The sequence below is a fragment of the Natrix helvetica genome, assembly GCF_964273705.1.
Source record: "Natrix helvetica genome assembly, chromosome: 3".
Classification (NCBI taxonomy): Eukaryota; Metazoa; Chordata; class Lepidosauria; order Squamata; family Natricidae; genus Natrix; species Natrix helvetica.
In genome coordinates, this window is record NC_138549.1 from 40,707,333 (window position 1) to 40,995,690 (window position 288,358).

Below are 288,358 nucleotides of genomic sequence, written 5' to 3' on the forward strand. Positions count from 1 at the left end.
AATGAGGAACCAGATTGCTGGGGCAATATGCTGACACTGTAAACTGTTTAGAGAGAGCTGTAAAGCACGGTGAAGCTGTATATAAGTCTAAGTGCTATTGCTATTGCTAAGTCATTTGCTTTTCTGACTAACTTTTTGTAGATTTGGGGTATCTCCTAATAGTCTTTCTTAGTTGTGTGCCACTCTTTTATTTTTTGTACTTAGCCTTTTTTTCTTTCAGTTTACCAGATATTGCAACCACGTTGGTTTCTTCTTGGGCTTTTTGTTTTTCTTTTTCAATTGTATTGTGTTGGACTGGGTTTTTATAATCATATTTTTGAGAGTTTCCCATGATTCTTGAGTTGTTTTCCCCTTTAGGATTTTTATCCATAGAGTTTTTCTCGGGCTTTCTCTGAGTTAGTTAAAATCAGCTCTTTTAAAGTTTAAGACACTGGGTGGATTATTTTCTATTGCTTGTATTTGCATTATATTGAATTCCAATATGATGTGGTCACTCTCCCAAAGTTCCAGCAACTTCAACTCCCATTATCAGTTCTTCTCTATTAGTAAGATTTAGGTCCATTATAGCTTTTCCTCTATTTTCCACCTCTAACTTTTCGATGACAAAGTTGTCAACTAGGTTGGTTAAGAATCTATTTGATCTCCCACTTGCTGCAGAATTTGTCTTCCAGTTGATATCAGGGTAGTTAAAGCCTTTTATGTATACTGCAACTCCATCTCCTCTTTTGTTAGGTCTGTTTCTTTTGAATAGTCTGTATCATTCCATCACTACATTCCAATCATGAGTTTCATCCCACTATGTTTCAGTAATGGCAACTATATTATATCTACTTTCATGTACTAGTATTTGAAATTCACTGGTTTTTACCCTAAACTTTTAGCATTCTTGTACAGGGATTTAAGATCTTTGTGCCACTATGTCACAGGCTCTCCTCCTTATCAGTTGAGCCAGGGAAATAGGTATGTATTTGTGTTATGCCTAAATATGGGAGGAAGGTCACTACTCCCTCTTTCTGTCCTTCGGCTCATCACAGAAGACCATGCAGGCAGAAAACCATATTTTTATTTTTAATGTTGCCTTTTTATATTTGTGTTGTATTTGTACTGATAAATAAATAAAGGGAGACTAGTATAGATCTATTTCGAGCTAATTAGCTCTCATCAGCTAGCCATACCCTTACTGGGATTTGAACCTGGGCTGTATTATATCTTAGGCAGGAGTCTTAGCCACTATGTCACAGGCTCTCCTCCTTATCAGTTGAGCCAGGGAAATAGGTATGTATTTGTGTTATGCCTAAATATGGGAGGAAGGTCACTACTCCCTCTTTCTGTCCTTCGGCTCATCACAGAAGACCATGCAGGCAGAAAACCATATTTTTATTTTTAATGTTGCCTTTTTATATTTGTGGTGTATTTGTACTGATAAATAAATAAAGGGAGACTAGTATAGATCTATTTCAAGCTAATTAGCTCTCATCAGCTAACCATACCCTTACTGGGATTTGAACAAAGTATTCATATATATATCCGAAAAGGCATTTATGAATTTGAGCTTTTTTCTTAATAGACTTACATGAACTGAGCATGAATCATATTCTGGCATAGTCTCCATTTATGTAAAAAGTGAATGTTCTGATCATAACAGGGATGTTCTAGTGAGTCATCTTGTAAGTGCCACAAGCAGCTGTGAAGAACACAATTGATTTCCTTCTTAACAAGAATACAAATGTATCAATGTAAAGTTAGTACGTAAACAGATCCACCAACCATGACTTATATTTAATTTTGAAGAAGGATTTCCGTTCCTTTTGGATATCAAGATGCAAGTATTTATAGGAAAGAGCTGTTAAACTGAATGCAACTTAGCTTCCTTGATGGAAATACAAGGAATACATATGTATGAAGTTAAAAATTCATTCAATGAAAAGGATTTAAAAAATACAGTATGTAGGATTAATGCAGTAAAATTGTTTACTATATTTAATGGTTTAATATACACTCATTTATATTTTTTTCTCCATAATAGTATTGGCATAAATTACCCTTATTGAAATGCTACAAGGAAATGAACTAAATGTTTTGTCAAAATATAGTAACAGTCATCTGTTAATAAATGCATCTCCTAAAACTCTACAGCAGGACTGTCAATCTCCTAGCCCAGTGGTGGGCAACCTTTTTTTTCAACTGAGCCAAATCTCGCCAAAACCACGATTGAAATTTATTTTGAGAGCCACATTTTTAAAACCGAAAATACATAGGATGGTACACTGTTTTTAGTTTCAATAAACTCTGGCATTTGAAGCACGCAAGTCTTAAAGCTGTCAAGGTACAAGATCCTTGCATCCCTAACCCTTTAGAAAAAAAAACCCAGGGGTCTTCAAACCTGACAGCTTTAAGACTTGTGGAGTTCAACTCCCAGAATTCCTCCTCCAGTCATGTTGGCTCAGGAACTCTGGCCTTGAAGCATGCAAGTCTTAAAGCTGTCAAGTTGCAAGACCCTTGCACCCCTAACCCTTTAGAAAAAAGAAAAAACCCAGGGTCTTCAAACTTGACAGCTTGAAGACTTGTGGACTTCAACTCCCAGAATTCCTCCTCCAATCATGTTGCGGCGACGTCATCTGCGTGGATCCATCTTCGGCTTTTTTCACAGGGGGCAGGGCTGCTGCTGAAGATGTCGACGAGCCCCTGCTGCCACCAGAACAACAGCTGCCTCCTCCTCCTCCTCCAACAGCACCACTACATTTGGAGTGAAGCCGCCAAAGCTTCCGCTGGCGCCCCCCTCCACTCGGAACACCGCGTTACCCCTGCTGCCTTCTTCGCCGCCGCCATGCTTTTGAGAAGCCATGAGGCTTTTTTCCCCTGCTCCTGCCCCCCCCCGCCGCCTTCCTACTGGCTCCCGCGGCCTCATGGCTCCTCAAAAGCACAGCAGAGGAGGAGGGGGCAGGGTAACGCAGGGCCCAACTCAGGTGCTCCGAACGGAGGGGGAGGCGCTGCTGCCATAGGCGGGGGCGCCGGCGGGAGCTTTGGCGGCTTCACCTCTGCCGCAGCGTCGGGTGCTGTTAGAGGAGGAGGAGGCGGCAGCAGATATTCCGGTAGCGGCAGGGGTTTTACTTTAGCTGCAGCGCCGGGCGCAAGCAGCTAGGATTGGCCACCCACAAAGGACCTCCTCCCCGGGCTTGCTTTCCTGGCGTCAGTCGCCCCGCGCTCACCAAACCAAGTCCGGGGAGGTCCTTTGCGGGCGGCCAGTTCTAGCAGCTGCGCACCTTAGAGGGAACAGTGGGAGGGAGGGGAGCGGGCGCCCGGCACACAGAAGAGCCGCATTAAAATGTGTAAAGAGCCGCATGTGGCTCGCGAGCCGTGGCTTGCCGACCACTGTCCTAGCCCACGGACCAGATGCGTCACATGCTGGCCACACCCATGACTGGTTTAGTGAAGGGGGGGAAGTCCTGATACATTACATGATGCCACCATGATGACATGAGTTTGACATCCCTGCTCTGCAGCCTTAATCTTGGTTAGAAGAGGAGTTGCCTGAAGCTTATAGTGATTGAACAGAGAGTGAGCAAATGTAAGTGCAGGGAATATGATTCCAGATTTTTAAACTGGCTTTTAAAAAGGTTAAGATACACAAGGCACTGTTGCTGATGTACACTGGATAATTGAGAAAGCCCAAAAAAATGCAAACAAATAAATCAATATGTACTTAATTGACTTTCTTTTCTATTGGTCAAGAAGCGCTCTTGGAATATTTTATTGTCCTTGTGCGAAATTGTAAGTTATGTGGGAATGACTTTGGCCGATGGGGCAAGAGATGCTGCCCCAGGAATGACCAGATAAGAACCTCAGGAATCACCAGATAAGAGACAACATAGCCTGCATCTGCAGAGAAAAAAACTCAGAAAGGAACCTCCCTAACTTCTCATTCTGTAAAAGAGACAATGGGAGATTTGTCCTACCACACTTACAAGATTCTGTTTATATATTCCTACAATAAAGTAGAATTAGCTAATTTTCTTGTGTTTCCTGTTTGGTCTATCTGGAAAGGCCGACAGAAACTTTGTACAGGTCAGGAAGTCCCAATTTGGGCAAAATATATTGTATAAAACTAACTGACTCCAAGCTGACAAGGAGTGAGACAGGGCTGTATATTCTTCCCTTATTTATTCAGTCTGTATGCTAACTATATATTGAAGAAAGTGGATTGGAAGAAGACGAATGTCGTTTTATAATTGGAGGAAGAAACATCAATAAACTTTACTGTTCTGATGATACTGCTCTGATAGCTACAAATGCAAATGATGTGGAAGATTTAGTAATGAAAATCAATGAAAAACACTGAAAAAAGGGATTAAGATTAAATTTAAGATGATCAAACAAAGTACAACCAGCCAGAGAACTGTTAATGAGAATATTGAAGTGATAGATAGCCTCTGTTTTTTAGGATAGACTATCAAAGTAGAGAGGTTCTGGTCAAGATATTAATCACATACTAACCTTGTCAGAGCGCTAGTGAAGATCTTGGAAAATGCAGTCACTTGTCATGATCTGTTCATACCTATAAACAATGTTCCCTCTAATTTTTTTTCAGTGTGAGCGGAAAAGTATAGTGTTTGAGCGGAACATTTTCATGCCTGAGCACCTAAGAGAGCAACAGTTTGAACTGTTGTCACGTCTGCTGGATATTTGCGCAACATTCCAAGTGTCAACTGCCAATTGCGAGTGAGGTTTCAGCCCAATGAATGCCAGGCATGAAAATGTGCCGCTCAAATACTATACTTTTCTGGTCACACTGGAAAAAAAAAGCCTCTCTGCTAAACTTTTACATTGTTAGACTGGCTAGAGAGAGACATGGCACCAACAGCCTGGGCCCTGGCATTTTGCAGGCAACCTATCCTCTCACATTCCTTTGGAATGCAATCCATCACATCTGAATTAGATTTTGCCAATTATCCTATCAAAAGATAATCCTATTATTCTAAAATATGACTGTCAATATTAAAAACTGTAAATATTTAATGCTGATGAATAATAGCAGTAATTGTTATTTAGTATGACTAAAATCAGTATTGATATATCAATATAATATCAATCAAAATTGACAATAAACACTAAAATAACAATACAAATATATAATGTGGAGTATAAATGTAATAAATATAATATATAAATGCAATATAAATGTAATAAAATGATTTATCATGAAACTCTCCCCCTTGCCAAAACTATTTTGAATAATGATATAAAATTAATCAAGTATTGCATTTATTTTTCAAAATGAATGTACTAATTTTTTATTATTTCAGTTTTGTACCCCATCTTTTCATCTCCAAGGCATTCAAAGCAGCTAACAGATTTTTTTAAAAATTGAAATCTACTTAAAAACTAGTGCTAACATCACAATAAACCAGTTCAAAAAGCCTGGCTAAAAAGGGAATTATCCTTTTCTAAAACCAAAAAAGAAAGAAGAACTGCTGTAGGATTGTATTCCATAGTATTTAATCAATGCAGAGCTTTCAAATGTAATCCAAATTATATATCTAAACAACATTATAAATCATTTAAATATCAGAAGATTAGAGCATTGTTTTTTCTGATCGCTTGGCAGAAAGGATGTATACTGGCATTTAATGGAATTTAAAATGATTAAGTCCATGACACAAATTGCACAATAGGAAATCCAGGCCAGAATTTAGCAGGCCCAGGGGGAAAAAAGTAGGTAAGGCCACTTTATAGCTAAATTTGATACCATTAAAAATTAAATAGGATTAAAATCTGTGGTTTATAATTTACCCAGTTGTGCCATGCTGTCCGCCCCACTCCTTTGGCCGGAGTTAGCCTGCTGCATCAAGGAGGCACGTAAGAGGAAAAAAACCAGGAGGAGATACGCACGCAGGACATCTGGACAGGGAGAACCGGCTCCACCTCACCCCAAACAAAACGGAAGTCCCCCCCCCCCCGCACCTGGACTGCTGCCCTCTTTTAAATCTCCCCCAAGGCAGAGGAAACTTGGCCTCCTCCGAGAGTTGCTCTCTGTAGTTTGGGGAGCGAAGACGGGCTGAACTTTCTCCATCCTCCCCCTGAAACTTCCCAGCACACAGAAGGTCCAGATATTGGGGAGGGGGGGCCAGGAGTTAAGGGGCTTCAGCGCAGCCGTCGACAAAGGCAGAGGCAGAAAGGGGGCTTTTCGGTCCTGGGGGAGACACAGTGCCCCTCGCCTGCTCCTCCACGGGCTTCTCAGCAAGCAGCTGCCAGGCAGAAGCACGACCTCCATAGGGCTGCTGGGTGGGACAAAGGCCGGGAAAGCGACTAAGGCGGCAGCAGTGGCAGGGGAGCCGGGACGTACTTTAACATTGGGAGATACGCACGCAGCTAAGCACCCAGCAACCTCAGCGTCTAAGCGGGCGTGTCCACAGCATGCGCATGCCCGCCCGCACGTCCGAGACAGGACATAAAAACGGAAGGAAACGGAAGAGACGACCGGAGCCAGCCCCGTTTAGGGCGCCGGCTTGCACGCAAGCAAAAAGCTTTGTTGAATGACAGGTCCAAAGCGCGGAGAATCAGGAGGTGCCACCCACATGCAACCGCATAATAAACCGCACCAATTCCACCCAAACTTTAAAAAAAATGTTGTTAAGACTCCTGTTTAGCTGGAGGGGTTTTCGTTCGTGATTCCGCAGCTGTTCTGCAGAGTGCAGAGACTGCAGTCCGTGTCCGGCAAATGACACTGCGCGGCAGTGAGAAACTGCTGTGCGGTATTTACTAGCCATGTGCGCGGCCGCGCAGCCGCGCACCTTAGAGGGAACATAGCCTATAAAGATCAGAATCAGAATTGTGCAGCAATGGCATTTTGTGTGACAATCTATGGAAAAAATTTGGACTTTTAAGAAGCAAGATAAAATAAGTATTGACTTGGCTTTTGAACTTGCTGATTGACTAGACTCCTGAAAATACCATGGATATCCAAAAAAGCAAGCAAATGGATCTTTCAACACATTAACTTAATTCTTACTTGAAGCACAAATGACCAGGATTATGTTATCACATTTTGGATATATTAATGAAAAGAACTAAGAGATGTCAGCCATTCAAGATAGAAAATCTACAAAACTGAGGTCATGCAGACCAATATTACTTTTATTATAAAGATATAGCAACAGGATCTTGAAAGCGTGAATGCACTTACCGTATTTTTCAGAGTATAAGACGCACTGGAGTATAAGATGCACCAAGGTTATATATATATTATATATATATAATTTTTACATTTAAAACAATGCAGTACCGCGAAGTCGAAGTGACCATACATTCACATTATATACAACTAGTCTCAACCATTAACTATTAGCTTACTTAATACATTGTCTATCCTCCTGTCCAATCACAATATATACAGTTTGTTCCAGTCTTGTCACCTTGTCTTATACCAATCATAAAATCTGTTCCAGCAAACCCCCCCCTCAAACGGCCCATTTTTTGCAAAAACGGGCCTGTTTTTTTTAAAGGACATGGATAGCCTTTAGGAGGCTTGTACAGTATTCCTGTGGGGTGGGGTGGGGGCAAAAACGAGCAAAAATGGCCCATTCTTTGCTCATTTTTGCCCTCCCTAGCTCCCAGGAGCACTCTGAAAGCCTACTAAAAGCTATGCACAACCATTTTGGTGAAGGGGGCAGGGTTTACAGAGGCCAAAAAATGCTGTGTTCAGTGTATAAGTCACACCCATATTTCCAGCCTCTTTTTTGAGGGAAAAATGTGTGTTTTATAATCCAAAAAATACAGTACCCTCTCTCTCCCATTATCTTCTTGAAATCAAAGAAGGGTCTTCTCTGAGACATTTTTTCAGGTTTTTTTCAGGTTACGGTTTTGCCCCAGACTCAGAATTAGTTTCTCTGATTTTGGCTTTGGTAAGGGCTCTTCCTCCTATCTTTCAAGGTCATTTCCTCTGTCAGTCACCTCCCCCATCAGTTTCAGTCACCTCTTCCATGTTCCCAGAGAAATCTGGATCTGGGTCATGGAACAAAGTGCAAATATGCAGCTCCTTTCCTCTGCCTTTGCGGACCTCCCAACTTGCTGTTACTGTCATATTAAATTGATGAAGTATCCTTTACATTTTCACATGAAGTCTTGGTAATTGTACAACACTGGGTCATTACCCCCAATGATAAGTATGGCCCATTTACTGCACAGTCCCTTCCTTTAGTAAGCTTAACACAAACGTCACCTTGTTGCAGTCTGTGTGAAATCTGCTGGTCTGCCTGTCATAAGCAGTTCATATGGAGTTATGAAGGTCAGTAATTGGTCCTGGTCACCTTTAAATTTTTCTGGCAAGTGGGGATGCAAAAACATTGGCTGTGTTGCAGGCTGACCATTAGAGAAGAAGATTCAAATGTTGGGAAAGGTGGAAGGAAAGAGAAAAAGTAGATGGCTAGCAGCCATGTGATGGCTGATTTGATTGAGTACCAAGCTTCTAGAAGCCATCTTGTCAGCAATCAATAGCCAGACAAGCAGGATTAACACCAGGATTAACAGCAGAAAAACAATCAGGCAGCTAACAAACAAACAGTCTAATCAAGAAACTACCAAGGAGAAAACAACATCCCATCTATGGTGACAGGACAAGCCACTGTATATAAATAGAAAGCAAACGCCACTTCTTCTAGCATTGAAGATATCACCTAGTTGGGTAACTAAATATGTGCAAGCAAACATGAAACTCAAAGAGCACGCAAGACTCCATGAACAGATAAATTCTGTATACAAATACTTGTGCTTTTCTAAACATTGAAGAACACTATCTATAGTGAAGTGTTTTTTTTTAAATTCCTGCCAATTTCAACAAGAATTAGATTAAATATATGCTTATATTTCTCCACATAAGAAGCAGAGCCCTTTGAAGAGCTAGGAGTTTGTTGAATTATTCTATGTTTGATTTTTTTCAAAAAAATGAATTGTGATATCCTAACACTTGTTGTGATACAAGTTTAAATAACACCTTAACAAGTGTTTCTTTGTGAAACACATTTGCTGCTGCAAATGGAATTCTCACATTGTCTCTCTGTTTGTTCAGTTGTGCTTAAACAAAATAATAATTACAAAAATGTTTTAAATTGCAATTGCTACATCTTGAGATATTGTTGTAGTGGCAAACAATAAATGATTGCAAACCATTTTGAATGAGGAGGAGAAAATGAAGAAAAATCTAATTGGGTTAAGTCTTTTACCTTTAACTATCTTATGTTGTTGTAAAGAAAAAAAGAAAAAAAATACCTAGAAGAAATTAGAAAAAATGTAAAAAAAAAAAGGGGGGGGGGAGAGAGGTCACTTGTGAACCTTGATATTTGAACCCATTGCCAACTTCATTCTTTCTAGAGATTTCATAATAGAACTTTTCAGAATTTCCAACTAAACGACCATTGATTGAGCATTCTGATGCTCTGGTTCCATCATATGTGGATTTACACTAATTTCTGAAACAATTGGGAGCTACCCCCCAACATTAGAATAATGACCGATCTCCGCTCCTTCCGTAAGAAACTTAAGACCCACCTGTTCAACTTAGCTGGCCTGGCCTAACTGTAGTTTTTGTGTCCCTCTAGCCTGTATTTTAAATTTTTAGGGATAGATTTTTTTAGGTTGTTTTAATTTTTAACTATACTGTATAGCCTATCATTTAATTTGTTTTAATGGGTATTTATAAATATTTAAGTTTTGTATATTGTTTTATTTGTGGTCTGTACACCGCCCCGAGTCCCTTTGGGGAGAGGGGGCGGTCTATAAATTTAATAAAATTAAATTAAATTAAATTACCAGCCATTTATTTCATGGTTTTACTTCTCTTTCTGGGTCCATGATAAATTATTCCCTTCCTTCATTGCATATATCAACCTTGCAATATTCTTGCATTGGAGGTTCAAAGCCCATTTGAAGATCTTGGTTTTTTTCCAGGTGTATCATTCTATGCTACCATGATTATGCTAATTGAAAAAATATTGGTGAATGTTGCACAAGATGTGAAATGCATGTAAATGTCTGTGTTAGCATAGCTTCCGAATCATTTATGTTAGCCATGTATATATTCTGAGAGAGAACAGCAGGAAATAGAGAGCCGAAGGAATATATTAATGCCAGCTTTAACCATTTTTGCTCATCTTTCATTTAGATGTGCAAGTGAAAGTTCTTTTTTCTACATAATTCCCATTAGGCTTTGAGGGCCTCTGCTTTGAAGACATTTGAAATTAAACATAATGTCTTTAGATGGAACACCCCATTCTGTCCTTGCAAAATGCTCATAAGAACAAAACAATTGCCTGCATAAAGCTAAAGATTTAGTATTGCATTTAACACAAACTACAGCAAACATAAACTGAGAGAAACTTTAGTCTTCAGGGATTTTCAGATAGACACCTACTAGCAGAAATAGGGAGTTTTGGGTTGTTTATAAATGAACAACTGAGTCTCCATGATATTTAATTAATTGAAATGTGTAATCACAAAAAAAAATATTTATCTGGTATCATCATAAAAGAATATGTCACTCTTGCTTAGTTCTGCAAAGTTGTATTATGATTTAAACTATCATTGTTCAACTTGTAAAAATATTAATATTTATCATGATCATTTCATATATTCCACATCATCTCAGCTAATTATTTATAATTCAATGTTCTTAACTGTTTTTAGTTAGAGAATATTCTATTTAACTTAATGAAAGTTCAGATTAATATCATTTTGATGCTACCCTTTTGCATTATATTCAATGTTCTTAACTGTTTTTAGTTAGAGAATATTCTATTTAACTTAATGAAAGTTCAGATTAATATCATTTTGATGCTACCCTTTTGCATTATACCTTGAACTACCTTTTGCATGTACCTGATCTTTGAGGCTTAGCTAGCCGGAATATTTTCCCAGATTTGACATGATTGATCTTTTGATGTGAAACCAGTGGGAAATGGCTATGTAGGTCACTTGTAAAAAAATGAAGAGAAAGGTCAGTATATACAAAGTACATACATTTTTTACAACAGAGAATAATCATCTGTTACTGTGCACAAAACATTTCTGTTTTTTTTAGTGAGAGACAGAATACTATGGGCAGCATAACTTCTCTGTGCATTGGGTCATAAATGCTCAGTCTCAAAGAACAGCTAACAGTACAGAAAAGAGGTGTTTTCAAGAGTGCTTCCTCCAAGTTATGGAAAAAGGGTTGTTGCATCACTCAATAATGGCTGAGCTAGACGAAGTATTATGCATTCAATACTATGGAATGGAAGAGAGGAAATACTTGTGGCTCAAATATTTTAATGTTTTGGTGGCAACCTCCTGAAGGTGTGCTTAAAATGAGAAAGGGAGAGAGTTCCGGTTCCGGTGGCCGACGGCGACGGGCAGCTCCTTGCCCGCTCCGGCTCCCCGGTGGGCTTCCCCACTCCTTGGGGGGCACAGGACACCCCGCAGAGGGGTCCTGCCGGAGGGGCGGCATTGCGGAGGACCCCTGCAGCGGCAGCAGCTGGCGGGAGGTCTCTCGCGCGCCCAAGGCAGGTTCTTCTGCTCCCGAAACTCACCTGGCTACCCTTCTTTTCTAATTGTCTATCTTATATATGGACTGAACTTCTAACGTTATAAATGATGCCACCCAAAAGACCACCTCCTGGAAAACCTGGCTTTGCCACTTCTGCTCCAACATCTGCAACATCCAGTCCAGCCACACAGTCAAAGATAACAGAACTGATGCAACCTAAGACTACAGAGATGGACTTTCAACAAATGCTTCAACAAATTTTACAGGGCCAGGAGGAAATCAAGAAACAGCTAAGGGAAATGAAAGATGAAATTAAAGAAAATCAAGCCCAAATATATAAGAACTCACAAAGACTGAATCTTGTGGAAGGGGGGGGGGGTGGAGGAGGTGAGGGGGGGGGTAGAAGCTGTGCAGAAAGGGAACAAAGATCTTGACACCCAACAGATGAAAATAGAATTTGAGAGAATGTCCTATTACCTTAGATTTCAAAATGTTATAGAAGAAGATGGGGAAAACATAAGGGACATCATGACAAACATCCTGGCTGACTACACACACAAAGAAAAACAACAGATGGGGTGGGATATAGACCTGGTTTATAGAGTGAATTCAGCCTATGCTAGAACACACAATGTACCCAGGGAGGTTCACATTAAATTTCTTAGAAAAAGCACAAGAGATGAAATTCTGGGTGTACAAAGGGGGCAAGCATTGACATACCATGATAGGGAGATAACCATTCTGAAGCAGATCCCTAAGAAGATTAGAGAAAAAAGGAAGAATTATTCGCAATTAGCGAATAACTTATACCAGAAAGGGGTGTGGTTCAGATGGTTGATGCCTGAAGGTATGCTGATATTCTGGGAGGAGACAAGAATCAGAATCAATTCATCCATAGAGGCGCAGGCCTTTATGGAAAAAAACAAAACACACCTAGAAAAAACACGAGACACTACAATGGACACACAGGACACGGGAGGGGCCAGAGCTCTGCCAGTGGAGGGAGAAGGGGCAATAGCAAGAAAACTCAGATCACAAAAATAAACAAGAAAATCATATTATTATTATTATAAACTGACCGAAAGTGATAATGGAATTATATCTGGATTTTATACTGTAATGTCTAATCTAATTGAAAATAGTAATAGAACAAACATGCTGATTGTAACCAATTATATACCAATGCATTATATATAAATGTATACTGAGTATGGAGGGAGGGGCGCCTACCACACTTTGCAACTGCCAAAATTTGTATACCTGTCCATTTACCCTTTTCCCTATAAATGTTGAAAAACCAATAAAATTTTTATTTAAAAAAAAATGAGAAAGGGAACTAAATCTCATATTTATGATATTAGAAATTCTGTATATAGCCTTAAGGACAAATAGTGCACAGTCCTCATGTGTGCCTTTCTGCTTAACTGCAACCAGGAAACAGGAAACTTTATACAGAGAAAAAAGACATAGAGAGTATATATCATAGATGCACTAAAATGTATAAACACTGCCATCTACTGGTTGGTGGTAGTTGTACAAAATATATGAACAATGTATTCCAACATACCCACTCAACAACAACTTCTTATATTAGACCCATTTTGGATCTCAGTTCTATCACTCTGTTTCTTTTAAGATGTTCTGATCAACTTGTGTTTCTCATGGGTTGGAAGTCTTTGCATCTCATCCGGGGTGGGTTCCTGCCAGTTCTAACCGGTTTGGTAGAAGAGGTTCCACAAATCTACCATGCCGTTTAGAACCGGTTGGAATGCTTGGCTCGCTCCCCCTGCCCGAAGTGATCTCCTTTCATTCTCCGTCTGCCTCATTCGCTCGTTTGGGCAGGCTCCCAAATTTACTCGTTTGGGCAGAGAACGAAAGGAGATCCCATAGCCGAGGGCAAAGGAGCCTGCAGCCTCCTTCACTCAAATGTTCGGGCGGGGGGGGGGGTTTCTCACACGCCTTCTTTCTTTCTCCAAAGGCATGCGAGAAAGCACCCCCCATTTCCTGAACATGTTCCAGAACTACACTGCGAGGTAAGGGAAGCAGGTCTTGGGAGAGACCTTCCGTCCCCCTCCAGAGAGCCCATGCCGAAAGAGAGGAGGCGGGCTGGTTTGAATGCAGGTGAGCTGGAAGTTTAGTGGCCTGCCTTCTTTGCTAGTTCGGGCGGGTGGAGAAAGGAGGCATGCAATAGTTGAGGGTGAAGGTACTCCCCTTTGCCCTTGGAGGCAGGGGTGCTTTATCACAAAGCATTAGCGAAGGAGGTGCTGGCCCCAAACCGCCCACTCATCTGTATTCAAACCAAACTGCCCCCTTTTGTCTCCCGGCCCATTTCCAAAGACCATCTTCTTTCCGGCGGCGATGGCAAGAAGCGTCTGCCAGCGAAGGCAAGAGTCCTGCCGCCATGCCAGATTTAGCAAACCAGGCGGCTGTCAGAGAGAAGAGGACAGCACGTACTCGTGGAGTTGTGCAACAGCCAAATCCTTGCCTCCTGTTCTTCGGCTGCTGCACAAGCCCATGTGGAGTATGCTGCCCTCTTTCCTCTTGACAACTGCCTGGTTAAAAAGAAGGATAAGACTCCGCTGGTCCAGAGCCCATCTGCGGGGTGTCCCCCATGCATTCCTTGTCTTCCCAGATGGGCTCCGGACCAGCGGAGCCTCATCCTTCTTTTTAACCAGGCGGCTGTCAAGAGAGAAGAAAGAAGCTCATGCCACATGGGCTTGTGCAGCAGCCGAAGAACAGGAGGCGAGGATTTGGCTCTGCACAAGCCCAAGGGTACGCACTGTCCTCTTCTCTCTGACAGCCACCTGGCTAAAAAGAAGGACGAGGCTCCGCTGGTCCAGAGCCATCTGCTGGGGGAGGGGTCCCCCTCGTGTTCCTTGTCTTCCCGGATGAGGAAGGAAAAGCAGTGAGCGGTTGGGCACAGCCTGGCTTCCAAGTAGAAAAATGAGCGCCTAGACCCGGCAACTCTATAGGAGAGAGGCTGCTGAAAGCAACCAAAAAAAATTTGGTCCGTTTTCATGCCTTCAGGTGGAGCAGAGCACAGAGCCAGGATGCTGTGCATGGCCCACTTCCCTCCACCTGAAGGCACAAAAAATGGAATGCAAAAGGGTGGGGTGGAGGCACTATGCGTGACTGCAGGACACAAGCACACACCGCACGTGCAATTCGGTGTCAAGCCCCATACTTGGGAGTGGAGGTGGTGAAGGGAGAGGCATGGAGAGGTCCAGCGGCACAATCTGCCAGACAGCAGCGGCAAGCTCAGGAGTTTTCTCCTGGATTCCTCTCTGTCCTGCCTCCTCCAATCTCCCTAATTTCAGCCCTTAATCCTACAGTTGTCTATTTTTGGGAGTTTTTCTCCTCTCTTCCCCCCCTCCTTCATAGGAGTCCCAAAAATTTTTGACACATGGCTTGGGGGGGTTGTCATGTGACTGAGTGCGCATGAGAGATGCCAAGTTGGCCGTACCCTCCCGTTCACATGACCGCTAAGCCACACCCAGAAAATAGGCCACACCCACAGAATAGGTTGTAAAAAAAATTGAAACCCACCACTGATCTCATCCCCTGAATCTGGCTCTTGTTTTTATGGTACAGGAGCAACATAGAGCAGATGCATGGCTGGGATGGTTTCTTCTTTTACAGTATTTGGATAGTCTGCATTAATGTCTCTTTTCTATGTCTCTTTGTAGCTTAACTTCATGTGACAGTGATATGGAATTTCCATCAGTTTGAAGCATTTGTGTTATATCATAAAATTTTGAACACATTGAAAGATTCATCGACAGTTCCACTTCTATGATGATTACCTTGTTTGTGTCTTGGTGTAGAATTCCATATCCCTTTTGAGATTCACTGTAGCCCATAAGTACACCTTCCTTTCTGCAAGCCTCCCATTTTATAAATTTTTCTTTTGAAATGGCTTTGCTTCCCAAAAATTTTAAACAGCTCAATTTCAGGATCTCTCCATTCCACAGTTCATATGGAGTTTTCTCAGTTGATTTTCCTGATAGTCAATTTTGAAGATAGCATGCAGTCATAATTGCCTTCCCCCAGTATGTGGTTGGCATATCTGCATCAAACAGCATGGTTCTTCCACTCTCAGATAGAGTGTGACTCATTCTTTCTGGAATTCCATTTTGTTCTGGGTTGACTGATGCAGTAGTTTGAAATATTATGCCATGCTTTCTGAGAATCACCTGTGCGTCTCACTGTATATTCAATTCCATTGTTTGGGCACAAGATACTCGGCATTTTGCCAAATTTGTTGCTTACTTGAGCCAAATACTGTTCAAGTTTGTCTGGCACTTCTCTTTTGTTGTGTAACAGATATAATGTAGTATACCTGGAGTAATTATCTATGAAAGTGACAACATACATCTTCTTTCCTGGAGTTAACTTTTCCATTGGACCACAAAGATCTGAATGAATTGAGTCCAGGGTGTTACATACTGACAATCAGTATGGTAATTTCCAACAAGATCCTCTGTTCAGGCGGGAACAGTATTCAAATCTGATTGGTTGAATGGTCTGACAGCTCCCTATAAAAGGGTTGCTGCCAGAAAGAGTCTTTGCTGGATTGTACATAGTTGTCACTTAATAAAGAGCTGTTTGTTGCTGAAGCCTGAGTCTGCCTCATCCATTCATCCTATCTAACACTGGCAACAAAGGTGGGATTGGAAGGCAACTAGGCACCAAAAAGAGCAGAATACAATCCAGCAAGTCAATCGAGCCTGGAGCAAAGTGTGGCATTGAGTAGCCATCTTAAAGCGGCAAATTCAAACCACTTGCCAAGACAAGATGAGTACGCATGCCCCACCAGCTCTGTACCACCCAGCCATTGAGCACTGGACTCGTATATGATGAGGTACGAATGCTTCCTCGAAGCCAGCGACCTCTTAGGCCTGTCCGAAGGCCGTAAGAAAGCAATGTTCCTGAGCTACTGTGGACCAGACGTGTTCGAGACTGCTAAAGACTTGTCCGAACCAACGCCAATCCAGTTGGTGGCTTGGTCGGTCCTACAACAGATGCTGCAGACACACTATGCTCCCAGACCATCTAAATATGTGTGGAGGCACAAATTCAACTTCTGCAACTAGAAGGAGATTGCCGCAATATGTTGCTGCACTTCGAAAGGCTGTGGCCTACTGCAAGTTCAGGGACTTAGATGAACTTTTGCTGGACAGAATCATATGCAGTGTTTGGGACATTAGTTTACAGAGGATGTTGGTCGCCAAGACAAACCTCACTCTTCAAATCACCCTGGACAAAGCCAGGGCTACCGAGTCTTCGACCAAGTCGACGAAAGCAGCCCAAAAAGTGGCAAAGCAGCCCCAAAAGTGCACGCAAAACTGTGGAGGTACATCGCGAGACTATGGAGCCAGAAGCTTCAGACAGTGAGGACGATATGTACCACATACACCCTGACTGCAAAGAATCGGCGTGGAAATTTGAAACGTGTTTCCTGCCTTGTGCCGGCTGTGGAGGCAATGACCAGAGATCAGCTTGCCGCTTCCGGGATGCCATCTGCCAGCGCTGCGAACGAAAGGGGCACATCACCAGGGTTTGCAGGAGTGAATTCCCTGTAGCACCCAAACAACCGAAGGGCCAACCTGCATGCCCGAGACTGCCAAGGCAAGGGGCATGGCAGCCATGAACAAAGCAGCCAGGGGCAGAACCCAGCACAACCTAGCACTCCATGGGCCAAAAGTCAAGCACGCACTCCATTTGCCAAAAAGCTGAAAGTCACCATCCTCCTTGAGAGATCTCCATGCTCCATGGAAATTGATACAGGGTCATCACTGACCATTTTGTCCTGGGCTATGCTTAAGAAGGCTGTCCCCAACTTGAGGAGGCACAAGCTGAGGGTTCCAGACCTATGCCTGAGCAACTACCAGGGGAACCGAATACTGATTCTGGGCCAAGACACTTTCCGAGTGCCATTCAAGTCCTTCAACAGACTTCTTCCTGTGACTGTGGTCGGTAGGCTTGGACTGGTTCGAATCCCTGGGCCTAGGGATGACCGGAATCAATGCCGTTCACAATGAAAGCACTGAGGAGCTCCTTAAGGAGTTCGAGGACATCTTCAGCACTGGTCTAGGTAAGTATGTGGGGACTCCAATCTCTTTCAATTTGGACCCCAACATAGCCTCTGTTAGACTAAAATCCAGAAGAGTCCCTTTCACTCTCTGCCCTAAGATTGATCTTGAATTGGACAAATTAATTGGCCAGGGAATCCTAGAGCCGGTCGATCACGCATGGTGGGAAAACCCCTATAGTGACCCCCTTTCCGCATCTGCGTGGACTACAAGTGCAAAATAAACAAAGCTTTACAACAAAGCACTTATCCTGTGCCCATTGTACAGCACCTACTACATTCCCTTGGCCCGGGAATGGTGTTTGCTAAATTAGATATGGCGCAGGCATACCAGCAGTTTCCTGTAGATGGCACCACAGCGCAGGCCCAAACCATTATAGGGGTGACTTTAAATGCACCTGGCTACAATTCGGTATTAGTATTGCCCCTGGATTGTTCCAAAGCATCATGGAATGGCTTTGTAGGGGATACAGGAGTTGTCCCCTATTTTGATGACATGTTGGTATTGGCTGCAAATAACTTTTCAAAAGACTTAGGACTGTTTTGACCAGAATTAGTGAAAAAGGCCTTCGCCTGAAAAGAGAAAAATGCCAAATTAATGTTCCTAGGGTTGAATTTCTAGGGTACATGATCAACGGCTCTGGAATTCACCCACAAACAAAAAAATTAAGGCAATCCAGGATGCTCCTATATCTCACAATCAGACTGAGTTCCAGGCATTCCTTGGATTCCATAACTTCTACGGTGTCTTTCTCAAACAGAAAGCCATGGTTGCTGAGCCTTTGCATCGGCTCCTCAGCAAAAAGGCAAAATGGACCTGGGGCAGAGTTGAAGCTGCTGCATTTGCTGCGGTGAAAAGACTGCTGTCAGAGGACACATTCCTGGTCCAGTACAACCAGACTCTGCCACTTGTGATGACTTGTGATGCTTCCCCGTTCAGCGTCAGGGCCATCCTCAGCCACCGCATGCCCAATGGAACCAAGGTGCCCATCGCCTACTACTCAAGGACCCTGTGAGCTGCCGAGCAGAACTACAGCCAACTGGACCGGCTATCCCAGCATCGCTGTCACAGCAAATGACTCATTGGACTATTTTCCAGCTACCGGCTCATTCATTGACCAGGCACCACATTAGGGCATGCTGATGCCCTCAGCCGGTGCCCTCTTCCAGAACTGCTTGCCGATCCAATCGCTGAGACACCAGTCCTGCTAATAGACTGCCTTGAGGCTGTCCTGTCTCCTCCAGTGAGGTCGCCCACCACTCAGCTAAAGACCAGACTCTTAAACAGGTTTTGAACTGGGTGTGGAGGGGGTGGCCCAAGGGGCCGGTTGGGCCAAAGTTTAAAATGTTTTTTGCTAAAAGGGATGAACTGTCTGTTGTCAATGGTTGTCTACAGTGGGGGGACCGAATCATTGTTCCAACCAAACTGTAGGTTGCAGTATTAGAGACCTTGCACGTAGGGCATCTGGGAATTGTCCAGATGAAATCTTTGGCCAGGTGTTATATGTGGCGGCCTAACATGGTTAGGGAGATTGAGGAATGGGTGGCTACCTGCACACCATGCCAGGAGTCCAGACCAGCTCCCCAAGAGGCACCCGCTAAGGAATGGGAGCGACCTCAGTCACCCTAGTCTAAGGTGCACATTGACTTTGCTGGCCCGGTTCAGGGCCAAGTATTCATGGTAGTTTTGGATGCCTTCTTGTAATGGTTAGAGATAGTCCTCATGGCCACTTCCACGGCAGAAGAGGTCATCAAGGCACTACGGAGACTTATCTCCACTCATGGCCTACCCGATGTCCTAGTCTCTGACAACAGACCCCAATTTATGGCCATGCAATTCGAGACTTACTTAGCTTCGTAGGGAATCAGGCATACCCTGGTCGCTCCAATCCATCCGGCCAGTAATGGACAGGTGGAGAGAATGGTGCGATCCGCTAAAGAAGCCCTATCTAGGATGGGGCCAGGAGATTGGCAAACACGGGTTGATCAATTCCTTCTCATTCAGCACATCACGGCAAGTGCTACCACCGGGAGAAGCCCGTCCGAGCTTCTGTCGCCGGCTAAGATCCCCCTTAGATTGGCTACACCCAAATTACTCTGCCATGATACCCCCAGATTCGACCAGTAAACTTAGACACTTTAGCATAGGGGATCGAATTTATGCCTACAACTACGCTAGGGGGGGGGCTCTGTATTCCTGCCACAGTTACAGGAATTACTGGACCTCGCTCATATCAATTGGAGCTTGAGGACAGTAGAACATGGAGGCGGCATTTGGACCAACTCCACGGCCGTCTCTCCCAATCCAACCTTAGGCAACCAGAGATAACTCCTGCATGAGTTAGCCAAAGCCCTACCCAAAAGGAGCACAAACTCACTCCTTCCACAGACCTCAAGCCCGAAGGTACGGGGTACTTATCTAGTGAAGTTGCAGGGCCGCAGCGAGTTCCGAGCGAACTGGGTCCAGAAACTCCAGCCACGCCCTGTGGAAAGTTCCAGGAGCTTCCACCAGGTGAAGCCAGAGAGGCAACAAGTCATCCGACCTGACCAAAGATCCAGCACCAGCTGAACTGTGCAGGTCTGGGCGAGCCACCAGAAAACCTGCCTACCTGTGTGAATACATTACAAGCTGGACCAGCCCAACTAAGAAGGGAGGGGTGTTACATACTGACAATCAGTATGTTAATTTCCACCAAGGTCCTCTGTTCTGGCGGGAACAGTATTCAAATCTGATTGGTTGAATGGTCTGACAGCTCCCTATAAAAGGGTTGCTGCCAGAAAGAGTCTTTGCTGGATTGTACATAGTTGTCACTTAATAAAGATCTGTTTGTTGCTGAAGCCTGAGTCTGCCTCATCCATTCACCCTATCTAACACAGAGGTTTTTTAGTCTGCTGTTACTCTGCTTTTCTTGTCATTTTTCCTTTTACACAGTTGGTACATTTCATTGTTTGATCACATAGACTAATTCTTATTCCACTTCATAATCATTCTCAGTTAATTTCTTTATTATGTCAGAACTTTGGTGCCCAAGTCGTATGTGCCATTTGTTTTTTTTTGTTTGTTTTTTTTCAAAAAGTTTTATTGGTTTTTTTTAAAAAACATTTATGTGGAAAAGGGTAAGTGGAATTACAAATTTTGGCAGTTGCAAGTGTGGCAGACGCCCCCTCCCTCCAAACTCCTAGGTTACATCAAAATATCAGATCTTAATACATGATCATAAAAAATCAGCATATTAATTCTAGAAAGAATAATTTTCAATCAATTTATATAGTTATAATATATAGTCTAGTTATAAATTCATTTTTACTTTCGGTCTGTTTATAACATTGTGATTTTCTTATTTATTTTTGTGACCTGAGCTTTCTTGGTGTTGACCCTTCACCCCCCGCTGGCAGAGCTCCGGCCCCTCCCGTGTCCTGTATGACCGTTGTAGTGTCTTCTGTTTTTTCTAGGTTGGCTTTATTTTTTTCCATAAAGGCCTGTGCCTCTATGGGTGTATTAATTCTGATTCTTGTCTCCTCCCAGAATATCAGCATACCTTCAGGCATCAACCATCTAAACCACACCCCCTTCTGGTATAATTTATTCGCCAATTGCGAATAGCTTTTCCTTTTTTCCCTAATTTTTTTGGGAATCTGCTTTAGAATGGTTATCTCCCTGTCACAGTATGTCAATGTTTGCCCCCTTTGTACACCCAGAATTTCATCTCTTGTGGTTTTCCTAAGGAATTTAATGTGAACCTCCCTGGGTACATTATGTGTTCTGGCATATGCTGAATTCACTCTATAAGCTAGGTCTATCTCCCATTCCATCTGCTGTTTATCTTTGTGTATGTATTCAGCTAAAATATTAGTCATAATGTCCCTTATGTTTTCCCCATCTGCTTCTATTACATTTTGAAATCTAAGATAAAAGGACATTCTCTCAAACTCTATTTTCATTTGTTGGATGTCAAGTTCTTTGTTCCCCTTCTGTAAGGCCTCTACCCCCCCCCCCTCGCCTCCGCCACCCCACCCTCCACAAGGTCCAGTCTCTGTGAGTTCTTAAAGATTTGGGCTTGGTTCTGTTTAATTTCATCTTTCATTTCCCTTAACTGTTTCTTAATTTCCTCCTGGCCCTGTAGAATTTGTTGAAGCATTTGTTGAAAGTCTATCTCTGTAGTCTTGGGTTGCATCAGTTCTGTTATCTTTGACTGTGTAGCTGGGCTAGACGTTGCAGACGTTGGGGCAGAAGTAGCAAATCCAGGCTTTCCAGGAGGTGGTCTTTTTGGAGACATGGTTTTTAAAGCAAGGAAATCAATCAAAGTAGAGACTGGGCAGCTGGAGAAGTAGAGCAGGCAGGCGAATCCAGAAGGCAGAGGATCCAAACAGATGGGGATTTCTTTAGTCAGTCTAGCAATAGATGAAAGTTTTTTCCCCAAAGAGTTCAGAAAAGAACAATCCACAAGAGATTCCTCTGGGTGACTCGGAGACAAAGACCGGAAGCCTGAATTTTAAAGGTGGAGTCAGGTTTCACAGTTCATGAAGACAACGGAAGTGTGCCATCTTGCCCTGCCAGCTTTGGGCTCAGAGGCATAATAAAATTTTAAAAGTTCAAAAAGTTCTCAGTTCACCCATAAGTTCTGGAGCTAAGTCCAATGAAAGTCACTTTTATAAGGGTGAGGCATCATTAGTTGGCTCTCCCCCCTCCTCCTTCCCCTGAGGGCGAAAGCAAAATCTTCTCAAGCCGCTTGTCCAAGGGAGGGGGGGAAATCCCCCTCCCTCTAGCCGCACCTCTAGCAGAAATCCGAAAGTTTAACTTTTTTTTTTTAAAAAAATGCTGAAAGGTCCATAAATTCAAGATAGAGGGAATGGAGAAGGGAAGCCTCTCACCACATTGCCGCTGCTTCGTTCAAGAGCGCGTTCTCCGATCGGCATGGGGCGAGGCGCGCGCACACGGGCGCCCTCCGAGACTGCTCCCCGGTGCCTAGAACGAAGTGGAGAAGCCCCCGCCAGCCGCCGCCGACGCCAGGACCCTCCGCGAGCCGTTCCCTCGGCAGGACACCTCTCCGGGGCGTCCTGTGCCCCCCCAGAGACGGGGGAAGCCCACCGGGAGAGCGGGAGCAGGCAAAGGCTTGCCTGTCGCCGTAGCCGCCGGAACCGGAACTTCTCTCGTATGTGCCATTTGTGAATGCAGTTTGAATGTTTTTCCTCCTTGGCAATATGAACCACCTCATTGCAGTTTAGCTGATACAGTTCATCTGTAATTTTAGCCTTTGCACGTGAGATATCCCTTTTTGGAAAGACACAACTGTCCCCTTGGAAGGTCACTATATTGTCTTGTTTTGTGAGCTCTTTCACTGATAAAAGATTAGTTTCCAGAGCAGGGACATACAGGACATTTTTCACAGGTATCTTTCTGGTGACACTCTGGGAAATAGGACAGAAAACCATCTCCTATTCCTTCCCATTCCATTATTTGTCCATTAGCTGTGGTGATTTTTTTCTGTTTTATTCTGGTCAAGGTGAATTATGAAATTTCTGTCATTTGTCATGTGACTCATATTTCTTGAGTCAACACACCATGCCTACAAAGATGAGTTTCAATTTTTGGATAAAAAACTCCATTTCATTATCTGAAGCAAAATCAGTTTCTTCCTTAACACTTTTTCTAGTTTGTTTTGTTTTTGCATTCTAGCCTTCCAGATTCTGCAATATGCTTTTAAATGGCCTTGTTTCTTGCACAGAAAACATTCACATGTTTCTTGCAGCATATTATTGCTTTTTTCTTATCTTTAATCTTTAAAGCAGACTCTGTGACAGAAGAGCCATCACTATCAATGCTTTCTGTTTTACGCTTATATTCATCCACAAGCTTGTCCTTAAGATATTCCAATGTCAGTTGACCATCTGGACGTACAGCAAGTGCTGTGATAAAGCATTTCAAAACCTTCTGGTAAACCATAATTGTGCTGCAATATGAAAATCTTTTATTTCTTCTCCTGTACCTCTCAGGCGTTCAACCATTTCCAAGGAGTGCTTTATGTAATCCTGTATATCTTGGACTTCCATTAGTGTGCTTTGTTATAGCTTTCTAATAAAATACAGTTTATTGCTCAGATTACCTCTTTCATGCACCTTTTGTAGTCCTTCCCACATTTCTTTAGCAATTTCACATTTTCATATATGTATGACTTGATCATCTTCCCTAATTTTCCAGCATGTGCATGCCTCCTACGCAACTCCTCTTCCTGGTTGCGGCCCAGACAAGTGCCAGATTTTGAAAGAATGCAAATGCAAATAGAGAAATAGGTAGCACTTTTGTGGGAAGGTATGTTCTCTGTGATATCATGCTAGCCACATGACGGTGGAAACTTCTTTGGACAGCACCATTAACACTCAACGGCCTCAAAATGGAAATGAGTACTTCCCCCTAGAGTCGGTAATTGCTAGTGGAGTAAAATCTACAAGGATGCCTTTTTGTAAGTCTGTAGAGAAGAACTGGCAGTACAGGTTGTTCCTTCCTGAGAAACAATTCATGCTGACCTGTCAGAATTTTCTCTTGCTCAAAGAACACTAGTAGAGTTTCTGTTACCTACACAATTGGTTGACATGTGGCTTATGGAGAGGATATAACACCTAAAGAAAGAGAAAACAACGATTACCCTATGCCTATTTACTTAAATATTTGAAAAGATTCCTTAACTCTCTGTAAACTGTTTCATTCATTGCACCTACATTAGCAGTTCAAATGGTTTTCTTAAATTCATTGTAGTTCTTATATAGGCATGTGTTTTGATAGGCAGGCTGGGTGCAGATATGATTCTTTCCATCTATTCTTCTTTGCAAGTTTGTGCAACAACAATAACAGAAATTTAGCCTGAAATCTATCCCCAAAGCCTAAATTTCATCTTGGCGTAGCTTATAAATTCTCATTGAATGATTCACAGGATTATAAAGTGCATAAACTGCTTCCAGCAAAAAGCTTATTTTTTACAAAGAGTACATTGATCTTCCTCATCCTGGTGTTTCTAGATATGTTGGAGCTGTATATCTCAGACTGGTCCGCAGTTAAGCTTTGGCAGCTCAGAACACTGAGGTACCAGAACATCTGGAGGATGCCAAGCTAGAAAAGATGATACAGGAAATAATGCAAATCCTCTGTCAAACTTGAGATATACACTGGCTGATTCACCCACTTTGCATTCAGTAATAATGTACATGTATAGCTCAAGTAACTTTCAAGTGCAAGGGAATATTTTTTTCTCTCACATGAAGCATTTCCTGCATGCACCATTTGTGGCCGATTACATCTTAAATGAACTTTCTGTTTGTGTTATTATCTCATCTACACTGACATTTTCCATTAGTTCAGAATCAGATGAAGACCTATTTGCTATGATATTGGTGAGTTTGGGAAGCTGAATTGATTTACTAGTGTATTTGAATTGGAGCAAAAAGGATGTTTGGGAAGGCTTGTATTTATTTCAGTTCTTTAACCTTTGTAAATTAAGTATACTGACTCTTGATGGCATTTCAATGTTTCTTCTTTGCAGGAAACGCTTATTATACTCTTAGTATTTTTTTTTGTATGGTTACATTTGAAATTCATGATGGTTTTATCTTCTATATAACTGGCAAATTTATATTATTTCTTTACATAATAATGATTATTTCCACCATAATTGTAGTAAATGTTGTTCTTATAGATATGCCTGAACACTATTTGCTCTTTAATTTATTTATTATAATTTAATTTACATTACTCATTAATGGAACTGTCCCAAAGGTGCTTTTTCAAGAGGCACCTGGACTTTGTTGTTTTTCTTTGAACACGTTTCGCTTCTTATCCAAGAAGCTTCTTCGGCTCTGACTGGATGGTGGGAAATGGAAGGATTTATACTCCTTGCAGACATCTGAACATCTGCAAGGAGTATAAATCCTTCCATTCCCCACCATCCAGTCAGAGCCGAAAAAGCTTCTTGGATAAGAAGCGAAACGTGTTCAAAGAAAAACAACAAAGTCCAGGTGCCTCTTGAAAAAGCACCTTTGAGGCAACCATAACCTGGATTACTGAGAATCTCCATAGACATTGTTGGAACTGTTACCTTGATATACAACTGAAATCTTCACATTTGCAAAGAAACAAAATGAAGAAATTATCTTTGAAAACAATTCTTCAACTATAGATATTTTCTTTGTAACTATCTTAAACACTATACCCTTTTATCTATATTTAGTATTTGCAGTCCTGTTCTATTCATTAATCCATTGCTTGAATTCCTCTTCCTTAAAAGTACAACATAATTGCATCCTAAGGAACTATTTTATAAGGAAGTATTTATTTTATATTAATACTAGCTGATAACCCAACATTGCCTGGTATTTATAGATGTAGACAGGGAGCCATTGAGAGGGGCCTTTCTTCCCCTTACTCCCATTCACATCATCCCTGCCCTCTCCCTTTCCCCTAACATGTGCTCCTCTTTCCCAGCCTGTCTACAATCCTGGAACTTTTCCCTGAAGTGTTTGTCTGACAGGGAGCCATTGAGAGGGGCGTTTCTTCTCCCTACTCCCATGCCCATCATCCCTGCCCTCTTCCTTCCCCCTCCCATGCATTCCTCTTTCCTGCCCTGTCTGTGATCCTGGCACTTTGCCCCAAATCCATCAGGTGCTTCCCCATTGGTCCACTGGATGGTGAACGTCACAGCTGGCTTTCCAGAGAAAGCTGTGAAGGAACTGACATCACAAACAATTGTCACTCTAGGATACCACATCCCTCTCCTTAACAGCCCACACATTCCAGAGATATGCTGGAACACGCACAGATACACATACAGACACCCACCCACCAGGGGTCTCTCCCCCCCCCCAGTATTTGTTTCCAGAGGGTAAGTCATCTGTATACAAGTTTGGTTGAAATTGCTCAAGACGCTCCAGAGTTATGCTGGAACATACATACATACATCCTTTTATATATAGATAGATAGATAGATAGATAGATAGATAGATAGATAGATAGATAGATAGATAGATGATAGATAGATAGATAGATAGATAGATAGATAGATAGATAGATAGATAGAAGAAAGATAGAAGATAAGAATATAAATAAAAGAAAGAATAGTATTCACTTTAATATCATTAATTTTACCACACAAGCTTAAGGAAATTTTAACCTAATCTCTCTATTTCTAATTAAATATTCTCTAAATGTTTTATCAAATTTATTTCACGTTTTAGATATATTTTAGGGTATATGCATTCCGAAATATTAGAACCCAAAGAAATTTAATCCAAGCTATATTAAACGGTTCTTTTTGTATCTAAAGCTATTAGTATAGCTTGTCCATTATAGTCCATTCTTTCTGGGCTATATCCAATATATCAATAAACATAAGTTGCCTCATGTTTGATGATTTTTGATAAACTCCAACTGGAAGGGGTAAACTATATGTGGTAAGACCTTCTGCAACCATCCAGTCAGTATAAAATTAAGACCTTAGTATTCACACCAATCAATGAAATAGATCTATCACTAGTACAAAGTTTAGGATATTTATCTCTTTTTAAAATCAGTTTTATATACACCTGATAAAACTATGACCATTCGCCATTCTCAAAAGGTTCATTACTTGCAAATGTTTTGTGCCAATCTTTTGAAATGGTAGACCAGAATTTTCAGAATTGATTTCCATTCTGAATGGATTTCCATTCTGAAAAGTCTGGCCTACCATTTCAAAAGATTGGTACAAAGCATTTGCAAGTAATGAATCTTTTGAGAATGGCGAATGGTCATAGTTCTGAAAATTTGGGGGGGGGGGGAATAAAATTCTAACATTCCAGAACAAAAACTTTAGTATCTTGAAACTGCCTTATAGAATCCTGTAGTTCCTGAAAGGTCAGAGGAGCTTTCAGAAAATTTATTCGTTTATTAATCAAATTTATATGACGGCATAAATAACATCCTTCATTAAATGGTTTAATACCCAGCAGCAATGGCATTGTTATTTAAATAATTTAACTGGCTCAAGATGAAATAATAAAAAATCTCTGCAGTATATGCAAAAAATATGTGATCTTATCAATCTGGAAATTCTTTCACATTCTCTTTGACAATGAGAAACAATATGTGTTTTAAAATAATTATATTTGCAACAATATGAGAAATATGTAAACCAGAGATAGTTTGAATGTGCATCAGAGGAGAAAGGATTAAATTTGCACTTTCCTTGCTGAGGCGGCTTTGATCCCTTCACTCTTAACAGTAAGCTGTAGTGGCTCAAATTGAGCTGCATATTTCCCAGTTCTGATAGCCAGAGGGGCAGTGCAAATTAAGCAATGTGTCTGCTTCACTTTTAAGAATGGAGGGGCCATTTTGTTTTATGCAACAGCCTCAAATGGATGATTTGCATAAATTTTCACCAAAAGAAATTATCCCTCGTAAGTCAGATGTAGTTTGTATGCAATTGTCAGATTCAGTGGAAATGTAACAGTAATTTTGAAATATCTATATTTAATCTCCTTTAGAAAAAAATATAAGGTAAACAAAGTGAGTTTTTTGAGAATAACATTATAAACATCACCTTTAGCATTTTTATTAAGGTCAAGTATAAACAGTGACCGGAAAATGTTTGGTCTTTCTACTATCTACTCTGAAAAATGTGTGCGTGCACACACAAACACACACATACAAAAGATACAGATAGAGATAGATAGAGATAAGAAAGATAACTGTATCTTGTATGGTACTTTAAAGCTTAATGAATTGATTGCATAATAAGCTTTTATTCTATTTATCCCAAGTTTGGATACTTTGTTGACAGACCTTCAAAGACAAGAATCTCTTTAGTATTATGGAACCATTTTAGATAGTAAACATTTAGATGACACCATTTTGATGGTAAACCCAAGATCTGTAAGATGTAAGGCATATAATGTATCATTCAATTGCATCTCACTTCATACTTCTAGCATCTCAGAATCAAATAATGTGTTTTAATTCATAAAAGCTTATACTATAATGTCACTGGCTAGACTTTGTAATATAAATAAGGTTGAGGTATAAAAATTTCCCTAAGGCTGACTGGAAAGCAGAGATGCAAATGTAAACCTCTTATATGAGATGCTCCTGATATTTTACAGCTTAGTGAAGCCCCCAACTAGCATGTTAATCAAGCCAAAATATTGTGTAATTGTCATGATGACATGAACAAAATGTCTGCCTTGAAGAAGATGGATTTCTATACTCAGCTCAAGTACAGTAATCAAGCAGTGATGTTCAAGAAACTGACCTAATCTAAAGCTGTCTCCTTTTGGACAGAACATGCCAACTCAAGGCAGTGCATCAGAAGTGGGTTTCGGGGGGTACGGTCCAGTTCGCAAGAACCAGATCCAGAAATCCGGCATGTATTTCTGTACTGGGTCTTCCGGAGGCCGTGTACTGGAACGTTCCCTCCCCTGGCCTGCCCCCCCTCATTCCCCCCGCCTGCCCAGCCACAGCTCTCTCACACTCTCTCTCACCCCGCCTGTCTGCACCATGCATGCCCTGCCCACCAACTTCCTTTGCCTTCCCAGCCGGCGGGGCTGCAGCCAGCCCGGCTGAAGGGGCATCGGTGGCGGGCAGTAAGTGAAGCGAGTGCAGACCAGCATCCCTGCCTGCAAGCAAAAGGTCTTTGGAAGCTGAGCCCTTCCCCCTCCCTTTTGCAGAAACTCCTCTTGCTGCACAATTGGGATCCCTCCGTCTTTCCTGGTTTTCAACTTCTCTTGTCCGATTATCTTCTCTCTTGTCCGATTATCTTCTCCCCCCTGCATGGTCTCAGTTGCTGCTTGATGGGGGGAGATTTCTGGATTTGCAGGGCTGAGAGGAAAAAGGGAAGGAGGAACAGGCCCTCCAAGGCTGCTCCCCCTTGGCATTTTTGCAACCAAATTCTCCTCCCCCCAAACAGAGGACCCCTCCACCCGAATACTGCATGGCAGAGCAGGCTGGCCCCATAACTGGACAATATGTGGAGAGGCTGCAGCAGCTCTGCTCTGAATGGATGGAGAGAAAAAAAACTTGGGATTCTCCCTCCTGCAGCTCTTAAATGGCAAAGAGAAGCCAAACTTTTCCCCTCCATTCACAGAGGAGCTGCTGCTCCCTTTATGTCCCCCCTGGCCCCCTCCCTCCCAGGGGTCGAGGCACCTGAAAGGGACAGACAGGCTGCCACACCTCCACTGAGAAGTCTTTTCTGAGAGGAGAAAGTGCTCTGGTCTGGCTGCACCCGATCTGGTGGAGTGCCCACAACCACCTGCCCGTCACCAGGGAGACAGCCAGTGCAGGTGAGCTACGCAGTTGCTCCGATCGCACAGGCGCTTCATCAGCTCAGGTGTAGCTGGACCGGAGCACTTTCTCTTCTCAGAGAAAAGGTCCAAGAAGCCCAGCACCCGGAAGAGCACAGACGGGGTGATGGGGAAGCGGAGGAGAACTGGAGGGGATTCCCTCAATCGTCTTCCTTTGCTCGCCTCCCTGGAGGGAAGACCAACAGGAGGCTCTTTTTGGGGCAGGGGAGAGGGCTGCTGGTCTCCGGGCTGCACCTTTAAAAAAAAATTGGTTGAAGTTGGGGCCCCATCCCTTTTGGAGCTCTGCTTGTCCATCCACAATAGTTTGCCAAGAAGAAAAAGATAAAGCAGGGAAGGAAGTCTGCAAGACGGTGGCAATGCTCTTAAATTGCTTAAGAAAGGAAGATCCATCTGGAAAGCAATTCCTGGTTCTGTTTTCTTTAAGGCACCCACCAATGGACCTTGAAGATGTGTGTGCATGTTTGTGTGTGTGTGTGTGTGTTCCCCAAAAGGCTGTGGTGGGGTGGGGTACCTATCCCCGGCCGCACATTTTTCCAGATGCTGCAGTGGAACAAAAGAGGGGGGGGGGAAAGGGGAAGGGGCAGTTGTCCTCTATCAGGCTTGTGCAATGAGGAAGGAGAAGCTGTCTCTCTCCCCCAAATCAGCTGGCCTGTTAATTTGAAAATGAGCAAGAAAAGAGAAGCATATTTCTGTACATAACCCTGAGAAGTGTTGAGGAGCTGAGGGGTGTGTGTGTGAGTCAGGGAATTCCAGACCGGAAATATTGTTTTGTATTCCAGTTAAATTAGAACGGGTTCTTTGTGAAGGATCTGTGAGAAATTTGAAATATTGCAATAAGGCCCAAGAAAACAAAATAAAGCAGAAAGATTTAATTAAAGGAGAAGAGAAAGAATGGTAAAACATCCACTAACAGCCTTTCTAATGTGTCTTCAATTGTAGGATTGGAAATATTTGATTTACTGTATGAATTAATGTTGAAAAAGAATAATCTTTATCAGTATAAACAGAGGTGTATTCTTCAACCTTTAATGCAGTTTGCAAAAATCATTGTAGTAAACTGAATACCACTGTAGAACATCATTTCTCACTAAAAATGCAATTTAATGGAGAGTAAGATTTTACACAGGCAAGAAAAAATGTATAGAATAGGTGGTGCCTGGCTCAACTGGAAGTGACTATGAGATGGATCGGTGAGACGGAAATTTATCAAACAGATCCAACCTAGAAATGAGAAATTTCTTGACAGAACAATTAGAGAAATGGGACGCCTTCAGAAGTTGTGGGTATATCATCACTGGAGGTTTTTAAGAAGAAATTTGTCCATAATAGGTTAGAGTCTCATCTCATGCTTCCACAGGGGTTGGATTAGAAAACCTCCAAGGTCCCTTCCAACTCTGTTATTCTTTATAAATCTCTCCACTCAGTCTTACCAAGAGAATGGTGATAAACAATATTTGGAAATGTACAGCAGGCGGTCTTTTGACAGCAAAATCTCATCTTATTGGCTAGTATCAAGGGGAAGATGACTTTGAAAATGCTTCCTCTCCCACCATAACATGCAAGGCGAGGCGAGGACTGGCTGGGAGGGGAGGGGAGGGGCAAGAAGAAGCCAGGCCAGGTGCCCCTCCAGGTAAGTGACATTGGCCATGCCCACCCAATCACATGACCTTACCCACCTAGCCACTCCCACCTGGTCACATGACTGCCAAGCCACTCCCATCCGATCACATGACTGCCAAGCCACTCCTGCCTGGTCACATGACCACCAAGCCACTCCCACAAAACAGGCCACACCTACAGAATAGATTCTAAAAAAATTTGAAACCCACCACTGCAGCCATCTGGATCTATAGGCAATTCCATGGCAACTAGTTTGTTCACATTGGTGCTGCTGGGTTGTTTGCAACCGCTTCTGTGGCCTCCATGGGGTTCCCATAGCCCACAGTTCAAATGGTCTTTTCTCAAGCCTGGTCCATGGGTCAATTGATAGGAACCTTCCTATATGACGAACAGTATGTTGAACATTTTCAGAAATTTTTCAGAGAATGCAAGGATGTGTTAACCGCTTGCTGTTTCCTATAATTTCATGTTAGTGCTAGGTAGAAAACAGACTTTAATTTTTTAATCAACCATATCTATTACATTTCAGGAAAGATTTTTTTTTCAACTGCCTGTCAAAGAATAGTAGAATTTCTTCAGGTATAAGATAGTGTGCTGCAGGGACGTGCGGTCAGGGGAGGCAGGGGAAGCAGAGCCTCACCTCTCATCATGAAATAATAATATATAATAATAATATCCACGAGGGAGTTTCATATATATAAGAGGAAGAGGAGGGAGGAGGAGGAGCGCGCGGGGGGTGGTGCCAGCTGGGCAACCGGCGGAGGCAGGAGGGTTCTCGGAAGTGCCAATAACCTTCCTGCCTCCGCTGTACTTTGTGCACTCCTCGCGACTGCAATAGACGTCCAGAAGTGGCAGGGGCTTGATGATGTCGCCGCAGCTGCCATGCACGGACAGACGGAGGTAGCCAGAGTGGCGCCGAGGCAGTCCGGCGGACGAGCGACTGAGGATCAGGCTGCCTGATCCTCCATCGCTAGCTCGCTTGCTCTTTCGTCTGCCCGGACCCCTCAGCGCCACTCTGGTTAACTCCGTCCAGCCGCGCCTAGTAGCGACGTCGGCGACGTCATCAAACGAAGTGGCTTGGAGGCGAAGTGCTTTTCAGTGCTTTTCTGTGCGTCTGGTGTTTAGGTAGATAGCCGGATGTCCTAAATGCCAGACGCACAGAAAAGCACTGAAAAGCAGCTGCTGTTGGGGATCGCGGAGCGCGAGCCAGCGGAGCGCGCTCAGAAAGGCAGGGAATGGGATCACGTGTGCTGGAGGATGAGGCAGCCTCAGCCTCCAGCACACGTGGTCACATTCCCCGCCTTCCTGATGACGTCACCAGCCTCACCAGCCATAAACCTCACCCACGTCACTGGTGTGCTGGCATTTACAAAGTGGTCTAGAATTACAGTGATTTATTTAAATGTATATGATGTTCCCAACTGTATTCTGATTGATAGAGAGTCAAACTGGTTCTCAACTTCATTCTTCACTTATTGAGTAACCTTGAAACAATCCCTCTGCATGACTACCTCCTATCTTAGTTAAAAGAAAAGAGAAAAACTCCTTGAAGGAAAGATGTTGTTTAAATAGTTTGTATTCATTTATAGAATTATAGCATCAGAGCCTCTAGACCATGTAGATAAGGCCCTCTGCCTCTGGGTCACTCCTCAATAAAAGTAAAGGTTCCCCTTGCACATATGTGATAGTCGTTTCCGACTCTAGGGGGCAGTGCTCATCTCTGTTTCAAAGCTGAAGAGCCAGTGCTGTCTGAAAACATCTCCACGGTCATGTCGTCAGAATGACTAAATGCCGAAGGCGCACAGAACGCTGTTACCTTCCCACCAAAGGTGCTCCCTATTTTTCTACTTGCATTTTTACATGCTTTCGAACTGCTAGGTTGGCAGAAGCTGGGACAAATAACGGGAGCTCACTCCATTATGTGGCACTAAGGATTCAAACCACAGAATTGCCTACCCTTCTGATCGACGAGTTCAGTGTCTTAGCCACTGAGCGACCTCACTCTCACTCCTCAATAGCTGGAAGTAATAAGCACGATTGGTAATATTCTATCTCTTAAGCATTCCTTAGTTCTGGCATTCAAAAATAATTCAGCATGAAAACCTTCTTATTGTATCTCCTATTAAATATGTTGAGCAAATAAATACTCCTTTTATTTTGGCATATTCACCTAAATTAGAACTTCTCCTCATATATTCTTTGAGGTTTCTCTAATTAAGCTCAGGAAGGGCTGATGAAAAGCCAACTTTCCTTGATGAGCGAAGCCCCTCGTTTACAGTCACATTTTGCCAGTTATGTGGAAGTGTTTAATTTCTTCACATGAAAAGGTTAGAATTATGTTAATTTAAAGGAGACAATGACATAATTAATTTACCCAGCAAGAAAGCAAGAGTTTGCAGAAGAAATCTGCCCAAAACTGCTGGTGCCAAAATGTGACCTCTGGCATCTGTTCTTACACTGAATTATCTTAGGGGTTAGCTCATCTCTGCAATTAAAGGCTTTGCTAAAGAAACTCAGAGAGAAAAAGTGTGAGAGAACAGTCTTCACCTGTAATACGATGTTTGGTTCATTTTAGGTTTCAGTTTGATTTCATTTTATTTGCATCACAGAGGAAGCGTTCACATAGCTGCTACTTAATGGTGGAATAACGTCCTGGCAATGGCATGTGAGACAATGAATATATGTAGACAGGGACGTGCGGTCAGGGGAGGCAGGGGAGGCAGAGCCTCACCGCTCTCATCATGAAAATTTAAAAAAAGGGAAAAGGGAAAAGGCGCTGAGGAGCCTTCTGCACACGTGGTCTGGGAATGGGACCACGTGTGCAGGAGGCTCCTCTAGCCTCAGCCTCTCTCCTGCACACATGGTCCCATTCCCCGCCTTCCTGAGTCAACAGGAAGGGGGACTGAGGAGCATGAGCCGCGGTCCTGCGGAGCGCGCTCCATGGTCCCCTTCATGTTGACTCAGGAGTCAGGAAGGAGGGGAATGGGACCAACTGTGCAGGAGGCTGAGGCAGCTTCAGCCTCCTGCACACATGGTCCCATTCCCTGCCTTCCTGAGTCAACATGAAGGGGATCGCGGCTTGCGCTGATGACGTCACCAGCCTCACCAGCCATAAACCTCACCGCACATCACTATATGTAGATGTTTCACATTTAAATTTATTTATTTATTTGAGCAGTTTTTCCCAATATGGCCATCACCACCTTGGAGTTTGAGAATAATGATCCTGACGTATTTGAGACATGAAGTTTGATGCATGAATAGCTTACTTTTCCTCATCTCTGTTCATAATGCATTGTAAGCTAAGAACCATAGAAATGATAGGTACTAGCTCATTACAATATGAGTAACAAAAATATACAGAATGGGGTTTGTTTTTGTTCCATCTTCATTCCGCTTCTTCAATATTTAAATTGGGAACTCCCTGCATTGCAAGCAAGAATGATACCCATAAACTGAGGCCAGTATTTTATTTTTTTCAGCCTGACAATTGAATTTAAGAATGGGCAAAACTGGAATAACAGAGTATCACTGCTGGAAGGGACCTTAGAGATCCTCTAGTCCAATCCCATGCTCAAAAATTGGGCCAACATTTCATAAAGTTCTATTATATCTCTTTGTTTCCCTCTCCCTCATTTATACGGTACCTACTCTATGTATTTTTCTCTCCCTTCCTCTGTCCTCTTTCCCTCTCTCACTTCCTATTCAGAGCAAGATCCAAGCTTATTCTGTTAAGGGCCAGCTAGTGGATAAATTGAATTGAAAAGGTTTCAAAGTGCAAATTACTTACATTGCCCCAAATTTCTAATTAACAAAAAGTTGTGATTGATTTGACATATTGAGAAGTGCTGGAAGACAAATCCCAAGCTAGGATGCAAAAGGATACCATTCTTTATTTTTCTCCCAGTTTTCTTCCAATCCAACTCCCAGAGTTGTGTCTGACTCTCTGATGTTGCCTGGAGAAGTCCTGGCAGCTTTCTTGGCAAGGCTTTTTTCCAGAGATTGCTTGTGATTACTTCTTCCTCTCTAAGGCTGAGACTATAACTCTGCTGGGCAGCTGAGTTTGTGCTTGAGGCAGGACTAGGATTCACAGTCTCTGGTTTCTAGTGCAATGCCTTTACCACTACATTGAACTGGTTCTCCAACAGTTCAAATGCTTGTCTTCAAATAAACAGGTAACCATATTTACTATCACAATAGTCTGGCTGGCACATTTGTTATTCAGAATAACTGAAACAATGAACCTGCTCGGAAGTCCAGAAATGTCACATGCAAGGGGTGTCCTGCAGTTAACATGAATAGTACAATCACAATGGAGTGCTGTTACCATGTTGCTGGACAATGAAGACCTCCATATATCTTGTAGCATCATTTTATATACCAACATTGTTATTCCCCTAGTGCCTGTCATTCTGCAGGTCAAAGTGTCCCATCAAAATGTAGGGCGTCATATAGGCATACAGACCACAGGTGGGTTCAATACAATACAATACAATACAATACAATACAATACAATACAATACAATACAATAGTAGAGTTGGATGGGACCTTGGAGGTCTTCTAGTCCAACCCCCTGCCTAGGCAGGAAACCCTATACCAGTGATGGCGAACCTATGGCACGCGTGCCACAGATGGCACGTGGAGCCATTTGTCAGGGCATGCGAGGCACTGAGTTCACCCTTTTTTAAAGCCATTTTTCATCCTCCCCAGGCTTCAGAGACTTCCGGTTTGCTCGGAGGGTCGTTTTGAGCGCTCTGAAGGCATCAGGGACTGTCTGGAGGCTTCGCTGACACCTCTGGATGGCGTCTGGGGGGCGGGGGAGGCTGTTTTCGCCCTCCCCAGGCTCCTATAAAGCCTCTGTAGTCTGGGGAGGGCAAAAAAAGCATGTAAAAATGGGAGGGGGAGCACCTGTAGTGCGCGCATGCGCACTGGGGGTCGCGTATTGCATTATGGGTGTGGCACGCCCGCACACGACCCCCCTGCGCTCCCCCCACTTATGGCATGCGAACCAAAAAAAGGTTCCTACCGGTTCGGTCTGGTTCGGCCAAATAGGTAGTGGAAATTGGCCGAACCTTTCCAAACTGGTAGCAATGGCGGCCTGGCCATGCCCACTTATCAGTTCCCTGGTCACCGCTCACTTGCCCCACCCCACCCAGTCTCTGCTCTGCAGCTTGCCTGCCTGAAGTGTTGCACCCCTGATCTGGTTGCCAGGTAAGCCTGCGAGTCGCAGCTTAGCTAGCTGCCCCTGTCCCCTTCCCCGCAGCCCTGCCATGCTTCCCTGCCTTCCACATGGCCTTTCCTGTGTCCCCATGGCCAGCTTGCAAAGGCAGGCAAGCAGAAGGCCATGTGGAAGGCAGGAAAGCATGGCAGGGCCGCAGGGAAGGGATCAAGCAGCCTACTGCTTTTCCCATGGCCTTGCCATGCTTCCCTGCCTTCCCTGCTTCCCTTAACCACCTTACCAGCAGTCCCCCATGCCCGCTTACCTTCTGAGTTCAGCATCCAGCCTGACCTGGCCAGTGGGTGGGTGGGCAGCCCTTGGTGTTCAAACCAGTCCACCTCCTCACTTCCCGCATGGGCTCTCTGAAGAGGGAGGAAAGGTCCTTCCCAAGACCGGTTTCTTTCCTTCCCTCCTATGGCGTCAATCTATAGGGGGAGGGCACAGACCTTTTTGGCGGTGGCAGGGAAAGGGAGGCTTCTTTGCCAGCCTCCCAGCTGGCAAAATAAAATTTTCGCCAGTTCGGTGAACGTGGCTAAGTGGGAGGGGGAGGGCATGTGACTGAGTGGGCATGTGCGTGAGTGACATCAAGTTGGCCATGCCCACTCAGTCACATGCCCCCTAGCCACGTCCATTGAAACCCACCCCTGATACAGGGACCCTTAAACCAATGTATCATTTGATGTGTATGTGTGTGAATAAAGAGATTAAGAGATTAATAGTCCATATGAAAAGCCTCTGAATAACGACTCATTGATGAGGGGCCAAATACAGAAAAGGTATAGAATGGCAACTCAACACATTGAACTGCATGAATTACCTGAAGTTTTAAAAAATCATGTTTTAAATTGTCTTCAATCTCTTCTCTCTACTCCCTCTATTTATCATGTGAAGCATGCTGTCACTGGTTCAACAGGAATTCTAAAGATATTTCCTTTTAAATTATTGTTCTGGAAATGCCATAAAGTGCACTGATATCAAATGGTATATTGGAAAATATCTTTCATAAAAGGATGTTTAATGTTTAAAAATGGCTTTCATTTATGTTAGCATAAATGACATCAAATGCAACAACAAGAGTGTCAGGAAAGAATTTTCCCTCTCCCATGGCATTTTTGGAAACCAATTTCTACTGCCAGTGTTTTCCCAGCTTCTAATTCTTTAGTTGCCCATTGTGAATATATTTCAAACTAGTAACAAACATGCCACAAATATTCTCAGATTCTGGAATTTTGTATTTTAGAAACAACTTCTAAAAGCAAATGTTTTATTTAACAACTATATTCCTAAATCAAAAATATGTAATGCATATATTTTACATTAATTTATGCATAAATGTTTATAGTATTATTTATTTCATACTGATTCTTATATTTTTATACTGATTGTTTTACAAATTGTTATTTTATTGGATTGTTCTATGCCACCCAGAGTTCGTTTTTGTGAGGTGTGTGGTCACACAAATTTGATTAATGAATAAATAAAATACCAGTGGTAGACTTTTCCTGAGCTTCAGGTATTCCTGAGCAACATTAAGAATCTTAAAGCAAAATGTATGTTATACTGGGTGGAAAATGACACTCTTGAGACTTTTGCTCCAAATTAATCAAAGCTGGCTCAGATATTATCAGGCTAAAGTGATGTAATATTTCACCAGCAATTTTTACCTGTATTTTGGGGTGTTGCTATTTTTGTTGGTATCACAGTTTAAAATCAAAAATAACACAAACTTATTTCTACAATACAATACAATAGCAGAGTTGGAAGGGCCTTGGGGATCTTCTAGTCCAACCCCCTGCCTAGGCAGGAAACCCTATACCATTTCAGACAAATGACTATCCAACATCTTCTTAAAGCCTTCCAGAATTGGGGCATTCACAACTTCTGGAGGCAAGCTCTTCCACTGATTAATTGTTCTAACTGTCAGGAATTTTCTCCTCAGTTCTAAGTTGCTTCTCTCCTTGATTAGTTTCCATCCATTGCTTCTTGTTCTACACTCAGATGCCTTGGAGAATAGTTTGACTCCCACTTCTTTGTGGCAACCCCTGAGATATTGGAACACTGCTATCATGTCTCCCCTAGTCTTTCTTTTCATTAAACTAGACATACCCAGTTCCTGCAACCGTTCTTCATATGTTTTAGTCTCCAGTCCCCTCATCATCTTTGTTGCTCTTCTCTGCACTCTTTCTAGAGTCTCCACATCTTTCCTACATTGTGGCGACCAAAACTGAATGCAGTATTCCAAGTGTGGCCTTACCAAGGCATTATAAAGTGGTATTAACACTTCACATGATCTTGATTCTATCCCTCTGTTTATGTAGCCTAGAACTGTGTTGGCTTTTTTGGCAGCTGCTGCACACAGTTGCTCATATTTAAATGGTTGTCCACTAGGACTCCAAGATCCCTCTCACAGTTACTACTACTGAGCAAGGTACCAATATACTGTATCTGTGCATTTCATTTTTCTTGCCTAAATATAGAACCTTACTCTTTTCACCATTGAATTTCATTTTATTAGATAGTGCCCAATGTTCAAGTTTGTCAAGATTCTTCTGTATCTTAAGCCTATCTTCTGGAGTGTTGGCTATTCCTGCCAGCTTGGTATCATCTGCAAATTTGAGGAGTTCCCCATTTATTCCCTCATCCAAATCATTGATGAAGATGTTGAAGAGTACTGGGCCTAAAACAGAGCCTTGGGGTACTCCACTGCATACTTCCCTCCATGTAGATGCAGTTCCATTGAGGACTACATGTTGTGTGCATTGAGTTTTAGATTGGTTTTGCTACACAGATGTATCCAGCATCTCCTGTTTTTACACTTGCTTTAATACCGAAGGAAAAAGTAAAAGAATGAAAAAAGAGCAAAACTTCAAAAAAGAGATAAAGGAAATAAATTCGAAATAAAAACAAAGGAATTTACATATAAAAGACATTCAGCCCATTTTTTTAAAAAAAGCATACCTTGGCTACATATAGTAATACCGTTCTTCCAATAGAGCGATGCTATACTAATTCATAAACACTGAAAAAATATTTTTCAAGATTGTCGAACTACATTTACAGTAATAAAAAATACTCTTTTGGGCTATTCTCATCATTTCTGCTTGATAAACTCCCTTGATTATATAAGTGGTCCTCAATTAACTATGGTGTCTGCAACTGGAAGTTCCTCTTGTGGCCCGCCAGCAGCCAGCAGAGCTGGCAGCAGATTCAGACAGTGAGGCAGTTGGGGAGGAACATGGGCCAGTCCTGGAGTCTGGGGAAGGTTCTGATGAAGTCTGTGAGGCAGAGAGAGGGACAGAGCCATATGCCAGTAATCAGCTGACTTCAGAGTCAGACATCAGTGAGGCAGATGAACAGCTGGAGCCTGTTTCTAGTATGCGCATGCAGATGAAGGGAAATGCTAAAGAACAGGAGTCGACCTGGGAGTAAGGACACATGCGAACGATGAATGGCCCCTCCCAGAGGAAATAAAAGAGGAGTCAAAGAGGAGTGGAGTTTGCAGGAGACAATTAGTTCGCTTAATTGGTTCGTGACTCTCTGAGACTCCTTGCCAAGTTTTGCAGATATCTGCCTGTCAGCTCTCCAAGCCAGATAAGGTCTGTGACTGTAAATCCTCCCTTGAAAGACTTTGCTGGCTGTGAATGAACAGAATTCACAGTAAATAAATTAATAAAAGGGGTTTTTGTTGGGACCAGGAGTTTGCTTCATGCTCTTGGGAAGCCTAGATCAGAACAGTTCCAATGCTAAGCAATGAGTTCAAAAAGCACAATGTCACATGACTGCATTATATAGTGATGGCACTCTCAGCAATACTCATTACCATCGTAGAGTGATCATTGAAGTTGTTAAGTTGTTAAGCGGTCTGCCTTGTGATTTCCTGCCAGCTTCCTGCAAACAGCAGCAATGAAGAAGCTATTAGGAAGTCTTGAGTCCAAAGTGGCTTTCAAGTAGGCTGATGAGTGAGTAAATGCCTGCTATAGTACCACGCAAGTGTAGCTGAGTGGGAATGGTAAGACATACAAGTAGATGCTACACCCGCCATGCAAGCACATCTGGGATGGGAGAGGTTGCTGCCAAGGACAAGAGAGTACATAAGTTGTCCTGTTCTTTGCTGTCTCTGCCAGCCCCAGCTGACCTTCGCCGTGTCTCTTTCTCCCACTGCTGATGAGATGTTTCTGGCCTGGCTCTTTGAGAGGCAACTGCTAGCCATGCGAGATCTTCTTCCTGAGACTGCATGTGACCAAAGAAGAAGGAGGCCCCCTGCAACCATCAGCAGCCGTGCAAAGGGCAAGCTTGCCATGCTTCATCAGTAGTATGAAGAACAAGATGTGCACAGGGGCGAAGTGTGACAGAGATGCAAATGTGGGCAGGGTGTTCAGTGCCACTATAACTTCACACAGTTGCTGACAAATGGTTGGGAAGTGAGGACTACCACTGTAGTGACAGTGACGGTTTTAATGGATACTTCAAGAGAAAATTTGTGTCTTCAAATTGTATTCCTCTTTGTAAGACCATATTTGTAGCCAACTTACAAAGATCAAATGAAGAACAGCAAAAATGGGACAAGCCCATATCATAAGTGTAACGGTCTCTGATAACACAGTGAGGATGACAATAAATTCTCTTTAATCATTGTCCGGTAAATGAAAGAAAATTTGCTGTTGAATTTGTCTCAGATCCAGATCATAAGAAATACCCTAAAATATTTAAATCCCTTAAAAATTGTTTTGTTAATATGAAATATTCCAGCTGTTAATTCCAAAGTTCTTGCATTGTCTAATATCCTGTTTATTTATAATCCTTAATTGGTTATAAAAATACAGTAAATCCCAACTATACTTGTTTATATAGTGTAGTGATAATACTTTTCAATGCAGCTAATGCAGCTACATCAATTATGAATGAATAACAGTTTTAACTGAATACTCCACCCTTGTGACATATTAGATAGTCTAAACTCTCCTTGCCATAACTTAAACAGTTTAAATCTAGCATTAGTAATTCTAAAGTATCCATCCTTTACTTATCTACTGCATTTACAATGACTGTTGGTTCAGTGACCTTGAGAAATTACGATGGCACTGAAAAAGTACCTTTACGATTGGTCCTCAAACTTACAACCATTGCAGCATTCCTGTGGTCACATCAGAAGTGGTATTCAGCAGGTTCTGACCAGTTCGGGAGAAGCAGTAGCGGAAATTTTGAGTAGTTTGGAGAACCGGTAAATGCCACCTCTGACTGGCTTTGCCCCCATCTATTCTCTGCCTCTCGAGTCCCAGCTGAACAGGAGGGAATGGAGATTTTACAGTAACTTTCCCCTGTGACGCCTACCAAGCCATGCCTCCCCCCCAGCCATACCACACCCACCAAGCCACGCCCACAGAAATGGTAGTAAAAAAAATGATTACTATCTCTGGGTCACATGATTGCCATTTGGACAGCAACTGGCATGCATTTATAACAGTGACAAGAGTCCCACAGTAACATGATTGTCATCTGTAGCTTCACGGATGGCTTGCAACAAGCAAAGAAAAGGGAAAAGCTTGAAATCACAAATTGTAGTCAAGTAATTCTCACTTAATGACCACATCACTTAGCAACTGAGTTGCCAATCATTGCGAAGACAACCTGTAAAAAGGGCTTTTGTTCATCCAACAAAAGCAGTTTAACAAGAAATATAAATTTCATTTTTCATTCTGAGTAAATCCAGAATTTTAATTGGTAGTATAATTTGATAGGACATTTCATATTTTATTATTTTAATAGCTACAATCCTCACTTAAGGATGGCAATGGAAACTGTTGGGATTGTTATCGTTAAGCAACATGATCACAGACTAATTGGGAGAGATCTTGGAGGTCTTCTAGTCCAATCCCCTACTCAAGCAGGAGACCTATTACATTTCAGACAAATCATTAGCCAATGTCTTCTTAAAAACCTGCAGTATTGAAGCAACCACAACTTCTGGAGGCAAGTTGTTCCACTGATTAATTGTTGTCTCCTTGATCGGTTTTCATCCATTGCTTCTTGTCCTTTGCAGAATAGGTTGACCCTCCTCCTTTTTGTGGCAACCCCTGAGATATTGGAACACTGCTACTATGTCACACCTAGTCCTTCTTTTCATTACCTACCCAATTCCGGCAACTGTTTTCTGTAAGTTTCAGCTTCCAATCTCCTCCTCATCTTTCTTGCTCTTCTCTACACTTTATAACCTCATTACTTTCTGACAAAAATTCCAGTCCCAATTGCCGTAGTTCAGGTAGTACTTACCAGTATTTAAAAATCACCAAAGCCATCATATCCTTGAAAAAAAAAGTCTCTTACTCATTGCCAAAAGTTAGGAAATAAGAAATGCTCCAAAAACAGAAATATTAGTATGGTTTGTATTAGTCACATTTTGTTTGAGAAAATAATAGAAAAAATATAATTCAGACCAATTATTTTCTTGCCTTTTTAATAACTCTTAATAATTGCCAAGATTCAAAAAGACACAGGCAGGATTAAAAATATTAAACCAAATTAATTGCAACTGGTTTAAATTAACCTTTTATAAAATTTAAGTTCCCTGTTTTTTAAAATGAATGAATCTCTATATTTATTATTTAAGTAATTGATATGATTGCTTGCTTCACAGCAGTGATATAGGCAGTGTAAATATTAAAGCAACAATTAAAACAACCCAAATAATAAAAGTCTGAAGTAGCAAAAAGCAGAGTCCAACTACAGTAAAACAAGATCAAGGAGCCAAACCCCCTGGGTTCAACAAAATGACATCATTTAATGTCTTCTTTATATAAACATGATCCTCACATATGGGGGAAAATCTTCCATTTCCAGTCAGGTTCAAAAGATGTGAGAGATAAATGAAAACCTTTTTTTATTTTATTTTTAATTTTTTTATTCTCTTACATACATTTATAGGTATACATTCACATATTTATTCTTCTTCTTTACATTTGTCATTCTTATACATTTGTCATTCCATTTTAAAAGATTGTAATATACAGTTTGAGTTGCTTTGTTTACCATCCCACTGCCTGTTTTAACACCACCTTATTTCTCCCTTTCTTTTCTCCCTCCCTGGTCTAATTTCTTCCTTCCTCCTCTCCTTTCCCTTCCTTCTTCCCTTCTCTCCCCTACTCCTCTCTTCCTCTTCCCCTTCCTACCCCCTCTCCTTCTCTTTCTCTCCCTTCCACCCTCCTCTCCATGCCTCTTTCTTCCTTCCCTCCTCTTCCTTTCCTATCCTCTCCTCTTCTCTTCCTTTCTTTTTCTGTTGTTATGGGTGTCTCTTTCGGGTCTCAGTTTGTGTTTTCTTGGGATGGTATTTCCTCAAACCCAAACATAATTTAATATCATTTCTTATTCCTTTACCTTTGCTAGTCTATCCTAACTATATTTTCCCATTTATATATATATCACTCTTGAATATATACTTGTATATTAGTATTTTCTTTTCTATTTTCCCCCACTTCCCCCCTTTTTCCATTTAATAGTGTATCATCTGGGTTCTGTATTTTCCCCTTATTTTCTTTTCTACATCTCTTTCTCTAGCCAATCATAAAATCTTCCCCAAGACTTGAATTACATCGAGATAAATGAAAATCTTTATGGGGCTTTTGATATTTCTGTTTCTTGAATTCAAATATGCTTATTTGCAGGCTTATGTCAATACAGAAAATCTGCAGAGAGGTGCAAATCTTTGTAGCTACAATAAATGCCAGAAGTCCTGACAAATACAGTGTGTATTTTTAAAAAACAACCTCATTCAACTTTAATGTAAGGATTAAGTTTTCTATTTGTTCTCTACAATATATTATTACTAGCATACCCTTTACCTCTGCTGTCCTCTCTTCTTTCAGGCTACTTTAAATATTGAGAAGGTTGGATAACACGATATGGATTGGCATGCTGGCCATGAATCAGTGGCTGGCCCATGGTTTGACTACAAAAGATCTAAGATTAAAGAGATGATATCTTCAAACAGGATTGGAAATATATCTCTCATATGAAACGTGACCACGAAAGTGTCTTTGGACAATGCTGGCTCCCTCAGCTAAGAAATGGAGATGAGCGCCACCAGCTAGAGTTGGAAATGACTAGACAAGGGAAATCTTTACTTTTACCTTATGAAAAGTTCTGCTACTAGTCTGTGTTAATAGATTAGGTTTGATGGACCAGGTTTCTAATTTAGTTTGAGGCCATTTATTGCATTCCTATGAGTTGAAAGGGCCCTGGAATGTGCACTAGATAGATACAGATTAACAGAGTTGGAAGGGACCTTCTAGGTCATCTAGCAGGAGACCCTACACCATTTCTGACACATTCTCTTCTTGAAAGTCTCAAGTGATGGAGCTTCCACAACTTCCGAAGGCTAAGCTGTTCCATTGGTTGATTGTTCTCACTGTCAGAAAGTTCCTCCTTATTTCTAGGTTGAATCTCTCCTTGGTCAGTTTCCATCCATTATTCCTTGTCTGGTCTTCAGATGCTTTGGAAAATAGCTGTTGGATGTTGGGCCTTGGGCCAAAGATAGTGCTGTGTGAAACAATTCTTCACATTTGGGAGGAACAATGAATGTTCTTCTGATCTCCTTCATACAGTATATAATTCATGAGAGAAGGGGGGGGGGGAAACACCCAACCCAAAACCAGTGAAGCCAAGCAATACAGTGCTAAGTGAAAAAAAATACAGGCACCCCCACCCCTCCCCATCTCAATTGCCTTACACAGATTCTGGGATGCACAATTCAATCCCAATGTTTTAAATTCTTTCAAGATGTTTGCTAATCCATATCTTCTCTTAGCTCTTCTCCGGGTTTTTTAAATACTTGATTGTCCTCTTGCACAGGAAGGAGTTTCTTTATTGGAAATAATCTTATCTTTGAATGGCAATTTTTCCTATCCCTTTGACAGATGAGTTCAGTATTTGCCATCTGTTTCCTTCTGCCTCTTATTTGAGACAGTTGAAAAGAACCGGGAAGATGTTAGTTGGAACAATTTCATCATTACTCTGCTCTTATCATAAACAACTTCCTTTGCTTTGATTTCATTACTTTATTGTATTATTCAAATGGAGCCTATTTGCTTTTAACTACCACCACTCTTACAGAAACAAAGAAATGCTATTTCAGTTAGTTCCTGTTGACACAGCAGCAGGTTATCAAGCAACTGCAGGGCATAATTGCCTGAGGAACATTGGAGTTTTATACTCGTCTATTATGCCCTATTAAATGAATGAATGCCATTTAAAAATTATTCTGTGATTTGGAGCAACAATTAGCAAGGAATAGGCCCAGAGCAACTTACGTCATGGGGCTGTACTTCCAGTTCATACATAATATTGGTTGCCACTGGCACTTTAATGGTAATGATTAACGGCCTGCAGTACTGTTACTGTGCTGTATCTGTGCAGATATCCATTATACAGAAAATCTAAAATTAAGAAATCTTCATTTAAAGGAAGAATTTGAAGTATACAGGTAGCCCTCGACTTACAACAGTTCATTTAGTGACTGTCCTAAGGTACAATGGCATGGGAAAAAGTGACTTATGACCATTGTGCACCCTCGCAGCATCCCCATGGTCATGTGATCAAAATTTGGATGACTGGCAAATGACTTATATTTATGACCATTGCAGTGTTTTGGGGTCATGTGATCTCCTTTTGCAAACCTCTGACAAGCAAAGGCAATGGGGTAGCCAGATTCACTCAACAACTGTGTGACTAACTTAACAACTGCAGCGATTCACTTAACAACAGTGGCAAGAAAGGTTGCAAAATGGGGCAAAGCTCTCTTAACAAATGTTTCACTTCACAAGAGAAATTTTGGGCTCAGTTGTAGTCATATGTTGAGGACTACCTGTAAATCTAATTCAGTAGTTTTCTTCATTTACTGGTTTTCTTTTCTTCCACCATCCATCTGCTATATAGGCGTTTATCTGATGGCCTTTGTATGACTTCATCATTGATGAAAAACCCCTTTGACTTCAGTTGCCAAAATTTCTTTCTAGCATGATCATTATCAAAAGCACACATTTGAAGGGTATGTTTAGTGGGAATAGCTGCTCGAAATTATATGTGGGACTGCAACTCTCACAATGCTGCCCCAATGCAATTAATCACCTGCTGTACTATTTGTACAGGAAGTTGTAGTGCAAGACCTCTAACAGCTGCTAAGTAGGGAAATGAACCATACAAATCCTAAATGTTGTGCGACTCGTGGAAAGACATATCCTCACTTTTTCATTTTATTTCCTGAATTTCTATGAACACCGAAAAGGAAGAAACAAGAATAACTAACTTTACAAATTGAGAATAAACCAAAGTGAGAAAGAATATGGATTTTTCCTTCTAGTATGAAAGTGATCACTAGTTTCCAACAAATTGAATAACATTTTTTTTTCCTTATGTGTATATAAAATTTAAAAATTCTTTTTTCTTGCTAGGCCATGAATATAAACAAAGAATACACCCAAAAATTGAAGAACAAAAATTTCCAAATTGTTACATTACATTGCCCCTTTTTCTTTACTTTTCACATTTTTCTTATTTTGCATTAGTCTTTTATCTTTGTATTTGTAAACCTATGAGAAGAAAGGACTCACTGGAGAAGAGCCTAATGCTTGGAAAGCTTGAGGGCAAAAGAAGAAAGGACTGATAGAGAATGAGGTGGCTGGATGGAGTCACTGAAGCCGTAGGCGTGAGCTTAAATGGACTCCAGAGGATGATAGAGGACAGGAAGACCTGGAGGAATGTTATCCATGGGGTCGTGATGGGTCGGACATGATTTCACAACTAACAACAACAATAACAACATTTGTAAACTTTAATAAAAATTATTATTAAAAAAAGGAAAAGTTGAACTTTAAGGACATAAAAAAAGATTTCAGGCAATCTCAGAACATCTCAACAAGTACAATGGTTTTTTTTTAAAAAAACATAGTATTATGAGATCTGAAAGATCTGAAAAATGTATAATGTGCATCCTGCACATGCATAACCATCCTGTGTTCCCTTTCCTTTCCCTCTGCCCCCCACTTCATTTCAATTTAAATCCTACATCAGCTTAGCTACTTTATGCATCAGGCAAAGTAGCTGCAGCTTATGTAAGTGCAGAATTGTTAATAAAATTTGTTAATTCAAAAAGGTGATTCAAACTCATTACAGCAACAGCATGGACCCAACTGCCTATCAGGTCCCAGACAACCTTCACCAACCAAGCAGGACACAGAACTAATAAATAGGTAGCAGGTTAGCAGACCTGAGAATCCTGTCCATTTCCTTTAGAGCAGGGGTGTCCAAACTTGGCAACTTTAAGACTTGTGGACTTCAACTCCCAGAATTCCACAGCCAGCTCTGGCTGGGGAATTCTGGGAGTTGAAGTCCACAAGTCTTAAAGTTGCCAAGTTTGGACACCCCTGCTTTAGAGCTATAAGTTCAAACCTGTCTCAGTTAAGTACACAAGGCCTTGCTTCTGTCACCTCAACAGAACCTGCCCAGTCTGAGTCCAATTATGAGTAAATCCAAATGACTTTTCCTATTAGACAGGGTAGAGTATTCTTCACATCACATCTGTAGATGATGCTGTGACTTGTCCTTTCTCAGGACAAAATGAGTTACTTTCAACATGGCTGCTGGATGTTTGTCTGCCCTTATGTCTGACTCCAGGGATGCTGCAGCTGCCCCTACCCACCTATCTTCCCTGCATCCTGATGTGTTAGGTCTCTTGGTTTACTTCCCACCTAGTCTGGCCCCCATAGGCCTTGAACCTGCTTGCTCCTGCCCCCTGCTGGGTTTCATATCCCTGAACCTCCTTTTCTCCTTCTTTTCTCAGTCACGTTGCCTTTTCCAAAAATCACCTTCACCAAGGAGAAGCAGCTGATGAAATTGCAGTCACTCCCAAAAATGCTGCCTGCTTCCAGGATGGTACCTCATGGCTTTTATTTAGGATGGCTACATAGCACATCAGCTGCTTCTCCTTTGGAAATGCAATGTTAGGAAAAGAAAAATTGAATGAGGTGTGATTAGGGAAGGAAGCTTGAGGATGTGGGACACCACAAGGTGGGAAGCAGGTTCAAGTCCTATGGCTGTGGGGCCCCTTGGGTGCCTCAGATAGTGGGGGAGGCCTTGAGAGAGCCAGGGCAGGTCATGTGTGAACTGGGAAGGTTCTGCAATGTAAGCTGATTGTTTCAGTATATCCTGTCCTCTCTCTGCCCCCCCCCCCTTTTACATTAAGTATTTGATTAAAAGTGGATATACATTTTTAAAAACAGATTTCTCAATCTTTGCAACATGGTAAATGCTTCTTGTCTGCCAGAAATATAGGGTCAACTTGTGTAATAGAAATGAATACTAAAGTGACTTCCAGGGATTTAGTGTTTAGCATATTCATTTTTCTTCTTTTAAAATTCCTTTTTAAAGACATAATAACCTTTTCTTCTTACAGGCAAAAGAAAAGATTTTTTTTTGGTTGCTCATTTAACCTGAACACCAAAAGAAGGAAGAAAGATAATGTCTTTAGACGGTTTCAAATATTCCCGTTGAAGCTGTCTACTTCTGTTAAAGAACATGGAACATTTGTCATAGATCTTATTGCTTTTGTAATGATTTTTTTTTAACACAAAAAAATCTAACCAAAGTTTTGCACTCATTGAAGGACTGGTTTAGTTCTACTGACTTAAAAACATAGCTTGAGTGTTAGCTTTTCATGTAATGATCAGCATAAAGATCTATGTTGCTTTTGCTTTGCTTCAGAGTGCCTCACTGAAACTTTAATGCAATACATCATTAAAACTAATCAGATACTTATCATTTCTTTGTTTTCTCCAGGCATTTCAGTCCTATAAATGTAGCAGAAATATCACACTGGATCACAAAATAAAAGGCCACCTACTCAAAGATTTTAAGAGTGAAGATGCTATTTCCTTTTTTTTTAGCATAAGGGTTTATAAATAGAAATCTATATTTATGAGACTTTTATTGTAGGCTATGAAAAACTTAATAGACAATTGCAGAACATCTCTTCCATATACCATCTGTTGTATCCAAACAAGCTTCATTTATTTCGAAATCACTGGAGGTGGGTACCTAATAAGAATAACATGAACACCATCAGCATTGACAAAATCATCACAAGACAATTGCAAAAGGCAACTTTACTTAGACAGCTTACATCCTGCAACTACCCTATTTCCCAGAAAATAAGACCTCCCTGGATAATTAGCTCAATCGGGCTTTTGAGCTCATGTGCTAAATTAAGCCCTTCCCTGAAAATAAGCCCTCCCTGAAAATATTGCAACACTGCAGCCGCTGCCTTCTGTACCTTAAAAGTTACGAAGCTTTTGTTAACCTTTGTTCTATTCCATTCTGCCCTTGTTCATTCTGTCTGTCTGTCTCTTTCTGGAAGAGCTAGACAAAGATAAATATTCAGTCACTATTTCACCCTTCATTTGCCCCTTCCCCATTTATCTACAGCTCCAGATCTTTTAACTTGCTAAATATAATAATTATTGAACTGGTAGCTTAATTTTGAAAGCATTTTAATATTTCTTTATTATCTAATGTCAAGAAGGCAGGTAGATGTCTACTTTCATTCTCCTGGGTTTGAGTATCTCAGAGAAGAATTTTTCCTGGAGTAAAGTAATTTGTGGTACAAATAGTTTCCTCTTATGAGGAATGCAAGAGGCCACACAAAGAATTATGAATTTATAGTCTACCACATACACATTACATGTGTGCAAATCCAACACATTATGGAGCTCTTGAGTTAGTGGGCCAGCAGAATCCTGGATTAAAAGTATTTGCGTCTCTGCCCTTGTAAATTAGGCAAAGCTAAAAGGATTTCAGTAACTGCTATGATTATGATTAAGAATTTATTAAAATAGAACTTATTTATAAATAGTACTTCATTTTGCTTGCCATCCTACATAGCAGACTACATTTGCCTGTTTCCATCTGACTTGTTTCTGCAATATTCAGATTGGTTCTTAAACAACCCCCTTCCCATCCTGTAACATGAGAACTAACTGACTGAGTAACTATGTTCATATCTAAATCACCCAGATTGATGTCATGTCAGATGTTTTTGAACTGTTTTCAGAAATGTTGAGGAGGATAGGTCTTATATGTGGATATCGTTGCCCTTAAATTCTTTCAGCATGACAATATCTGCATTTCTTATGCATATAATATTTCCCTTGACTTCTATTTCACACTCTCCTTTTGTTCTCATTAAAATTCCTACTGAGCTACAATCAGAAAGGTTTTTCACATGTTAATATTTTGCATTTGCCATTTTAATACCTTGTTCCTGCCTACTGCATAAAAATCAGCATTCAAGTATTCAACTTCCACCCTGTTTCGGAATCAGACATAATCCTGCATTTACCATCCTTTACATAACTTGGGAAAGTATCAGAGGAATAAAAGTGCAGTTGATACATTCATAGCATAATCAACATTTTTGTGTCCGTACTGGTAGGCCTTCAAGTCATATTGAGCCCATGCTCCTTTTCTTGGCAACATTTTTTGAAAGTGATTTGCCATTGCCTTCTTCCAAGGACTAGCTTAAAATAACCCAACTGGCTCCATGCCTAATGCAGGGCTGGATTTCTCCCAGTCTTCCACTTTCTATCATGGTGCCTTAACATCAACAGCAAGAGTAGAGATCTTGATATTTCTTTAGCCTGGTGTCTTTAACAGCACCATTTCAGCTGGAGTGAGCTTGGAGACTGAAACTCACTGGCTGATTTCCTAGCAAGAAATTATGAGAATCTCAATTGTTATGTAAAGAGCACCTATGATGACTTCTAGATTATGCAGATTGCAGGTATCTCTCTTAGTCTCTGTAGCAGCTGCTATTACAAAGACCATTCCTCTGCCTTTGCCTGCTTGGCCTTATGCCTCCAAGAAAGGAGACAAGCATGAATGGTAACTATCTCATCCATAAAATGAGCAAACCCAGTGCAAGAAATTAGTGGAGTAGTAGCAGTCAAGAGACTGTTGCAGCACTAAGATAGAATTCAGGGAAGGAGAGAGTATGGAAATACATCCTATTTAGTTGTCCTCTGATTTCCCAAGCCCCTTTCCTGTTGCATATCTTGACAATGTCTGCCTCCCCATAAATGTTCTTGCTTGCTGCTCAGAATCAAAATAAACATGTAACTAGCCACTCTACTTCTTTACTTTTAAATTCCATAAAATGGCAAAGCATTGTGCTGGTCTGAATGAGATAATTATTCATGATTTAAGGTTTATTCATAGTGAGATACAAGGCTGTCAAGTTAATAACGTTTATAGTGGATTAATATGGCATTCTTCAAGGCTACCATGACAAAAAGAGATCAGGGATGAAACAAACAGGGGAAGTGAACCTGAGAAATGTAAATGATTTTTGTGTGGGGGTGAGCAGATAGAATTCTCAAGAAAGCTTTTTCCATGTCAAGAAAGGACCAAGAAGTACAAATAAAATCCTTTCCAACCAACAGTGTTCTAAATCAGGGGTTTCCAACCTTGGACACTTTAAGACTTGTGGACTTTGGGGGCAGGGCTTGACATCACAATGACATGACATGCAATCTTGGGTCTCCAGAATTGCTGTCGATATCTCTGTTTCTGGACAGTCCTTTTGGACCTAAACTGTTCTGAAGGAACAGTGATAGAGAAGAGCATGTCCTGCTGATCTCAGGGGAGATCTCAGAAGAGACCTGCAATTGTAGCAAATTACCTAGCACAAATCATGCTTATCAGTTTATGCTCACATTAGCCTTCCAAGTGTTGTTGAATTATTCTTTATTATGGGCCATGCAATCTATATGAGTGGGTTTTAAAATCTAGGAACAGCTGAAGGGAAAATCTTACCCAGTCCTATACTATTAGCATTGCAAAAAAAAATAATAAGTAATTAGTAGTCTGGAATTGCATTTATACATGATTTGGCTTAACCAACATTTCTTCTGCAAGCCACATTTGGCTAGTTTACAGTAAGCTAGGAATTCCATTTTATAAATTACAATGGCTAGTTGACTCAACACATTAGGCCAAAGTGACGTAAGCCATTTAATGAAATACTATAAGTTTATGAGCTTCAGTCCACTGCCCCTTTATACTTTTCTGAATTATTTTGAGGAGATAAAATTTGTATGGAAGAGAAACAAAACTAAACATAATTGCAGCTCACATTACAGTGTTTTAGAAGAAATGTGTTTGGAAATTTCTCAGAAAATATTTATTAATGGAGCTGCCAACTGGATCAGATTTACCAGTTTTTATAAATGTGTGCCTTTTGTTTATTGTTTCATTGGATAAATATAGCAGTGTTCAACCCTAATTCATACAGGATTAAGAAATGTACAGGAAATGCATTCAACCTAGAAAAATGCTGGCATACTAAAGAACCCACTTAAGCCAAGGGTTCAGTCTACGTGGTTTAAAAGGGTTCACTGCTAATTTGCTTTTTAAATTTCATTGTTTTTCAACTTAGTTAGTTTTTCCATGCAAATATTCTCCTGCTTAATGACCTGTCAAGCAAAAGAGTCTAGGACAGCTCACCCCGGCCAACTCACCATGGGACAATTTGCCATGGCCAACTTACTACGGGACAAAAATTGCTGTAGGACAAAAATTACATAATATTTAAAAAATCGGTGGAATAGAATCATTAAAGAAATCATACAAAAGAAGGGACAAAATGAACTGTGAATGACAAAAAATAAAATGTTTTTAAATTATTTTAAAAAATTAAATAAAATTGTTGAATTGTCCTGCGGAGAGTTGTCTGCTGTGAGCTGCCCATTGGTGAGTTGGCAGCGGTGAGTTGGCCACATCAAGTTGGCCGTGGCGAGTTGTCCCATTCCACAAACAGAATGTTGTGCACTGCCGAAGAACAGTTATATTAGGTAACAAGGAATGCTCATTTCAAAGATCAAGGAGAATTTCCCCATCCAATGAAGAACCCTTTGGATAACAGAAATACTGTAACTGATTATCATATAACTGATAACTGAAATTTCTTCCTTTTTCAAATGGCTTGAACTTTATGCTGGTTCTCATACATTTACTGAAGTTCTCCAGATGTTAAAAGAGTCGGGATGTTGCAGTGCAGTATTGCAGGCTAACTCTGCCGACAGCCAGCAGTTTGATCCTGACCAGCTCAAGGTTGACTCAGCTTTCTATCCTTCTATGGTTGGTCAAATGAGGACTCAGATTGTTAGGGGCAATATGCTGACTCTGTAAATCACTTAGAGAGGGCTGTAAAGCACTATGAAGTGATGTATAAGTTTAAGTGTTATTGCTATTGCTATTAAAATACAAGATCTGCTCTCATTGTAGATAAGATATACAAATTATGTCTCAATCTAGCAGTGGTGGTTTCCAGATCCCGTTGCAACCGGTACGGTTGCAACAGGGCCTGGCGTCCTCAACATGAATGTGCGCAGCACTCACACATGCACATGCAGTGCATGCATGTGTCTTACCATCCAGTGATGCCTCCGCAAGCCTCCGTGATGCTCCAGCTGCTTGGCGGAGCATTGCACAGGCGGTGTATGGGCCATGCATTTGCGCAGAAGCACCAAAGGGTTTAAAGACAGGTAAGGAGTGCAGGTGGGTGGGTGGGCCCTCCGGAGCACCATACAGGAATGGTATCCAGTGCTCTGGGCAGCCTCTGGTATGCCCGTACCAGGGCGTTCCACCTACAACCTACCACTGCAATCTAGGCAATAGTCCACAAATATTCTGTACTGTGCCCTCAAATAAAAACATCTCTCAGTTTGCTTTACAGAGAAGCTGATCAATAGCAGGGACGTGCGGTCAGGGGAGGCAGGGGAGGCAGAGCCGCACCGCTCTCATCATGAAAATTAAAAAAAAGGGAAAAGGGAAAAGGCGCTGAGGAGCCTTCTGCACACGTGGTCGGGAATGGGAGCGCTCCGTGGTCCCCTTCATGTTGACTCAGGAGTCAGGAAGGAGGGGAATGGGACCACGTGTGCAGGAGGCTCCTCTAGCCTCAGACACCCTCCTGCGCACGTCCCATTCCCCACCTTCCTAAGTCAACATGAAGGGGACCGCAGAGCGTGAGCCGCTGTCCCGCGGAGCGCGCTCCATGGTCCCCTTCATGTTGACTTAGGAAGGTTGGGAATGGGACGTGCGCAGGAGGGAGGCTGGAGGGATCACGGAGGAGGGATCGCGCAGCGTGAGCCGTGGTCCCATGGAGCGTGCTCCGCGGTCCCCTTCATGTTGACTCAGGAGTCAGGAAGGAGGGGAATTCCCCTCCTTCCTGACTCCTGAGTCAACATGAAGGGGATCGCGGAGCGTGAGCCACTGTCCCGCGGAGCGCGCTACGCAGTCCCCTTCATGTTGATTTAGGAAGGCGGGGAATGGGACGTGCGCAGGAGGGAGGCTGACGTGGTCCCATTCCCCTCCTTCCTGAGTCAACATGAAGAGGACCGCGGCTCACGCTGTTGATGTCACCAGCTTCACCAGCCGTAAAGCTCACCGCACGCCACTGATCAATAGAGAGAGCAAGTCTTTCAAATAGTGAGGCAAAGCTTTTCTCTGGAGAGCAGGGGGAAAGATATTGTACAGAATTTATAACACCTGGTGTACAGCAAAGGAAAATTCAGACAAAAGTTGTTGTTGTTTTTTCATTTTGAGTTTTATAATGTGCATTCAAGTCAGAAAGGATTTTTTCTTGGTGAAAGTTCTGCACATAGCCACTTGTTGAAGGTACCGCTGGTTTCAGGCAATCTGCAGTGTGGAATGGGCAGGAAGGCCTTGAATTCATTTCCAGGAGAACTTCAACATTTGCCAACAAATTATAATTTTTAATGTGATCAAAGGGGAATATTACTATTGCATGGAAATAATCATATTAACTGTACTCAACACTTTGATGAAAAGAAAATTAAGTTAAATCAATACAAATGATTGTGTTAAAGTGTCACCCATATTTGAACCTACAGAAATACATCCCAGCATAAACTGTGCTTCTCCCACTGATATCTGTTACTCTGCAACAGAATAGAACATAGGTAAAGGCCTATATTAAAGGATGCAGTGGCTCAGTGGCTAAAGAAGCTGAGCTTGTCAATCAGAAAGGCCAGCAGCAGTTCGAATCCCTCTGCTGTGTAACGGAATGAGTTCCCATTACTTGCCCCAATTTCTGCCAATACGACTTCAAACGTCGTATTCTTCTTGTCAAGCCGCTCCTGAACAACAAACTATGTCAGAAGCATCTTACCTGGGCTAAAGAAAAACACCTGGTCTGTTGCTCAGTGGTCCAAAGTCCTCTTTTCTGATGAGAGCAACTTTTGCATCTCATTTGGAAACCAAGGAACCAGAGTATGGAAGAAGAATGGAGAGGCACACACTGCAAGATGCTTGAAGTCCAGTGTGAAGTTTCCACAGTCTGTGTTGATTTGGGGAGCCATGTCATCTGCTGGTGTTGGTCCACTGTGCTTCATTAAGTCCAGGCTCTAGCAGTTCAAAAGCATGTAAAAATGCAAGTAGAAAAATAGGGACTACCTTTGGTGGGAAGGCAACAATGTTCTGTGCGCCTTCAGCATTTAGTCATGTTGTCCACATGACCACGGAGACGTCTTTGAACAGTGCTGGTTCTTCAGCTTTGAAATAGAGATGAGCACTGCCCCCTAGAGTCGGGAACAAGTAGCACATATGTGCAAGGGGAACCTTCACCTTTCTCTTTCAAAGCCTATATTAATAGAATAGAATAATGTAATAGAAATACTGAAATATATTTATTTCTCCACTCTTCGTTTATCTTCTGTCAGTCAAAAGTTCTGTTCTGGGCCAGCCAATCCTCCAGGCTCAGGAAGGACAAGGGAAATATATGTAAGGTCACTGTACAAATTATTCATAACAACTGTTATATTAAATCATTTCAATTGGACTCCAGCTGGGCAAAATTCTTTGGACTTGACTGAGGCACAGTTTTGTGATGTAATCTGGGAGAATTTTAATACTGTTACACCAGATATTCAGCTCTGTAGGCTTGGTTATCTGTCCTTTAGATCCATCTACTGTCTGGCTAGTTTAGGCTTCTATGCTTACATACAATCAACAGACTCTTGCCAGACTGAAGCCTGAACAAGATGAGCATCTATTCCTAAATACAGTGATGTTACAATGGTGACTATACATCACAACAATGTAACACAAACTCCATATTAGTGTACTTGCCTTACAATATTGCATGCAGGTACATAAGGGATAGAGTTTGTATCAGTGGTGGGTTCCTACCGGTTTGGACCGGTTCGGCCAAACTGGTAATGGTTTGGCGGTCTGGGTCGCTGGAAACGACAGTGACCCAGGCCTGCCACGCCCCTGAACCGGTTCTCTTATGCGCATGTGCAGAACAATTTTATTGCACTGTGCAAGTGCGTGTAGCACACATCAAGTGCATGCGCGGCACGCCCATCAGCGAACCAGCAGTAGTGATTGCCAGAACCTGCCCCTGGTTTGTATGACAACATAACAACATATATTTTATCCAGTGGTGGGTTCCTGCCAGATCGCACCGGATCGCGTGCTCCCTTTCGGTGCTCAACCCGGAAGTACGGTCCTGCCCCGCCCCTGGCGACGGGACGACACTTGCCTGCGCTCCACCAGCTTGGCTGGGAACGGAGACGTTTCTCTGCTCAGCAATGTCTTCAGTGGAGTGGTGGCAGCCTGGCAGGCTGAGCCTGCGTCCCTTTCAGGCGCTCCGCTCCGCTGAGGAAACGTCTCCGTTCCCAGCCGAGCTGGTGGAGCGCAGGCAAGTGTTGTCCCGTCGCCAGGAGCGGGGCAACACCGTACTTCTGGGTTTAGCGCCGAAAGGGAGCACGCGATCCGGTGCGATCCGGCAAGAACCCACCACTGATTTTATCACTTGTGCATTCCCACCTTCCCATGGCTATCTGTGCTGTTCTATAACATGTTATGTTAGCTTTTTAAAGCAAAATAACATGAGGAAAGTACCTTAGGCAAAATATACGGCCTATGACCCCATTGGCGGTGCAGTGGTTCAGGAAAACTCTGCCCACAGCCTGGAGTTTGATCTTGACAGATTCAAGGTTGATTCAGCCTTCCATCTTTCCAAGGTCGGTTTTATGAGGACCCAGATTATTGGAGGCAATAGGCAAATAATGCTTCTACATTGCAAATTGCCTAGAGAGTGCTGTGAAATGCTATGGGGCGGTATATAAGCCTAAATGCTATTGCTATTCCTCTTGAAGCTATCCTTGGAGATAGTGGCATTGCTTGATACAGCAGCTGAAACTATAGCCATATAAAGCATATGCATTCTCATTTATGCATTCATTACTGTATTTACTGAATTTACGATATACTTCCATAGGACAGAATAGAGAGGAAAAAATGGTAGACATGGGGGGGGGGTGGTAAACCTTTGCAGTGTCCGGTTTTGGTACTTGATGAGCCTAAAATTACCAACTTCAATTTAAATTGTTCCTGATCATTCCTGCCAGCTCCCCATCACTACCAAAAATGACAGAAGAACAATAAATTAAAATTAATTGTGTTTAGTTAAAATAGTCCAATATTGATTTCATCACATAGGTACACATATTTCTTTTCAGCAGAAATATCAGATAAAAAGAAAAAAAATGGGTTGAAAATGAGTCCGGGAGCGGGTGGGGAGAAAACTAAGGAAACCCTGCTTAAATTGGAAAGGCTACATTCAGCCAGCACTGCTACCCAAAGAACTGCTAATTTCAAACTAATTATAAATGCATGCACATTTTGTACCAATAGCACTTAGCAATATCACTTAGACTTATATACCGCTTCATAGTGCTTCACAGCCTTCTCTAAGCGGCTTACAGATTCAGCATATTGCCCCCAACAATTTTGGGTCCTCATTTTACCCACCTTGGAAGAATGGAAAGCTGAGTCAACCTTCGATCTGCCAAACTGCTGGCAGCCGGTGATCAGCAGAAGTAGCCTGCAGTACTGCACTCTAACCACTGCATCACCACGGCTCTTAATCTGAGACTGCAATATTTTGTGCCTGTTGCCCAGTCCTCTATTTTGAAAAGCTGCCTCAAATCTAATAAGAAAATATAGATGGACTTCCAATCCATCCCACAAGTAATTATTTAAGAAAAAATCTCACCTCCCTTTCAAAGTAAATAATGTAAACTCAGGCAATATTTTTCCAATGCACTTTACTTGGAGATTTCCTTGAAAGTAACACTGAAATAAAGGATGCAGTGCACGAAATCTTTGCCAAATGGACAACTGAAATTGCATTTTTTAAAAAGTCTGAAGTTCATGGTTCGCACCTCTGATAATTGAGGTGACCCATCATTAGGGCTTTAAATGGAAAGATGATAAACATAGGATCTTCTCAATGCTGTTCCCTGCCAAAAATTGGAATTCCTTAAGAAATGCCTAGTTTCATTTGTTGCTTTAAAAGTGTTTTAACTGGTTTTTCTTTTCCCTCTTTGATTTTTAACTGAAAAACATTGAATTACTTAAACTTTTCTTGATTAAATTTTTATCTGGCTTTTCTTGCCCACTTTGTCTTAAAGTTCTGCCTTTCTGATCTATATTTCATTATAACCTTCCAAAAAAATCCCTAATTTTGAAAGGCAGCTGAACATTTATTATATAAAATTTTAAATGATAAGTGCCATTGATCTTTAGTACAAAACTGTCCATGTAAAGAAACACTGTATTTTACAAGAATGACTTTACAAGGAAACAAAAAGGAATATTTAAAAAATTTTTGCCATCACCAACCTCTTGTGTAGATCAAGTTGTTGTTGAACCATTATCCTCTCTGATCCCCTCCTGTTCTTGTCTGATTCAGCACTGTGCCATCTAATGGTTTTTGGCTAAATTGTCCTTGGAGATTACAGATCACTGCCATTTGTTATTCAGGATAACAAACCAGAATTATGTCCTACCATCATAATTCCACAGAATAATGTGTGTCATAAATCTATTAAAAAACTACTGTGCTTAATTCTGTTCTTATAATTTAGAATTTAATTTTAATACATGCTGAATACACATCCCTCTGAGTAAGTATATGTTATATGCAAAAGTGGTGTAAAAACAAAACAGATGCAAGGATTCATTCTCTATGTAGATGAGAGATTCATAACAGTTTTTATGCTGATATGAGAGATCCCTGACCTACACAAATGTTTCTTGCTCACACTAATATTATGCTAGCTACTTAATCTAAAGGTCTTTCTAACTATTGTCCTGATCCAAATACCTATCAAACTTAATAAAATAGCTTGGCAAGACTAAATAGTGTTCTTCATACAACATTATTTTTTTATTCAAAGATTAAAAGATAAAGGTTCCCCACGCACATCTGTGTTAGTTGTTCCCGACTCTAGGAGGCAGTGCTCATCTCCGTTTCAAAGCCGAAGAGCCAGCACTGTCTGAAGACGTCTCAGTGGTCATGTGGCCAGCATGACTAAACGCTGGTACCTTCCCACCAAAGGCGGTTCCTATTTTTCTCCTTGCATTTTTAGATGCTTTCGAACTGCTAGATTGGCAGAAGCTGGGACAAGTAACAGGAGCTCACTCTGCTACGTGGCATTAGGGATTCAAACCACCAAACTGCCGACCTTTCTGATCGACAAGCTCAGCTTTCTCTTTTAGAAAAAAGCTTTAAAGGCAGGGATGAGGATGAGTATTGAAAGTTTTGGATCATGTTTTGTAGAACGGGCTTCCCTGTGAGATGAAATTTATAATAATTGTTTTTTTCATGACAGTTCTCCAAAGGACTAGTGAGGAGTCAAAGCACACAGATCAAGGTTATTCTTTTCTGTCCCTCTCTCACATTGATGAATTTTCAATATGATAGAAGCTAGCCAACCCTTGGAGAATTCCAACTAAACAAAAGAAGTGCAGAGGGTAGATTCTATTTGTGGACAACCAAATAAATGGAGCAATTCTTAGCACCAGGCTAAATGTTATGGCTTTATGTAAACTATGATTCACTGTTATTGAGATTGGATCTTCCGCATGGCTGAAGAACAGAACTTCCTTGATGCCCAGTAGGAATAAAGCAACAATATTCTACACTTAAGATAAAATTAAGGAGCTGGTCAAAGGAACATGGGGCAGAAGAGAAAGTAGCATTATATAGCTTAGACAAATCTATTACAAAATACAGAACAAAATTTACTTGATGCCCAATTGACCAAAAGAGATAATTCTTTCTAAATCATTTATATATTTGCATGTGTTCTTTTGGAAACATTCCAAAGATGCAGTTTTGTTAGCTGTTTTCAGCAAAAGCAAAACTAAATCTTACAGTACCTTTAAGAACAGCAAATGTCTTGTTACACAAGATTTCACAGAACATAACCTACTTCAAGGTAGGCATTGGACTGTGAAAAATGCAGGTATACAGAGAAATAAATATATCAGGGTTTGCAGTGCTATAAGACTGCTGTTTTTTTTCTTTTAGAATCAAATATACAAACAACCAATAATTAAGCAAGACTGGATCATAGAATCCAACATAATTTTTAAAAGTATGGGTATAAGCAATGCTTATATTATTTACCAAATTTATATACTGCTCATTCCACTATCTAAATCTAATGAGTATTGTATTTTATATCAGCCACACTCAAACTCATACCTTCAAGATGAGACTACTGTTCCTAGAATTATCTAGCAATATGCTGCTGGAAATTTCAGGAATTATAACTGAAAGGCATGTGCTCAGAAACTTATGCCAGATTTCCCAGATGTGGCAATGTCCCAGAATTCTCCCTAGAGGCCATAATGTTTTAGAATTCTGTTGTTAACATATAACCATATACAGTGTGCCTTGATTGGAGTAGGTTGGGTTTTGCTTTAGGATAGGATAGGATAGGATAGGATAGGATAGGATAGGATAGGATAGGATAGGGGATAGGATAGGGGAGGAGAGGAGAGGAGAGGAGAGGAGAGGAGAGGAAAGAAAAGGAAAGGAAAGGAAAGGAAAGGAAATATATGCTTCCTTTGTAACTTGGCATGTCTGTTTCAGATCATCTGTGATATAAACTGTACTTTGGGCTTGCTTATACTGTGCCCAAGGACAGTATTTTTATGTCAGAAGCAGTAAGTTTCAACCTTCATTTAGTCTAAACATATTTCCTAAAAACAAATCATAAAACCTGATGGTTGGATGCTCTGTCCTTCAAATTCCAGCTGTTTTTAACTGACATAAAACTCTAGCATTTTATAGGTTCTAATTACCAGCTGGGTTCTGCATTATGTGTAAGCTTTAAGATTTTTTTTTTTGTCATTTTGAAAAAATAATTTCTACAGTTCTACCTAGATACCACCTATGTATTTTCTCACCATGTTAACCCAATAAGAGGATATGTTTTCCTAATAATTATCTGAGAGTTACAATGGGACAGTAAAAGAAAAGACAACCTGTTCAAAACAGGTAAAATGGTGAGGTGTAAATGACTTAAAGTCCATCTTTAATATTAATCTCTGCATAAACTTTTCTGTAATATCTAAACAGGACTTCTTTTTCTTCTTCTCTTACTATTCACCTCTTGCCTTACATAATCTCCCTCCATTTATTTATCCTTTCCTTGTGCATTTTCTCCACTCTGTTTCCATCTATACATCTTTTCACTGCTTCTGTTGAAAGGAGAAATGTGTTTTCCCTGACAATATTTAATGATATAAGAAAGAACAGTAATATGGGCTCATCTATCTTGATAAATGATCATAGGTGTATAGATGATTAACTCAATCTAAATTTATTGCTTTGTTCTAAATCTGCTTTGTCTTAGAATGAGGCTTCAAGCATTATTGCCATAGACACATATATGAAGCACATGCACACACATTTCTTTTGCAAGAAATTATCTGAAATTCAGGACTGTCTTTCTTTTGTATTGAATAATATTTTTTATGACACAGGAAAAGAAAATGAAGAATATGCTTGGAAATTTATATTAAAAACTGATAGAATACAGCTTTCTGTGTAAAGGAATGATACAAACAATTTCACATCTGGGTATGATATACAGCAGAGGGAATAGAATTATAGAATTTGGTGACATACTGATCAATATTTAGTAGGAAAATATGCATTATCATTCATCTCCCTTTTGCTCTACAGTCATTGGTAATAGCTTACCAGCTGTTGTATTTGGCACAAGAATCTTGTGCTACAGTGATTGTTTTGTGGTGAGAAGATGAATGTCTTTTTAATTTTCTAGTTGAAGGTCATTAATTTAGTGGGATGACTCTTTGGTTTTTTTTTCCTCCCTTCATTACAGTGACATGAGGAAAAAGAGGCTGATTGGCTTTCTTTTGAATTCCTTGTAATTTGGAACACTTCAATTAAAATGCCTTCAATACTAAATTTAATCAGTGAATTATTGTATGCATGGCACTTAACCAATTTTTCATAGGAGATGTAAGTCACATAAGGAAGAAGGAAAGATTAACAAGAGAACGGAAGCTACTGACATGCAAGACCAATGTGTGTTATTTGGTAAATGAGAGGCTTCATGAAGATATAGTATTTTAATAAGATACTTCAACATAAAAAAGAGAAATGAGTCCTTGGCTTTATTATATTGATCGGGTAATCATTAGGTGATTTCTCCTATTAATGAAAACCTGATCACCAGGATTCTTCTCTATTGTAATTAAACTTCTAGTCATGTTTAAGTAAACACCTGCATTCAGCATAGGGAAATTAAGAAAATTAGAGACAGAATGTAAGGATGCTGAAAATTGAGTTTCATAACACAACTAGGTTCTGGCAGGAAGTAACTAGGTTAGTTTACAATTTAGGCATCTACTTGCAGTTGTATTTGCCGTTTAAAGCATAAACCAGGCATTAATTTTCAAACAGGGTTGCAAGTGATCAAGTGGTAACAGTGTGCAAAAACTGTTTGCAAATCCCACTCTCTTCTGGCACTGAAAATGTTACTTAATTGGATAATGAAACATCTGCAAGAAAAAAAATTCAGAGAGCACCAAGGACCCCACAATTCAGCTTTGAACAAACAATATTCTGTTTTATTAGAATCCTCTAAATCAAGATATTAAGGCCTCTGTTTTCTTTTTCAGTGATTTTTGAGCTTCTGATGACAAGGAAATAATTTTTCTTGTCCTTTGTTCTTTTGAGAAAAATAATATCTTTACCTGGGTATGAGACATGGTGGCACAGTGGTTAGAGCTCAGTACTGCAGACTACTTCTGCTGACTGCTGGCTTCCTGCAATTTGGCAGTTCAAATCTCACCAGGCTCAAGGTTGACTCAGCCTTCCATCCTTCCGAGGTGGGTAAAATGAGGAGCCAATTGTTGGGGGCAATATGCTGACTCTCTGAACCACTTAGAGAGGGCTGTAAAGCGGTTTATAAATCTAAGTGCTATTGCTATGAGATAGAAGAATTTTATTTTGCTGCAGTTCAAGTTTTTTATTTCCAACGTGAAACTACTTTCCAATTGCAAGGAGGAATCCCCACATTTGATTCCATTCAATTTAGCCCACTTGGCTCTGGGCTGTGATGAGAAGCAAAATAACTTCAAATCAGTGCTTAGGTAAAAGCCCACTAGTGTGAAGTTTTATCCAAATCACTAAAGACAAGGCTTCTGGGCCAGTTCAACCTCTGCAGCCCCTTAACATAACTGTGCCAATTTATTTCTAGATCTCTTTAAAATAAAATATTGGTACTTCTTTTTGCAATGGTGAAATTCAGCTGAACTTGAAAGGATTCTATTCTTTCTTCAGTAATCTTTATTAAGCACCTTCTGTTTCTTTTTATCTAGACCACCTTTGTCCTGGAAATTCTAAACTTTCTTTTTAAAGGAGAAGGAGAGTAATGTCAATTGTGTTTGGGGTATTGGGGTTAGTTTTTCTGTGAATTCTGCTTACTGTTAAATTGAGTAGTTTTCAACATATCCCAAAGAAAAAGGGCATAAATGTGTACCAGAATCTGTGTATATGTGACAAAAAATCTCTTCTAAGGACCCGAGCCTGTCCAGCAAGCAAGGATGCTACATTCACAGCAAATGTATAATAGTTCCTTGACCAGATGAATTATATCCGTAAATCCCTTATTGAAACAAATCACAGCCTCCTAATAGTTATAATAATCATTCAAGGTTCACTTAACAAAACGAGTAGTGTGAAATTTAGAAAAGATTTAAATGTATCTCTTCATAGAATAAATAGTTATGGGATTTACAACTGAAAATATATATGCATGGATGAGAGCTTCAATGATTACTCATCAGGATAGTTATTTATAATACCTAGCTATAGCAGCAGTATGAATATATTTTTTTGAGGAAATATGGATGTGTTATTTGCTGGAGGAGCCAAAACCTTATCTAATCAAATATTATGTTTTTAGAATGACTCTCACACAGGATGTAAATATATTTGATTAGATAAGGCTTTGACTCATCCAGCCTAGCTCTTATGTTTTTATGTGTTAAATGTTTATTCGGGATATCGCATAAGATATTATTCTAAGATTAAATTCATATAAACAAATTACATAGCACAATTCTTGTAATTGCAACATAGTTGACACAGAATGCTAGCACTTCAAAAATACTGGTTTGCAGTGTCAACGTCTAAAGCGTTGCCATGACTATTATCAGGTTGGCATTCGAGGGAGGATTCCATGCATACCTGGGGCCAGTGTTGGATCTCATATTTCTACAACCTAGTTCGTGAATATGATCTATGATGCATGACAGAAAGGAGGAGATTGAGGGGTAAAGTTCAAACGCAATTAAGCGAAAGCCAGTTTAGGCTCCACAGAAGTCCGTGCCAAGATGTTAGTCCTAATAAATGAATGGGGTTTTTTTGAACTTTGTCTCGAGGCTCGTAAATTAATTAGGTCAGCTCTTGGGAACTTCACATGCAGTATATAAACTCAAATCATCTGAATTTAATTGAACTAATCCTACATCAAGTTTTTACTACTCTATTAGTGATCCCTTGAGGCTTATGAAGTTTTTCGTTTCTTTTCTCTTGCTCATTGTATTTCTTTATTTCTTCTTTCTGTACCAAGATAAGATCTATGCTGCAATCCATTCACCAGGGTCTAGCAGTCACAAATAATCAGTTCCTTCTATGAATTGTCCAAGGTTAATTTTAGCCTCCTAAACTGTCTACTGTCAAATCTGATAAGATTCCCCCTTCCACTGTCTAGTCCCTGATGGGATTTGGGAACAAGGATGGTATTATCAGTGCATTAACCATCACTAGAAGTGGCACCTGTGAGATTGATTAATATTGATCCCTGGCCCCATTGAGTTATCAGATGATGCTGAATAAAGTCGATGGCTGATTTGTTCCAAAGGAGCTTTTTTTTAAAAAAAAAAAGACTGAAAGCATTTTGCTTATGGAAAGCAAGAAATTACTAGGGAGTTAATATATTTGCTTGGTCAGGAAGAACATATATAAGATTTCAGTATCTCTCAGCCAGAATTCAAAACCTTATTAAATCAGCAAACTTGATGTTCCTCTGGGGCCTTCCTTGACATTAAATATTAGGATACAGAGTATGTGACAGAGGTTAAGGAATTACCTAGGAACACTGACACTTGAATGTGAGGAAAATTTAAAGATGTGTGGATGTTGAAATGGGGTTTAAACATACATGCTTGATGTCCTTGCATGGACATCACTTATACTTGTAATATGTGGAAACATGTTAGGCATGAGTTTACATGACTCAAATGGCCCTTAAATAAATCAAACATGACAATCCTGCAGAATATCAAGTTGATATATCTTTGCCTGAAAATATGAATAATTTTCAGTGATCATTCCTCCCTGTTCAATCTTACTGCTCAGTCAGCAACATCATTCTTAAAGGGTGGGTTTATGTCCTCATATGAGTGCTTACACAGCACTTATGTCCATTTTATTATAGTTTCCTGAAAAAAAACCTTAAAGGATAAAACAGTTTGGAAGAACTTTATTTGCCTCATCAACAACAGACCACCTAGTACTGTAATTAAATTATGTAAAACATCATAATTTTCTGCAATATCAGCATTTTAATTTTGTTTACATTTAATTTAATCCTTTTCACCTAAATCCAGCCACTATAGAACGTACAGTATGCAATACCTTAGAAATGTTAATTATTTCCTTGAAGTGATGTGGTAAAGCTTTGTAGCATCAGTAGATTAGTGATCCACCATTCCAATTTTCCTGACAATTTAAAATTGTATGTCTTAGATGATCAGACAAATATTTGTGAGTTATTCTAGGGCACAGCTATCTTGAAGCATCATTTGTAGATATAATCTGACTTGAAGAACCAGAGTTACTGCAATACATTGCCCTCAAAACCTAATCCCAATGGGCAGTGTAAAAGGACACAATACATAATGGCATCAACAGTCTAATAGAATTGGACCATGTTCCTCTCCCCCATTTCTTCATATAAGTCATGTAATCACTACTACTACAACAACAATAAGAAGAACAACAACAAAATGGATGATCTGAAGCTATATGGAAAACACCATCTGAAGCACTGCTCTACACTGTCCATTTATGTAGCCAAGATATTACAATGGAGTTTGGACTGGACAAATGTGCCATGCTTACCATCAAGTGGGGGAAAACAATGAAAACTGAAGGATCACCATGCCCTATGAAAATAATATCAAGAGACTGGATGAAGATGATAACTACAAATGATCACCTTCAAGCTGGCAACATCAAGTACATTGAAGTCAAGAAAAAAGGTTACAAATGAATACATCAAAAGAGTGAAAATATCTTAAAGGCCAAACTCAGTGGAGGAAATGCTATCAAGGCAATTAATACCTGGGCAGTTCCAGTCATTAGATACTCAGATGGAATAGTGGAGTAGACTCCAGCAGAGGTAAAAGCCCTGGTTAGGAAGACTAGAAAAATCATGGCTAGAAATTATGCCCTTCATCCTCAGAGCAACATTAACACACTCTACTTACCCAGAAAAATGGGTGGAGGTGGAGGTAGTTAAGCAACTACATAAGAAGATTGAAAAATAAAAAAAATACATTGGACAAATATCTAAAGGACAGTGAAGATGATTCATTGAAACTACCGTAGTCTACCAGGAAGGCTTACTGAATCCTAAAGAAACCAAAATAGCCTACAAGAAGAAGAAAAGAACAGAAAAGTAGCATGGGAAGATAAAAGTATTACACGGTCAGTACATTAAAAAAACAGGTAAAGCTAATAACAAGACCTGGCAAAGGCTATGAGCAGGGAATAGCAATAGCACTAGCACTTAGATTTATATACCGTATTTTTTGGACTATAAGAAGCACCTTTTTTCCTCAAAAAAGAGGCTGAAAATCTGGGTGCGTCTTATACATCGAATACAGCATATATATTTTTTGCCTCCCGAAGCCCCGCCCCTTCACAAAAATGGCTGTGCATAACCTTATGGAGGCTTTCAGAGAGCTCCTGGGGGCTGGGGAGGGCAGAAATGAGCAAAAAATGGGCCGTTTGTTGCCCCCCCCCCAGCAACACTCTGTAAGCCTCCATAAGACTATGCATGCAATTTTCTTTTTGCAAAAAACGGCCCCGTTTTCGTGAAAAACTGGCAGTTTTTTGCTTGTTTTTGCCCCCCCGCCAGGAGCACTCTGCAAACCCCCCCAAGGCTATTCATGCTTTTTATTTGAAAAGAAACGGGCCTGTTTTCGCAAAAAATGGGCCGTTTTTGGGAGGTTTGCAGAGTGCAAAAACTTTTTTTTCCTTTCGGAAAGCTCTTTAGTTAGAGTGATTGATGAGAATTACATTGATCATGTGTTGTGCCAGTAGAAACAAGTCTTAGATGCTGCAGGTTGTCAGCGATTTCCTTCTCCAGCACATGGATAAATACACCTGAAAACATCTATCTATCTCCCTACCTACTCTCTCTCTCTCTCTCTCCCTACCTACCTAATGTATTTCTCTCTCTTTCTCTCCCTCTCTCTCCCTTTACCTACCTACCTACCTACTTTTTTTAAATTTGCCTCTTCAAAACCTTGGTGCATCTTATACTCCGGTGCGTCTTATACGCTGAAAAATACGGTACTTCTCCATAGTGCCTTAACAGCACCCTCTAAGTAGTTGACAAAATTAGCATGTTGCTCCCAACAATTTGGGTATTCATTTTACTGAACTTGGAAGGATGGAAGGCTGAATCAACTTGGAGTCCATCAGGATCGAACTCCAGACTGTGAGCAGATTTAGTTTGCAATACTGCATTCTAACCCCCTACACCATCAGGAAAATTGAAGAAAAAGACAGAGGGGCTAATTCTGGCTGCACGAGGTCAAGACTTAAGAACAAATGCATACAAAGTCAGAATTGAGAAGTCAGCAACAGGTAGCAAGTTTCACCTCTGCAAAGAAGCTGAAGAAACAGTAGCCACATGGTTAGCCCTGCAAGAAGATTGCACAGACTGACTACAAACAATGGCATGATAAAATGGCAAGAATGGTGCATTGGAAGATTTGCAAGAATTACCATTTGCCTGAAAGCAAGAACCAGTGGGATCACAAAGTAATAGAAAACAAAGAATATAAAGTGCTCTGGGCCTTTAGAATTTAAACAGATAGGCATTTGCTGCAGAGCCCCTGGATTTAACAATTGCTGATATAAAATACAAAAAAGTATGGATAGTGGACATGGCAATATCTGGAGACAGTAGAATAGAAGAGAAAGAACTGGAGAAGATAACAAAATACAAAGACCTGCAAACAGAAATAGAATGACCATGGCAAAAGAAAGGAAAATCAGTACCAATAGTAGTAGGTGCCTTGGGTGCAAAAACAATTGGAACACCATTTGAACACCATCAGCATTGACAAATTCACCATCAACCAATTGCAAAAAGCAGCTTTACTCAGGATGGCTTACATCCTATGATGATACCTCTGACACCATAAAGCATCAACTTCTGCCTATCTTAGGTCCTTGGGAAGAACTTGATAGGCAGATAAAAATGCCAAATGCAATCTGAACATCTGGCTAACTGTGTGATGAACCATAATAGTAATAACTGGAAAAAATCACAAAATACAAAGACCAGCAAATAGAAGAGACAAAAGAAAGAAATTATAGTATCAACAGTAATAGGTGTCTTGGGTGCCATCCCAAAAACATCTGAAGCACAACATAAGCATCATCAGGATTGGGGGGGGGGGGGGGAATCAATACCAGTCAATTGCAAAAGTCACCTTTATTAGAAAGGTTTATATCCTGTAATGATATTTTTAACAACAACGAAACAATGACATCTGCCTATCCCAAGTCCTTCAGAAGGGCTTGATAGGTGAGCAAAAATGCAAAATTCTATATAAACATCTGGCTAATTGTGCAATTAACAGTAATATTTTAAATGTATATGCCACTTGACTCAGTGAGTGGGTTATCATTTGTCAAGGGGATGCTTTTTAAAAATATTAAGACCTCACAGCTGGCCTCTTGAAATATCTGTAACATGTAACTTGTTGAGTCATATTCCTTAACTAAAGGATAAAGAGCAGTCTGCAGTCTGGTTTTACTTCATATCGTACTACAAAAAATCTTTCTTGGAGCATGACATAGTCTTAACAATTTTCTACAGCAGCCAAGATCAAAGACATTGGTTTTTATTCATTCAGCCTTTCTGATGGTCCAGCTTTCATGCCCTGATGTTACAAATGGGAAGGCCGTGGGTTTTGAAAATATGTACCTTTTATCCATGTGAATCTCTGTACTTTAATATGTTTTTCCCTAAGTTGTTATAGTGTTTTTCCAAAGAATCAGAAATATTTTTATTTGTGGTTATAGTCATCATCCCTGTGGATTTGGGGCCCCATGAAACAGGCCCCATAAAACAATGGTGCACAAATTTTGTTGAACATTCATGTTAACTATTAAACGTTGAGGCTAAAAGATCATATTATATCAGCTCTGGATTACATTCTTTTAACTGAGGCTGGAAATAATTTGCAAGGCGACCATACCAAATGATGAAATGTAACAGAACTAGCACTTCTGCTAGACCTAAAGCTTTTAAGCTTTAAAATTGGGAGAGGTTTTTTTTTTTATGTTTCCACATAAATGTCTTATTTCTTATCCCAAGTAGTACAATTTTGATTCAATTTAAAAGAAAATTCCTTCTGCATTCTATTGGAATTGTTGATAACAGTTGTGACATTTCTGTGAAGTTCTGATTAGGCCAACATTAAATCTGAGCTATTCAAAACACTAGCTGTAGATGTTTCTGAAATCAAATCAGAAAGCCAGATGGAAATGAAAGGAAATTAAATGTCAAGAAGATGGGGATTTTAGATATTTTACATTTTCACCTAAAATGCTAAAAACTATAGTTAACTGAATTGCTTAGTTACAGGTTTTGTTACTTTTCTTGAAGTATAACATGTTTTAATTTTGATTATATAATGTGCAGATTGTAAAATACTTTTGAATATATTTGACTGTATATAATTTAATGAAGGTTATATCTGAAGTCATTGTTGAGCAACAACTATGTGTTTATTGCTGAAAGTTGGAGTAGCTACTTGTAGGAAGCATCATTTTCTTTTGCCGGTCTTATATTTCTATAACAGCAGCTAATTTTTTTTACTTAATTGCCTTTGCTATCCTTATTTAACTCAAACATAGCCATCATTTTCTTGTGTGGGTCCTTCATGATTCTCTGAAACTTCTGGTGGGCTTTGTACACTGAGCATAGACAAACTGGCTACATTTTTCCTGTAATTTCAAGCCAAAGATATTCTCCATTGTCAGGAATTTCTGTCTTGCCCTGCCTCCCAGCTTCCAAGCCTAAATGGATTTGAACCTTCCACTCTTGATCAAAGGAACAGTGAGATAGATAGATAGATGATAGATAGATAGATAGATAGATAGATAGATAGATAGATAGATAAATAGATAGATACAAAATATAGATATACAGAAAATATAGATGATAGATAGATGATAGATGATAGATGATAGATAGATAGATAGATAGATAGATAGATAGATAGATAGATAGATGATAGATAGATAGATAGATAGATAGATAGATGATAGATAGATAGATAGATAGATAGATAGATAGATGATAGATAGATAGATAGATAGATGATAGATAGATAGATAGATAGATAGATAGATAGATAGATAGATAGATAGATAGATAGATAGATGACAGAGAGACATAGCATAATTTTACCTTGGAATGTACTACCATGATATTTGGTTCTAGCTAGCAACTTGGCAACTTCAAGAAAGGATTGGACCAATTCATGGAACACCTAAGGATCAATGGCTATTAGTCTCAATGGCAGTATACTGCTTCTGAAAACCATCGGCTAAAAAATTAGCAGGCTTCCTTATACAGTTGGTTGCCTAATATGAAAACAAGCTGCTGGAGTAGATTAGCCAGAGATCTATCTATCTGTGTACTGTTTATACTTGGATAGCCTGATGTTTTCCTTCTCTTGTCTTGTGGTTCTTTGTGAAATAGCTAAAAGTGGAAAATAGTGGCTAGCTACTCTGTTTAATGCTCCCACATTGGCCAGCTGCATGAAATAGTCATAGAAGAAAAGCTAAAAGAGGAAGTGAACAAAAGCACAGATACACACCTGATGGTGATTGAGGAATTGGCATCCCTGTGGAAGGACCCTCAGTATGCTGCCCCACTCACTCACACGCACATAATAGTGGTTTAGTGGGTTTATTAATATTCCCCAGCAATTCCCTTCACCACAAACCTAGAATTGTCCCAATTATGTCCAGTCAAAAACAGATTGATGCTAGTCCACAGAGAATAGCCAATGAGTCCACAAGGCACTTGAAAGTTTCCCAAATGAGATAACACACACACCCTGGCAAAATTAAATCCATAATACAAGAGGATTCACAAGGCATGATCCAAGTCAAGGCACAGTGTCAATCCAAAGCAACGCAGGATTTACAATGACCAGCAAAAATGCAGCTAGCAAATGAACACATTCCCAGCATCACTTCCATTTGTCTTCTGGGCTAAATAGCCAGCTTCTGGTGTAGTCTATCAAGAGGGACAGGCTGCCTCCTTGAGAGTAATTGGGCTGACTTTCACTGCTCCTGCCTTTTGTCTGCCCTATGTGTTCTTGGATCTGGTGCAGAAGACACTTCCTCTTTCTCATTGCTGACCAGCTGCAGTTGCATGCTTTCCCCCACCTGAAGCTTCAGGGCTGTCTTGCTGCAGCTGTGCTTCAGCCAAATCCCTCTCAAACAGTTGCTTGGAGCCATTGACCAATTCCCCTCCTGATGTGTCTGGGACTAGTACATCCTCCTCTGAGCTGACATCTAGAAAGATATCTGGGGAAGCGCCTGGAGGAGTCATCACAGTTAGAGATCTCTGGCTTGTACAACTATAGTTACTTAAATACCTATGATGTGTAACCACAGGTTTATCCTTGTTTGAATATCACCAGATAATCTTTAAGTTTGAAGATGGCTGAAGTTTAAGGGAAATTCCTACAAATGATATTTTGAAGTCATGAGTTTAAAAAATGAAACAAACCACGTGACAGGTGTCTGCAGTTGCTTGTCAAATTATATTGTCTCCTTCCCTAATCAGAAAGGTTTTGTTTTTCTGGCTCTTTTCCTTGATATACTGTATATACGTGCATCAATTACAGCCTGTGTCTGGCAGATCCAAAGCTTGAGATTTCTGCACTTTGACAAGTTGATTTGCTAGATACTCTTTGAAACTCACAAAGCAGCAAATGCTTTTCACAGCAGAAGAACTGCAATGCTTAGTGACAATTTAGCTTTCTGTTAGCGCACAATGAAGCTGATATTATTCATTTCCCTCCCTGCTTAACTTTTTCAAAGAATTTGTCAATCTAGTTCTAGAACTTCTGATTTCAGTAAAATACAGATCTGTTAACGAATTCATGGATTAGTCATTAAGAATTCCAATCTGGACAGTAATTACTTGAGAGGACCTTAGACCTCTTTGCTCAAATTATCATACAGAAGAATATTCCAAGAGCATAGAGAGTGGGTTCCAAAAGTGGGTGGAAATGTCTGTGCATCTTATAAAGCGAATATTGCGGAAGGGGGAGGGGGCTTGGAGCAGCACTGATCAACTGTTCTAGAACAGGCAGCGGCAAACAGGCGGCGGTGAGCAGGCGGTAGCGAGCAGGCTGCTGCAGCAGCAAATGAACTGTGGCAGTGGTGAATGGGCTGTGGCTAATGGGCCGCAACAGCAAATGGGCTGTGGCGATAAACGGGCCAGATGAATTTCGGATGGATGCTGGGAGGCAGAGGCAGATTTCTTTTCCTGTTTTCCTCCCCAAAAGCTAGGTGTGGAGTGTCTTATAGTCTGAAAAATACGGTATATCTCTATGTTGCCTTCATACTTGGGCTTAAGAGATGTGGTACTTGTGGGATAGATTCTGCCTATGTTAATTTTCACCATTTCAGTCAGCTGCAGAAACCCTACTGTTCTGAATCTCTTATTTAGCATGTCATAACAAATATTCCAGAGGAGAGGTATGATTAGTAATATGATATTAATGAATGAAATAATAGTGGAAAATAGTATATTGGTAGATAGCTAGAAATGAAGTCGTGTGTGTGTGAGAGAGAGGGGGGGGAATATGAATATTACATAGTTATCTCTTCTGATCACTATTGCTCTGGATGGTAGGTTGTCAGTATAGGGGTGTTGTAACACAGCACACACTGTGCAAAATATAGCTGAATCTTGTCTCTTTTGTAAACTCATATTCTTGAACTAGTGGAAGATGCTTTCATGTGCTTGTTCCATAACATCCAAAATGCTACATTCACATTCCAGTCATAAAGCATAACTAATAAATTATTTGAAAAAAAATGGTTATGATTTGCCTCCATGCGAGAGAAATATGTTAGAAGCCATGAATCTTTAACAGAAGACAATAAAATAAATAAATCAGAATATTTTCAATGAGTGTCCATAATGAGACTTGTTCTTGGCATATAATGATCAGAGAAGAAAAATTATTCATAGCTGTTCTCAGAGGATGATATGCTGGTGAAGAGCCAATGCTATCAGAAAGAGGATCTCCTCTAACCACTGCAGGGCAGGGAGAAAATCAACAGCAACACAATTTAACCCCTGCATTGTATGGGATTAAACACTGATACATGTTGGAATGGTGAAAATTATGCAAACATTTGGCTTTTTGACACACACACACACAGAGGGAGAGGGAGGGGGAGGGGGAGGGGGAGGGAGGGAGAAGAGAGGGAGATGGATGCTGATAAACCATAAAGTAGTATCAAAAAAACCATGCGACAAGGTGCTAACAGTACGAGAAATTTTGTTTATACAATTATTACAGCTGTTGTGGACAAATAGGTCATTCCAGAGAATTAATATAGTTTAAAATAGACTACCATTGATAACAAAAGCAACAAGTACTATTTCTGCACCAAAATATCACAGTGTTCATGAAGAATAATTCAAGCAATGAATGGTGACTGGAAACTTTATGAATATTTTGTGTTCAGAATGTTACTATTTTTCTTCAAATTCTTCAAATATCTCTTTGGTTCTTTCATTATGAAATGTAATATGTATCTCTAACCAAATTATGGATCCCAGTTGCATATATACTCAAACAACCTAGATGACTGTAATTCATATTTTCTGAAATACATTTTAGCTTATCCATTCATAAATGAAATCTACACTACTTGCATATATTTATTAATTCCTCCATAGTTATCAGTCAACCTTTATTCAAAATTAGGAACATCCACAGGGGATGTTCCTAATTTTGGGGACAGGGATTCAAAAAGTGAAAATGGTGGTCATATCCATATTATTTAAGCCTTGCCTTTGTTAATGTGCACCATGTTACATGTTAAAAAAAGATAGAACTATGATCACATGTTGTGCTTCCATATTTACTTTTTGGGATATACCATTCAGATCTCTCACATCTGAATTTCACTTCCTCTTAGTTTTATGGATATCCTGTTGACCTTGTGAAGGGGGGGAAGTTTTCCCCCCACCTTCGATTAACGAAGTGCAGATCGCAGCCCTTCCAAGAAGCATATCTCTGAATAAGCAGAAAATAAATCCCGAGAACATGTTCTAATGAAAACAAAACTTTAATATGAAAATAAAATAAATCTTACTATCTAAAATCTCACATTTTGTCAAGAGCAATTGTTGCCCACCTCCTCCGGCAGGCAAATGGAAGATCAGAAGGAAAGTACAAGAATGTGTGACGTATTATGAAGACGTGTTATGAGACATGCGCAGTAAATCATTGTCAGATAAGAAAAACATTTCTACAGTATAACTCAGAATAGAAGCTCAAGTTGGCAAACAAAAATAACGCAGTGACAGACCTTTCCTTTCATTCATTAATTCATATTTTTACCATTGACTATTCATGCCTTCCATGTCTCAGTCTTCCATTTTTCATGTTAATCACTATGGCGCATTTCGATATGTGCCATGTATCTGACTGTAGATCAATTGAAGCTTTCAAAGAATATTTTTAATGAAATAGAGATTGAGTTGCCAACCTGAGTCATATCTGTGCAACATACAGTATAGCATTCCTTGCTAACAGTAAAGGAAATAGTAATTAGTTATGGCAGAGTTTGGTTACCTTATCACCCAATTTTAGCCCACGCATTCTTATGTTGTTTTATCCAAATTAGTTTGTTTAATTTAGAGACTGTTTTGCAAGCTAATTTACTACAGCCTGTATATTAATTAGGAGATATACTGATGTATGCATACTTAAAGTTGTTGCTCAAATGTGACTTAATTTCCATTGAATTCTGACAGCTTTTCCCCCAAATAGATGAATAAAAAAATAAAGGTTTTCAAAAAAATTCATTAATTTCTACCAAACTTCCAAACATTTGGATAACTGAAAGTAGTGTTGCTTACTGTTGAGTAATGATAGACAAAAATGCATTGTTTTAGATGAAATCAAGTCCTCACACCCAGACACCTTTTTAATCAAATTATTTTAGCAACTTAAAAAGGATTTGGTTTAGAAATTCTATTGGGCATTATAAAATGAAAAAGAGAGCACAAAGAAACACTTTAGAGTAATTAGGCTGTTACGAAAAAATCTATTAGTTCTGTTGATATTTGTCTTATTCCCAAAGGTCTGCTTTTATCAAAAGGAAAAATTGGCTTTTAAGCACTGAAGGCTATAAAACTAATAGATCCTTCATAGATAACATTTTTGTTTCACATATAATATGTGAAGGAGGCTTTCCACAAAAAAACATTGCTCCATCTGGCTAAAGCAGCATTTTCAATATAGCAAAACTAATTGTTGAAGATGTGGAACTCAAAATACCTCCCCGGTTGATGTAGACATGTGCAGCAATGAGTCCCATATGAACAACTTTCACTTATAGTTCCTGGAAGACTCACTAGTTTCTGTAGAACTTCTCTTAAATCCTATATTAGTGTTTGAAAATTTACAGAAAGCAAAATAAATGGTTATTCCATAATTTAATGGTTGCCAAAAATGTTCCTTTGACACAGCAAAGCTAGAAAGACAAATATGCCATGGTCTGAAGATCTTTAGTCTTTTTTCTATGTTTAAACTAACATTTTACTGATTGGTGGAGTATTGGCTCTTATTGGTGGAATAATTTGAAATGTGGATTGCCTATACCAATTTATAGTTTATTATTTTTATCTATTATTAAGCAAATTGACTTAAATGGTTATAGTTAATGGTATAAGAGTATTACCCTGTTTCCCCAAAAATAAGACCACCCAGGATAATAAACCCAATCGGGCTTTTGAACGCATGCACTAAAACAAGCCCTACCCCAAAAATAAGCCCTCCCTGAAAATATTGCAATACAGCAGGAGCCATGAGGTGATCATACTCACCGCTTCCTGCATCTCAAAAACAATAAAACCTGCCCAAAACTAAGGCCAAGTGCTTATTTCGGGGGTCAAAAGAAAATAAGACCCTGAGGAGGAGCTGATGTCACAACGAGATGACATGCGATTTTGGAGCTCCAAGATCGCAGTTGATACTTTTGCTGCTGGATGGTCCTTTTGGACCTAAACCATCTCCCGAAGAGATGGTGATAGGGAAGAGTATGTCCTGCTGATCTCAGGGACACCGCAAAGTCCCTGATTGATCCAGGAGAATCTCTTTTTGCTGGGGACAGAAGCGCAGTCATTGAAGCTGCTGAAGTTGGGACAGCACCGGAACGGGAGGAAAACGGAAAGAGAAAGAGTGTCCATCTGGTGAGGAAATCTTATTATTATAAAAGAGATTACTCCCAAAAAATTAAAGCTAAATTAAATTTGAAAACAGAAGAGAACAAGCGGCGAAATTAAGCTACATTAGACAGTGTGTTATCCTTTTTTATTATTTTCTTTTACAGATGAAAACTTTTGCAACTTTTCCTATTCTTTAAATTGACCGGATTAATTTTTCTTCTACTACGTTGTATATTCTTTTTTTTATACCTATGGATTAAAATCTTTTTCCTTGTTTTTATAATACTGGATTCGATGGGGGGTTCTTTTGTTCCATTTAAGAATTTTGTTTTCTTTAAGCCTGAAATATAAAGAAGATATAAAAGGAACATAAAAAGGGCTGTAATAACAGAAGGAAAGGAAGTAACACTGCCACTTGGAGGCTGGAGGCTTGGAAAGCTTGGAAATATTGTTTATTCTGTTTTCTCTTTGACCATTTGATTTTGCATTTCAAGGTTCCTCAGCTTGTTTACAGAGAGTGATAGTGAGAAGAGCATGGGTTGTTTATACAGGTGTTTTTCGGAAGCTTCATTGGCAGCTGGAGTGGAGTGAAAACAAAGCCTTGTTTTGAAAGATTATAAATGAACTTGCTTTAAATTTAATAAAAAGTTTTGAATGCCAGAGTGGCAGTGTTTACAAGTTGGAAGAATGGCACAATTTGAAAAAGAAACCTTAACATTACAAAAGATTATGTTTGAAATTCAAAAATTATTAGAAGTAACAGAGAGAATTGAGAAGAGATTGGAGAACATAGATCTTAGAATAGCAAAATTTGATGGGAAAATTGAGGATGTTCATCAAATGAAGAAAGTGGAGGTCAGAGTTCTAAAAACTGAAGATAAAAATAAAAAAAGAGACGAGAAAATTGTTTATACTGACAGTGAACTGAGTGTGGTTGGAAATGGAAAGAGTGGAATATGGAAAGGGGAGATAGATGGACTGGAGCTCTACCCCAGATCTCAAAGTATAGAAGAAGAAAAGAGAGTAGAATTAATGGAACTGAGGAGAGAAATTTTGTCAGAAGCACTAGTGATAACCAAAGATAAACTGATCGAAGAAGCAGGTGGAGGGTTTCGAGCTTATACAAGATATGCAATAAGCAATAAGCTGCGAAGAATAGTCCATACAAAACTTACTAAGGAAATAACCAGAATACTAATACCACAAATGGCAAGAGACATAAGACTGCACTGTTACTGGAAAGACACAGGTTGATGTAATGAAAGCTTATAATAAAAAATTAAGTCAAAGTTAGCTAAATGTATAGCATTATGTATAAAATGAAGTGATAATGGATACAGTTAAAGAATTGATTGATAACGATAATAATGCATATGTGTGTGTGTGTGTGTGTGTGTGTGTTGTATTTGTACTGATAAATAAATAAAGGAAGACTAGTATAGATCTATTTCGAGCTAATTAGCTCTCATCAGCTAGCCATACCCTTACTGGGATTTGAACCTGGGCTGTATTATATCTTAGGCAGGAGTCTTAGCCACTAAGCCACAGGCTCGCCTCCTTATCAGTTGAGCCAGGGAAATAGGTATGTATTTGTGTTACAACCCCTGGTATGCCTAAATATGGGAGGAAGGTCACTACTCCCTCTTTCTGACCTTTGGCTCATCACAGAAGACCATGCAGGCAGAAAACCATATTTTTATTTTTAATGTTGCCTTTTTATATTTGTGTTGTATTTGTACTGATAAATAAATAAAGGGAGACTAGTATAGATCTATTTCGAGCTAATTAGCTCTCATCAGCTAGCCATAGCCTTACTGGGATTTGAACCTGGGCTGTATTATATCTTAGGCAGGAGTCTTAGCCACTAAGCCACAGGCTCGCCTCCTTATCAGTTGAGCCAGGGAAATAGGTATGTATTTGTGTTTCAACCATAAAAATATGGTTTTCTGCCTGCATGGTCTTCTGTGATGAGCCGAAGGACAGAAAGAGGGAGTAGTGACCTTCCTCCCATATTTAGGCATACCAGGGGTTGTAACACAAATACATACATACATACATACATACATACATACATACATACATACATACATACATACATAACCAATTTTTATATAGAACATGTTATAAAGATGTAATGTTACTGGATGATATTGGGAAGAGCTAATGGAATGCCATTATGTGGTTTTGCTTTAAATTTGGAATATTTTATATAAAAAGACATAAAAACAATTATAGTCAAGTGAAGGTTGAGGTGTGATGATAGTAATATATATAAATATACTTGATTTAAAATATATGTGTCAGGCGTTCTAAATACCATGCAGAATTAAATCATTGTCCAAGGCAAAGTTCTCCTTAAAGTTCCAATTTAATCATACAGGCAAGTTAGCACATCTATGGAATTCCAACTCTAATGTTCTTCCTGGAATTCCACCCAGTTGAAAGTTCATGTTCTATCCCCACACCCCATAATCCATCACATGTTCCAATCATCATCTTCCACACTGGCATCAACACCCCTCTGCTTCTGGTCAGGTGTCGAGGTGCGGAGACAAAAGATGACCTTGGCTTCTATAAAAGAATGTCAACAATACATTCCACAATCCTACTCCTTTCTATTCCCCCCTCCCAACTACTACACTAATGAAACAGCATAGGAAATAAATAAAAAGTGTGGCAGGCCAAAGATCCTAAAAAGAAACATAACTACAGGCCTGACAGGCGGCCTCTCCTCAGAAGAAAAACGTTTCCTGAAAAGAGAATAACATAAAAGTTAACATAACAAAATTAAGCACCTCTTCTCCACCCAGGGGAACCCTTTGACTTCTCGGGAAACTTCCCATTGAATTACTTTACTAACTTCTCCACTTTTTGGTTCCCACTGTTCACCCAAGTAGCTTCAGACCAAGGGTAACCCTTCCAATGCACTAAGTACTGTAAGCGACCCCTATTCAGCCTGGAGTCTACAATTTTTTCCACCTCAGATTGTGTTTCCCCTTCTATCACTACAGGAGGAGAGTGAGCTTGGGTGGATGCTCTTCTGTTAGACCCAATTACTGGTTTCAACAAGCTACAATGAAATTCTGGGTCAAATTTCCCTAGACTTCTGGGTAGACTGAGTTGAACTGTAACTGGGTTAACTATCTTCACTATTGGGAATGGACCTAGAAATTTTGGACCCAATTCCTTGCTAGGCATTCCTAATCTTATGTATTTGGTAGACACAACTTCGTCCCCCAAAACCAAGGGGTTTTTGAGCGAGTCATGTTGATCAGCTTGCTTCTTGTAGGCTTCTGCCGCAACTGCTAGAGCCTTCTTCGTATTCTCCCATCCTTTCTTTAGCGTGTCCATCCATTCATTCAAAGACATGGAGGAAGGAGGTTCTCTAAGCAACTCAGGCATGGCAACAAATTCCATGCCACTGGTAATCTGGAAACCCGCTATTCCTGTGCTGCTGTGGACCGCATCCTTGTATGCCACTTCGGCGAAAGGCAGCAAGTCCGACCAGTTGTCTTGCTGATAGTCCACAAAACACCGGATGAATTGTTCCACCACCGCATTGGTGCTCTCTGTTGCGCAGTTCATGCTGGGATGAACCTCTGAGCTCAGTTCTTGTGTGGACCCAATGAATCTCAGGACCTCTCTCCAGAACTTGGCTGTGAACTGGACTCCATGGTCTGAAATGATCCTCTTAGGTACTCCAGGCAGGCAATAAATGTGTTTCACAAACATTTTCGCTAATTCGTTTGCAGATGGCAATCCTGAGCAAGCAATGAGGTGTGCCTGCTTAGAAACCAAATCATTAACAGTCCAAATTACTCTGTTCCCACTGCTGTCTGGGAGTTCCACGATGAGGTCCATTGCGACCTCTTCCCATGGTCGGTTAGGACTCTCTGCTGCAGGTGCTGTAGGTTCTGGGCTCTTGGATTCAATCATCCACGGCTGGCCCTTTTCCTCCTCCGAGGCCTCCCCCTTGGTAGCACTCTTCGTCACCTGAAGTTGGGGATCCTCTTCCAGAGGTTGTTGGCCCAGATGACTCTTCCGTGGTGGCATCTGGGGCTCTCTCTTTACCACCGTGGCAATTGGTACACACATTTGTTCTTCGCCAATTCCCTCCTCTGAGGCCTCCCCCTTGGTAGGACTCTTCGTCACCTTAAGTTGGGGATCCTCTTCCAGAGGTCGTTTGGGCTTTTCCCCCTCCGAGGCCTCCCCCTTAGTTGGACTCCTTGTCACCTTAAGTTGGGGATCCTCTTCCAGAGATTGTTGGCCCAGATGACTCTTCTGTGGTGGCATCTGGGGCCCTCTCTTTACCGCCGTGGTGGTTGGTGTGCACGTTTGTGGCATTGGGGCTGGAGCCAAGCATTTTGATGCTCTGTGGCCAAGTTGACAGCAATTGTGGCATTTTATTGCCCCCCACGAGGAATGGAACCTAGTTACATCTCTAAACTTAGGGACCACCTCATCACATTGGCTTGCTCTCCAACTTGCAGCTTCCCCCTTGGTAAACCCTTCTTCCATGGTGGAGTTTGCTTCTCTGTAGGAAGGTGGGGTAAGAACCTTTTGGGGCATTGCAGATGCACCTTGTCCCACTTCCCATCCTGCAGGCCTCTCTTTGGTAATCCCTTCTTCCATGGTGGAGATTGCTTCTCTGTAGGAAGGTGGGGTAAGAACCAATTGGGGCATTGCAGGTGCACATTTTCCCGCCATCCATCCCGCAGGCCTTTCTTTGGTAATACCTTCTTCCATGGAGATTTCTTCTCTGTAGGAAGGTGGAGTAAGAACCTTTTGGGGCCTTGCAGGGGAGACTGGAACCGGTGGGGAGGTCAATCCCTCGGTTGGCCACTGCCCAGTTTTCTGCCATGGTGCCATCTGCTGAGGGAGGAAGGAGCCCACTGGCATTCCTCCCATCCATGACCTGGGGTTAAGACCCATCCCGGGGTTGCCTGCTTCACAGGTTGCAGCTTTTCCAAGGATGGCTGACTAGGGGGGGTTATGTGCCAAGGACCCTCCTGCTGGCTTGGAGGAGTTATGGGCCAAGTGGGTGCCCTCTGCTGGCTTGGAGGATTTTCCCATGCTGATGGCAAAATAGGTGGCCAGTGGCATCTCATCCATCCATACTCTGGGAAGAAAACCCAATATGGTTTTGCTTCATTTACTGGTTGCAGCCCAATTTGTGGCTGGCAAGTGAAAGCTGCTGGCCAAATCCCTTCTTGCTGTCTGGGTTGAAATTCCCATTTTGAAAGGGAATCTGTCTCCCACTTAGTTGCAGGGTAATAAGCCATTTAGTTTATTGCTGTCTGGAAGGAGTCAAAATCTCCAATCCAGATTTTTTTTCAAGACTTGCTTCCATAATCCCCGACCTCCGGTCCTTCCGATGCGCCCTAAAAAGTTGGCTTTTCCAGCATGCCGGCCTGGCCTGTTAATTTTAACTTATTTTAAATGTATTGGTTTTTTTTAAATTCAGTTTTTTTTATATGGATTTAATCTTTTTTAACTTTTGGGATGTGTGTTTTTTAATGTTGTATGCCGCCCTGAGTCCTTTTGGAGAAGGGCAGCATATAAATCCAAATAAACCAAACCAAACCAAACCAAGCTGGGGGGAAGGAGGGGGAGCATGCACTCACGTTTAGTTGTCTGAGATGGTCCAGTAAGCCCATCAGAGATGACTGCATGGGGATGGCTTGAATCTCCATTCCTTCCATTTTTTGGTCATCCTCTAATCCTGCTGTAGAAAAAGTCTTTTCCAGCCCCCTCCGTCCTCTTGCCAGATGCAATAAATCTTGAAACAGCATTCCATTTGCCTTTGAAGCTTCGGCTCTCAGCTTCTTATCACCAAAAGCTTTCTCTTTATTTCTTTGCTGATATTTTACACTGTCCCGGTCAGCATTGGGAATTCAGCACCCCCCCATCACCAGCCCCCCCCTGCTAGTGAATTATTTTAAAGGTGAGAGTTGGAATAATGTCATGCGTTCTAAATACCATGCAGAATTAAATCATTATCCAAGGCAAAGTTCTCCTTAAAGTTCCAATTTAATCATACAGGCAAGTTAGCACGTCTATGGAATTCCAACTCTAATGTTCTTCCTGGAATGTCAACAATACATTCCACAATCCTACTCCTTTCTATTCCCGCCCCCCTCCCAACTACTACACTAATGAAACAGCATAGGAAATAAATAAAAAGTGTGGCAGGCCAAAGATCCTAAAAAGAAACATAACTACAGGCCTGACAATATGATTTGATATGAATTCTAGGTGATGACTGTGGAAGGGATGCATGGAAGTTTTTCTAACCAATCGACACACTTTCTACAATTTGTAATGGAAGATGGTTTGTGTGTGTGTGTGTGTGTGTGTGCGTGCGTGTGCGTGTCTTGTCTGTTTGGGTTTATTCAAAAATAAAAGAAATTCTAAAAAAAAGAAAAGAAACCATGTTTTGGGGAAACATGTTAAATATACAGTATATGTAGACAATATAATTAGCATGGCATAAATTATACTTCATAAATATATAGTTTTTCTTTTTACTTTTTTTCTTGTTTGTTTAATATCTATAAAAATAGGAAAATTATACCTACCCATCCATTCACACATATTCACTAACATGTTTTTCATTGTTCAGCCATGATATAATCAGAAAACCACCACTAATCTCAGAGAAAGAAAAGGAATTTCAGTATTTTTATAGGAATTCTAAAATCTGAAAAAAGAGAAATATCTTTGAAGAACAATACCCTTCCCCCAAAGCGATCCCAATAGGACTAAACACAATCAGTGGGTGCAGAAAGCTGAACTACTTTGGGGCATCAAAAGATGGGAGGGAGAGGAACTGAGAGAGTGAAATCCCAAACAATCTATGGTGCACTGCAGCATTTTCCTGTTTTCGTAGAGACAGCAGCCAGACTTGGTATGCTCCGTCCATTAACCAATCGGACTGAGTCTACATTTATGATGTCATCAGGCCCTTGTGGCTCCTCCCCAGTTTCAGACTCAGTCCAACCTGGACTGGCTGTGAAAATTGATCTCTCCTCCAGATTATTTGATTACATCTTTAATTGGTGAATTTTTCAAAAAAAAATTGTTGTTCCTTTAAATTGGTTCCTTAAATAATCCTTTATTCTACAAATTGGAGGGAAATTCGAAATTGATCTCCGGCTGCCTCTCCTCAGTTGTGTGATTGCCTGCAGCCACAAATTCACTCAGGAAGCCTGCCTTGCAATCAGATCAGCCAGCTCACGAGTGACGGCTCCACGGCTGTTTCTCTGCGGCGCTCCTTGATTCTGGGCACTCGGAAGGACATGCGACCAGCCATTTCACGCGCAGCGATTCCAAGCAAGTCTGATGGCCATTCTGCAGATTGCCTGGCCACACTTAGTATTGGTGGCCATTTTGCGGGTCAGAAAAGCCCGCGAAAATAGTGGTGGCCATTTTGAGGCTTGGAAAAGCCTCAGAGAAAAAAAGTCAGCCATTTTGGATGCTTTAAAAAAGGCGCAAACTCTACAACAGCCGTTTGGAGTGCCCAGCAACGAGGGAGCACCCACGGTGGACCAGATCAGGAGTGCCTGGCCAGCAAACGGGTGAGACCGTTGCCTATCTTATTGGGGTGTTGATTTATGTTTGGGGAAATGGCAGATCCAGCTATGGATACGAATGCAGGATTAGAGGAGGCAGGGCCATCAGGGGCAAAGAGCAGCAGGAAGAGGCAAGCCAAAGAGGCCCCTTCCTCAGGAGTAAACCCCACGGTCTCTAAAGCGACTACCAGGGCAGAAGAGCGCAGGCAGAAGGCCCTTGAGAAAGAATTTCAGAGGGCACAAAAACAACAACATAGTCTAACTGCCCAGCCCTCCCTCCCTCCATCCGAGGATCACCAAACTAGCTCCACCTGTCTTGCCTCCCATGGGCCATGACCCCCCCCCCCCAGCCTATTCAGAAGGGGAATTGTCTTCTTCGAAGTCCTCGTTTTCGATGGAATCTGACAACAGAGGCAATTTCTTTGATGTCCCTCTCAATAGGGAGTGCACCTTGAACAGGCTTCCCTCCCGGTTACACATGGCTCTGGGGAGCTCCACATCATGTACACCTCTCCTGCTGATATGGCAACCATCATTGCTGAAACCATTAAACAGGTTATGGCTGCTGGCCTACAACAGCAACCCCAACCTGCTCCATCACATGGCCATAAGCATAAATCTTCTGCTGCGGCTCAGCAATCTGATCCCTCTGCCTCTACTTCTCAGGCCTCAATTGGTGGGGAGCAAGATAACCTGCGGGACTCAGACCTGTTTGATGACGAGGTGATCACCCCAGATACCCCTGCCTTTATTCAAAACTGATCATTTCAAGTCCCCTTCACCTAATGTGGTCTCTGGAGCCCCTGAGGAGGTTATCAAGCCTGAGGAGAAAAGGTCAGATCAAACCTTAGTCAAAAACTATCAGGCTTGGTGGCTGTAACCTCAGCCAGATGTATTTCTGATTTGGCTGCTCTTTCAGTCAGGCATGACTTGTGCATGTTCCATCCAGACCGAGTTGTCTTAAGACTGGACCCGACATTCATACCGAAGGTCAATAGCTGTTTCCACCGAGGTCAGGAGTTGACCTTACCTGATTTCTGTCCGTCTCCCCATCATGAGAGGGACGCAAGTGGCACACTCTTGACGTACCTTGTGCCCTCAAGATCTACATCGACCGCTCCACCTCGTTCCGTCACTCGGAAGCTATCTTCAGCTCCTTTCGCCAGGCTTCCTTGGGTACCAAGCCTTCGTCGTCTAGTCTGGGGTGCTGGATAAGAGCCTGTATTAAACTGTCTTATGAACTTCAATCCATACAGGTCCCTGCAAACATTACAGCTCACTCTACATGCAGCACTGCGACATCTGTGGCTTGGTCCACTCAAGCCACCTTGGAAGAAGTCTGCCATGCGGTCACCTGGGGATCTCCCACAGTCTTCATACATCATTACAAGTTGGACAAGTATGTGTCGGCTGATGCAGCTTTTGGGCGCAGAGTGCTACAACAAGTGTTTGTGCCCTAACTGACCTTTTTTACAATTTCCCACCCTAGTGGACAGCCCAGTCTTTGGTACGTCCCAGTCTGGCTGCTGTCTCTACGATAACAGGAAAATGGGCATTGGTTCTTACCTGATATGCTCACTTTCTGGTAGAGTAGAGACAGCAGCCAGCTCCGCCCTGGTATGGGTCACGCGAGGGAATTCCTTGTGCGGAGGAGAGAGATACAGTGACTATGGACTTTCACTTTTTGCTCACAATTTTCACTTGAGTCTACAGTTTTTCCTTCATCTGAAACTGGGGAGGAGCCACAAGGGCCCGATGACATCATAAGTGTAGACTCAGTCCAATTGGTTAATGGACGGAGCATACCCAGTCTGGCTGCTGTCTCTACTCTACCAGAAAATGAGCATATCAGGTAAGAACCAACGCCCATTCTGTTTCAGGTCTTCTTGGAGCTGATTAACAATACCCATTTGGGTCTTGTGTTTAAAATCAACCCAGTGCATATGACGGGTTCACTTTAGTAGGAAATTTTACAGCTCATTGAAACAAATTTGGAAAGCTATTAATAGATTGGTTGTTAATGGCTTTTCTCTGGCTACAGATCCCATCCTGCTTGGCACAAATGTTTGTTGAAAACAAAAATCATATTTCACAGGTCAAGTGTGCACTGATGTTTTCTATACCAAGATTCTAAAAGGGAAAAAACAAGTGATTCTTTTCACATGAGTGAACTCCTGCAGTCTGTTTGCCTGCCTTATGTGTGCAGTATCTCTACCTCAACCTTCCCTGTTTCCCTACGTGCATCATTCTCATCAGCAAATCTCCAAATACTTTCCTGCATTGGTGAAGATGGGCAGCAGAGCTGCTGTATCAATGAAATGAGACTTAAATACAAACCCCGCAGCATTTCTGCAGCAGGCATTTGCTTGTTTTGCTAGCAAAGGAGCTTTATTGTGCTTTATTGACTTCCTGCACACCTTGGCAAAAATAACCGAGATGAAATCTCCCACAGGCTTGAAGAACACACAGAGAAATAAAAGGAGAAAGTCGAAGAAAAGAAAGAAATTGCACAGTTTCTTAAAAGGCTCGGTTGCCATTATTCTATGCTTGGCCATTTCCAGAGGACCTGTCCCTTTCACGAGTCCATTGTTGCTAGGTGAGAATGGCTGCCTTGTGGGATGAATTTTATCTCACAGCAGTTTTCTTATCTGCTCTGCTGTTGAATTCATTTAATGAGATACACTAGAGGTGCAAGCATCTTTAAAAGGACAATTGAAAGAGAGAAAAGGGTTGCATTATTACACTCAGGCTCTGATAGAATAAGAAATGCCGAGGGATCCTCTGATCACTGAGACCAGTGGGCAGCCTTCTCTTTCAAGAGCTGGCAGAATAAAAGGACAGCAGTAGCCATCTTCCAAATGACTGGCCAACTATCCACATCTTTAATCTAAAATTAGAAAGGGTATTAAAAGGATAGTAAAAACTATCCGGGTTTCTTTGATGACTGTATTATCCTAAGGAGTCAAGTTTTCCTTCTATACAGCCCTGCCATGAAAAGTTCATTTGTCTCCTATTCAACAATAGTACTATGATTCACAGTAATGCTGTACAATATAGTGCCCATTTGGAGATCATGCAAATGATATGAACAACCTTGCTTTGCCAATAATTCAGAACCATAGCTAACATTTTCCAAGGTTTGATACAAGTGAATGGATGCTGTACATTTTAACTGAGTTATAACATAATAGTGGGATGGAGACATTCAGTTTAGCCTCTCTTCCAGAAGAACATTGAGATATGTGGAATGAAATTTCAACACCATTTTACAATCAACTGCCCAATTCAGTTTGCAAATAGTTTTCATAATGGACTTTAATACTGCTGATAAGGTGGTAGATATATAAAATAAGAGAAACTGTACTATATATCAGGGACGTGCGGTCAGGGGAGGCAGGGGAGGCAGAGCCTCACCTCTCACCATGAAATAATATATAATATATAATAATAAATTATAATATATATTTCCTCCCATCCCTTTTAGATGGCTCCTGCTAAGTTCCGGTAAGGAGAAGAGCTTTTGGGGAGTGAAGAGGAAGAGGAGGGAGGAGGAGGGAGGAGGAGGAGCGCGTGCGGGGCGGTGCCAGCTGGGCAACCGGCGGAGGCAGGGGGGTTCTCGGAAGCGCCAATAACCTTCCTGCCTCCGCTGTACTTTGCGCGCTCCTCGCAACTGCAATAGACGTCCAGAAGTGACAGGGGCTGTTGGACTGGAAGCCCAAACCCCATTAGCCACAAAAGCCGCTTCTGGACATATATTGCAGTCGCGAGGAACGTGCGAAGTCCAGCAAAGGCAGGAAGGTTGTCGTCATTCTCCAGTCACTTTCGTTGCTTCGTCATCAAGACGAAGTCCGGGAGCGCCGACAACATTTCTGCCTCCGCTGGACTTCGTCTTGATGATGTCGCCACAGCTCCCGGGACGGACGGAGGTAGCCAGAGTGGCACCAAGGCAGTCCGGCAGGCGAGCGAACGAGGATCAGGCTGGCTGATCCTCCATCGCTCGCTCGCTCGCTCACTCTTTCGTCCGCTCGGACTGCCTCGGCGCCGCTCTGGAGGTCTGGCCACGCCCAGCCGCTACGCGACGTCATCAAGACAAAGTGGCTTGGAGGCAAAGTGCTTTTCAGTGCTTTTCTGTGCGTCTGGCATTTAGATAGATAGCTGGATGTCCTAAACGCCAGACACTCAGAAAAGCACTGAAAAGGAGCTGCTGTTGGGGACTGCGGAGCGCAAGCCAATGGAGCGCACTCAGGAAGGCAGGGAATGGGATCACATGTGCTGGAGGCTGAGACAGCCTCAGCCTCCAGCACACATGGTCCCATTCCCCGCCTTCCTGATGACGTCACCAGCCTCACCAGCCATAAACCTCACTGCACGTCACTGCTATATATAGAAAACAAAATCTTCCTTTCTTCTTTAAAATTGGAACATTTGTTGGATGCCAGCTTTATGTATCTATATTTCAATTTTATAGAATAGGAAAAAGTCCCAGAACTTACAACAGCAGTAACATTTATGGGGCAGTAGATTAATTTCTGTCTGCTAGAGAACTTGGCAAAAATACCAAGAAAAGTGGTACTAAAGGGGGTAGATGCCTGGGCAACCAATATACAGGCTATAGGGAACAAACAGGAAAATCCAGAAGTCCATGTAGGGAATGGGGAGAAATATGACTTGGTATTACTGAAACCCAGTGGAATGGAATTCATGACGATAAATTTGTAGATTGCAAGAGAGCTGACTTCAATGAACCAAGGTGAAAAGTTGGAAGGATTTCACAGATGAAAATTCTGAAACAACATTTTTTATCTATATAAAAAGTGAAATGTAGGTAAAATGCATAAGAAATGGGTAAGAGAATATCTAGCCACTTTGAATGACTTTTTTTGTCTGGAGGTGGACATGTTGTATACAGAATGTAAAATAAATTGGCAGTTATTTATTTACTTATTTATCTATCAAATTTATATGGCCACACAACTCACCATAGACCAGTGATGGCTAACCTTTTTCCCATCACGTGCCAAAAGTAGGGGGAGCGCAGGGGGATTGTGCCCGGGTGTGCCCACACTCATAATGCTATAATGTAACACACACACCGCGCACATGCATGCATGACCCTCCCCTCCCAACCCACTTTTGGTGCGCGATGGACCTGTTTTTCACCCTCCCCAGGCTCCAGAGGCTTTGCCCTGGGGAGGGCAAAAAGGCCCTCCAGAGGCCCTTCGGAGGGTGAAAAATGACCCAATGGGCAACCCGGAAGTGTCTTCAGGAAAGTCTTCTGAAGGCTCTGGAGTTCTAGAATTACAGGGAAAATAGTAGAAGATTGGACAAAAGCTAACATTGGTACAGTCTTTAAAAAAGTGGGAAGAGATAGACAGCAAATTATAGACCAATCATTGATACAAAATATTGTAAAAATCCTTAAAACAATAATTGAATAGTGGCTTTGCAGTCTCTTAGAAAGGAACAAGATGAAGTCTGCATGGAGCCATGGTGGCACAGTGGTTAGAATGTACCATAGGCTAACTCGCAGATCACTCCAGGAGTTCGATTCTGAGTGATTCAAGGTTGACTCAGACTTCCATCCTTCTGAAGTCAGTAAAATGAAGACTCAGATTGTTGAGGGCAATATGCTGATTCTGTAAACTATTTACAGAGGGCTGTAAGGCACTATGAAGTGATATATAAGTCAAAGTTGTATAAGTCTATTTCTATTGTGTGTGTGTTTGAGAGAGGGGGGAGGGAGGGAGGGAGAGAGGGAGGAAGGAGGGGAAGGGAGAAGAAAAAGAAAAAGAAAGAAGGAAACTTCTTTCGCAAAGGAGAAAAACAAATGCTGTCATTTTAAATCGGAACTGAGCATGCCTGGCTGTGGAATTCTGGGAGTTGAAGTCCACAAGTCTAAAAAAAATTGAAACCCACCACTGTGTCAGTGCCTCACCAGCCATAAACCTCACCGCATGTCACTGGGTTCTACTATATGTCAATAGAGAGGGATTAGTGCTCTGGGGTAACAAAATTCTGCCCCAAGCCCAGTGCTCTTCAACATCTCCATAAATGTGTCAAATGAAGAAATAAAATGAATGCTTGATACAAAGCTTTGAAGTGATTGCTAACACCTCAGAAGACAGACTCAAAATTCAAAAAAAATCTTGGTAGACTTGAATAGCTTTCATCCAGCTTTCATCAATTCAGTGATGAGAAATGTAAATTTTGCCTTAAGTAGGAAAACCTACTTATATTGGTGGTATATGCCTCATAAGTAGTACTTGTCAAAGGGATTTCACTGTCCTAAGGAGCCACAGATTAAACATGATCCAATGCAGTTGCCAAAACAGCTAATGCAATATTCGGCTGCATCAACAGAAGTGTAGTGTCAGAATAATAGAAAATTAAACTTTTATCTGTTCTGTGCTGGTTGGGCTGCTCCTGGAATACTATGTCTACCTCTGGTTTCCATAATATAAAACAATCAAGAACTGAAAAGAGTGCAGAGAGGAAAAAGCAAAGGTTGGTCTACATCTTATGAAAGTTAAAGGAAGTGGATATATTTAGTCTAAAGATGAGAAGTCTCAGAGGAGATATAATAGCATTCTTTCAATACTTAAAATAATATTATAGAGAAGAGTGTGTGTTCCCTGAGAATAGGACAAGAATCAACGGTAGAAGTTTTACAGAAGGGTATCAAAACTTGAAATAAGGAGGAATTGTAAGCCTCACTAGGTAGACGAGACAGAACTTGCAGGTAGATTAACTAACTGAATCAGGGAATCCCAAGCCACTTCTGAATGGTATTTTGTTTCTCAGGACTTATGCAGGGTAATGGTTCTGGCATGTCTCCATCCAGGTCCTCTTCATTTTTCTCTATGGAAATACCTTGTTTATGACATCTATTAAACAATGGAACAGTCTGTCTCAAATGATTGTAGGTCCTGCATGATTAGAGGTTTTCAAAGGTTGAATAGCCATCTATCTGGGATATTATGAGGATTCCTGCCCTCGACAAGAAGTTAGACTAGAATACCTTCAAAAAGACTTCCAGTCATATAATTATATAACAAAGTGTTCAAACTTTTTTTTACATTTACCTACCTAAAAAAACTCATAATACCACAAAATGATTGAAAGATGACATACTTATCATTAATACACACATTCCAGGATTATGTGCATTCAAGAGGAAGGTTGCATAGAAACAGGTCCACATGGGTATAGCATTCAGTAAGTTGCTTTGTAATTTTTTTTAAATATTCTAAGATGGTAAAGAAAAGAGTGTTTTTTAAAAAAAAAATGTTTTCCAGCAATCAAAAAGAATTAAAAGAGAAGCATTCATTACTCATACTGTAGAGCTCTGATATGTGCATAAAAAGAAACCAGGATGCTTGTGGAATCAGTGATGAATTCCTTTCCTCCCTCTACCTGGATGAAGACTGATTATACTCTTTAAGGCTTTTAAGTTCTAAAAATGGTAAGTCCAGGTGGTATGATAAAAATTTATACAATGATGTATTTATATCAAGTAAAGGAACAGAGCAAACCTTTCTTCCATATTTCCTAACATTAAAATTTGGGAATTTCTGATAAACTGAATGGAGAGAAAATCAGGACAAAGGTGTGAAACTATTTTGTACAGTCTAGTACTGTTCTACCCCCAAAATGGTGATGGTTCATATTTTCAGAAGCCCTAAGAACTGGTTGTACAAATTTGCAGAGAAAAAGTTTTCAGTGGCTTCTAGTGTGGTTCCCCTCCCCCCAATTTGGGAAACTTTTTGAGGTTGTACCTGACCTGAAGAGCCACACATGACAACTATTTATCTTTTAATGACCTCTGCTATCATCCAACAATTCAAACTATGTGTGCTGATTTTATGTTTTCCAATAGATTTAGATGCAACCACACTACAATTATAGGACATTACTTCCAGCAATCACTCTTGATTTACATTAGAGAGCCCCCAAAGCAGCCTGGCTGGCTTATCATATTAAGAAGTATGGATGTCAGTGCTTTGGATTCAAAGTCAAAAAGGTCCTTTAAACAACAGAGGACAGTGGGTACAAAAGTAACATGTGTTTACAATTCCTTAAACCAGAACCATATTTCATGGGATTGTGGATCAGCTACTGGTGTGGCTTTTGGGAGGAAATGCAGACAGGTACTATAGGTACTGCAGAGCCTTATGATAAACCCAGATAATAAAGGTAAAGATTTCCCCTGTCCTGTTGTGTCTGACTCTAGGGATGGTAAGCTATCTAACAGCATCATTAGCTATAATTCTTCCTCATGACATAGGTCCGTGATGGCAAACCTATGGCACGCATGTTAGAAGTGGCATGCAGACCCATTTCTTCAGGCATGCCAGCCGTCTCACGTTCCTCTTCTGGTTTCCGGTGCATGCATGTGCCAGTTGGTCTTTGCCTGTGCATGTGCACTAGAAACTGGAAGACCAGGAGACTGGCACGCATGCGCACACTGGCAACCAGAAGCTCAGCTTCCCGGCACCCACATGCGCACCAGGGAACTGCTCTTCCAGTTTCCAGCGTTCCCATTTCTGCACTCGGTGCCAAAATGTTTCGCCAACATTGATATGGGTTATAAAAGTAAATCTCTAATCAGCAGCAGAAGGCCGTAATCCAGAACAAAACGATTTGAAACCAGTTTCCCAGTGGAACCCCCACACTCAAGTCGTTCAATCTGCGGGCTGCAAATGGTCTGCATTTTCTTGTGGGCTGCAAATGACTGGCTGGGGAATACAACCCCCCCCCAAAAAAAAAAAATTGGTGAGGTGAGGCAAATGAATGAGCAGGATGAAAGGAAAATTATATTTAGCTGGAAAATATTACATGTACTTAAACATAGTTAATTCATTCTTCCTGTGCAATTCATTGTTTTCCTTCTGGCAGATGAAAATATAAGAATGGGGTTGCATTCTTAATAAGGGTTCTGGGAGCCCAGCCAAGTCTTTGGGCCTCAGATTGTGGACCTTTGTTTTCCACATTTGTCCTTTCTCAAATTACAAAAAAAAAAAAAAAAGGCATGGGAAGAAGATTCAGCAGGGCCTGTGAAAGGCTGAAGCATTATGGCCTCCTTCTTCCACTATAGTACATCCTTTCCTGATATGTCAGTGATTTATTTAGCTGACATATTTGGCTTGACTCTCACTGTAAGAGTGATGCAAGAGTCATGCATGGTGAATTATCTTGCAATCTTCTGGCACTGAGTGGGTGGTAACAGAAAGCAGCAGTTAAAGACCAAGCATTACAGAGGGCGGGTCTCTAAGGCTACATTTTGCCTCTGCATGCTTCTTTTAAAATAACCATTTGCAGCAGGGTTTAAAGAAAATAGATTCTATTAAAAATCAGGTTTTGCACAAAGTCATTTTCTGAAGCACACATCTCACTGCAGCCAAGCATCATTTGGAATAAATAACATTTGGAGGTGGGGGGGGGGGGATTCCGGAAAAACTATATTTGTTTCTCTGTTGCACAGCCATCCTCCTCTTTTCTACCATATGGTTTTTCCAAACAGTTTTCAAGAAAACTTTTCCATTAGCATAAAGTAATCATAAATTTTCTTCGTGTGTTGCCAGGCCTTTTTCATTTTCTTGCACAATTTCTTAGAAGCAGGCACTAATGCAACTGACAAGCACTTTCCTCTGCCTATGGAGCGCATATTTCCCTCTGCCAAGCTTTCTAATCACAGTTGTGATCTCACACTCTCTGGTAACCTTTTGTGGCAGCCCTTGACTTTGTTAGCAGGCTGGTATTCTTTTCATTTACAAGCATTATTCACAGAGCAATGGCTGCTTGAAGGGAAGGCAGTAAGAAAATAAATGCTGGATAAAATGAAGGGTGCTTGGGGAGGGGATGATGTCAGAAACAGCTCCTCTAGTACGGCAGTGCCAAGCGAAAAATGACTTTCTTTCTCTGTTGATGATGCGTACATTATAGCAGAGCAGGGGCATCTGTAGGAAGGGGTTCAACAGCATCAAAATGGCAGCACTTGGGCAACCAAAATCCATCATTTTAAAAAAATGTTTATTGTATGTATCTCATGCAGATGTTTTGAAAAAGGGGCTTCAATTGTTCCTGTTGATTCTGTTGACCCCTGCAGATCCTCTGTTGTGAAGTTCCTCCATTCCATTCATTCAAACACTACAACAGCATTCAGCAGAAAGACAGAATCATACAATCGTGTTAGGCACCGATGTTCGCTTATACAGATTTCCGTGACCTGCCACAACTTCAACCGAACGGCGTATTTGATCATTCATTCAACCATGGTGTTATCATCTGCCTCTGGTGCTTTGTAGCTAAGGGAAGGGAAGAGAAGGAAAGGAAAGGAAGATGAGAGATGACGTAAGGGAAGCAAGCACTTAATTAATGTATAATTTATATTTCAAATGGATAATACCTTCTCAATTTGCTGAACAAACCAGTTCATGCAAAGTAGGATAATGGGACCAGTAGTCCAGGTGCTAGAAGGAAGGGGAGAGGTGACTCAAAGAACCTATGCCATCAAATACTGTTTCACATAGGGAATACTGCAGAAGGAGGAGAGAATTAATAAGAAGGCAAAGACTTATTATGAAATAAGGTAGATTTTAGAAAAGGGAAACAAGAAAAGTTGTTTGGTGAAAGGGAAGAAATAGCAGCCTGGGTAAATGTTGACAACTGTCAATATGGTTTGATGGATAAATATTGGAAAGAGCAGAAATGATAGTAAATAAAAGGGATAAAGGATAAGAAATGTGGTAAGGTAGGGGATGAAGCCTTTGAATGTGGATGTTAACAAACTCTACTGGATGCAGAGCTCATTATCCCATCATGCCAGGTTGCAGGAAAAACAGGCAAAAGGTAAGAGTGGTGCAATTCACTTTCACATTATTTTACAATAAAGGGCAGGGCAGGAAATAGCACGTAATCATCTTGGCACATTTATATTTTCTAATTATCTTCTATCTCTCTTAAACTCTCCACCCCACCTTGGGATAATTATACTGTTAGATGTTTGTTTGTTTATTTACCATATGGCATGGGAGGCTACAATGTTATGTACTCGGTAGAAGTCCTGGCAGCCTACAGTCCCTAGTCCAGGAATCTAGGAGCTCACCCTTTCCTGCAGAGCTGGATTCAAACCACCACAGTGCTAGCAAATGTTCAGCACAACCAGCATCATTAAGCCTCTGCGCCACCACATCCCCCTACTGTTAGATAGATTTGATATTAGAGATTTAATTTGTTCAACACACTTTATGCATTTGTTCTCCTGGTCACTCAACTGAGCATCATCTACGATGAATGGGTACAATACAAGTTGCCATTTGAATGATCAGCAAGTAGATTGTGCTCCTAAGCTGTACTTATACCCATGGATAAAGGTGGTGTAATGATGAAACAAAGTTTGTGAACCCTTTAAAACTTTCTATAAATCCATAGTATACAGTGATCTACAGTGTGATCTACCCTTCTTCTATATTCTATTAATAAAGAAATTCAGGCTTAAAACACACAAACATAAAGGTATATTTTATGGAATACACTGAGCCAACCTTTTGTCCATCTGTCTATGTTGGAAAAAAAGTATGCGACGCTTTAGATTTCGTAACTGATGGCACCTTTGTCACGAACGATTATTTTAACTTCAAATATGCGAGACAACTAGCAGACAAAACAGATTGAATTTGTTCAGAATTGGACTCCACTTGGGCAGGTCAAGGTGGCTGGAGGTACCTTCTTACTTGGAAGTACCAGAAAGATTTGGACTCCTGCCTCTCATGGCTTCTGAAAGCTGCTTGGGATATCTTAAGAGGGGGGGGGTGGTTTGAGGGAGGTAGTGGTACACCAACCATACTGGACAATTTTCAACCACTCTCCAATCTTCCCTTCTCAGAGAATATTGTTAGCAAGATACAGTAATTGGATACTTAGAAAAGATACTGGGATCTTTTCGGTATTCTGGATACTCTGAAAAAAAAAAACAGAGTACCAGGTCTGTATCTTTTCTGGTCAGGTTCCAGGTTTGGATATAGTACTGAGATGGTTGATCATGCTTGTTAAAAACTTATGGTGGTGTTGGGATAAAGATGATGCAAACTTCCATGCCATTCTAGATCTCTCAGTGCCTTTTGATATCATTAATAGTATGTTTTTGGACCTCTTATTCATATCAGATTATGGGACATAGCACCGCAGTGGTTCTTTGTTATTTATTCCAGTTTATTCCATAGCACCGCAGTGGTTCTTTGTTATTTATTCCAGTACTGGTAGAGGGAGGGATGGTGAGCTGAAGGCCTGAGACACAGATTCAGCTTTTAGCAACACTGAATGCTGTAGATGCTTGGTCTTTCTGGCTCTAGAGATTTTCTAGCTTTTCTACCAGAACTTCTAAATGGAGTTCAAGATGAATGCATTGACCATCTCATGGATGAATTACCATGAAGAACTCCATGTGGCCTATTTTTGAAGATCACTTGGAAGCTGTAATTGATTCAAAATGAGGCAGCATGAGCAGTGATAGGAAAGCCTTGCAATGCTGTGTAATATCCTGTTATCTGAGCTCCATTGATTTCCAGTTGATTTCTGCATGCAGTTCATGATGTTGGTTGTTAATTATAAAGCTCCACATAGCAGAGTTGCTAGTTATTTGAGGGACCACCTATTTTCTGTAGTTGCAGCAGCCTGTCCTTTGCATTTTAACGTGCCTAACTTTGGATATCATGGATTAAACTATGCCACCTAACAGCCACAGGAATCAGACCTTTTCTGTTTCAGTCCCTACACGTTACAACAATATCTCTCCAGAGTTTGCATTATCCCCATTTTCCCCAACATTCAGACATTCTTAAAAACCTGACTTATCCCCAGACATATGGTTCGGAGGCTTAGCAGGCCAGTTGGAAGTGATGTGATTGGAGGTTATGTTGTTCTTTGGACAATGTTTTTTTTTAAATTACGTATGTTTCCTTTCACTTGTAAAACTGCCCAGAGTTGTTTTGACATTTGATGGCCTAAAAAAGTAATTAATAACCCACCAAGTATTTCTTTACTTGATCAGTTCTGGACATCAGTATAGTGTTTCCTGCCTAGGCAGGGGGTTGGACTAGAAGACCTCCAAGGTCCCTTCCAACTCTACTATTGTATTGTATTATCAGCTTGGAGAGATCTTTGCCCTTTACAGAACTGCTTCAAATCATTAATATTTTGGGCTATTTGAATGAACGTCTATAGAGAATTAGGAAGATAATTTGGGGGTAAATATGCAAGAACAATTATTTAAGTAAACATTCCTTAATTCCTGGGAAACATGATAACATAAGGAAGAGCCTCAGGTAGGCCCCTCCCTGATTCACTAGGATATGAAAGAGAAGTGAGGTAAACATTCAGGTTGTATTTCTTATTATAATATATTATAATAATGGATAATTTTCTGCTGAAGACTTTTTCCTGATTTACCATATCCCAAAAAGCTTACTAGTCCTTACTTCAAGTTCAATGAGTGTGATGGCGCAGTGGTTAGAATGCAGTACTGCAGTTTCCTTCTCCTGGCTGCTGGCTGCAGTTTGACAGTTCAACAGTTCAATTCTCACCAGCTCAAGGTTGACTCAACCTTCCATCTTTCCGAAGTCGGTAAAAGGAGGACCCAGTTTGTTGGGGGCAATATGTTGATTCTGTAAACCACTTAAAGAGGACTGTAAAGCGGTTTATAATTATAAGCGCTATTGCTATTATGCCAGAAAATTTCAGTTGAATTAATGTCAGAGCCATAATTGGGTGATTCCAAAACACATGATTTCTGCTTTTAGCTATTCTTTTGTAGAATAAGTCAGGTGCTTAGGACCTCCCCCAACCCCACAATGTTATCCTTAGATTCAAAAAATGTTGCACCTCTTTTACCTGCAATAGTGTAACCCATAGTTCCCCTAACTGGCAATTAGACTCTCACATTCTATGTAGGAATTTTGATCCATTTCTCCTTGCTAAACTGCTTCACCAGAATAATATTTGAGGATTTATAGCAAAAATTACTTGTTTCTGGTTCTGTCATATTATTTCTATGGGACTGTGGTCTGGCATCTGACTTGGCCATTACAAAACACTGAACTTGATCTTCATTCATTCTCCTGAAAACTTAAATTTATGTTTAGGATCATTATCCTGCTGCATGACTCATTTTCATTTCAACTGGCAATCTAGCATACGTCTGCAGAGCTTGTAGCAAAGGAGAATCCACATTTCCTTCAAAGTTGACAAGTCAGCCTCAGAAGCCCCAAAAGATGATGCCACTATATCTTTGCTTGATTCCTTCTTGTAGGACACAATAAATGTTTGGTTTCCATCAAAGAACAATACCCATGTAGGCAAAAAGTTCTACTTTTGACTGCCTGCAGTGTAATATACTCTAGACATCTGAATTGCCACCCATGTACTTTTGAGCAAACTTGAGATGAGAATCAAAGTTAATTAGCCATGTCTTTTGTCTTCATTGAAGAACAGCATTTTATCCAGTGCTTTTTATGGAATCATATTTTAGCCACAATGACAAAAAACCTCCAAGACATCCGGGAAAGGAAACATCCTTTCCTGGATGTTTTTCTGGAATTTTGAACTTTATGAATAATTTTATGATGAAAGGAGACAAAATTTGTGAGATGTATTTAGGGCATGGCTGACCTAAATCCGTCATCACTGCTTAATGTGGTACTACTGACCCTTTAATTGGATTTATTAACAAAGAAGATGGGGTGATTACATGTTTAACACTGGCTTATCAATTATTGGATAATTTGGCTTATGGGAAAAAAAGAATAATGTTACATGTTCAGACTCACTTTACATACAGTAGGACCACATGAATTTTAATCACATGAAGTAATAATAACATTAGTAATGAAGATATGAAAACATTCAAAACATTCAAAGGGGATTTTTTAAAAATAGAACCGTGCACTATTTTGTAGAAAAAAATAGTTTACACACAGGTAAGCCTTTTTCTCTCACCCTGTATACTTATGGATCATATCATTGAGCAAATTTAATGTTTAAACTAAATTGTTACATAATTGCAGTATCAGTATTATTTACACGTTACTTCACATCATATATTTTAAATTAAAAGTGTATATTTACTTATATAAGTAGACCAAAAGAAAGGCTGGATAAAAATAAAAAATAAGCAATGACTATTTGTGTGGTAGAGTTGGGAACTCTGTTGATGTGTTGATGTGAATCAAGCCATGCTAAATATTAGCTACATTTGTTTTGCTTTCAAAGATTCTGGACAGGAGGAAAATGTGCGCTGTAAAAATGGGAACATCCTAAGGAATAACTTCTCATCCTGTTTCTTTAAGGACTAAGCTTTCTTCGCATGTTTCAGGCCTCCAGGGACTGCAGTCAACCACATGAATTTCATCCCTCTTGATTCCAACAGAGTCTTGCTGTGCTTTAGTTTTGTTTAAAAGCAAAAAGAAAGCAAAAAAAAATGATTTTCAGGTTGTATACAACAGCAGCAGCAGCAGCAGCAGCAGCAGCAGCATCCTCATCATCATCATCATCATCATCATCATCCTTCCTGATAGTCACAGCTTTGCAGTTGAAAATTCAATAGTAGCATGGAAAATATCCAGCTGAAGTCATTCCTCAAGACTGAACTGCATTAATTGACTGAAGCAGAGAAGGATAGGATGCTTCAAAATCATTCATTAATAGAAGAAAACAAATGCTTACATGCATGTAGCTTGCCTGGGTGAAATATTTAGCCTTTGTCCTAAATTTCATTTTTTTGAGAGATGTCCTGTATGGCAAAGATGGCTATTGTGGCATGAAAATACTGTATATTGTTCCTTAATTACTGTATAAAGTATAATTGAGTTTGAAATATTTTGCAAAATGTAGTTCATCTCTGATCTCTTTGTAGAATAGATTGCTTTACATAATCACTTTAATTGTCATTGAGGGAATAAAAATAAATTATAGCAAATCAATTTAGAACAAGTCCCATTTCAAATTCCACATTAAACACAAAAAAACTCCTTATGATTTACTCTAATTTAAGATTGCTAATCTATCCGAAATTCAAACTACAGTTTAAACCTAAAGTTTAGGTGTTCTCCAAGATATTCTATTTAGTGAACAAAATTATGAGAGCACAGTTTTATAGGCATGAACAAGAATTGGCTCATTGGTTCTCTCAAGTTTTAACCTTGCAGGTTGTCCAGACAAGAAACACACCCAGAAGTAGTAACTCTTAACTTTATTGTGACGTTACAATAACAGAACCTTGCAGGCCTTAAAGTATATATCTCTCCCTTCTATATATCATACCCTCATCTCTTCTGGAGGCTCAGCGGCTGCTTGTCTTATCATTGTCTAGCTCCACTATTCCTCCTGTCTTCCAAGGTCATTCACATGTACCATTACAGGGTCCTTTAGCTCTTTCCACCACCATCCCTACTTCTGCTCTGTTTCACAGGGGAAGAAACGGAGTCTTGAGAAGTCCCTGTTCTTTAGGGCTACCATCTATTCTTTTCCAAAGCAAATTCTTCTCGGCATTTTTATGCAGGGTGCAGAGTGGAAAAACCTCCTGTGCTGGGCTTTCTTATTGTTTCTGCAGCCAGCAGAATGGCCAGGATACATGGCACATTAAATTCACTGTCTGACTGACTATGTCAGTAGACCTTCGAATGAGGTATATATCATTTATTCTGTAGATTAAAATTAAAGAGCTGAGAAAAATCAATGGGAAAAGGAAAATATAATAAATCTCACAGGCTTCAATTCAAAGATGCTGTTACAGGCAGACATGCAGAGAGAATAGGTTGAACCCGCTAGGACTAGGAATTCAAAAATCATGAAAGAAAAAGGATAACAATCAACCTCTCACATGTTTCCCTACATGGTGATTTTCTTCTGATTCTCTAACCTTCCTTCAGATTGGGATCAGAAGTGGTATTCAGCAGGTTCTGACCAGTTCTGGAGAACCAGTAGCGGAAATCTTGAGTAGTTTGGAGAACCAGTAAATACCATCTCTGACTGGCCTCGCCCCCATCTATTCTCTGTCTCCCGAGTCCCAGCTGATCGGGAGGAAATGGGAATTTTGCAATAACCTTCCCCTGGAGTGGGGAGGGAATGGAGATTTTACAGTATCCTTCCCCTGCCATGCCCACCAAGACACGCCCACAGAACCGGCAGTAAAAAAAATTTGAATCCCACCACTGATTGGGATATTTTCCTACTTTTCCTACCTTTGAGGAGCCAATCTGAAAAGAGGTGGCCTTCTTTCCTGGGATGAAGACCCAAAGACCAAAAGAAAGCTGTATCTTCTTTAAAAAAAAAAGCTCACCTGAACAACTGACATTTTCTGGGTCTTGATTGATCACTCAGTGTTTGAATTTCCCAGGCTTTGCTGGTTTCTTCCCAGAAAGAAGATTTTCTTCCCAGATTTCCGGAATCTCCCCCCCCCCCCAACCTCCAAATGGATAACTCTTAGCTTTGATTGATAACTGTTTTTCCTTTAATCTTCAAGATTTTTCTCTTTCCTCCCAAAGAAACGGTACAGAAGACTGAGAAAAACAAGCAAAGTCACTGCTAAGAATAGGAGTGGGAATGGAACAAATACATTATATAAAATTATATGAAATTAACAGCCTACATCAGAAAAAGAAAGGTTCTAGAAAATTAGAGTGCTTGAATACTTGCTAGGATATTGATTACTGCGAAAAATACCAGATAAGAAAAGGGCAAGCAAAAATAGGAAATTCAGTTTGTTTTTCCTTTTTATAGGATGCATTATGAGCTTCTTACTAATACAGTACAATACTGCTAGAATATAATTAGAGGTGATATTGAATATGTATTGTACAAAGGATTGTCAAGCAACAATAACACACAAGTATATACCCTGCTCATTGTAATGTCTGTTATTTTCATTCACAGAGCAACATTTCCTTTAAATTCAGTTTCTGCCACTTTGCAATTTTGCTGCCCAAAGCAACTGTCTTTAAAAGTAATGGCTTGTTTATTACTTGTGCCCTAAGCTGAAGAACTCACTACAAATTAGCAAAATACATGTGAGCATAGACAGAGCTCCAGCAATTTATGCCTGAACTGTCCTGTCAAATCTCACAAATTGAGAGGTAATTATAAATTAGTATCCAGTATCCAAGAAGGTGATATATAGCATAGAAAAAAAAGATACCATGGTAGTACCATGTTAGAGAGCCATAGTGGTGATGTGGTTAGAATGCAGAATTTCAGGCTAATAAATACTGCCAGCCACCAGTAGTTTGATTCTTGCCGACTCAAGTTTGATTCAGACTTCCATCCTTCCGAGGTCAGTAAAATGAGAAGCCGGATTGTTGGGGGCAAAATGCTGACTGTGTATAGCCCTCAGAAAGGGTTATAAAGCACTATGAAGTGGCATATAAGTCTCAGTTCTATTGCTATTGCTAGTACAACTGCACTGTCAAATAAGCAAATTAAAATCCAAGTGAAGGGAAGAATTAGTTTGGAAACGCTGCTCCGCTCATCCACCCTGAAGCCACACACACATTTGTTCGCAATGAATCTTTATTTGATCAAGAAGCCTCTGAATCAGACTGGCAGTTTAGGCACTACTAAGTTCTGTTCTGATTCAGATGATCTCAGAGCCCCATAAAATTCTGGACAATTACTCGCATCAGCTGTTCTGAACAAATGCTAAGCAACCATTTATTAATTAATTTATTTTAAAAAGAGATGCAACTCACACTATTTTTTCAACTCAGGAGAAATATGGTACGAATGCTTTGTGCAAAGAGAAACTGTGTTCAGTAGTTGAAGAACGAGTAGGAGCTGTCAATGATCCCAGAATAAGCTATGTTGCAAAACACAGATCTGCCAAGAGCTCCTGCTTATGAACAGTTGAAAGCAGAATACATTAAAAAAAAAACTTTAATCCCAGCAGCTATTTTTTGCCAGACTGGAAAATAAACATATTGTCAAATGTGCTCTTCGCAACTTCTCTGAATATTATTATTTCATTTAAAAAATAGCAATAGCCCCTTTTTCACAAAACGTTTTCCCCAAGGAATGATGCTAACAAAAAAAAAGCTAAAATGTGCTTAAATTTTCTACATTTCAATCAAATATTGACTGTTCTTTGATGACTGCTCTGCCATTTCATGAGATCATTTTTGTTTTGGGGAGCCTCAGAAGCACTATTAAATAGAAGCATTAAGTACTTAAATCAAGAGGGAACGTAAGGATAGCATTCATTCATTACACATATTCAGCAATTCTTCCATCCTAGTAGCTACTTTACTTTAAATATTCGTTAAGTTGAACTGCAATCGTGAAGGTGAGAAATTTGTGCAAGTACATTTTTGTTCATCGTTTCCTGAGATTTGAAGACTTCTCCTGCCACTTTCATATTTATTTGCCTGAAGATCATCCATCAGTGAATGGCTTTTGTTCAAATCTCTACTGCCTTTATGTCCCTATACTGAGTGGACACATGAGAGTTGGGAAAAACCCATTCTCCAAAGTACCTGAGGACAAGACAAAAAGCAATGGGTGGAAAGTTGTCAGAGAGAGTTCCAATCTGGAACTAAGGGATTTCTGTATGAGTTTCTCTGAGGAGAAACCTCCCGATAGTAGAACAATTAATCAATTGAACAGCTTGCCTCCTGGAGTTATGGTATTCCATTGCTGGTGGTTTTCTATAGAAATTCTACAGCCTGACTAGGTGGCTCAGTGGCTAAGACACTGAACTTGTCGATCAGAAAGGTCGGCAGTTTGGCAGTTCGATTTCCTAGTACAGGTCTCCTGCGTGAGCAGGGGGTTAGACTAGATGATCTCCAAGGTCCCTTCCAACTCTGTTACTGTTACTGCATAGACTGGACAACCATTTGTCCAAAATGAATAACGACCCCTGCCAAAGGACGAGAAAACCTTCAAGCCCTACAATTCTATGATTCTATGTACAGTGTTGTACAACATATTAAATTTTGTAGAGTGCTCCAGATTTTATGGAAGTCTTGGTGTAGAAATGTATCCAGCATGTATCTCAGAATACTGATTTTGGGATTCATATTACACATTTTGCTTAGAGGTTTTTTGTCTTTCAGCTTCTGTAAATCATAAGAACAAACAGGTGAGAAAAAGCATCACCATATCTAGTGAAAGGCAGATAGGTTGTCAGCACAAAAACATAGAGAAGCTGCAATAAGGTCATCTTTAGTCTCCAAAGAAACAATGGAAATAGAGGTAATATTTTATAATGAGAGAATATTGATTCAGGGGTAGATGTACTTTGAAAACTCTCTTAAATATTAGTAGAATGTGGACATGAATGTTTTTAAAGTGACTGTGCTCATATTATTTTACTGTTGTTGCCAATTTATGAACAGTGCTTTCTGTAGTTATATTAAATGTATTGGAGATATTGTAAAATAACCAAATTGCAATAAATTAAACTGTATACTTCTTTTCAGGATTTACACTCTGCTTACAGAACAACCAGGAGGACCAAAGTGGTAGATAAATTGCTGAAATCAAATAAATCAACAACATAAAGTCCAGTTATCCTAAAAATTTAAAAAAACCAGTAATATAAAAGATTTCAAAAACTTGCCTACATTACAAACTTGTGATTATGATAATTTAAGTTTGTAAAGTGGGTGCATGCTGAATTTAACATTATAACTAAAGAGATTCTCAGCACTATCAAGCAGACTTCAGTTTACAAGGTTCTTTGAAGTGAATCACTGGAACTGTGATTTCTTAACCACCAATATGTAATATTAAAATATAGGTGTGGCAATGCACTGGACAGGTTCCAGCTCTAGCTTCTGTTTTACACATTAAACCTCTAGTGATTTGGTTGCCTTTTGCCATCTCAGTCATTCATAAACAAGTATAGAAATCTGGACATGACTTAGGATATGCAAAGAGAACAGTAGCAAAGGATTATTGATGTTAACACGATCATCTTTATAAAAACATTTAGAAATCCCAAACCATCTAGAAAGTCAACTTCAGCCCAGTTCAGTTGAAAGAGAATTATATCATCTGTTCTAGAGGATTACATTACAAATGTACACATTTAAAATTTAAAATATGTTAGAATATGAAATTGTATCTGTATAATTAAAAAATCTTATAGTGTAGCTTGTAAAAAGCAGCCCAATGTCCGAATCCATGGGAGAGCTCACCAACGTTAAGGCATATTTTTTCCTATCCACATTTCAAAATAAGCAATGATATTTTAAAGTGGGGGGTGGGGGAAGCAAGGATTTGAGGAAATTATTTGATGTGGAAGGAAGTCATATATAGAGAGGGGGGGGGCTTTTTAGACTCTGAAATTGTGTTTTCATATTTAGATGGCAAGTGCAAAATATTCCATAGGGAAAACAGATTATTTTTTGGTACATATCCATCTTATTTTAGGCTGTATCACTTTTTGAATGTTAAATAAACTGTCCCAGAAAATGGAGCAGCTATCACTGAATTATTACAAACGACAAAAAGGTAATAATATGTCCTATGTTCAAGAGTTGATAAGACATTTGAAATACATACATACATACAGTGAGCCTAATATTTGAAATATGAAAACAATTATGTTTGTGATCTTAGGCATGCTAGTTTTAAGGTATTGAAAAAAATAACAGGTTAATTTTATATTTCTTTGGAAGGAGCTAAAACGCCAAAATTAAGAATTAAAGAAATCACTCCAGGTTTTTTTTTGTAAGTTGCTGAAAATCAAATTATCAAATCCTTGGATTTTGAAAAATGGAGACCAATTTAACCTTTGTTTTTATGAAAGAAAACTCTTAATTCTACATAAGGTTAAAGAATTTGTTTTTAATCACAGACAAAAACATTATGATTACAAAATGGATGGTTAAATTTAAAACCACCATACATACAATTCTAGTTGGGAATTTTTTGCCCACCATCATCACTGCCACCACTGCTGGCAGACTGGTAGCTCAAACTATGTCCATACTTGCTCATGTGACTGAACAGTGAATTCCTGAAGTATGAGTGATGCTGCACAGTTTGGGTCAGTGAGACAGGTTGAATTCCCATAGCAAACCACATCATTTTCTCCCCATGACTTCTAGGACACTACATCAGGAATCCCAACAAGTCTGCAGCTTTCTGTCCAGAGTCTTTTCTGCAACTCATCATCATACGAGACATCAGCAGATTTTGTCCTTTTTTCGTTGTAAAGGTAGCATCCGCCAACTCTTTCCAGTTCTGGTGAAACTGCTGCATAGGTTGATGTAGATGCACCTTCTTCTGGTGTCTGTGGATTGGTGAAATTAAACACAATTAAATATTGAAAACATAAAGAATGTAAAAAAATTAAGATGAAAGCAAGAACTTTTTTTACATTTTCAGCATGTGTAATTAAGAATTATTCTAATTTCTATGCCATTACCTAGCAGTTGAGAAAGAAAATAAATCAGAAGAATGATACTGACCACACCACTTATTTCTAAAGAAGTGAGTTAAAAAAGAAAAGAAGAAACCATAACAGACAATAAGAATCTCAAATATATGATGCCACATGAAGTGGCATGACTGAAAAAGTTACAAGATTACAGGGGCCATTCAAAAACAAGGATAAAAAATTCTGATATCATTAATAAATTCCTTTATTTGGGATGCTTTTCTATTTATTAGAAAAACTTACAATAACAGCAGGATCTTAAAAACTTATTTTCAGGTATGATTCTACAGATGTTTTGAAAATCTAAACCCTTTCCAAATGTCAGCCTCCGCTTTTTGCTTAAATATGCAAGTGGGAAATGATTAGAGGTCACTGCATATCTGAAGATATATTGAAAAGACAGACCTCTTTACTACAATGGATTTGGTCCAAGATTTTTCAATCTCTATGCAGCAACATTATACACTACTGCAAATCATCCCTTCTTCAGAAACAGAATTAATGCATTTCTGAAAGCAAGCAATGATACTGCAGTCTCTAGTGTAATTAGTTCTTTTACCAAGATGACAAGTTCTGTAATCAGCCATAAACAGATGAAAGTGTAAGTTATATGTATAATGCATTTTGTTTAGTTAAAACACACAAGCCAGATATCATGAAAACAAGAGTGTCAGCAAATTGTGGCATTTAATCCAGAACAGCAAGGTAAAATCAAAGGATTTAATTTAGAATTATCACCAAACTAGTATGTGTCAGAAGAAAAATAAAATCAGAAGCAATGTTTTTTTTTAAATTGGTGTGATATTGCTTCACATTAAAAATTATTAAAATATTTCTAGCTTTTTTTAAAATTAGGCATTTAAACTTTTTTCTTTGTGTATCTATTATTACACTTCTAACTGATGCCAATGGGTTGTCATAATAATTAGACCAAAGCAGGAGTTTTAATTTGCTGACACTGAGAATGTAATGGAAATTTATTCTACAGAGTTTACTGAAACTTATAACCATCTGAAACAGTAAGCAAAAACAAAGTTGACTTTTTAAAAATGAAAACAACAAAAAAATCATTTTGTTGTACATTTAGAACTTGTAAATTAAAAGACAGAAGTGGAAAAATAAAATTATAGTCTTCAAAAAGCAGTTGTAATAATGAATTTAGCAACACGTTTTAGCACCAAAATAATTCAGATATACTTTCTCAAAGACTTTGGGGGGAATTTTACACAAAAATCTGCTTCTTCCATTCTATCTTGATCTCCACATATGACATTTTAAGCAGGCATTTGGCTACTGATGTTAACTTAAGTGATATGTTTTCTAAACTCAGCAAGAGCACAATTTTGACACATTTTATAGGTCAATCTGAACAATGGACCTGAAAGAACTCCATGTCCCCTACCTATTCTCACAGAGCAATAGATGCCTCATGAACAGACAATTCTTTTACCCACCAATATTCTTTCTCTGAATATAGTTTATCCTGTTGTTTCCACCCAATCAAATCCACATCCTAACTAGTAGTCCCATGTTTCATGTTTATTTAATAAAACTGTAGAGAGCCCTGGAGATGGCTTTGAAGAAAATAAGCAGAAGCTGTTATGCAAGCATAACAAAAGGAAACAACAAGAAACAAACCCTGGAAAAGGACACAGCATTAGCAAGAGGCTTAGGTTGATTCTTCTCTGACTCAATGGAGTATAAGAGAGAGAGGGGAACACACAAAAAATGCAAGGTTCTATTCAATATTACCCAGTTCAATAGAATATAATTATTGTGTTTCTGTGGAGTTGGTTTCTTAATGTGACCTATCTTAGAGTTGGTAAAAACAGAGACCTGAAGCACTCTGACAAATTTCCTTTCCACAATGGATAGGAACAGCTTCAGATAAAACTGAATATTGTATATTGTATAGCAATTCCTAATAAAGATGTTTACCTAAGGCTACATGATGCTTCTCAGGAGTGAGCTCACATAGCAAGCAAATAAAGGCAGAACTTGGTAAAGAAATCATGAGAACCCAAAACAAGAATCAATGACTAGAGAGTAATTCATTGTGAGGGATTATTGTTTCTTCAAATTTAGATGAAAACATTATCTCTTGAATAATTGAAAGTTGTATGTTCTGAAAGAGACTGGTTGACAGTGGGATTGCTTCTTACTGAACAAGCCAAGGCTGTAGAAATTTTTAGAGGAATATAAGGCAAATAGTTTTCAAAGTGGAAAATAGAGGAAACCCTTGGATTCAACCCATGAATCTTTGCCAATATGATAAATAGTTCAGGATGATGGAAGCTATAGCCCTAAGAACCAGGAGCAAAAAATCCTATTATCAAAGTCCTATGCAAATTAGTTCCCACCCCCACATATCTACCATAATCGTCAGCCAATATCAGTTCTGGTTGTAATTGGGGGTTACAATTCCATTTTTTTAATGTTCACTGAAATGAATTCTTTACACAAATATTTGCAGATTAAATATTGCATAGACTTTTTCCAAAGATGTTTTTCTTGAAATTAGAGTACATCTTGATTCATTTCTTTAAAATAATGAAATCTTTTTCTTCTTTTTTGAGGAGTGTTTGCTCCATTTATATTCCACGTTAGGCATTTAAAATCCATTTTATGTCAAAACTTTAACCTGGTGTAATGGCCTCTTCATCAGCTTCTTGTAGTTCTGTAGAGTCTAGATTGCCATGGCCCTTTATCACTTCCATTTGCATATCTTCCACTTTCTCTTTAAAATGTTCTAGAAATTATGTTGCTTTTTTGGATTGAATTCAGTATAAACATCTGTTGTTTAAAAGAGAAGATCATTCCTTCTAATTTATCCCATTAAAATGTTATCTTTATCTGTTTAAGCTTGTCAATCAAAAAGAAGTGCTCTTTTTGTTTGTGCAGAATTCTAATCTGAATATTTTTAAGTACAATCATATCTGTGTTATTAATTTCTGTCTAGCAGTGAAATGCTGTGGCAAAATTTGTTACCTGTTCTTTCTGACAGTGTATAAGAATACCCCTTGGTAAATTTCTTAGTTTGGCAAATTGTTTATTGATTCTATAGACTTTGTCAATTTCTGCCTTCATGACATCTTGATCCCATTCCAAAAAAAAAAAAAAAGATTGAGCAAAATTTTATCCAGTATTGTCTTCTGGATCTTTTGGAACTGTTCAGGAAGAGTTCTTTTTCTCTCAATTCCAATAATACCACCTTGCTTAAGTCCTTTTCCTTCTCTCCATTTATTTATTTTTAATTTTTAATTTTTTTCACTTTGTCATTAATTTGTTTCTTCAGTAAGATGTTCTATATATTCAGTCTTTTCTGATTTTTTATTTCATTCTCATGAAATTTCTTCCCTCAAATGCAATCACCTAACTTTTCACAGGATTGACAGATTTAGATGCCTGTTTTCCCACTTCTTCAAACATTTGTTCTAATATGTCTGGAGGAATTATTTTGTCTGTTAGTTACTCTAACAAACCATTACTTCCTTTTTTTACAGCTTTCTGGTGGTCAGCATTTTTTAAATTTATATTCCAAAAGTAAAACTAAGTCAATTGCAAATATAAAGGTAAAAAGCAGGCCTCTCTCCCTCTTTCTCTCCTTCTCTTTCTCTATCCACCTCTCTTTCTCTCTTTCTTCCTCCTTTTCCAGAAATGCAGAACAACAGATTGAACTAAAGCCTTAAGAGTTTAGACACTTAAGGCTTTAGTCCAATCTGTTTTTCTGCATTTCAGATGACCTAATCCATCTCATATTGTACTTATCTCATTACTTTGTAATTTTCAATAATTATTTTTCCCCATTTGTGGTCAAATTATCAAAATTAAGTCTGTTTATTTCAATTCCAAGTACTGCCAAAACACTTTCGTTAAAATATTTATCTTTCAGATTTATACCATCCCTTTTGTCCATTTACAACTTTCTTAATAAAATCTTGATTAAGCTCTTTGATACCAAATTAAAGCCTTTTAAACATATTGTTTTCCTCTTTGCTTTACTTTTTTTGTATTCCAGAAGGAAAACTCACTCACTAAAGTTTTCTGCTGTTTTTCAAAGACCTCTTTACAACTATAAATTGATTGTAGCCTGAAGTTATTTGGAAAGTGAGGATTGGTCAAACTTAGTATCCTTTAACATACTACACATTGTGAATCTTTTCCTCCCTTGAGCCTCAGCTGCTTCACTCACAAGAAGACTGCATAATTTCCATCCCGTATTCTCCTCACATGGAATAGTACTGATCTATCTAGACGTATTTAGTCTATCACAGATCCTCATGTGGAAGCCCAAATTCTGGGGTCTTTTCCAGTTCTTGGAGATGAAAGGGGCGAATAAATGGTAGAAGAATAACCATTATCATGAATAACAGGAATGAATGAATAAAGGTTGCCTCTTTCAAGCCCCAGATTTAAAATCAAGGTATTTGGCATAAATGACAGGGAAAAGCAGGAGTCAGGAACCTGTGGTCCAGTAAATTGAATACTTTCTATTCACTGACTATATTTCAGAAATATTATGGCTATTGTGCCAATCTGGTAGGAAGATACAAATTGCAAGATCTCAAAAAAATGGGCTTATCTAAATTATAGTATAATTTGCACTATGTCTGCCTTTTTGCTTGTCTCACTTTTGCAATGTAGTAAGCCAAATGTATATCAGCTCTGGTTCTGCTTCCATCTAGAGCTGTTCAGAAAGTGCTGGGAATCCAGAATAGATGTATTCATGCTAATAAAATTATGTTGCATCTTGAAAATGATTTGGTTGCTTCAGGTGAGCGACAACAATATGCTCCAAATATAATATATATTAGCTACTATCTTGCCATGGTATGCCATTTTGCCATACAGTACATATGATTAAAGTTAAACACTGAAGACCCAATGTTTGGTGCTTACAAATGTCACATTTAAAGACTGAAGTCAACAGAAAATGAAAAAAAAAAAAAACCTGCTTTCCCACTTCTTCAAGCACATATTTACCTCCTATTTATTTTCCAAGTTGGCACACATAACAATAGTACTTTTATGACAATGCTATTAATGAAGAGAGATGCAGCGGCTAGAGGAACATGGTGGCTCAGTGGCTAAGATGCTGAGCTTGTTGATCAAAAGACTGGCAGTTCAGCAGTTCGACTCCCTAGTGCCACATAAAAGGGTGAGCTCCCATTACTTGTCCCAGCTTCTGCCAACCTAGCATTTCGAAAGCATGTAAAAATGCAAGTAGAAAAATAGGAACCACCTTTGGTGGGAAGGTAACAGTATTCCCTGCACCTTTGGTGTTTAGTCATGCCAGCCACATGACCACGGAGACGTCTTCGGACAGTGCTGGCTCTTCGGCTTTGAAACGGAGTTGAGCACTACCCCCTAGAGTCAGGAACAACTAGCACATATGTGCGAGGGGAACCTTTAGCTTTACCTTAATAATTAAGATTTTTTAAATCTTTGGTGGATTTTTGCTCAGCTTCCCATATAGAAAAAATGTATGGCTGAAAATAGTTGGCATGATATACAGACTGTAAGTGTGTAGCTTAAAAGCTTATAAAGTCTGTATCTCAGCTGCTTGTATTCACTGTCTACATATTGCCCACATTATTCTGGTATTTTGCAAAATTCAAATAGATTCAGGAAATCTTATATCTGTCTTTATTAAACTTCACTGGTTATTTTATTAGCATCGTATTAGTAATGAAATTAAGCAGAGTTTCAAACAGTGTCAAGCTTGCCCTGGCACAGCAATGCTGATGGACGGATGAAAAGCAAATAAAATAAAAATTCAATTACAGGTGCCTGAATTGTCAGGCACACAAAAAGCAACTTTAAAAATATGAACTTATAATGTAACATATTGATTAGTTTTTCTAGATTTTTATGTCAGTTGGGGACAGTTAATTCTTCCTATACTTACCATTTTTAATCCAGCCCATATATAATATCTTAAACATATTTTAGTAAAATACTCACTACCGTTTCCCCAAAAATAAGGCAGAATCTTATTTTCTTTTGACCCCCAAAATAAGTGCTTGGCCTCAAAAATAATTTTTGAGGTGCAGGAGATGGCAAGCATGGTCACCTCATGGCTGCTGCTGTGTTGCAATATTTTCAGACAGGGCTTATTTTTGAGGGAGGGGTTATTTTAGCGCATGCGCTCAAAAGCCCAATTGGGCTTATTATTCGGGGAGGTCTTATTTTCAGGGAAACAGGGTAGCATTAAAATTATGTGTAAATCTTGATTGGGAAGCAGAAGAGAGAAAGATTAATATCTCCATGTTTTCTTACTACTTTTTCACCTTAAATATTTTCCCACTCCTGAAAATTGCTTTTCTCAGAAAAAAAGAAAAAAAAAACCTCCACAACTTTGGAATAATGCTCCATGAAATTTAATATATGTGCAACTTGGCCCAGAAATCAGTAAAAATGCTGGCAGCCTCTCGTTTATTGCTACTCCAGGCTTGTAAGGGGAAAAGTTGTATTCTCAAAACTAAAACCAAAATAAATGCTTAACTAAAGACTTAGACCAATAAATTTACAAAAAGCCTAAAAGCATCCGGTGTTAAACTATATAATACTGTGCCCAACAATCTGCAACCACCAAACATTTTGGCTGAAACCTAGAATACTTGTATTTGCTGCAGAACTAATAAATAATGCGGAACTGTTTCCTCCTCCTTTCCATCTCTAGTGGAGAGTTAAAACTCATACTAAAAAGGTAACACAGCAGGCTATAAAGTACTGCATATTAAAAATGTATTTCAGTTATCTCTTAAAATGAAGGCCTTTGAAGGAAGGGCCTGCAACATAATCTTCTGGGAAGGAGGATAAAATTAATTGGGTTTGCATTGCAGTGCAAAAATATACTTCTCATAAACTGAAGAGCAGTTAAGGGTTTACCATTGACTTCCAGATTTTGTGATGCAGCCTGAAACTCAAAATGCATATACAGATCAGGGTAAAATGAGAAAAGCATATTTAAAACAGCATATATGCTATGGAAAGGCTTGAGATTTCCAACCTCTTATTTGGCCCGGAGCATTTTCTGATGTTCTGTCCAGCCCACACATAGCACAAGCTGTGACTGGTGGCTTCCCCTGCTAGTTTCCTTTTCGAATCTGGGCTAAGAAATTAAGCATTTTTCTTTTCTGGATGGAGCAGGATATATGGTGCCCACTTATTGATGTGCTGGTAAATGTTTAAGAAACTGGCTCTACTGTCTCCACTGCTGCCAATGTGTTGCACCCCTAGTTCCAAAGCAGCTGATTGGTGCCATAGGAGTCATGGCTTAGCTCTGCTCTCAATTGACTCCCTGAAAATTTAACAATTAGCTCTCATGAGCATACATACATATATATGCACATACACACACATACACACACACACACACACACAGAATATATAATTGGTATGGAGAATTTTGCAAAATGTAGTGCAACAGGTAAAACAGTCAGCATTGCTTTTGTTAGCAAAAGTCAGAAAACATCGCTTTTGTAATAGCAGAAAGAGATGGGTTGAAGTTGCTTTCCTGGTGTGTTGGCAGTGAGTAGAGGATGTAGTTGTTCATCACAACCATGAAAGTCAGTTGTCTGTATTCACACTGGGGCAACCTGGTTGTGTAGATCAGTTGTATGATTTCATTGCACATTAGAATCAAGTTAAGGATAGGAGATCTCTTGTGCTTTTATTCACTTCCTGAAGAAAAATATATTCAGCAAGGCAAAGTCAGCAAGCTGAAAGGGGAATAGAGGAAAACATGGCTGACATCAAGCAAATAGTATTTGACTTGGACCTATGGAACAAGTCAGCCAAATAATCACGTCGCTGTTACATTGCTTTCACTGCTATTCCCAACTCACTGCCCAGGAGTGCCTCATATAGAAAGATGAGTTTTGACATAATGGATGATAGTAATGGATGAGAGATGTAAGAACATCTGTTTTCAAGTACACCATGGCATTGGTTTGTATTTTTTGCACACATCCTCCTGAGCTACTCAGTCTTACCTGGCACTTAATTTTCCCATCAGCAGTTCCTTGAAACTGTTATTCTGAATTCTGCTATTACTGAGAAATCAGTCTAATGGAATCACCACAAAAACTAAGAAATTTCTCATTATTACAACCATAGTTGCAATTCAATTCAATTCAATTTCAATTTTATTAATTGATGAAGAGTCTGATGCAAATGATTTTGATCCAGTGTTAGTTAATCTTTTTGATCAGATCCATGTTGCATTCATATACTATATGTATTTATGTTTACACATCGCTCCTTTGCACTTTTCAGTCTTTTAATTCATTAATAGTAGTTTCTTCATGATTCAGGTTAGCTTTCACCAGATATAAAGTTAAATGGAATCTCCCTGTCACTGCTATATGAAATCATTGAAAATATCTGAAATTTACTTTTAGAATAATTATCTACTTCTTGAGTCGATGGATGATATTAAATAATAGACCTGTTCTTAATTCATCTCTTCAATTATTTTAACCCAGATGCTCTTTACAGAATTGCTATAATCACTCATTTGGATATCAGTGCAGAAGTGAGTATTTTCAACAGCTGCTCTGCATTTCTGTGGCTTCTATTCTTTTTCAAAGAATTGCATTGTTCAATAGCTAGATGTAATGAGTCATTCCTCCGGGTATCCATAACTCCTATTAAATCACATCTCCTTTCCACTACAAGGTGTTCAAGCTGATTTTGTTTATTTCTCAAAGTCTGAGGATTACTGTAAAGACAATAAATGACCCAAAAGGCACAATATAAGAAGAACAAAGATGAGACCAACAGTTGAAAAATATAATATAAAATTCAATAGAATACAGTGCACAGGTCATAACTCTTCTGGTTCAACACTACCATAATTTTGAATGGTCATTAAATGAACAATTGTTAAGTGAGGACTACCTGTAACAATAATTTATCCGAAGACAAGATCAATTTGTGCCCTTGAGTTAATTTTATATTTAATTCATTGGGTTAATTTAGTAAGAGTTCAGTACAAATCTTAAGAGCTATCTGTTCCTTTCCAAGCCAACTGGTTGGAAAGAATGACAAGAATAGAAAGAAGATCATGGAAAAAGAGACTGTCAAAGAAAGAGAGACTAAGTGTCACTCATAAATATTTGTTACTGATGTCATCCTCTACTGACTTTAGCATCATTTGCAATGTTATCACTGATAGAAAAACGGCTGCATGTTCTGATTTACAATATGGTGATAGGATACACTGGGAGATAAGAAACAGCATGACAGAAAGAGCAATCATGCATCTAAGAAGTGTTGGCAGTATGAGCAGCAAATCTCCAGCATTTTTGACAGAATCTTTCCCAATTCTACCTATAACCTCTTCTACACACACCAAACATATTAGGATATGTAGACATATTAGGATATGTCTCTAATAAAAGTGTGATTAGAATTGCATTAAAGTGAAGAAAAATACTTGAGAGCCAGCTATGAAGTAGTCTTGACCGTCTTCTGAATGAGAACAAAATGCATGTGAGAGTATTTGCAGGAAATGGCCAGAAGAAATGAAATAAAATGAAAATGCAGAAGGCCTAGAAGTCTGGTTATCTATATTGTGAATATATGTGATGGGTAAGTCAAAGGAATACTAAAAACCAACTAAAGTAATCCTATGTATATAGACAGGTGCTGAACTTCATCCTCATCAATATCTACTTCACTATTATGAAAGAAGCCAATTATATATTTTTTCATCCAACAGAAGACCCCCTCAGAGGTGGTATTCAGCAGGTTCTGACCAGTTCTGGAGAACCGGTAGCGGAAATGTTGAGTAGTTCAGAGAACCGGTAAATACCACCTCTCACTGGCCTCACCCCCATCTATTCTCTGCTTCCTGAGTCCCAGCTGATCGGGACGGGATGGGGATTTTTCAGTATCCTTCCCCTGCAGTGGGGAGGGAATGGAGATTTTACAGTATCCTTCTCTTGCCACACCCAATAAGCCACGCCCACAGAACTGGTAGTAAAAAAATTTGAATCCCACCATTGAGACATCTGCTATAACATCTACCTTTACTATCCTTTTTATGTTCCACTGCAAGGCACAATAAAGTTTTTAAGAAAGCTGAGATAGAATTAGTAGACTAAACCACAGAGTTGGAAATACATTTTTAAAATAACTAATATCCTTAATGAATGAATTAATTTTTTTAACCCTTAACATCTTAAACTGTGTTCATTAAGAGGATTGCAGTCATTAGTAAAATTTGCAAAAGCCTTAGATCTGGAACACAGATGGAGAAGAAAGAAAAGTTAATTTTTATTCAAACAAAACATCTCACGTCACTCTGCGTGATAAATTACTTTAATTATTTTCATTTTGCTAAACCTATGTTCCTGTAATTTTAAGCAGATAATAAATTGTCCATTGTTTTAAACAATTTATACAGCTTTGAGAACAAAGAGTAACAAGGAAACAAATATTTAAAATGGGATGTGAATGATATATTTCTGCAACACTTTTGAAATACACAGCGCTGCAGGCTAATAATTGGGCTGTTTTCTAACTTTAATTTTGTAGTTAATTAAATAAGCTGAATGTATTTATTTCAATGTCAGGGTATTTTTACATTGTTCTAATGGATTATTTGAGCTTAATCAAAACAGAAATATCAGGCTGTTATAAAAATTGGAACAAACATATTTTGGTTTGCAAGACATATTCAAGCAGAAAGTGGCTCATGGCAGTGTAGTCTGGAAAGTAATTTTGTAAATTAATTACCACACACATTTTCCTGGGCTTTTTAACTTGACAGCAATATAACTTTTTCATTTTTTAAATTTGCTATTTGAGGGGCATAAAGGCTCAGTGGTTAAAGATGCTGAGCAGGGTTCAAGGCAACGGGGTGAGCTCCCAATATTTGCCCCAGCATCTGCCAACTTAGCAGTCTGAAATCATGCAAATGCGAATAAATAGGTACAACTACAGTGAGAAGGTAACAGCGTTCGGTACACTTTGGCGAATAGTCATGTTGGCCACATGACCATAGAAGTGTCTTCAAACAACGTTGGCTGAGAAACGAAGATGAGCAACGGCCCCTAGAGTCGGACACAACTGGACAGGAGAAACATTTACATTTACTTTTTAGCTTATTTGGTTTTAGTTATACCTGTATCTATTTTACTGGTCTGCAGCTGAAATAAAACTTTTCTTCCTCAAAATTAGGAGTTACACTTAATAGTCTAAATCAGCAATTCTCAATATGGGTCATACACTTTCTTCCCCATGACACGATGCCATAGTTCTAGGGGGTTCTGAATGAAGCACCCAATCTTAACTTCCAAAGGCATGGTCAATTTGTTATATTCCTCACATCTGTGATAATTTTAGCACTATTAAATTAATAAACAGTGGAAATCATGTATTTATAGTACCTTTTCCCCAGCTAACTATGGAGGTAGTTAGTATAAATATAGCTCAGAATGGGGCCATGAGTAAATAAAGGTTGAGAACCATTAGTCTACATGACCTCTTCCAACTGTAAGGTTTTAATAGCTCATGTATACAAAATTCCAGACAAAGAATCAACATATATTATAAAGATTTCTTATTTATGGAATAATCCCCAATTTGGAGGTTCCATTTCCATTTCAGTTTAGAGGTCTAACATTTCCTTATTGGGGGCAATATCGGGGCAATATGCTGACTCTGTAAACCGCTTAGAGAAGGCTGTAAAGCACTGTGAAGCAGTATTTAAGTCTTATTGCTATTGCTATATTCTGTGCTACTGGTTTTACACTTACCCAAATGAAACAAGTAAATGCTCTGATTGTCATTTGATCTTAAGAAATAAACATTTGAGAGAACAAAATATATAGAAATGAAGAGACAGAGGGTAAGCCCAACATACAGTATGTACTTTGAATTTTAAAAAGTTCATGCACAACAATTAAGAATGAATTAATTTCAAAGTATTTGAATAAAGTATGATGTAAATTTACTGAAACAATTAGTTTGAATTGGAATTTATTTTACCTGTAAACAGATAAATAAATAGATTAGAAAAATAATACATTTTTAAAAAAATTAGTGGGCTTAATCCTATTAATGGTGCTGACTACCAACTTTACAAAATTACAATAGGTATGACAAAATTAGCTATTATTAAATGTAAAAGAATACAGACTAGCTGATTTTAAGTATCTAATATTAAATTATTCTTTATATATTTGATATGTAATTTTCAGCAAATTAAAAAAAACTACACTCCATCTGTATAAAAATTCAATCTAGTGCAATTGGCAAGGTTCCATTCACTTTTCCAGACTTCTAATGTCATCAAAATAAAGACCTCTAATATTTGTCTATAAAATATACTTTAAACCTGATGCAGTTCCCTTAATTGTCCTTGTCTCTCACTCAAATCCCTATCTTTTTAAAAATAATAAATTATCTATAATAAAACATAATCAGCATTATCGCTATCAGTCAATTGCAAAAGGCAGCTTAAAACAGCTTACATCCTGTGACAATACTTTTAATACTATCAAATAATAAAAGCTGCCTATCTCAGGTCAATGGGAAGACTCAATAGGTGAATAACAATGCAAATCCAGTCTATATATCTATATATCTATATATCTATATATATATATGCGATGGCACGTTCATTGAACTGAAAATTTGGAATATATATTCATATATATTTTAACATGTTAAGAAAATCATATGTAAATTATTCCTAACTATGATGAATGCCAAAAAGAGAATATTGAAGAGCACAACAGACAACTGTGGTGAATTAGATCAAAATATTTAGTTCAAGGAGATGTCAAGAAAAAATCCCCAAGGACAACTGCAGCCTTTCATTTGTATTCTCCAGCAATTGATACCACTGTTCCACCACATGTGGCATTTCTGTCAATTCACGACTGGAATTACACCTGTGTTCTCATAAAGTCATAAATTTTCAGCAATTCAGCTAATTCATTTCTGGCTTAGCTCCAGCACAGAGGAAATGCTGCAAACATTACATTGCAGCATTAATGAAGGAGCCACAAGCCAAATAATTTCCCACTGGAGAGACGAGTGTCCTGTTTTCCATGCCCTGGCTCCTCAGCTATCCCTCATCATTTTTGAAGTTAAGTCACTACAGCAATTCATAAATCTTGCCTTCTAAAGAACATCAAGATGAATTTGGTCTTCTGAAATAGGCTGTTCTCTGAACTCCTTTGATATATTAAATCTGTTGAAGGGCAGACAAAAAAGATTGGAAGCTCCATGTTTTTCTCTTCTAAAACTAAAGGCAGCATGGTTGATTCGTACACAAAAATAGCCATGCAGAAGTTGGGATTATCTACTTTCTGCACCAAACCTCCTCAAAGCAAGCAAGCAAGCAAGCAAAACTTGGGCTAGAGCTGTTGTTCTGGAACTTAACAAGGACAAAGCCAGACAATATGTAAGCAAACCAATAAACTGTATACAAATAGTGGAGATTTTGCTTCTGATTGGGTAGATCTGAGGAACAGAAATAAGAAATCCAAAGAGTTCCCTACTATCCCTTTATAGAGGATTCCTCGAGAACTGGATGAGCAAGCCCTGGAAGTTTGCTTAGCCAGTGCCTCCATTTCACAAAAATAAATTTAAGTTAGTGGTCTACTCTATCATAACTCTCTCACAATCCATTCTTTGTCTCTTGTCAAATAAGCCAAAATATACTAGCAACACTTCCTAGTAAATACTGAATGTGCAGACCAGGCATGTATTATCAATCCCTGCTTGGAGGAAGGTAGAGATATTGCCCTGCTTGAAATTTGCTCCACTGGGTTTCACATTCTGCACCCCACATGACTTTGTCACTGGATGGGGGAGCGGGGCAGTGGCCAGGGTCCTTCTCACAAAATGATGGCATTTGCTGCCCGGCATGATCCCTTCCTGACTTCCTGAAGCTTATATCAGATGCTATGGAATCTGAGGGAAGACTCTGGAAATATTTGTAACTTTAAGTTACTCAGCAGAAGCAAACCATCAATGATTTTCAATATTTTCCAAATTTAACTCTAATTCACTGCACAAGCTAAGGGTTGCAAAACAGCATCTGCACTCATTGTAGAAAACATAATTTCACTGATAGAATCTGTTAAACACATACTGTATGTGAAATATTTTAGTTGTAAACTACCCAATGTTGCTTTGCAGAGTGAGGAAGGGGATGTAAGTCAATCAATCAATACTGGAAAAATTCTTGTGGGATTATTAAGTGATGGATCCACAGGTTAGGTTTCGTTATGCTAATTGTTCAAGCTATAGTGGAATGTGAAAGTTATTTGGACTAGACAATCAAAGAGAAGAGGTTAAGACTCAAGAGAAGCAAAAGAAAAGAAGATCAAAACAAACTAATAAATAAAAGGTTATAAGGTTAACCGAAGTGCAGAAAATAGAATTACATTCACTTGCATTTTTAAATAAGTAGGTTATGTTTGAGGTAATCTAATCAATATTTATATTTAAACCTCAGATATAATTCAACTCTTGCAATAAATTAACACAACATAAAGAGAATAACATATTTGTAACTCTGACCAGGGCGCACATTAAAACATGTATTTGCAACAAAGAGTCTCTTTACGAGAGTGATGCTGTCTTATCATATTCTTTGCTTCCCCCTCACTAGATATTTCTAGTAAGAAAAGCAAAACGTAGAACAGACTGGCAACCGCTGAGCCACATCCAATTGCAGAACAATTTGAGACTTATGTTTCTGACTAGCAATATGTTTCTTTCCTGTCAGTTGAAATATGCACTAGGATCCAATAGACCTGTTGCCTTTACTTATCAGCATAAATTTATACAAAAGAGCACATGTGCAATTATAGCTGTGATACATATTTTGTCAGTAATTTTTAGTATTAATAGAATAATATGGTGTAGTAGTTAAAGGTACCAGGCTGGAAACCAGAAGACTGTGAATTCTAGTCCCACATTAGGTTTGAAGCCAGCTGGATGAACTTGGCTCAGTCACTCTCTCAGTCCAAGGAAGTAGAGAAGGGGAAAACGCCTCCAAAAATATTGTGAAGAACAATATTTTTTCAAGAGTGACTTGAAGGCAAAAGCAATAATAATGCAGATCTAATCTATACAATACTTTTCAGAGAGAATAAATAAGAAGAGAAGCTGCTGGCTTAAGAAACATATACTATGTGTTGAAAAATGTATTGTTTGCCAATCTCAAAAAAAAAGTGTTAACTCTGGAAATATCATGCACAAACACGGTTACAAAAATTTAGGTAGTATATATCTGTAAACGTGAGGCAAAAACTCTGCGGGAAAGCTAAGTTCTGAAGAGATAGTAGAAGAACTGTATGATTGAATAGACAATGTTTGAATATAGTGATAGAGATGCAACAGTGTGAATTTCAAAAGAAAAATATTCAATATAGTTCAAAGATTCTACTCAAACTTTGTATAAGGTGTTTTACTGTTAGATAATAACTCCAGCAAAAATAAATAATTCTCTCTTCTATAAATGTTGTAAATATAAACAAACAAGTTGGATTTTTTTTTAAAAAAAATACATGATAGCAGTGTTGCAAGAACCAGAAAATGATGTTATGTAGAATACAACAAATTCTGCAACCCCACTGCCATCCATGGTATTCCTACTAAATTTTATTAACCCATGTATCCCTTCAAAATACATTAAATTAGCATTATATATATTAATGATTCCAAGGATTCTGTATGGCTTTTATTGGAAATGATTTCTGATTTACTCTTTGGAAGAACAGCAAACCAAATCTGGGAGAATACCTTGATGTCTAGAAACATGTATTGAAAAAATAAAATTGACATAGAATTTAACTCAACTAGGTTATCAACTAGAATTAAATTCTTAAGACTACAATCTTATGCTTGTAATCATGCCATATCCAAAATTTGGGTTATGCAGTTTATATCCTAATTTGATACTGATTTAATATATTATTTACTCACTAGTTTTTCAATGACTTCAGTTGGGTTAGCCAAGCAGGGTCATTGATCAGAAAATTATATCTTATAATTATATCTTAGAATGTCACAAACTTCTAATGATTATTAATTGTATGATATTTGATATTTGTGGCTCATTTTCCTGTATTTCATGTCTGGAAACCTATCATAATTTTTTTTAAAAGTAAAATGGCTAATGATACAAAACTGAGAGAATAAATCTGGTGACTGTTCAGCAATGGCAAAGCTCATACACACACACACACAAACATATGTATATGTGTGTGTGTGTGTCTATATATATATATATATATATATATATATATATATATATATATATATATATATATATATATATATATATATATATATATATATATATATATATATATATATATATATATATATATATATATATGCATTTGTGTTACAACCCCTGGTATGCCTAAATCTCCCTTTATTTATTTATAAATAAATAGAAATAAAATAAAAGTCTCCCTTTATTTATTTATCAGTACAAATACAATATATATATATATATATATATATATATATATATATATATATATATATATATATATATATATATATATATATATATATATATATATATATATATAAATATAAATATAAATAATATAAATAAATATAAATATAAATATAAATATAAATATAAATATAAATATAAATATAAATATAAATATAATTTAATTTAAGCAGGAATTGACATATTACATAGCAAGGCAGATATCTGGGACATGGCTTCTAGGAAAAGAATCAAGAGATGAATTAAAAACAACAAATGGAATGACTTAAACAGATACAAGCAATAAACACCAATGTTTAATATTAAATATTAAAGAAAGCATAAATATTTAAGTAGTGGTTAATGGCTTGGGGAAAAGAAGGAAATGAAGGCAGGAATGTGTCAACAAAATTCCCTTCACAATGTTTTCAACTTATGTTTTATTTTATAGTTTTAAATTTGCATTATGTATCTTTATTCTTTGGTGTTTCTTAACCTTACATAGATGATCTTTCTGTCACTTACCTATCCATTCATATAAAAGTATTTCATGATCTGCAATTTATTTGTTCAATCTGTATTTGGCATTTGTTCAAAAATATATAACAACATGGACAGATGAGGAAAAGAAAGAAAAAGAGAAGATTTTCAGACATGAAGAAAACCAACACAGAGTGAGTAGAACTGGTTAACTCAACAGATTTGCAAAGAACCTTAAGACAAAGTTGGAGGAATCCCATTACTTTGTCGCCTGTCATCAAAGTACTTCCATTTCAAGACAGCAGCATATTGATATACAATCCATATTTCCTTACGTTTTTCTCTAAGAAAAAGGCTCCTTGATTTGTGGAACAGATTTCCTGCAGCTCCCATTTTCTCATCACAATACTCATCACAATACTAACATTTATTTCTCGACACAAAGTCTTTTCAATTGATGTGCCCACATGATAAATTATGTCTCTCGTCCTGTATTTTTCTGATGGAAGCTCTAGACAGTTCTCAGGGAGTTAAATCAAAGGTTATAAAATTTACTACTGTATTTATTTTTTGTCTTACAGAAGCAATTTTCATGGCAACATGACCATTTATCTTGTGCCTAGTTATTACATGGAGGACACAGTGCTTAAAATGAACCTGTATGGCAGATTTAATTTAGTTGACTTGCAGCCCTATGTTTTATTCTGTCAATATAGCGGGTACTTCAGTGGAAATATAAAGAAAGAAGGAGTATAGAAAATAGCATAAACAGCAGCTGCCAATTTTTAATAATTGTTTCATCCCCTTTGATGAAATCAATTGCTTATTCTGGCACATAGGTAAGGCAGAATGGCACAAAAAACACTTGAAGCACAATTGCAATTGCTTGATAGGATGTACCGCATCTTTTCTATTTCAGAAGAAAAGGAATGTCAGCAAGTGAGGCAAGCTATTTTTTTTTAATACTTCCAAACGCAAATACAGAAAGCAACAGGATTTGGTTTTTTAAAGATCCCCCGCCCCCCATAAAATCCATTTCTATTGTATTACTAATAACTTTTTTAAAACATGCACACAAACACACGAGAAATAGACAGAGTGATTAGGCGATATTATTAAGCTCTCTGTGTGCTCTTATTTAAATACAGTTCTATCCAAAGGGAAAATATTTATTCTTGAATATGCAGCATTTCCAAGAAGATATATCCTTTATTTGTCAAAATATCCCTTATGGACAACGACAGAAGGTGCAACTGACTTATAATTACAACCCCAAAAGGACCATATTGCAGCTACCCTTTCATTGGGCAAGACAGAAAAGCCATGTTTCCTATTTAAAGAAAAAAAGAAGTTATTCGGTCAACCTTGCTATTCATCTTTCATCATGATGAAAAATATTTCATTAAGATTATGAAATATTAGTATTGCATGATATTTACCTAATAATAATACAATATAAGATATTATTGTAACTAAACTCTTCACATGAAATATTTAAAGAAAATTTATGAATCTACTGGTTTTAGATTTCTATTTTAGTTTTTACAAAGGATAAACTTATATGCCCTCCCTCTACCAGAAGCAATTTTTCTACCTGTGTAGTTGCACCCAGAGGATGAATGAACAGCCCAAAATCATCCAGTGAGGTTTCCATGGTGAGAATGGATTAGAACCTAGGATCGCCTTGAGTTCACCAATAGCTAGCACAGTCTCTCTAGGTTAGTGATGGCTAACCTTTTTGTTGTTGGGTGCCAAAAATGCGAGTGTGCCAGCACTCATAATGCAAAGCACAGATTGTTCCTCTGGGGAGGCAGGGGGGTTTGTTCCAGAACTTCTGGAGGCCCGTTGGGGCTGTTTTTTGCCCTCCCCAGGCTCTGGAGGCTTTCCTGAAGCCTGGGGAGGGCAAAAATGGCCTCCCCTGGCCCTCCGGAAGGCCAAAAATCAGCCAAAAATCAGCTGGCTGGTACGCGTGCCATAGGTTCGCCATCAGAGCTCTAGAACATCTCAGTCATCCCACTAGTCTGCCACTCACACCACTGAAGATGAAAGTCTAATTACAAAGGTTCCTGAAGTCTTTCCTATTTTAAATCTAGGATAGCATATAAATTCAAAGATGATACCCAAATGTTAATGGATAGCGACTAGTATGCCGGACAGCCTTTGTAGCACTGAGCCAAGGAAATAGTCTTGCTCAGGTATAATGATGCTGAGAATCTGTGCCGAGTTTTAGTCACACTTATTTGAAAATCTTGCATTGGGTCTAAATAGTCTTTCATAAAAATTTCATTAAACAGAAGGATGCTATAGGAATCTCAGAGTTTCAAAAATGAAGACAAAGCTGGCTAGACATGTTAAAACTGTGCCTTGCATAGTTTGAGCTACTACAGCAATGTGTCAGGAATACCTGTGAGCTGCTGGAGGATGAATGCAATTAATGGAGGCTTGCTGTGATCTGTGAGGATCCCCATAGAGCCTCATTGTGTTGGATTCAACTTCTTAGGGACAAATGTTCTCACACTGACAGCACAGGAAAACCCCAAGAAAAATAGAGGAGGGGTGTAAAAAATACACTAAACTCTAGAGATCAGAGAAAACATATTTAACAATGTACAAAACTATCAGAGTGATGTGGAAATATTAAAGGATTTCCAAGTACCTTTAAGAGGAGCCAGCTTGTCATCCACTTGACTACTTTTGCTGCCCAACAGACATTCTGATAGAGATCCGTATTCACTACTCCAGGATCTACAACATTAGCCGTCACATGGCTCCCTTCTAACATCAGGAGATGCTGCAGCTGATAGCTGAATAATACAAGGGCAAGTTTGCTTTGAGCATAAGCTCCATGAGGTGAATACAAGCAACTGCAAATAGAGAGAAAAAAACAATCATATACATATAATTTCAGAATGAGGCATGGCACAGTTTTCAGATACTTGCTGGTGATAACTTATGAAAGGGAATTATTAATTATGAAAAGGAAATTATGAAAAAGCAGTACACAGCAGGAACTCTCTATAATTACTTATTATCTTGCAGAAACCAATGTAGCCTATACTGAGTGATTTATGGAAAATGTTTGAGATAATATAAACCAGAGATGGGCAACTTTTGACAGCTAGGGACCTCACCACTGCCTTTTAGGCTGGAGATGGAGTGTTAAAGTGGATTGAATTTTCCTTGGTTTCAAGAAAAATCTTTGTAGCCTATTATAAGACAATTTTAATTTTTCTTTTGCATGAAAATAGTAAAATATTATGCACCATTTTTCATAGTAGTTGTCAAAGGAGACTCTAAAGCCATGGAGACTGATCACATGAAACACTATAACCAAATAGTGTCTCATAGAACTGTCTCAAACTAACATTTTAAAAAGGCATTAGCTTTTGTGAGTCTATGTCTTTTAATAAAATGTGTTAACATTTAAAGGTACAATTAGAATCTTTCTGATTTGTAGCTAATATACTGTAGACTGTCAAAAAATTTCTCCTATAATATAGATTATAGCACATGTCAAAAAAACTGTTCTTACTTAGAATATTACAATCAAAATACCATATATGATTCCACTTTCTCTGGTTTTCAAAATTCCTTTCTTGCTTCAAATAAAGGCAATCCCATGCTATAGGGTTGCACAAGCCAAATCTGTGGTAATTATCTACTGTACATTAAACAGTTATGTGCGCTTTGAACGAGAGCCAATTGGGTATAGTGATTAAAGATACTAGAGTAGAAACTATGTGTTCTAAGCACAAAGCAAGCTGTGTGATGTTGGTCCGGTCATGCCCAAACCTAAGAAGAAAGCTATGGCTTTCCACTTTGGAAAGTATTTATCAAGAAAACAACAGAAACTTATCTAGGCAATCACCAGAAGTTAATGCTAACTTAAAGAGAGCTTTAAATGCAATATAAATCAAAGTAAACATGAATATGGGATAAAAACATTTTTCCATAGTAATATATTTTATCTTAAAGAATATTGACAATGGCTGTGTAATGCAGAAATGATAAGGTCTATTTTTTTACACATTCATTTCCAATCTCTTTCCTAGAAATGTATAGATCCTGTTCAAAACACTACTGAACAAGCCAGTGTCAAAAACTGAAAGTTTCAATAGGACTCTGAAGATTTCCAGTCTTCAGGCACTGCAAACAAATGTTAATGTGGAACTTAATTCAATCCAGTTTTTATTTTGCAGGCACATGATTGCTAGTTAGTGGTCATCAATTAGTATATATTAGTTTTGGATTTTTCCATACAGATTTAATACATGGTTTTTGTAACTGGCACACACACTGTGGTCAGATACACAAATGTCCACACTGAATGCCTCTGATTATGATGTCACTGAAGTGTTGTAATGTTAAGAATTTCTTGAACATTAATATTGAATACAATTGGAAAATGTTAGTATAAGCTTTGTGGTTAGAAAGACATTCAAGAGATCACAATCAGAGATAAAAATAAAAAAAATCTGTCTGGTACTTAGATTTAATAAACTGTTACCTTTACTAATATATTTAATATGAAAATGAGTAATTCATATAATTATCTGGAGATGCTGGTCCTTATTCTTTTGCTATTAATAAGAGAAGATGGAGAAGCCTAGTAGTCACAACAGATGGACAGATATACCCATAAATGTTATGGCATTATTGTTGTTGATGTTATTATTTTATTTAAGGTCAACTTGGGCATTTTAGGGCACCCAAGCCACATCTGGCTCTTGGCTGTCCCTGTCTGGACTGAATAATGTCAAAAGTTAGAAAATAAAATGTAAATAAATGCACTTCAGGGAGGCAGAAGAGGAAGCTGAGTGCACTCCTTTAATTGGCTGGTGAGAGAATGAGCTTTTTTCCTGCCTACAGCAGAAGAGCAGCAACATAGCTTAGGTGAGGCAAAGCTCTGTGCTCCCTCCCTCCTTCTATGCTTCCTCCTCAACACATATGAGCTAGCATCAGAATTAAGTTGAGCCCTCCACAACAGTCCCACTTTAACCACACAAATATATTTCTGTCCTATTTTATTTATTGAATTCGGTTTTTATTTTTGCTATTTTGGTTTCCTTTAATTTAAACATTTCTCCCATTAACTACCCATCAGTTACAATATTTGTCAGAAAGAAATATATGTAATTGCATCATATATCTGATAGAGGATATGAATTAGACATACTTACTTAATTTCATTTTGGATATACTGATTATAAAAATGCAAGATGCTGCGGGATTAAGAATGACTATTTTAAGTTATATTCTCGGTTTCTTTCCTGCCCAAAGTTGTTAATGCCTTTCTGCCATTCTTCCAAATTTGCGTCTTTTTTAAGTATTGGTATCATTTGAAAAAGAAATAGAAACTTGGCCAAAACATTCATTTCAACTACAGCTATCCTTCCCAACAAAGACAATTGTAATTTTTTTCCAATTATTCATTGTTTCATTGATATGAATAGCAATACCGTTTAGACTTTACAGTGCTTTACAGCCCTCCCTAAGCAGTTTACAGAATCAGCATATTGTCCCCAACAAATATAATAGGGTCTCTTGAATCAATTTTTTAGAAAATTCCAAAAGGTGTCTGCTGTAAATGGTTTAAAAAAAGTCAAAATGAAGGACACAATGATGTGAGTGAAGGTCTTCCTTGTGTTTAGGTATATCAAAAATACATGAAAACCGGAAAAAAAAACATATTACAGAATACCCCTGACACTTCTTTTACATCAATTCAGAATCCCTAAAATGCATCCATTTAATAACACACAGTATATCCATTAAATACATACTGATAAGTATATATCTAAGTGACACTTCTTTCTCCCTTTAAAGATGATGTGACTAAGTATGTGTTTAGATTAATAATCGATATACCGGTAATTAACATGGTACATACACAAATAGTTTAGATCAATGTTTTTCAAACTTGGCAATTTTAAGATGTATGGACTTCAACTCCCAGAATTCTACCTCCAGCTAAATGAACAAGCACTGTTGAATATTTCACTTCTTAGAAGTTACTGCCAATCTATGGTAATAGATCTATTGAAGCCCTCAGACTAAGAAACTGCTGTTATCAGAGGTTGGAGGTTCAATGACCTCATCTCCCAAATGGATGAGAGCGACTATTTTAGTATATCTTTGTGTGATTTTACAACTACTTTACCAGCAGAAGGCACTGAATCACTTGTTTTCTATCTATTGGGCCATATGTCAGGCAAAACAAGAAACACAAAAGCATTTGTGCTTTTGGACAGCATCACCACCAGATGGATTCGTAACTGGCTGACCAACCGCACTCAACGGGTAGTCCTCAATGGAACTGCATCTACATGGAGGGAAGTATGCAGTGGAGTACCCCAAGGCTCTGTTTTAGGCCCAATACTCTTCAACATCTTCATCAATGATTTGGATGAGGGAATAAATGGGGAACTCATCAAATTTGCAGATGACACCAAGCTGGCAGGAATAGCCAACACTCCAGAAGATAGGCTTAAGATACAGAAGGATCTTGACAAACTTGAACATTGGGCACTATCTAATAAAATGAAATTCAATGGTGAAAAGAGTAAGGTTCTACATTTAGGCAACAAAAATGGAATGCACAGGTACAGTATAGGTGGTACCTTGCTCAGTAGTAACTGTGAAAGGGATCTTGGAGTCCTAGTGGACAACCATTTAAATATGAGCCAGCAGTGTGCAGCAGCTGCCAAAAAAGCCAACGCAGTCCTAGGCTGCATCAACAGAGGGATAGAATCAAGATCACGTGAAGTGTTGATGCCGCTTTATAATGCCTTGGTGAGGCCACACTTGGTATACTGCATTCAGTTCTTGTCGCCACGATGTAAAAAAGATGTGGAGACTCTAGAAAGAGTGCAGAGAAGAGCAACAAAGATGATTAGGGGACTGGAGACTAAAACATATGAGGAACGGTTGCAGGAACTGGGTATGTCTAGTTTAATAGAAAGAAGGACTAGGGGAGACATGATAGCAGTGTTCCAATATCTCAGGGGTTGCCACAAAGAAGAGGGAGTCAAACTATTTTCCAAGGCACCTGAGGGTAGAACAAGAAGCAATGGGTGGAAACTAATCAAGGAAAGAAGCAACTTAGAACTGAGGAGAAATTTCCTGACAGTTAGAACAATTAATCAGTGGAACAGCTTGCCTCCAGAAGTTGTGAATGCCCCAACACTGGAAGTCTTTAAGAAGATGTTGGATAGCCATTTGCCTGAAACAGTATAGGGTTTCCTGCCTAGGCAGGGGGTTGGACTAGAAGGCCTCCAAGGTCCCTTCCAACTCTACTATTGTATTGTATTGTATTGTATTTACATACACAGAATATATGTATTTTAAAGTAAATATAAAAGTAATTAGTTATAAACATGGAACTATAGTTAGAAAATTATCCTTTGTTGGACAAAATATGTGTGGAGGAACATTGTCCATGGGGTCGCAATGGGTCAGACATGACTTTGCAACTGAGCATGTGACAAATAACCTTAATTTTTAAGTTTGTGGATTGCTATCTATGACAGCAAAGCAAACAAACATTTTAAAAACTATATTAAAATTATATCCTCCTTAGAATGAGGTTACAATCTTACATAGAACAAAGAATGAAGAATGATAGCATTAAGGAAGATGAGTTTGTGTCAGCGTACAAGGTATCTTGCACCAATGCACTATATATTATCTTAGAATGAAACTTATTTTGTCTGGTTCAATATCTTGTACTTTAGGCATTTTTTTCATATTTCACTGAACAAAAGATGCAGCACTATATGAAAAATAATGTAACATATAGCACTAATCTAAATTAGGCTCCAATTACTGTTTCTATTGTGCTAAGTTCTTCCATTCATTTACCTACTTCTACTTAATATTGCTCATTATTAAGAAGAAACGAATGGATATTGATTGACACAATTTAGAATAATACATCAAGGACTACTTCATGTCAGTTCTAACTTTCTAGAGGCTTTTTACCTATCAAGACTTTTGTTTGAGCTTCCTCTTTAGAGATACATAATTGGGTAAAGCTTACAATTAGAGAGCTATAATTAAATTACTGCTGCCAGGAGTCAGGATTTTTAAAAAATGGTATATATATTTTATATCAAAGCTCTAAACGTCTGAGTTGGTATTTGGAGACTAAGAAGGTCACAATTATTTCCAGGCCCATAATGAGTTTTGAGAGCACTCTGTTCTGCCTATGGAAGACTGATAATTTCCTTAAATATAAAGCTGGAACAATTGAAAATTTAGTACAGATTGTTCAGGTAAGGTGAAAAGCAAAGCATGAGTGACTGTCTATATTATTAGCATTTTATCACTTCACAAAGTATGCAGCAATGGTAGAAGAAAGTTTTGAGAGTGTTTCCACTTCATCAGGTAGAAATAAACCTGTATTTAATTTCCTAGAGGTATTTGTCAGGGGAGTAACTTATGGCAATAGTCACAGTTCTTGCCACCTATGCAATTTATGCAATTCTATTTTTGTTGGCAATAAAACTTTATATAAATGTATTTGCACACTAGATTACTCACACTGTACTTGGAGCCATTTTGGAATAGAGTAGCATAATACCAGGACTAAATTGATTGCTGACAATAGGTGTGAAATTCATTTGTCATTTTTTGCACACTACTCATACCTTACTATTTAAATCTATAGCTTTGAAGTGACACAAAATTCTGAAAATTAGCAGTTCAAAAAGAGGAATATTTTTAGTTATTTGAGAATAACATGAAGGACTCATGGCAACTGCATAAAATTAACTGTTCTTTCAACTAAAATAGATGGAGAAAGTCCTTCAGGAAAGACAATGGATTTCACAGATATCCATACACTTACCCTTAGTCTTCTCGCGACTGTACATGCATACCTACTGTAGTTTTAAGTACAGAATATCCTAATCAATAAATAAACCAACAAACGTGCTTCTTCTTTTAATATTCACTTATAGTTAAGCATATTTATCCAAGTGTTTTTCAGATATTGGGCTAAATTTCTTTAATTGTGTTTGCATACACATATGCCAACATGTTTATTTATAAATAAATTCCAAACAGTATACAAAAGGAAGTATCCATGGGCATATTTACTGTCTGAATATAATGAAAGTACTTCTGCAACAATGCCCAACAAAGCCAGATGTTTTCTACTTATCAAGTTGTCTAGATACTTGCTTTTAACCAGTAAAGCAGAGTTGGAGAATTATGTTCCCCTTTTATGACTTGTAGACTTCAACTTCAGAATTCTTGAGCCAGCCATGCTGGCTCCGGAATTCTGGGAATTGAAGTCCACATGTCATAAAAGGGTCATAATTCCCCACTCCTGCAGTAAAGGAAAAATAACTAAAAAGAGACTTGTTCTCTTCTCTGGAATGAATCCCTCCTAACTTCATACTATATTGATCATTCAGGCTATACTGAATTAATTTGACCAAGACCTTCTTGAAAAACAACATAATCAAGTAAATATGTATGATATGATTGTGAGTGTTGCTGGTTTTTCTAAGACGGGATGGGGAACCTTGACTTGTAGACTTCAACTCCCAGCATTCTGGCTCAGGAATTCTGGGAGTTGAAGTCCACAAGTCATAAAAATCAAGGTTTTCCACTCCATTCTAAGATATTGCTTGTACTCATTATCAACATTGCTACAGTTATTAAAGAATTGCTTCCTTAAATCACAAGACAGATTATACTGTATGTATGGTTGGTTTTAGTAAACAAATCGGTCACTTAATATAACACTTTGAAATATTTTTGGGTCACTTTTATCTATGTGTTAACTAAAGGATTCATGGTGATGACAGCACATATAAAATTATTATGTTTGCTTGTTCTACATAACTAAGTTTTCTTAAATACAGGTACACATTTTTAAAAAATGTTTGCTCTTGTCATCTTTCTTGATATGCAGACATTTCTCCTTATTGACATGTTCAATCATTCTCCTCTACCACTAGAGTATATTGTGTATACTCTACCACTAGAGCATATAGTATATCTAAATTTTTTCTCATCTTTTTTCTCCCTCCCTATGTCTTTGATCTTATCTCTAATCCTATTTAAATCCCCATCCTTCTACATAAACTATTTTAAACCCTGCATATTATTTTTCATACTATCATTAACTTCTACAGCTTTGTAATCTTAAAGCTCTATGCATCATTCTTCTCTGTTCTGCTTCTGCTGCTAAGTGCAACGAAACAAAGTTGGCTAGTTGTTTTTCCAGTTTATTTTCTTTCTTTCTTAATACAACTGCACGTTCTTGCCAGTATAAAAGACTGTTTACATTAATCATTTTTTTTTGTAAAATTTTTTATTGGTTTTAAAGCATTTATGGGGAAAAGGTAATAGGGTACATAGAAAATTTTGGTAGCTCCCATGTTAGTAGTAGAAATCCCTCCAAGTCTCACGCTTCTACAATTTTAAAAATAACATATAAAAGATAAGCATAAACAGAATTCTTACTTTATATCAACCATGTGTTCAATCATCTCTTTCTTTGTCACTTTCTAGTATATCAACAATTACAATAATATTTCAGATATATTTATTTATTTTATTTATTGACCTGAGCCTTTTCAATATTGCTCCCTTCTCCCTGTCCCCAGGTGGAGCCATACCCCCCCTTCCCCATGTCTTATACATTGCTGCCTTTTTCCCCACCTCCGCTATCTTCGTCCTCTGGGAGAGAAAAATGTTTTTTAATAAAGGCTTCGGCCTCATCCACTGTCTTAATTCTAATTCGGCTTCCCTCCCAGAAAATCAGCATTCCTTCTGGCAATAACCATCTAAACCAAATTCCTCTATTGTACAGTTTCTTTGATAAGGAAGAATACTTCCTCCTTTTTTCTCTTATCTTTTTCGGAATTTGCTTTAGAATGGTAATTTCTTTATCTTGGTATTTTAAAGGTCCCTCCCTTTGGGCCCCTAGCACCTCATCTCTCGTGGTCCTCCTGAGAAATTTAACATGTACCTCTCTTGGAACATTATGGGTTCTGGCATATGCTGAATTAATTCTTTAAACCAGGTCCATATCCCACCACATCTGCTCTTTGTTTCTCTTAAGGTATTCTGCTAAAATTGTGCTCATAATATCTTTAAGATCTTCATTTTCTGTCTCTGGTAGGTTCTGGAACCTGAGAAAAAAAAGACATTCTTTCAAATTCTATTTTGGCCATAAAATTTTCCAGTTCTAAATTTCCCTTTCGGACCTCCTTAACCTTTTCCCCCATCCCAGCTACCCCCAGCACCACAATTCTTTGTCTATTTTCTGTTGTGTTATGTTGTACCCCTCTGAGTTCATCTTTGAGATCTGCCACTTCCTTCCTCAGTTCGTTTTGACCTCTCATAATTTCCTGAAACATTTGGTTGACAGATAATTCTTTTGAGCTCTCTCCAGCTGCTTCTTTTTGTAGCAATGATGTAATTTTCGGCTGATGGGTACTTGGACTGGAAGTCGCTGAGGCGGGAGCCGATAGTGACTTGCCCGTTGGTGGTTTCTTAGGTCCCATTGTCTACGTTCAGAGATGGTAAGTCTTATACAAAGAAAATGGTGTCATTGGAGCGCGCAACCGGGCTGGTCCAAGGTGGCAGGCGAATCCGAAAGTAAAAAGTTAATTCTCCTTCACTGTTCCAAGACACAGAGGTACACCAGAAAGAGAGAAGCCAAATAATCAAAATCCAGAAAGTCCACATAGCAGAAGAGATCCAGAGCACCCTCAAGGGAGGTATTAAAAGATGCCAGAAATTATCATTTTTCCTCAGGGTGGTTTCAAAAGGCAGACTTCATTTATAAGTACAAAAACGAGAATGGAGGGGAGCCATCTTGACTCCTCCTTTTCGCAGGGAGAAGAGCAAAAGTTTTGATTTTTAAAAACAGCTCAGCAAGCACTCTTGCAACTGTGATTTCAATCTTTCTCGCATAGTTAATTCAAGTGGAAAGTCAGCCTTTGTTCTCTCTCCATTCCAAAGTAGAGAGAGAGAGTTTAAATGCCGCTTTGTCCGAGGGGGGGTTAAAGAAAAAAACTCCCCCCTCTAATCTTCGGTTTTAAATAGATTGAACAGGAAATTACAATAGTCTGCTGCTTATCCATTACCGATAGTTGAAGAGATTAGGAAGGATCCTCCATGACCAACATTTCAGCCACACTTCCTTTGATTAACTTATTCCTCCTGGAACCCATTCGGCGAAGGGGCAAGCATGCCCCCCCTTCTGCTCCCCGGCTCCTGGGGCGAAGCTGGAAAAAAACCCACCGGCTGACGCCGAGTCTGGGGGGGTTCCAACAAGCCGCCTGTGGCAGGGGACCCCTCCAAGGCCCCCTGTGCTCCTGAACGGAGCCCACCGAGAAGACAAGCGGCAGACGAAACTTCCGTCGCCTACAGGGACCGGAAGTCGAATACATTAGTCAATTTTTCAAGGGTACAGTATTTTTCAGATTCATTCTTTAATGTTACCTGAATCATGCTATTTTTAAAGGTACAGGATTATGATAAGCCTATTTGCTTTGATGAGTTTTGGAAAATGAATAGATTAAAATCTATGAAATTGTAAAAATGAAAAATTGGTCTTGTTTTTCCCCCAGCTGAAAATTGACTCCACATAGCTTCATTAAGGTCATGATGGACAAAGAGAGAGATACGGCAAGAAGCTGGGGCCAGCCACTTGCGGGAATGGCAAGGCTGATGATTGATACCTTCAGCCTTAGTATTCGTCTCTAAACCAGGTCACTAAGAACTTTACTAGACTTGAGCTCTGACTAGTGCTATTGAATGCCAAGGTCATATACAGTAAGACTGTCCTCATCCATGACTTGATTATGGATGAGGAAGCAGGCTGGCATGTGTAACTGAGACCTGGATGAGAACCTAGATAGGATGCAGGAAATGGGCCTGGTAGTGGAAGAGCATCTCTTTAGAAATCTATACATCCCCCACAATAACCTTATTTAAATGTAATTATTTGGATTCAATTGACTTGGGTTTTTTGCCCAATTCCGCCCTTAATTTTTGAACTTTGGCTTCAGAATTGTGCATTAATATGAGTACGCAGCTTTTGAAGGCTGAAGAATTTCTGCAGGGACACACTCAGGACATAAATCTTTTTGATGCAAAATCTCCTATGCTTCAGAATTTATCATGTTCTTATAGTGAGAGTGCCATAACAAATACTAAGGCACAAGGTAGTTTCAGGATATAATAACTAATTAGACCTCAAATCCCTTATGTATGTGGGCAGGAACCATTGTTCTATGTGGCAAAATGTAATTTAATCTATGAACAGCCAGTTTTGTGTAGTGGTTAAGACATCAGGCTTGAAGCTGGGAGAATGTGAGTTCTAGTTCTGCCCTAGGCACAAAGCTAAATGGGTGACCTTGGAATAGTCGCTTTCTCTCAGCGGTAAGAAAGAGACAATGGCAAACCATTTCTGAAATCTTGTCCAGCCAGTCTTGAAGAATCAGACACAACTGGAGCAGGAAAAAAAAGAAATCTCTATCACAGTAAAATGCAAAAATGGAAACAGATGAGATCAATAATAACTATTCATAGAATAAATTACTGAAATTAAGGATTGTTCTTAATAAGTGCAGATACAATGTTTTATTATACAGTCATAGTGTAAACCATGAATGGGAAATTCAACAGACTTCGCCTTTTACAAAAGGACCTACTTTATTGCTTGCCCATCCTAACGAATCTGAAGTCAGATTCTTATGAGGCAGTGCTGCTTCTTGTTTTCCTCCTTGAAAAGGAAGCACATAATTTCAAAAATATAAAGGCTCTCAATGCAAATTACAGTACTTCTTTTGAAGTAAATGATGGACCAAAGAGAACTATCCATTAGAAGATGTTTTTTACTCTGGAATGCATGAATATAGAGGTACATTATTCCTTTGTATATGCATATGCAGTTTCAAAGATATGCAGTAAAGAAAAAATGGCACACCTAAATTATACATTAATTTAACTACCATTAAGTCTTGTGCTAGGCCAAAGCTCTACAAAGTGAAATGAGGCCATTATTTCAGCTTTTGAAAGCAAGAAAATAAGTATTTGCATGAGTTGGAGATTTAAAACACATTTCAAAAACTACTCCCACACTCAGGAATAAAATACTTAAAATTGTATGTTCCAAACATATTTCTTCCATTAATTTTTTGTAAGTCAAGAAAACTAAAGTGATAGATACAGAGGAAGAGAAGAAGAATGATCCGATTCCTCCATTCTGAACAGCATCCCTAAATGAAATCAATTTATTTTGCAATTAAAGGACACTACATCTAATCTGAATATTTTCTGGATGTGCTGATTGTAACTTCCAGAATGCTGAGCCATTGCTGCAAATTACAGGAACTGAACTGCATACATTAGGAAGACATGAACTGTGGGATCCTCAGTGAAGCATGCTGATACACAGCTACTGAAGTTCCAAATGAACTGTGAAGTTCCTATTATCAAAACTGGGCTTAGACTAATACTTCCTAGAAAACCATCTTTATTCCCACTGGATCTACACAAACATTTTAAAGCAAAGTGTTATTTTATTGTGATTCAAAGCAAAAGACCGCTGGAGATGAAGGTGCCCCTGGGTGTGGTCTAAAAACAATCTCTATACTTCAGCCAACAGATGATAACCCTGGCCAAGCACTTTGTGTCCTACAGAAAGCAAAACTTTTCTCTGACAAACAGTTTGAATTGTTTCATTCTATTAAGGTTTAATGCTACTTTCCACAATACGTTTTTGCCCCAGTGTTTTAGGACTATTATTCATCATATACGACTCCAAATAATAACTAGAATAAGTGATAAATTTTCTGCAATAGCTTTAGCAGCATGAATTGAACTGTAACATTATATGACCTAAGCTATTGAACTATGAAAATACTAATCAGTACAGTAAATCAAAGAGGAAAGATAATATGTAACTCATGTGCAATATGTTTTCACAAAGGGGTGCTATAAATCATGAAAAAAAATTACACATCCCAAATGTACATTTATATATACTTATACCAATTTGTAAAGTATTCTAATTCCACACTAACACTAGACTTAACCCTTCTCACTTTTATTATCAGTCTTCTGACATATATGTGAAGAATGATGGAAATATTCTTGCACTGCTAAGGAATAAAGAACTGAGAGCATACATAGGATATTTTCTAGTTATGCAAAACAGATTTAATACACAAATAACACTACTAATAATGAATAGCGCTTTTTATGCAGATAGTACTATTTTACCATTAGTTTCCTGCAAATTTGTGCAATTTATTAAAAATTGGGTATCATTTGCTTTTTTTAAAAAAAAACATAAATTACAAAAATTGGTCAGTTTATGTTTCAAGAGTTGAGACAAGGTGGTATTATTACCAAATTTAAAGAGAACTCTCCCCCCCCCCACACACACACATTTTAAAATATGTTTTTCATGTATACAAATGCAACTAGTCTAAATGAGAAGGAAGTCAATGGGGATTATTAATCTAATAATTCAAACTCAAAAAAGAAACATAGAGATATGGAAATGGGAACATGTCTGTGGACACCGAAGATTGAAAAAAACCTCTTGAATTTTACATTTAATACAATTACTATAATTGTATGTACTATGGAAAAAGATTAATTTTTGTTTATAAATAGGGAAGCTTACATTCAATTGGCTGCATTTCACTAATTTACTTATAATAAGAAAGTACCTTTAGATCATCTATCCTTAATGACTTATGTCAGGAAGTTTGACTAAATCACCAATAATCAATAATTATAACTACAGTTGTTATGGTATCTTCTTTTAAAGCAATGAGATTAACAAGACCAAGCAAAGATGTACAAAGTTGACAGATGAGAGAGAGAGAGAGAGAGAGAGAGAGAGAGAGAGAGAGAGAGAGAGAGAGAGAGAGAGAGAGAGAGAGAGAGAGAGAGAGAGAGAGAGAGAGAGAGAGAGAGAGAGAGAGAGAGAGAGAGAGAGAGAGAGAGAGAGAGAGAGAGAGAGAGAGAGAGAGAGAGAGAGAGAGAGAGAGAGAGAACAAATTAATTCCATAATCAAAATGTAGCAAAATGTTGAGCTCTGGGCAGACAGATGAATAGAGAGATTTAAGTGGAACAAATTAAAACTAATACTTGCCAGAATTACTGTCAAATGGCAAGTATGTTCAAGAAATCTGGTCTAATGCAGAACACAACTGATAAGAGAAAATGTTGACAAGAGGAGAAGTGCGAAAAAGCTTCAAAGCTTCTCCCATCCCAAATTTGTTTAAAAGTCCTATATGCAAACACCTCATGCAAACCAACATAAAATAAATAAACCTGGACTATTTACTTTATATATAATGTTATAAATATTTTGAATATTTTATTTTTTCTGAAGCTGGCTTATGTAATATTTCTCTTTCTTTGATCCTCTCTGCAGCCTCCCTCCTGCAAATCTTCTCTATGCAAACTCCCATTTCTTTTTAGTATATTTTAATCTGAAGGTAGTTATAGAATGAAAAGACAGCTGGCCCTCTCTATTCTGCTAATAAATACTTTTCAATGAGTGGGAGGGATTAATAATATTAGGACAAAAAATTGCATACCTGCTTTGTAAATCATGAAGATGTAATTCAGCAACATAATGGGTGGCTGATGAGAGGGTGACAATCCGAGCATTGTGGCTATGTGTTCCTGATTGCTTCAGTGTATCCAAGAGGAGATTTGTCAACAAGAAATGTCCCAAGTAGTTAACACCAAGATGCTCTTCAAACCCATCTTCTGTCTTCTTTTCGGGTACCAGCATCACTGCAGCTGAAGAGTTGAACAATAAGTGAACTTTGGTGGGTACATGCCTGATTTTGTTTCATATAACCAAATAAAATGTAAGAAATGTATTCTTTTCCTATGACATCCAATATATGTCACAGAAAGTCCATAAACAGGACATCCATAAATCAGCAGCATTTTCTTTTCAACTAACTCAGTATCACAATTAAAATAAGGCATACTATGTGGAATACAATGTAAAATATATAATAGAAGATTAAAGTATGTACAAATTAAACAGAATTTTAAATGTACAAATCTTGCCCAGAAACTAGCAACATTACATTGTGTTCTCTCATGCTGCCATTAAGTCAAGTGTACACTGATGGGGGCACAAAGAGCAGGTATACATATGTATTGTTGTCTGCATGTCAACACAATCACAAAAGCAGAAGACCCATTTGTTCAGACTATCTCTGAATCTTGTTGTATTCTGTGCAGTCTATTCATTGATTTCCATACTTCCCAGCCTTTTTCCCAGTACAGATTCATCAGAGGTATTAAAAAGTCAATTTCTACACACAGAAAATAATTGACCAAGGCTATCTCCATAGAAAACCAAACAAAAGCTAAAACTAACAAACCAACAGAGAAATGGTGTGTTTGTTTTATGCAGGAGGAAGGCAATTAATAAAAATATTTGTCTAAAAATTCATGACTGAATTTGCAGCAGTTTTATTCTTATATGTGTATATTTGTTTGTGGTGAGAGAACTCTCAAGATTAGAACTCTAAGGTGACCTGATTATTCTGTTGTGGAAGTAACTCAAATGCTAGCACCTAGGACATTTATAAATTAAGCAAATAAAGATTCAATTGCCAAATATGAACATTAATTTAAAGATTTAGCAGAAATATTCATTATTTTTATTCTTTGAAAGCACAGAATATTTAGAGAGAGAAACTTAGTGGCTATAATGGAATGTGTGGGTGACCTTGGGGAATGAAAAGAAGGTATGATGTCTAGGAAACAATCAGACAAGAGAGGTAGAAATCCCGAGTAGTTTAAGAGCTGGGGAGGGGGTTGAGACTAAGGAAGGATTCGCCCTAATGAATCAGGCAATTAAAAGTGATGTGGGAATTTGTACTTTCAGACTTGCAAGTTCCTATTAATGTAACCTTACAGTAAAGTAGAATTAGTTCATCTAGTTGTGTGTCGTGTCTGGTTTACCTGGGAGAGCTGACAGTAACCCAGTTGTTTAAATCGGGCTTCTCAGTATGGTTTGTGGGAGAAAAAACCTGAAACATCTTCAAATTGTTGGAGTATTTGGAAACTGCTTTTAATTTATTGCCGTTGTATAACAAGTCTGTACGGTAGTTTAATACCATTGAGTAATGTGTTTTCAATCACAATATGAGAGGATACACCCAGTGAAGCTGAAATTTGAGAGCAATATATAAATGTCACAGATGAGCTTTTCGTAACACACAGACTGACAATGCTCAGAATAGGAGGGTTATGCAAGATACATTCTAATATGCATGCTGCAGGCACTGGAGCAATACAGCATTTAACTTCTAAAGGCAACCTTATTCAATACTCTTGATCAGCAGCAAAACTATATAGGGTATGATTCCTGGCCACGATTGGCCATACATTCAGTTGGGTCATGTATTTTCTTTCCCAAGCTTTCAGTTTGCAAGGCAGTTTATAGTTTTGGAACTAGTGGATATCCCTCAGATATCAATTTCTCAGACATATTTTGTTTACTTTTCATATACTTCCCTTGGTTGCCCTGATTCACAATTGGATTTTTCAATGTTACACTGCTGAAAACCGGTCTATCAGATTTTAGACCTGAGATCTGGCAGTCATTATGTATTCCATAAATGATGGCATGTGATTAATTATGACAGAATATTTTATCAATATTCCACCTTGGAGATTCACTTATGAATTACAGATGAAAATAAATAAGAAGTGTAACGTCGTATTCCGGCCTGATATTTATCACTAAGCCTCCTTCGGCTGCCCTCAGTCTTTTTTTTTTTTTTTTTGTTAAAATTTTTATTGGTTTTACAAAATTTTACAAAGGAAAAAGGGTAAAAGGTTATGGAACATTTTGACAGCTACATCGTGCGGGGAGGGGGGGAGAAGCCGCTCCGGGCCTCGCAACTTTTACAAAAAAGAAAAATAGAAAACTATGAACATTTACATAGATATTAGCAGTTTTAAGTTTAACACCAAATCATCAGTATGTTTCAATCATTTTACTTTTGTCACTTCCTTAAAAATACATTGTAACAACATTTGGAATAGTGTTTCAATTCACTTTTGTGATCTGAGTCTTCTTGTTGTCTCCTCTTCCCCCTCCCCCGTCCACTGGCAGAGCCTCAGCCCCTCCCTGCTTTGTATCTTGTGTAGGATCCCCCACATCACCTAATAGAGCAGTATGTTTTTCATGAAAGCCTCTGCTTCCGCAACTGTGTTAATTCTAATTCTACTGCCCTCCCAAAAAATCAACATGCCTTCTGGTAACAGCCACCTGAACCAGATCCCATTATTATATAATTTTTTTGCTAAGAAGGTATATTTCCTTCTCTTATCTCTTACTTTCTTTGGGATCTGCTTAAGAATGGCTGTTTCTTTATCCTTATATTTTGATGGTCCTCCCCTTTGAGCTCCTAGAACCTCATCTCTTGTGGTTTTTCTAAGAAATTTAACATGAACTTCCCTTGGGACATTATGTGTTCTTGCATAGGCTGAGTTAATCCTATAAATCAAGTCAATATCCCACCCAAGCTGTTGTTTATCTCTGTTGATATATTCTGCTAGCATTGTGGTCATAATCTCTTTAAGATCTTCGTTCTCAACTTCTGGTAAATTTTGAAACCTAAGAAAAAAAGACATCCTTTCAAATTCCGTTTTTATCATATGATTCTCAAGTTCTATACTCCCCCTTTGGATTGCCTCCAGGCCGCTCCTCATCCAAACCGCACCCTCCTCCAATACACCTATCCGCTGCTCGTTCTGTGTAGTTTTTTGTTGTGTCTTTCTGAGCTGATCATTTAAGTCCTGCAACTGTTTTTTCATTTCATCCTGTCCCTTTAAGAGGGCCTGAAGCATCTGCTGAGTAGAGAAATCCTTTGAACTCTCTTCAGGGGCTTTAGGTTGTAGAAAAAACCCCAACTGTGACTGGTGGGCAATGGGGCTGGATGTAGAAGATGTTGGGGCCGATGAGGCCTTTCCAGGTGGTAATTTTTTGGGACCCATCATGAAGCTCGGAGATAGTTATTGTTCTATACAGGGGATGGTGTCTGTAGGAAAGCACAGCCGGTAGAGGCCACCAAACAGACAAGTCCAAAGGAGAATAAGTTGTTTAATTCAAGACCAAAACAGATGGGTGTATCAAAACATTCCAAATCCAGGGAAAAAGTTTGTTTGAAGAGGCTCCTGGAGATCTCTGGGGTGGAAATTAAATCAAGGCAAACAAAGTCTTTCAAGGGAGGAGTCTCATGCTCACAGACAAAGAAGAAAGAGGAAGTGAGCCATCTTGGCTCAGCGAGCACCAGTGGTCAGGAAACAGCAAAATCAGAATTCCCATAGATAGCTTAGAGAAGAATCAGTTCAACCATCCTTTCTCTCACAGTTGTAGTCAAAAGAGAAAAGAAAAAAGAAAAAAGGGGTTTTCTTTTCCTTTTTTCCCCATTAATTAAGGGAAGTGAAAGTATTTTAAACTTTTTTGAACTTTCTCTCTCTCCCTCGCAAGGGAGAGATTTTCCAAGTGCCGCTTTTCCAAGGGGGGTGGAAATTCCCTCCCCCCTCCACTTTTAACTCCTTCACTGGTTGAAACAAAGTCCAGAAAAAAACTGCAAGACAGTCAATAAGGTTTTAAACTGTATAAGACCCGGGGGAAGCCCCCACCTCACCGCGCTTCAGCTGTTGCATTCAAATTAGTCATTTCCTTCCTGGCTGCGCTCGGCGAAATGCGCGTTGGGATTCCGCGTGCTCCCTGCACTCCACAGCTCCTGGGGCAAGGCTGGAGACCCCCTCGCGGCCACCACCGTTCCAGGGGGTCCCAGCGAGCCGCCCCTACAGCAGGGCACCACTCCAAGGCACCCTGTGCTCCCCTAGAATCCAGGGGAGCCCACCGAGGCAGCGAGAAGGCAGACGCATGCGTCTGTCGCCTTCGGCTGCCGGAAGTTGTCTCCTGCTGCCCTCAGTCTTGACTGATGTTCAATTGACCTTATACCCATGAACTAATCTTACAGTGAGGGCTGCCAATGTTCATCTTACACTTGAAGCTTTATTGGTCATAAATTAGCTTAAGCATAGATTATTACATTAGGATTCCTGATTCCTTTTTCCAATTCTATTTGAACTGCTTTGGATATTATATTATCATGTTATTCCTATGATTCATAATATCATGAACTCTTTACTAGCTTTCTATCTGTCAAGCCCCACATAGGAGGGTCAGATCAAGGATGCAAGATTACACATTTCTTGAATGTCCCTTTGGTAATAAATACAGAATCTTGGAAACTGCAATTTAATTAATAATGAAAGTAGAGTCTCCTTGAATGACTTGAAAAGCTTCTTCTCAGCTTTCTTGATATGAATTGTCATTTCTAAGAAAAAATACCAATGGATTTTCCTTTTATTGCATGTTTACATCCAGTTGTCAGCGTTCCAAATATCATGCAGAATTAAATCATTGTCCAAGGCAACGTAGTCCTTAAAACTCCAATTTAATAAGACAGGCATGTTGGCATTAAGTTGGTGAATTTCAACTCTAATGTACATCCGGTGAATTCACCCAGTTAAAAGTTCATCATTTTTCCCCACACCCCATAATTCATCACATGGTCCAATCTTCAACTTCCACGCTGGCATGTACACCCCTCTTCTTCCGGCCAGGTGTCGAGGTGCGGAGACAAAACACGACCTTGAGCTTCTAAGAAATTCATAACAATACATTCCACAATCCTACTCCTTTCTATTCCCCCCTCCCAACTACTATACCAATGAAACAGCATAATATATATATGTTTTAATTATGTTGCAGGCCAAAGATCCTAAAAGGAACAGAATTACAGGCCTGACAGGCGGCCTCTCCTCAAGAGAAAAACGTTTCCTGAAAAGAGAATAACATAAATGTTAACCATCAAATTTTAACCACCTCTTCCTCCCCCAGGGGGACCCTTTGGCTTATCAGGGAATTTCTCATGGAATTGCTTCACTAATTTATCTGCTTTCAGATCCCAACTTTTCACCCACGTAGCTTCTGACAAAGGGTATCCCTTCCAATGCACTAAATATTGTAAACGACCTCTATACAGCCTGGAATCTAATATTTTTTTCACTTCATAATGTGTTTCCCCTTCTACCACTACGGGAGGAGGTGGAGTTTGGGTGGATGGTCTCGTGCTAGACTCCCTTACCGGCTTCAATAAGCTACAATGGAATACCGGGTAAATTTTCCCTAAGAGTCTGGGTAGGCTGAGTCGAACTGTAACTGGGTTAATTATCTTTTCTATTGGGAAAGGACCTAGAAATTTTGGACCTAATTTCTTACTAGGCATCTTTAATCTTATGTATTTAGTAGACAAAAAAACTTTGTCCCCCACTCGAAAGGGGGGTTGTAAGGAACGATGTTTATCAGCTGCTTCTTGTAGGCTTCTGCCGCATCTGTTAGTGCCTTTTTGGTATTCTCCCATCCCTTCTTTAGTGCCTCTAGCCATTCATTCAGGGACATGGATGAGGGAGGTTCCTTAGGTAGTTCAGGCATGGGAACGAATTCCATGCCACTGGTAATCTGGAAAGGAGTTAATCCAGTACTGCTGTGAACCGCATTATTATATGCTACTTCAGCGAAAGGTAGCAAGTCCGACCAATTGTCTTGCTGATAGTCCACATAACACCGGATATACTGTTCCACCATCGCATTGGCCCTCTCTGCTGCCCCATTTGTGCTGGGATGAAATGCTGAGCTGAGTCCCTGCGTGGATCCGATCGATTTTAGGAATTCTCTCCAGAACTTGGCGGTGAATTGAACTCCGCGATCTGAAATGATCCTTTTTGGAACTCCATGTAGGCGATAAATGTGTTTCACAAACATTTTCGCTAATTTCTTTGCGGATGGTAGGCTTGAACAAGCGATAAAGTGTGCTTGCTTGGAAAACAAATCAATAACTGTCCAGATTACTTTATTACCACTGCTATCTGGAAGTTCGACAATGAAGTCCATTGCTATCTCTTCCCATGGACGGCTAGGGTTGGCCACTTGTTGTAGTAGTCCAGGGGGCTTTCCCGGACGGGTTTTCATTGTTGCACAAGTAGCACAGCTTCTTACATAATCTTCCACCTCCGACCTCATCTTCGGCCACCAAAATTGACGTCTAGCGAGGTGGAGAGTTTTCAGGAATCCGAAATGACCTCCTAGTTTCGCATCATGACTCCGCTGTAGCACTTGCAATCTCATTTCTGCAGGGACGTACAGTTTGGATCCCTTCCAGGCTACGCCATCATTAATCGTTAGGATGTCTTTGTTGTTGTTGAACCATGGGTCTGTCTGGAGGGCTGCTTTCAGTTCGGTTCTCAGTTTATCTTGGCTTCGACTGGTGACTTGAGCTGCCTTTTGGTGAGAAGGAGATATGATGGGGTGGAAAATTTCTTCCTTCTTACTGTCAAACTGGGGTTTCCTCGACAGTGCATCTGCTAACAAGTTCTTCCCTGCGGGGATGTGTTTAATTTCAAATTTGAACCTTTGGAAATATTGGGCCCAACTGACCTGTTTGGGGGATAACTTTCGATGGGCAAGGAGAGTTTCGAGGTTTTTATGATCAGTCCATACCTCGAACGGTATATCCCCCCCTTCCAGGAGATGCCTCCAGGTGAGCATGCTCCACCTGATCGCGAATGCCTCCTTCTCCCAAATGGGCCACCTTCTTTCCGTAGTGGTGAGTTTCTTGGAGATGTAAGCGCATGGTAAGAGGTGGCCTTCTTTATTCTTTTGTAGTAGCACCGCGGCTATCGCGACATCACTGGCATCCGTTTGGATTATGAAAGGTCGCTCTGGATCGGGGTGTTGCAATATGGGTTCTTGGGCAAAGAGCTGTTTTAATTTCTCAAAAGCCTTTTGACAGTCGATTGTCCATTTTAATGGTTGGTTTGCTTTTGGTTTAGTAGGAGAAGGCCCCATTCTTAATAGGTCAGTCAATGGTAGGGCAATTTCAGCAAAGGTTGGAATAAACTGCCTATAAAAGTTTGCAAATCCAAGGAAGCTTTGTAATTGTTTGCGAGTGCTTGGAGGTTTCCAATCTAACACCGCTTTCACTTTTTCTGGGTCCATTTCTACTCCTTCATTGGAGATACGATATCCCAGATAATCTAGCGAGGTCTTGTGGAATTCACACTTTGACAATTTTGCATAAAGTTTGGCAGCTAGAAGTTTTTTCAGGACTTGCCGTACCAGTTTCACATGTTCTTCCATGGTCTCAGAGAAGATCAAGATGTCATCTAAATAAACGAGTACTCCACGGTACAGGTGGTCGTGTAGCACTTCATTTATGTACTGCATGAATACTGCGGGTGCTCCTTGTAGTCCGAAAGGCATGACTTTATATTGGAAGCTGCCTAAGGGAGTATTAAAAGCGGTCTTCCACTCATCCCCTTTCCAGATTCGTATACGGTAATACGCCTCTCTCAAATCCAGCTTGGTGAAGATCTTGCCCTTAGCCAAGTGGTTCAACATATCTTTCATGAGAGGGAGGGGATAGGTATTCTTTTCGCATACCGCATTCAAAGTTCGTAAGTCCACACAGAGGCGAACCCCCCCCCCCATCTTTCTTTTCCCTGAAGAGCACTGGGGCCGCTACTTTTGATTTTGCTGGTTCAATAAACCCTCTTTTCAAATTGGTGTCGATGTACTTCCTCAATTCTATCATCTCTTTAGGCGTCATAGAGTACATTTTGGGCTTTGGTAAGGTTACCCCAGGTTTGAACTCTATGGCACAATCTGTGGCGCGGTGAGGTGGAAGGTAGTTTCCGTCTTCCTCACTGAACACCTCCGCCAGATCCCAATAGATCTTTGGGACTCGTTGGATTCCCGGAAGTTTAGTGTCTGCTGCGGTTGCTGCAGGTTCTGGATGGGTTGGGCTGTTAGGTTCCAATGTTCCTGGGTGACCTTTTGGTTCCACCGGTGGTAACGGCCCAAGTCCAATAGTCACCTTTCTAACACCATCCTCCCACTTTATGGTAGGTTCCCACTTGTCCAACCATGCAAGCCCTAGGATAACTGACTCCTGCATTCCGGGGGCCACGATGAATCTGAGGAACTCATAGTGGCGGCCTATCACCAGTTTTACTAACTCAGTGATCTTTGTAGCCGGAGCTCCCCCAATTAGGGTTCCATCCACTTGCTCAAACGGAATGGGATGTTTCAGGGGTCTGGTGCGTATACCTAGTTGCTCCACTATTGACATGCTGATTAAGCATCGGGTGCAGCCGGTATCTATAATCACCCCAACTTCCCCTTCTACCCCCGTTTTCGGTATTTGGAGTTTGGCTTTTATTTGGAAGGGGCGGATAGGTGCACTCACCATTGGGTCGTCTTCTGGGTTTCCTTCCTCTTCCTCCTCTGAGGTGGCCAGGGCGTTTTCAGTGGCTCCACTCTCTGCCCCTGCTGGCTGTTGTGCCAGATGACTTTTTTCTGGGGGTTTTCTGGGGGTTTTCTTGACTGTGCTGGCAGGTGGTTGGCGTGGTTGTGGAATTGGGGCTGGAGCCCAGCATGTAGATGCCCGGTGGCCAAGCTGACCACAACGGTAGCACTTTATTTTGGGGCCCCAGGAACGCGGGGTTGGCAGGAGCTTTCCAGTTTGCTGCCTCTGTGTTCGGTGGGCTAACGGTTTTTTTTCAGGGGTTCTGGTACCTGGCTTTGGATAGGTGTTAATCTCGTGGTCCAGTATGATTGCAGTGGTGTACCATTCTTGGATACGATCTGGGGTCCCCCTTACGGCACAAGCTTGTTTCAGTTTGGGATCTAAGGCCTTTTTGAACGTATAGACCAATAGTCTCTCTGGCCAGTAACGTAGTCTTCCAGCTATTCTCCGGAATTCCCAAACTAATTCTTTGACCGACCCCCCTGTCGTAATTCCTGGATCTGGTCTTCAGCATCTACCTGTTGGGCCACATCGTAAAATCGGGCCCGCATCAGTTGGATGAACCCCGTTATGTCATCTAACTCAGGAGCTGCTTCTTCATGGAGTTCCGCTATCCATTGCGCTGCCTCTCCTTCATTCATCCCCTCTGCTATTTCTTGGATCAGTTCTCGATCCGTCAGGTATTGTGGGCCTACTTGGTCAACGTATGCCAACACTCGATTCATAAAGTAAGCTAGTTTGTCTCGGCTGCCATCATAGGTTGCATGGAACCTTGGGGGTGTGGGAGGAGGAGGGGGTGCTGGTGGTTGAACCGGAGCAACCTGTCGGCCTGCTGCTTGGGGTGGTAAGCTTCTTTGTGGGGCCACACCCATCGGTTGGGCAAAAGCCTGCTGAGGCATTGGTGGGGGGGCTGGGCCCTGTGGTGGTCCCAGTCCCTGGCTCTGCCTCTGAGCAGCTATTTGGGGTGGCGCCATTAGTTGGGAAGGGGCAGGCGTCCACTGGCATTGAGCCCATCCATGACCCGGGAAGAAAGCCCAACCTGAATTGGCTTGATTGATGGGTCCAGAGCCATCGCTTTGCAGAGGGGGGGAGGTGAAAGTGTTCCAGGCCCCTTTCGGCTGGTTAAGTTTTACTTCCCAACTTTTTTTCACTCCAGGAGGGGCGGTGCTGATTCGCTGATGGCTGTGTGGAAAGACCCAAGGTCTCTGCTCCACTGCGCAGCAGTTTCTCTGCTGGGAAAGGATAATGTGGGCTTTGCTAGGCTCCACCCGGGTGGTTCTGGGGGCCCCAGGGGTTTTTGTTCACTCACATTTAGGCGTCGGAATTGGTCCGGAAGGCCCATCAAAGACTGGCTGCGTGATAGCGACTGAGATCTCCATTCATTTGCTCTTCTCCCCATGCTCCAGCCGTCTGTCAGAGTTCCCTTGGGGGGGCCCCCTCCTTCCAGCAGGCATTCCTGAGAAGCAATAAATCCCGAAACTTCCTCCCGCAGATCAAACTCCGTCTGTGAGGGATATCTTGGTTTCGGTTCCTTTCGCCGGGCGCCCTGCTGAAGCTCCCTTTGCTTCGCCTCTGCTTGTTGAACCATTTCTTTAGAAGGTGCATAGATGGTTTCGACAAAAATAAGCGATCCATCATCCTTAGCTTTCTCTGCTGCATTCTTTCCTTCCTCCATCTTCACTGAAATTTCGTCCTGCCCAAGGTTGGGTCAGAGCTGGGATTCAGTACCCCGATGAAAGAAAAAAATTTTTAAGGGAGAGTTGAAATAATGTCAGCGTTCCAAATATCATGCAGAATTAAATCATTGTCCAAGGCAAAGTTGTCCTTAAAACTCCAATTTAATAAGACAGGCATGTTGGCATTAAGCTGGTGAATTTCAACTCTAATGTACATCCGGTGAATTCACCCAGTTAAAAGTTCATCATTTTTCCCCACACCCCATAATTCATCACATGGTCCAATCTTCAACTTCCACGCTGGCATGTACACCCCTCTTCTTCCGGCCAGGTGTCGAGGTGTGGAGACAAAAGACGACCTTGAGCTTCTAAGAAATTCATAACAATACATTCCACAATCCTACTCCTTTCTATTCCCCCCTCCCAACTACTATACCAATGAAACAGCATAATATATATATGTTTTAATTATGTGGCAGGCCAAAGATCCTAAAAGGAACAGAATTACAGGCCTGACACTAGTCTTCTTTCCACTGTTTTCCACAACCTCTCAAAGTATCTAAGCTATGTTCAAACTTGTCTTTGGAATCTTCCATTTGCCAACATTTAGATGTGGGTCTGCTCTTTTTCTTTCCTCGCTCGTGCTCATCCATCATGTTCTTCTGGTTGATCATCTTTCTGTTTCTTCTTTCAGGATGTTGGTTTCCAGATCTAGATTAAGGGATCAGGACCTTGACTCATGATTCTGAAATAAGATACATCCTTCTCTTTATTTCTGTGAAATTATAATGTCCATTATTTCTCCAAGTTGTATGGAGCTAGTCTAATTTTCAAGTTAATATTTGTTTTATACTAACTATGGATATACATGCATTCTGCAGTATTACAGATCATTCATTTAAAACTCCGTGATAATTATTTAATTGTAAATATTAGTTTTACTGATTGGATAAATTAATTATATGGAATTGAATTTTATATCAGTGGGTCTCCCCCCCATCCGAACTGCATTGTGCCTTGATAAAAGTGCACAATAAAGAAATATTATGAGTTTTTTTTGTTTTGATTTTTTTCTGCCATATTTTTCCCACAGCAGCTTGGAAAGAGATGACAGGTACTAAATTTCAGTAATAGCACAAGAAAGCTTTTTGCTATTAAATGCCAAAACTATGAAACTTGAGGTTGGTCAGTTTAAAAACTGCAATGCAGATAGTGAAACAAGTAAGTGTAATAAGTTAAGTTCGAGCATTCAAAAATAATAGGCTCAGATCAAGTTGTTTATTTATTGTAGCAAAGTTATACAGCTGAAGATATCTGAGCACGTCCTTTAGATCATCAACAGCCTGGAGCCAGCTGTGTAGCATTTTCTCAGGCCTTTAAGGTCTCAGTTCAAAGTATTTGGGTTCTTTAGCTATCTTTTTATATGTTTTTACAAGAGAGGAAGTATAAACATTATCTGGAGGTTATTTGGTGACATTCTTTATCTGTGGCCTGGTTACAATACAGATAGTTGACCTGATGCCAGAGGTATTTTTAAGACATTATCTTGTGCTCCAACACACAACCTCCAAAAATTATCTTATGACTTTATCTTGTAAATAACATGGAAAGCCAGGCAGTTGACCCTCTGCCAGATAAGCTTATATGGCACATTATTTCAATCATATCCGTTTTCTTTCCCTTCTACAAGTGTCAAATTAGGAAGCTGATGTTTTTCTCATTATCTTAATTATTACAAACAGAATATATGTAAAAGGCTCAAATTGAAAGTGATTACATACAAATTACAGCAGCTTGTTAATTAACTCTTCTAACTATTTGTATAGGATGTGGAGGAATTTAGAATATAATGCTGCAATTTGTAGTTTTCTACGTAAAGTCCAAGTATAGAGGAATTTTAGTCTAAATTTTTCAAATGAGAAAAAGTGCACTATATCCCTTCATCAATTCTTATGCAGTGATATTATTGTATGAAAAACATAGTGATTTTTAGTACCACTATTTGATATGATCTGTACAGTGTAATTAGAGTGTTGTTTTGTTTCTTGCAATTGCCTTTAATTTTTTCCTGCCTGTTGGTTTAACCTAGGAAAGATAACATTTTTGAGAGAAAAAAGCAGATATATAATGATCCTATAGAGCCCTGAGTGCAATTCCACATCTTACAGCAGCAAAATAATTACGAACATATTTTTACTTGGTTGAAGGGCATCTGTTGTTTCTAGAGGTGGTGACTATATCTGGTTGTCTGGGATGTGACAACACATGCCCAATTGATTTTTAAAACAGTATTAATGGAGCTAGAGAGAAGACAGTAAAAGTGAGTTTCAAACCTTTCATCTTTTCAAATCACCCTTCTTTTGAATTTAAATGAACATTTATCTGGCCAAAGAACTTTCCTCTCCCAAGGCCTGTTCATTTGTTTTTGTGAGATTATTCTAATTAGGTTTTAGAAGAAAAAAATGAGTGTATTGATATTGACTGATTAAAATAGAACTGGTATGCCAACTGGCACACAAAACAGATGAGATGAACTCATGAATCACATGATTGCAAATTAGCTGACGTTAACACCCATGGTTTCATACAATGTGTAGGACAAAAGTCTACAGTTTGTTTATATGACTAGTACTAGCCTACATTACAATTAAACATTTATTATTTCCTTTGCCTAAATGGAGGACCAAGATCATCCCAGCTATTACCAAAGTTGCTACCAGTACTATTGTAAATTAATGCTGCAAGAATCTTGGTTATTTACACAAAGTAAAAAAAAATGTGTAAAAAATGGAAAAATGCCAGGTCAAATTCCATGCAATCTAACACCTAATACTTTAAGACAGGGCTGTGAAACGCAAGACCCGGGGGCCTGATCCGGCCCGCAGGGTGTTTAGATCTGGCCTGTGGGGCGGCCCTGGAAACAGCAAAGGACCGGCCCGCAGTGCCTCTGCCAGAGAAAACAGAGTTCGCGAGGACCATGGGCAACCCTCCTTTTCACTGGCAGAGGGTTGCAAGAGACCACTGCAGCCGAAAACAGAGTTCGGGAGCACCCCCAACATGAGTGATGTCGAGCTTGCCACACCCACCCTCTCCATGCCTATCCCGGGCCCCGAGATCAAACACAACCCTGATGCGGCCATCAATGAAATCAAGTTTGACACCCTTGACTTAAAATGCTTCAACTGGTGACTTTTTGCTGTTATTAACATTGCAAACATTGCATTGAGGAGACTGCTTATCTCCTCAATGCCTTGAAATAGAGATTCTTGGTTAAGGCAATTTCTGTAATTAAATCATTATTCTTTGTGATTAATCTCTTAAACACCAAGATAACTATGCTAGAGCACGTTCTCCATAGGCCTCTTTATCAGACAAAAACCCAAATTATAGAAGTAGATGGGCTTTGAACACAGCAAAGCTTCGGCAACCTGACATAATACTGGGATTATATATAAAAAAATTTTTTAGCACAGAATCAGTATTCAATCTCGCTAGGCTGCATTACTTATGGTTAAAGGGAACTACCATCACAGAGATAAATTGTTGGCTCAGCTAGAAGCACGGAATGCTTTATTTTGCCATTCAGTCAGTCAGATGGATATTTTTTTTCTTAAAGTATCCACTTTTTTCAGTTTGATTTAGTGGTATGTGCTATTTTTTGTATTTTTATTTGTCAAGAAAATTTAATTCTTGACCTTTGCCTTGTCCTTTTGCCCTTTTGCCCTCCCTCCATTCTACAGTCTTAGCCTTAGCACCCAAAGTGAATATTCAGGATAGCAGGTTAGCAAGCTAAGTACTTTCCACCACCTTTACCATTGTCAGAGCTACTACAGATTATGCAAAGTTGCCTTAGTGAGTAGTGGGAGCAGGGTGCCTTTGAAAATGTTTCCCAGATTAACCACCAAGGAAACGTTCTTTCAATTACTTCATCTCATTAAGACATAGCAATCTGCCACACTTCTGTCTTCTGCTTACTCGTAGGTCCTAAAAGAATGAACCGCTACCACAAAAGCTGTTTTTAAACTAACAATAATTGTGAAATATTTGTTACCAAATCCAATGTCATTATTTTTCTTGGATACCTCTAGGTTAGGAAAACCACTGCAGTAACACTGTTCCTATTTACAAAAAGGATCATTAGAGTTTGAGTTAGAATTTTAAATTTTCTAAAGCAGGGGTGTTAAACTCACATCGTCACGGCAGCGTCACATGACTTATCAGGACTCCCCCCCACTTTGCTAAACCAGGCCAGTACGTGATACATCCAGCCCGTGGCCCAGGAATTTGACAGCCCTATTCTAAAGAATAGAACAGTATTCAGAGACCATGTTCTTCAAACAAGTACAAACAAGTAAAATTCCAATCGTTTTTGATCCTTCCCTCATCTAGCATATAGTCATGTGGAGGGGAATCATGGAAGTTTTAGTCTAAAAAGACTTTGAACATGCCATGTTTAAAAATTCTGTTATTCTGTTAACAGATTTAGAAGCAGAAATGGGATCATACAGAATGTGGGTTTTACTTTTAAAATCCTTGTTTTGATTGAACTGCCATTTATGTGCAATTTGCTAATTTAGCTTAGTGAGTTTGATTTCAAAAGACTTTGATTAATCTGACATTAACAGAGAAAGTAAGGCAGCAGCAAAAGTGTTTATGAATAATATATATAGTGTACGTAAAAGAAAGACTTTATTTAGGCATTATTCTTCTGCCATTAGAGCATGTGCAAACAGAAATCAAGATTCTGGGGCAATTCATATAATTATATGTTTGATTGTATAGACTATTGATTAAATTATGTATTTTAAATTATGTATGTATTTATTATATATGTTCTGTAGCATTCAATCATAATTACCCTAAGTGCTGTAGCATACCATGGAGAACATACAAGAAATTATAATACTTTGTTTATTGAAATGCAGTTAACTTAATTCAAATATCTTTAAATTAATTATAATAACAACACAGAAGCTACAACACTAGGCAGACAGATTTAGGATTTCCCACACTTTTATTTCTGTGAACATTTTTTAAGCTACATTGTTGAAAACTTTGTAAGTACTTGGTGGAGGGTGCAGTTCTTCTCTTTGATGAGAAGGCATTCAAAGTGTGGGAGCAGCTGCCTAAAGTGTCCATTTCTGAGTCCTCTCTCATTGTACTTCACACAGCGTAGGGACCCTCAACAGACATTCTTCCCAAGTACTTTTTGGTAGGCAGATTCTATTTGACTAGGCAGTCTTGAAGATAACCCAAGCTATGTAGGACTTTATATATAATCATCAGTACTTTGAACTGTAGCAGAAACAAACCCTCAAATTATTCCATTCCACAATACTGATGTTGTCTGACAATATCAGGTTGTCTGTGTTAACACATGGGCTGGGCATTATGCATTGGTTTCAGTCTCTGGCTGGTTCTCAAGGGCAGTCCCTTAATAAAGCACATTATGATAGTCTGCTCCTGAGATGGCAAGGACATTAATGATTGTAGTCAATTGTGGTCAGCCTTGTTTTTCAGGAATGGTTACAACTGTGCAAAGGCCCTTCCAGAAAGTTTCCATCTGTTGTTCCAGCAGAAGTTGAGAGTCCAAGAGTTCTATTTCACGTTTCTTGAACAGTCAAGTGCAGAGATGTAGAACATTAACATATTATGATACTGAAGGCCAAAATATTGGAGGACCTCCCCTACTGACTTCATGGAGATATTTAATTAAATGGGGAGATGCTGAGTCCGCCCTTCATACACGCTATCTGGAACCACCTACTACTTAAGAAAGAATAGAATCATCTAAAAATGGTACACCCAATTCCCAATCCTCATAGGTAGTCTAGAAGGATACTAGGTTGATGGGATCATGGATTGCTGTAAGATCTAGCAGGCCTTGTTATTCTTCCCCGACTGAAGCCCACAGTAGATAAGGCATTATGGATTTAAGATGTATTGTTAGAGAAAGCAGAGCAAAAAGAAACCCATACTAAATACATAAACATCAATGGCTGTAAATAATATTCCATTGCCAATGTGCCAAACAATGTTAACTTAATTCATATAAAAATATGATCGTGTCTTTTTAGAGAAAATAAATTATTGCCTGGCAGGACAGAAAAAATACCAATTCTCCAAAGGAAAGAGAATTTAAGAGAATAAGAAGTCTATCCTTATAAAATAGTATAGCCTTTATTGTTATTGTACATTATGTATACAATGAAATTTGTTAGTTAAAGTAGTTATCCTGTAGATATTCTATGGAACTTTTCTGTAATTTTCAGGTAGCAGGGATTATGAAAGTGAATTTATTCCATCTTCTCTCCCGCCCCCGCCCCCCCCCCCAAAAAAAGAATTACTATTTATCCCAGAAAAACTGTTCTCTAGCTCTTCACAGACTTAGAACCAAACCAGCATGCTTGGTAACATTTGGCCACACCATATATCTTTAAATCTCAAAAACAAGAGATAGAAATTACAATCAATGCATAAGCTAATACAAAACTAAAAATAGCATTCTACTTAAGTGCTTCTCTATCTAATATAATTACTGAAGCCAATCTAAACCAGGAAGAATAAGCTTTTTAATTTGGATATTGTGGGTGTGTGACTTTAAATCAATTCTATATTCATTTAACTGTATTCAGTTTTACAAACAATACAGACTAGGAACAAAGCAGAGAAACAAAGCTTATTTTTAATAATATAATAATTTCATTAGATTATATACGTAGAAAGACAAGACTAATACAAACTAAGGAAAATATAAAGAGTAAAGAAAGAGAAATGCACAAAGGTAGAAAAAAGAAAGAAAAGCAAGAAAAAAAATCTATTTCTCCTCCTTCCAGACAAGTATAAACAATTTCAGTAACTTAAATAGTACTTCAATTTTTTAAAAATGCTCTTATTTCCAGATCTCATTCCTTATTAATAATGAAATTGTAAAAACTCATCATTCAAACTCAATCAGCAAAAGGCTACTAAGAGTTACCAGAAATAGTAACATGTATATTTTAACCTATCACTTTCACTAAGAAATAAAGCAAAAAAACAAAAACGTCTCCCCACTTATAAACAAATCTTTAATGCCTTATAAATATATCTTTATCTCCTTTCAGGATCAACCTCCCTAGTTTTACACATCCCAAAAATGGGGGGGGGGGGAATCCAAAATAGGAAAGCTCTGCAGATCATTATTTTGATTTATTATTTGTATGTCCCCTTTATTTTTATATTAGCTGGTCTCAAATGCAAATTCATTGTTACATCCTTTTCCATACTAGTCTTGTAATCTGGCATTTTTTAAAAATCAATTTTTAAATCCACACTTAAATCCGCCTGAGTCTCTGTTTCATCCAGTAAGATCTATTCTTTTCTATATTCTACGTTAGATCCATTTTGGGGGTATCAAACAAAGTTGCCAAACAGCCTTAATTTGTGTTATTGTCAAATAGGATAACTCCATTATATTAATGGGTCTCTCCTTTAATTGTAATCTTTAATTCTTTCTGTTTCCCTCTAGTCAATCTTCAAGTGCCTTTAATGTCATATATTTATTTTCTAATCAGAAAAAATTTTCCATGGATGTTTTTGTACAGTTAATTTCAGAATTTTCATATATTCTTCTATAAAGTTTTCAATGCCCTACAGGAAATATTCTTTGAAATCCATCCAAAATCAAGAAATACATTTGAACAAACTAAAAGCTTAAGTATTAGTGTATGTAGATGCAACAAAAGAAGAAAAAAATGAAGAAAACAAGTTTTATTAGCAGAAGAGTTACTTCCAATCAGAACAAATTATATATAGACTAATTATTTACATTATTAGAAAACAAATATAAAGAATTGATTTGTTTTATGACTGATTATATGGCAGGATTCAATCTGGGTCGGTCACTGGAACCAAAGATTGAGTCTTCCAAATTTTGGGATTCATGTTGGAGTTTATCCTTAGCCCATCCTCATTGATTATATGATATAAATATATATTTGTGTCAATAATTTAATAAACAGAACAATTATAATCACCAGGAGCATTAAGAACAGTATGGAAGCATATAAATCTAGAAACTTCAATTATGCAGACACAGCAGAGGTCTCTTTACATACCGATATGTTTAAGAATTCACGGAAACAACTTCTTAATTTAATAGTTGGTTGACTGTTTTATCCCTATTAATGAAAAGCCATCTTTACCTCTAAATAACTGTTAAGCTCTTGCAAAACACTTTAGGAACAAATTTAGGAACAAGTTTTGTGAGATATCTAAATCTGACACTCATTCATTAAAACTTGTCTCCTTTTCTGTAGTTCCTTCTCTTGTTAAGGAGAATAATTGGTGGGAATGACAAAAGGGAAGAAGTCAAGCATTCCTTTTCCTTTATGTGCTAAATAGATGGTACATAAAGACACACTATCACTTTCCAAAATCCCAAAAAATTGGGTAGGAACTGCCAGTGAGGGCAGTTGTAAAACTGGAATTTGAGAAAGAAAGGAAGTTGTTCAAAATATAGCAAAGGACAATATATAAACATTTAAACTAACTCTCATAAGGCCCAGGTAGAAAATCTAGAAAGTACAAATTCAAAGTCCTAGAAACTCCACATTAATGAACTCTTTAATAAGTGATGGTAAAAGTTTTGTTCTGTCCTTTTGTTAATCTTAATGGTAATAATAACGGCTTTAACAGCAAAAAGCAAGATTGCATGAGGAGTAATGCCTATGTCCATTTGTTTATTAAAGCAGGAAGAAAGAAAATCAATAAAAGTGAATGGCTTTTCATTTTAAAAAATAGACCATGCAATATTATCTTGTTTACTTATTACTTATTATTGTTTTAAAAATAGCATAAAGTTGGTTCTTGAAGCAAAATGCATGCCTAAAAACACATAGAGGTAATCAGTTAATGACAATTCAAAATTACGATGGACCTATCCAGAACTAATTAACTTGGTTTTGAAATTCCAGTGGCCAATCACCTAAGCTCCTGTGATCATATTTTGCTTGCCTGGAAAAGGCCCTCATTTACAACTGTTTGCAGGGTCCTACTTTCATGTGATCCTGATTTTTGCCAGAAACCAGTGTTTAGATCCAGTTTCCAGCAAACAATACCCATCAGGTACAATGGATTTGCTTAATAACTGCTATGGTCACTTAACAACTTGTGCAAAAAAGTGTGTAAAACCAGGCACCATGACTTACGTAATTTGGGCTCAAATTACAGTTGTTACGTTGAGGCCAGTCATATTTTGTTAGAATGAATTATCTTTCATGCTACAGTTCTAAATATTCATATGTTGAGTAAATCAGAAACAAAAAGATATGCCAATGTAGTCCTGAAACCTAATCTATATCTAATCTATAATCTATATCATCTATATCATATATATTTCTCTTTAAATCACCTGCATTATGCTTCAACAACATTTGAGAATTTTAATATTTCATTGCTCTGAGGTTTATTTACATGGCCATACTTGATTTGCTACAATTAAATCAATGAATCATGAACTTTTGTCTGGGAGATTCCATAATGCATAATTTAGAATACACTGTATGTTTGAACAAACTGTATGCAATATCTGCGGATCACACTGCATGAAAAGTAAATACATGATTGGAGTTACTATAATACTAATCAATCACAGATGGCTGCATTCCAATAATTATGCTTTTATGGTTTGGTTCAAAAAAGTCAGTTATATTGCTACTAGTGACATAATTATGCTTCTAGGGCTATAAATGATTTTTATTCAAGGAACATCATGGATTTCAATAGATGGACATTGATACCAAAATAAATAAATAAATAATGATAATAATAAAAACTCACCATTATTGATCAAGACATGAAGTGGGAAATTCTTTGCCTTAAACTCTTTAACAAATTGATATATGGACTTCATGGAAGCCAAATCACAGTATAAAAATTCCACTGAAGGAGAGAGGAAAACAATTACAGATCACTGACAAGCAAAACAAATGTAAATATATATATACAATTTATGAAAGAATAATTTATACAATTATACAATTTTCAAATGTACTTGAAATGTTATTTGTAGCCTTCCAATATTTCTGCAGGAATGACGTAGACGTGATGGCGGAGTGGTTAGAATGCAATACTGCAGGCTACTTCTGCTGACTGCTGGCAGTTCAATTCTCAGCAGCTCAAGGTTAACTCAGCCTTTCATCCAGAGGTGGTATTCAGCTGGTTCTCTCCAGTTTGGGTGAACGGTAATGGCGGCTGCAGGAGGCTCTGCCCACCTGCCCCGATGTAATGCGTGATCACTGCGCATGCCCAGAAGGCTGCGCACATGCGCAGATGCAGCATGTGCAAGCAAAGTAAGTGTCTGCGCATGTGCGCTCACATTTGCAAACCGGTAGGGAAGGTAAGTGAATCCCACCACTGCTTCCATCCTTCCGAAGTCAGTAAAATGAGGACCCAGATTGTTAGGACAATATGCTGACACTGTAAACCGCTTAGAGAGGGCTTTAAAGTGAAGCGGTAAAGTGAAGGGCTGTAAAGTGAAGTGGTATATAAGTCTAAGTCAGGGGTGTCCAAACTTGGGAACTTTAAGACTTGTGGACTTCAATTCCCAGAATTCCCCAGCCAGCTGCTGGCTGGGGAATTCTGGGACTTGAAGTCCACAAGTCTTAAAGTTCCCAAGTTTGGACACCCTTGGTCTAAGTGCTACTGCTATTACTTCAGGATGTGATACTGTTTTTTTCTTTAAATTTCATATTTTACATTTTATAATTAGTTTTGCATTCTAAGCTGTGTAGAATCATCATGGAAATAAATAGTTCCCAAGGTCCCATTTTAAAGATTCATGGATATGCCTTCCCTTATATGTAGCTTTATTAAGAAACATTTGTCAGTTTGATTACCACGGTAATCAAAGTTATATACGTTTTGCCAATCTTGATTCCACTGGTAGACTAATTAATGTTTTGGGGAAATCAACACTACAGAAATTGTTTGCCACTGTTTTCTCTAAGGGTGCATTTTTGATTTTCTTGTTTATCCAAGTATATGACCCTGCTAAGCTTTTCAAAATCAGCAAAGGTCACCTTTGTAAATGTCAGGGGAAATTTCACCCTGAGCTAACGAGGTGTGAATTGACGGCTTTCCAAACAGCATATCTTCAGAAAAAGCGAAAGTAGACCCGATAACATGTTCTAATTAAAAACAAACTTTAATATAAAAAATAAGAAATAAATAAATCTATCTAATTGTTACATTTTGGCAAGAGCAAATGTCGCCCACCTTCTTGGCAAACGAACAGAAGATCAAAAGTAAAGAAGTCTCTGGAATGTGTGATGTATTAAGAAACGTGTTAAGAAGCATGCGCAGTAAATCATTGCTGATAAGGCCTATGACCTGCGCAGTAACTATTCAGTTCAGCTAGCAAACAATTAACGCAGTGACAGTAAAAACTGTATTTGGCTATTTGTAATGCCACAACTTACATTTATTTCAAAATCCACGTATCAAGATTTCCTCAGAAAACCAATATTTAATCATTATATTTATTTGTAGGCTCTTCTGCTCAATTGATGGCATACCATTATTCAAATCCATAATTTTAGTTAAAAAACAAAATACATCATTTAATAATTTAATCAAATCCTAAAGCCATAAATCACAATAAAATAATGTTAAATAAAATGTTTTAACCAAAATTAAAAACCCTTTTCCCTCCTCCTTGTTATGCAGACGAAGAATCATAACAATTCTTCTCTAACGTTTGAGAAAACAATTGCCTTTAGAGATTTTTTTTTGCAGATCGGAAGGGAGAGGGACATTTTTATATAATTTTGCAGAGGAGGGAGAAAGCAAATAAAAAGGCATGTTTCTCTTTTCCCTCTAGATAGCAATATTTAGTTAAAAGAATACGAGAAAGACTACAGTTTTGGATGTTGCCAAGGGGAGAAGATGTTACTGGGAGGTGATACCAGACTCTGAACCACGAGGAGCTCTAAGAGTGATAATCAGCATCTTGAATTCTCCCTGGAAGCTAAGTAATAGTGTTATTATGATTGTCTTGATGTTTAGCCAGAATTATTCAAGTGACTACAATCTGGACCAGTTGTAGCTTCTCAATGTTCTTCAAGGGAGTCCAATTTAGTGTGTGTCGTAACAGTCTAATGAAGGTTTGATTAACAGTGATTTTTTTTCCTGTTTACAAAAATGGTTTATTATTTGTACATAACATGAAATTGTGAAATGCCCTCTTGGACACTGCTGATAGCTGTCCCTCAAGCAAAAGTTGTGAGTAGAAATTGTGAACCAGTTTCATTTGGAAAAGAAGATGGGAGTTATATCAGCACGTAGTTACCAAGTCAAAAGACAACAAAATTTGATGGAGAATCTATAAAAATATGGAGGCAACAGAAGAATAAACAATGATTTTAACCAAGCTATTTCACCAAATCTGGATAAGCACACTGTAGCCATTAGATTGAAAGATCTAAATTTCAGTATCGAAGAAAGAAGACTTAAAAGAGCATGTTAGCTAACATACAATAACTTTATTTTATATGCCAATAAATTGATGGCACCATCCAATACAAACTAGAGATGCCAGATGGTCATGCCAGCTTTAAAAAGATTGAGGAATACAAGACATTATTGCTGCTGATGATGTACAATGGATAACTGGGAAACACAAAGCATACAAAAATAAGTTATGTGCATTTCTTTGATTATAGGAAAAAATTCAGTTGTCTTAATAATATCATTGTCTTCATTTGAAATCTATATACAAGTTGGGATGTCAATTTGGACAGAACATGACAAAACAGACTGGCAGAGGAATGAGGCAAGCCTGCTGATTTTGACCTATAAATCCTTGTACAATTTATCTACTGGATTCCTTAAGAATAGTATATTGTTTCAGTGCAAGCAAACATGCTCATCATTCTTATCCTTAAAAGAAACCAAAGGGGCATAAGCAATAAGCCAGTCCTTTGAGGCCCCCTTGCTCTGGAATACGTTTCTCCAATACTTATCCCCTGACTTTTTTCCACAGAGTTCAGATAATGGTTTTGTTATAGTCATTGCATAGTTGTTGCTACGATTGTAAGTCATTTTGGGTCCTGTTTTTCTTGGATTAATATCTAATTTATATCTATTGTACTTTCAATTCTATTGTAAATCAGAGAATCTCATTTTGATACTGAGCAGAAAAGTATATAAATTCATTTATGTAAAATAAATAAATACATAATAATGTATACCACAACTTCATAGTTTCAAAAGACAATCCATTTACTTCCGCCTAATATACTTCACATTTACTGCTGTGATCAAAATGTGCAAATCAGTCAAAACTCCTTTGAAGTAAGACAGCATGCAATGCAAATAATTAATAAACCTCTTACTTCTTTGTTCTAGCTGCCCTCTGTGGGTGAAATTAAAAGTAAGTGGGCTTCAAAATCTAGTGATATATCATCATAAATTGCACATTAGAATTAGATTGTAAAACAGAACCTACATTCAGCCAAGCCTGAAAATTCTACTCTTCAAAGTAATGAACAATTAGGACTTTCAGAAGTATCCTATTTATAATTTGCAAAATGCCCACAGTATTATGAAATGCTTTATCAGTTAAGAACAATTCTAAGCAATATTCTTAAGTTTTCTTTGCTAAAGATCGTGGTGCAGTGCATTGCACTCTATTATCCTGTCACTAAAATTTCAAGACAGGCAAGCTGTTCTTCTTCAATGATAACATGGGTTTGGGAGAGAACTGGCAACACACATTTCTACAAAACAGAAGTTCTTTCAGGACAAGGGATGTTATTGGTTTGGGTGTAAAAAAGGAAGACTTTCATCAGACTTTAAAAAGAAAGTTTGAGGAAGAAAAAGCAGAGATAGCTGGTGAGCCAAGATAGATTCTAGGCCAGTGATGGCGAACCTATGGCACGCGTGCCACAGGTGGCACGCGGAGCCATTTGTCAGGGCACGTGAGGCGCTGGCCAGCTCAGTTCACCTTTTTAAGAGCCACTTTTTGCCCTCCCCAGGCTCCAGAGGCTTTTTAGGAGCCTGGGGAGGGCGAAAAGAGCCTCCCCTGCCCTCCCAGAGGGCCTCCGGAGGCTTCAGGGACCATCCGGACGGTCCCTAAAGCCTTCGGAACGCTTAAAACCACCCTCCGAGCAAACCGGAAGTAACTTCCGGTTTGCTCGGAGGATCCTCCGGACGGTCCCTGAAGCCTCCAGTGGGCCTCCGGGGGGGGCTCTTTTCGCCCTCCCCAGGCTCCTATAAAGCCTCTGGAGCCTGGGGAGGGCAAAAAAAGCATGTAAAAAGGGGGGGTCGCGCGTTGTGCACGCATGCGCACTGGGGGATCATGCATTGCATTATGGGTGCGGCACGCCTGCAAACGACCCCCCTGCACTCCCCCCACTTGTGGCACATGAGCCAAAAAAGGTTCGCCATCGCTGTTCTAGGCAGTGTTAGTGCTGATTATTAGTTTTTGTTTTTTCATGGAAGGCTGGGACAAGACACCAGAAGTGTTTATGGGTTGATGTTGGGTAGGATCATTGAAAAAGCATGATACCTGATGAGAGAGAGGTCTTTCTCATGGCAGATGTTCTTTCCCAGATAATGGCTGAAGAGCAAACCAAGTCAGCTGACATAATGTCAGCCAGGATCATAAACATTTTTGCTTGGCTCGAATAAGCTAAGTGATGGTTGAGATGCCATATACTTAAATAGTCACAAGATTAAGCTAAAGACTTTGCACACAAACACCTGACTTACATGTATTGCTGCAAATACCAATAAATCAATGCTACTTCCTACTGCTTTATCACTGAGGCAAAGGGAAGAGGAGGAGGAGGAGGAGCAGAGGGGAGAAATCCTACTTAATGGATTATTGTGCACATTATTTCAGGTGTCTGTAAATGAAATAAAGCAATTTGCTTTTCTTTGCAAATGAACAAGCAAAATATTCAGGAGGATTTTGTGTGCTATGCGTTGGATCATCTCCTATTGTGTCATGATGCCTGTCCTGATATCTCCCCAGAGACTCCCACTCTGATGATGTTCAGGAACAATTAATGTCCTGGTTATTCTCAAATTTGGAAAGTGAAAAAACTTCAGCTCATGTTAGATATGGGTATTTTTTTTATTTATATGTTTCTACTCATGATGCCTTTGTTTTTTCTCTGTGAGTTAGGTGGCCTAAAATTGTATAAACAAACGTCAAATAAAACTTAATTTGTAAAACTTAACTCTTATCCAGTCATTGATGATATATACAAGATAGTCCTTGAGTTATGATATGAACTGGAACTGTAATTTCCATCATCAAGTAAACTGGTCATAAAGCTTGATGTCACGTGACTTATATCGCTTAGTGATAGCAATTCCAGAAATTCCCATTATGGTCATCAACTGAATTTCATCTGTTGCTAGCCCAGGACCCACCCCAATTCAAGTTATTCCAGGTCTGATTTTTTCAGACTGAAGTTTTTCTTCCTCAGTCCCCCGTTGTAAGAGACTGCCTCCCTTCATTTCCCTTCAACTATTTCCTTCCATCTCTGCCCTTTGGCAGCTCTGCTCACTCCCTTGCAGGGCAGCGAGCAGTCTCAGAATGCATGGCTCTTCGGCTGCTTGCCACGTTGTGGCTTCTTGGTATACCATGGCTTTGGGGCTGAAAGAAGCCCCAAAGCAACAACACAAAGCCATAACCACTCCTGGAAGTCATCCCAGCAGCATGGCACAAAATAGCATCTCCGTGTGAAGCTGCAGCTACCCAAAAGTAGTCCCAGTCCCCTCGCTACCCTGCACTCTGAAGACTCTGATGCCCATGTGTAACGTTGGGAAGAAAGCCTTATGCAATCAGCAGCTACCTGCAAAAAGCCAGGCCAGGCATGCTTGGTCAGCAGCAGGAGCAAAGGTCAGCTATGTGGCGGGAAGGGGGGAGACTATAGATGGGGGATATATAGGTAGATGGGTGAGTTAAAGCACCCTGATATTGTAAGTATGGATGGGGCTGCCAAGTGTTCAAAATTTTATGTCACTATGGGGGCATTGCAATGGCCATAAGTTTGGGGATCAGTCTTAAGTCCCTTTGTTTAGCATCTCCATAACTTCGACTAGGATAGGATGAGATTGCAGAATGCTCCATAAATCTATAAAAAGAAAGGAAGCTAGAAAAATGTGGGAAATGCACTCATTCGGGTTCAATTCTAATTAAAACTAAATGCAATACAAGTATTTACACCAGGAATGGGTTCCTGCCAGTTCTAACCTCTTCTATAGAAGGGGTTCCACAAATCTACAGTGCCCTTTAGAACCAGTTCCAGCTCCCTCCCCCCGCCCGTCCACACATCATTAAGATGAAGAGCGAGAGGAGGAATTCTGGGAGTTGAAGTCCACAAGTCTTAAAGCTGCCAAATTTGAACACCCCTGGGGTTTTTTTTTCTAAAGGGTTAGGGCTACAAGGGTCTCGTAACTTGACAGCTTTAAGACTTGCACACTTCAATGCCAGAGTTCCTGAGCAACATGACTGGAGGAGGAATTCTGGGAGTTGAAGTCCACAAGTCTTAAAGCTGTCAAGTTTGAACACCTCTGGTGTTTTTTTTTTCTAAATGGTTAGGGGTGCAAGGGTCTTGTAACTTGACAGCTTTAAGACTTGCGTGCTTCAAATGCCAGAGTTCCTGAGCCAACATTTTGGTTGCTAAGCAAGAGTGTTGTTAAGTGAGTTTCACCACTTTTTACAAGTTGGTCACGCCCACCCAGTCACATGGCTGACAAGCCACTCCCACCCAGTCACATGGCCGACAAGCCACTCCCACCCAGTCGCATGGCTAGCAAGCCACTCCCACAAATCAGGCCACACCTACAGAAGAGGTTCTAAAAAAAATTGAAACCCACCACTGATTTACACCTATGTGTAGCCACAATTAAACGTGCTTGTGATCTAGCATAAGTTTTTCTTCTTGTTTTTTTGTTCTGCCTTATGATGCTAGATTTGTCCAAGAATAGAAAACAACCAAATCTAAAAATGGAAATTCCAGCAACCACATGATGACAAATTATCTTCTGGTCTTCCATAAATTGGTTATTTCAGAATGTCATTCCAGTAGTCGATTCTTTCCCAAATTGTTGTCACTAGCATGAAAAGAATGATCTGTGACCCTGCTCTTGATGTACATTTTGGCAACAATAGCCAGAAAAAAATGCAACACATTTCTAAATTCATTCTCAAGAATGAATCATATCCCTGTGTTTATCCCTGCTTGGCTACAACATTCATAGCATGATAGAATGGGAATATTTTTGTGATGCTACATTTTGTTTGCTCACCATCAGTACCTGGCAAGATGTAATTATATTGCTTTTTATGAAAGTATGTCCTGGGTAGAATGGCGACAAAAGAAATTTCATCAAAGATGATCTAAAAGTATACAAAATAAAAAATAATACCAGTAAACATTTATCTCTGTGAAGAAAATATGAAAAAAGATAATTTTGAGTGGAGACCGCTATATCCCAGTAGTGTTTTGTAGATTACAAAATGCAGCCATAATATTTTATACATGCATCAAAATTAGGGTTAGCCAGATTAACTTAATGACAAGAGTCCCTTAAATGCAAGTGATTAATTTAACAGCTACAGCAAAAAGTTTATAAAATTGGATATGACTTACTTAATGATTGGATTGTAAATCCCTATATTACTGACTGGAAGGTAAACTATAGCTTTCTTTGAGGAAAAACACATAAAAATTGAGATACAGCTTATTTGCCCACTTCCCCTATAGCAGTGATGGCGAACCTATGGCATGCGGACGCTGGCCAGCTGAGTTCACCCTTTTTTTAAAGCCATTTTTCTCCCTCCCCAGGCTCCAGAGGCTTTATAGGAGCCTGGGGAGGGCGAAAAGAGCCTCCCCTGCCCCCCAGAGGCCCTCTGGAAGCTTCATGAGCTTTCCTGAAGCCTCCGGAGTGCAAAAAACCAGCCCTAAGGGCAAACCGGAAGTTCAGGAATGGACTTCCAGTTTGCTCAGAGGTTTGTTTTGACTGCTCCGGAGGCTTCAGGGAAGCGTCCTAAAGGTCCCTGAAGCCTTCGGAGCGCTCAAAATGACCTTCGGAGCAACGGAGGTTCGTTTTGACTGCTCCCGAGGCTTCGGGGAAGGTTCCTGAAGCCTCCGGAGGGCTTCCGGGGGGGTGGGGGAGGCTCTTTTTGCCCTCCCCAGGCTCCTATAAAGCCTTTGGAGCCTGGGGAGGGCGAAAAAAAGCATGCCAAAAAATGGGGGGGGGTTCATGTCTGTAGTGTGCGCATGCACACTGGGGGGGTTGCACATTGCATTATGGGTGCGGCACCCACACACACAACCCCCCCACACTCCCCCCACTTATTGAATTGAATTGAATTGAATTTATTAGATTTGTTAGCCACTCCCTCTCCACGAAGGGACTCGGGGCGGCGTACAATAAATAAAAACACATATTATACAATTAAAACATTTCACGGAGGAGGTATCAAAATCGCATAATACAATACATAGGAATAGTCATAATAGAATTAAAAATTAAAATACCCCAATATAAAATTACAAATTTAAAAGATTGCCAGGAGGATAAAGATGGAACTATAATTGAGCCAGGCCGGCTAGTTGAAAAAGGTGGGTCTTGAGTTTTGAATGGAAGGAGCGGAGGTCGGTAGTAATCCTAATGTCGGGGGGGAGGTCATTCCAGAGGGCTGGGCCCATCACAGAGAAGGCCCTGCTCCTGGGCACCGCCCTCTGGCACTGCTTAGTGGACGGCACCCGGAGAAGTCCCTCTCTGTGAGAGCGAATTGGTCGTAGGGATGTATGGGGCAGGATGCGATCCCGCAAGTAGCTAGGTCCTGTGCCATGGAGCGCTTTGAAGATGGTAATCAACACCTTGAAACGCACCCGATAGACCACAGGGAGCCAGTGCAGCTCGCGCAGGAGAGGTGTTATATGGGAGTATCTGGTACTCCCCATAATCACCCACGCGGCCGCATTCTGGACCAACTGTAGTCTTCGGGTGCATCTCAAGGGGAGCCCCATGTAGAGAGCATTGCAGTAGTCTAGGTGGGACGTCACCAGCGCGTGAGTGACTGTGCGAAGGGCATCCCGGTCCAATAGGGGGCGCATTTGATGCACCAGGCGAACCTGGTGGAACGCCCCCCTTGCAACAGCTGCAACATGGTCATCCATGGACAGACGGGCATCCAGGAGAACGCCCAAATTGCGCGCCCGCTCCATGGGGGCCAGTTGCTCGCCCCCAATGGCCAGAGATGGAATCCGGGGGGCCGGAAGCCACAGCCACTCCGTCTTGGAGGGGTTGAGCTTGAGTCTGTTGTCACCCATCCAGACCCGTACGGCTTCCAAACACCGGGACATCATTTCAACGGCCTCGTTGGGGTGGTTTGGGGGTGGAGATGTACAGCTGCGTATCATCAGCGTACAGATGATATCCCACCCCAAAACCACGAATGATCTCACCCAGCGGCTTCATATATGTGTTGAACAGGAGAGGTGAGAGGACCGACCCCTGTGGCACCCCACACGTGAGAGGCCTCAGGGTCGACCTCTGCTCTCCTGCCAACACGCGTTGCGTCCGGTCGGAGAGGTAGGAGCAGAACCACCGTAAAACGGTGCCCCTTACTCCCAGCCCCTCCAGCCGGTGCAGTAGGATACCATGGCCGATGGTATCAAAAGCCGCTGAGAGATCTAATAGGACCAGGATAGAGGAACAACCCCTATCCCTGGCCCTCCAGAGATCATCTACCAACGCGACCAAGGCCGTCTCTGTGCTGTGCCCGGGTCGGAAACCGGACTGGCGTGGGTCTAGATAATCATTTTCCTCCAGGTGACGTGGGAACTGTTGCGCCACCACACTCTCTACAACCTTCACTAAAAAGGGAAGGTTGGAGACAGGACGATAATTGGCTAGCTCCGTTGGGTCCAGGGAAGGCTTCTTGAGTAAGGGTCTCACAACCACCTCTTTCAAGGCGGCTGGTAAGGACCCCTCACCCAATGAAGCGTTCACTAGTCCCAAGAGCCAGTCTCGTGTAACCTCCCAGGATGCCAGTACAAGCCAGGAGGGACACTGGTCCAATGAACATGTGGTAGCTCGTAGTCGCCCACGCAACCTGTCCAAGTCTTCGATGGCAACAGAGTCAAACTCTTCCCAGAATGGTCTCTCAAGACTCGCCTCGGGCGTCCCTCCTAGCCCACTGAGGGGGACCCATTCCCTCCGGATTTGAGCGATTTTATCCTGCAGATATTTCCCAAATTCCTCTGCCCTGCCCTGTAAAGGGGCTTCCCGCGGCCTCTGCGATAGAAGGGAGCGGGTCACCCGAAACAGGGCGGCAGGGCGGTTATCTGCGGACGCAATAAGGGCGGCACAATGTCGACGTTTGGCCGCTCTTATTGCCACAAGGTATGTCCTTAAATAGGTTCGTACCTGTGTTCGGTCAAGTTCGGAACGGGAGGATCTCCATCGGCTCTCTAGGCGTCTCTTGTGGCGTTTCATCACCCTTAGCTCCTCGGTAAACCAAGGGGCCAGGGTGGTTCGTTGCCACAGGAGAGGCCGCAAAGGCGCCACCCGGTCTAGGGCCCCGGTGGCTGCATTATTCCAGGAGGCTACTAGGTCCTCTATCCGGGGGCGGGTCAGGTCTACAGGAGGTGGCCCAAGCTCCGTCTGGAACCTATCCGGTTCCATCAGGCGCCTGGGGTGGAACCATCTAGGATATTCCGGTTCCGCCTCCCCGCGGTGGGGGGTAGCACCAGGAAAGTCAAGTCGGAGAAGTGAGTGGTCTGATCATGACAGGGGAGTAATAGCTAAGTCCCCTATTCCCAGATCACTCGTCCACTGGTCAGAAACAAAAACAAGATCCAGTGTGTGGCCTCCCTCGTGTGTGGGACCCTGAATTAATTGAGTCAGGTCCATGGCTGTCATGGAAGCCATGAACTCCCGAACCACCTCGGATGCTTCTCCCACCGATGGCAGGTTGAAGTCCCCCATAACTAAAAGTTTGGGGGTCTCAACTGCCACCGCTGCGATCAGCTCGAGGAGCTCAGGCAGGGCCGCTGATGTATAGCGAGGAGCCAGGTATACTATCAGCAGGCCCAACTGTCTCCCTGGGCCCCATCTCACGACAAGAGATTCACACCCGGATGTCTGTGGCACAGTGAACTCTCTCAGCTCCAGGTCTTCCCGGATAATCACCGCTACCCCACCGCCCCTACCCTGGGCCCGTGGCTGGTGGAACTTATGGCACGCGAGCCAAAAAAGGTTCGCCATCGCTGCCCTATAGTATTATAATATACACCCTGATCTTATATTTTTGTCCTGCTTTTTATTTTATGCAGACATACATACATTTATTTGCACTTGGTCAAATCATGTCTCCGAATACATTTAATAGTCCTGCCTTCTATTTTTTCCACAACTATTTTATTGTTGGACTGAGAGGTTGTGAGTGGTCCATAGTATCCAGATCACCTCCATGCCTTAGGGAAATCAGTTTCCTGATATTTCTTTAAAAATTGAGAGGGTGGAGAGAAACTATATTTTCCATTCACCCTTTGTAATATAGATCTCTCTTGTTTTAATAAAACAAGATTTCATCTAAACCAGGGGTGTCCAAACTTGGGAACTTTAAGACTTGTGGACTTCAACTCCCAGAATTCCCCAGCCAGCATGGCTGGCTGGGGAATTCTGGGACTTGAAGTCCACAAGTCTTAAAGTTCCCAAGTTTGGACACCCCTGATCTAAACAATACAGCTACAGGTAGTTATCGACTTGCAACTGCAATTGAGCCAAACTATTGCCAAGCAAGACAATTGTTAAGTAAGTTGCGCCCCATTGAATGACCTTTTTTGCCACAATTGTTAAGTGAATCATGCACTTGTTAAGCAAATCAGGCTTCCCCCACTGACTTTGCTTGTCAGAAGCCAGCTGAGAAGGTTAAAAATAGTGATCACGTGACTCCAGGGCAGTGCAACTGTCATAAATACATGCTATTTCCCAAGCCAAGGGCCTGAATTTCAATACAATACAATACAATACAATACAATACAATACAATAGCAGAATTGGAAGGGACCTTGGAGGTCTTCTAGTCCAACCCCCTGCCTAGGCAGGAAACCCTATACCGTTCCAACATCTTCTTAAAGACTTCCAGTGTTGGGGTATTCACAACTTCTGGAGGCAAGCTGTTCCACTGATTAATTGTTCTAACTGTCAGGAAGTTTCTCCTCAGTTCTAAGTTGCTTCTCTCCTTGATTAGTTCCCACCCATTCCTTCTTGTTCTACCCTCAGGTGCTTTGGAAAATAGTTTGACTCCCTCTTCTTTGTGGCAACCCCTGAGATATTGGAACACTGCTATCATGTCTCCCCTAGTCCTTCTTTCTCTTAAGCTAAACATACCCAGTTCTTGCAACCGTTCTTCATATGTTTTGGTCTCCAGTCCCCTAATCATCTTTGTTGCTCTTCTCTGCACTCTTTTCTAGAGTCTCCACATCTTTTCTACATCATGGTGACCAAAACTGAATGCAGTATTCCAAGTGTGGCCTTACCAAGGCATTATAAAGTGGTATTAACACTTCACGTGATCTTGATTCTATCCCTATGTTGATGCAGCCTAGAACTGTGTTGGCTTTTTTGGCAGCTGCTGCACACTGCTGGCTCATATTTAAATGGTTGTCCACTAGGACTCCAAGATCCCTTTCACAGTTACTACTACTGAGCAAGGTATCACCTATACTGTGCATTCCATTTTTGTTGCCTAAATGTAGAACCTTACTCTTTTCACCATTGAATTTCATTTTATTTCGATCACATGATTTTGTGGATGCTGCAATGGTCAAAAGTATGAAAACCAGTCATATGTCACTTTTTTCAGGGCTGTTCAAACTTGTCACTGGTTGTAAGTCAATGACTACCTGTAGTAACTCCCATTAAAGCAATACATTATAAGAATGCTTGCAACAGTTACCATTATGATGATTTATTGAAGCAAAATGGTCACTGGTTGTAAGTCAATGACTACCTGTAGTAACTCCCATTAAAGCAATACATTATAAGAATGCTTGCAACAGTTACCATTATGATGATTTATTGAAGCAAAAAAAAAATTACAGAAGATATCCTCAATACAAAATTTGTTCAGTTATGGTTTTATTTCTATTCTGTAGGCATTCCCACAATCCATATCACACTATGAAATATAGTAAAGAACTAAACTCTTGGGTAACTAAATCACATATTCCATAAAGCTAATAGTTAAATAGCTAATACGTGCATAGGAACTTATGAAAATTATACACAAAACACAAAATTATGGTCTCCCCTAATTAATTTGGTTTTATCCAAACAGTATTCACATGAGGTCCTTCAAGAAATTGCTAATTTTCTAACAAAATTAGTCACCATTAAAATTGGCAGCAGAGAATAGATAATGAGATTAAAACTTTACAGAAAATTTCAGGTCACTTTAGTATCTGTACATTGAGAAAATATTAAAGAAAAAAATCAAGCTTGTAGCATGTGTTTTGGAAGAATTAATATTCGTATAAGGTATTTCTATTAAGTGACATTACTATTGGATAGTGTGTATAATACAACGAATTGGTGTTTAGGATTGATATGAAAGTGAATTTGGCAACACATGTCACCAACTTACAGTATCTACTTATATTCAGGAATAGCTTCAAGCACTCCTTAGCCACTCTGTAGATTCTCGTTTCACAAATCTTCCATACGTTTTCTAAGGAAATCTATTCACATGTTAATAATATTTAGTAATATAATAGCAAGATATAGTTCTAAAAGAGCCATAGTGGCCCAGTGATTAGAATGCAGTTATTGCAGGCTAATTCTTCCAAATGCCAGCATTTGATCCTGATGGACTCAGCTTTCCATCCTTCTGAGGAAAAATGAGGACCCAGATTGTTGGGGGCAATATGCTGACTCTGTAAACTGCTTAGAGATTGCTGTAAAGCACTGTGAAGTGGAATAGAAGTCTAAGTGCTATTGCCATTGCTATTGCTAATCAATAAGTAGATGGTACCATCAATATATTTAATTGAAGAACTTTCTAATATTGCAACTTATTTCTTTTAGTTTAAAAATATAGATGACATTCACAATCTCATATTAGAAAATAGTGCTGGATCAATAATACTTTCAGTACTATTTTCTTTCTTTTATACTGTAATTATTATACTCCAGCTAGAAAATTGGCTCTGCCTTGATCAAATATTTCAATATTTTCAAAGAGAGCTTGAGTGGGACATAAACATATTTTACAAAGGAAACACTGAATACATGTTCCCTTTTTATGACAAACATGGTCCCTGTAAACAATATATAACAATTATAGCGCTGAAAAGAAGAATTAATCTATAAGGCAGCAGCCTATCTGCATATACAGAGAAATCAAAACAAAACATCAAAACAAAATAACTGGATGTATCAGAGAACATTTAAATTCTTGACTCCCACACTGCTTGAGTTTCTACTGAATGGAGGGAGCCGTGCATGGCTCCAACTGAGTGCTGCTAAGGGAAATAACGGGTTGTGCAAATCCCCTGAAAAAGAAAAATGTGGGAGTGTGTACAAAGTATTGTTTAGAATTCATTTAGCAACCATTTCCAGGCTCCACAGCTGCTTTGGAATTTTTTCCTGGCTGTCTGTGCATGTTCTTTCAAAGGATTTCTTGCAAAAAAATAAACAAACAGTGTGTCATCTGGTACAAATATTTTGTGCAATAACAATTGAGGTTTACAATCAAATTTATAATTTAATCTATTCCTAGCTTAATATCAAATACCTGAAATACCTAATAATATAACAATCCTCTTCTTGATTTATTTATCTCTATTAACTATGTTAACTCTATTAATACATTTTCTATATTTTACACATCTACTTTTACTTATATATAGAAGTAATCTGAAAGCAAATAATAGCTTTCAAGATTAAAAGAAAGTATTGGAGATATTTAATAAAGATGAATCTTGGGTAGGAGGTAGGGTTTAGCTTTAAAAAGATTGTTTTACATTTCAAAATGATCCATTCACTTCTGCCCAGAGGGTAGAAGTACATACAAAAAAATGGAAGGAGATATAAATTACACTTGGGGAAAATCAACCATCTAGGGCAGGGGTGTCCAAACTTGGGAACTTTAAGACTTGTGGACTTCAACTCCCAGAATTCCCCAGCCAGCATGGGCCCAAATGTTTCAAGAAATTATGAGGGGTCAAAATGAGTTGAAAAAAGAAGTGACAGAACTTAAAGAGGAACTCAGAGATGTTAAACACCATATTGCAGAAAATAAGCAAATAATTGTGGTGTTGGAGGAGGGAGAGGCTGGGCTGGGAGAAGAGGTCAAAGCAATCCAGAAAGGAAATGTAGACCTGGAAAACTTTTTGGCAAAAATAGAATTTGAAAGAATGCCCTTTTTTCTCAGATTACAGAACCTACCAGAGACAGAAAATGAAGATCTCAAGGACATTATGAGTACAATTTTAGCAGAATATATCAAGAGAGACAAAAAACTGTTGTGGTGGGACATAGATCTGGTCTATAGGATCAATTCAGCATATGCTAGAAGTCATAATGTTCCAAGGGAGGTGCATATTAAATTCCTCAGGAGGACCACAAGGGATGAGGTGCTTGGGGCCCAAAGGGAGAGATCACTGAAATATAAAGATGAAGAAATTAACATTCTTAAGCAGATTCCGAAAAAGATAAGAGAGAGAAGGAGGAAGTATTCCTCCTTATCGAAGAAATTATACAATAAAGGAATTTGGTTTAGATGGTTATTGCCAGAGGGAATGTTGATCTTCTGGGAGGGAAATAGGATTAGAATTAATACAGTGCAGGAGGCTGAAGCCTTCATTAAAAAGCATTTCTCCTTCCTAGAGGACGAACACAGCGAAGGTAGTGAAAAGGGTAGCAAGGTACAAGATATGAAGGAGGGGGGGCTGTGGCTTCTTCTGGGGCCAGGGAGGAAAAGCAATATCGAAAAGGCTCAAGTCACAAAAATAAAAGTATTTGAAATATTAGCAATTGTTGATATTCTAGAAAGTGAGAAAGGAAAATGATTGAACACATGGTTGACACAATATAGAATAAGACTCTGTTTTTTGCTTATCTTTTATATCTTGTTTTTAATATTGTAAAAATTGTGAGATTTGGATGGATTTCTACCACTAGCGTGGGAGCTGCCAAAATTTTCTATGTATCCCTTTACCTTTTCTCATAAATGTTTAAAAACCAATTAAATTTTTTTTTTAAAAAAAAGTGACTGACCCAGAGTCACCAAGCTGGCTTTGTGCCTAAGGTGGGATTAGAACTCACAAACTCCTGGTTTCTAGTCTGATGTCTTAACCAGAACCAAACTGTCTCTCAAATGAAATCAAATGATCTTGCTCTGGGCTTATGGCATACTGAGTAGATTTTACTTTAGAGAACATATTAAAATGGGCCCCCATTGAAAGATTAAGACAAATTATCATTACCATGAAGGCAATGACATTTGTAAGTCTAACATGGTTTCAAAATCCAAGATGACTGTACAGTGGTACAATTAACAATGGTAGATAGTTCATAATACTTATTCGAAAGCTAAGCAGTTGTTTTGGACTTCCTGTTCATGCAATTGATAACCAGTTTGCTCTATTTCCTTATCTTGTTTTATTTTACTTATGGGATCAGCATAGAAAAAGCACTGTTGTCCTTATCTATTCAATTTCAATTCAATTCAAAACAAGCACAAATCAGCTAAGGAATACAATTTCAGCGTGGCTAAACCCAATATTTCTGGGCATTTGATTTGTATAGCTTCTTACAACAATAGAAGATAGATTAATATTACATTTATCATTCCTCTTTATCAATGTAAGTCAATATTCATCATGTTGTTATATAAACTTTTACGCCATATTGGACTATTCAAATAAAGTCTGAAATTAGCACTTTGTGGTCTAGGCCTATCTATCTTGTTTAAGATTCTTCTTACAAGGCATCATTGCAATTCTGAGTGTTTTGTTTTGGGGGGGGGGGAGGAGGGATATTTTTTATTGATTTTGAAAAAAGTCTGGTTTAATGCACACTCTTAATGCTGTGTGTCTTATCAACAAGGATAAATCCAATAAAATAGATTCCAGTCTGAAAAACTTATCATTTGGCTGCACTGTGCAAATGGGTACCAAATTTGGCATGAAGAACTCCATATGACCACTTGATGGCAGTAGAGATCTTTATAACTCTAAAGCTATCCACTCAGGCAGTGTTAATTGATGATATACACACATCTATACCAAATGTGATGACAGAATGAAAGTAATTGATGTCACAATAAAGCTTTCAAGGGCTTTTAGTCCTTGATCCTGAACTACCAATACATTATCAATAAATTACATTATCAACTACATTATCAATAAATCTAAGTAAGCAAAACATTTTATGGGGTGAATAGCTGAGGAAGTGCAGACCTAAGTCAACATGGCATATTGTGATTCCAAACAAATGTCTATGATATGAAGATAAGCTTTTCCCCAAACTGAAGTAATTATAGATAAATACAAAATAAAGGGATTATCATCTCAATTAGCAGTTTGAAAATCAAATATTTAAGCCCCATCTAAATTCACATTTTGGAAACACAAGTCAATTTATTTTGTCGCAGAGTGCATTCTCTAGATTTTTTTCCCAACACAAGTAGTTTCAGTTGGGTATCAGTATGAATCCAGTAATCAGTTCCTAAGCAGGAAACAAGAAGAGCTGAAGATTGAATGTCCTGTGATCAGTGTGAGTTCACACTGGAAAAGACCAATTTAATAGCTGGAAGGTTTGCTACAGTATTTTCAGTTATGAAAGATACAGCCTCCTTTTAAAACTGAAGGCTTGGCAGCTTGGAAGCAGGAGCCACCATGGTGAATCAACAAAAGCTTTAGTTATATCTTTAGATGGCCAACATGTGCTTATGAGCATTTCAGAACACAACATTGTTAAGGTTCACATCACATACTGAAATGTTTTGTAATTGTCTTCTTCCAGGATATTTATTTTTCAACTTCATAGCTTAGTCTATGCCTCTAAGTCTAGGATGTCATGGGAATGTCAAGAATAAGTTCAGTCTCTGCTCAGCTTTTTCACAATCAACCACAATCAACTGGCTGTTGTTGTATGAAACTATTACATAATTTGCTGATGGCTGAGCATTGCCTGTAACACGTTTGGGGTCCTGAGACCAATATGTGAGGAAGGACTTTATTTGCTGGAATTGGGTGAGCTTCTTTATGTTAACTGTGATGTGCCTATTTTAGGATTTAAGATTTTTATAATTTTACAACTCATGATGACAGGAAATTCTGCTGTCAGTTTCCAGAAAACCCGAAGAGACAGCCTGTGTCTCAGGTGGTCCTAAAATTAGTGCTTGTCAACTCCTGTATTACAAATTCAACATGTGTCATTTTTCTCTAATATGAGAAGCAGTTTCAAACCACAAACACATGGTTTCTCGGTTTTTTATTTAGAACATATCATAAAGATGTAATGTTACCGGATGATAATGGAAACAGTTAACGGAATGCCACTATGTGGTTTTTCTTTAAATTTTGGGATATTTAAATAATATAAAAACAATTATAATCAAATGATGGTTGAAGTATGATGATAGCAATATATATATATATATATATATATATATATATATATATATATATATATATATATATATATATATATATATATATATATATATATATATATATATATATATATATATATATATATATATATATTTGATTTAAAATATATAACTTGATATGAATTGTAGGTGATGACTGTGGAAGGGATGCACGAAAGTTTTTTGTAACCAATTGACACACTTTGTACAATTTGTAATGGAAGATGGTTTTGTGGTGTTTTTTGTGTTTTGTTTGTCTGTGTTTATTCAAAAATAAAAAATTCTTATAAGAAAAATAAATTTGCACATGTTTCTCTTGGCTTCTAGGTGCTCGCTAAGAAAGGATGACCATCAGATCATTAGTATTTCTTATCCAGTAATTAACACGTTTTGATGCTAAGGCGTTCTACTCCCCCTTCCCACCTGAAAAGAACTCTGTTCAAACTGCCAGTTGCCTTATATTAACATACTCTGATGCTAAGGAGTTACACATTTTACTCCCCCGCCCCACCTGAAAAGAACTATGTTCCATCTGCCAGTTGCCTCACATTGTTTCCTCGCTTCAAACAGGTAGACGTACCACTCCTTCACTTAGGAGAGGTCTGGAGCTCCTTACAGTACTAAACATCAGTACCTCACCAAAATGTCTATGCCTTCTACCTATGGAACTGCTTCCGGACTCAAGGTGGCAGGAGTGATATTCCCTCAATCACCGACCACCACTGAACCAACAGATTGTGAACCGAATTTCTCCCGCATAGTCCAATCACATAGTTTCTTTATGGAGCACGGGTATCCAGCTGGTCTACTATAAGACTAAAGCAAATGCCTGTCTAATGAACATTAGCATAAATAATTATTAAAAGTTTATTTTTTTTTTCTATTTTCTGCCAAAAAAAACCATGACAAACCATAATCATATTTATGATCTTGGGACGCTGCAACTGTTCATAAATGCATAAATGCAAACCAGTTGCTAAGTGTCTGAAATGCATTCACATGACCACCATGTAACTTTGAGGATTAAATGTAAGTAGCTTTTTGAAACCCTTTGTAACTTCTAGCAGTCATACGTTGCGGACCCCCTGTCATGCAGTACACTAGACTTGGCATTTTTTCCCAAAAAATAAAAAGGTATTTTTCTATGGTAAAAAGATTATTTTCCTATAAGCCTACTTTAGAATAGAATAATAACTTTATTGCCATTTTGAATGTACATTAATGTACAATGTACGAGACATTTCATTGCATACAGCTCTCAAAGGGTCACCACCTCCAATACACACTACATAAACATGGCAAAATAAATAAATACAAAATTATGCATATACCCACATATATTATATGACACCAGAGGAATAACAGTCTAGTTTGGATGTGTACATGTACATGGCAAGAAAAATGAATCTTGCAAATTTACCAGATGTATGGCATAGGGAAAAAAGCTGTTACACAATCTGGTCATCCTGCTAGAAATACTTCAAAACCTCTTCCCAGAGGGGAGCAAGAGAAACAGACCGTAAAGTGGGTGTGTCATAGCGCTTATAAGCAATATTCTGAATGACAGGAAGTGATCTTCCTATAATCTTCTCAGCTGTCCTTATCACTCTCTGTATGGATCTTCTATCTGGTAGTCTGGTAGTCACCAAACCAAACAAACAGTGACCCAGTTTGTTAAAACGCTCTCTGTAAAAAGTGGTCAGGACAGAAGGAGAAAGATGTGCTCTGCTCATCTGATGCAGGAAATTCAAACACTGGTTTGCACGCTTCACTAAGGATGAAGTGTGGAGAGACCAATTCGCATTGTTAGTTATCTGCACCCCCAGATACTTAATACTGTTGACCAACCTCTATAGCTGCAACCTTGACACTGATTGAGTGTGACTATGTCGGCTCTTTCTAAAATCTACAATGATCTCCTTTGTTTTATTAACATTTAGAATCAGGTTACTTTTATTGCACCAGTCTACCAGAGCCTTCCCTATAAGCATCTTCATTGTCATTCCGGATAAGACCACTTCCGTGTCATATGCAAACGTCACAATATGATTTGTAGCAGACTTGGCACAGCAGTCATGGGTCATCAAGGTGAACAGTAATGGACTCAAAACACAGCCCTTTGGGGAACCCATACTCAAGGAGATGGGAGTTGGAAACTTTTCTTCCAACTCGCCCAAACTGGAGCCTAGCAATAAGGAAATCTAGTATCAAATTACCTAAGAGAGTATTAAAACCCAATAGGCCCAATTTGTTCACCAAATGCTGAAGAATGATTGTGTTGAACGCCAAACTAAAATCAACAAACAGCATTCACACATGAGTATTTTTCTCCAGGTGCGCCAAGCTAAGATAAAGCACACAAGAAAGCGCATCATCTATAGTATTCTTGACAGCACAAGAAATTAGCTATTATTGTCCTTATCCTTTTGTAATTTAAGTTGTATATGGGTGTAAATTAATTTTTATAGAATACTGCACATTCACGAAATAGATTTTCACTATAAATAAATCAGCATAAATATGCCTTATTCAATTATGTTTGCGCAGATTGCTCAGATTAAAAGGTGTGAATGAAGCAATACAGTAAATTAGAATTTAGTCTGAAAAATGTATCACTGTGCTTTTTCCTGATCTTTACTGCAACCCAAAGAAGCAAGAAACACTTTTTGCTTTCGACTATTAAAGGCCCACCAAACCTCATCATGTTAATCATATCAACCAACAACACATCCGCAATGCCACTGCAGCTTTCATTTGTTTCCTTTTGCTGTGGACCTTATTTCTTGCCCCATTCTCCAAATACCAAATCGTTCAACATCTTACTGCCACGAGCAGGTTGTCTCAACTCTGAGAAAACAAAATGAATTGTTTCTGCTACACATTATTTGTTCACTGTCTCTGATTTGAAGCCAGAATTATCTTTTCTTTTTGTCCTGAAACAGCCTGTTCCAGACATGGCTGCTGAAACACATTTTGCCAGCATTCCTTGCCAGACAGTAGCAAGCGACAATTTGCCTGGAGCTCTTCCAAGAAAAAAACAGACCTAGAGGGAGTTGAAGTAGTATTTATTAGGGGGACGCGGTGGCTTAGTGGTTAAGTGCTGGGCTTATCAACCAGAAGGTTGTCAGTTCAAGACCCAACCTCCACATGACAGGGTGAGTTCCCGTTCTTGCCCCAGCTCCTGCCAACCTAGCAGTTCAAAAGCATGTAAATGCATTTTGGTAGGAAAGGAATAGCATTCTATGCACCTTGGCATACTGTCATGCCAGCCACATGCCCACAGAATCGTCTTGGGACAATGCTGGGTCTTTCGGCTAGGAAACAGAGATGAGAAATACCCCTAGAGTTGGACAAGACTGGTCAAGAGAAACCTTTATCTTTACCTACCTCTAGGTTTAAACCTAGAAGTTAGACTGTAGTCATCAAACACCTTGAAATAGACTAAGTTTATATAATTATATTTTGTAAATGTTGTACTCATGCCATTGAATAAGAACTTAGAATAAATGTGAGGTTAAGTCTAGAGTTGCCTAACGTAATAGGTTGACTCCAACTATCCAAAATGTTTTATTAAATATGTATGGTTGGGATTTTTAACATATTCAGGATGTCCAATAATGAACTAAGGTAGCTTAATAAGAAAGAAAAATCAGCCTTTCTGTAACAGCTTGATTGGAATACAATCATGTAAATTGCAGCTTACTTAGGTTTATGTATGTGATGGCTTAAAAACATGTTCTGTTATTCTCATCATTATTTTCTAGCTAGGAATTGTAACCAGGTCTACATCTCGACCAAAATTAGGCTGGGGGGGGGGGGGAAGGGGCTTAAAAGTACAATGACTATATATGTATACTTTTTTGTCATATTTTTCCCCAAGAAAGGATGTTAAAATGAAATATGTATATTGAAAAGGAACTATAAATACCATCAACATAAAATGGAGCTTGCTCAGAAGCTGAAATACACCAAGTAAATGATAAGAGTGGGAAGAAAAGTGGGGAGGCAGAGGAAGGAGAAGGAGAAAGGAATAAGAGAGAGGTCAAGGAGGGGGTAAGAGGAGGAAAGAAACGGGGAAAGGAGAGGGGGGAGAGGAGAAGGAGAGAGGAAGGGGAAGTAGAATAGGGAAGGATGACAGAGGGAAGAAAGGAGGTAGGGAGGAGGAGAGAGAGAGGGAGAAGAAAGTGATGGATAAGGATAAATATGGTGTATGAAGAGCAGAAGAGCCATACAATTGTATTTTGGGAGCTGATGGTAAGATGAATTGATGTAAACACTTAACAATACAAAATTACGTTGGTTATATAATAGTAAAGATGTGATTATATTTTGTGAAAATGGAAAAATAATTTTTTTTACAAAAAAAACCATGTTCTGTTGATTTACAGTATATTACAGTAAATTAATAGAATTTAGAGTTGCATAGTCCAGAATTAAAATTGCAATAATTTATAAACAAGAATGAACAATTGTTTAAAGATGATTAATCTCATTACAATCAGATTACCGAGGATCACATTTACATGACATTTCTTTTGCTAATTTTTAATTAAAGATTAGAAAAGTTTGCATATTTTATCTGGTGACCATTCATTTAGATGTAAGTCAATCCAATATTGCTTAAATCCATTAATAGCCGATCCAGACCCATGCATTACTGCATAGACTTTATATCTCAGCATATATTGTACCTTGTACTGGAATATTTTTTTATAAAGATAATTGCAGCTGAACTATAAAAAGCTAGAGATATTCCGAACTCCACTGAGAAAAGTAATCAAAGAAAACAACAATAAACACAAGCAAGACTTTTATGACAAGATGATTTAAAACAGGGGTGTCAAACTGGCAATCCATGGGCTAGATGAGTCATGCACAAGCCACACCCACCACGGCTCCGCTAAAGCAAAAAACATAGTGATACATCACATGACGCAATCAAGTTTGACACCCATGATTTAGAAAGAGGTACTACAATATTAATTTATGAGTCCTTAATATAATACCGCTAATTTCAAATAGCCCTATAGCCAAAACTGATCACAAACATTTAGCATTCCTGAATGGATGACAATCTTAAAGAATATTTGAAGCAATGTATAGAAATGGTTCTTTATATTAGCTCTAAAAGATTTCAAATGCCACAAAGATAAATTTCAATGCACTGCCAAGCATTTTGACACAGCAGAAACTATCCTTATTACTCAGATATCAGTGGCAATTTGAGCTAATACATGTTGGAGAATCTGACCTCCAGGGACGTATGCATTAATCAGATCAAAAGCAAACATTTTGTTTCCACATAGAACTGTTTCACTTGTAGATCAACACAACAGCATGAGCAATTGGTCATTCAGTTACTCTGTTTAAAAAAAAAAACCCATCAACCTGTTGATCACAATGTGTGGCATGTGTTTTCCTCAATCATGGGTCCCCTACCAGAAGCCTGGAGTTTGAGGGTTCTGAACAGTAACTTAGCTATTCCTAGCACCACACTCTTCCAGACAGAAAGCTCTGAATCGTTCTCCCAGCTTAGAAGATAAACCCAAAAGCCCTTATCATCACTGGAACCACTTTAGCCTTTACTTTCCACATTCTCTCCAGTTCTTCCTTCAGGGCCTGGTACTTGTCCAGTCTCTCGTACTATTTCTTCCTGATATTGCTGTCACTTGATAACATCTAACATCACAGTTGGTTCTTGTCTGCTACAACAACATTTGGCTGATTAGCTAGTACCTGCCTGCCCATCTGGATCTAGTTCTTAGCCCTGGCATTCTCTATCACCTTCTGTGGAACCTTCCATTTGGACTTGGGAGAATCTAGCCATGCAGATGTTTCTGTTCTCTATGCCAGCTATTTGATTGTGTCGTTCAATATATGCTGTTCCTGCCCATATATTACATCCTACCAGGTGTTGTACTGTTTCTGGGGCTTCTTTGCATCTCAGATGCTATCTAGTGTGACATACCCACTTCAATGGATCTGATGACTAGTGCCTGTTGTTATGCTGCTATAATCAGTACCTCAATGTTGTCCTTTAGTCCAGCTCTTTCCAGCCACTGATAAGATTTCCCAATGTCAGCCAACTCAGCTGTCAATGGTAGCCCATGCTAAGTCTTGTCTTAATTTATCGCGCAACTTTGTCTATTTGATTTCTATCTTTTTATCTTTGGCTGTTATCTTACTCATGTATTCTTCAGTGCTCTGGATACCCATGATCTGGCTTTGACACTTACCAGACCTTGCCTGCTTTCTTTCCAGCTGATGCAGAATACAGTCTCTGGATGTTTGACTTGGGGTGGAAACCTTCATACATGTTGTGCTTTTGACAGCTCATTATACTGGCAGGATATCTGATGACTGACAGGGCATGCTGTTAATGGCATGGATCTTGTTCTTTCCATTCAGCTGCCTTTTCAGGACCTGTCTTTCTTTGATGGTACTTGGATGTTGTGGTCTTTCTAGCCTCATCAGGTTCCATGTGACTATAGAATATCAACATACTTGTGGCTGGTCTGTATGTTGCTATGTAACCTGCTCGTTTTAACTACCTTCCCTCTCTTTACTAACATCCGGCTACAATGAAAATGAAATCCCAATGTCTTCACTGTAGATTGATGATCACGTGGATCAGTTTTCAATTGGAGACAACATACTTGTGGCTGGTCTGTATGTTGCTATGTAACCTGCTCGTTTTAACTACCTTCCCTCTCTTTACTAACATCCGGCTACAATGAAAATGAAATCCCAATGTCTTCACTGTAGATTGATGATCACGTGGATCAGTTTTCAATTGGAGGCATGAACAAAACAGGAAATGGTTTGTTTCCTATCTAAAATAAGTCATCATATTCCAATTTTTTTTTTCAGGATAGACACTGTTGGGCAGAAACAAAACATGGAGTGTTTTGTTCTTCAGGCATTTCTTCGTTCATTTTTGAATGCATTATGATTAAAGTACCGTATTTATCGGCGTATAACCCGTACTTTTCCCCCCGAAAAATAGGGGGCAAATGATGTATGTGTGTTATACGCCGATATAATGTTAAGAAGCCATGTTTTTACAGTATTAACAAGTACCGCAGTGACGTGAGGAGGAGAGACTGACTGAATATTCTCTCCTCTCCCCGGACACCCAACTAAAACACTTTCTTTCACCCGTGGAAGAGCTCATGCGGGCGAAAGGAAGCGCTTTACTCAGCGGGGTGTGGGCGAGAGGAGGAGAGAATGGATGAGCCGTCTCTCCTCTCCCCGACACCCAACTAAAACGCTTTCTTTCGCCCGCGGAAGAGCTCAGGCGGGCGAAAGGAAGCGCTTTACTCAGCGGGGTGTGGGCGAGAGGAGGAGAGAATGGATGAGCCGTCTCTCCTCTCCCCGACACCCGACTAAAATGTTTTCTTTCGCCCGCGGAAGAGCTCGGGCGGGCGAAAGGAAGCGCTTTAGACAGCGGGGTGTGGGTGAGAGGAGGAGAGAATGGATGAGCCGTCTCTCCTCTCCCCGGACTCCCGACTAAAATGCTTTCTTTCGGCCGTGGAAGAGCTCGGGCGGGCGAAAGGAAGCGCTTTAGACAGCGGGGTGTGGGTGAGAGGAGGAGAGAATGGATGAGCCGTCTCTCCTCTCCCCGACACCCGACTAAAATGCTTTCTTTCGCCCGCGGAAGAGCTCGGGCGGGCGAAAGGAAGCGCTTTAGACAGCGGGGTGTGGGTGAGAGGAGGAGAGAATGGATGAGCCGTCTCTCCTCTCCCCGACACCCAACTAAAACGCTTTCTTTCGCCCGCGGAAGAGCTCGGGCGGGCGAAAGGAAGCGCTTTAGACAGCGGGATGTGGGTGAGAGGAGGAGAGAATGGATGAGCCGTCTCTCCTCTCCCCGGACTCCCAACTAAAATGCTTTCTTTCGCCCGCAGAAGAGCTCGGGCGGGCGAAAGGAAGTGCTTTAGACAGCGGGGTGTGGGTGAGAGGAGGAGAGAATGGATGAGCCGTCTCTCCTCTCCCCGGACTCCCGACTAAAAGTTAATTAAAAAAAGTTCTGAGCTACCCTTATTTTGCTTCAAAGTTCTTTATTTGAAATTTAAATTTTTTTCCTGAAATTTCCCTCTTAAAATGAAGGTGCGTGTTATACGCCTGTGCGTGTTATACGCCGATAAATACGGTAAGTTGCTTTTAAAATACACAATGCAAGAATGAGTATTGCAACACACTAAGATGAACATCTATGGAATAATTTAGCACTATTCTGCATGGATGCAGAAATATCCTCATTTAAGAATTATTCAAAAGAATCCCAACAAGAGAAATGTAAACCGATCCTATATAGTTGGATGAATCCAAATTGTTATTGTTTTAATGTTTTAGATTTTAAATAGTTGTTCTTTGAATCTTAAAATGTTTTTATATGTATTTTATTTGTCTTTTAATTCTTCTTTGGGAGCTGCCCAAAGCTGGTGAAAAATGGATGGCTAGATCAGTGTTTTAAATAAATAAATATATAGAAATTGTGGTATGTAATAAAACATTCTTTGCTTTTGCAAGCACTCTGTACAAATTTGGTTTTTTTACACCCGTGTTCTTCCTGCTTGTATAGCCATGGACAGAAAAGCAGGTATGAACCAACCACTAGTTTTTTTGTAATGGAAAGCTGTGAGCTGTACAAACATCCCAAATGAGCCATGCAATTCACCTATTACCACATTATTTCTCTTATTTGCTGCTATATACATTTCTTTTACATCTGTACTATCACTGCCTTGGGCTTCAGGGAACGTGCAAATTCACTCCTTCTCAATTTAAAGAGGTACTGAACTATAAAATTCAGAGGTAGAGGAAAGAAAGAATATTCTGTTGCAATTATAAAATTGTGAACAGCTGTAACTGCTATAGTAGCAGTAATAAATATAGCAGGAAGGGGCTGTGAACACAGCAAGAGTAACAAAAATAAGATTTAGTGAAAAATAAGACTCATGAAAATAAACACGGTATAAACAAAACCTTCAGAATTATTTTGGAAGCGTCACCTTCTCCAAAGGTGCACTTTGTTTCAATTGAGCTTCAATTCAAGGTCAATTTTATGCCACTTAGAAAAGAATAGATTTTTTTTGAACTACAACTCCTATTCCAGCGATGGCGAACCTTTTTTGGCTCGCATGCCATAAGTGGGGGGAGCGCGGGGGGGGTCGTGTGCAGGCGTGCCGCACCCATAATGCAACGCGCCCCCCAGTGCGCATGCGCGCACAACGCGCCCATTTTTGCATGCTTTTTTCGCCCTCCCCAGGCTCCAGAGGCTTTATAGGAGCCTGGGGAGGGAGAAAAGAGCCTCCCCCGGCCCCCGGAGGCCCTCCGGAGGCTTCAGGGAACGTCCGGAGGCTTCCCTGAAGCCTTCGGAACACTTAAAACCACCCTCCGAGCAACCCGGAAGTGACTTCCGGGTTGCTCGGATGGTCGTTTTAAGAGCTCTGAAGGCTTCAGGGAAGCCTCCGGACGGTCCCTGAACAGGCATGAGGCGGCAGCGATGTGAAGGCCGGGCGAGTGCGCAGAGGCTGGGCGGAGCGCGATGAGCAGGAAGGGAAATGAGTGCTGGCCACTATCCCTCTGCCTTTTCGAGGCAGCGGGGAAGACTTCTTTGCCAGCCTCTCAGGTGATCAGTCCCATCCAGCCCGTTACACACACACACACACACCGCTTGTTGCTGCGCGAGACCAGCGCTGCTGGGGAGAAATCTGGGAGGGGGAGCAGAAAACAATCTTCTGCTAGGGATGGTCTTCTCCCCCCTCTCCCCCTGATTTCTCCCCAGCAGCGCTCACCTTGCACGGCAACAAGTGGTGTGTGTGTTTGTGTGTGTGTGTGTGTGACCGGTGCTCATTTCCCTTCCTGCTCATCGCGGCTTGCTCCCTCGCCACTTTCAGCTAAGCAGGGCAGGCAGGGCCTGGGCTGCAACCAGCCTGGAGGGGTTGGTAATGCTCCTTCCTGCCGGGGCAGCGGCGGCGAAAAGTAAGGGAAGCGAATGCCAGCCAGCATCTCTGCCTTCTTCCTCCAAGCGCCGCTTCTTCGCCAGCCTCTCAGCTGATCGGTCCCAGCCAGACCCCCATTACACACACACGCACACACACACTTTGCTGCCGCGCGAGACCAGCGCTGCTGGGGAGAAATCTGGGAGGGGGAAAAGAAAACAATCTTCTGCTAGGGATGGTCTTCTCCCCCCCTCTCCCCCTGATTTCTCCCCAGCAGCTCTCACCTTGCACGGCAACAAGTGGTGTGTGTGTGTGGCCGGCGCTCATTTCCCTTCCTGCTCATCGCGGCTTGCTCCCTCGCCACTTTCAGCTAAGCAGGGCAGGCAGGGCCTGGGCTGCAACCAGCAGGGAGGGGGTGGTAATGCTCCTTCTTGCCGGGGCAGCGGCGGCGAAAAGTAAGGGAAGCGAATGCCAGCCAGCATCTCTGCCTTCTTCCTCCAAGCGCCGCTTCTTCGCCAGCCTCTCAGCTGATCGGTCCCAGCCAGACCCCCCATTACACACACACGCACACACACACTTTGCTGCCGCGCGAGACCAGCGCTGCTGGGGAGAAATCTGGGAGGGGGAGAAGAAAACAATCTTCTGCTAGGCATGGTCTTCTCCCCCCTCTCCCCCTGATTTCTCCCCAGCAGCTCTCACCTTGCACGGCAACAAGTGGTGTGTGTGTGTGGCCGGCGCTCATTTCCCTTCCTGCTCATCGCGGCTTGCTCCCTCGCCACTTTCAGCTAAGCAGGGCAGGCAGGGCCTGGGCTGCAACCAGCAGGGAGGGGGTGGTAATGCTCCTTCCTGCCGGGGCAGCGGCGGCGAAAAGTAAGGGAAGCGAATGCCAGCCAGCATCTCTGCCTTCTTCCTCCAAGCGCCGCTTCTTCGCCAGCCTCTCAGCTGATCAGTCCCAGCCAGACCCCCATTACACACACACGCACACACACACTTTGCTGCCGCGCGAGGCGAGCGCTGCCAAGGCGTCCCAGTACCAGGGCTGAAGGGGTGGGGGTGGCGAGGACGGGCGGCCAAGGGCTTCCCTCCCTCCCCACCCAAGCGGACTTCTTGCACGGCTCCAGCCTGCGGCTCTGATGAGGATCCGCGGTCAGGAGAGCTGCTGCTTCCAGCGGGATATATTCTTCCAGGCCCTTGGCGGCATCTTTTTTCAGTTAGCTCACCTCCCCACCAGCAGCTCCTCCGCCAGCATCCCGGGTGGAAGCAAAAGGACAACAGCCGCTGTTGGGGAAGGGGGTAAGGGGTGGCGGTCACCTGTTCTCACCCGTATATATCCCGCTGGAAGCGGCAGCACTCCGGACCGCGGATCCTCATCAGAGGCGCAGCCTGGAGCCGTGCAAGAAGCCCACTTAGGTGGGAGGGAGGGAAGCCCTGGCAGCTATCACAGTGCCGCTTCTGGCTGGTGTGGGAGTGGCTGCAGGGACCGGCTGGCCGCTCCTGCCCTTCCCCTTGTGGCTGCCGCTGCTTTTCTGAAGTGCCCGAGCCGGCCAAGCCCTTCGGACTGCAGATGAGCCATGGGCTGGAGGGCGAGGGCCACGCAAGAAGCCCACTCGGGCAGGGAGGGAGGGAAACCCCGACCACAGCTCTGCTCTACTAAGCGACGGCCGGGATCCCCTCTCCACGTCTTTTGGCACGCGCAGCCCTTGTTCTTCCTGTTGGTGTTTTTTGGGTGCGCATGTGCACACTGAAAACAAGGTCATTTTCCTGGCGTGCGCATGCGCACCGGGCGGCTCCTCTTCTGTTTTCTGGCACGCCAATGCACGTAAAGACCAGCTGGATGCTGCGCCCGAACCCGGAAGAGCAACTGGTGATGGCTCCGCGTGCCAGGAGAAATGGCTCTGCGTGCCACTTCCGGCACGCGTGCCATAGGTTCGCCATCACGGTCCTATTCTATACAGCAAATCACTAGTGAGAAATGATGACTGCTATAATTGTATTTTAGAGCATACTTGTTCTACTGTCAAAAAGCCTAGCATCATACAATTAACATTAAGTAGAGTAAGTTCTTTAATTAAACTCTCCCTTATGAGGATATTTGTAAAGAATTTAATAAGTATAATTGTAAATTTTGTATATAGCCACAGGTATGGGTTTTATTTTCTACAAATTAGCCAGAAATGACACTAGGCTAAGCCTTGTAGGACTGCTAGCATGTTAATGAACTATATAAGAAAAAATGAAAATGAAATCCCATTTCATATGTGATGTCCATCCATCATATATTGTTAAATGTTATAAAAGTCTAAAGTTTTACTTCACTCAATCAATCAATCAATCAATTTAAATTTATTAGCCGCTCCCTTTCCGAATAGGACTCGGGGCGGCGTACAATGGAGTAAAAAACATATAACATTTACATAAACCCATGACATACATAAATACAAAGACACACATGTACGGAGGAGGTTAACAGATACAATACATAGACAATTAAAAACCATTAAAATACCCTAATTATAAAACCCCATGTACAATCCAAATTCAAAATGTTAAAAACAGACAGTCAGGAGGGGTACGAAAAAATTACGGTTGAGCCAGGCCAGATAGTTGAAAGAGGTGGGTCTTCAGTTGTACACGGAAGGAGCGGAGATCGGAAGTAATCCTGATGTCACGGGGGAGGTCATTCCACAGGGCTGGGCCCATCACAGAGAAGGCTCTGCTCCTGGGTGTCGCCCCCCGGCACTGTTTGGCGGACAGCACCCGGAGAAGTCCCTCTCTGTGAGAGCGGATTGGTCGTAGGGATGTGTGGGGCAGGATGCGATCCTGCATGTAACTAGGCCCTGTGCCATGAAGCGCTTTAAAGATCATAATCAAGACCTTGAAACGCACTCGGTAGACCACAGGAAGCCAGTGCAGCTCGCGCAGGAGAGGTGTTACAGGGGAGAATCTAGTCCTCCCCATGATCACCCGCGCGGCCGCGTTCTGGACCAACTGTAGTCTCCGAGTGCATCTCAAAGGAAGCCCCATGTAGAGAGCATTGCAGTAGTCCAGGCGAGACGTCACCAGCGCATGGGTGACTGTGCGTAGGGCATCCCGGTCCAATAAGGGGCGCAATTGGCGCATCAGGCGAACCTGATGGAACGCCCCCCTTGCCACGGCTGTTACATGGTCATCCATGGACAGCCGGGCATCCAGGAGGACGCCCAAATTGTGCACCTGTTCCATAGGGGCTAATTGCACGCCCCCAATGGCCAGAGATGGAAGCACCTGGTTGAACCGGGGCGCCGGAAGCCACAGCCACTCCGTCTTGGAAGGGTTGAGTTTCAGTCGGTTGCCATCCATCCAGATCCGTACGGCCTCCAAACACCGGGACATCACTTCGATGGCCTCATTGGGGTGGTTCGGGGTGGAGATGTATAGCTGAGTGTCATCAGCATACAGATGATATCCCACCCCAAAGCCACGGATGATCTCGCCCAGCGGTTTCATGTATGTGTTGAACAGGAGAGGCGAGAGTACCGAACCCTGTGGCACTCCACATGTGAGAGGCCTCCGGGTCGATCTCTGCTCCCCTGCCAACACACGTTGCGTCCGGTCAGTGATTAGATTAGAGTGATTAGATTAGATTACACTTTAGATTATCAGTATCATTTAATCTAGCACTGACATCTTTTACTATCCAATGCTTTGGTGGTAAAGTTTTCTTTTGAAAACCCAAAATGGAAGGACAGAGCCTTTAGTTAATCAGTTGCAGCGAAAGAAAATCAGTTGCAGTTTTCAGCAATGTGTATTATTTAAAAAATTACATAAAAAGTATTTTGAACTTAAAAGAAAAATAAAGTGAGAAATGCGTAAATCTATAATGTAGTAGAAAAAGCCATATAAATTACCTTTCGCGTTCAGAATTTCTTCTTTGATTTTCATCACAGATCTTTGGCCTTTCTTTTCATTATTTCCAGCTGTTAGAAAAATCAAAATAGAAAATAATGAATGACTGACAAGATATTATAAATACAAACATAACGTAATATAAAATACAGAAAAATTACTTTGTATTAAATGTTTAGGTAAAGAAAACTGAACAATGAACAGTGAAACAGTGCAGGGTGGGTTTTTTTACAGTAAATATTGTGATATATGTAGTATTTCCATAATGAAAATGGTCCTATGCCTTCTTTAATTGCCTTACTATTTACCGTACTTGAAAATATAGCATCTGATCAGATCACTGTGATCTTGTAGTGGGAAAACATGCTTGACATAAATATAATGAGTTGAAATATTAATTCAATCTTTATGTGAGTTTTCCAAGACAGGATTGTGGAAAAAATGTAAAACAATTTTGCAAAAAAAATAACAATACATTCTCTATCTATGAACCACTTTCTAGAGAAATAATAGATAAATATACCATATTAAAGTATAACTCGGTTGTTGCTGGTCCTATGCTTAGAAGAGGAAAAGAATGACATGGGTGAGACCGGAAGCTGACGTCGTGGTGACACGACGGTCAATCTCAGGGCTCCGACACTGCTGCCGAAATTCCAGCCGCGGGATGGTCCAACTGGACCTAAACCATCCCGAAGAGACGGTGATAGGAAGGGGCATATCCTGCTGATCCCAGGGACACCCGCAAAGTCTCTGGTGATCCAGGAATAGCCCTTTTGCCAGCGGCTAGGAAGCAGCCATTAAGGCTGGCGAAACTGCTGACAGCTTCGGAAGTGAAAGTGCAGGAGAGAGCGTGTCATTCATGGTGAGATTTTTTACCTTTTTTCTGATTTATGAGAACATCCTAAATGAAGACAACTAATTTAAAATAAATACTGATGAGAGGAGTAAGCGGCAAATATAAGGCTACAGTCAAAGTGAAAGTTTTTTTTTTCCTTTTTATTGATGGAAGCCTGACTGGACTTTCTAATCAGGGCAGTGTTAAATGGAGCGGGCTTTTTTCTTTTCCGTTTTCCTGCCTTTTACTTTTTGGACTGTCTGATAACTAAGTTCTATTGTTCCACTGTTTAGGAGACTTTCTTTATATGCAGCGTTTGGCTTTTTCTTTTTTCTTTTCTCTTAATAAGGCAGAGAACGCAATACAGAGAGGGAAAGTTTTGGATAAGTAACACTTCCACCTAGAAGCTTTGAAACTTTGTTTCTATTTTTTGTCTGAATGAATGTTTGGAAAAGGTTGCTCTCCAAGGTTACTGGCTCAGCCAGGACTGATAGGAGAAGAGTTATTTACACAGATGCTCATTCTGAAATTTTCAGTCCTTGAAATTCTGCCTGGAGAGAATAGATAATAACTGTAAGAGTAAACCTGGAGTGATCTTGAAAAGCTTTCATTTTATAAAAGTTTTGAATTTATTTTTCTTTTGTTTAGAGAGCTTTAACTTTACAAGAAGCCTTGAAACTACTTTTTTTCTTTTTCTGGTGGCAGTATTTACTTCTTTTTGCTGTGAAGTTGGGTCCCGTATCTGGTTGTTTTCAATTTTTGGTTTTTTTCAATTGGATTATGGCATAGAAAAGATTGAAGATTTTTATTCTCTTTTATGGGTTTTTCTATTTTCTTTTTCATTTTCACATTTTTGATAGTAGATTTACCTACTGTCTCTGTTTTGCTTTCTTGTTTTACTCTTGGCTTTCTTTTCACAGAATCTTCTTTCCTTTTTCCTCAGCCTTTTTTTTTTTTAACCTTTTTCTTTTTTTAACCTTTGATCACCTTATGGTTACTCTGGATTACAATTGACTTTTATACCAAGTGGATTATAATATAGAAAAATTTGAAGATGAGTAAAAGAATAACAACCACCGGCTCTGCAACAACAACACCCTCCTCCTCACCAGAAGGAGGACAAAGATCAATACAGACAATGTTACAACAGGAAAAAGAAAAGCGAGAGAAGGCTTACCTTAGAGATGATTATACAAGGAATTCAGAATTTGCAAGTAAAAAGATACCATTGAAAAGAGAATAGAAAACATGGAAAAAAGAATTGGGACAATAGAACAAAGAACGGGAAACATTGAACAAGGAATGGAGAACATGGAACAAAAATCAGTTAAAACTGATGAAAAAATTGATAGTATTCAACAAATGGTGATGAAATATGAAGATAGACTACAAAGAATTGAAGAAAAAGGTGATCAAAGAGAGAAGAAAATTGGGGAGATTGATAATAGACTGAGTGTGGTCGAAAAAGATAATATTGGAATACTGAATTGGGAGATGGAAAGGTCAGAATTGTTTCTAAGATTCCAAAACATAGAAGAAGAAAAGGGTGAAAACCTGTTACAAAAATGATAGAAATCTTGACAAATATCAAGTTAACCCAAGAGAAGATGGCCGATGCTATAGATGAAGCATTTCGAATTTATACAAGATATGCAGCGAGAAATGACTTGCCAAGGGAAGTTCATGTAAGGTTTACCAAGAAAGCAATTAGGATGCAAATACTTCAAAAAGCAAGAGATAGAAAACTGGAGTACAAAGGCAAGGAGATTGTAGTTTTGAAGCATATACCAAGAAGAGTGAGAGAATCGAGAAGAGAATATCAATTTTTGACTAAAATTCTACTCAAAAAAGGTGTTAATTACATATGGTTGATACCAGAAGGTTTAATGTTTGTATGGCAAGGACAAAGATATAGAATACATTCAACTGAAAAAGCAGAAGCATTTTCCGAAGAACATCTCAGAAGGAAGGCTGAAGAGACAGGACATAAAGAATCGGTGACAGAATCATGAGCGGTGTCTTCAGCTTCAACTGGAAAAGAAGAAGGAGCAGTAGGCGGGATCGAGATAGTAGAAGGTGCTGTAGGTGGCGTGGATATTAGAGATCTACGAGAACCTAGAGCCGTGATGGCGAACCTATGGCACGCGTGCCACCAGTGGCACGCGGAGCCATTTGTCAGGGCACGCGAGGCGCTACGCTGTCAGCTGGCCAGCGCGCATGCGCGCGCTGGCCAGCTGAGTTCACCTTTTTAAAAGCTATTTTTCGCCTTCCCCAGGCTCCTATAAAGCCTCTGGAGTCTGGGGAGGGAGAAAAGAGCCTCCCCCGCCCCCCCCCCAGAGGCTTCAGGGAACGTCCCGAGGCTTCCCTGAAGCCTTCGGAACACTTAAAACCAACCTCCGAGCAACCCGGAAGTGACTTCCGGGTTGCTCGGATGGTCGTTTTAAGCGCTCTGAAGGCTTCAGGGAAGCCTCGGGACGGTCCCTGAACAGGCACGAGACGTGCATCTCCATCGCCCGGGCCCGGATCGCCTCCACCGCGCGGCGCCTCAGGCTCGGCGTCCTTGCGCCCGGCCTTCCCATCGCTGCCGCCGCCGCCGCCACCGCCGCTAGGACGGGCTCGGCCGAAGTGAAGTCCGTCAGGCTTCAGCCGCGCCGCCCCCGCCTCCTCCTCCTCCTCCTCTAGCCGCGCCATCGCAAGGATTAAGGCGAAATGGGGCGGGGGCGGGGAAAGCGAAGGGGGCTTTGCATGATTTTTTCGCCTTCCCCAGGCTCCAGAGGCTTTATAGGAGCCTGGGGAGGGCGAAAAGAGCCTCCCCCGCCCCCCCCGGAGGCTTCACGGAACGCTCGAACGCGGCGCCGGGGCCCGGCAGGCAGCGAACGAGTCGGAGCCTGCCGACTGGAGGAAGAGGGTGAGAGGCTGGTCCTGTGAACGGCGGCAGCAGCGGCGACAATAGTCGTAACTTGCCGGCGGGCCACCCCGGCTGGGAGACAAAGGAGGGGAAAGGCGGCAGGCAGCCGAGTTGCGACTATTGTCGCCGCTGCTGCCGCCGTTCACAGGACCAGCCCCTCACCGGGGGGGGTGGGGGAGGCTCTTTTCGCCCTCCCCAGGCTCCTATAAAGCCTCTGGAGCCTGGGGAAGGCGAAAAAATCATGCAAAAATGGGCGCGTTGTGCGCACATGCGCACTGGGGGCGCGTTGCATTATGGGTGCGGCACGCCCTCACACGACCCCCCCGCGCTCCCCCCACTTGTGGCACGCGAGCCAAAAAAGGTTCGCCATCGCTGGAATATGGAAGAGAAGAAAATGATCTCAATTAACATAAATGGACAAAATTCAGCAAATAAAAGAAAGAAAATATTTCACAAACTAGGGAAATTAAAATTGGATATAATTTGTCTATAAGAAGTGCATATTCAAAAGCAACATGAATACTTATTAAGGCAACAAAAGCTGGGGAAAACGTTTACTTCATTGGCAACCTGTAAGAAAAGAAGAATGATCCTTTATATTAAAGATACAATCCCAGTGGAACAAATTTATACAGATGACGATGGAAGAATTTTGATGGTGGAAATTATGGACAATAATAAGAAAATGCTCCTAATAGCAATCTATGCACCTAATGATAAGCAAGATGAATTCTACAGAAAATTAGACAGGAAAATAATGGATTTGGATTACTTAAATATTTGTATGATGGGAGATTTCAATGGAATTGTAGATAAGAATATGGACTATTACTCACAAAAAACAACAGTCAAATAGAAAGATACTCCCTAAATCTTTTTTTAAATGATTGATGAGACAGGTTTAAAGGATGTTTGGAGAGAGAGAAATCCTACTAAAACAATATACTTTTTATTCAAACAGACATTTATCTTATTCTGGAATCGATATGATATGGGTAGCGACTGAATCAGCCTATAACATACAGAAAATTGGGATTGAAACAAGTACTTGGGCAGACCACAACCCAATGATAATTAAATGGAAAGGACAAAGAAAAAGATCTAGGTGGACATTAAACAACACTATATTAAAAGAGAAAGACTTTGTACAGAAAATGAAAAAGGAATTGGCCTTTTTGTTTAAAGAAAACAGAAAAGAGGAGACATCAATGCAGAACCTCTGGGACACAATGAAGGCCTATACCAGAGGCCTGATAATTGACTCTACAAGGAAGAGAAATATAAAACAAACACTTAAAGGACTTGACAATGGTCTTGAAAAATAACTACAAAACTCCCCACAAAAGAACATTAAAGTAAGAATGGATACGATTAAACACAAAATTGGGTTAATGGAAAGAGAGGAATTAGGCCATAAATTAGGGGTGCTAAACAGAATTACCAGGCAGATGGTTGGCATACAAACTGAGAAAAGAGAGAGACTCAAAGAAGAAAAAATATTGCACCACTACTAAAAAACAACAGATGCAGTTCAATGATGCCTGATCAAAACTGTCATAGACTAATTGTTGCCCATGGCATTATACAACAAGGGTGGGCATAAGTAAGTATTGTGGTGCATTATTTGCAAAAAAATAAAGTTACCTAAATAAATGTTTGCATAAATATATACAACTTATATTAAAATTCTTGCTCAACCTGTATATACATTTTCAGGAACAGCAGAAAAAAACTGACAAAGAAATAGTAATAAAAGTGGAACATCTCCCTGGAAAATTGAAATCTGGAAGCAAAAATTGAATAGTTCATGTTCAATATATTTCAAAAGTACAAAGATTCATATTCAGGCAAACAAAACAGAATTCTAGCTTAATCAGAACCACTTATAAGGGAATGTAGAAAGAAATGAATTATAACAATAGCATATTTTGATGATATGAAGAACAATAAAAATATCAAAAGTATAATTTTTCATCTTAATTTAATCTGCCAGTTTCTCCATTATTTGCAAAGTAATTAAAACCATAAACGTGATAGATACCATAAAGACATAAATGTTAGAATGAAGAATAGAAAGCACATTCAAGACACTACTCCATAGCTGAATTTCAAAAACATCTACATTGTCTGTCCTGCTTTTAAGTTGAAAAGTGGAGAAATAAGGATTCATGAATTATTTTGCTATTAAATGGAATACCATTCTTTTCTTCAGATATTCATTACATTCAGCTTGCTATACTGTATACTAATACATTTTATAAATAAAATGCATATTTTATCATGTAAATATATTTTTGCATTAAAGATTAACATTTAAAACTATATATTTAAAACTATATTAATCAGAATTACAATACAATACAATACAATAGTAGAGTTGGAAGGGACCTTGGAGGTCTTCTAGTCCAACCCCCTGCCTAGGCAGGAAACCCTATACCGTTTCAGACAAATAGCTATCCAACATCTTCTTAAAGACTTCCAGTGTTGGGGCATTCACAACTTCTGGAGGCAAGCTGTTCCACTGATTAATTGTTCTCACTGTCAGGAAATTTCTCCTCATTTCTAAGTTGCTTCTCTCCTTGATTAGTTTCCACCCATTGCTTCTTGTTCTACCCTCAGGTGCTTTGGAGAATAGTTTGACTCCCTCTTCTTTGTGGCAACCTCTGAGATATTGGAATAATGCTATCATGTCTCCCCTAGTCCTTCTTTCTCTTAAGCTAAACATACCCAGTTCCTGCAACCGTTCTTCATATGTTTTAGTCTCCAGTCCCCTAATCATCTTTGTTGCTCTTCTCTGCACTCTTTCTAGAGTCTCCACATCTTTTTTTACATCGTGGCGACCAGAACTGAATGCAGTATTCCAAGTGTGGCCTTACCAAGGCATTATAAAGTGGTATTAACACTTCACGTGATCTTGATTCTATCCCTCTGTTGATGCAGCCTAGAACTGTGTTGGCTTTTTTGGCAGCTGCTGCACACTGCTGGCTCATATTTAAATGGTTGTCCACTAGGACTCCAAGATCCCTTTCACAGTTACTACTACTGAGTAAGGTATCACCTATACTGTACCTGTGCATTCCGTTTTTGTTGCCTAAATGTAGAACCTTACTCTTTTCACCATTGAATTTCATTTTATTAGATAGTGCCCAATGTTCAAGTTTGTCAAGATCCTTCTGTATCTTAAGCCTATCTTCTGGAGTGTTGGCTATTCCTGCCAGCTTGGTATCATCTGCAAATTTGATGAGTTCCCCATTTATTCCCTCATCCAAATCATTGATGAAGATGTTGAAGAGTACTGGGCCTAAAACAGAGCCTTGGGGTACTCCACTGCATACTTCCCTCCATGTAGATGCAGTTCCATTGAGAACTACACGTTGAGTGCGGTTGGTCAGCCAGTTACCAATCCATCTGGTGGTGATGCTGTCTAACCCACATTCTTCTACTTTATCTTGTAGTAGGTTATGGTCTACCTTATCAAAAGCCTTACTGAAATCCAAGTAAACTATATCAACGGCATTCCTCTGGTCCACTAATTTTGTCACATTATCAAAGAATGCAATAAGATTAGTCTGGCATGATCTGTTTTTGACAAATCCATGTTGGCTTTTGGCTATTACTTTGTTTGCTTCTAGGTGTTCGCAAATTCGTTGCTTGATTATTTTTTCCAGAATCTTTCCTGGTATTGAGGTTAGGCTGATAGGTCTGTAGTTTCCTGGATCTAATTTTTTCCCTTTTTTGAAGATGGGAACCACATCAGCTCTTTTCCAGTCCTCTGGTAGTTCCCCGGTGTTCCAGGATCTCTGAAAGATATAATTCAGTGGTTCTGAGATCTCGTCTGCTAGTTCCTTCAGAACTCTGGGATGTAATCCATCCGGTCCTGGTGATTTGAACTCGTCTAGGGTAGACAGGTGCTCACTTACCATTTTCTTCCCTATTTCAATTTGTGTTCCTAATTTTGTGGTGCTGCTTTTGATAGGTTGGACTGTTTTATCCCTTTGTGTAAAGACAGATGCAAAACATGAGTTAAATAGTTCTGCTTTCTCCCTGTTGCTTGTCACCTTCTTGCCACTTTCTCCTAGCAATGGACCAATTGTTTCCTTAACTTTTTTCTTGTTTTTAACATGTTGGAAGAAGCTTTTTTTGTTAATTTTTACTTTTGTGGCAAGCCTTTCTTCATTGTGAGCCTTAGCTTTCCTCACTTCATCTTTACAGGCTCGGGCTATTTGCTGATATTCTGCCTTAGTTATGTCCCCCTCCTTCCACTTTTTATACTTACTTTTTTTGTCTTTCAGTTTGTCAGATAGTTGTTTATGCAGCCATGCTGGTTTCTTTTGGGAGCTGTTGTTTTTCTTCTTCATTGGTATTGTGTTAGACTGGGCTTTTCTAATCTCATTTTTCAAAATTTCCCAAGCTTCTTGAGTTGTTTTCCCCTCGAGGATTCTCATCCATGGAATTTTTCCCAAGCTCTCTCTAAGTTTATTGAAATTAGCTTTCTTAAAGTCCAAGACTCTAGTTTGACTTTGTTCTACTACTTGTGTTTGGATAATGTTGAATTCCAATATTGCATGGTCACTTGCCCCCAGGGTTCCTATGGCTTCAACACCTTCTATCATTTCCTCTCTGTTAGTGAGAATTAAGTCCAGTATGGCTGACCCCCTTGTTTCCTTCTCTACTTTTTGGAAAACAAAGTTGTCTGCTAGGTTTGTTAGGAACCTGTTGGATCTTCCACTTGGTGCAGAGTTTGTTTCCCAGTTGATGTCAGGGTAGTTAAAATCTCCCATTACTATTGTGGTGTGCTTCCTACATACCTTAGTTAGCTGACTAGCAAAAAGTTCATCTTCTTCCTCTGCTTGGTTGGGTGGCCTGTAGTATAGACCTATGGCAATGTCATTTCCCCCACAACCTTTAATATTGACCCAAATGCATTCAAGATAGTTCTCATTATTGTTGTGCTCTATTTCTGTAGAGACGTAGTTATTTCTTATATATAGTGCAACTCCACCTCCTCTTTTATTTGGTCTATTTCTTTTAAATAATTTAAATCCTTCTAGCTGTATGTTCCATTTGTCAGTTTCATCCCACCAAGTTTCTGTAATGGCAATAATATCATATCTGCCCTCTTTTACTTGAATTTCTAATTCTCCCTGTTTATTCCTCATACTCTGTGCATTGGTATATAGACATTTGAGTCCATTTTGATTGACCTTGTGTTTACTGTCTACATAACCTGTATTATTCCTGACTGCCCCTATTTTCTTGCCACTTGTGTGATTCATGCACATGGTATGACAATCACTATTACATGCTTGGTTTTGCTTGACAGCAGGAGTGATAATCTTACCCACACACACATCTATGTTACATGCATTTATAACCCTATGAATTTTAGTTTGCTGGGGACAGAGATGTTCTGTATCTATTAATTCTCTGTCCCCGCTCTTCAGTTTAAATGTTTATCAAGAAAATCTGTGAATTTAATGCCAAGTAACTCAGTTCCTTTCTTGGATGGGTGCAACCCATCTCTTTTGTACAGTTTTTCATTGGACCAGCTACAGGCTTCATGACTAATAAAACCAAAGCCTTCCCTTTTACACCACTCCTTTAGCCAAACATTAAACTCTGCTACACGCTGGCCCTTCCCTTTTTGTTCCTTATATACAGGTAAAACCTCTGAAAAGATAAGCCTACAACCTATACTATTAAGTTCATACCCCAAGTTCTGGAAATCATTCTGCACAGAAAGTACATCTTTCTGGGATAGATCATTAGTGCCAAGATGTATAATAGCATCAACGTCACAGTCCTTACTTGCATTCTTGACTATCTTAAGAATACGCCTCTTGTCTCTGCTGGCAGTAGCACCTGGCAGACACCTGACCTCTTTTAAAACCTCCGTATCCTCTCCTAAATTAACATCTCTTACGATTGAATCACCAACCAGAAGGTGACTTCTCTTTTTACATACCTTGATCTTCTTCTGCGACTGATGTGTGATACCTGGTTCCCCTTTTCGCCTTTCCGAAGAAAGTTCTTCGTTTTGGACCACGATCCCCTGCTTATTTGAGTCATCATTATCACAACTGCCTTGACCTATCTCTTTAGTGTCCCCATTAAGGTCAGCAAGGGCACTATATCTGTTTTGCTGGGTCACAGCAAAAGCTTTGGGTTTATGGTTCACAGCTCTCAACCTGCCAGATCCCACAGTTGTCCAGACAGCTCTTCTCCTGCAAGATCTTTGTGGTAGAGGGGGCTGATAGTGTGGCTTCACCGTAGAGTGGAATGGCTGACGTAGACACCTAGTTTCTGCTTGGAGAGCACAGATTACAGATTCTAGATAGGTAATCTGCCTATGTAGACTCGTAATTTGTTTACAAAGGGGACAGTATCCAAATTTGAAAAGAGTACTGCGAAAGACAGGTGCAAAACAGCTATTACATTGAACTAAGCCAGTCATTTTGAAATAAATAAAATCACAATCTCAAACACACTAATTCAGAATGTATTATTGCTATTTTGGTTTATAGATATATGATTCGCGCGCCGTTAGGCGCGCGGGCCCCCACCTCAGTGTCTTGTGACTCACCCCCTCCTTCTCTCCAGCAGCTCCAATCCTAGCTTCAGGAAGGTTCAAATGATATGGAGTTTAAGGGCCCCCACCTCAGTGTCTTTGTCTTGTGACTCACCCCCTCCTTCTCTCCAGCAGCTCCAATCCTAGCTTCAGGAAGGTTCTGCTGTTGCCTAAATTTCCATATAATGCTTTACATATTTCAGTACATTTTTCCTTGTGATAAATTTGCTAACCAACCAACCAAACTCTGTGCCAGTATTAAACATAGGCAACTTAAAGAAATTTTCCAGGGCACCTCAAAGTCAGAGACAGGTAAGTAAGGTTTAGTGCAATATAAAATATGAAAAAAAATCTGCTTTTATGGAATCTAAGAACTGTGTGGGGTGGTAGAAAATATAAGTGTGTTTATTTATTTAAATATTTATACAGCTATCCATCTATAAGACAACTAGATAGCTCACAATAGTAAAGTCACGAAAAAGTGGAAACTATGAAACAAAAACTGTTCCAACAAAGGAACAGAGGTTCCCACCTTACTTAACCCGATCCCTGCGGAAAGAACCTGTTCTTTATGTCCTTCCAGAAGGCTAAAAGAGTGCTTTAGAAAGGATGTGCATTCTAGGCCCCATTAGATATCCATATTTAAGCAAGGGACCTGGAATCTGTGCACAAATACCTATTTGGTGGTGGAGGCAAATACCCCCAATGAGATGCAGCCTAGCAAATAACCTGGATCCTTGCCATTCACAAGTTTAAATGTGACAAGCAGGAGAAAAACTGGGAGCCAGGAATGGATTGAGGAGAGGGAGCAGGGGGAAGAGAGAAGGGGGGAGGGGGAGGGGGAGGGGGAGGGGGAGGGAGAGGGAGAGGGAGAGGGGGAGAGAGAGGCGGGGAGAGAGACTTATTCTGCCCTTTGGTTGTAATAGCTTATTTTCCATTCTTTCTCCAACTGGGCTATTGATGGCAGCTGGCCTTTTGGTTCCCAAGCTCCCTGACTGCCAGCTCTACTCATCATAGAGGAAAAACTGGGAGATAAATATAGCATCTCTTGATAGAAAGTCTTACACAGTAAACAAAAGCATTCAATATAAGATTTATTTTTTAAAAAGCTCCTGAAAGATGAAGAGTCATTAGGTTTATGATATATTGTTCATAAAGCTCCTGTTAGCATTGAAGGATAATTTATGAAAGCAAGCACAGATTTTGAGTGTTTCATTTTTTTGTACTAAATAAGACTTTTCAACCCAATTAAATGTAATTAGTGTCTACAAAAGGTAATAGCGAGGCTTGATTTATTATATTCCATTATTATTGTTTGCACATCTTTAATGTGTTGTAACGTACACAGGGTCTCTTGATTCAGCAGGTCTAAAACTAAAAGCTAAATTGTGCTAAATGATTAAAAGCAAATGTACTAAATGGCATTATGTACTGAAATGGATGAAGATATCGGAGAATTCGTTTACTGTAACTGTTGTTCAGTCACTTATGATTTTGTAATCCGGTGGATTCCATTTTGCCAGTACTTTAACTTCTTCCCCTGCCTTCACAAAATGTGTCCAAAAATATTTTAGCTTCATGAAGAATCCTTTATGGTTTCTGAGTTTGGTTGCTTTCTTGCAGTCATTTCATTACCAAACTAGGTAACATTTTCAGTTGCTACTAAGGAATGGGGTTTGCTCAGGGATCCTAATACGGGTGCTCACCAACTAGAATTATTTTTAATTATTTCAGGGAGAACACTGGGAGCATTTTAACCTTGAGGGATCAAGCCAATATAGATTGTATAGTATTGTAACAGGAGGCAAATAAGGAGTTGGGTCCAGATTAATCTGACTCTCATTCAAATCTCAAACTGAATCTGTTACAACCCTCTAAATTATTCCTCCCAAGCATGAATTGGTATTTAGTTAATTGAGGGAGTGGTTTTCCTAGTCCTTTAGTTATATGCCGAAAAAGGAATGTATCTTTCATCCTAACTGATTGAATTAATTTGTCCAGGACTCCTTCAATGTCACATCTTTCTTTATATTAAAAAGGTATTATACTAAGCCTTTAAATATTCAATCAAACCATTTTTTATTTTTTATAATCTTATTTCTGGACTAAAGCTAAAGTCCATTGATAAGAACTGTTTTCGGGTTGGCAGTTAAAGTTTCAAACCAGTCCAAATATGATCTAAAAGGTATGCATGAATTTACAAAGTTTCTGGGGGTAGATCTTAACTCTTAGTAGATGAGGTCTACTAAGTGAAATCATGGTGAAATCATGTTTTTAAAGATTATCCAGTTTCTTGTGGTTTACACAATCAAAAAAAATCTTTCTTCAATCAATGATGAAGAAGAAAACATTTTTTGGAATTCCTTTATCTTTTCTATAGTCCATCAGATGTTAAAGGTATGATTCAGAAGCTGCTGTTTCTTCTGAATCCAGTATGTATATATGGTATCAAGGAATACTGCACTAAAATACTAGTTCAGATGAAGAATTCTATCAGTTCTTCCAAAATTAGTACTTTCTGAATATGGATTATAATTCCCATTATTTTCAGCTAATATAATTAAAGATTTATCATTTTAATTCAGTTAATTAATTTTATTCCTCTTGCACTTTCTTTGGAAAGTAGACCAATTAAATAGAAATAAATGCAATAATTTATATTATAAAGATATGATGCTATTAACATCTATTTGTTTCATAATTAGAATACAGAATCATCTAGGATACAGGATCCCAATCAGGAGAGGATGTAAGTATAGCTTTCTTTCTATGCAAATATACACTATCCAGAATTCCAGGCCCCCAATGTTACATAAAAAGTATTTGTCATATGTAGCATGAATAGAATATAGCCATGAGTCTGATCTTGTCCAAGCAATTTGCAACAATCCCTATTTCCATTTTGCTAGCCTCTCATAATAATAATCCTCTTTTAACACATTTACTTAAGAAGTATCTTTTTCATCCTTACATATTAGATCCATTTTCAGTTACATCTATTAAATGATAGATCTCCATTTACACTGCAAATTAAAAAAAAAGCAGACATATGGTGCTTTTAAAAAAACTTTCAATTTGTTTGTTTGTTGTACAGAACAAGCATCCAGTATAATCATAACCAACAGATGCAGATCAAACAAGTTAGCCAGCAAATTGACATTCCCATTCAGTTCTGTTTAAAAAGAGTCATGGATATGAAATCAAATCTTTTCACTTTTTCGGTCTAAGTAAAGGAAAAAAAATAATATCCAAATAGTGTAGTAGGTACATTAAAGGAAGGAACATCAATGCAAGATTTTTATCTGATCTTTCTCCTTTTCCATCAGTTGCTACAGAGTGAATTATTCATTGAAGTCTTCTTTAATCTCTTAATAGTCATTTCAGACTACATAGTATACATTAATAATTATTACTGATCATTAAAAACTCTTGTGCATTTAGTTTCATACTAGTATAGTTTAAACTAAATTACTAAAATCTCTACCAAAGTGTGGAGAAATGAGTGGTCATTTACTAATGCAGTTTGATTTGAATTCACTCAATTTCTTTTAATAAGTGTATACATTCTTATCTTCAATATTGAGAAATGTTATTAAAATTAACAATGAAACCACACTTGAAATTGGTTTGGAAATCATGTTTCTTTAACAAATGTATTGTTATCAATTATAATCCTTTTGCAATCCAATAACAGAAAAATAAATATAGCAACTTTTTCATGAAGATATGTTGTTATAAAATAATGCAAAATATTATACCTTCAAGTCACTTATCACACAATAAATGAACTTTAGCAGGATTTTTTTTTTATTTCAAGGATTATAAAAAGGATTAGTAATCACAGCCTATATTATTTTAATTTTAGCTGCACAAAACCACTAATAACCTTGATGGAATATTTTTTTCAGTTTGCTCCCTAGCTGATGACTAAATAAGCACTTTGTTACTAGAATTCCATCCTCCTGTTTGTTTTTCTTTGAGCAATTTCTACTAACAAAACGCAAACAGTTCTATTGAGCTGATACACTTGGCCAATATAACAAATAAATGAATAACATACTGTATAACGAAGTGTTATCTCTACAATGGAAACTTTCTAGTATGATTATATCAACTCTTTATACAACAAAGGGAATATTTGTATAACTTTTTTCTAACATATTATTTGTATTTAACTATAGTCATTTGAGATTTTTTGAGCACGTAAAATGTCATTATTTTGCTAATCTACAATGTGTCACTAGGGAAAGAGGATTAAAACAGCATTTTCCAAGCTATAATATAGGCCTAAATACAAAAGCTTTAGAAGATAGATGATGTAATTTATTGTCTATTTGATGATACAACTTATCATTATATAGTAAAGATAAAAATCAGGAAAAAATGTTTTCTCAGATCTGTTATTTCTTTCAAAATAAACATCTTAAAGAACAAAAAATTTCAGAGAAAGATGGAATAATAATTCGATAATCATCTTAATACTTACTTTAATTCTAATGCTTAAGACCTTATCTCTTGACTAAACTGTCAAAACACAGATAAGTGAATTTATAAATTTTGTTTTAAAAATCACAATTAGTTTCTAACTAGATAATTAGACAAAGATATTATTCTGTAATAATTTCTAATCTTGTTCTTAATTTCCATATTTATATAAAGGGCCTAATACCAAACAGGAATTAATCACAAGGCCCTCCCACAATAAAGAGCCTAGAACAATTACTGAATCAAAACAGCATGTATTAACCAATCCTTCAAAAATCACTAGATCTTTCTTTTTCCATCAAACACCATTTTAAAGGTAGGGAATTTTATGTCACAATTACATCATGAACAAAATCTTTCTGGATGAGCCTATAAAGATTTTGAAAACAAGTCATGGTACTTTATATTTGAAAAAGTAAAAGTGAAGATAAATGTATTGTTATCCAAAAGAATTTGAATAACTATCTATAAATCTATTATGGCAGGAAAATATTTCAGTCAATTTGAATTTTTTGAATATCTTTGGTGTACATTCACAATAGATATAAACAATAATCAGGTAATCAAATTAACACATTAAACAGGTAAGTTGCATTTGAGGTCTCCAAAACTTATTTGCATATGAGAGATAATTGGGGGGGGGGGACCAAAGGCTGTGATATTTGTAGTTTGGTCAAATGTTTAAGACACTAGGCTAGAAAGCAGGAAACCATGAGTTCAAGTGTTGCCTTAGCCATAAAAGCCAGCTGGGTGAGCTTGGGCCAGTCACTCTCTCTCAATTCAGCTCACTTCACCTCACCCAGTTGTAAGTATGATACTGTATACTTATTTTCAGGATATTGCCTTGCAGATAAAGAAGACAACTCACTATTTAGGGTTTATTTGATTAGTCCTAATAAAGATATCACTCTTGTTATTTTATAGTAATTTCACTTCTTGCCTTGTATGAATATGGTTTTTAAAATATATTTTAATTATATATACACATATATACAATAGAAACATTTCTTTCAATATATGCTATTTCAACAAAGGTGTTTATGATTTTATCACTATTTCACAAATGTTTGAAAAATGCAAACTATATGTTGTTTGATTTTAAAAACTGAAGGCAGTCTACTAGTCATCAGTAATTACCAGAAAAACTTACATTTTCCAAGCAATTATTTTTCTTTGCTTACCTAATAGAATTTTGCACTAGCAAAGCAAGTTGTATGAAACAATCATTTTGTATTTGTATTTATATTTCTTCTCCAATTGCAACCTTCTTAAACCTGTTCAATATTTATAACTTAAATGTTTTCCTAATTGTGTCAAATATTCTTCTTTAAGCCTATATGTTACAAAGCAATCTTCTTCTAAGGGCAATTACTAGATTTAAAATGCTATTCAGATATTTCTGGAGGGATTTAATAAACAGGATAAAAACATGCAATTAACAGATATTAACGCAACAGTAATACCTATTATAACGTGCATTCCAAGTCTTGCCAAATTCTTCACAGTATGGTAACCAATTCCTTTAATTCCTCCAGTTACTATGGCAACATTACCATTTTGAAGAGGAAAAACTGTCCAAAAAGACAAAATAAAATAGTTAGGAACTGTTTTGCAACAAAAAATTGCCCATCAAAACAGAAGTATCACTGACCAACATTTCACACATTAATTATAATGATGCTTGTAGTTGCAACTGTTTCCCAGGGCACTTTATATAGCAGTACAATGTTAAGAAAAAATCAGTATTATTAAAATTGTTATTTTGTGAAATGTTTCTCAATAATATTTTATAGCCCAAAAACTGACTGTTGCAGCAAATAATAATGGAATATATAATGTAATGTACCATTTAACTTGGTGATTTTAATACAAAATGCCACATTAAATAAAACCAGTGACTATAATACAATACAATACAATACAATACAATACAATACAATACAATACAATACAATACAATAGCAGAGTTGGAAGTCTTCTAGTCCAACCAACTGCCTAGGCAGGAAACCCTATACCGTTTCAGACAAATGGCTATCCAACATCTTCTTAAAGACTTCCAGTGTTGGGACATTCACAACTTCTGGAGGCAAGCTGTTCCACTGATTAATTGTTCTAACTGTCAGGAAATTTCTCCTCAGTTCTAAGTTGCTTCTCTTCTTGATTAGTTTCCACCCATTGCTTCTTGTTCTACCCTCAGGTGCCTTGGAGAATAGTTTGACTCCCTCTTCTTTGTGGCAACCCCTGAGATATTGGAACACTGCTATCATGTCTCCCCTAGTCCTTCTTTCTCTTAAGCTAGACATACCCAGTTCCTGCAACCGTTCTTCATATGTTTTAGTCTCCAGTCCCCTAATCATGTTTGTTGCTCTTCTCTGCACTCTTTTCTAGAGTCTCCACATCTTTTCTACATCATGGTGACCAAAACTGAATGCAGTATTCCAAGTGTGGCCTTACCAAGGCATTATAAAGTGGTATTAACACTTCACGGGATCTTCTATCCCTCTATTGATGCAGCCTAGGACTGTGTTGGCTTTTTTGGCAGCTGCTGCACACTGCTGGCTCATATTTAAATGGTTGTCCACTACGACTCCAAGATCCCTTTCACAGTTACTACTGTTGAGCAAGGTACCACCTATACTGTACCTGTGCATTTCGTTTTTGTTGCCTAAATGTAGAACCTTGCTCTTTTCACCATTGAATTTCATTTTATTAGATAGTGCCCAATGTTCAAGTTTGTCAAGATCCTTCTATATCTTTAGCCTATCTTCTGGAGTGTTGGCTTGGTGTCATCTGCAAACTTTATGAGTTCCCCATTTATTCCCTCTGACTACACTGAAATGGTATATTAGAAAAGGTATCGGTCACTTTCACGAATAAAGGCAAATATACGTGTCCCAGGATAATGTCTCAAGATCAAATTTGAGTTGGTCACTGGGACCAGAGGTTTAGTTCTCTGAGTTCTCGGATTCATTCTTCAAGGAACTTCTCTCTATTGGAATATGTGCTTTGGGTTATTCTGTGAGTTGTATTGGTATCTTGAGTAGCTTTGGAGCTTGTATTTGAATATGAACTTTGGCAGTCTTTATACAGTGAAAAATTAATGAAATGTCTAAACACATGGAATTGGGCACTCAGAAGTTTGGATTAGGAAGCTTCTTGATGGACTATAATGCAATAGCTGTAGATCATATGCAGATAACTTATTATCTTAGCTATGATAAACAGCAAATATGTTATATCAGTTATTGCAAATAAAGTGAAGGACAGTGCTTAACATTGAGCTTGCAGGGATAATATCTCTGTTGTCCAAATCAGGATATTAGACTTGTAATAAAATTCTTAAGTAGTTAAATAATATTTTTGTAAAAGTAATGTTATCAATTTCCAAGAGTGAAAAAGAAACCTCTTTAAGAATATCTTAAGGTTTCTCAGTTAATGGTAGGTTTAAAAACTCATATAGCAAAAATGCAAAGACCCAAATGGATTACTTCATGCTCAATGGAGAAGTGGAAAGAATGGTGGCATTGTTTGTACTGAGGCATAGGTGAGTAGTAGGTACTCCTTTCTGGATAGTTTATTAAAGAATTCAGAAGCTGAATGAACATGGGGCCAGGTTCAGAAATTTTCTCTTTCGGAAGGATATTGGATACAGATTATTAGACTAGTGTGTTTCCATGCATCATCTCAATAAACATGAAAATATGCTAGGCAACAAAGAGAGCCAGTTTGTCTCACAGACTATTTAGAGTTTACCACATGGATTCACAATCGGTTTCAGGGAAATGTTGGGGAAGTAGATCAGATTTTGGCCTGTTCCTTAACCATAGAATTTTCCTATTGGAAGAGTCAGATGACCAATTTCTCATTTGGGTGTTTGGTGAACAGCTGGCTTATGATAGCCAACAGATTGGTTAGATGATAATTTGGAGTCATGTTATCTACAACCAAACAGTGATGTACTTACTCTGTTCTGTTACAATCTGAGCCATGTGATCTATATGGGTCAACAGATTTGCTGAGTCTTTATTATTTCAATTCCCCCTTTTAACTAACTCATTAACTCCATACAGCCACTATATTCTTGGTGTTCACCTTCATCTTCCACACCACTCATTCTCTGTTCCTTCTCCTACATATGGAACACTCAATTTCACAGGCAGAATCAATCTCTTAGAAACAGTCAATTTGTTTCTTCAAACAAAAATGTTTACAATATCCCTTGCAACAGACTGTCTATTACTCACTTTTCTATTTCAATTTGTATGTCAAGATTTCAGGCAATAATATATCATATATAATATATGCTAAAGTCACATCTTCACTCAACATATTTTTGGTATTACCAAAAAATTCTCTATGCATTTATTTTTAAATTCATTAAACATCCAAGAAGAAATATTTATCTTACTCCCTAATATTGAATCACTAAACAGTAGATTGATTTTTCATACATGCTTTATTTCTATCATGTACCATATTCATCACACTCACCTTTCTCCACTCTAGTTGCATAAAATGTTCCATAATTTACATCAATGTTCTTTAACATATATTTTAAAAAGAATGACTATAAGCTTTCTCCCATTCACACATTTCACAATGATTTACTAAAGAGAATACTTTTACCCTACATACTCCTTCGCCAGCTTTAAGGCGTAAAGAATACATTGTGGAGGCAAAAGAAAGGCGGAGTTATATATTAAAGTCATTTAATGCACAACATCTGTCTATTTAAATAAGTCCATTAGAAATATAGTTAAATTACAAATAAAATCAACTGCTTACATTTATAACTTACAGTATTTAATCAATATCTTTCATGATTAGCTTGGAGTTGGCAGAGAATTTATTGATATAAAATATTGATAAATAGTAAATATACTGTTATACAGCTAACCTACAAGTAATAGAAGAAAAGATTTATAGCTCAGGGTTGATCTGCGGATTGATTATTTGGCAGTTCTATTTAATTTGATAAATTACAATGAAAAACAGCAAAACTATTACTATAATCACAAATCACCTAAATTTGCTTCTTTCCCTGTGCTTTTTCATTATATGAAGAGAATTAGGTAATAATTTGAAATTAATTTTACACATTCATAAATGTTCAATATTATCAAGGGGTAGAAAAGTTTAGTGGATAAACTAGAGCACATACGTTGTAGAGTATGAGTGTTGTGACAACCAGGAAAAAAATATTCCTACCCCCTACCGTTTATTATAATAAAGTACTTAATACATGCACTTAATCAGAGTACATTATGAAACTCATGGTTGTCGTATATAACTGAATGGCTAAATTAGAGAGCAAATTTCTCTGTTTTGCTACCTTTTCTGGAATGATCCCAGTACTTATTTCCAGACATTATTATAATCTCTGTCACTTTTAACTCTGTAAAGTTCAGAGTTTATAAGAAAAGCATATAATTTATAACTCCAAATTTATATATATATATATAAATATATATATATATAAATATATAATATATAATATATATATAAATATATATGTGGGCCCACAGCTTGAAGATGGCAGGTGAGATCCTGCCGAAACGTTGCAAAGACAATCTCAACCTTACACGGGAAAAGACCCGAATACAACAAAACCAGCATACCTACACCTGTGAAAATCTACGAATATATATATATATATATATATATATATATATATATATATATATATATATATATATATGTGTGTGTGTGTGTGTGTGTGTGTGTGTGTGTGTGTGTGTGTGTGTGTGTGTGTGTTGTATTTGTGCTGATAAAATATAAAAAGATAAAATATAAAAAAAATATTTAAAAAAACACAAATATAAAAAGGCAACATTAAAAATAAAAATATGGGTTTCTGCCTGGATGGTTTTCTGTGATGAGCCGAAAGGACAGAAAGAGGGAGGAGTGAGCTCCCTCCCATATTTGGGCATACCAGGGGTTGTAACACAAACACACACACACACACACACACACACACACACATATATATATATATATATGCTTAGTTCATAAACTATTTTAATTGCCCAACTGACTCCAAGCAATGTTCAACATATATCAGAAAACTGCAAAACAAATTAACCAATTAAGTGACCAATTAACCAATTAAAATTTTGGAAATGTTGAAAGCATATTTATCCCAAGGTTTTAGGAGATTATCTAAGAAAGAAAGCACAAATAAATAAGCAGTCCTCATAAGACTGCCTCATATCAACAATGGAGTATAAATGATTCTAATTTCAATTTAGAAAGCAGAGAATCCCCTGAGCACAGGGGATGAATACATGTATGGATCTCATTTGCAATTTCCTTCTTCCTTCGTTTTGTTCTTTATTTTCCAATTTAGCATAAAATCCTAGAGATTACGGAGATAACATAGAACAGATACTGCCACTTTCAGCAGGATGACGATAAGCAGCTTCACACTGTAAACTTCTCAGTTGCCTCAAATGACATGGGTGGATAGATCGATAGATCGATAACCTTTATTTGTATTCTATTGAGCATTGGAATTGCTCTGATAAAAAATATTACCTTTTACTTCAAAAAGTTTTTCTAGAAATAGTGCTGATAACAAGGTACATATACATTTTTTTTCTTTAAAAAGAACCTACATTCAGAAAAAAAGATTATTCAAACTGACAGATTTTGTCATCCAACTATTTGTCTTAAAATTAGGAAATTGTATTGAACACGAGAAAAAAAATTGATCTTACTGAAGAATCAGCTGCATTTTACAATAATCTTTGAAGAGAAGGATGAAACAAGACTGAAAAAACAAACAGAAGAAAAGGATAATTTAATATTGAATGAGAGCAACCTCTTCTATATTGAAAAAGCAGATGAAATATACTGTATTACATTGTACAAAAGCAGGAAGGATCTGAAGATCAAGGTACAAGATTGCCAGAGTTTTTGACATACAAGGAAAACAAATGAACGCAGAGTTTCCCTATAAAGTGCCTTGATGAGAACATTTTAAAAAGCCTAAATTATTGTAGCAATAAGAAAGTCATCTGAATTTTTAATAGATTGAGTTTGTATATGTAAAACTTCAAATCCTGTTTCTGTGAAAATGTTTTGTATGTTTTTTTGAACATAGAGATCAAGGGATCTATTACCACACACCCTTCCTTTGAAAATTGAGCCCATTTCACTTTTTGTTAAAAGATGAAAGACATCAATTTACTGTGGTTTTAGACCAGAACAGAGGCTGTTGAGTCATCTAAAGTGTAATAAATCAGGCAGCATGGAAACATAAATACTGCTGCATTAACAGACTTAGTAAAGATCAACACCTATTTTCCTGTCATATTATCATCTATCTATTCCAGTGGATATATTGCATGAGTTGCAGGCAAAAAGAAAAATTTTGCAACTAATTTACTCTCTCTGGTCCTTAACAGTAAGTATATAATCAATACAGATGTCTAAGCAACATATGCCTCTGTAACAATCAGCATAAAATGTATTTGACTACAAGATATGTTGGAATGTTCTTTGATCTGCAGGATTGTAGAGAATACTCTGAAGTTGAAATTATATTGTATTTACCATATAAGAATGCTAAAGAAAGGGGAAGGGAAGGGAAGGGAAGGAAGGGAGGGAGGGATGGAGGGAGATAAAATGCATGGTCTTACCATCCATTTATTTTTCCATATTTGTGACACAAATATAAATATTGTATCTGCCAATCTAAAGATCAGCTAGGCTCACAGATGCAGGTACAACACATGCCAGAGTTGTAAAGACGTACAAGAGAGTTCTAGTAATTAGATGTAACTTTTACACATGGCCCAATTTTTAGCCAATAATCACAGAGTGGCATGTTTTCTGTAGCTTCATTTCTTATCTGTCAGAGATGATCTAGATCAGCGCACAATTTCCAATGTATATTTTATCACCATTGACACCAAGGCTAACTCTGAAACACACAATGCAGGAAGGTCCACCAAATATTTGAATGCTAAAAACATTTGTGCAAGCCTTATTTTACTCTGAAACAAAAAAAAATGGGATTTTAAGTGGGTAATGTCCAGGACCATGTGAGTTCCTCTTAAAATTTATTTTAAATAACTGAAAAACCAAAAAGCAACAATGAGTCTTTCAGCTCCACAGATTAATACTTTATTGCAGCTTAAGCTTTCGTGTATTCAGCGCTATCACATATATTAAATTTTATCTTGCATTGCAAGTATACAAGCACACTATGGTTTAATGCAGGAGATGGGACAGAAGGAAGTGAATAAGATGAAAATGAAAGCAAAAGTGGAGATCTTATTAATGGTATCAATGTCTATATAACCAATCTGCACTTTTTAGATTTCTCTTAATTATTTTTATATTCTGATTTTATATTCAATATATTCTCTTTGTATTGCTTCTATTAATTGTGAATATAAAGTAATGAGTGCTTTTGTTAAAGAAAAAGGCTAAACTCCTATAGCAGTTCCTTAAAAATTCAATGTTAAAGTACTTTATAACTGACTATGAAGGTATAAGGACTTTTTGAATCCAGAGATCTGATTCCCTTCCTAGTCAGGTGGGCATTAAGATATGAACATGAACTTCAACAAATGAACAGAAAATCTTATGGTTGTCCAGTTTAACACAGCAAAATAAAAAAAACCTGTTTCCTATGCTTCAGCAGACAATTATAATTCAATACGCATCATCATTATTAAAGAAAATATTTTGGGTTCATCTCACCTTTTGTTGGCTTTTTTTCAAAATTTCTAACACTGACAATTTGTTTATTTTTATTGTAACACAAATAGTCAAATTTGTACATAAGAAATTTATTTTGAGGCAAAATTCAGAGGCATAGACTAAGTGCTTCCATAAAATGATATGCAGTGTTCCAAAAATCAGGCCCCAAAGACAACTTATTATGAACTGGACATTGGTGAAAAGGTATTCTATTCAGTAAAAAAAACATTTCATGATTTTTACTTCAAAATGTTTATTAAAATGAAGTATGGTTAAAAAATTACATAATAGAAATGGAAAGACAGGAATAGTATACTTTAGTACAATTGACTAAATATTACAATTTATATCATAATTAACTAGAAATATAAAGGCTCATAAAATTCAAAAAATACATTTTGTATTGTGACAATTTTTCTTTCATTTTTTCCAATTACAGTTGGACTTTTTGAAATGCGATAACCTTTTAAAGACTAGATTTATGCAGAAAAGATTGTATGAAAAATCTATATCCACATGTAGAATTTAGAGTGATAAGATTATTGCACAATTAAAAGTTCTATGTTTCATCTGATATCTAAAGATGCTACTAGCTACTAATACTGTGACTGTGTAATTTATTTTATACTAGAAAATTTGCATTTCCAATTATAATCTTTTTTTTAATGTGCCCCATTCATTTTAATGAAATATAAGATAAATAGATGTTAGTTATATTCTAATACGTCCAGACTTATCTTCACATTTGTTTCTTTCCTTGTATTACTGGGCATAATCACAGGTTGGCTGCAAATCTCATAAATTTCACAAAGAAAGTGGATTTTACTACTGAGTTAACATCATATTTAAAAATCATACAGTATTACTGCCATCAAATGAAACAGTGAATACCATTCTTACATTCTACAACTGTAGAATGCAAGATAACAAAAATAGGAGGCTGTGGCTTGGACTAACATCCCTGACGCTGCCCAGGACTATACCAAAGAGTTTCAATAACTGAAGGCTACAACTTACAATATTGAACAGGTAGTCCTTGTCTTACAACCACAATTGGGCTCAGAATTTCTAGGCTAAACAAGGTGTTGTTAAAGCGAGTCATGCCAGATTTTACAACTTTTTTTGCCACAATTGTTAATTGAATCACTGCAGTTGTTAAGTGAGTCATGTGGCTGTTAAATGACTCCATCTTACTCCCCTTGACCTTGCTTGTCAGAAGCTAGGAAGGTTGCAAGTGGTAAGCAAAGGAACCTTGTAAATAGATGCAGGTTGCCGAGTGACCATATTTTGGTCACATGACCGTGGGGGATGCTGCAATCATTGTAAATGCGAGGATGAATCATCAATCACTTTTTTCAGTATATCTGTAACTTTGAACAGTTGATAAATGAATGGTTATAAGTCAAGCACTACCTATAACAGGGATGTACTTCACTTCAGATCTAAAACCCCAAAAGTTTTCCAGAATAGCCATGGCTATGCAGGTTGCACCTGTCAACACCTCCTTAAAGAAGCTATGTGATTTCCATAGTTGCAGTTGATCCCAAGCAAACAGGTATTTGAGATTTTGATCAAGCCCATATCTATTCAGTGAGCTCATGGCCCCTTTGAGTAGGCTGACTAGTCTCTTATACAAGCATGAGCATTCTCCCAGTTGTATAGATGGATAGGTCCAGGAAAACCTGTGTCTTCTTTAAAAAGGCACTGAAAGCACTGAGAAGGAGCCATACAGTGAATACCATTCTTACATTCTACAACTCCGGCTCCCAAGTATTTTTGCAGCTTAGGAGCAGGAGAGGATCCTCAGATTCAAAGAGGAACAATGCCTGATTACACTGTGCTAAGGTTTCAATCTGATGTTGCATAGACTTAGGACTTACCACACTGCATTTTATAATAACTAAATTAACATACTTGTTTCATCATGCAATAGTTTTGCATCCTTACTTAGTTAAAATTGCACCAGTCAAGAAGTGCAAAAATGTATGTTCAGCTCAGATAAGATGGTAAATGAGATACAAATGAAAGTTCTTCATCATACCCTGATCATTTTATAGAAAACAAAGCTCAAAGTGGGATCCATCAACTATATCTGAATAGGGCAACCCTAAAACAGCATTCAGAAGACTCTGTTAGACACAACTATTTAGAATAGGAAATTTCATAATTGCCTGTTGTAATAGGCTGTTTTAATAGGCTGATTATGGGTTGAGAAACAATCAAGTGCCATGCTTGTCTGTTTTAATAGGCTGATTATGGGTTGAGAAACAATCAAGTGCCATGCTTATCTACTTATCAACTCTTATTTATAAGAGTACATTCCAGGGAAGAGTTTGTTATATTGGTGACATAATATATGTGTCATATCTCACAACTCTTATATGCTGATTTTCTACATAAAGTAGTTAATCATTTCTGGAAAAGAGCATAAATATGAGAAGCATTCAACAACTGTTTTTTGTTGAAAGTATCTTTAACAATGAATGGTAATTCAAAAAAAAAAGGAAAGCATCGGATTAGAACTAAAAAAAAGATTATGGACTAAATATCTAGCAGAGAAATTCAAATTTCAAAACAGCGTTATTTCAAAAAAAATTCTAAGTCTATCCTATCCATCCTGCCTGGTAATTCTCAAGTATGAAGACTACCACTTCAGCAATACACCCATTGCTGAGAACAGGTGTCTGAAGCACTGTACAAATGTCTAAAACCAGTGGTGAGTTGCAGGCGGTACACCCCGGTACGGGCATACAGGTGCCTGCTGGGAGCATCGGGTACCATTCCAGTACGGTGCTCCAGAGGGCCCACCTGCCAGCCCTCCTTACCTGTATTTGAGCTCTTTGACGCTTCCGCACACGTGCATGAAACGTACAGTGCTTGCGCGACACTCCACCAAACAGCTGGAGTATCGCAGAGGCGTCACGGAGCGTCATAGTAGGTAAGGACGCATGCGTGTGCACTGCGCACGTTCATATGGTGGACACCGGGCCTTGTTGCACCGTACCAGTTGCAACGGGATCCGGAACCTACCACTGTCTAAAACATTAATTTTAACATGTATAAGCAAAAATCTACCATGTTTGAGTGACATGCCAAGATATTGAACTAGAAGCTAGTAGTAGAAGCTGGTAAATTTCATGTCAGGTATGACATAATAAGAACTATTACCATGTGGCACAGATGTTCCCATGCAACAGAAGTTTAGAATTTATGGAATAAATTAGCAAAGCAGATATATCAATGTGATATATCTGGTATGGTGCCTAGAAACATGATGCCATTTTATATAGAGAAGTTTTCTTGAAGGTACAAATGAAAAAGTACTCCTAAGCTTTGCAAATGATTGCTTGGCAATAGTACAAGATACAAAACTAATGACTTGTAACAATATGGTGATATAATTCAACCTCATATTCATTTGTTGATAGAGCAACCTTAATATTTTTTGCCGTTATATGAATTTTGGAAAGGTTACATTTAGTACAGATGAAAACATTGTTCTATCATTATTCCTTACCACAAACACAATATGGAGCTCCTGAAAAGAATATTAAAATTCAATTACATCTGAAAACTGGTTCCTACAGTTGCATTGTAGCATAATATACCCAGTACATGTGCCAAGATTTCACTATAACCAAATAAACATAAAAATCCTAACACTTCTATTTCAGGACACTTAACAACAAAGAAATAATCTGGTTGTCAGAAATAACACTTGAGTCTATTAAACATTAAATCCTTCACGTAATCAATCTCTGATAATTTGGCCTTTAAAAAGCTTTAAATATTTAAATGTGTGAACACTTAAATCAAAACTTTTAAAAATCAAAAATCCTACATCAAAAACATTTTGCATATTGACTTTAAGTCATAAATTTGCTGAAAATATTGTTTAAAGGGATTGTATAGTACCAAGATGGCGAACCTATGGCACGCCTGCTACAGGTGGAGCCATTTGTCAGGGCACGCGAGGTGCTGCCCTGTCAGCTGGCCAGCACGCATGCGCGCGCTGGCCAGCTGAGTTCACTCTTTTTAAAAGCCATTTTTCGCCCTCCCCAGGCTCCAGAGGCTTTATAGGAGTCTGGGGAGGGCGCAAAGAGCCTTCCCCACCCCTCCCGGAGGCCCTCCGGAGGCTTCATGAGCTTCCCTGAAGCCTCTGGAGCACAAAAAAACCGGCCCTATGGGCAAACCGGACATTCGGGAACGGACTTTCGGTTTCCTCCGAGGGTCATTTTGAGCACTCCGGAGGCTTCAAGGACCTTCAGGAGGCTTACCTGAAGCCTCCGGAGCAGTCAAAACAATCCTCCGAGCAAACCAGAAGTCACTTCTGGTTTGCTCGGAGGGTGATTTTGAGCACTCCAAAGGCTTCAGGGAAGCCTTCTGAAGGTCCCTGAAGCTCCAAAGGCCCTCTGGGGAGGGAGGCTGTTTTCGCCTTCCCCAGGCTCCTATAAAGCCTCTGGAGCCTGGGGAGGGCAAAAAAAGCATGCAAAAATTGGGGGGGAGCGACTGTAGTGCACGCCTGCTCACGCATTGTATTATGGGTGCGTAACATCCACACACAACCCCCCTGCGCTCCCCCCACTTATGGCACGCGAGCCAAAAAAGGTTCGCCATCGCTGATATAGTAGGTAACTAACCGTTTATAAATTACTATTTATACATCCTATTTCTAAATCAATGATAAAATATATCTGACTCTATACTTTACTGACTCTAGACTTATAACTTTTATGCCAGTTTGTCTTCTTGAAGCACAAATCACAACCATGATCCACTCTCACACATATTCCACATACAAAACCTACCTATGTTGAAGTTGTTCAATATGTACATTTTTAAAATAGTTTTTTGGGGGGGTGGGGGGGTTAATTTAAGACCTTTTGTCTGAAAGTCTTTTGCTTCTATATGAAGCCATTATCCCGCATATTTAAAACGTTGCTGCTCCCATTTGCTGTGTTACTTGAATTAATCATATGATCCTGTTCCAATCCCCACTCTCCTTCATCCTCTTCATCAGGTTCAGCTTCAGATCCACTATGAGTGTTCTCGTACAGAAAAACCTGCTCGTCCACATGAGCTGGGGCTAGCCGATTTCTTTTAGCACTAACAACATTGGCTGAAGAACTAAAAAGACGCTCTGGAAAGATCCTTGTAGCTACAACGCACCAGTATTTCTGAAGCACCTTTGGCAAAACAGGAAACAAAGCAAGTCTATCAGACCACCACTTGAGGGGATCTTCACTGAGCCCAAGGACTTTCTGTGACTTGAAATTGCTCAGTTCCTCAATAACCTGAGCGTGCCACTCCTCTTGATCTTCAACACTTCCCGTCTGGCAAAAAATTTCTGCAAGCATATTATTAATAGCACTAGTAGGAGGAGGCGTGGAAGCAATTGACACTTTTTTCACTGGTGGCTCTTCTGACATTGCAAATAATTTTTCTTCAGGCCTCGAAGTATTGTCATTTATTTTTTCCAGGATACTTTTTGCTTCCTCCAGCACTCTGTTCTCAACCTGTTGTTTTTCAAAAGTCGAAAGAAAGGGCAATTTCTTGTATCTTGGATCTAAGAAAGTTGCAACATTGAGAAACATGTCTATCTCAGGGTTATGCTGGTATGTTGTTGATAGTTCCTTGGCAATCACCTCCTTTGCCATGCTTATTTCTTTTAAGTCATTTTCTTTTATACTCAATGTTGTATTTAACAGCATGTGAAGAAGAGGTTTCATCATGCTTATTCTTGGGTATTTGGAAGAAGATATCATCTCAGCTACCTGCTTGAATGGCTGAAGCAAATCCACCAGCCCTTCAATTGTATTCCATTCATTAGCTTCCAGCATCAGGTGGTGATTATTGCTATCTTCCACAAGTACTGCAGCAATAACAAACTGTTGCTCTTTAAGACGTTGCAGCATGGCAAGTGTGCTGCCCCACCAGGAAACACGATCACTCACAAGCATGCAATGCAAACTATTCTGCTGTTGCTGCTTCTCACTCAACATGTACATGGCTACTGCAGACTGTTGAAAATATTCCACCAGTTTTCGACATCTAGATAGGGCACTACTCAATTTAGGAAGCTGAAGAGCTTGCTGTATACCCGCGTTGAAAGTCTGACCTAAGCATGGCATCTGTACTGAGATGTCCAAAAGAGAGCAAGCTTTCACTACATCTTTCCCATTGTCCGTTGTAGCCCCAAAAACTTTGGTATTAATTTCCCATTCAATGAATATCTCATACAGGACCCTTGTAATTGTCTCTGCAGTGTTTTCCTCTGGTACTTCAAATGTTTTTAGGCAACGAGAATTAATAGCCAAGCTGCCAGAAGAACCAGTTCTAAGAAAATGAACAGACAATGTTACATAGGATCTATTCTGACTATGACTTCTCCATATATCAGTTGATATACCACACCATGGAATGTCTGTCAATTCTTTTAACACCACCTCTCTAACAGCAACATATTTTTCAGGAATTCCTTTTGTGCAGAAGTACTTTCTGCAAGGAAGTTCATACCTGGGGTCAGCTGTTCTTAAGAGACTCTTAAATGTAGGTTCATCGACAATAGATGGAGGATGTAACCCTTCACAGATTAAACTAATCACTGCTGAGGTCAGCTCTTGATGCTTTTTATTCTCATAATTATGACTTGTTTTCATAATTAAATTGTCCTGAACAACCTGTTGAGATGATTCAGGCTTCAGTTTTGAAAATGCAGTTGCAAAAGCCTCTCTCATTTGCTCAGTGTTGCTTTTCACAAATTCACAAAATTCATCTTGATGATTCTTTTCAAGATGGTAAGAGAGATTGGATGTATTTCCTGAATATGCAATCTGCGCCATGCAAATGCGGCAGTAGATCTTCTTCCATTGTAATATACATCCCTCTGCATTGGTATCAAAGCCAAAGTACTTCCATACTTTACTCTTTGCTCTTGGGTGGGCCACTAACTTTAGGTCTGATGGGGAAGTTTCCAAAGTTTTATTCTCCATTGCTTCTTAGCCACTGTCCCAACCCCTTTTGATTCTTCACTCATTAATGAGCACCTGATAAAGGCAGCAGATAAACATAACATGAGAAAGGACTGGTTTGTTCAACTGTACAAAATTAATAACAACATTGGAATGTTCCTCTTTGAAAACTGAATACACGCAATACTATTTCTACATGTTTTGCAAGTAATAGTTAATCAGAGTTCACGACAAAACATTGGACCAAATTTAACTGCCCTCTGGATAATTTACCTCAAGGTATAATTTTGGGAGGCTTACATGCACAGTACTGTAAATAGAATAAGTGCAATAGCCTCGATTGCATGTTTAAATTTAAATATACAGAGAAGAGTCATTACAACACTCTGATGCATCCAAGGCTACAACAAAATGTTATCCAAACTCTTCAACACTAAATAAATGCTCATCTCTGATCAATCTCTACATATCAGGAATCCATGACTTCAAGAATAGTTTGCTGTCCAGGTTCAAGAAAGCTTCTATAGATAATAACTCCAGAAATATCTGCCTTTCCCCCCTGTACCATGAATAAGAGTGTATTAGGGACTGATCACACTAACCATAAGAAATACTCATCATAGTAAGTGAAATTTGTGATCCTAAACAGATAGTACTGCTTAAGGCAATGAGCAAGGAAGCTTTTGATAAACTGAGAACTGTGAAATTTATTTTTCTCTTCTTGAGATTTTCCAATTGTCATAAGCATGGATGTATTTTTCTGGGTATTATTATGAATATGCTTGAATAGCTCTATTATATTTTTTGATATTTCACGGCAATATGACATAGAAACTAGCAGCATTTTAACGAACAGAATTTGGAAGCCCATTTGTTGAATGTTCATCTAGAATCTAACTTAAAACAATGCCTTGTGTTAACTGAGAGGTTTATTAGAAATATGAGTTGTACTGTATATTGTGATGCTTTCAGAAATTCAGTTTTATAAAGTCGCTTCAATATGTCCAAATGTGTAAACTAGTCTCTGTGGCTAGTAATAGTTTTGCTTTATTTAATGCACATATGAATAAGCAACATGGTTAAAATTCTACAAGCAATAGGTTTAAACTGAAATTTTAAAAATTCCTCTGAATGTTCACAAATTCTCCCCAAAAGAGTTCTTGAAGCACTATATCCCAAATTAACATCATAGAAGATGGGTCAACCAGTGATAGGTGATCTCAAAAAAGGCTAAACTGGACTGAATCTGGTTACAATCAAATGGGGAGACTACTACAAAATCTAAGAGCTGAAGAGCTATAAACAAGGTTTAATAGTTGAAAAACAAGTTGAGGATGATAATTAGAAACCACTTTTATTATTTTCATGAGAATTGCAAGGCATATCCCAAGAGATTGCTAAAAGTCATGTTTAGCCTTTATTTTAAATTGTAATAAATTCATCTGAAATAAATTGTACACAGGTAGTCCTCCACTTACAACCACAATCAAACCCAGAATTTATGTTGCTAAGTGAGAAATTTGTTAAATGAGTTTTTCCCCACTTTACGACTTTTCTTGCCACATTTGTTAAATGAACGGTTGTTCATTGAATATGGCTTCCCCATTGACTTTACCTGTCAGAAGGCCATAAAAGATGATCACATAACTCCGGGACACTGCAACTGTCATAAACATGAAAATGAGCCAGTTGTAATGAATGCAAATCACGTGACCATGGGAATGCTGCAACAGTCATAGGTGTGAAAAATGGTCCTGTCACTTTTTCCAGTGCTGTTGTAACTTTGAGCTGTTGTAACTTTGAACTGTTGTAAGTCAAGGACTAACTATAATGCAAAGTGCTTAGTTTACAGTGTGTATGTGGTGATCTCATTCCCTAATTAGTTTTGGGCAGCTTATTATCATTTACATAACTAGTAACTGTGCATTTTCCATGTTTACATTTCTATCAATAAATAACATACAGAAGCACACACCACAAAAAGAGCAGAGGTGTTGCAGTGGTTAGAATGCAGTACTGCAGGCTAATTCACTGCTCACTGTTCGATTCTAAACCACTCAGCCTTCCATCCTTCCAAGGTCAGAAAATGAAGACCCAGATTGTTGGGAGCAACATGCTGACTCTGTAAACCACTTACAGGGGCTGTAAAGCAGTATGAAGCGTGCTAAGTGCTATTGCTATAAAGTTAAAATCTATGGTTTTTAGAGTTTAAAGTTATTGTTGTATAAAAAGGAAAGTGTATGTGTTAGGCAATAAATATGTATATGTGTAAATACGTATACGTGTAAAGTTTGTTTGTACTCAATTTTTTTTTACTAAATATGGCAAATCGTTTTGCACAAATACCCAGACTTCTTAAATATGCAAGTTATTTTATCACTCATTTACAATTGTCGGAAAATATAGCTAAAGAGACAGGAAAAACTGCACTACTTAGTTTTTCTAGCTCAAGAGATTCACTCTCACTGTCAAGGTATCTTAAAGACTTCTTGCAAATGACACATTTACAGCTAATAATGAGGCCATTACTATTATCAACATTCCTCCTGGGCGTTGGTAATTACTCTGCCTGATATATGAATCAAAAGAGGAAAACAGATGTTTTATTTTTCTTTTTTAGAAGTTATAACCAGCATCACAGCTGGCACTTCATAAACTACTTGATAAATGGAACTAATACAGCATTTCCAAACAATAGCTGTCAATAGCATTTCGGATGATAAAATTTACCTGACAGGTTAACTAATATTAGAACAATAGTAAATGAGTACATGATGCTACTCTTAATAAATGAATATTGTAAAGCATATGGACATTAACAAACACAACAAGTTCCCAATTGGTTAATAAGGACTATCTTTTGTCTTTCTCCAATAAGAAAATGAAGATTCAATGTGTATTCTTTTTTCCTTTTAAATTAGGTTAAAATTGCCTCATTTTCCCTAATAAAATCAAAAACACAAAGTCAACTTATGAAATCAACTTATTTTTAATGTTCAAAGCTAACCATTTTCATAAATGCAATAGAGCCATTTTCCTAAATGTAATAGAGTGACCTTGTATTTTCTCATAACTTTTAAGCAACATATAAGAAAAGGGATGTTGCAAAATAGTTAATGTTCTGTAATTCCGAATACCTAGCAGTGTTTTCTCTTGGAACAGAGTCCTAAAAGCAAGAGAAAGGAGACAATAAAATACCTGGCAAAATTTGAAATTTGAAGGCAGAATTTAGAGTTAGAACAAATAAATTGAAACTTATATTTATAATTTTAATTCTATCAAATTACAGCCTTTCAGAAAATAATATTGCACCTTCAGGAAGAAGGGTGAAAACTGAACATTAGCATCTGATCTGATTACCTGTATTTTTCGGATTATAAGACACCTACAAGACGCACCTAAATTTAGAAGAGGAAAACAAAACCAAAAAAAGGTTTTTGGCCTCCATGCACCGCATTTTCAGCCCTTTTTTTTGGGGGGGGGGGCTTTTTTAACCCTTTTCCAACCTTTTTTCTACCTATTTTCCAGCCTTTTTTCTATCCATTTTCGAGGTTTTTTCAGCCAGTTTTTGAGGTTTTTTTCAGGCCATTTTTCAGGCTTTTTTTTGAGCCTCAAAAATGGCCTGAAAACAGGGTTTGCAGAGGCCAAAAATAGGCCAGTGGATGGGCAGGGCTTCGGCAATATTCGGTCTATAAGATACACAGACATTTTCACCCCCTTTTGGGAGACAAAAAGGTGCATCTTATAGTCCAAAAAATACGGTAGTTACCTAAGCAATAAGAGACAGTAAGACATTGTGGGTAGAACTACTGAAAAGGGACAATTTTATTTGCTGCTTTCCCACATCAGGTGAGTTTCCTCCTTTGTCGCCTTGGAAACAAACTGTTGTTTTTTTCTCAATTGTAAAGGTTCTGGTTCTTTCTTAGTAAATCTTTTACTGTTTGTCAACAATTTGGAATCAAGAGGAATAATGTTGCCCATCTTAGTGCCTAACTTTGAAAAATGGAAAAAGACAGAGCAGTAATAGTTTTTAAAATATCCTGGTAAAGAGTAATTAAGCCAGTATAATCACATAATGCACAGGTGCTTGCCTTCAAGAAAATTCTATAGCCCGAATGGATGCAATTGTTTGCTTTTAGTTTTCAAATCCAGTGAAGATACAAATCATGGCATTCAATAATTTCATATACCATAGTCCCAAGGATTACAAAACAAGTGTCAAAATTTGTTCTCAGTTTATCTTCTCAATATACAAAGATACTTATGCATTCAAGATAAAATAAGGATTAATTTTATAAAGCTTTCAAAGTTACATGTTGAAATTAAAATGTTAGACATTACATATTTAGATTGAATGCAATATAAATATATTACCAAAATAATTTTTAATGAAAGTGAAATAATCTTCAGGTATGGCCTAGAATCCAGGAGTATCAAAAGTGGTGGCCCCCAGACCAGATGCATCATGTGCAAAACACGCCCACCCTGGCTCCACAAAGGCAAAAAACATCATGATGTCATGTGACATATTACAATCAAGTTTGACACCCTTGGCCTAGACCATTAGTGATATACTACACCACAATCAACACATTTCAGTCAACCTGTGAATCTGCACTCTACATATTAATTTAAATGAAATCTAAAAATTCACTCTAGATCTAGTGTAGTTTCTATTCACATAACATAAACATGATAAAGTCTGGCTTATCTGTGTGTCCAGGATACACTTTCCCTAAGTAGGATATAAATCATTTACCTACAAATTTTCCTAAGGTCCTGAAACTCTAGGGTGCAAAAGAAGTTAAAGAAAAAAAGTTTACACTTAATAGATTATGACAATCTACAAACAAAAGAAGCTTGATCATTCAGTAGAAGGTGATCAGGTGTATTCACAGGTAAACCAGTTTAAGCTATATTGTAGATGGGTAAAATTACTGATCTCAACCATAGAATACTGTAGGTCTAAACAAAGACAATTACATCAATTAATTGCAGCTGTACAGATCTAGAGCAGTTTAGGTGTGCCTTATTTAGACTATTGTAAGTGGCGTTTTACTTCCAAAGTTTTAGTGCAAAATATAACTATTGTTTTACTGCAAAATATTGCTATCAAAATGAAACCACGGGTTCAGCTCTATCTGCATTAGCAAGGAAGTTACCTTCCGACTTAAATCTCTTATATTACAGCATTTTCATTTTCTAGTTTGCTAGGATTTATTCTGATGAGAGTAACTTTAAACAATCTTTTCGTGCGTGCCCTCCTCCCAATTCTTCCAGCACAGAAACTAAGAAATAGGAAGCTTCAACTGCCATTTCTTGTTTATGAATCCTTGCCCCCTGCACTTTTCGTTATCCAATAAAAGCCCAACTGATGCCGAAAAGCGACGGCGTTGAGAAGAATCTTTAGCGCCCGTTGCTCCAGCTCCGCCGTGCAATCTACTAACCTGCTTTGGAAACGGGGCGCAGAAAGAGGCGTCGAAACAGCTGCTCCAGGACTACGCGGAAGCCGATAAAATAGACCCAAAGGGTCGGCATTAGAAGGGACAATAGCGACATGGCTGCCAGGCCCCGCTGAAGCCCGGACGCCGCCTTGATATCCCCTTCTCTACCTTGGTCGGTGAACAGCCAGTTCCCAACCCACCAGGGTAGCCGCAGTATCGGCAGAACTCAGCCAGAAGGACACTAGGTAGCCACACCCAGCGGAAGAGGATTCCGTCCGCCCTCCCGCCCTCAATGGGGGGGGGGGGGGGGATCGGATCCTTTCTGAGCATGTGCGCTGGTGATGGGTATTCTCATCCCTTCGTGTATGGTTTCTTTTTGCTCTCTCCCTATCGGCCGCTTGTCGCGGCGTATCGGGAGCTGCTGCGTCCTTTCAGCCTTGCAATTGTTAGGCAGACAGAGTATTTTTAAACGGAGTCCTATAATTCCAGCGGTCGTAACAATAATCGGCGGTCTAATCCTGTCCCTGCGTTACTTTCAGGATTGATTCAGTGTCAAATTGGAATAAGATATAGTAGTGGATCGTAGTATGTTGAAAGGTATCTGGGACCCCTTACCTTTCTGAATTAAAAGTGACATAAATATGTTCAAAAATTAAGTTCCACTGAGTTTAAAGGGGAGTAAGGAGACAACTTGAACATTTTAAAACTACAAAGGTAGGTAGGCAATTCGACGCCTTATAAAATAGAAATGTAAATATTGGCTGAGTTTAGTGGAAGGTTGCAGACAGTGGGGAGGTGAAATGAGCCTTCTGACATAATAGTTATTTTTAAGCTTTAATAGTGTTGTCTGCCTCGAATGTGTCGAGGCTCGTGTTAATTTGTTTCTCAGGTTCCTTCACAACCCATATACACCATTTACCACTCTTCAGAATGGAAAATATTAGGGGACTGTTATATTGCTATTCTTGCCCTTAGGAGGCAGTGCAGGTAGTCTTCGATTTATGACCACAGTTGAGCCCAAAATTTCTGTTGCTAAGCAGGATGGTTGTTAAGTGAATCTTGCCCATTTTACGACCCTTCTTGCCACAGTTATTCAGGGGATCGCTACACTTGTTACTAATACCGTTTTTAAGTGAATCTGGCTTTCCCATTGACTTCTGCTTGTCAGAAGGTCACAAAAGGCAGTCACATGATCACAGGACACTGCCCATCATCATAAATCCAGGCCAGGTGCCAAGTGTCTGAATTTTGATAATGTGACCATGGGGATGCTACAATGGTTGTGTGAAAAACAAGTCATTTTTTTCAGTGCCATAATTTTGAACGGTCACTAAACAAACTTACAAGTAGAGGACCGCCTGTATCTAAAGACAGGATCTCTGACTTTTCCTAATCTTATTTCCACTATTAAATCAATCAGACACACCTATGATACTCAATAGAACCCATAAAACAAATATCAACATGCCAATGTTGTGCTCTAATTCCCAATAACCATTGCTTGTGTTACAATTTGGATCATGCTATTAGATTAATGCACATTTTAATGTATTTGTTATAACCTATTTTTATAAACCATTAATTTTTTTAATGAATTTGATCATTTGGGTCAGAAAATGTATAAAATGTGTGCTACCTCCTGAAAGATCCATGGTTAGTCACTAATATTGCACCAACAGAACTAGAGGATAATTTTACATTGTGACATCATTAAAATAAACTTAAAAGAAAGTATAACTTCATGCATCCTATTCTATCATTAACATATGGATGATTGATTTAAAAATATGCCATTTAGAAAAATCCTGGAATATGACACCTCAAGTTATTTTGAATCACATCATTGGTTCTTATAGATCAGTGCTATATAAACTAACAGCAGCTTTCCGGTATCCATGGGAATACCCCCCCCCTAAAAAAAATTTAAAAAACTTGACAATTGTATGTATTGTAAATAGGGATGCCATATTTATCAGGGGGCCTATGTTATAATCAGACAGATTACTTAGCAATAATTCTATGCTCATATAAATCCCTAAAGAATTAGCTGACAATATCAATATATGAGCATTTTTTTGGCAGATCTGATCTGCCCAGCAATGTCCTTAGCCACCTAAAAAATGCAGCAATTACTAGAAGTTAGAAATTGAAAAAAGACACAATATGTACTGCTTTGTCCCTAGGACAAACACTGCACCACCCCAGCAGTCTTTTCAGACTTCTTTTCAGCCATCATTTGGCAGAAACAAAATCAAGAATGTTTTTGTTATATGTTAAAGCAATCCTGCACAGTTCCCAAAATTGTTTTATATGGTGAATAGGAAAAATTGGCATTGGGCAAGAGAAGAAGCTTTCCGATGGTTAGGGCCACAGAAATCCTTTAGGATAGATTTGGTAAAGAGTGTAACTGAAGCCCTTGTGTCAGTGGATTGCTTATCCTGGTTATACATTTACTGTGTTTCTTCAAAAATACCACAGGGTCTTATTTTCTTTTGACTCCCCCCCCCCCAAAAAAAACGGCTAGGCCGTCTTTTCGAGGGGTGTCCTAATTTTTCTCCCTCATGCCTCGCCTGGGCACAGGGCTGAAAAGAACAAGGGCTGCTTCTTTTGCGGTTGAAAAGAGCAGGCGATGCGCCTCATCTGCCGGCCGCTTCTTTCGTGAACTGGCCATGCAAGCGCTTAAATAGGGCCAAATTTTGGTGGGAGGGCTTAATTTCAATGCATGCGCACAAAACAGTGCTGGGCCTTCTTTTTGGAGTGGGTCGTGTTTTAGGAAAAACATAGTAGCAGCTTAATTAGTACATTACATATGCTTTAGCGTGATATGTGAACTTGGTCACTAAGAAAAACGATAGGAACATATATTTTTAATTACACAGAAATAAATGAGATATGAAACACAGTATTATGTTGTAGTCAAAGTATATTGATTATAGTTACATCCAGTTAAGTAGCCATGAACCAAGAATGAAATACATTAATTTATTTCCCATCAGAATTTCTATTAGTTCTTCTTTTTGCAGTATTCAGTATTTGGTTGTCCTCTGAGCCTTTCACTATGTTCATTGCATTGAAGAAATACAGATCAAAATGATTAATCAGAACATGCTATTTCTTCCCTATAATTCCTTGGAATTCTTAAAGACTCTTATCATTAATTGTGTCAAATACTAAAAATTGATTGGAGAAGTTGTACAGACAAATTACATTATATAGTAGCATATATGTTTTACTCATTATGTGGACTACTCTAGACTGAACTTTATTTATTTTTTAAGTACAATTTTAAGTATTTGATTATAATTAATTATATTTTGATTTGGCTAGGTTGACATACTGTATCTAGATTGACATACTAAAAAAACCTGGAAGAATAAGCAATATGGCTTATTAGGAAAAATTGCGACAGGAAATAGAAGGGACATTTTCCATGCAGTAAGATCAGAGGAGGAACTGAAGAAAGGAAAGGAACAGATTTCTTTCAAATACAGTTTTTTTTTGTTACAGGAATTTGTCTTTTAAAGTATAATTCAGAAATATCAAATAACACCATAGAAATCTGTTTCATAACATAACTAACTATGGAAATACTGTATATGACTTCTACAATGTCTTATTCTGCCTCTTTGCATCTCTAATTCTAAAATACTTTAAAATTAAGTAATGTTCTATAATGTATTGCATAAGCATTAATCATTAATATATTATACTGTATATTAATAATATTTCCTAATATTGGCAATTGCATCTTTTCACAGCTATGCACTTTTATCTAAAACATTCTTACTGACTGATAGCAATATAAAAATAAAGGTGTCCAACTCTAGGAGATGATGCTCATCTTCATTTCTTAGCCGAAGGAGCCACCATGTCTTCAGTCATATGGCCAGCATGACTATACACTGAAGCACATGAGCACATGAAACACTGTTACTTTCCTACCAAAGTGGTTATTTATCTATTTACATTTGCATGCTTTCAAACTGCTAGGTGGGCAGGAGCTGGGGCAAGTAACAGGAACTCACCCCATTGTGTGGCACTCGGGTCTTGAACTTGAGCTATCAGCTTTCCAGCTAACAAGCAGTGTCTTTAACACTGAGGCATACATCCCTGATTTCAGTATATCTTCTAAGTGAGTGGAATTAAAATTTCAGCCAAATTGATGTATAAAACACTTCCTGCATAACATTGCTGTTTGCAAACCACTTATTCAAAACTCACTAATAATAAGAATAGGGATTGGTAAACTTAGGTAAATGAATTTATTTTGTTTCTATTAATCTCTCCCCAAACCTTCTCAAACAAGATTTTTTTAAAATCGTATTTTAGGACTATATCACTATAGTACAGACTAAGACAAGAATAAGTTGTCTAAGGCAATAATTCTCACCTTCTTGAGGTACATATGTAACAAACTCTTTCTCCATTGCTTTATTCATATTTACAAAGTCTCATCTAATTGACATTCAGTTATACCTCATCTAATTGATATACAGTTGTCACAAAATTCAGGTATCAGTGTGTCTTTTTATTTGTAGGACTAGGAGGAAGGATTTTTCTAACAGTCTTGAAAATTGACTTACCAGAGGAAAAACACCAGGTAAAAGTCAAATGAATTTAATTCATTCATTCATTCACTGGAATCTTGAGGAAAAGCTACTTTTCTTCCTTTTTATTGTGATGCTTAAAGAGCCAATTTTACAACCTGTATTTTTCCCATAACTTGTCTCTTATCAATATAAAGTTCATCTCCATGGCTTGGGTAGTTCCCCATGGATTGATTGATTGATTGATTGATTGATTCCCTTATTGTGCTGTGCTAATCCAAAATTAAAAGCCACATTTTGGCTTAATGCAATGTGCTAATCCAGCTAACAAAACTCAAAACAGATTATTTATTAATTGATATATCAGGGTACTGAATCATTAAATTACTAATAAGGAAGCATGTAGATATACTGGTATTTACTAAAAGAAGTTATTTAAACTATTAGTCCATTCCATAGTGGCAATAAAAAGAGATAAACACAGTAATAGGTAATAGAAAATAATCAAAAGAAAGCACTGGTGGTATCAGAAAAATACATATTTTTCTCTTTTTCAATATTTCATACAAATTTACTAGTATTGGAAAGGCCAATCACCAATAGCAGAGCTTTTGTGGATGTCAAGTCACAGCTGAATGTGTCTGTGGTATTGTAGATGAGCAGGCTGAGCAGGAGGCAGGGTTAAATGCATCATCAGTTTGGAATCATTGCACAGCCACAAGAGACCAAATCCAGCTGCCCATAAATTCTGTTGACCCTTATCTAGCACCATTTTAACTTGGACCATTAGTTGCTCAGATTCTTCTGTATGGTGGCAAGAATAAGCTCTAGGTGCTTTGACCTCAACTTCTCTTTCTAGTTATTTGTGCCTGACTGATATTTTGAGAATTGTGAAATCCCTCATCATATTATACAAATTTACAATATTTCCGAGAGAGATTCTATTATTAAAGAGGGACTGCAAAGGGATTAGGTTGCTGGGTTCTTGATCATAGCAGATGATCTACAGCTACAGAAGTTTGAACACTAATTAGGCCACAACAAGACCATTCTATTTTTATTCTATTTGTTTAAGTAAAGGAGAAATGGCTTAATGTGTTAATAGTTTTCTTCAGTGTGACTCATCCCTGCAGCATGGTGTATATAGCCATGCTTCCACTTCCAATAACACAAATAAATGAATAAATAGCAGTTCCTATGTCCACAGAGTATCTTGCAGGCATAAATCCCTCCTTTGATACTTCTGCATCTGGAATATCATCTTCTGCCAAATAGCCTGTTCTCAGTTTTCTAAGATGGACAAAAAGGTCCTGGACATCTTAGAAAGCACCTTTTCAGACTTTAACATATTTTATTCAAAGGAATATTAAAAGTTTAAAAGAAGTAAACTTTCTTGTGATACAGCTCACTTCATCAGAGGCATAGAGTGACTAAACTATGTAGGATCTAAATTGAGATAATGTGGGAAAAGGCAATTTGATTATGCAGATGTAGGTTTACAAGTGTGACAGATTATAAGCACCTTGTTTATTAAAGCATGGTTGTTGACAGCTTTTGAGATAGCCTAATACCTTTTGAGAATTGGCAATGCCTTGCTGGATTGTGCTGTTAAAATTGGGGTTTTTTCCCCAAAATGGCTACTTTTAGCTATACAGTTGATTGGAAGATTGGAATGCTCTAATATTACTTTGTGCTTGTTTTAGGTCATTGTGTAAAAATATGTGTTCATTAATTTGGGGAAGCAAACTTTTGCCTTTTTATCTTTGGATAAATCCATACAGAAATCACTGGCAGATGATGGCAAATATTAAATTAGAGGACCAGCAAATGAAGGCATCTCTAATCTTGTGGCTGAAATTGTGGAGCCTGTGATTGTACTGTTGATGTAAATATGGACACAAAGAAGATAACATGCATACCTCTCATGTCAGCATTACTATCCTGTTGTCTTTTGTTACTTGTTGCTGAGTATTGTTTTTTGTTACTTGTGGCTTCAGTTGCTGAGTGTACTATAGGCCTGTTCTGTTGTTTATTTTGTGTGTGTGTGTGTTGTCTTTAATTGGAATTAAGCCAGGCAATAGGAAACCAATGAAATCAATAGAGAATTCAATGCAGCAGATCAGTTCCCACAAGCACCTATTAACAAACAAATTCCAAAGGCAGAACAACAACACCACAAGGCATTACCTCCAGTTCAAATCAGTCAAGCAATCTACTAGGCAAGGCCCTTCTACTTAACAAGTAATGGGCGGCAAGCCCACAGCTCCCAAAAAAGTCAGTCTGAAGCAGATTCCCACAAGCAAATTCCAGATGCTGACTGGATTAATACACAACAACTATATTTTGATTTAATGATTGCTTGTTAAATGAAGTATATAAGCGGAATTCACATTTGTATTAAATCTAAACCAATTTGCAATTTAGCGCAATGTAAGAAAGCTCTGTAATATTTCCAGAATCTAGTGGTAGGACATTCTATACAATAACTATGGCATTAGTAATACTTATTGTAAACATTCACTAGCTCCCTGAAATTCAGACTAATATTCTGATTAAAAATAATCATTAAGGCATCCATCTAATATTCATTCAATGAATGAATCTGATTTTGAAAGAAAATAGCACTGATAATATGTATAAGATGTTCCTTCCCATCAGAAGCAAATCCATGCTTATAAATCAAAACAAGTTATTATGAAGCCCTCAAAGGCTCTGAAAATCCTGGATAGCAGCAGAACATAATTAACAGGTAAGGCATCAGAAATTAATTACGAGGCCTCTTTCTTCAAGTGTCAAAAATAAATTAATTAAAATAGGGAGTGAAAGAATGCACAGAAAATTTGATGATGGATTCAGTGGGTTAAAGTGACATGTGGTCCCAAAGTATTCAGAAAATTTCTAAGATCTCATTTCCACTGCATCGTTTCCAAACAATTGTGATATTAAATAAAGCATTCACTCACTTCCATATTGACATTAACCTGTCATTCTAAAAAATAGAAATGACCTATGTAATTTTTTTTCCCCACAGGGGGGAATAATGCAAAAATAGCACTAGTCAAGGATTAGATATTTGGTATTTATTTGGTATTTCTTTAGTTTAAGTGTTTTAAACAATATGACCTAGAAAATAGTGTTGCAGAACTGAGCATTTCTCTTGAGCTTCTAGCTTAGGTAGTAATGGCCAGAATTCTAATAATTATCTGGATTTTTGGAAATCCAAATAGTTTGCCCAATTTAAAAAGTGAAACATAAATCTATACTTAGGACAATTTGTTAACTAGGAAAGTATCAGATAGTCCTCGACTTATAACCACAACTGAGCCCAACATTTCTGTTACTAAGTAAGACATTTGTTAAATCAGTTTTGCCTCATTTTATGACCTTTCTTGCCACAGTTAAGTGAATCACTGCAGTTGTTAAGTTAGTACCATGATTGTTAAGTGAATCTGGCTTCCCCATTGACTTTGCTTGTCAGAATCACAAAAGGTGATTGCATGATCCCAGGATGTTGCAACTATAATAAATATGAGTCAATTGCAAAGCATCCAAATTTTGATCACATGACCACGGGGCTGCTGCAATGGTCATAAAGTGTGAAAAACAATCATAAGTCACATTTTTCAGTGCCATTGTCATTTTGAACAATCACTAAATGAACTGTTGTAAGTCGAGGACTATCTGTATGTCAGGGCTGTCAAACACCAGGCCCGCAGGTCGAATGCATAATGCACTGGCCACACCCATGCCCAGTTTAACAAAGGGAAAAATGTCCCGATACGTCACATGACACTGTGACGACGTGAGTTTGACACCCCTGCTGTATGTCATTGAAACTATTTATATCAATCCCATGATAACATCATTGCACAATGATGCATCATTAGTTTGCCTCATTTTTCATTATTACACAATTTAGGCAAAATGATGCTATTATGAAAAACAAATTGATACAAAAGGCACAATTTGCATGAGAACAAACCGATATGGAAAATATAGTATTAATACTGTTTGATAATGACATCATTGTAGTCATTACATAAATCATGTTGAAATCTCTTCACTACATATGAAATCCTTTAAACTGAGGCCAGTGCTACATTTTAAAATACTATATTTTTCTAGAAGTTTATTAATGACACTAAATCCATATACAATTGGTTTCCAACTGCAAACAATTAGCTTAATGCAAGCTTACTCCTAATCAAACATAGCCCACACACTTAGAAAAATCTGTCATAGCAATAGTTATATACAGGTAGTCTTCAACTTATGACCACAATAGGGACCAGACATCTTGTTGTTAAGCAGTGCAATTATTAAGCATATGGTTGCAACCAATGTTATCACCTTTTTTGCTGAGGTCATTAAGCAAATCACGCTGTTCCTCATTTACTTTGCTCCTCAGAAGCCAGCTGGGAAAAGTGTAGATGGCCATCATAAGAACCCTGGAGTGTTGCAACCATCATAAATACATGCTGGTTGTCAAGTGTCCAAATTGTGATTATGTGATTGCAAGGATGCTGCAGTGGTTGCAAGTGCAAAGATCAGCCATAAGTCACTTTTTTCAGCACTGCTGTAACTTTAAATGATAACTGAATGGTTGCAAAGTGAAGACCACCTGTAATCATACATATATAAAATAGCAATGAAAGGGTTAATTTTTGCTTTTGTGAGTATTGCATAATTGAGTGTCAGGTGCAAGGAACCAGAACCACACTGAACTCTTCAGAGAAGTGTCTTTATTGTTGTTTGCCTATATACAGGAATATCACCACACTAACTGTATTCTCTCTAGAGAACAATCCCCTGAGGGATTCTATGCAAGCCAGTCTCTTAATTCCACCCTCCCACATCAACTGCAGATTCCACTACATTATATTTTCAATTAATTTCATGAATGTAACTCAATTTACATTGAATTCAGTGTGATCCAGTTACAATTCAATCTATCAGTGCAACACAAGTTTTCAAGGCATGTGATTTTAAAATCCTCCTGTAAACAAATCTGGATTCACATACATTATCCAGTACAAAAGCATCAACCTTTTCCTATTTCAGTTAAGTAACATAATGTACAGCACAGAAAAGAAGTGAGAAAGAAAAGGCAGAAGAAATTAAAGACATTATTTAAAAAAATTAAAAAATACAGTTAGATGCATTTTTCCATGCCAATGCAACTTTCAAAACATTCTTGCTTTACCACCTTGATACCTTCAAACCTCTTTCTTTAAGAACTTATCAAGTGCATCCAAATATCTTCTATCTTTCCTTCTTCTTAGCTCATCCACTGTTCCTTTTGCTATTTGAAGTTTATTCACTCTCTCAATATGGCCAAAGTACCTCAGTGTACTTTTTTGTTTATAGTAGCCCTATTTTTGATCCACATTCATTTATCACCCTGTTCTTATCAACACTTACTACTAAATTCAACTTGATATTAAGTTTATTGTCATCAATGCATATAGAAATTAGAAAATACAGTAATATGTCACATTCACACCTAAAGTTGTTCTCTCAAGTAATTTTTTATTCCTGGCAGCTGCTGTCTGTATTATTCAAGAGTCATTGCCTTCTTCCTAGGGCTGAGAGAGAGCTGAGAGAGAATGACTGGCCCAAATTCACACAACTGGCCTCATTTCTACATTAGGATAAGAACTCACAGTCTCCTAGTTTGTAGCCCAGTGCCCTAACAACAAGAATCAGTGGTTCCAGCCATACATGTTTACAGATTATAATACAAACTTGCTAGTCAATTTTTACAGTATTGCATTCAATAATTTCAATGTAAGCATTTAAAATTGCATTCTGCTCTTCATTCCTTTTTCCAAATTTGATAGTGTGACCAAATTTGATAGGGTGATCTTACTTCACTAATTCATTTCCTTGTTATGACTCATTTAAACTACAGAAGTGCAATTTGTTTAGAGTGATGATGCAAATGATTACATACTTGTGTTAAACATTGTCGTGTTCAATGCTGGGGTGGTGCAATGGTTAGAATGGTTAGATCAATTCTGAAGGTTGACTCAGCCTTCTATCCCTCCAAGGTCGGTAAAATGAGGACCCAGATTTGGGGGGGGGGGCAATATGCTGACTCTTTAAACCACTTCACAAAGCATTGTGAAGCAGTGTCTAATTGCTATTGCGATGCAAGTAATATATAGTGTGCTTTACATGATACCTGTCATTATTTGGATATAATTTATTACAGATGTATGTTTAGCTCCTCCCTCTCTAAAGTCCTCTTCTGAAAATTAGCTAAGAAAGCACTGTTTAGGTTTCATCTGTGGATCTCACTGCTTATACAACATAAAGTGCTCTATCACTGGAAGTTTTTAAGAAGAGATTGGACAGCCATTTGTCCAGAATGGTATAGGATCTCCTATTTGAGTAGGGGATTGGACTGGAAGACTAGAAGTCTTTTCCAACATCTCTCTTTGATAAGTTTCCAGTAGTACTTTGATTAGGAAATTGTCATGGAGAGCTATATTACTTATTTGCTACATGATGGCAACTAAGGTCATGCTGCTTTTTAAATTGTCTTTAAATGAAATACTGTACTTTTTATTATTTTATTGCTCTGTTTGATTGAGTCTAGTTTGTTATATTTTTTTCTCTAGTGTTTTTTTCTTGCTTTTTTACAGATAGCCCAGAATTTCTGTTGCTAAGTGAGACATTTGTTGAGTTGTGCCCCATTTTATGATCTTTCTTGCCACTGTTAAGTGAATCACTGCACGTGTTAAACAATTAATCAATGCAACATCTTCTAAATATGTGAAACAATTTCCATCATGCCAACCATCATAATTCAGCACATCCACTAGTGTGACTAGTTTAGAAATTATCTCAGAAGTAGAGTAATGGCAACCTGATGCCTAGAGTTCATTTGATGACCCTGTTTGGTAATTAGCACTGTCAATGCTAATGTGGCTTTGCCTTCACCAAATAAAACTAGATAGGACTTCAAAGATACCATGAAAATCTCAAAAAACATAATCAATGTTAACATTATATAAATTTTCCTTCCATGACACATGAGTTCTGTTTCCCATTTCAAAGAGAGGAAAACTAAATCATGAAACTTGAACTTTACATTATCTGGGACTGACATTATCTTTTATAAATTAAGCTATTGGCAGTGCTACTGAAGTATATCTTGATCACATCAGACAAGGAATGAGCTAGAGCCAGCACAAATACATGTCAAGCTGCTTACCAAAATACTTTCAAATTGATTTTAATATTTATATGCTGTTTTCAGAAATGGCCACTTTCTTTCTGAAACATTGTTGGAATTATTTTGAAGCTTGACATATGCTACATAAACAACTAGCTAACATAAATACTTATACTTAGCCAATTCAATCCAGTTCAGTTTATTACAGTCATAGACCAGAGACCAGAAGAAATAAAAACATTCAGTGAATATCCAATTAAAAATTCTAGAATAAAATAATAAATAACAGATAAAATCTACATTAAAATCCAGTCTGTCAATTACTGGATTTTATACTTAGCCAATGATTTATGTTAATAGTAGGATTAGGTTTAGCTCCCTGCCTCAACTTTAAATATCTTGTACAGAATGCAAGTTAGTACTTCTTTGGCTTCTTATCACAATGTTTCCTACTTTGGAATATCTCAGTAGTACTAAGACAGTTTCCTACTTTGGAATATCTCAGTAGTACTAAGACATCATTTAGTGCACATTTATCTCTAGACATTGGGGGACATTAAAACATTTAAAAAAAAGCCTTCCTGAAGCTTGCATTACCCTGGGCAACGGTGTTGTCACCAGCAAATCCTTTCAATCCAAAGCACTCTTTGGTTAGCTTTGTAGGTGATTCTGACACAAATACAGACAGACCTTGTCTATTTTTAAAAAAAGTAGAAACAAGTTTATTTTATCTCGTGTCTTTCACGATTATGAATATAAAATCTGATCAATTACTCATTCAATAAACAAATAATTCTTTTCTTTTCGGGAAGGTGGCTGATGGTATATGATATAATTTACTTCAGCAATAAGTGGCTAAATGCACATTCCTTAACACTTCAGTAGCTGTAATGTTAAGCCAGTGAGAGCCTTTTTGTGCCCATATTTTATCTTTACTGATACCACGTTTCCATTAACCTCCCACTTAGCTAAAATCCCCAGTGGGCTCAATAGAATGGTATTGCTGTATGAAATAAAAACAAGTCATTAAAATAGAGTCTGATTATCAACAGAGCTTTAATCCTTGTTCAATATACATATCTCATAAGAGTAGCAGTGATAACGTGTTATCTTTCTAAATACATTAAATTAAAAAGGGCTTTCAAATAAAACTATTCTACATATTGCTAATTGTGTCAATTTATTTCCCCTAAAGACTATTATAATGAAACTTTTATTATTGTACTTTCAATCAAAAAAATTGTCAAATACATTTGTCAAGTATTTATTAATAGGGACTTATTAAGGGTACAGTCTATATAATAATAAATGGCATATTACATAAATGTTTTATATATATGAATTTCATACACATGAAACATTACGCATTACTGGAAATGCCTCAGATCTTTTTCTATACAGTTCCTAGAAATAATGCATTAAAAATTGCACACAATTTCTTCCATATGCATCAAATTAATTTTGCTATTTATTTAACTGATTATTGCATTGCTCCTTTCATATTTTGTATGTAAAGCTGTACTTCTAAGACCCACAATCCATAACCAATTTTCATGATCAAAGCAGTGTAATGTGTAATATATTATACTCAAATGTTAACAAATCAGACTTCAATACTTTCCAGTGAGGAAACTTGCTATGTCAGGAGCCTCAAAACAGTATTAACTACATTCACACATGCTAAATTACAATGCTTTTTGTTTGATTTTGACTTAGCATGTGTGAATCTATCCTCTATGGCAGGAGTGGGTTCTGGCAGGCACCACTGCAGCTTTGCTTGTCTGCATGCTGTGCATGCATGTCTAGTGCAATTAAAGTTGGTCTGCACATGCACAGAACTGAAAAACAAGATGGCGGCGCCTATGGCCCACTGTCCAGAGAACTGGTTCAGGAGCTTGGCAGGCCTGGGTTTCTGCCAGTTCCAGTGATCCAGGCCGCCAAACCACTACCGTTTCAGCCAAACCGGTCCAAATTGGTAAGAACCCACCACTGTTCTGTGGTTTGTAAATTATGGATCATAGCTTAATATATGTATAACTTTCAAGTTGTGACTTAATCAACAAATCGTGGTTTAAAACATGAATGTCATCATGAACATAATAGTTTATTGAACTAAAATTATATCACCTATCTGAGGACAACTGTACCTGCATGTTAAGAACCAGGGACAGATTTAAATTCTAACAAATTTTGGACATTCCTCCATTATCATTTAAGAAAATAATCCCACCATCAATTCACGTAGGAACTATATTAAACATACGTTTACTTCTGTCAAATTCTCATTGTATGCCAATAAATAATAATAACCAGGAATCATGAGTAAAAGATCATGAAGTCTCCATATTAGGAACCCTGTAGAAAAAAATAATTCTAAGAGGGAAACATTTTGGGTAATCTTATCCTATTTTTCTTCAAGTAAAAAATATCTGTGTGGGGTTTTTTGCACTCCCGTGGCTTTTATGCATCCACAGTTCAGTAAACCTAGTGGAAGAAGTGCCTGATGTCAATCAAATGAGAAATTGTATTTTACAAATCTATTAAATTTTGTCCATTACATACAAAGTCCACTAAGGCAAGGTGGCAAATCAAGAGTTCAGTTCCCTGAAGATCAGTAGAATCTTCCTTGAACAAATAGTAACATCATTTCTGTGAATACCAGGAATGCTTAAGGCTTAAGCCAAACTAAGTAATAACATTTATCTACTTTAGTAAATCTGACAACTTATTTACTGAACTGTAACAACTCATTTGCATACTTTGGGAAATCTGTCCTCTACGTAAGTTGCAACTTAATATATAACACGAGACGGTATTTCTGAAAGTTTTCAAAATGCCGCTAGTATAATGATAAATTCAAAGTCTTATTTCAAAGACTCATTCATAGGTGTATAGTACTACAAACTGAGCTACAAAAGGTCAGATCCTGACAAATCAAGCTCTATTTTATGCACTGAGGCATGAATAACTCTATTCTTATTGCTTATCTTATAAAATACTCCATGCACAGATACTGAAAAAAGTTACATGTATTAAAGTAAAATTTAATAGTGTTCAGTTTTCAGTACAAATGTTTGTTAAAAGCTCACCAGAATGCTTTAAAGAAAACAATATATCAGCAATTGCTAACTTTGTTTCTATATTCTATATAATAAATACGAAAGAGAGTATGACAGGAAACAATCCAAAAATTAATTTCACATGAGCTTTAGAAGCTAAAACCACCTATTCAATTATTTTTCATTATTTAAAACCAGGTTCTGCCCACCTTAGTAAAAAATTTAAAAAATCTCAGAAATAAGATCTATTGAACTAAATGGAACTCACTCTCCAAAGCTGTGCTTAAAGAATATTCTAGTACTAGCTATGCAAATATTTTAGAACGAACTAGTACAAGCACCGTGATGATTTGAGAACTTTTATTACTGATATGTTACAATTGGTAAAGATTGCTATTAGTCCAACTGGTAATGCTGTAGTCATAGGAAAAGACCACTAAAACTCTTAGCTTTGTGGTACCCAATGAGGTGCCCATAAATCCAAAAGTATGTCACTTGCTATGTTATCAGATTCCCAATTCCAATCAATTTAGCATTAAAAAATAGGTAGCACATTCATAAATCATTGCATTTTTGGTAACTGATAATGTGCTCATAGTAATTCTGTTTTTGAATATCTAGCTTCGCAACAAATTACTTTGCAATTTCCAGAGATAAGGGGGTGATGGAGTTGCAAATCAGAAGATGACAACTTTAGGAACCGTTTTCCAAATTATATTCCAGGAGGAGAAAGGATCTAGAAGTGGGAGTTTTGGAGGTGTCAGTAGAAGGGAGAGCATCAAGAACCCTCTGAGCTGAAATCTGAGAATAACTGCCCTTTCAGGGAGCCAGACTAGAATTATTTTTAGTGCTGCGGTAGGGAAATAGTGACAGGATAGCGATAACCTGTGGACCTTAAGGAATGTATTAAACTTTGACTTTGTAGTCTCTACTGTTCTGTATCTTCCCCAAATTCTAGTCAATTAGGTTACACTTTAGATTTAGATAATTTCAGATCCCTCAGTTGTGGCAGAACAAAAGTATACTAAAGGAAAAGATCATCACAACAAGGATGTTTCATGACAGAGCTATAATTTGAATATTACACTAAAGGTTAGTCAGCAGAAAGAATAGCTCAGTGGAAGGACAAGATAACAACTTCTAAGTATTCTTTTTAGTGTAATTTGTGAAGTAAAATCTGTCGAAGTATGCAGCTAGTAACTAGAATTGGAAATAGTCCACTTTTATAAATTATCAATATCCCATCAATGCTATTCTACACTAGCACTAAATGTTCCTCACCCGTTTCTACTCTTGAATCATTACATATTTAGATAAGTAGGTAAGTAAGAAACTGCTTACTAATCCAAAATGGGTGATTTCATTGGTTTCAAATGCTAACAACTTGAATAATTTACTTTGTTTTTTATTTAAGCATTTTAATCATTCCTGCAGGCGTGTTTCAGAGAAGATATATAAGTTCTGATCATACAATTGCATATTATCAAATAAAAAGATTATTTAATGGTTTCCTTTACATTTTACATTGTTTAAAGTTTTCTAAGTGTTTTCTATGTACCAGTAATTCCAATATATACTGCAAAATATACCTTCCAACAACACCTACTCATCCAGTAAGATCAAGTATGGCAGCTGTCTGTATATTTTTGCTCAGTGAGTGCACTCTCTATAGCTGCTCCCTCAACATTAAATAGCCATTCCCTTTTGGCATTAGAAAGTCTATTAAGACCTGGATCTTTAACCAGGCCTGATGTTGGTTTTGATTGAAGTAGCAATAAGCTACTTAGATAAGAAGGTAAGTAAGAAAGTATGTTAATAAAGTTGACTCTAGGAAAATAAATTTCTAGTTCTGCATATTTAATAGCTTTATAGCGAGATGGAATTCAGCTTGATTCTTCCTGTCCCTTGGCATGTAGGGAAAAAAAAGGAATACCCAAGAAGTATGCAGCTCTTAAAGTCATAATAGAGCCTGTCAAGAGAGAAATCACAATGTCTCTAAGAAAATCATAATTATAGGTAATGGCTGATAGTCTAGGACTAGAAAAGAACATCACCAATATTCTTTTAAATGTCACTTTTCCTCAAAACTCAAAGGATCATAAATAAAATGATTTTATTTCTTTTTTTCAGTACAGCTCTGAAAATAAGATTAAACCAGCTGTCTACAACAATATCTGAACAGCATATGTGTTGAACTTTAACTCCTTGTCAAATACATTAGGAAGACATCAGGGTGTAGATTGATAAATGTCTAGCAATATTATTTGATAAACTACACAAATTACTTTATTGCTTCATTTTTCAATTTCCTATGCTATAGTCCTATATTTATGACATTCCTGGGGAAAATCAGGAACTAGAAAGATTCAGGTATCATCTTAGGTGGTTTCTGGTACAAGATACTTTACTGTTGCAAAAGTTATGTAACTACTTGATAGATATCTACTCTTATTAACCCTGCTTTGTACAAAGATCAATTGAAGTGCAAAAGAGAATATTCTAAACAACATGCTTTTATCTCACACTGGTACTTTTCTGTATTAAAGATAAAAATTGGGTTTGCAACTTCAATTCATAACTTCAAGAATATACAAGAAAGTTATCTTTTCCTAGGGATACATTAAAAGTTCCAAAGTAGTTCTCAAATAACAGCAGTTGCAATCCTGCTTACATTTTGCTTAAACACAAATTCACATCGTTTCTTTTATTTTTCTAAAAGATACATAATAAAAGCAGAAAACTTAATCTGATATATATGCACATTCAAGATGGATCCTTAAGAGCAAAAAGCTTTATACAGTTCTGAATTAGGATATGTTTATAAAACCTAGTTTACTTATTTCTTTAAAAATTCTCTAATACTGAAACAATTGGCAGAATGGTTTATAATAACAATAGTAGTAAACACTTACGCATGTTTACTCAGAATTAAGTGCCATGAAGTCTAGTGGCTTTATTTTTATGCAAACGTGCACAAAATAGGATTCTTAGGATTGCAATGCAACCTTATCTGGGTATAAGCCCCAATTAATGCCAAATGCTTTTTTCATATATATATATATGTATGTATGTATGTATGTATGTATGTATATATATATATATATATATATATATATATATATATATATATATATATATATATATATATATATATACACACACACACACACACACACATACATACACACACACACACACACACACACACACACACTCCCATATTTGGGCATACCAGGGGTTGTAACACAAATACATTATATATATATATATATATATATATATATATATATATATATATATATATATATATATATATACATACATACATACATACATACATACATACATACATACATACATACACACACACACACACACACACACACACATATTTGGGCATACCAGGGGTTGTAACACAAATACATTATATATATATATATGTGTGTGTGTGTGTGTGTGTGTGTGTGTGTGTATGTGTATGTATATGTGTATATGTGTATATATATATATATATATATATATATATATATATATATATATATATATATATATATATATATATATATATATATGAATGATTGCACTATAAAAATAGATTTTCCTTTAATATGTCGTACTGCTTTATCCTGGGATTATATCAAGGTAAATATTTTAGAATTATGTATTTTTATCTTAAAAAACAATTTCATTGGTGAAGTCCAAAATTGAAAAATAGCTTGATGTGTGAGTTATCTTTTTAATCCTTAATATATTATGTTGTAGAAGAAATTTAAGAAGAAGCTTACCTAGTACTGAAGTAATAAGATATATGCATGAAAACAGAATTTCACACCCTGTGCAAATTTGAGACTGCCTGATCATGTGTCATGTCTATGAATTTATTAAAAAAACACAAAAAATAACCAAGTATTAGTTTGTAAATGATAATAATGCCTGGGAAAAATGGAGGTAATCTATGAATAGTTAAACTGAGTGATGGCAGATGTTAGCTTTTCCATATAATTTTCTCTTATCTTACAATGCCAGTGGCAAAATCCATTAGAAAATTGTCTTTGGAATCCTCACTTAGGAGGAACAAGAACTGTACAATATAAAATGCTCTTGTATTGAATAACGTCTGTACATTTCCAGGTGGATATATGCAGAACACTTCTGGGAATTGCATGCCTAACACTTGGAAGGTCTTATAAAGACATTGGATGATGTTTCTGTTGTCATTATAACTATGTATTATTCTTGATAACATTCAGGCAGAAGGATTTGTGTAACTGGGAAAAACTGGTTTTCACAAAAGATGCTGTAGTTGTGCTAAACATCTGCTTGTGACCTTCCACATGCTCATAGTCTTGAGCAGCAGGCATTTCAGTGGAAAGAGGGAAAGGATAAACAAACAGATTCAGCAGTGAAGTTGCCAGGCATGTAAACACTGATGACATTGCTGCTGCAACCATATTATTTAGCACAATATATTACCAATAATGTCAGAACTGATCCAACCATCCAACTAAAAAAAACTATGACATAATATGGAGCAATATTTAATGACTTATTTCATAAAAGCATATTTCCCAATTCTTCCATTTCTCAAGGCTATATAAACAGGGATTCTAGAGGTAAATCACTTTTAGATAATCACATCCAACAACATCAGATCACAATAGTTACACTTTGACCTTTGGGAATTTGAAAAACAACCAATTTCTCCTTTTGACTCCCAAGATGTCTCTTTAATTAACAGATATGCTGTGCAAGAAACAGTATCTGTTTCACACTGGACATACATAAATTAGGTATATTCCTAGAATATATGCTCTGGTTCTTAAACTCTGTTCTGTTAATTCAGCATGATATTTTATGGCTTTTTCCCATCCCCCAAGTACACACCATTTCATTTCATACCTGCCTTGATTATTTCCTGTATCTTATATTTTCACCTCACACCTCTTATATGAGAGACTGGGTCATGACAATCTACTGCTATCACAATTACTTCCCCTTATATTAATTCTCATGATCTTTCTTTCATGCTTATGGAAAGATGCACTTTCAATGTGTTTCCAATATTTTCGCTATTGAAGGATATATATTCTTTGACTTTGCAGTTTGAAAACCCTGTTTTATTCACCTCCCGTTGAATTTGATAGCAAAACTCCAAATATATTTTAATGAAATGATTTTCATCTACTACAATAGTATGTGAAAGTATAGATTTTTAAAAAACAGATAGTTTCAACTCTTTGGACTATTAAAAGGAAAAGAAACAAACAGAAAACTCTTATGCCCCCTCCTCCATCCCAAGACCCTTCAACAGGCTTTTAAAAGTACATATGCAAAGCAAGAGTAGGAGAATTATTCCATAATACTTATACCATAAACCATGGGGGGGGGGGGGGGAGTTCCTGTTACACTTGAATCTTGAGTGCAGAAGATATAATTTTCAACTGACCTTCTGCCTTTTGAATTCACAAAGTGTTTTGTTCTTTCTGCCAAATGGACTTAGCTTTATGGTCTGTTTAGCAGTGCAGTTACCTTCTGCATACCAATTTAGGGGCTGTGAAGACACTCTAACAGTCCTTGATAACAGCCTTGCACCTTTTCAGTCACACATACATTGATTCTGGAATTTTAAAAGGAGATTTTAAATAAAAAAACATGACCACAATGGGAAGCTTTTTGTTTTGCTAAGATATCTACCTTTCTTGTTAGAGTCACATTTCTTATTTAATGTCATTGTATTCGGGTTGAGATCCAGAGTTGCAAGTGGCAGCAGGAACTATTTTGCATTTTCTTTAGGTTTAAAAACCGTATGGAAAACACAAATAAGGTAAAAGACAAAACCTTGCCATATTCTTAAGCAAACAGATGGGGAGGGGGGGGAGGTTGTAGGTGATTGTGGATACATAGGGAACACCATACTCCAAAGTGCCCTATGCTGCAGTACTTTCTAACAGACCAAATAAACTAATATTTGTCTTTTATTTTTCTGTACTTAATCACATATAAGAAGTTTTGTTTCTTTTCCTTTCCATTTGAAAAGGAGAGACTCACCAGGTCATCCTGATCCCTGAAGGTCACTCTCGCTCACTTCGGCTGTAGTTCTCCCTCTAGGACCCCCAGAAATACTTGGTTGTCTTTCTCGCCTTTTTTTGCTACCACCCCCCTTCGTCCTCCACCTTCCTCTGGTTCTCCCCCAGCCAGTCGCTTCTTCTTCTCAGTTCCAGAAGGCAGTGAGAAGTCGCCTGTTAAGCCTTTGCCCAGCATCCGCAATCAGATCCCATGATCGCAATCCACATCTCGGCAGATGTACCAGAGAATCACATATAGGATGAGGAGGATGGCGAAGATGAACAAAGCCACCAGAATCGCCTTGGTCACAGGGGAAATGAGGGACTGCATGACACCCGGGGAGAGCAGCAGCCGAAGGCGATCAGTTGGCAATCAAGACCAAGAAATGCCAGGAATGGAAAGCCCGCTGATGGAATAACCAAGGAGGCGCAGGTGGAAGCAGCTGCTGCTGCAACAGCAGCAGCCAAAGCAAACGGAGCTTCCCCGGCTGTCTGAAATAGCCCAGCTAAAACCCGGGCTGCATCTGCATTGGTTCGTGCCAAGCTGCCAACCAGAGGGTGCGAAGCAGAGCCGGCGGGCGGGCGGGCGAGCTCCACACCAACCTCCCTGTCAGGGCGCCCGAGAAGAGATGGACCCCGCGGGCGTTCGTTCACAAGCCTCCGCTCCCCGGGTTTTGCTGCTGCTGCTGCTGCTGCTTGGATCCGTCGGCTGCGAAGAAGCCGGGAAGCACTTCTTCGGGGAGCAGAGGGGGCAGGCGGAGAGAAGTTAGCGCTCCAAACGGCGCTGCCATGGGCGCCGCGCGCTCGCCGCTGTGGCCCCGCGGGTGTCGGAGGAAGGGAGGAGGAGGAGGGGGCACAAAGAGGATCCGCTCTCTTTCCCTCGCCGCTGCGCTCGCCTTCAATTCAGGGATGCGTTGGAGAGACGCGCCAGGACTCGGCGGCTCGGCGCGTACCTTGAAAGTTGGAGGGCGACGCCGAAGCCGCTTGGAAAGAGCGGCGGCCGCTGGGAAAAACAAGGCGCCCCGAAAGCTGCCTACCGAAAGCCATGAAAGGGCAGGAGCGCGGCAGCCGGGCGGGAAAGACAGAGGAGACGCGCGCCTCGAAGTTCCTTCTGCACGCCCTGAGGTGCTTCCCCCTCAGTTGAGCGGCGGCTTGCAGCGGAGCTTCTCAAAGTCTGTCTGTGGCGCGTTTTCTGCAGAGGAGGAAGCCGGCTCGCTGCAGAAAGGGAACCTGCCTGATTAGTATTCCACCCAACAGAGCCTGTTCTCTCTTTTTCCCGCCTCCTTCCCACTCGCCCGCCCGCCCCCCGCGCCTTGTCTAGTCCTTCTCCTCTCGCAAACGCCAGTGCAGCTGGGGAAACCTCTCCTGTTACTGGCGATGCGTGTCTTTGCCTGGGTTGTGACTGTAATTACAGGGGAGTGTGAGAAAAGCTGGGCGCCTATGGATGCAGGGGAGACCTGGGTTTATAGTCCCCAACCTCTCGTTGAGTTTAACTCGGGTGTTCTTTCGCTTCAGTTTCCGTTAGGCACCTAATGAAACTGCGGCCAGAGAAGGAGAGGAAGAGGTGTTTTTTCCCCTCTCTTTCTCCAATACAATAAATAAGGGATAGAACATGAATTGTGTGCTCTGGGCAGTTGTTCAGGCAGATATTTCAGAAATCCAACTACATCCATAGGTTGTACTCCAGATTAATCCAGAAAAAGATGCCCTCACTGGTACAGTGGATTTAAGATGCATGCTACTCATCACAGGTTGATTGCATCGCCAGTGAGATGCTGCTTGTGCTGTATGCAGACTGAATACTATGGTGTGTTGTGTGACTTGACTTCACCTAATATCAACAGCAATATGAGGAAGGTTCCTTCAGTTGAGTTGATGTGCAAATCAGCCCTCTGAAAATTACCCCTCTGGAAATTATCCAGTAGGGCTACTCTGCCCTCTCAAGAAATACATTACAGTTGGGGCTGTAAATTGGGATACAGTTGGGAAATAAGTATATACTGATAAAAAGAGGAGAATGTATAGAAACTGCATGTGGCCTTACATGTGAGGATCATATCTGTGATGTGGTTTGTGGTTGTAAGGTGTGGGATAAAGAGGTCCATTTTAATACAATTAATCTTAATTTAGAAAAGCATCTCACTTGGGACTTTTTATGTGGATATTTGTATCCCACATGAGTGTGCACAAATTTATATCACAGACTTCTGAATTTCACCTGAGGTTTTTTGGTATCATCTAATCTATACTCTTTTTATAGTATAACTTGCCTTGCTTAGTGGTTAGATTTTGAGGTTTGTTTACTTGCTTGTTTTTAACACCAGATAATGCTTTTTCTTTCTTTCTGAGTTTCTAATTATTTCCTTAGTATATTTTAGGTTGTTGATTCATTATTATATTTGCTTTCTGGTTTGGAGGCTGCTTTTATATTACTTTAAATTCTACTTTATATTAATTATCTACTAATTTGGTCAGGTGAGTTGATATTATGTTTATATTTAATTCTTTAATTCTGTTACCAATTTTTAAAAAATCTTTTACAAGTTTAGGAAACTGTGGATAACTCAACAAATGTTATGAATAAATAAAAAGTCTCATTTACCTATTGATTTAGGGTTTGGAATTGCCAACATGTTGCTTATTTGCCCCTCTATGGAACTACTCAGTTTTATAATGTTATATACAGATATTTGGTATATTATACACATACATTTTCTATATAGACAGAAATTTTATATGCAATAAAATAAAATGTGATCAGATATGTTTAGAAGAATTCATCCAAAGAAGGGTAAAGTAAGCAATATGCCACCCATATTTTAGGTATATATTTTCAATGATATAGAAAAGCTGAAAAACAACATTTTCAAAAATTATTTGAAATAAAAATAGTATTTGTGTTGCTAAGTAATACCAGAAAGAAATGCACATAATGTTTTGGTGATCTTCAATATCATTATGAGAAAACTACATTTAAATTATTTGAAGTATTAAGAAAGTACTTTTAAAGGGTGGGAAATATGGTTCAGTCTTCTCTTTCCCAATATACAAAAATAACTTTGATCAGTATATTTAAAAAGTAAGAAAAACTGTCTGGCTATTTTACAGTCATTTACTTTGTAGATACATCACCTACATTTAGGATACGATGTACATTGTAATAGTAGTAATCATAACAACAGCAGCAAATTGAAACCCTGCTGTGTAGCAGAAATTCTCCTGCATTAGAAACATAAATGTTGTAGAATACACTGAAGGCAGCAAGTTTAGAAGACTTGTACCTTAAAATAAAATATAGAGAGAATACCTGATAAACAGATTCCAAATTTATTTCCATGCAATCTATGAACATTTGCTACAACCCCCAAAGTTTGATATATTATGTCATTTTTGAGCTCTATGGATGAAATGCTACACAGATGGCAGGCAAGGGTACAAAGTTTGTGTTTTAATATATAAATCTGCTTTACAATGAAACTGTTTTCTCAGTAAGTAGAAGAAAACTAGACAGTTCAGGTAGTCCTCGACTTACGATCACAATTGAGCCCAAAACTTCTGTTGCTAAATGAGACATTTGTTAAGTGTCTCACTTTTGTCCCATTTTAGGACTTTTCTTGTCACAGTTGTGAATCACTGCAGTTGATAAGTGAGTAACCTGGTTGTTAAGTGAATCTGGATTCCCCATTGACTTTTCTTGTCAGAAGGATGCAAAAGGTGATTACGTGAACCTGGGATGGTGCAACTGTCATAAATATGAGTCAGTTGCCAAGCATCTGAATTTTGATCACATGATCATGGGAATGTTGCAAAGGTTGTAACTATGAAAAACGGTCATAAGTCACATTTTTCAGTGCCATTGTACCTTTGAACAGTAACTAAATGAACTGTTGTAAGTTGAGAACTATCTGTATGTCGCTTCCTCTTAACCACATAATTGAAAATAATTTTTAAAAATGTTAAACAAGGACATCAGAGTAATTAGGATGCTAGGCTTTCTATAAAGAAAGGCTACAACATTTGTCTTTCAGAAAGAAGGTAGATACAATACAATAGCAGAGTTGGAAGGGACCTTGGAGGTCTTCTAGTCCAACCCCCTGCCTAGGCAGGAAATCCTATACCGTTTCAGACAAATGGCTATCCAACATCTTCTTAAAGACTTCCAGTGTTGGGGCATTCACAACTTCTGGAGGCAAGCTGTTCCACTGATTAATTGTTCTAACTGTCAGGAAGTTTCTCCTCAGTTCTAAGTTGCTTCTCTCCTTGATTAGTTTCCACCCATTGCTTCTTGTTCTACCCTCAGTTGCCTTGGAAAATAGTTTTTACTCCCTCTTCTTTGTGGCAACCCCTGAGATATTGGAACACTGCTATCATGTCTCCCCTAGTCCTTCTTTCTATTAAACTAGACATACCCAGTTCCTGCATCCTAGATGAAGAAAGTATAATGTGTATAAAAGATACGGAGAAAGGTATTTTAAAAACCTTTTTAATTGCTAAAAGGAAAAAGTTCTGTAGGTAATCATAATTAAGCTACGGCATTTGCTACCAGTAAATTAGGTGATGGTCATCCATTTGATTGACTTTAAAAGGTAATTTCACAGATTAATTGTTAAGAGGTTCAGGGCTATTAGCCTTTACTCAAACAAATTCTTGCACTAAAACATCCAAGGCAAATATTCACAGACACAGTTATTACATTTTTTCCCATTGCAGATATTAGAAAGGCCCTTAATAACAAGCAGCTATAATACTTCTTTTAGACTTACTGTAAAGAGCAACTATTGATAGGTGTATGGAAGGAGGGGGCAGGAAGGATAGATATATCTTGCCCCAAAGTTCAAATCCTGCTTGTTTCCTCACATCTTTATGTCATAATGGACTCGTAGCCATTCACTTCTCAAAGAAAAGTGGTTGGCACCTATGCTTTATTGTTGTAATAGGTCAGTCTTATGTCAGGATATCTCGACAGCTGTGAGAGATAGCTAGAGGAAGGCAGAAAAAAAGAATCATTATTGCAGTAATAAGGTGCAGGTGGTACACCTTTCATCTTGTGCAAATGTGGGTGGCCTTCATGATATTGCACCATGTATGGTGAGAAAGATAATTACACCAGGAAGTCATTATTAATAGTATTTGCTTTTTATATTGGATAATTATTTATTTTAATTGCTTTCCTAATTGTTCTAATTAATATATTCATTAGAGGTTCTTCATCCTTGACTCATTGCATGTTTACATCCAACTAGTATCAGCCATGAAAAGCTTGATGCTATCTCACATCATCACATATACAAATCTCTAGAAACAGATTTGCCATCTTTCCAAAACCAGTTGCTAAGGAATAGTATGGCAGTATTGCTTTCCGGCCTAACTTGTGAGATTTTCAAACATCTGGACAGCCAGAGGTTGATATATCTATAGCTCAATCTGACAAACTTCTCCTTCTGTTCTAACATATTTTAGGAAATTAAATTTAATTATGAAATTAAAGCATTAAAAAAATAGAAGTGTAAGCGATTGAGAGGAGAATGGAAATGTAGCAAAGCAATGCCAGATATAATATAATGAAGAGGAGATGGATAGAGAGGAGTTCATTAACAATTTGCTATATTTCATTAATGGCAGCTCAGTTCAAGCTGCAAAGAGCCTAGGAAAAATATATTCAAAATGTTTAACAATGTTATGTGTCATAATGAATTCATTAATAAATGAGAACTGGAGGTTCTTATTTTAGTTTCCAGGATTCTATTCTGTTTTCTTAACATAAAATCACTAATGTTTGTAGTAAACTCTAAGGCAGAATACTCTTTGAAACAAAACGTTTGTGATATATTGGATGTCCTGAATGGACCAGTGAATGGGTGGGAGCAACTGTCTTTGAGGAAAGGTTTTAGATAAACTACAATTAAAAATGTAAATTAGAATAAACAGGAAAAATGCATGATTCTAATGCAAACTGTAATAGAAAAATTGTGTAGAAGTGGGGTGGTGGTGGTAAAGCTGAATTTAATTTTGAAAAATATGTGAAATTGAACAAAAATAAACCTGACAGACTCATTTATTCCTACGATAAGTATATTCAGAATTGCAGATCTTTTGTGGTGGATTAATTTGCTTTGAACTGAAATATTGTTGAAATTAGAACGTTGTCAGTTGCCAGGACTACAGCAATTATTTCTAAGCATTGCACTTTTGCTACTTGACTTGAATTTCTGTTTTTAAATAATTTTATTAAAAATTACGGTTGCAAAGATAAAACTAATACAAAATCAAAAAATAAAAATAAGGTGCAGAAAAAAACAGAAAAATGAAAAAAATAATATGGTTTTAAAAAGGGGGGAAAGAAATATATAAAGAAATACAGGTGGTCCTCGACTTACAACAGTTCATTTAGTGACTATTCAAAATTTTATTTCAAATCTATTTGGCCCTTAGTCCATTTATAACTTTACAAAATCAAAGTTCTAATTACCCTTTTGCTGTTTATTAAAATATTAAAATATTTAATAAGTCCTTAAATTTGTATTTAAAGCACTGAAGGGAACTCAAGTTGATCCAAAAGTTCTTAATTGCTAACAGGTAGTTAACAAGCAATTTCTAAAAGTGATCAGAAAAGGAAGTATGTGAATGTAGAGCTCTTAAAGGTGCCAACCATGTTTTGCGCAAGATGGCTGTTCCCTTATCTCTCGGAGATCTAAACCCAGGGGTGTCCAAACTTGGGAACTTTAAGACTTGTGGATTTCAACTCCCAGAATTCCCCAGCCAGCATGGCTGGCTGGGGAATTCTGGGAGTTGAAGTCCACAAGTCTTAAAGTCCCCAAGTTTGGACACCCCTGTCTAAACCCATTGGATACTGTTGTCTTGCAGTATCCTCAAAAGAACCAATTGTCGGATGCATTTATAGGCAATCTCAAATCCTTTCATTGGCTGGGGAGAAATTATGAAAAGCAGCTCTACTTTCCAGCTATTGATTTTACTATAATCATTCACAACCATTTTCAATTAGCCATTTCTGCTACCTGGATTTTTGAGAGTTCACTGAGGGTTAAAAATATAGAATCACAATGCAAAATCATTTCAATAAAATAATTATTGTTTATATTCTGCTAATCATGGCCTATGTTTAGGACACTTTCTCCTGAGCACTATATGGATCAAAAATGGAAATGAAAGTGGAAGTTTCCTGTCACTGGATTGTGATGTAGTCATGTCTTTGGTAGACAACTGAAATCATGGGCAGAATTATTTTAGTTTCTGTAGATCTGCTATAAGCATGCTTCATTTTCATTATTTCATTATTTCAGTATTTGAGTAAGATTAAAAAATAAGCCCTTTTTCACACTGTCCCTTCACAAAACAATTTGGTTGAGATCGGCATATGTGGGACTGATTGTGGTAGATTGTAGGGGTGACACTGAAATATAATTTTATCATCTTTTATTTATCCATATATTGTTGTATTTTATCCCAATCTCATTTTAAATTGTATTTTATTCCAATTTCATTTTCAATTGTTTTTATCAGATTTTAGTAATAATTTATGTTTGGAACTCTGCACTTTGATATGGCCCATGGGCCATAAAGTAAATAAAGTAAACTAACTAACCAGCCAACCCAAAAGATAGAAAACTCTTTTAATGTTTCTAGAGCACTTTTGAACAAAAATTCAAATCTGAGATTTCAATTCATACTCTATGATCATGTTTCCTTGTTTCTAGAACAGTGTTTCTCAGCTTTGACAGTTAAAAGATGCATGGACTTCAACTTCCAATATTTTCAAATTATGTATGCTATACGCCAGGGATGTCTAACCTTTAAGACCTGTGAACTCCCCAGTCAGCATGGGGATTGAAATCCTCAGGCCTTCAATCTATCAAAACTAAACACCTCAGCTATAGGCTAAACTATGCTCATTGGGGAATTTTTGGAGATGAAGTCTACATATCTTCAAGTTACTAGGTTAAGAAACACCACTCTAGAGAATAAGAATGGATGGACCATTTGAATAAATGGTTGCCAGTCATCTCCTAAAGCACCAGCTTGACATTCTTCTGGCTATCCCTGCCGTGATAACCAGTGTCTTCCAACTTGGATCATGTTGTTTCATTAAGTCCAGTTCAATTCCTGCTGTGGTTTTGCTTTCAGGTATTAACAACGCCTTGCGCAGACCATCCAAAGCAGGCTTGGGTTTTTGAAGGTTTATAGACCAATGTCATATTTACTCAGAACTAATTCCCACTCTATAATTAAACTTTTTTCCCACATAAATGTAGCATGGATAATGCTGCAATAAATTGTTGCATTTTAAATCAGAATTGGTAAAGCAGAGCTATGCAACCAGTATACTAGATTATTAACTGCATGTAGTACGTATATTGTTTTGTTGTAGGAGGCGTTGGAAGAAAAATCAAGTCCAGTTCCAATCTGGGAGAAAGATGCTGAAATAAAATGGAGGCAGGTTGCAGGAAAGAAGATCTCTGTTTATTTGGTAGCCAGAAACTTCAGTGATAGCAGCATATTTCTGGAGCTGACAAAATGGAGTTGAGAATAGGTGGGCTTTTATACATTCTTTGGGGCTTTGTGATTGAGAAACCTGCTTCTGTTCAAGAATATGTCCTTTAATATTTTAATAGCTGTTGCCAGATTCCTATGGGGTTATGTAGGGGTCATGGCTGACTCTACGGGCAAAAGGGAAAATGTAAATCCTAGGTGTTTTGTTTGTCTGAGCTAATCTTGTCAGCTTTGACTCTTTACATGTTGTGCTGCTTATTTGGAGTTTCGGGCTACTCTTTGCTTATAAATAGAGTGGCCCAGCTTTCTGAATGGATATAAAATATCCATTCCTAAAGACCAGCCTCTTCAGGTTTCTGCTTGAGGCTGTTTTCCTATAAGTAAGGCATGTCAAACTGGCGGCCCATGGGCCAAAAGTGTCACGGGCAGGCCACAAACCCTAGGTCTGCAAAGGGGAAAAATGTCATGATACGTCATGTGATGGCAACATGATGCCACGAGTTTGACACCCATGCTATAGTAGAAAGACTGGGGCTGCTTTCTGCCTATAAGAAGATGTCTCTCCTCTTCTCCTTCAGGGGAAACATTCTATTCTGCCTCTTTTTAATATTAAGAATAAAGAACATTTTATTCTGGGGAGGGGGGCTTCCTACAGAGATAAAAACTCTAAAATGATTCTTGGTATTCACATTTAGAACTTTAAAAAAATCACATTCTCTCTTCAGCCGAAATGGTGGAGAACATGATTTAGAAAGGCAGGATAAATGTGCAACAATCCTACTACTGATTCTTGCCTCTACAATTTTTAGCAGTATACTCTGCTACAATGTGATTAGTTTTTGTGGCAAAAATAAAAAATGAAAGCCTTGTAACCACAAGCAACAATCGATTGTTCAAGAGTTATTATATACCTTGCATTGACGAGGCTGCTGTAGCTCAGACTGCAAACCACTTGAGCCAAGTCTAAGCTTTCAACACATTCAGGAGAGATACAGAAGATCCACCCGCAGTTCCATCTTGTGTAAGCTAAATTGAACATTTACATTCAGGGTCGGGATATCTTAGAATATTAGTAATTGGGACAATAATTATTATGCTTTACGCCTTATGATCAGATACAGGCATTGTGGTCAGGATGATATAATGCTGATTCATCTTAGCCAAACATGTCTAAACATTTATGTTAGCCATGAGAGGAAAAAACAATACAAAGTCTATAAAGACAAAATCATTACTGGATCAACTGACAACTTAGAATTAACACAAAAATTTGAGCTGCTTGAAGGCCATCAGGTGGTTGAAAACTAGGAAAAGGGAGAAATGGATTTTACCAGGCTTTGAGCCAAGATAGTGCTAATTATATTCTTAGATGCACTGAAGATGACTCTCCAGATATGAAAATATGGGTCTTATTGGTCCAGACTTTGGTCAGTTGTAGCAACCCAATGCGTTTCTTCCATGTTCTTCCCTAACCCCATTAATTTGCAACCTGCTATTTGTAACTCCCCCCCCCCAAAAAAAAAAACATTAAGGATGGGACTGGGGAGTCTCTGGGAGAAAAATAGCTGCATTTACTCACTGAAGTCCCAGGGAAAATAGCCCCAAATCATGGTCATGAAATACAGGCATTTTAAACTTAAGTTCAACAGTTCAGTTTTGGCCTCTAGAGGAGTTTAGGGACAGAAACAGGAATAATTTAGTCTCCAAGGACCTGCAATTCCAATTTTATCCTTAAAAAGCTCAAACAGTAAAAAGGGGTCAAAAAATTACCAAGGTTTTATGAAAAAAGCAACTGAAGCCTTGAATCAAGGGAAGTTTTCCATTCTTGTACTAGAATATTACCTATTTGGGGATGGGAGGAAGGTGGAGGATAAGAAACAAGTCAATGATTCTAATCCTTTGAACTGGGGTGGCTTTTAAGCATTATGCTAAGCATAGACTTTTGTTGGAAAGCAGTGGATTGGAATATCTGCAAAGTGGAACAGTAATTAGTGAAAGTATGTAGGATCTAGACTAAAAACAGAAGCACTGAATAGAATTACAAAATTTGATTAAGTATAAAGGATGTGTGTGTGTGTGTGTGTGTTTCACAACAAATGAGACTATCTTTCAATTTTATTACACAAATGGCTGTCGGGTACCTATTCAATATTCAGCAGTTTTCTGCTGAAAAACTTAACAAAAACCATCAATATCAAAATATATGTCCATAGAAAGCTCCAATGATAGTGAAGGCAATAGTTTTAATGTATAATAATGTATAAACATTTATACATCAGAAAGTGAAGGGAAAGTGAACAAAATCAAAATAAGTATGGAAAGAGGAACAAATACTTTCCTAACACCAATTCAATCAATCAATATGTCTATTAAATTTTACTTATGTTTGAGAATGAATGTGAATGTCATATACTGTATATTCACACACACACACACACATATGTAGATTTTCACGGGTGTAGGTATGCTGGTCTTGTTGTATTCGGGTCTTTTCCTGTGTAAGATTGTTACACAGGAAAAGTGGGACCTCGCCGAAACGTTGCCAAGACAATCTCAATCTTACACGGGAAAAGACCCGAATACAACAAGACCAGCATACCTACACCCGTGAAAATCTACGAAAACACACACACACACACACACACACACACACACACAAAATACAAATGTTAACTACACTTGAAGTTATCCAGGAATTTGGGACAGTTCTATAAGTACTCATATACTCTACAATACATAAACATATTGATGAGTAATTTAGCTCTTGGCCCCCAAAAGCTGTCTTCTATTGGAGATAAATCAAATGATTATCTAGCTTTTAGGAGCTCAGTTTTAGTACTATATTTCATATACAGTGCATGTATAAATTTTAGTAATCTATATGTTGGAAAATTAATGAATGTTGTAATTTAATATGGAGCCAGCATATGTTTCTACTCTTCATGTCTGCAAAATGTCCCCTTACAAAAAATAGAGCAAAACTAATCTTACTTAAAGTTAAAATTTACCCAAGTACACCAATAGTCATAAAGTGATCAGAATTTCTCACCCAAGCTAAATTAAATCCTGGGAGGCTGAGCTCTGCTGAAAATAGATAATTATGAAAGTGTTACATCTGAATAAAGCAAAGATTAATAGGCTTTTCTCAACAATTGAAAGTGATTCGGATACATTAGTAATTCCCTACATTAGGTGTAGCATTTTCTAGGAATATTTTGCTGAAATATTTCACCAAATATGCCCATACTTTCTTTCAATCGTTTGTTAGTGAAATTGTTATAAAGCTATTTTTCTCTCCCTATGATAAACAAACCCAAAATCACTGCTTTGAGCAAGATGCAGAAAAGTCTACAACTTAATCTTGCATGATCAAAGAGGATTTGAATGTTTCTAAAAAAAATAGTAAAAAATAGTAATTCTTTAAACTATGCAGCAAACCAAATTAATACTTGAATAGAACAAACTGTGTTTTTTTTAAAAAAACCTGTATATTACTGTATACAGGGCTAACCCGGGAGGAAAAAACAAAATAAAAAATATGTGCAAGCTTTTGGAATGGTAATGTCAGTGAAGGCTAATATATCCCAGGTTTTGAAATGGTAGTAGTGGTATAAAAAATTACATATTTTCCCGAAAATAAGACAGGGTCTTATTTTTTTTGAACCCCGAAATATTTATTTTCAGGGAGGTCTTATTATTTTTGAGGTGCAAGAGGCAGCGAGCAGGGTCACCACATGACTGCTTCTGTGTTGCAATATTTGGGGGATGGCTTATTTTTGGGGGAGGGCTTATTTTAGTGCATGCGCTCAAAAGCCTGATTGGGCTTATTTTCCAGGGTGGTCTTATTTTCGGGGAAACAGGGTTAATCACGACTCCTTGGGGGAAAAGTTTAGCTTCCTTTGATGCATACAGAAGGTATCTTATAGAGAATTAGAATTTGATTCATGTAACTTAGTGTTGGTTTTACAGAATGCCAAACATCATGATTTGTTGATGAAAGTCAGAACTTACTCATTGGAGTGTGGCCACATCAAGTTATAAATGTCATTTACAAACCATACAAACCATAATGGTTGGATTCGCATATCACGTGAAGCCGACACCAATCCAATAACAATATTAGCTTAGTAATGCATTGCATAATCCCATCCGTATTGGTTATACTTCTCCAAATTTAAAAGAAAAGTTTTTTTTTCATATCCTATTTGAAAATGCTCACGATGAAGCCTGAGACCTGCATGCAGACTCTGTGTTCTATTAATGCATTATTCCCTTTGTGACAAAGGCATCAATACATACTCCTTCACACTTAAAGGTACTTTGTCCTTATTGTAATTGGCTATTGGGCCAACCAGTAATTTCGGTATGTAAACAACTATAAATTGATATATTAATCTATTGAGGACATTCATATATGAAAGTAGGAAAGTTTGGTTTAAAACTTAAATATGGGTAACATGTCGTTCCTGTATTTCTTTCAAAAGTGACCTTATGTGGGGAAGACCTTATTGTTGCAGGAGGGTTTATATAATAATATATGCAAAGGATCAGATTTTAGAACAGTAATTCAATTACTTTTTTAGGCTGTAGCTCTTTATAGTCTTGTGAACGATCCGTGAAATAACCAAAGGATCTTACTTATTTGAATTATATGCATCCATTAATAATTTTGTTGTTTTTATTTTGTAAACCACAAACCATGTGTTCTAGATATCTAGATCATTTTTTTAAAAATTTGAATGCATATTCTACTTTAATGGAGTAATATGAGAAGGTTATATTGCTCTTTAATGTTTGCTTTGAATGTAGTATAATTAGGCACTTGGTTCCAATTCTCTGCCTTAGAAATTAGTTCTTAAAATAAATTAAAAATATTACTTTGATATTTTCAGTGCAGAATTTAAAAGCAAAATTTTTCTATTTGATCAGTTTGTTAGTTATAAATGGTTTAAATTACATTACAAAATCTTGCAATGTTTGCAAAATCCGTTTTTCTCTGTGCCTTATTTTCCTTTTTTTCCTTTTTTACTTCTTAGTGTTTTACCGAGTCTGTCTTTACTTCCTTTTAGAATTTTCCTCTGATATATAAATGATTACAGCTATCCTTGACTTATGATCGGTTGCTTAGCAACCAAAGTTACAATGGACTCCCAAAAACAATTTACAACCCAGTTTTGAAGTTCTAAGTTCCACTCCAGTGAACATGTGATCATATTTTGGGCACTCAGCAACCGGCCCACATCATGGCCAACTGCTATGGACATATGACTGTGATTTACGCTGGTTTGGCCAGAAACCAGCATTTACTTTTAGTTTCTGGCAAGAAAAACCCTTCCTACAATGGGTTTGCTTAACAATTGCAGCATTAAATTACAACCTGTGGCTTCACTTAACAACTGCTGCAAAAAAGGTTGTAAAATCAGATGTGGTCATCTGGTGACCGGTTTTATGATTGCCAGAACTTACGACCATAGTTGCATGGCTCAATCACCTTCATAACTCAAGGACTGTGTGTAATTTTTTTTTACTGGTTCACTTTGAATTTTATGTAAAGCTAATGAAAAAGTACACTGTTCCTTAGTGAATTTACAGCTTTGCTGGAAGAATTGAAGGTATATAGGTTTGCTTTATTGACTCAGGAATAGAAAAAGATGAATTTAGGGCTGGAAAAGCAAACAGAACTTTTCAGAAGGAAGGCAATGTCAAACTTAGACAAAATTATGAAGGATTTTTTCTATAGCAATAAAAATCAGAATAATTAAAATAATAGTCAGTCAATCAAATTAAAAAGTAATGGAGTAATGTTCAATGAACAAAAATTCATATATTTTAAATGAAATGATGCAAATGGTGATTGGATTAGAAAAAAATGATTACATTTCAGAGTAGAAAGGGCATATAATGGATAATCTGGATACATTGTATGAAGGAGGTGATAAATTAATAATATCCTTGAAAAAACTAAACTCATTATTAAAGAAAGATGAGAGATGAGCAATTTTCCATGTACTCACTAAAACTCAAGCCTAATTTGATGGTATCTAATAACCATATGAGGGACGCAGTAGCTCAGTGGCCAAGATGCTGAGCTTGTCGATCAGAAAGGTCAGCAGTTCGGCGGTTCGAATCCCTAGCATCGTGTAACAGAGTGAGCTCCCGTTACTTGTCCCAGCTTCTGCCAACCTAGCAGTTCAAAAGCACGTAAAAAATGCTAGTAGAAACGTAGGGACCACTTTGGTGAGAAGGTAACAGTGTTCCGTGCATCTTCGGTGTTTAGTCACATGACCACAGAGACGTCTCCGGACAGTGCTGGTTCTTTGGCTTTGAAACGGAGATGAGCACTGCCCCCTAGAGTCGGGAACGATTAGCACATATGAGCAAGGGAAACCTTTAACTTTAATAGCCATATAAATCATATAAATAAATAATGAGGAAAAAATAGTGAAAACTATTCATAGAAATAGGCTGGATTTGACCAAAATCAACATAAAAAGGGCATTTATTTTAAAAGAAAACACAAAATGCTATTTTGCATTATTCTGCAACATTAGAGAATTTTAATTTCTTCCTGTGTCTGATTTATCTAACAGTGCCACCTAATGGGCTTTGTCAAAAATGCCTACAAGGCTTTTTACCGCCAGTTTATGATTCTTTATCCACTGCTGAATTAAGATGCTATCAACCCATCCTTGAACTGACAGAAAACTATATTGGCATTACATTTTCTCTGTGCATTTCCAGATTCTTCCTTGCATTTGTTGCCTGTGTTCCTAGTCACAGTAAACTTGACTTCCCTCTAAATGATAGGTAACAGCCTAATAAGTTTTATGCACAGTGAAGTTGCCTTCGAATGCTAATACCACTTTTAAAAACTCAACTAAGGATGGCATGTGAGAGTGTTCTTTGTACACTGGAAACACAATGAAGGCAAACTTCAAGAGCACAGTAGAAGTAAAACTTGCTGCCCAAAAGGTTTGTGCTGTGGTTAGGTGCAAATAGCCTATTTAGCATTACCTTATTTAATGAATTTAGCATCAAGTTTCTTCTGCAAGCACCCTCTAAAACAGGAGTGTCAAACTGGCAGCCCATGGGCCACATGTGTTATGAACAGCCACCCCAACTCCGCAAAGTAACAAATGTCGCGAAATGTCACATGATGCCAACGTGAGTTTGACACCTGTCCTCTAGAAGATGTTCTGGGACTAGAATTCCCAGATAGCAAAGCTATTTCACACCAGTTTCATTAAATTAGGTAGTGATTATAATTTACAAAGTCAGCCTCAATGGAAGTTTCTCTTTTTGTAAGATTGTTTTTGTAAAACCATTTAATAACTTTGCTGAGCTCCTATGTGATATTTGTACAGAAATAAATAATAAAATGTGGTACCGGTTACTTTTCATCCTCACACACTATATTAAATCATAACTGGTAAACTTTTAATACATTTCCTGCAAAGAGATGTTATGCACCAGAACCAAATTCCTTGTGTGTTCAAACACACTTGGCCAATAAAAAGTATTCTATTCTGTCCTATATTGTTCTAAATGAAATGAAACAAAATCTGCTTGCTCTCCCTCAAACATAGCTAGATTTTAAGGAAATTGTTCTATATAACATTTTTACTGATAACATGGCAATTTAAAATACAGCATGGTTTTAATTATTTTTTTAAAAAGATAAACAAGTCTAAACTACACTCACTTCAATAAATTCAGTCACATTTGGATCCCATCCAATGTGTCAGGGCAAATAGCCTTTTTGTAAATGATAATATTTAGACAATAGAGATATTTTAGATTGTAAACATTATACTGCAGAATAATTATCTTCAATGTTATGCCAAAGTTCAAATCCTGCAACCATTCTTCATATGTTTTAGTCTCCATGCCTTTAATCATCTTAATTGCTCTTCTTTGCACTTCTTCCAAAATCTCAACATCTTTTTTGTAATGTGGTGACCAAAACTGGATGCAGTATTCCAGATGTGGCCTTATTAAGGCTTTACAAAGTGATACTAATACTTCACGTGATTTTGATTCTATGCTTCTATTTATACAACCAAGGATTGTATTAGGTTTTTTTGCCTGATGCTGCACAGTGCTGACTTTTATTTAATCGATTGTCCACTAGGACTCGCAAGGTCCTTCTCACAATTACTGCTTTTGAGCCAGGTTTCTCCTAATCTCTACTTGTACCTTTGGTTTTCCTGCATCGCTTTTCTCCACATTAAATTTCATGTTGTAGGATAGGGCCCATTTTTAAAATCTGTCAAGATCTTTTTGGATCCTGAGCTTGTCTTCTGGAGTGTTGGCTAGATGAATTATCCTATTATTCCCTCGTCTTTTTATGAAGATATTGGAGAATACCTGGCCTAAGACAGAACCTTGTGGTTCCCCACTGCTTACTTCCCTTCATGTAGAGATAATACCATTAAGGACTACCCGTTGAGTACAGTTTGTCAGCCAGTTACAAATCCATCTGGTGGTGATGCTGTCTAGGCCAGATTTTGTAATTTATCAAGAAATAGTACCAATTGTAGTCTACTTTGTTGAATGCCTTGCTGAAGTCTAAGTATACTATGTGCACAGCATTTCATAAGTGGACCTACTGTTTCCTTGGTTTTTTTCTTGTTATTTATATGGTGAAATAAACTTTTTTTATTATCTTTGACCTTTGTTGCAAGTCTTTGTTCATTCTGATCCTTTGCTTTCCTGACTTCTTCTTTGCAGATACAGGATATATGCTGAAACTGCCTTAGTTATGTGTCCTTCTTTCCATTTTTTTGTACTTGTCCTTTTTGTCTTTCAGTTTTTCCAGAGACACCTTTGTGCAACCATGCTGAGGGTTTTTTTCTTGTTTTTCTTTTTCAGTGGTATTGTGCTGGACTGGGCTCTTATGATAATATTTTTCATACTTCTTGAGTTGTTTTCCCCTTTAGGATTTTCATCCATGGAATTTTTCATCCATGGCTCTCTCTGAGTTTGTTAAAATCAGCTCTTTTAAAGTTTAAGACACTGGTTGGATTATGTTCTATTGCCTGTGTTTGCAGTACATAAAATTCCAAAATGACGTGCTCACGCTCGCCTAAAGTTCCAGCAACTTCAACTCTCTCTATCACTTCTTCTCTATTAGTAAGAATTAGGTCTAGTATAGTTTTTCCTCTAGTTCCTTTCTCTACCTTTTGGATGACAAAGTTGTCAGCTAGAGTGTTTAAGAATCTGTTTGAGCTCTCACTTTCTGCAAGTTTGTCTCCCAGTTGATATCAGTGTAGTTAAAGTGTCCCATTACTACTGTGTATATTTCCTAGACAACCAGAACTTCATTTCATTGCTAAGTTATAATAACATAATTTTGAAAGTCTGATTGTGCTTCTCGTCGTCTTCCTCTAATACCTAGTGAATCAAGGAGGGGCCAACCTAGGTCTCTTCTTAACATTGTTTCTGTTTCCAGGATTGTAAGTATGCTTCTTCCCTTTTTGCTTAATAATGGTTTCTAAATATTTGCTTCAAGACCACCACCCTGATTCTCTACCAGTGACGTGCAGTCAGGGGAGGCAGGGGAGGCAGAGCCTCACCACTCTCATCATGAAAATAAAAAAGAATTACTCCAGGAAGCCGTGAAAGTGGCTGGGAGAGGCGCGCGGCTTGGTTTAGCCTCCCTGGACATCTCAGCAGCAGCCCCAAGTGTGCCGATCTCGCCATTTTTTACATCGGGCGAGCCCAGGATCCTTGCAAGGGGAATGGGACGTGTGCAGGAGGCTCCTCAGCTCCAGCCTCAATCAGCGCAGCCGCGGTCCCCTTCATGTTGGCTCAGGAAGGAGGGGAATGGGACCACATGTGCAGGGGAAGGGGATCGCGGCTCTGCTAATCTGAGGCTGTGCGCTGAGGAGCCGCCTGCACACGTGGTCCCATTCCCCTTGCAAGGATCCCGGGCCAAGTTACAGGAGCTGGGGGGAGCGCTCACGTTGCTTGCCGCCTTCGGTATACCGCTACGTTGGGGAGTGGCATTCTGTCTGGCCAGTTGCCGGGCAGCTGCTCCCTTGTGAACTGGCTCCCGAAGAGCCGGGCACAGCCTCGGGGCGAAGCAGCCATGAGGTAAACATGCTCACGAGCAGCCGCCCGGCAAATCCCCTCTCCAGCCCGGAAAAGCGCCATTTACTGACCTAGGGGGTATCCCTAAGGTGCCAAGCCATGTGGTGCTCGGCCCGACCCACCCAGCTTGGCACATTCGGGATACCCCCTAGGTCAGTGCATGGAGCTCTGCCCAGCTAGAGAAGGGGGTTGCGCGAGCGCCTGTTTCGCCCGCAGCTTTACCAAGCCCTTGCGCAGCTCTCCCATTGCTGCCCGCCGCCGATCGCCGGCCGTTGCTGCCCGCCACTGACTGCCGCCGCCTTGCTCCGAGCATAACTTTCAAACTCCAAAACTCGCGGCCAAATCTTCCAGCATCAGTCGCTCTAGGAGTGCTCTCTATGGTGGGCTGGCTGCTGGAAGACTCTGTCCGGAAAACTCTCTGTCCGGCAGCCGGCCCACCATAGAGAGCATTCCTAGAGCGGCCGATGCTGGAAGACTCGGCCCCGAGTTTTGGAGTTTGAAAGTTATGCTCGGAGCGGGTCGGCGGTGGGCAGCAACGGCTGGCGGTTGGTGGCGGGCAGCAACAGCCAGTGGTCGGTGGTGGGCAGCAGCAGCCGGCGGCGGCAGCCTGGGAGAGCTGCACAAGGGCTTGGTGAAGCTGCGGGTAAAACAGGCGCTCGCGCAACCCCCTTCTCCAGCCGGGCAGAGCTCCATGCACTGACCTAGGGGGTATCCCGAATGTGCCAAGCTGGGGGGGTGGGCAGAGCACCACATGGCTTGGCACCTTAGGGATACCCCCTAGGTCAGTGAATGGCGCTTTTCCCGGCTGGAGAGGGGATTTGCCGGGTGGCTGCTCGTGAGCATGGTTACCTCATGGCTGCTTCGCCCCTGAGGCTGTGCCCGGCTCTTCGGGAGCCAGTTCACAAGGGAGCAACCGCCCAGCAGCCCCAAAACAATAAGCGGAGCAACCACGTGGTTTGATGACATCACCAGCCTCACCAGTCATAAACTTCACCGCACGTCACTGTTCTCTACCAATATAGAACTCTCATATTTGGTGCTACTGTTCAGGAAATTAAAAGCCCCAAATACCATCTGTTATGCCATGCCCTGTCATATATTGTAGAGGTATAGTGACTATATAATTCAGCCCTCCTTTGAGAGACAAATTCATTATCATAGAAGATCAAGAAATTCAGACTTTTTAAAAAAAATTAAAAAAAATTATATATCAAGTTCAAGTATTAAAATACAGACATACAACGTGGATTAAGATAATAACAATATTATTAAATCATTGTACTATCATGGCATGTACACTTGTTAAAAAAGAAATACTGAAAAGAGAAGATCATTTTTCCAGACATAGCATTGCTACAAATGAAGAACTATGTCCAAAATCTCCAAAGAGATGGTACAGCAATAGCTATTATGATTACATTATTACACACTTATATTATTACAAATCCTTGAAAAATTATAATGAACAATTATGTCTTCATGAGTAATGCCTGAAATACTGATGAGGGCTGAAAGATGAAGGATAAAGAAAATAAATGTCAGCACAACTTAGAAAACTATGCAGACATTCCTGGCTACATAATTATATATTTCTGCAAGGCAGAGGATATTTTGAAATAAATGTTCTTTTGCTTTAGTTTCCTAGACTTCTACAAGTTGGATCTTCTGCAGTGCAAGACTGAAATTCAGTAGGAAAGGAACATTAGCCATCATGCTAACCATCCTCTGAGATCCAGTTTTGTTCTTGTTAATTATCCAGACATTTCAAAGTAGCAATATCAGCCTAAAATATATGACATCTGATGCTCCCTGTAATTTATTAAACTGTTGTAATCTATTATGGCTGTTAAAATGGAAACAGATCCAGTTATTAGATGAAAGAGGTCAACTGGAGATCAAGGAGAAGCTATGAAATTGGCCAAATATTATCTATATGAACTGCAGTAGACATTGGTTTCTTTAATTTAGTAGTAATGTAAAATATTTCTTTTAATGCCAAAGATATAGATGTTTTAATTTAGTGTGAGCATAGCTAATTTAAATTCTTCTATAGCAGGGGTGTCAAACCCAAGGTTTGCGGACCACAACTACACATAATGTAGTTAGATCTGGCCCATGGGGCAGTGGTTGGATTTAAACAATTTAACAACTGGTTCTCTGCCCTAATGATTTCTTCCAATAACCAGTTCACCAAACTGCTCAGAAAGTTAACAAACAGGTCTCCCGAAGTGGTGCGAACTGGCTGAATCCCACCACTACAACGGGGCCACCCTGGAAGCAGCAAAGGACTGGCCCACAGTGCCTCAGCCCAGCCCAGAGTCACTGGGTGCTGATCTACAATCGGGTGGTTGATATCTGGGCCAGAACATGGTCAGCCTTAGATCTGCAGGGCTGCCCTGGAGGCAGCAAGGGGCTGCCCGTGCCCCAGCCCCTGCACTCACGCACAGGAGGCAGAGAGCATAAGAGGCCTAGTATCCTTGGGAACCATTTTGCCCTGCATGCTGACTGCGTTCTGAGCATTTCCCTTTCACCAAGGATACCAGGGCTCATTGCCTTCTATGTGCATGCCCAGGGGAGCCACGCCCCTCGCTGGCTTCAGGGCGACCGCACGGGTCAGATCTAATGCTGACTGCGTTCTGGCCTGGATGGACACCACAAGTTGTAAATCAGTACTACACCTACACCAGATCCTCCATGCCCTACTCCCTCTGACCCACAAACTTTGCCCTCCCACACACACCATGAGCAACCTGGCCAAGGAGAGTGAGCACAGCATCAGCAGCCTCAAAGATCCAGCTGGGTGCCCCCTCATGGAAGTGGGAATGGGCTGAGCTGTGGGGTCCCAGTGCCCTGGGAGTTCGAGGGCCAGGCTGGGAGCTTGACCTCTGCTGCCCAGGGCTCTGGGCAGTCTGCACCACCATCCAGGGGCCTTCCACGTGGCCTGAGAGGGACAGTGAGGCTCCTCTGGTAGACAAGGGTTTGGTGCTTGCTTTCCTCCACTGGAAAAAATTGACCCCAGCTCCATCCAGGCCACCACAGCCCCCCTCCCCCAAAGCGAGTAATGTTGACCTGGCCATACCCATCCAATTGGCTGCAACCACCTGCCACGGTCACCTGGCCCCCAAGGTCAATCACAACCCTGATGTTAAAATGAAATTGAGTGTGACACCCCTGATATAGACTATTGCTAGTTATACATCCAGAACTTTCCTTATTTTCTCCTGTACAGAAATGGCAGAAACATGTTGCTGTGTAATCTATATTTTTTTCAGATAACATAATTTTAATTACATTTAATTGCATCAATACGAATGATATTGAACAAACCCTGAGATCCATGTAACTTTAGCTCTTCTTTTTACTGGCTTAAGTGTCTTAGCTGTCTCTTTTGCATAGATTTACTTCAGATCTTTAATGGGGAGACTATAACCTATGAAAAAATTCAGCATTATGTTGCATTTTTATCATATTAACGTATGATTCAAACTATGTGAAACTAGAGATCTTTGCATATCTGTCAAGAAAAAGAAGAATGTAGTTGGCAAGCTTGTTCTTGTTATGTAAACAGATTTCAAGAGTTTGTCAACTTGAATAGCTATAGTAATTATTCCCTGTTTGCTCTTTGATGGAGCTTGAGGTTTTCATGTATCATAAATATTTATTAAAAGTCAACAGGCAGCCACTGATGCTGAAAGTTTTGCAAAACACTATTCTTCAACAGGGACATTCATCATTATAGATTGAGGCAAATTTGTAGTATATCGATGTGTTATCTTATTAATTAATTGATTAATATCTTATTAATTTATTCATTGATTGATTATTCTGAGATCTAGCACTGCTAATTACTTTGGATTGCCTGTATATGTTGTAATTCTTACAAATTCATTGACACTAATTTTTCAATAGATTTCAGCAAAGCAAGAAACAGGAATGCCTATCTCTGACTCATTGACTCAGATAGATGATAGACAAATAGAGAGATAGATTAATAATAATAATAAATATTTATTTCTTAGCCGCACCCTCTCCCGAAGGACTCGGGGCGGCGTACAATAAAACATATGAAATAAATATATAGACAAGACATACATATTACAAAAACATATACCAAGACATGTACAAGGAGGAGGTCGGCTAATGAATAAAAACAATAAAATACAATGTTTAGAAACCCCTAAATAATTGAATACAATTAAAATACCCAAATAAAAACCCGTCAGGAGCGATATAGTTAGATCAAAGTTGAGCCAGGCCAACTACTTGGAATAGGTGGGTCTTGAGCTTTATACGAAAGGAGCGGAGGTCAGAGGTGTTCCTAATATCCGGAGGGAGGTCGTTCCACAGGGCTGACACTGTCTGCTGGACGGCACCTGGAGGAGGCCCTCTCTGTGCGAGCGGATTGGTCGCAGGGATGTATGGGGCAGAATACGATCCCGCAAGTAACTAGGTCCTGAGCCATGGAGCGCTTTAAAGATTGTTATCAAAACCTTGAAACGCACCCGATAGACCACAGGAAGCCAGTGCAGCTCGCGCAGGAACGGTGTCACATGGGAGTACCTAGTACTCCCCATAATTACCCGCGCGGCTGCGTTCTGGACCAACGGTAGCCTCCGGGTACATTTCAAGGGAAGCCCCATGTAGAGAGTGTTACAGTAGTCCAAGCGAGACGTCACCAGCGCATGAGTGACTGTGCGTAAGGCGTCCCGGTCCAGTAGGGGGCGCAATTGGCGCACCAGGCGAACCTGGTGGAACGCCCCCCTTGCCACGGCTGTCACATGGTCATCCATGGACAGCCGGGCATCCAGGAGGACGCCCAAATTGTGCGCCCGCTCCACAGGGGCAAGTTGAATGCCCCCGATGGCCAATGATGGAATTAATTGGCTGAACCGGGGAGCCGGTACCCACAGCCACTCCGTCTTGGAGGGGTTGAGTTTGAGTCGGTTGTCATCCATCCAGATCCGTACGGCTTCCACACACCGGGACATCACTTCGATGGCCTCGTTGGGGTGGTTTGGGGTGGAAAAGTACAGCTGAGTATCATCAGCGTACAGATGGTATCCCACCCCGAAACCACGGATGATCTCACCCAGCGGCTTCATATATGTGTTGAACAGGAGTGGCGAGAGGACCGACCCCTGTGGTACCCCACAAGTAAGGGGGCGTAGGGTCGACCTCTCCTCCCCTGCCAACACACGCTGCGTCCGGCCAGAAAGATAGGAGCCGAACCACCGCAAAACGGTGCCCCGGACCCCCAACCCCTCCAGCCGGCGCAGCAGGATACCATGGTCGATGGTATCAAAAGCCGCCGAGAGGTCTAATAGGACCAGGATAGAGGAACAACCTCTATCTCTGGCCCTCCAGAGATCATCCACCAAAGCGACCAAGGCCGTCTCCGTGCTGTGACCGGGGCGGAAGCCGGACTGGCGCGGGTCTAGATAATCATTTTCCTTCAAATGCCGTGGAAACTGGTAGGCCACCACACTCTCTACAACCTTCGCCAAAAAGGGAAGGTTGGAGACAGGACGATAATTGGCCAGCTCCAAACGATCCAGGGAAGGCTTCTTGAGCAAGGGTCTCACCACCGCCTCTTTCAAGGCGGCCGGGAGAGACCCCTCGCTCAGCGAAGCGTTCACTAGGTCCAGGAGCCAGTCTCGTGTAACCTCCCAGGATGCCAGTACAAGCCAGGAGGGACACGGGTCCAATAAACATGTGGTGGGTCGCAGTCGTCCACGCATTCTGTCCAAATCCTCGATGGCAACCAAGTCAAACTCCTCCCAGGTCGATTCCTCAAGACTCGCCACGGACGTCTCCATTGGACCACTAACAGGGACCCAATCCTTCCGGATTTGAGCGATTTTATCCTGCAGATATTTCCCAAATTCCTCTGCTCTGCCCTGTAGAGGGGCCTCCCGCGGCCTCTGAAACAAGAGGGAGCGGGACACCCGAAACAGGGCGGCAGGGCGGTTCTCTGCGGATGCAATGAGAGTGGCACAATATTGGCGTTTGGCCACTCTCAATGCCACAAGGTACGTCCTTAAATGGGCTCGTGCCTGTGTTCGATCAAGTTCGGAACGAGAGGATCTCCAACGACTCTCTGGACGTCTCTTGCGGCATTTCATCACCCTCAGCTCCTCAGTAAACCAAGGGGCCAGGGTGGATCGTTGCCGCCGGAGAGGCCGCAAAGGCGCCACCCGGTTCAAGGCCCCGGTAGTCGCATTATTCCACGCGACCACCAGGTCCTCTACACGGGGGCGGGTCAAGGTTACAGGAGGTGGCCCAAGCTCCGTCTGGAACCTATCTGGTTCCATCAGGCGCCTGGGGCGGAACCATCTAGTGCTTTCCGGTTCCGCCTCCCCGCAGTGGGAGGTAGCACCAGGGAAGTCAAGACGAAGGAGTGAGTGATCTGACCATGACAGGGGAGTGATGGTTAAGTCCCCTCCTCCCAGATCACTCAACCACTGGCCAGAGACAAAAACGAGGTCCAGAGTGTGTCCTCCCTCGTGTGTCAGGCCCTGAATCATTTGAGTCAGGTCCATGGCTGTCATGGAAGCCATGAACTCCCGAACCCCCTCTGATGCTTCTCCCATCGATGGCAGGTTAAAATCCCCCATCACTAAAAGTTTGGGGGTCTCGACCGCCACCGATGCAATCAGCTCGAGGAGTTCAGGCAGGGCCGCTGATGTATAGCGAGGAGCCAGGTATACTATCAGCAGGCCCAACTGTCTCCCAGGGCCCCATTTCACAACAAGGGATTCACATCCGGACGTCTGTGCCACAGTCTGAGGCTCTAAGTCCTCCCGAATAATTGCTGCCACCCCACCGCCCCTTCCCTGGGCCCGGGGCTGGTGAAATGCTCGGTAGCCTGGTGGGCACATTTCCACGAGGGTAAGACCTCCCTCGTGGCCCAACCAGGACTCCGTTATTCCCGCGAGGTCCGGCTCCCCCTCTAAAATTAGATCGTGAATGAGGGGGGCCTTGTTAACAACGGACCTCGCATTGCATAACAACAGCCTCAGGCCCTGGGTCTGTAACTCTTGACCACCTAGACCGCGGGGGTTGGTACAAGCGACCGGGTGTAACCAGCAACCACGGTCTCCCAACCGACTGTAAGTTCTTAATCTGTCCTCGTATCTGCCCCTCCCTGCGACCGTTGGAATTAAAGAGCCCTGTATAGGAATGATATCCTTCCCCTCCTCCTCCCTTCCGCTCCTTCTGCTCGCGACCACACCTGGAGGCCCGGCTCTCACATCGCTCCTGATCTGACCCACCCGCCCCCGCCCCCCCACCCTGGAGCCCCCTAAAAAAGATAAAAAACATTTCATTAAAAACCCCCTAAGTTTGCGATTAGATAGATAGATAGATAGATAGATAGATAGATAGATAGATAGATAGATAGATAGATAGATGATAGGTAGGTAGGTAGGTAGGTAGGTAGGCAGGCAGGCAGGCAGGCAGGCAGGCAGGCAGGCAAGGAGGGAGGCAGGCAGGCAGGCAGGCAAGGAGGGAGGCAGGCAGGCAGGCAGGCAGGCAGGCAGGCAGGCAGGCAAGGAGGGAGGCAGGCAGGCAGGCAGGCAAGGAGGGAGGCAGGGAGGGAGGCAGGCAGATAGATACTCCAATACAGACTACTCTATTTTGGATGCTCTCCAAATGCATGGACTTCAACTCTCAGAATTCCTCAATAAGGTTATTGCACAAAATTATATTGAGTTGAAAACCCCACTACACAGTGGATTCTACAACTGAAAAAGTCTATGCTAAGGTATTCATTTTTGTCCAAATATTTTTGTATGCATATTTTCAAAAGTATTTTATACATAATATTTCTAAACGTACTTAATCCAAAGCATTTAAATATTGTAAAATGCATTTTACATATTCACTCCATAAATTTCCCAAATATAGTTTTAGCAAATGATAAGAAGCAGTGCTGGATATTGTGAATAATCTGCCCCAACAAATTCTGCTTTGTTGTATTATTCCCCATCCCATAGGAGTTGCAAATAAATAACAGATCTCATGACTCTTCATGAAATTTTATAGTCACAATTTGGTTAAAAGTGAATTTTAATTGTGAGGCTTCTCAAGATGTGCAACACAAGAAGACACAGCTGCTGACCACACTGATGATACTTTAATGATAGACTTTCCACCACTCAATTTCCTTTAAAAAAGTGATATTTCTATATACACTGGAATATCATATCTCTTCTGTGCTATTCACGTTTATATTTTTAACATTTAAAATTATGTTGTAGTTTGGGCAGAAATTATCTAATTTGAGCAGACTAGAAAACCGTAATCGTTTCCTGGTTTCACAGCTTTCTATATCCTCATTTCTCTGGCTCTATCAACTGTTCTTGATAAACTTGGCATAATACATTATTAGGTAAATGACAAGAAAACTTAGGATGGTTTAGGTCCAAAAGGACCATCCAGCAGCAGAGATATCGACGATTGGACCAAGATCGCATGTCGTATCATCGCGATGTCAGCTTCGCCCTCCGCAGCTTCTTTATTCTTGTCTCACCTATGCTTTGTACCTTTTTATTCCCAACCATAATCATGATTTCTCTGCTTGCCACTTTATTCTCTTTCTCCTTGAGATGTCTTCTCAGCATTGAACAACTTAAATGGGCTTTGTAACTTTGTAACCCTTCGTGCTCGTATTCTTGTTCTTCTATTTTCTCCTCTCTCGGCCATCTCTTATCATGCTGAACTCTCACAAACCTCAGCCCCTTTTTATATAACAGTTTTCTTCCGGATAGCAATCAACTCTCCCTATTTAATACTTCACAGCTCCATCTGCATACTGCTAGGCAGGTGCTTGTCTATACCCTAGTGGACATGCAGTCTATGAGAGATGCTCACAAATGATTTGGTGAAAGGCAAGCAAGCATTGCTTTCTTACCAGGAAAGAGTTCTAATACAGACTTGTGTTGTGAATATAACACATAGTATATGAGCTGAGACTCATTTATCAAGAAAGTAGGCAGGCAGAAAAAGAGCTCTCATTAAACAGAGAAAAGGGAAATTGAAAACCAGTGAATTATATACCGTAGGTGAATATAAAAGTCAATAATATGAAATGATTAAAGCCTATTGGTTTGTACAGAATGAGGAAAGGTGTGCAGAATTTAGATCCACTGATGGCAAGGTGAAATGGTATGTGGGAATGACCTTGGGAGATGGGAGGAAGAGCCACCAACTAGACAACCGGCATGAAAAAGATACCTCAGCCCAGAGAAGGAAGAAGGGTGTTGGGAAAGTTTCAGAAATGACTTTTAGTTTTCTGGAGAGTAAAAGGAAAGGAGGGGAGAAATACTTTCAACCTTGCAAGTTTATATTAATGTAACTTTACAATAAAGATAGAGATAGTACTCCTGGTTATTTCTTCTCTAGACTACTTTGCAGGACTAACACAAGGTTGCTTCAAGGTCTTTGTGAGCACTCATATTGTATATCTTATAGAAGCCACTCCCCCCCCCCCCGAATCTACCCAGTATCAATGTGTATCACCACTCTGTTGTCACTTCCTTAATGTCTTCTTACTCTGATGCATATTTGCCTGAGCACACATATTACACCTTAAACTGAGTCCACATCTTTGACTTTGCCCAAATAGATTATTAATTTTTCAAACAAATTTACATCATATTATTTAAAATTATGTTTAAAATTATCTAAATAATATTCTAGAATATATCACACTTAATAAATTACAGGGGTATTGATTCTAGATTCACATATCATGTTCTCCAACACGTTATTTTGATGCTATTTTTGGTATAATATACCCACCCTCTTATTTCTCTTCCCTCATTTCTCTCCCATGTTTTCTACTGCCTACTGTTATAAACCAATTCCTCAAAACTATAATTATGGGTGCTGCTAGGCAAATGTGTTCCGAAGTTGCAGTATTTTAATTCTGCAGTAGGAGTGGTTTCCATGGATGGATGGGCAGAGAAGCAAAGTGTGTCTATGACTTTATCTGGAGAAATAGCAACTCTTGGAGTGCCACAAAGGATGCTGTCTTTTGTTAGAGACTTATTCAGCAATATTTTAGTTTTGTATATTTTAAAAATGGAGTAAATTTCCATCAATACAATACAATAGCAGAGTTGGAAGGGACCTTGGAGGTCTTCTAGTCCAACCCCCTGCCTAGGCAGGAAACCCTATACAGTTTCAGACAAATGGCTATCCAACATCTTCTTAAAGACTTCCAGTGTTGGGACATTCACAACTTCTGGAGGCAAGCTGTTCCATTGATTAATTGTTCTAACTGTCAGGAAGTTTCTCCTCAGTTCTAAGTTGCTTCTCTCCTTGATTAGTTTCCACCCATTGTTTCTTGTTCTACCCTCAGGTGCCTTGGAGAATAGTTTGACTCCCTCTTTTTTGTGGCAACCCCTGAGATATTGGAACACTGCTATCATGTCTCCTCTAGTCCTTCTTTTCATTCAACTAGACATACCCAGTTCCTGCAACCCTTCTTCACATGTTTTTTGTCTCCAGTCCCCTAATCCTCTTTGTTGCTCTTCTCTGCACTCTTTCTAGAGTCAAGTTGATCCTCCCACTCAGGTATTTTCTAAGACAAAGCACCAGTTTTAAAGATGCTTCTCAGGACTATCGTAGGGCATACATTTGAGTGGGATAAGGCTGAACTAAAGCAAACACATTAATAAAAACTCCTCTGAATAGAGCAGGTTGTTCTGCATTCATAAGGCTACTATTAGTGACACTCTAATCTATCTAAGGATGAAAAATTGTGCCCTATCCTACCTTATTAGGTATACTGACCAGTGAGATTCTTAAGACCTCTATTCAACAACATCTGGGTTAAAATACTGCTTCCTCAGCTCTGTTCATACCCTTGAATAATTTGCTTTAACATCAATGTGTCTGATTTCTGAGTAGAGAGGTTTATGAATCTACATTTTATGGCTATTGATGTCCCAAACTTTTGTACTGCAGAGAAGTAGCGAATTAGTGTTAGTTTTGAGCAGAGATGGGTTATAATTATGTAGTAGGTTGGGTTGAGATAATCAACAGATGTTTCATCGGGTGGAAAGTAATTTCAGGAAGTAGCATATTCATAGGTGTGAATCACTTTTAAATGACTTCAGTAAGATACTTATTGGAACTTAAAGAAACTCATGGCTTTGGGCAGAGTTAGCCTGCAATACTGCATTCTAACCCCTGTCCCACCACAGCTCTTACTGCACCATCACACAAGACCTTGATTGCATGGTCACAGCTGTAATATTTATTTTCGTTTTTTTGACACACCACTTTGTGCTACCTCGGTATGTTAGGAAGCTTATTTTTTAAAAAAGTAGTGTTTACTTGGTTTACCTGTAATTACAATTGTAGCTGTTGCCAGTCATTAAGTGGATCACCACATGACCACGCCCGATTTTATGATCATTTTTGTGGCGGTTGTTAAGCAAATGCTAATGTCATTAACTGAATCCATTGTGAGCAAATGACAATGAGTTAACATCAGTTTCTGGCCAAAAAAAAATATTATAAATCATAGTCATGTGACTAAGGGGTGCTGCAAGGATCAATTGCCAAGTGCCCAAAATGCAATTGTGTGATCATGGTGTGGCAACTATCAGAACTTTGAATCTGGATTGTAAGTGGCCCTGGGGAAGACTGTTGTAACTTTGAAAGGTCACTAAGTGGCCAGTTGTAAGTCAAGGATGACTTCTACATTTGCAATCATTGATGAATGAAATGAATAACTCATTTTGAAATTAGTCTGTATCCATTGAGTAAGCTGTACTAACTGCTTTTAATACACTGAAATGGGGAATGGGGTGAGTAGTTGAATTGAACATATTATCTATTATGTCATTTGGAGAAAGTAAATTTCCATTTTAATGCAAATAATTTCTATGTTTTATCACTATAATTGTACAAAATCACATAGGTATTGTATTTATAACAATAATCTTCTCCTTTCTATTTACATACACATTTGAGGCAGCTTTAAATATGAATCATGAGGTACAATTAATATGATTTTTATCACCATGGAGGGTGGTTTCCTCATTCCAGTAAATGGGTTAAAAATATCATAGAATACTTCCGGATTTTGTACAAATGTGACCAAAAGCTTGATACCCAGCCTTAACAGTGGTTTGTTGGTTCAATAATTTACATACCATCTATTTTTAATATTTTTTCTACTATTGCATAACTATTATATGCAAAAGAAAGAAAAGCCTCAGGCTTGTTTTAACAATAATAATCTTTCCTGCTTTTCATTACTGCCTGCTATAATGTGTATGGAAAAGGTCATCAGGCATTGTGCTGAATTTCTCCTTCAAGCCAAACAGCTTGACAATTTATATTCAGCAGTGATTTCATGTTTTGTTACATTCGTGGTCTGAGGGGGAAATATCAAAATAAAAGAATGAAAAGAATGTTGTTTTTTCAACCTTTGAATCTACTGTATCTTTGTTATGAGTTGTTTACTGAGGATTCCACTCACAAAATTGGAAGTGGCACATTAGTGTCATATTAGCAAAACTTTTTATTTCTATATGAGATGGCAGGAAGGAAGCTGTACTTTATTTTCCCTATTGTTTTAGGAAGGCCATAGAATGAACACATCCTGTTTAACTTTTTATATACACCCTTTAATGACAAGTTTAGCGGCTAACTAACCCCTTGACATCAGGATTACTTCCGATCTCCGCTCCTTCCGTGTAAAGCTCAAGACCCACCTCTTTCAATTATCTGGCCTGGCTCAACCATAGTCTATCCTATTCCTCCTGACAGTCCTTTTTAAATTGTATTATTATTACGGGGTTTTTTTTAATGGCTAATTTTTAATATTATTAATGTGATGTATATTTAATTATTACCTCCTCCCTGTATGTATATGTATGTATATGTGTGTATCTGTATGTTTATATGTATGTATGTATGTTTTTATTGTACGCCGCCCCGAGTCCCTTGCGGAGAGGGAGCGGCTAACAAATTAAATCATTGTTGTTATTATTATTATTATTATTATTATTATTATTATTATTATTATTATTATTATTATTATTATTATTATTATTAATTTTATTATTGTTATTATTAATATTAATATTATTATTATTATTATTATTATTATTATTATTATTATTATCTTTAGCCTATTTATCAGGGGTGAAATCTACTTACCTTCGCTACCGGTTCGCAAATATAAGAGTGCGCTCCCTTGTTCTGCTCACACTCATCACCTCCGTGCATGCGCAGCGCATCAAAAACAGATGTGGTGACGTCCAGGTGTGTGGGCGGAGCCTGCTACCGAGCACATCTGCAAAGGTAAGTAGAACAGCAAGGGGGAGGGAATCCATTGTGCCACACAATTTAGATTAGCTAGAAAGTAGGAAATCCTGCTTTCTAGCTAATAAAATTGTGCATCACAGCTGATCATCGGAAATACTGGTTCATTTGAACCGGTAGCATTTTTTTTACCACTGGTTTGGGTGAACCGGCCCAAACTGGTAGCATTTCACCCCTGTTGTTTATGTCAAGTATCATATTTTAATTTTATGTATTATTATTTTTTAGATTTAGTTCTATCCTCCAGGAATTAAAACTGGTATACATAACATTTTCTTCTCCATTTTTCCATACAACAACAATATAGTGGGGTGAGAGAAAGAGTGATAGACCAAAAGTAATCCATTGAATTTCTATGGCTGTGTGAATTTAGGTCTCCTCGTTCTTAGACCGATGCCATACTGGTTTTTACAACTTCCTTGAATGTAAACACAATAAAACATTGTTTTCCCTTGATCTGACCAACATTTTGGAGGAAACCCACAGGATATCAAAGACCATATATAGCATTCAGCTTTAAAGAAATGGATACGGAGGCAACATCTCTCTAAGCATAGATTATGAACCTCAGGATTATATAAACCCATGGGAAGAGAGTTCCCAGACAATCCTTGCAAGTCTTTTCCAAGCAGAATAGCCAGTCTGGTGCAAAACTATGCTGAATACATAGCAACACAATGTTTTTAGAGCCCTGAATGCAGCCTGAATGCACTTTTTGTTTAAGACACTGGCTTTCAAAGGCCACCAGGCTTCTAAATAAAGCTTCTGGTCTGAGTGTCTCATCTGCACTCACTTTGTAAAAGGAATTATGATGGAAGTGTGTGCTAGATTTGTTTTACTCTGGTGCAAAGTAGCCAATTATCATACAAGGTGGGAAACTGTAAGCCGTTTATTCTGTATAGCACAAAGAGATGTCCTTGAGGGACTAAATTATAAATCAACAGCCACAATATACAAATTAGCATATTTTAAATATACATTTGGAAAACATAGGCACATGATAATTAGCCAGCAATACACAACAAGCAACAAAATATTGGCACATAGTAGAAGATGGCCCTCCCGTCATGTACTGTAGTTGGTGGATTCATTACTAAAGTATTGCAGCTCTCACTTTTCTGTTCCTCATTGGTAAGGCTGAAGAATGTAAAACCTTTTAGCTGGTTTATCTGCAGTAAGGAAGGAAAGTTAATCCTGAATCAGCTTTTGACCTGGTAGAAGTTCCTTGATAATGACAATCACATGATCCTTCAGGACTGTAAAGGGAGAGCAAGGGGCTCACAAAAAGAAGAGACAAAGAAATGCAATTAACCAAAAATTGACTTTCTGTGGTTCAGGGCAGCCACTCCAGATGAAAGAATGCAAGAAGAAAATTGTAAAAATGAAAGTGGGGGAAATTACAAGCATCAAGCAAAGGACTGGAAGGAAAAGAAAAGATGGGCTGTATCTTTATCTCCTAACTTTAGTAGGAGAGTCCCAAGAGCAAATTACAACCTGCCAATGTTTTTGCAAAGAGCAGCATTTTAAGAACAGTTCTGGAGAAGTCAATATAAGGCAGGGTTGTCAAACTTGTAGCCCGCAGGTCGGATGCATCACCGCACGCCCACCCTGGCTCTGCATAGGCAAAAAATGCCATGATACGTCATGATGCATCACGTAACGAGATCGAGTTTGACACCCATGATTTAAGGCAAGTCAACGCTGTTTTCTTTTTTCGCTCCTGACTTTAGCAAATGGGAGTGGCAGCCTTCCAAATGGAAACCGAATTTCAGTAATTATATGAAAGGGAGCAAGCTTGCCCCTACCATTAAACATGTTTTTTTTTTAAAAAAACTAATCATTTTATATTTATACAGTTCTGGAATTCTATAATCGATTTATTTGAAATATATTTAATCATAAAAATAAATAACATATTTATTTCTTGTCCAGCCCCCAATAAAATCATTACTTTTAGGTGGGCACAAATATACTTTGAATCTTTTAGACCAAGCATTTGCTTGAAAACAAGAAACTCAAGAAATTCCAGGCTTATAGATTTCCTTTCATGATGTCCCTATAGAAGTTAAATTATTTAGAGCCAAGGAGCTAGGCCTTCTGCTATATGGTGCATATTTTACGCCAATAAATATGTAAGAATTTAGTGCAGAGGTTGAGGGATTCGGCTAGAAGCCAGGAGACTGAGAATTCTAGTCCCTCCTTAGACACAAAGTCAGCTGTGTGACAGTCATACCTTCTCAGCTCTAAGAAGAAAGCAATGGCAAACCATTTATTAAAAAAAACCTTGCAAGTATACTGCAGACTTGTCCAGATAATTGCCAGGAGTCAACACTGAGTTGAAGGAATTAAATTCCCACACAATCACATATGAAAATGTAACAGAAGCAGACCAATCAAAATATAGAGCAACCATGTTTTGTGTTCCTCACCCTTTATCATTCCTAATTTGCAGGAATTGATTTCCCCCCCACAATATTTGTCATTTGAAATAGTGCCTGAAACTCTATGTCATTTATTCTCTCTGTTGTGTTTATTTCCTCTGTGAGAAATGTGCATCCTTTCATTTGACCGTTGTGGCCTCTTAGGCCAATTCCTGTCAATGTATGATCAGAATGTGACAACTGAGTGTTGCTCAAAGAATGCTAAGGTCAGTTTAAATTCCAGAGGAAGGGAAGATGTAAGAGATAGAGAGTTTGGTCTGAGAAATGTTTGGAATTCCAAAGAAATTTTTCCACCTCTTGGTGGAAAAAAGGGGGGAAAGGGTTTACTTTATTTATTTATTTATTTCCAGAGAAGGCACAGATTAGCAGCCTGAATATGTCATGTTCTGGCAGTCATGTTGAAAATAAACAGAGTCAGTTTGTTTGGTGAAAAACTTTATCTCTATTTAAGAAACTACGTGATAACCAGCACTAAATGACTATGGTACAAAGATAAGCAAATCCAAGTCAGTTCTAACAAAGTTAACCCCATCACAGTAGATATACCATTATCCTGCCTAGTTCCACCCAATTACCCAAATGATACTCCTAATTACCAGCACCAATCACCATGACCCTCAGCCACCCACACCCTCCACTCAGTGTCATTGCACGTCTTCCTTATTGGCTGCATCCAAGTAGAATAGTTACTTCAGAGCAGGCAGCTACACCCAAGTAGAAGAGTTACTTCAGAGTAGGCTCTGAAGTGCAGCTGCTGTCCAGGAGATTCTAACAGGCTCCACCAACATCAGAGAGATGAGGGGAAGGGCTTTGGCAGTGGCCCCAGCGGTGTTAGCATCAGCATCGGCATTGGCGGTATGTAAGCATGGCCGAGCGGCAGCATCGGCAGTGGCGCCATGTAAGCAAGGCGGAGTGAGTGTGGCATTGGCGATAGTTGCGTGGAAGCCTTTGCCAAGGTCAGGAGGTAGTGGTGCCGCGGAAAAGCCACTACCCTGCGAATGTCAGCACGAGGGCTGACAGCATATATTTTATACAATGTACATAGCAAAAAGTTGCCTTGCTATGACAACTAAGAAGATATACTAAAGAAATTAACTTAAACCATAACCTTAAAAGAACTTTTTCACTATCTTTTAATTTAATATTTTAAAATTATGTTTGTTCATTATTAGTTCAAAGATGGAACATTGTTCCAAACTTTTCTCACACACTGGCAAGTCATGTTATTGCTGTCTAGAACATAAACCCATGACTAAGCAGTTGACAGCATAGAATAATCACTTCTGAGGAATGAAGAAAGCATCAGGCTCATGTCCTGGTGGGAAGAAGAAATCCCTTCTAAATTTCCTGCCAATGAAAAAATACCCCACCCTGCAGCTCCAGAGGAAATACTGAAGAATCTCTTCACTCTGTTTCTGCATAACCAGATCTGAAATTGATAAATAAAATTAATTTGCTTAGCACAATACTGTAGAGATTCAGATGGGTGGCACCAAAGACAGATCACATCAACCATAACAGATGAAAAGGTCCCATCTTATCTGTTTCCCCTTCAATTACTCCTGATTTGTTGAAGTTAATTTTATCATTTCATATTCATACTTGAATTCAGGCAATGTATCTGTTACAGTTCTTTTTTTTCTTGTCCAAATTTTATTGATTTTAGAAGTTTTACAGGGAAAAAGGGTTAAAAGGTTATAGAACATTTTGACAGCTACATCGTGCGGGGGGGAGAAGCCCCCCCAGGTCTCACAACGTTTACAAACAAAAATAGAAAAATATCAACATTTACATAGGTATTAGCAGTTTTGAGTTTAACACAAAATCATCAGTATGTTTCAATCATTTTGTTTTGTATCACTTCCATAAAGGTACATTGTAACAACAATTGCAATAATGTTTCAAATCACTTTTGTGATCTGAGTCTTCTAGTTGTCGCATCCTCCCCCCCCATCCACTGGCAGAGCCTCAGCCCCTCCCTCCTTTGTTTCTTGTGTAACATCCCCCATTTCACCTAAGAGAGCACTATGTTTTTTAGTGAAAGCCTCTGCTTCCACAACTGTGTTGATTCTAATTCTACTGTCCTCCCAGAAAATCAACATGCCTTCTGGTAACAGCCACCTAAACCAGACCCCATTATTGTATAATTTTTTTGCTAAGAAGGAATATTTCTTTCTCTTATCTCTTACTTTCTTTGGGATCTGTTTAAGAATGGTTATTTCTTTATCCTTATGTTTTAATGGTCCTCCCCTTTGAGCTGTTCATTTAAGTCCTGCAGTTGTTTTTTTCATTTCGTCCTGTCCCTTTAAAAGAAATTGAAGCATCTGATGAATAGACAAATCCTTTGCACTCTCTTCAGGGGCTTTAGGTTGTAAAAAAGATCCCAGTTGTGACTGGTGAGCAATCGGGCTGGACGTGGAAGATGTCGGGGCCGATGAGGCCTTACCAGGCGGTAACTTCTTTGGACCCATCATGAGGCTCAGAGATAGTTATTGTTCTATACAAAGAAATGGTGTCTGTGGGAAAGCACAGCCGGTAGGGATCACCAGGCAAGCAAATCCAAAGGAGAATAAATCGTCTGATACAAAACTAGAGCAAATAAGTGGGTCAAAATATTCCAAATCCAGGGGAAAAACGTATTTGAAGAGGCTCCTGGAGATCTCTGGGGTGGAAAT

At 39.0% G+C, this 288,358-nt stretch overlaps 2 protein-coding genes and 1 long non-coding RNA gene across 4 annotated transcripts; 1 reads left to right on the plus strand and 2 right to left on the minus strand.

Moving 5' to 3' along the window:
* Positions 1-107,344: 107,344 nt before the first annotated feature.
* On the minus strand, positions 107,345-230,582 carry DHRSX (dehydrogenase/reductase X-linked). Of its 2 annotated transcripts, none has more exons than XM_081946595.1 (7): positions 230,451-230,582; positions 210,787-210,894; positions 194,527-194,595; positions 161,844-161,945; positions 141,520-141,727; positions 127,590-127,797; positions 107,345-107,826 (listed from the first exon to the last, which is right to left on the minus strand). In XM_081946595.1, exons 1-7 carry the CDS (start codon positions 230,560-230,562, stop codon positions 107,638-107,640), a joined length of 996 nt encoding a protein of 331 aa, XP_081802721.1. In that variant the 5' UTR covers positions 230,563-230,582; the 3' UTR covers positions 107,345-107,637. The 2 variants fall into 2 exon arrangements, with proteins under 2 accessions (XP_081802721.1, XP_081802722.1); XM_081946596.1 differs by lacking the exon at positions 107,345-107,826 and adding an exon at positions 127,338-127,450.
* ZBED1 (zinc finger BED-type containing 1) lies at positions 222,563-230,586 on the minus strand. Its single transcript, XM_081946594.1, has 2 exons — positions 230,451-230,586; positions 222,563-225,078 (listed from the first exon to the last, which is right to left on the minus strand). The coding sequence occupies exon 2, from the start codon at positions 225,022-225,024 to the stop codon at positions 222,937-222,939; it is 2,088 nt and encodes a 695-aa protein (XP_081802720.1). The 5' UTR covers positions 225,025-225,078; positions 230,451-230,586; the 3' UTR covers positions 222,563-222,936.
* Positions 230,587-230,795: 209 nt separating this feature from the next.
* LOC309390218 lies at positions 230,796-237,802 on the plus strand. The gene is made up of 3 exons (XR_014175088.1): positions 230,796-231,161; positions 234,986-235,047; positions 236,776-237,802. It is a non-coding gene; the product is annotated as an uncharacterized lncRNA (long non-coding RNA).
* Positions 237,803-288,358: the final 50,556 nt, after the last annotated feature.

Coding starts and splice junctions, on each gene's coding strand:
- DHRSX (XM_081946595.1), bottom strand. CDS start 230,562: ATGTCGCTATTGTCCCTTCTAATGCCGACCCTTTGGGTCTATTTTATC. Junction 127,798..141,519: donor CTTCATGATTTACAAAGCAG/GTATGCAATTTT, acceptor CTCTATTTGCAG/TTGCTTGTATTCACCTCATG. Junction 107,827..127,589: donor CAAGCTGGCTCCTCTTAAAG/GTACTTGGAAAT, acceptor ACCAATCCACAG/ACACCAGAAGAAGGTGCATC.
- ZBED1 (XM_081946594.1), bottom strand. CDS start 225,024: ATGGAGAATAAAACTTTGGAAACTTCCCCATCAGACCTAAAGTTAGTG.